A 260,321-nucleotide genomic window follows, 5' to 3' on the forward strand; every position below is an offset into this window, starting at 1 on the left:
AGGGTTCTAGGAGGTGTTCCTGGAAGCACTTTTGAAACTGTAGAAACGCCCCCACACACGTCACATGTCATTCTTGCCGGATGATAATACTACAAAATATTTGCCGAGGCTTGCCGTGTGCGCTGTGCCGTTCTAAGTCCTGGGGCAATGCAGAAACAAGCCACTGTCCCGGGCCTCGAGGAGCTAATAGTCTGCAATGGAGTGGACATTGGCAGTCTGTGTCCCACAGCTGGAAAACCCTCTTTCAAATCCCAGTGTTAGAGCCCCGCTTTTACACCGTAATTGGCTTTGCTTTTAAGCTATCCATAGGAACGGTGGAAAAGTGCTTGGGTCGTGTTCAGCGTGAAACCCGCGGCAGGACAGGACAAAGGGGGAATTATAAATACCAACGCAGCCTGCATCGATCTCAACTGCACCCGAGGAGGAAAGCATTAAAATTGCCCAGGACTGAAATAGGCAGCTGGCTGTGACACAGAAAAGTGCCTGAAAATTGGATTGCAATTGAGCAAGTTTTTCTTCTAGATTTTTCTTCCAAACATCTAAAGATTGAAACTCCCTACTTGCACATAGCAAGCAAAACATGTAAGGCTTTTCGTTTGTAGAGAAGCATAGGCTGAAATTCAAGTTCATTTTGCTTTTTTTATTTTTTATTTTTTGTCCTTCTGATTTTCACCTGGCTCCATCATCTGCAGCATTGGTCCTCCCTCCTCTCCCTATTTGCTCAATGAATAGCCCCCTCCCTCCACGCTTTCTCGAACTGGCACTGACTCGGAGCACTGCTTCTCAAACCTCGTTGCCATTAGAATCACCCAATTCACTTATAATCCTTTTGACCGGCAGCACCCCAGACCTGTTCTCGCACCCCTTCCCGAGTGCCTTGAAGTCCCCAGGTGACTCCGGTGTGCAGGGAGGATTGAGTTTCCCACGGAAATGAGAGAAGGGCTTTCAGGCTCGTGATGTTGGTTTACTGAGCATGGTCCCTACTGGGTGGAGGTGACACAAGGTGTTTAGTATCACGACGTCAGAATACCAAATGCCATGGGCACCTGGGTGGCTCAGTCAGTGAAGCGTCTGCCTTCGGCTCAGGTCATGATCCCGGGGCCCCAGGATCGAGTCCCGCATCGGGCTCCAGCAGGGAGTCTGCTTCTCCTTCTGACCCTCCCCCTCTTGTGCTCGCTCTCTCTCAAATTAATGAATAAAATCTTTAATAAAAAAAGGATTATTAAAAAAATTTTTTTAAAAGAATGGCAAATGCCAGCCTGTCATGTGCAGACAGCCAGTGAAAATGTCACTCCATCTGGAAGCGCAGGCCCTAGGAAAATAAAGAGAAGGGGCGACAGGTATCATTTCTCATGGGGTCAGTGTTTATCTTCATCGGGGCTTTCATTCAGGGGCAAACACTTCCGAGCACTCCCTGTGTGCTAACCACCGTTCTGTGCTCCTGGGACACATCCTCGCACAACAAATCCCAAGAACGGCCTATGTTCTTGAGGGGAGGGATGCGTAACAACAGCATAAGAAAGAGCTCATGTAATGTCAGATGTGGTATTAAATGATAAGCCTTACAGAAAAAGAAAAAGCTGAGCCAGGGGGACTGGGAGTGCCAGCTGGGGGAAGGGGGTGAGTTGCAGCTATTAAAAAGACAGGCAGGTTGGGCCCCATTGAGCAGGTGACATTTGAGCAAAGACCTGGGAGGGGGCGGGTATGAGACAAGCAGATGTGTGGAGATGAGCTTTCCTAGGAGGCAGAGGCCCCAGGGAGTGAGCCCGCTGTGCTAGAGAAACAACAGGGAGCTGAGCCGGAGGGGAGGAGGCAAGGACAGAGGGGACAAGGGCATGGCCATGGGGGGGGGTGTAGGAGAGTCAGCCCCTGTGCGACCTCGTGGATCATTGTCATGATAAGGATTTTGGCTTTTTTCTCAGAGAGGAGTCGCTGGAGGATGGGAGCAGAGGAGGGACATGACCTGGTTTAGGTTTTCAAGGATTTTGCTGGCTGGCGGGCAGACTGGAAGGGCAGGTGTGCAAGCAGAGACAGCGGTGGGAAGGCCGTCGCAAACCCTGGGAGAGGCCGTGGTGCCACAGCAGAGAAGTGAGGCCGGGTCCTTGTCCGCGTAGGTTTTGATGGTAAAGCCAAAAAGATTTGCCGACAGACTGGATGTAAAACGTAACAGCAGGACAGCAGTCCAGGGTGACTCCAGTCCAGGGTGACTCCAAGGTTTTTCAAAGGATGGAGTGGCCACCGTGTGGTTAAAAGTTACCGTGTCATTTGTTCCCTGTGGAATTTTATTTTTTATTTTATTTAAGTATTATTTACTTACGTAATCTCTGCACCGGATGTGGGGCTCGAACTCACAACCCCGAGATCAAGAGTCCTGTGCTCTTCCAAATGAACCAGCCAGGCGCCCCCCCTCCCCCGATGGGATTTTAATTAAAGAGGGGACTGAGTGACGAGAGAAAGGTCACTGCCATTGAAAGGTTTTTATTACTTGTATTTCCCAGAGGAGGGGGCATGCCACGTTACACAGAGCCACATGGGGAGCCCCAGGTTTGGGCTAGGAGGCAGAAGGAGCGAGAGGAAAGCCAAGGCCAGGAGTCTTTGTTGGGGTTTCCGAGGGAATGGATAGTCAGGACCTGGCAAAGCATTTAGGATTGGCTAGTTTAAATAATTCCAGTGGGCTTCGGGGCAGGAGGTCATCCCTAGCTGTCTGGTACGTGGCCCCGGGGTAATCAGGGAGAGGAATACTGGCTTGGTGAGTGAGTGATTGAAAGGAGGGGCTGGAGGCCTAGGCTCTGTATGGGTTGTTTGCATATGAATGGCATACTGGGGAATGGGGAGCTCTTTGCTGTCTTTAAAAATTGGCCAGCCCTGGTGCGCCTGCATGACTCAGTTTTCAGCTCAAGTCCTGATCTCGGGATCCTGCAAACGACCGGGGTTGGACTCAGTGTGGAGTGTGCTTGAGATTCTCTCCCTCCCTCTGCCCCCCCCCCCCAAATAAATAAATCTTCAAAGGAAAAAGGAAAAGAAGTGGCTGGCCCTGGGAGGGGCAGTGTGTCCTCAGTCAGCAAGGCCACAAAAAATGCCAGAGCATCAGGAATAAAGAAAGTAGGTGCGCCTGGGTGGCACAGCGGTTAAGCGTCTGCCTTCGGCTCAGGGCGTGATCTCGGCGTTATGGGATCGAGCCCCACATCAGGCTGGTCCGCTATGAGCCTGCTTCTTCCTCTCCCACTCCCCCTGCTTGTGTTCCCTGTCTCGCTGGCTGTCTCTATCTCTGTCGAATAAATAAATAAAATCTTAAAAAAAAAAAAAAAGGAATAAAGAAAGTAAGAAAATACACAGTTAATATACTTGGCCCTGTGATGAGAGGATGCCAAAGGGATGAGAATCTAAGAAAACAGAACAGTCATGTAGTCCACCTGCTAGAAAGGGACACCCTGAACTCCCAATGGCTTGACCTAATGGACGTTTGTTACTCACATCAAATCCACTTGGAACAAGTTGCGGTGCGGGTTCTGCTCCACCAGTCATCAGGGTCGCACCTGGCATCTTTTATTTTTCTTTGAGAGACAGACAGCAAGTGAGAGGAGGGGCAGAGGGACAGCGAAAGACTCTCAAGCACACTCCCTGCTGAGCGCAGAACCCAACACAGGGCTCGATCCCCGGACCCTGAGATCATTACCTGAGCCGAAATCAAGAGCCAAAGGCTTAACCGACTGAGCCACCCAGGCGCCCTGAGGCTGTCCCATGTTTGGCTTGGTGTCTTCTGCAATTGTCCTGGGCGGGCAGAGATCAAATGACAGGCTTCTGTCTAGAAGAGTCTAGAAGGGTCTTCCATGGCTTCTGCCCATTCAGTGACCACACCCAACTGCAAGTGGGGAAAGGTGGCCTCGCTGGGTACCTGAGGAGACACGGAGATCAATTTGGCGAACAACGGGTCATTCTGGGGTGCAAGAGCTGGAGTTCAGCTTTGGATGCGGTTAGTATAAATAAGCATGCATGAGGCCTCCAACTGGGGATGGGTGTGTGTGGATCGGAAACTCAGGAGAAGGTCTAGACTGGAGTCACTGGGAGAGCCATCAGCATCTGGATGGGGTACTTACAACCACGAGATGCCATGAGTTCCCCCAAAAGGGCAAGGGTAGACAGAGGGGCCCTCCATCACGAAAAGCCCATGCACAAGAGGAAGACTGGAGGCAGCAAGAACAGCCAACCAGGCCAAAGGCGAGCCACCAAACGGGTGTCCTGCAAGCCACGTGACAACAGTGCCTCCTGGAGGAGGGACCAGCTATGACCGTGGCGCTGAGGGCGGACCATGGGGTACAGCTACGTGAAGGTCACTTTTCTGACCTTGGCGAGATCAGCTTTTGGGGAATGGTAGGGGCAAATTGGGATCAGGACAGGTTCAGGAGAGAAGGGAGGAGAAAGCAGACAGCGAGAATAGGTAGCCTGGAGAGTGGTCTGCTGCCCAGAGAAAGCAAATAAATAGGAGTCGTGGTGAGGGAAAGTGGCTGAAAAGTTCGGGTTTGGGGAGGGACAAATGATTTTATTTATTTATTTGAGAGAGAGAGAGAGAGCACGAGCAGGGGGAGTGGTAGAAAGGGAAGCAGACTCCCCACGGAGCAGGGAGCCCAACGCGGGGCTCGATCCCAGGACCCCGGGATCATGACCTGAGCCGAAAGCAGATGCTTAATCGACCGAGCCACCCAGGCGCCCCTAGTTCATTGCATTTTTAATTAAAGCATAATTGACACACAATACTACATTAATTTCAGGTGTACAACATGGTGATTTGACAAGTCTATCCTTTATTCTGTGCTCACCATCTGTCACCATACAACGCTATTATGATACCATGGACTATATTCCCCGTGCTGTACCTTTCATCCCCGTGACTTACAATTATTCCATAAGGGGGCAAATTATTTTATGCTATCAAATGTAACGACTTCTTTTTATGGCGGTAAAATATACAAAATATACAATTTACCACTCTGGCCACTTTTAAGCAAACAGTTCAGTGGCATTAAGTATATTCACAATGTTGCACAACCATCACCACCACCCGTCTCTGGAACTTTCTCGTCATCCCAGCAGAGATTCTGTACTCATGAAACAAAGCTGCTCCCCCTCCCTCCCTCTCAGCCCCTGGTAACCTCTGATCTGCTTTCTGTGGCTATGAATTTGACCACTTAGGAACCTCATACAAGTGGAATCATATAGTATTTGTTTCCGTGACTGGCTTATTTCACTTAGCGAGGCTGAATTTTCTTCTTTTCAAGGCTAAACAATCCTTCAGTGAATGTCTACACCACATTGGGTTTATTCATGCATCCATCAATGGACACTCGGGCTTCTTCTATCTCTTGGCTACTGTGAATTATGCGGCTATGAACATGGGTGTGTAACTATCTCCTTGAGACCCTACTCTCAGTTCTTTTAGTAGGGAGCTAATACCTACCCAGAAGGGGAATCACTGGAGTGCGTGCTAATTCTATTTTTAATTTTTTTGAGGAAACTCCATACTATTTTCTTTTTTATTTATTTTTATTATTTTTTAAAGATTTTATTTATTTATTTGACAGAGAGCGAGAGTGCACAAGTCGGGGGGGAGCAGCAGAGGGAGAGGGAGAAGGAGAGGGAGAAGGAGAAGCAGAGGGAGAGGGAGAAGCAGGCTCTCCGTTGAGCAGGGAGCGCGATGCGGGGCTCGATCCCAGGACCCCGGGATCATGACCTGAGCTGAAGGCAGATGCTTAACCGACTGAGCCACCCAGGCGCCCCTGAAAATGGTTTTGATTTACATTTCCCTAATGACCAGTGAGGTGAAGCATTTTCTCATGTGCTTGTTGGCTGTCTGTGGACGTTCTTTGGAGAAATGTCTGTTCAAGTCCTTTGTACGTTTTAAAAACCGGGTTGTTTTGTTGTTTGCCTTTTAGGGCTTTAGTCTATATTCTAGATATTAACCGCTTATCTGGGTATGTGATTTGCAGATATCTTCTCCCATTTCATGGGTTGTCCCTTTACTCTGTCAACAGTGTCTTTTGATGGGCAAATCAAATATTTCTACAGTTCTAGTAGCAGCCTCTTCAGAAATCTGTGAACTCTATTTCAAAGTTTCCTCAAGTGACATGAAGAAACAAGCTCTGGGTGGCCATGTTCGGGTTTGGAGGACCCATATCTTCCAAGCAGAAAAGGCCTGTTGCCCAGAGGATGCCTGATGTTCGGGTTGTCTCTCTTGACCCCTGAAGTAGGAATGATTCTCATGTAATTTAGGAAGAAACTGAGGCCCATGGGGATTATGACAACCGCAGAGATGCCAAGACTCTTGGGAGGTGAGTCCTAGGTTACAGCACTTGCGTTTCCCCATGGGTAAACTGGAAGTCAATACCCGTCTGTGGGCACAAGCGTGGTGGGAAATGAAGCCCAGTGAGCCACGTTATGTCGAATTTGGAGGCCCACTCCTGGGCCAGGGCTCTACAGGCCTCCACACTGGTGTGGGCCTCCCTAGGTCCCAAAGGGCTTTCACACAATTTTCTTTAAGCCTAATGCACAGATATTCCTATCCACAGTCTAACATGTTGTCACCTTGTGGGCCCTGGACTTGGAATCAAAAGCTTTGCCCTCAAATCTCAGCCCTGCCATTGAATAGCTTCAGCCACTAGGCCAGGCACTTCTCGTGGCTTGTAATCTCGCTTTGTAAAAGGTAGATGAGGATTGCAAGCTCAAAGCTTAGGAAAGCCCCTCTCCAGCTCAGAGCCTGGTACATAATAAACATTCAATAAGTGTGGCTGGGCTGTGAGGAGGATGTGAGGCCCACAGAGGAAAAATCACTTACAGCAGTCCTGGCAGTCAAGAAGAACTCATGGCCAGACAATATGCCTCGCGCACATTTTCTTAGCAACCGTGTTTTCCCATTTTTAAGATAACAGAAACAGATTCAGAGAGGTTAACATATTTAACCAAGCTCACACTTGTTAGCAACCTCAGATCTGAACACAGAGTCATTGCCAAGGACCCATTCTCCACCCCCAACTTTTTACTAAAAACATACAGAAGAGTTGAAAGAATAATTCAATACATACGGACACACTGTTAACATACGGCCACTTTAGCATGCTTTCTTTTTATTTTATTATTTTATTTTATTTTTTTATTTTTTATTTTTTAGCATGCTTTCTCTAAATGTATACACGGTTGGAACCACTTACAGTAAGGAACAAACATCATGTTCTTTAGCCCTGATATGGACTGGATGTTTATGTCCCCCCAAATTCGTATGCTGAAGCCCGAAGCCCCCAATATGATGGTATTTGGAGATTCATCTTTGGAAGGTTATTAAGGTCAGATGAGGTCACAATGGGATCAGTGCCCTTATAAGAACAGTCACCAGAGTGCTCTCTCTCGCTCTTTCCCTGTGTACATGCACTGAGTAAAGGCCATGCAAGGACACAGGGAGAAGGCAACTATCTGCAATCCAGGAATGGGGCTCTTACCAAGAACCCAACCATTCTGGCAGACTGACCCCAGACTTCCAGCCTCCAGAGCTGTGGGAAAACGAAATTCTGTTGTTCAAGCCATCCAGTGTGGGTATTTTGTTACCGCAGCCTAAGCGGACTAAGACAATCCCTAAATGCCACCAGGTACACCCGCGGAGAATAAAAGACATTCTCCTGCATAATCACACCCAAGAAAATTAGCTATAATGCCGTAATATCTAATATCCTATCCAAAGTCAAATTTTCCTCAATTGTCTTAAGAATGTCTTTTCATAGCTGCTTTTAAAATGTTAACCAGAGGCACCTGGGTGGCTTAGTTGTTAAGAGTCTGCCCCCTGCTCATGGGCTCAGGTCATGATCCCAGCATCTTGGTATTGAGCCCTGCATCAGGTGGGGAGCCTGCTTCTCCCCCTATTTGTGCTCGCTCTCTCTGTCGAATAAATAAAATCTTAAAAAAAAAAAAAAGTTAACCAGATTCTAGGCAAAGTCCACACATTATATTTAATACCTTTTTATCTAGAACAGTCCCGCTGTCTCGCCTCCCAACGCACCTTCCCGTCATTGGCAATTGTGAGGAGCCCAGGCAACTTATAAAACGTACCACTTTCTAGATTTGTCTGATGTTTCCTCGTGTCTAAACTCAGATACAGTATTTTTTGGCAGGAATTCCAGTAGGAGATACTGTCTACTTTATAACGCATCATATCGGGAGGCATCTGATGGCAGGTGGTAAGGCTAAGTCGGAACACTTCGTTAATGTGATAATGGGGATCCGCTTTCAGCCTCTACACAAAATAAGAGCCACCAGGCTTTCAACTCAGCGCTTCTTGACATCAGGACAGTCAGCTGCGCTTGGAACCCGAAGTTCAGGGTTCATCACCCAAAATTCCCTCTCGGTCTCCTAAGCTCATCTTCTGCCCAGTTCAGTCCTGGCCGGGTAGAGCATGGCCCCGCCCCCGGCCCCGCCCCGGCCCCGCCCAGCCCTTACCGGGCCCCCAGCCTCGGTGGCCCAGCGGGCGGAACCAATAGTGTCTGGCACTCCGCTCGACGTCGTCCGTCCGGACTCTGAATCCCGGAGCGCCGGGCGCACGAGGACGCTGTTCTCCGTGGGCTTCCGGGCGCACGCACTTCTGCCGCCGCCGAGAGGGCGGAATTCCCGGTGTCGCTGCTGTGTCTGTCGGTGTGCCGGGTTCAGCCGCCACCATGGGGATCCTGGAGAAGATCTCCGAGATCGAGAAGGAGATCGCTCGGACGCAGAAGAACAAGGGTGAGGGCCGGCCTGGCGGGGCCTTCCTTTCTGCCCGCCTCAGTTTTCCTGTCTGTAAAATGGGGGAACAACTCCAGCGATAGAGCCGATGCGGGCTCGAAGGCAGCAGAGAAGTGCCAGAGACTTGACCAGGTCTCCCAGCGCGACCGAGGCAGGCAGGACCAGGAGGGACCGGGTCCCAGCGCGCTGGTCTGATTGCAGACGATCACTGTGAGATCGGCTCCGTGCCAGACCAGGCGACCAAGTAGAGAAATCGCAGCGCGCAGCCCGCGTCTGACCCAGAGAGAGGCATGGTCGGGCTTCAAACCCGGGTCTCCTGGCGGCCGGGCCTGGGGAGTCGGTGCTCTCCCCTTTTGTGCTGGAAAGCCCAGGAGGAGACCTTTCGCGGGTACAGCCTCACCCAGCATCTCGGGGCGGAGGCCATCAAGACTCGAGCCTGGTGGACCTGGGTTTGAACTCCAGCGCCACCTGTACCTGCTGTGAAAGCTTGGAAAGTCACTTCGCCTCTTTGAGCCTCAGTGTCCTCATCTGCAAATGGGGATCTTAATCCCCCTCTCATCTTAGCTCACAGCTAAATTAAACTAGGTAGTGTGTGCAAAGTACTAGGCACATGGTAAGCACTCGGTATTTAAAGTAACCCCCCAACATAGCGCACAATAAAGGATCAAATCTGGACTTCAGATTGTAAGGGCTGGAGGAGCTCACAGGGGAAGAGCAGTGGGGGGAAACAAATGACGCCCAAGAGGGCTTCCAGGAGGAGGTGGGGCTTGAACTGATTACGGGGAAGGTACTCCCGGTGAGGGTCACTGCTGAGGCAAAAGGCTGGCAGTCCAGGTGAGCATGGCGTGTTCATGGGGCAGTTCTAGATCTAGAACAGTCTAGATCAGAAGGACGGTCTGGAGTGATGGGGGATGCAATTGGCCAGGGTGAGTGAGGCCCTGTGTCTAAGCAGTCTTGCCATGGGGTTGCAGAGGCAGGAAGTGGGGAATACGAGGTAGCTAGTCTCTGTCTGTCCTTCCCTGGCTCTGTTTCGTTCTGGAGGCTGAGAAGCCGGGAGACTTCATTCATTCATTCGTTACGTAAATCTTCACGTATGTAGTAGGCATGAGCACGGCAGGCACATCCTTGCCCTCCTGCAGCTGACCTTCTAGTGGGTAGTCTGTAAGCGAATAACCAAATCAGAAGGATTGTTTCAGCCAGCAACAAAGGCTGTGAAGACAAACGAGGCTGATAGAGCAAGAGTGTGGGGGGTGGGGGCTGGGCCTACTAAGGTAAACGATCACCTCCATGAGGTGGGGACGTTTGAGCTGAGACCAGAATGAGAAGGAACCAGCCATGCAGAGATCTGGGGCAAGACTGTTCCTGGCAGAGGAACAAACGTTGCTGAGGCAGGAACAGACTCTTCTTGCTCAGGGATCTGAAGGTCTGGGGCTGGAGTGCAGTGATGGGAAAGGAAAGGGCCAATCCTGTAGGGCCTGGTAGGTCATGGGAAAGTGGCAGTTGTGTTCTCAGGCAGCGGGAGCTACTGGAGGGTGTTAAGCAGGGGAGAGACATAGTCCAATTTCTGTTTTATTTTATTTTATTTATTTATTTGAGAGCAAGAGAACACAAGCAGGGGGAGCAGCAGGCAGAGGGAGAGGGAGAGGTAGACGCAGACTCCCTGCTGAGTACAGAGCCCAGTGCGGGGCTCCATCCCAGACCCTGTGATCATGACCTGAGCCGAAGGCCGACGCTTAACTGACTGAGCCACCCAGGCATCCTCTGGTTTCTGTTTTAAAAGTTCCAATTGGCTGGGGCACCTGGGTGGCTCAGTCGTTGAGCGTCTGCCTTCGGCTCGGGGCATGGTCCCAGTGTTCTGGGATGGAGCCCCACGTCAGGCTCCTCCGCTGGAAGCCTGCTTCTTCCTCTCCCATTCCCCCTGCCTGTGTTCCCTCTCTCGCTGGCTATCTGTCTCTGTCAAATAAATAAATAAAATCTTTAAAAAAAAAAAAAGTTCCAGTTGGCTGCCCTGTGGAGTATCATCTACAAGGATCAAGGAGAGTAGCAGGGAGGCTTTGACAGTGGTGAAGAGGGGGCGTAAAGATGATGTAAGGATTAAGACCCAGTCCTTCCCTTCAGAGGTGCTCAGAATCTTATGAGCTGGGATGACAGGAAGGATCAGATACCTGACGAGTGCTGAACCCATTCTTGACCACCTCTCACTGCCATCAGTTCAATCCTTCACTTGTTAGACGTTTCCTGAGTACCTGCCGCATGCCACCAGAAGCTGGGATCCTGCCCCACTTGAGTGAGGAAGTAAAGGAGCGAGATTCAAATAGTGATCAGAGCCATGAAGACCATGAACAGGATCGTCAAGCTAAGCAGGGCCGCAGGAAGGGTGGGTGTTAGTGTGGGTGGGTGATCATAATAATAATCAGCAGTTATTGGGCGCTTACTGTGTGCTAGTCATTATTCTTAATGCTTTCCGTAAGCTTTCTGAAAATCCAGTGGGGTGGTTTCTCCTCTTAACATCCCTGCTTTGCCAATTAAGAAACTGATACACAAGAAGATTAAGTAACTTTTGCAAAGTTCCACGGCCAGGAATGGCAGGGTGGGATTCCAGCCCAGGTTCTTCACCTCTGCGTGACATTTCCCACTGCCCCCTCCGGCTGGGTAGGGGAGACCTCTTTGAAGAGATGACATTTGAGCTGAGCCTCGAATGTTAAGAAGGAGCCAGCCCTGGGAAGATAACGTTACAATGAAAGGAATAGCAAATGCAAAGGTCCTGGGGCACGAATGATGTCAGCTTGTCCTGAAGAAACAAGAAAGCCGCTGTGGCTGGAATGTAGTACATAAAAGAGAGAGTGAAAGGAGATGTTGGAGAAGTAGTGAGGGACCAGGTTACCTAGCCCCAGCCCGCTTTTGTAGCAAAGATTGTGTAACGCCTTTACTATCATGAAATGCAGCTCCCCTTTAATAGTGTGACTTTTGTGCACACAGAATTTGAGGCAAATGAGTATAACACCCTAATCATAATACAAAGGAGGAGAAAAAGGAAAGTATAATTAAAATAGTGTTTATTTCAATATGTAAATGTTGGGGCATGGCCAGGATGCAGCGGCGTTACAACGAAGCCGTGAGATGTTTGCCGCTCTGGGCGGCATCGCAGGGTAGGAGGCAGGCACGAAGCAGCCCAGTGCCCAGTGTGGTGTGTGGCTGACTCAGGCACCCTACAAGAGCGATCACTGGTGGCAGCCTGGGATCCCACGATGCTGAGCATCTCTAGGTGAGGTTTCAAACAACACGAGCTAGAGTCTTTCCTTCACAGGCGCAGAAGTTGCTCTCCTGGAAATTTCAGTGTTATTGACGCTGTGAAACACGCTGTGACGCTGTGTTGCTGCGTGAAACAGAATGAGGCTCCACTTGATGCTAACCCACGTGTTCCCTCTGCAGATGTCTTAGGGCTGTGAAAGTCATAAGGAACGTGGGACAATTGATAGCTGTGCCGGACTGACTCACACTTTGTAGGGCTGCGGGCTTCCCTGGTCCCTGCCTGATGAATGCCAGTGGGGACTTTGCACCGACAACAGAAAACATCCCCCAGAACCCCCCAGGGAGTCGTGCTGCCCGTTGAGAACCACTGACCTGGGGTCGTGTGGTCTCAATTAGGAGGCTAGCTTCTATCCTAAGTGAAGTGAGAGGCTAAGGGGGCATTTTAAGCAGAGGGGTATTTTCTTTCCCAGTCTGATTCTGATGTTTCCAGCCAACGTTTGGTTGTATGTGGGGGCATACCTGACCCACGGGGCTTGGAGACCCTGGATACTTATCTTCTGTCTTGCTTTTCGTCCTTTAGCCACCGAGTATCATCTGGGCCTGCTGAAGGCAAAACTCGCCAAGTATCGGGCCCAGCTTCTGGAACCGTCCAAATCGGCCTCATCCAAAGGAGAGGGTTTCGATGTCATGAAGTCGGGTGACGCCCGCGTGGCGCTGATTGGATTTCCCTCTGTGGGTAAGGTCAGTGATGGTCAGCGTGGGCCTTGGGGAGGAAGCAGGTTGTCTCCCAAACACGACTGTCCAGCGCCTCCTCTCGCCGCCTTTCTGAATTAGCTCCAGGGACCGAGAAGATTCAGTCTCCCCCAGGACCCGGTCCCATCCCTTTAGCATCCTGCCATGGCGACCCTCGTTGCCTGACTGTGGGAGAAGTATTTCCACTCATTCTCGGACCCGTCCCTCATGTACAAACGTTTACTGAGTGTGCACCGTGTGTCAGGCTCTGCCGGGCGCTGGTGGTACGGTAGGAATAGTGAGGAGGCTGCTCAGATCAGGCTGAGGGAACCATGACCAGGAGGCTTGGACAGGTGCTGCTGGAGAAGCTTTTAAACCAGTTCGGCTACAACCTGTGTTAAGCCCATTACCCTGGGCCACGCGTGGCGGGGGCGTTGCTAACAGCCGTCACCTCTTGAGTGCTTACTGCTGGCCGAGCAGTATAGCTGTGCTTTGTGCGGGGTTGGGTGCCTGGGTAATGGGTGCGTGCATCCCAGGAGGTGGGGATGGGTCTGCCGTCCGTCTACACACACAATGAAGATGGGATGAGAGCTACGTCGGCCACTGGCATGTTTACTGCTCCATGGCTGTTTGTCCCGTTCATACATTAGAGTTCCCTCATCTCGTAATGGCTGCCTAGAAGCCCGCACTGTGGTCATAGCCTCAGCAGCAGTCTGCTCCTTCCCTGCCGGGCCCATTGCGTCCTGGAGTTGGTGTTTCTGGAAGCCGTATTCCTCCAGGTGAGCCCAGTGGCTCGAGGTTGTGCGTTTTAAAGCTGCTCATCAGCACTGCCATTTACCCTCCAAAGAAGCTCTAGCTGACTCCACATGGGGACAGTTGGGAATGTCTCCTAGCATCTGCTCACGGACGCCCACCCGGGATGCTGTGTCAGCACGGGGCTGTGAGCTGTTAGAGGAAGACCAGACTCAGCGTCGAGGTCGGCAGAAGGCTTCCTTCCTGGTGGCTTGTAGGTGTTTCTTACTCTTGGGAAGCAGTCCTACCCCAGTTGGACTTTATGCTCAGTACCCAGCTGGATGCACCGTCCCCATGTCCTCCGTCCGTGTGGGCTCAGGAAACAGTTAGTTTAGTTAGTTAACCATCCAAGCCAGGTAGGATGAGGAGGGGAAAGTTGCTGGAGGCGAAAGTGACACCACGTACTGGAAAGGAGCCACTGCCCTCCTCCTCTGGGCTGCTGGCCATTCATCCAGCCGACGTCTTGGCAACGCTCGTCAAACCTGAGTGCCCATTTCACACGCAGCTTCCTGGCCAGTGCTCAGATCCCTGCAGTGATGGGTGCTTATGACCCCTCAGCTTGACAAAAGCTGGACACGAAGCCACGCAGGGGCCTCCTGCTGCGGCCCCTCAGAAGGAGCTGACGCCCACGCTGCAGAGCCCCTCGGGAGAGGTGGGACTGTCCCCACGTGTGCTCTCTGCCGGCTGAACACCCTCACGGCTTTCAGTCCTGGCAAGGTTTCCAGATCCCTCTCTGTCTTTTTGGCCGTTTCTCATTTTCGCAGTTGTCTACACTGGAAATTTCCAGACACGCAGAAGAGGTAAAGAACAGGCACAGTGTACCCACTCTCGGAATCCATGGACTTTGCCATATTGGTCCACGTCTTCAGATTTGTGTGTGCGCGCGTGTGTTTGGGGTTTTGTTTTTGTTTTGACTGACCCATTTGAGAATAAATGACAGACATCATGCTTCATGACCTTTCACCCCTAAATATCGAAGCTCGTGTCTCTAAAGAGTAAGGATATTTTCCTACTTAGCCACTAACTATCCCACCAAACAAAATGAACGGTAATTTAGGAATGGTCTAACACCTGGACCGCGTTCTGATTTCAACACTCACCCCCAAATGACCTTTGCAGCTGGTCTGTCCCAACTAAGGTCCATTCTGGGACCTCATGTGGTCCCTGTAGGTGTCGTCCCTCTGCCTGCTCTAATCTAGAACGGTCCCTTTCGTCAAGCCCCTAACTCTAAAGAGACCACCACCGGTCCTACAGAAAGCCCGCACCCACTTCCCTGTGGTGTGCGTTAGCTCGTCCGTCTGTTCGTTGTAGTTCCTGTGAACCCAGAGTCAGGTAGAAACCCGGGACTTGTGGCCAGGTTCCACAAAGGACATGGGGTGGACCTCATTTCGTACCATGCCAAAGAAAAACCCCTGACCGCTGGTTGCATTTCCGGAACCCCTGGCTTAGGGCGAGGGACACCCTGTCTCCCTTCTGCGTAGTGTTAGCCTCCTTCCCAACCCCAGGTAACTGGAGAGTCCCCTGCAAGATGCTGCTACAGTGGCGTGTGGAAGTCCAGCCCTGTCAGCATCCCCTTGGTGACCTCGATGCCAGGGAATTGTCCTTGCCTGGGAGTTTTGTTAGCCACGGTAACACGTCAATTTTTGAGTTCTCCTCCTTCCTCACTCGTTAGCTGATGTTCCTCTGGGGAGTAGCGCCTTCTCTCATCGCTGTCGGCTCTTTGGTTAGCTGGAAAAAGTTCCTGGAATGGCAGGACAAATGCGTATGGGTTGCCCTTAAATGGTCAGCAAGTTGTTGGAGTCAGAGCTGTCCCACAGGGTGACCGGTAACTATTTTTAGGCTTTAATTCTTGGGGCATTGTTATGGACTCCATCAGTTTTCACCTTTTCTCGATTTTACTTCCCGCCTGCCAAGGACTTCTTTCCAAGCCCAGGCTGGGAGAAAAGCTTTGTTTACCAAGAACTGTGCCGTTGAGGGTCTTGCCCTGTGGCCAGATCCCACTGCCCTGCTGGGGATCTGGGCTCTCCAACCATGGGAGGGCCCACACCTCCCCCCTGCAGAGGCCAGACAGGGTCAGAGTGTCCTCCTGTTGGCCTCCAGCAATGGTCAGTCAGTGTCTCGGCAGCCTGCCCATAGCTGTCTGCCCAACCTGCCCATACCTGTCTGCCCCACCAGGTTTTCTCTTTCCTCAAGTTTCTAAGAGGCCCCCAGGGTGGAGAGCTTCTGGATTTGAAGCCAATGTTTCCTTCAAGGGGTGAGGATGTATGAGTGAGATGTGCCCCCAGCCTTCCTGGTTGCCAGACATGCAGGCTCGTTGTTCCCGGTGCCCCGCTGACTAGGCGGGGGCAGGAGGCCAGGGCTGGGTTTCTCCCCCTCTCTGGTTCTGTGCACTGCTTTGCTGGCCCTCTGGGCCACTGCATCCATCGCTGTGGTCTTGCCACACTCTGGGCTTGGCACACGTAGTGCTTATCATCTCCTTTCACCCCACGCGGCCCCCCACGGTGGGGACCGAGCAGATGGCCAGCGTGCATGTGAACGGCTCCGAAGCTCGGAGGGGGAAGTTTCTTGCCCGCAGGGGCCAGGTCTCTGACTCCCAGCCAAGCCATGGCTCTGCTCCCACAGTGAACCGTGGCCTGAGCTTTCCCATCCAGATCCTTCCCAGCTCACTCCTTCCTGCCTGGCAGCACCTTCTCCTGCCATCTGGCTCTGTCTCAGACCATGTCTGTCCCCTTGCACATCTCTCCCCTCCCTGGGTGAGCAGCTGCTTTGAGTGCCAGGGGCTGTTGCCTGTTCGAAGTTCTCTGGGGCCCAGGAGGGGCTGGCGGGTCTGGTGGAGCTAGGGAGTGGGCCTAGATTTAGAAACCAGTTCTCTGTGTCCTTGAGACCTCCAAGGAAAGGAGTGGCCCTCTGGTGCCCCACCTGCCCTGGGCGGGGCCAGAGGGGACGTTTCCAGCTGTTTTCTGTCCCCATGCTGAGGCTGAGGAGGGAGTCCCTGCGCCCGGCAGGCTCCCAGCCTGTGGGGATCCTCCCAGGAGGCTGGAACAAGACTCCCTCACTGCAATGCCCTCCTTTTTCTCCTAGTCCACCTTCTTGAGTCTAATGACCTCCACGGCCAGCGAAGCTGCGTCCTATGAGTTCACAACCCTGACGTGTATCCCCGGGGTCATCGAAGTAAGTTGGGGTGTGCTGGACTCCAGAAGGGGAGAGGGCGCGTGCTCGGGTTTGCGGTGGTGTCGATGGATGTCGCGTGTGTGGGTGTCGTGTGGAGGGGGAAGGCTCTGAACTGAGCTGCTTTGCCTTCAAGCACTGGCACCTCTGAGGATTCTGGCTGCCGAGACCCCAGGGATGCCTGACTGGTTCTGGGAGTCGGGCCGGCCCGTGGCAGCTCTCCTGGCGCCCCGTCGTGCTCCACTGTCCCGCACCACCCCAGCTTGGGTCACTTGTTCCTGGCTGGCTGGATCCCTCCGGCTCCCGTGAAGCTTCAGAGCCTGGGGCAGCCGGGGCCCCGGGGCCTGGAGCCTCCACGGTGTGGGGACGTTTTTGTGGCGTTCTTACCATCAGGGGAGAGCGTGGTGGGATCGCAGCGCCTTGAGAGCCCCTCCCCGGTGGCTCCTCAGCTCGCGGGACAGGGTCTGTGCCGGGCTGGAGCGGTCACAAGGCGAAGGCCTGGCCCCAGAGGCTGACCCCGGGGTTTCCCATAGCCCCTGCAGTGCAGGCCGCTGTAGTGTCCTGGGGTCCGGCAGGCCCTTCCTGCGGGGACTCCTCCCCTGACCTTCTTCTCTTCCCCATCCTAGTATAAAGGAGCCAATATCCAGCTCCTGGACCTTCCTGGGATCATCGAGGGCGCAGCCCAAGGTAGGAGGTGGGGACACGTGGGTGGGAGACCGGGTGGATCTCAGCACCCCAGCCCACCCTCTTCCAGAACGTGTTGGGTATACTGGCCTCGCTGTTAAAATCGGACATGGCTGCAGGGCTTGACGGGTAGGGGAAGGCTCGCAGCCTCTCACATTGCTCTGGCCTCATAAGGTCCTGGCTGGCCCCATCTTAAAGCCGAAGAAACTGAGGCCCCACGAGGTGAAGGGACTTGCCCCAGGTCGCATAGCTCACCTGACAGTTTGAATTCATTCTTCTACTCCACGGGCTCCAGTGCGCCTCTGCAGGGAGCCCCACAAGGAGCGGACACGAGTCAGCTGGCTAGCTCAGAGCGTGCTCCTTGTCCTGGAGCCCGTCCTTTGTTGTTTCGGTGTTGTGTTCTGAGATGGGAACATGCCCGTGGCTTCTGGTGGCAGGGGGCGGCCCGCAGCCTCACAGACATGGTAACCAGCTGATGCTTCTCCGACACTGGCCAAGCGCCGGGCTGTGAGCTCGCCGTTGTCTCAGTCCTCAGCTGGTCCTGTGATGACTTAGCGAGTGTCACCATTTCCTTTTCATAGCTGGGAGGAACGTCAGAGATGATAGATAAAGGGCCTGCCCTGATGACTCTTGATCCACTGAGGGGCAGAGCTGGGGTCGGCACCCACCTCTCTGCTCCACGGCCCCGGCGTGGCCGGGCAGCAGGGCCTCTCCCGGCGGGTCCAGTTGCCATCTCTGCCCGGCGCCCTCCCGCGCCCCTCTGTCCTCATCAGGGCAAAGTGCTGCCTGCTTGGATCGGGGCAGGGAGAATGGCGATGGTCCCCCAGGAACCTGCTGTCCCCGCGAGCATCGTGGGGCCTGGGGGTGGTCTGGCCACGGTGGGGGGACGTGCGCGGGCAGTGTCAGGAGGCAGCTGGCCTGTGAAGATCACCGGGCCCAAGGCCCTCATTCTCCGAAGAGGGAGGCCGGTCATGGCTGAAGCCTGTACTACCTGGATCCTAGTGCTGTGACCTCGGCAGGTGCCTGGCTTCTCTGCTGGTCTGATAACCACAGGGTCTGATCTTCACGTGCAGTTCCTAAGGCACCTCTTCCTGCGGCATCTCATGTGACCCTTTCTGCCGCCCTTGCAGTGGGGTGGCTTCTACCGCTCGTGTCCAGAAAGGGCAGCTGTGTTGAAACCCTCATACCACACTAGCTTTGTGATCTTGGGCAAGTGATCGAGTATCTCTAAACCAGGTCTCGGTTTTCTTATCTGTGAAATGGGCATGATACTGCTTCCTGTACGGGATCGTTTTGAGGATTAAGCGAGAAAATATGCCTCTGTCCCTGTGTGATCACATCTCTTCCACGCGTCCAGGGAAAGGCCGGGGCCGGCAGGTGATTGCTGTGGCGCGCACGGCTGACGTCGTCATCATGATGTTGGACGCCACCAAGGGAGAAGTGCAGAGGTCCGCAGGGTGGTGCAGGCGGGCGGACTGATAGGTCTGGGGAGGTCCCTGGGTGGAGTCATGGGATGCTGCGGCTCCAGCTGCTGTGCCCCTGAACGCCTGATGGGTGGCCCAGGGGGTGCTGGGGCCTCTCCCACGCGGGAGCAGCGGCAGGCCTGTCCGCAGGCTAAACCCGTGCGGCCAGCCTGCAGCATCCTCTCGGACAGGCCTGCATCTGGCATGGAGACGTCCGGAGGCTAAGGACTGTGCCGTGCCGGCGGGAGCCTCTGGCACCGGCCCCTGGCCAGCACAGGCCGTCCTGGCTCTGGCTCCTGCCTGCCGAGGCTGAGGTGCCTCAGTTCCTGCCCGGAACCCACCAGGAGCCCAGCCCCAAGCAACAGAAGCCTTATTCATGCCCTGACCTGCTGCCTAAGGGGCACACTGGGCCTCCCTCTGCGTGCCAGTCGCAGACCCAGCCCGTCTCCCGTCCGACTGGGCAGAAGGTCCAGAGGCTCCCCCTCAGCAGCTTTGGGCTGTTGGGGAGGAACGTTCTGGGTTCTTAGTGGTGGGGAGGAGGGCATTGGTCTCCCTCCGGGTGGGCAGGGGCTTCCTGTGTACCATGGAAGCCATCAGCCTGCCTCTGGGCACCTGTGAAGGCTCGTGGGGGCTCTACCCAGGTCTCTGCTGGAGAAGGAACTGGAATCAGTGGGTATCCGCCTCAACAAGCACAAGCCCAACATCTACTTCAAGGTGAGGCCCCTCTCACCGGTGGGCCAGGCCTGGGCAGGTTCGGGATGATTGCGGCTGGCCCTTTGCGAGCAGCTGTCCCTTCCTCTCTTCTCCTCCAGCCCAAGAAAGGGGGTGGCATCTCCTTCAACTCAACAGTCACGCTGACCCAGTGCTCAGAAAAGCTGGTGCAGCTGATCCTGCACGAGTACAGTATCCTTTCCAAAAGCGGCAGGGGAGGGGCAACGTGAGACGGGGGCCTTGTGGCCCAGGATGCTCACAGACCACACCCCAAGCCACCCCAGATCCATCCGAGCAGCCCCCAGGAAGGCTGCAGCCCAGCGACATGGAGTGCTTGCTGTCCCCTTCGGCCCTGTGCTCACCAGGCTGCAGGCTGGCTGGGCCACAGCCGTGTACTCAGCTGTAGCTTCCTGAGTCCCTGCCAGGTTCTAGGCACTGGTGGCCAGTCACATCTGGAAGGAAGATGACATGGTGAGGGACGGCCCCCGAGGACAGGGTTCCTGGCCTGGGGAAGCCTCAGGGAGAACCAAGGGCTTGGCTGTTTACCACTGAAGTAATGTTGGGGGGCTAGGTGAGTCTCTGGAGGACCCTGGAGGACAGGGCAGAGCCCCAGAGGCAGAGGAGCTCAGATGTGAAGAACTCACCACGGTGGACAGGCTGTCTGCAAGGTGGTGAGGTGCCTGTCACTGCAGGTATGCAAGCAGAGGCAGGGTGGCCTCCAGAGGAGAGCTTTGCATGGGGGAGGGTGGGTTAGGCCAGTGCTTGCAGACAGCGCTCTTGGCACTGAAGCCTGGGTGGGGTTCCACTGAGGACTCTCGCAAGTACTTTTTTCTTCTTGCCTAACAGTGAAGATTGAAGCCACTGATTGACTTTGCATATTCTGCTTCCTTTTGAAAAAAAAAAAAAAAATGAGGGCACTGCCCAAACTTTACCGACCAAAGCAGATGACCTCCGAGGTCCCTCTCAGCACTGTGTTTCTTGGCTGGCCTTTCGGGCCCCTCCGCTGCGGGGACACGAGGGCCTGCTGGTGCACAGGTGGCCCTTAATCCGAGCCCCTCAGAGATCTTCAACGCGGAGGTGCTCTTCCGAGAAGACTGCTCCCCGGACGAGTTCATCGATGTGATCGTGGGCAACCGGGTGTACATGCCCTGCTTGTATGTAAGTGGCGCCGGCCCCCGGGGTGCGCGTGCGGGAGCAGAGCTCGCCCAGGACTGACCCGGACGCAAGGCAGGCAGGCTTCCCAGAGGAGCAGAAAGAGCCTGGAGCTGCTCCACCCTCGCCTCCCCTCTCCCCTGGGGGCTGCACGAGGCTTGCAGACCTGTCCAGCTTGACACCGGGGCTCTAGTCCAGCCTTCCTTCCTAGGGGTGCACAGCGGCCCCAGGCCCCTGCAGCCTTTCCCCATCCTTGAGGCAGCAGGGAAGGGAGGATCCTGGCACTGGCCTCCTGCCCTGTTTTGTTGTTTTCCTTCCCCAACACCTACCTCTCCCGTCTCAATCCCAGGTTTATAACAAAATCGACCAGATCTCAATGGAAGAAGTGGATCGCCTGGCCCGGAAGCCCAACAGTGTGGTCATCAGGTGAGGCCCCGGCACCCGGCTGTCCTTGTGAATGTGAGCTCATCAGGCCTCCCAGCCACCTTGGCCAGGCAAGCCCCCCAGGCGCGCCTGGGGCAGAGGAGACCATCTCAGTAAGGGCTTTGACTGTGGCCTGGTCGTACCCAGGATCAGCCTGGACAGAGTGGGTGATGTGGCGTGGGCTCTGGTTAAGAAAACAGAAGGTAAATAGTACCATGAACGGAGATGGTCAAGACTCAGTAGTTAACGGCAGGCCTCAGAAAGGCCAAGAGTGTGAGCCAGCTGTTCCTGATCCTTCCGGAAGATGTGGCTTCTACTGCAGGGGGTGAGGGAAAAGGAAACACGGAAGTCCTCAGGTGGGTGGGGCCATCCTGGCCCCGCCCCCGGCCCCTCCTGGAGGGGTGGGTCCTGGGGGGAGCCGCGTGCCCTCTCCCAGAGGGCTGCGTGTTCGCTCCTCACCGTCGCTGCCCATTCCTCCTTTGGAGCAGCGTGACTGGGGGGCTCCGCTCTGCTGGCTGCCCCGCTCAAGCAAGGCACTCTAGCCTCCCAGTGGGGCGGGGCTTCCAGGCAGTGGGACGCTGAGTGACTGAGTGGGATGACTGGTACAAATGATGGGTAAGGGTCCTGGACCATCTCCCAGGCATCGCCAGCTATCGGCAAGAACAGCAGAGAGCGGGCATCCTTCCCAAAGGACAGCCTCAGTTCCTCTCCTGCTGCTGCGTTCCAGGCTCCCTTCAGGGGCTGCCCGAGGACAGGCCGGGCCTCAGGGCGTACGGTCACCTCCACACCACCCCTTCACCTGCTGTGCTCACAACATGTCAGCGGAGGTCAGGGTACCTGCTCCAGGTCATGCCTCTGAACACGATCAAGCCAGGGGCCGCCCAGTCACTGAAATCCTCACCGGCTGCCCTGTGCCCATCGGTCTCCCAGCAGCCGTCAGGTGGAGAGCCCCCCTCCAAGCACTGTGCGTCCCTTAGCGATGCCATGTGCTCTCCCAGGAGAGACAGCTGAGCTCTACTGGGTGTGACCGTGGCTGTGACCAGAGGCGCTGGCCGCTGAAGTGTCAAGCTGCCACCAGGTCTGTGGGCTTGGTTCCCCACGGGTGCCAGATGGGCCGCAATGGCCTCGGTGCCCAGACCAGCTACATGGAGGTCACCCTCTGGAAGAGTGAGAGAGCGGGAAGCCCTGGCCTCCAAGCCCACGGGGGCCACTCTGACCGGCCGCCTTCCTCCCTGGCAGCTGCGGCATGAAGCTGAACCTGGACTACTTGCTTGAGATGCTTTGGGAGTACCTGGCCCTGACCTGCATCTATACCAAGAAGAGAGGACGTGAGTTCGGCAGCATGTGGCCCAAGAAATGTGCTGAGTCACCCTCCCTATAGGGCTGCCAGGCTCTGCCTGGGGCACCCAGAGGGCACAGTGCCCCTGGCTCAACTTGTCCTGTGCAGATCGTACCTTTTCTCCCATCCCAGAGCTGGCATGCTCTCTGCCCCAGGCTGCTGGAGGCCTCGGCTGAGCCTTTACAGTAAAGAAGGCCACTTTCTGGGGCTGCTGGTCTTGAGGATGCCCGGGGGCAGGGCCGGGGTGGGGGAAGCTATGGAGGGAGGGGCAGTGGGCTAGAGGCCGGCCTGTGGTTCCCAACAGGCTACAGCGATCGCCCCCCTCCCGGCCTCCCCTAGCAGGAGCACGCCCCCTGGGTCAGGACTAGAGGCACAGGAACACAGAGGAGCCTTCACCATGTCCCCCTCCCCCCCATGGCACGCCTCTCACACCCTGTGACCTTGCAGCTGAGTTCTGGCAGTTTGCGTGGCCTTGACCTTGTCAGCAAGGGAGGAGCTGCCGTTGCCCCTGACTGGTCGCCAGCAGCTGTCACGTCTTGCCAGTGCTGTCCAGGTGCTCCCCGTGGCTGGACTTAGGGCTCTCATGGCAGATGGGGTTACAGGCCGCCTGAGTCCCGGACGTGGATTTTTGTTGATTTCCTTTGCTAAAGTCAGGGTTGCAGAACACCGCACAAGGATCCATAGGGAGGGTGTGCCCGATGGCGAGGGGAAGGTTCGGCCAAGGCTGGGGGCTGGGAGGGCCTCTGTCCCCTGATGGAAGGCGACCACAGAGCAGCTTGGGGCCGTAGCTGTAGTTGCCTCCCTGTCGCCCCACCTGCAATCTCTACCTTTGCAGAGAGGCCAGACTTCACAGATGCCATCATCCTCCGGAAAGGGGCCTCCGTGGAGCACGTGGTGAGTTGCCCAGATGTGTCCAGATGGCGGGTCAGGGAGGTCTCCGTGCCAGCTGCGGGGTTTTGCCGAAGGTTCTCCCAGCCCTCGGCTGGCTTGGCTGACAGCAGCTGCGGTAGCAGAGTGGCTGGGGGCAGGCTCCGGAGTTAGACCCGGGGTCACCTCCCTTCCCAGCTGCGTAGCGAGCCTCCAGGCCTCCCCCAGAGGCAGGGATGGTACTGCCCAACCCAGTGGTGACTGGGCCATGCCGTTGCATGAGGTCCCGCACGTGAAGCACTCGGCCTGCTGCCTGGCGCCGGGAAGGTCCTGGAAGCAGTGGTCATCCCCATCCTGTCACACCCCCTGCTGCAGGCTCCTCAGAGCCACAGCTGTTCCTGTCCTCCGCCTGGGAGAGCTACTGCCCTGGGGCATTTCCGTATTGTGAACTCCACGTTGTGTTTCCCCAGTGCCGGCCTAGGGCTCAGAGTTGCCGCCTCCATGCCCTTGGCTCCTCCTGGCTTCCTGTCCCCCCAGTCAGCCCCCCACAGCCCTCCCTGCTCCCACAACCCCCCCTCCAGCCCCGGATGGCTCTGAATGCTCTTTGCACTCGACATTTACTGAGCACCGACAGTAAACAAAGCAGCCCCAGTTCCAGCCCGAACGGGGTCCTTTGGGGGCAAGAGATGCCAAATACCCAATGCCAGAGCTAAGAAGTCACACCTAAGGGGGGGGGGTACAACACAGTAAGGGAATGGGGAGTGACCCTGAGCCTACACAGAGAGGCCAGATGGTCTCTGGGGAGTGAATGTGATTGGGCCTGTAGACCAAGGAGGACCTGACCGTGAAGAGTTAGGGGTGATGGAAGCCCTCCCAGGCAGGGGAGTAAGGTATACAAAGGTCCTGAGGCAGGGGGGCCCTGGGCTGAGCCTGTAGGCTCAGGGAGAGGAGGGTGCGTTCCACGTCTGGGGTTTTGTTGCAGGCCCAAAGGTCATCTGTCCCTGAATGTGACCCTGCACCATCTTTCACGAAGGCATATGGGCCCTGTGGGAGCAGGTGATGGCCCAAGAGCCTGCAACAATGTGCCAGGTCACACAGGCATCTTAAGGTTTTGGTTTTGGGGGGTTTTGTTTTCCATCTAGCTCATTTCTTCTCAGGATCTGTGTGGCGGACAGGCGGTGGGCTGGCCTGCAGGCTGGGCTCCTGCGTGCGTGCGTTCAGCAAGCCCGGCCTGAGGCCCCTGCCAGCTAGGGGCCTGGACACAAATGGGAGGGCTCGGCGTTGAAGGCCAGTGTGCCCGGCAGAAGCCACATCCCTCAGATGACTCATAAGGGGCTCCGTGCGGGAGTCCCCGTCCCTACAAGCCTGTTTCAGAACCGGTGGCTGAGGTGTGGCCTGGGGACCCAGCAGCTGTTGGTACAGCCCTCTGTGGGGCTACCCTGCACCCCCTGTGGGTACTTTGCGCCATCCACTCAGGCCCTGGCACCTTGCCCAAGAGGATATAGGATTTCAGCCACTCCCAGGAAGAAAAGCGGAAGATAGAAGGACAAGGGCTTTCTAGGCAGGCGTTATAGCAGGTACAAAGGCCCAGAGGCAGGAGTGAATGTGGGGAATGCTGGCTGTTGGCCATCAGCTGCACGGGGGGCCAGAGGCAGGAGGTGCTAGACCCAGGGGTGAGAAGCGCCCAGTGGGGTGGGGAGGGGCTTTGAGGGCCTGGTTTCAGAGCCTGGACTCTGTTCCCGAGAAGCTTGCTCTTCCGTGGTCACCTCTGCCCTGCTCGCCCTCCCCACGGGTGCCTCCCTCCTGGGGCACCCAGCTGTCCCAGGTGCCGTAGGGTATACGAGAAGGCCTGCCTAGATGCTGGTGGCAGGGACCCAAAATAGAGGAACCACATAGACCTTGGAACCAGACAGACACAGGGTCATACCTCAGTTCCCCTGTACTGTGTCAGCCTCCCTGTGCCTCAGTTTCCTCTTCTGGGCGTAACTGACCCAGCCCCAGGGCCTCTGTAATGCACCCAGCCTAGGCCCCGGTACGTATTCAGTGAGAGCTGACATAGGCCTTGCCTCCGGAAGGGTCATAGGCCATAAGGCCCCAAGGCAGCGAGGACTTTGCAGGGCTCTCAGCAGGAACAGTGGGCAGGGAGGAGCACGAGTGTCCCCATTGTCAAACAGTATGATCTCTCCCCTGGTAGAAAAGATGGCCTGGGATGACCTTCCATTGTCCCCCATCGCTAGAGACAAGTACAGAGAAAGGCAGAGGGGGGCGGGAGCAGGTGGGCCTGTATTTGCTCAGGAAGTGTTCTTACAGGCTCGGCGTCCGCACGGGAGCGGGGCCAGGGCGTCGGGGCTCCGACCAGGACCTGTAAGGCTTGCGGGCACATGGAGGAGAGGCAATACCACACGACCTTCCCTCCGGCCCCCCATCCCAGGGGAAGAGCTGGCTGCCCCTCCAAGGTCCCCTGCTTCTAGCTCCCTTTAAGAGCGCTGGCATTTCTGAGGTGGGGGTGGGTGAGGTCCCAGCTGTGGCCAGGGGACGGGGACCAGGTGGGGTAACTCCAGGCTGAGGTGGGGTGTCCTGAAAACCACCCCCGCCCATCTGAAGGAGCATCTGTCAGGGTTGTCACTCAGGCAAGGCCGGCGGAAGGCTCCTGGCAGCCAGATCCAGACCTTTAGAAGGGCACCACAACCTTTGGGCCAGCCTGGAAGTGGGAGCATCAGAACAGCCATGAACACAAGACTGCCTGGATCAAGCCGCTGGTGTTCACAAGGCCACTGCTCTCTGACCACCTGCCTGGGGAACTACCACTTCCTGGCCCGTGCCTGGGGCTTGGGTGTGTGGCCACGCTCGGTGGGCACCGTTATAGACTCCTCTCACTGTCTGTCTCTCCCGTCCTCCAGTGCCACCGCATCCATCGGTCACTCGCCAGCCAGTTCAAGTACGCGCTGGTGTGGGTGAGTCTCTGGGCCGGAGACGGGTGGGGGTCATGCCCAGCATCACCCCTGGGTCGGGCAGGAGCACAGCGTTCATGCTGCTCTGTGTGTCCCAGTTTGGGCGTGCGTGCCCACCCATGCTGGCCTCTCCTGTGTTGGGACCTAGGGATGGTCAGACCCCTGGGGACATTGTCCTGTCTGAGGGCGGTTTGGCAGTGCTGGGGCCCCCACATTAGACTCTGGCATTCACATCCCCCGCAGAATATCTACACCCACACGCACCTTCCTCTTGTAATAGCTATACCAGGCTTGGCCCTGCTCAGGACAGAGGCTGACGTGGCCCCATTGTCTGTCCCCCGCCAGGGCACCAGCACCAAGTACAGCCCGCAGCGGGTGGGCCTGACCCACACCATGGAGCACGAGGACGTCATCCAGATTGTCAAGAAGTAGTGCCCCCTCCTGGGCCCCCTGCCTGCCCAGCCTCTCTCCCCGGGGAGTCAGAGCCAGCCGGACGCACCAAAGCCCAAACAGGAAATACATACAAATACATACACCCCAGGAAGGGGTCTCTCAAGTCTCTGCTGTTTCTGGAAGTTTCTTCAGTAGGCAGATGATGAAGAGTGTATTGGGGTAGAGGGACACGGTCGGGGAACTTGGGCTGGTCTGGTGGCATTTCCCATGAGACTGTCCCCTTGGGTGGGGGTTCTGTGTTTGGAACCCTGGGCCTGCGCCCTACCCTTGGCCCTCTCAGGCCCCGAGGGACTAAGTTGCCCACCTCCCCTGCAGCCAGGGCCTCACGCAGACGGCTAGCTCAGTGCTGGGGCTCAGAGCCGAGCCTGCCTGGGCCTCTGGAAGCTGTAGTTTCTGTTGGGGTACCTTGGACCTTCAGCTCCTGCCGGCCTCTCTGGCGCTTGGGGAGGGGTCTCCCAGGACAAACCCTCTGCCCTGCCCCAGGGCTGCTCCATGGTGGCTTTAAGCCCCAGCTTGTGCCCTCGTCAGCCCGAGGAGTCCTGATGTACTGCCCTCCCAGGGCAGCCCCTGCCCAGCACAGATCCCACAACCCAGAGCCTGCACGGATATCTAGAGTGGAGGCTTTGGTGCTGGGTTTCTGTGCTTTTTCTCCAAGCCGCTGGTCTTGGCTCTCCTTTCTGCAATAAAGAGTGGAAACAATCCCTGTTCAGACTGAGGACAGTTCTGTCAGTTTGCCGAACTCTTGCCAGGCGGGGTCAGGACCAGCCATGAGCCTGGTGAGAGGTTGGGTGGAGCCGGGGCTGTGGGAGAGCAGGCCCAGGTCTCGGGTGCAAAGGAGAGTGTGGGGGACCTACAGGGTGGTCTGTGCCCTGGAGGGTTGGCTGGGGGCTGGGGACCCCAGATGTGGCACCTCTTGACGCCAGGCCTGGCTGACAAGGGGGCAGAATTCTCGGTAGGCCCTTGTGGCTTTCAGGGTGGCAGGGAGGCTCCCTTGTGAGAGCAGGGTGGCCGTGTCTCTCCTCTGTGACCTCAGCAGACAGGGGTGGACCGGCCTCGGTGTGTGCCTAGGAGTAGCAGCGGGTGGTCCCTGAGCCCCTACCGCATGCCAGGGTCAGTGTGGCCACCTCAGCAGCCTGTTCTCCAGGGGCAGCAGCTTGCCCGGGGTGTACACAGCTTCTAAGTGCAGAGCCGGGATTTGAACACCGGCTAGGGCTGCTGAGCCACAGGGGAGGCTTCCTGAAAGAGGTTTTGTGGGGCTCCCAGGCACTGGGCTGGCAGGAGATGGCGAGGGCTCCCCCGGAGGTCTTCAGGTCCAGCTGGGGTGTGGAGCGGGCCCACTGCCCCGCTTGCCAGGCTGTTCCTGGTTCCTCTGTCAGCTGCTCGGGCTCCTTTCCTGAGACAAAACAAGAATAATAGACATCATTAAATATACATGGGGCCCCAGGCGGTTGGCGTGGTGGGCCGGGCCTCCTTCCCCGCAACACTGAGCTGCTCTGCTGGGCTGGCCATGCTGCTGGGACCAGCCACAGGACCCCCATTAGGCGGCATGCAGGCAGGGAGCAGGCCACAGGACCCAGGTAAGAAGACCCCAGCCCTGGGCCCTTGGGGTCTGCCACAAGTGCCTCTCCCCAGGTTGCAGGGAGGGGAAGAAAGGAGAGGGCAGTGGCAGCGCTGGGCCTGCCCCTAACTCACGGTGAGGCGCTCCCCTGGGCCTCAGTTTCTTCATCCATAAAATGGGCATGAGGCCCACATGGTTCCCCTCTCAGTGATGGTCAGATGCCAAGACAGGTAAGTGCTCCGTGGCTGACCTCAGTCCTTCTCCCCACGGCCGCAAGGCCTGGCCATGAGGTCCCAAGTAAGGGTTCCTGCCTGGGTGATGGTCACTGCTACTTCTTGGAGGGAGGAAAGGGCTCCATGTTGACAGAGCATCAGATCCGGGCCTATTCTGCCCGCCAAGCCAGCCAGGGAAGGGTGGGAGAGGAGGCCAGAGGTCTTCAGGCAGTGTGGGCTCGGGGCCGGCACTGTCAGAGTCTCCAGCCACTGGGCATGGACGGGCTGCTTCCTCGGCCAGGTCTGTGTGTCCATAGATGAGGGCAACCTGCTCCTCTGTGTTAAATGTTTGGTTTTCTGGGTGGGTGGCTGGCATGGTTATACCGTCTGGGCCAGCGTGAGAGTCGAAGGAACCATATGCTGTGTGCACCCAGGTCGGTGCGAACTGGCAGCTTGCAGGGCCTTGTGCTGGAGGAGGTGTCCTTAGGGCTGGAGAAGGTCCCCCTAAGAGCCCCCCCGAGGTCCCTGCCACCCCACCAGGGTGAGTGCCAAGCGTTGGGCCCCGCTACGATGGCCACCCTGTTCCCACCCCTCACCCTCCCTGGGCTGCCTTCTGTGCCGGGAGGCTCTGGCCAGCCTGATCCGAAGCCCCTTCCTGCTCAGACAGCCTGTTTTCACGAAGGTCAGTGACACTCAGGCCGGTCCACAGACCACAGGGCTGCATTCCCAGAGGGCCCAGCCTGCAGCTTTACAAGGCTCAGCGGCAAAGGAGCCCAGGGCATGAATATTCATCCACATCTGTGTGTCCGTCTCCCTGTCCCTCCTCTTCAGCGTAGATTCCATGCTTCCTCATTTCAGAAACTGCCTTTGGCAAGCTCATCTGTCCTCAAGATCCCCTCTGGCCTGGCCCCTGGCGGGGCTGGGGGTTTGTACCACCCATTGCGGAGGGTCTCCCCACAGCAAGGCCTGCCTCAGGTGCTCCCCTCAGCAGCTCTTCGAACCACCTGTGCTCCCCTTGAGCCCCAGCCAGGAAACTCCTCGTCTTCTCCAAACGCTCCATCCTCATCCACACCCACTTCTCCACGACGGAGGGGCCGAGTCCAGGCCACGTCATCTGGGCCTTCACACTGCGTGGATGACAACCTCCCTCTGTCCCTCCATCTCTCTCTCTCTCTTGGGTCTATGCCATTGATCTGCCAACTAATCTGTATAAGTTTGCTCGTGCCGCCATAACGCAGTACCACAGACTGGAGGTCCTAGACAGTAGACATTGGTTTCCTCACTCTTCTGGAGGCCGGAAGTCTGAGATCAAAATGGCGGCAGGGTTGGTTTCTCCTGAGGCGTCTCTCCTCGGCTCACAGGCCCACCGCACCCTCACACGGCCTTATGTCCTTACGCCTCGTCCACTGAAAAAATTGTGAGCCCCTGGACATGTCATTCCCTGTGGCCACCTGCTTTTTGTGCCTCAGCTCCTCCAAGCACCCGTCCCCCGTGTCAATCTCCTCACCCACCAGCGCTCCCCAGCATGCTGTCCAAACAGCTCCTGCCCCGGCCCGTTGCCACACATTTCTAGACAGCGACCATTTCTAACCACGTTACCGGGCCCAGCAAGCTTGGCACAGTCCGTAAGGGCTGGAGTGGGAGGCCCCCAACTTCTTGTGCTGTCCTCCTCCACAGGCTCACCCCCACCCCTGCCTCTGTTTCATCTGACCCGTGGATCTGCATTTCCCTCACTCTTCATCGGGACACCCACGGTCCCCTCAACGCTCCCTGTTCTACAACAACCCCCCCCCTTTGCCACACGGTGGCCCAAGAGCTTTTCCCACACCACTTTCCAAGAAGCGATGTGAGGCAGTGGCCGAGAGCATGGACACTTGGGAGCCAGACTATCCGAGCTCGAATCCGGTTTCAGGCTGTGTGGCCTTGGGCCACTCGCTAGACCTCTCTGGGCCTGTCTCCCCACCTGTAAAGTGGGAAGAGTAGTACCTACTTCCTGAGGTTGTCGTGAGGGTTGAATGAATGCTGTGTGGCCAGGCAGCTCTCCCTTCCTCGCTGGGGGTTCTCTGCTGAGTGACGGAACCTCTCTAATTCGGGACCTTCAGCTATGGGATGGGAAGAGTAGTTCCCACCTTACACATCATGCGAATCTAGTGAGATATTAGAGCAAAGCACTCAGGACCAAGCCCGGCACACAGTAAGACCTGTCAGTGTTGGTTATTTTTGTTATTTTCAAAATGCCTATGTGGTCTTAGCACTCCTGACAGCCTAAAACCCTTCCAAGGTTCCCCGCTACTTCGGGGGTAGAGACCGATGTCCCAGCCCAGCCTGCAGGTGTCCTGGGGCAGGTCGCTCCTGCCATCCTGGCGGCTTCTCATTCCACATGCTCTGCATCCCTTCACCCTTCGCCCCTCTCACCACTTGGCCTTTGCACATGCTGTTCCACCTGCCGGGAATACTGTCCCCTCTTTTATTTGGTTAGCTCCCTCTTACCCTTCAGATCTTGGCTCAGGGGCACCTTCCCGGTCTTCCAATGCACTGTTCGCCCACCTGGGTTGTGGTGAGTCTGACCTTCAGAGCCCTCCTCATCATGGCTAGCAGTGTCCCCCTTGGGGTGGCTCTTTGCTCCAAGTCTATGTCCCTGTGACCCTGGGAGTTCCACGAACAGACTGTGGTTGGTCCCACTCAACTCTGGGAGCCCCTAGCACCCAAGGCAGTGGCTGGCACAGAGTATTGAGGAATGAGTGGGTGGGTGAGAAACTTGAGCCCTGATAGCCCCTCTGTGCCTACTGCGGAGGCTGGGGACACAGAGGGCGGTGGGACCCACACCCACCCGAGAAAGGGTAGCCCTGGTTGACTGGGGACACTCTCCCCATAGCCTGGGGCAAGCCTGGGCCCCAGAGACCAGAAAGGACCGTGGGAGCAGCCCTGCTGCCCGCAGTCACCCAGACCACCTGTGCAGAGCAGACAGGACACCATAATAATGGCGGTTTGCTCCAGGCTAGGCGCTGGGCCAGGCTCTCACATTCAATGCTTGCTCCAGCCCTGCACGTGGAAGGTGCAATTAGCACCCACACTTACAGATGAGGAGACCTAGGTGCAGAGGCTGCGTGACTTGCTGTGGTCGGATCCAGGACAGGAACGGGACCTGACCCGGGGCTCTGAGCCACCCCACTTCACATCCCCTGGGCTCCTCGGGGCACCTTGGGCCCTCCAGCAGCAGCAGCAGGGTTCACCTCTCTGAACATCAGTCTCTTCATCTGAACCAAGGACCCCCCACATAGGGCAGAGAAAGGATGTGGCTCTGGGACATGTCCCTGAGCCGAAACCTACCCTGCCCGCTCTCCCTGGCCTCCGTTTCCTCAAATGTCACATGGAGCTGGGCAACAGGATTGAATCTTGTGGTCTCAGGCCGACATTCTTCCCAAGAGCTCCTCTAATGGGGTGTCTCCTCGCACGGTTCTCCATCTCTTTTTTCCATTTTCACTTTTTCTCTTTTCAAATATTTTTTTTATTCATTTGAATCAGAAATGCCCTCACATGGTTCAGAAATTGAACTGATACAGAAAGGTTTACAGCCAGATAACCATTTTCATCCATTTCTTGAATAAACTTTCTCAGTATTGCTACATGAAAATAAAAGCAAATAACAATTTATATTCTTTCTCTCCGCCACCCCCCCCGACACACACACTTGCCACAAGAAGGAACGTCTAGGTATGTACTGTACACAGCACTGTTCTGCACTCTGCTCCGATCCTCCCTCTTCTTTTTGGTAACAGCTTTGAGATGTAATTCACACGCCACGTGACTCACCTACTCAAAGCGTGTATGATGCAGTGGGTCTGGCATGTTCACGGGCGTGCACACCCTGTGACCACCGCCCTCCTGGCTTCCTTGAATCTCTCCCGTCAGGCTGGGACCGCCCTCACCCCCACCGCTCCGCTGGGACCGCCCTTATGGTAGCTGCCTCCAGCATGCAGCTCTCGGTCCTCAACCAACCTGCCCCATGTGCCCCTTTGCCACAGCTGCCCTGTCCTCCGCCTCAGCCACTTGCCACCTCCTTGTCCCCAGCAGTGCAGCCCCGGGGGTTCATTCGTTCTCCTCCATCTGCACTCATTCCCTGGTGTCATCCTCTGGAACTGTCCTTCAACACCTCCTAGATGCCACTGACACCCTAACTGATGTCATCAGCCCTGATCTCTGCAGTGCACCCCCCCCAACTCCCTGGTGATGCCCTATGGACATCTGAGACCAACACGTGCAAAGCTGACGTCTGGCCATTCGTCTTCTACCTGCTCTGGCCACAGCCTTCCTCATTCAGCCAATGGCATCTCCATCCTTCCCCTTGTGCGGGAAGGAAACCTTGGAGGTACTCGTGACGTCCCTGTAAATCCTGTTGGCTCTGCCTGCAAAATATGCCAGCATCCCACTATCACCCTCCGGCTCTGCTGCCTCTGGCCCGGGGCCAGGCCCCCGGGGTTGCTCCTCCGGATCACCATGCAGGGCATTCCACACCAGTCTCCTGCATCTGCCCTCCGTCCTCCTGAAGCAGCCAGAGGGGTCCTGGGAAGGTTGAGGTCAAATTCCACCCCTTCTCTGCCACAATGGTCCCACCGCGCCGCCCTCACTTGCGGTTGAGGCCGAGTCCTCACCCTGACCTCTGACCTCACCTCCGACCTTCACCTCTCACTGCACTCTGGTCACCCTGGTCTCGCTGCTTCTCCATCACATCAAGGCCCTCCTGCTTCCTCCACGGGTGCCTCCCTCACCTCCTGCAGCTCTCGGCCCCAGGGTCACTTCCCACCGTCACCTTCCCCAATCCCTACTCAGTGTTGCACACACACCCCTGCCCTGCTTTTTTTTAACCCACAGCGCTCATCACCATCTGATCAATTACAGCTCTTCCTTATTTTCCGTGTTTGTTGACAACCCCCCCACCCCTGTATGTCAACTTCACAAGGACAGGGTTTTTCTGTCTCCTTCTTAGCTGTATCCCCAGTGCCACGACAGTGCCTGGCCCATGCATGAATGAACAAGCAAACGCATGCTGGCTACAGCACCCCGAGGGACAGGGGCCAGGCTGGCCGAGGAATCCAGGTGGGAGCCCCAGACAGGGACACGGCCTGGGGGATCGCTATTGATATGTCAGGGATAAGCACCGTGGAGGCCTCGGTGCCCGATGGATGGAGGCCTGACTGGGGGTTCTCTGGCTTGCCCAGGGGTTGAAGCAGGGCCTTCAGCCCCCGAAACTCCTGGAAGGCCCAGGCTCTGGGGTCAGCTCAGTTAAGCCCCTGCCTTCACCTAACATTAACTGAAGATCTGTCTTCAGCCTTCTGAGCCCTGTATGTCCTGATCCTTGATCTTTGGGCAAAGGAGGGGAAGAGGACCTGAGGTCCCAGAGCTGCTGCCCTTGAGTTCACACCCCCCCCCCCCCCGGCTCCCCACACACACCCCCTCTGTCTAATGAGCAATAGACCCTACCACTTACAGTGCAGATTCTCAAAAGTGGGCTGGTCACTGGCCAGACAGTGGGCGCCTGGCCTCGGGACAAAGGTCCACATTGGAGCAATCAGCTGTACCCAGGGAAGGCGGGGGCCACATGAACACTGCCTTCTCAACAAGGGCAGAAACTGGGAGGAGAGGCCAGGGCTGGGGAGGCCTCCCAGATATGAGCCACGCATGTGGCATCTCCAGCCTCTGATACTAGCCCGTGGCTCCATCAAGTCTTGCTTCCTGATGAAGGAGATAGAGCAGGGCTTATCACTCCCATCCTACAGATGAGGAAACGGAGGCCCAGAGAGGATAAACGGATTTCCCGAAGCCACACAGCCAGTTGCTGGCAGAGCTAGGAGTCAGAGCCAGGATTGACCCACCCTCTGTTTTTGCTACCTCAGCCCCGTGACATTCGGCTTCACAAGGCCCTGCTGGGGAGTTCCACTAAGACACCCCCACTTTGTCCTGCCTTCTGAGCAGGCAGCCCGGTTCTTCCAATGCATTATTCATGCTCCCGAGAGCTGGCCAGCTCTGGTTACACTGACCACAGCCCTGGACACCTGCTCTGCCCGCTCCCCTCCTCCCTTGCCCAGGGCCTGGTGGGTCCAAGGTTCCCCTCCAGGGTAACTCGGTGGGCTTTGAACCTCCCACCCTGGCTCAGGAGAGGTGGCTCCCCTCTGGCCCAGGACGCCTGTGCTAAGTGGATTCCGGCAGGTGGCTTCCCTGTTCTGGGACTCAGAGTCTCCCTCTGTGAAGTAGTCTTGACCCAAGCATTCACTTCGGTGGGCTGAGGCGGCTGAGGCATAGGGAGGGCTTGACCCGCCATCATGACTGTCCTCATGGTGATTCCAAGGCCAAGATGGTCGCCCCCAGCACAGGCCTGAGCCAGGCCTCCCCTGCTCCCCCGTAAACAACACCCACGCACTTTCCACCGCCGCTGGGGTGAAACCCAAGGCGGCCCTGGAGGAGATGAATTATGGATCGGCCCTCCCGGAATCTGGTCGCAGCGGAAGCAGCTTGGCTGTCCCTCCCCAGGCCACCCAGGCCAGTCCCGGCTGCTCCCAGCCCGAGGAGGCCGCGTGTCCTGCGGCGGGCAGGAGACGCAGCGTGTCCCTTTGTCTCCAAGTCCCAGAGCTCGTGACACGAGCCGCCGCCCGGTGGGGAACAGGCATCCACCATGGCGAAGGAGGAAGAGGATGAGAAGAAAGCTAAGAAAGGGAAAAAGGGGAAGAAGGCTCCGGAGCCGGAGAAGCCCAAACGGAGCCTGAAGGGGACGTCGCGGCTGTTCATGGGCTTCCGCGACCGCACGCCCAAGATCTCCAAGAAGGGCCAGTTCCGGAGCGCGTCGGCCTTCTTCTGGGGCCTGCACACCGGCCCGCAGAAGACCAAACGCAAGAAGAAGGCGCGCACCGTGCTCAAGTCGACGTCCAAGCTCATGACGCAAATGCGCATGGGCAAGAAGAAGCGGGCGATGAAGGGCAAGAAGCCGTCGTTCATGGTCATCCGCTTCCCGGGCCGGCGCGGCTACGGCCGCCTGCGGCCGCGCGCCCAGTCGCTCAGCAAGGCGTCCACGGCCATCAACTGGCTCACCAAGAAGTTCCTCCTCAAGAAGGCCGAGGAGTCCGGCAGCGAGCAGGCCACGCTGGACGCCTGGCTCAACCGCTCGGGCTCCCGCGTGGGCTCCCGCAAGCTGCCCTTCCCGTCGGGCGCCGAGATCCTGCGGCACGGAGGCCGCCTGCGGAGGTTCCCCCGCAGCCGCAGCATCTACGCGTCGGGCGAGCCGGTGGGCTTCCTGCCCTTCGAGGACGAGGCCCCGTTCCGGCCCTCGGGCTCCCGCAAGTCGCTGTACGGCCTCGAGGGCTTCCAGGACCTGGGCGAGTATTACGACTACCACCGCGAGGGCGACGACTACTACGACCGGCAGTCGCTCTACCAGTACGATGAGGAGGAGCCCTACCTGGGCTACCGCCCCTACGACCCGGCCAGGCCGCCCTACGGAGACCACCCCTACGGGTACCCGCCCGAGGACCCCTACGACTACTACCACCCGGACTATTACGGCGGCCCCTACTACCCCACGTACCCCTACGGCTACGGCTACGACGATTACGAGCCCCCGTACGCGCCCCCGGCCGGGTACGCGTCCCCCTACAGCTACTATGATGGGTACCAAGGCGAGCCGTACCCGCACGGCTACTACCTGGATCCCTACGCACCTTATGAGGCGCCATACCCGCCCTACAACCTCCCCTACGACCTCCCGTACGATGTACCCTATTTTGATCCCTACGGGGTGCCCTATGGCGCCCCCTACGCCGAAGGCGTCTATGGTGGCGGGGACCAGGCCATCTACCCTCCCGAAGCGTCCTATCTTTACCCAGAGGAGCCGGCCTTCGCGTACCCGTGGGTGCCGCCGCCCATCCTGTCGCCCCACAACCCGTACGCCCACCCCATGGATGACATCGCGGAGCTGGAGGAGCCGGAGGAGGCGGGCGGCGAGCGGCAGGGCACGTCCTTCCGCCTGCCCAGCGCGGCCTTCTTCGAGCAGCAAGGCATGGACAAGCCCGCCAGGTCCAAGCTGTCCCTCATCCGCAGGTTCCGCCTCTTCCCGCGGCCCCAGGTGAAGCTGTTCGGGAAGGAGAAGCTGGACGTGTCCCTGCCCCCGTCCCTGGACATCCCTCTGCCCTTGGGGGACGCGGACGAAGACGAGGAAGAGGAGGAGATGGCCCCGGTGCCCCCGGTGCCCTACGCGCAGCCCTTCTGGGGCTTCCTGACGCCGCGCCAGCGCAACCTCCAGCGCGCCCTGTCCGCCTTCGGCGCGCACCGGGGCCCGGGCTTCGGCGCCGACTTTGGCCGCCCCGCGCCTCGCCCGGCCACCTCGCTGGCGAGGTTCCTCAAAAAGACGCTGTCGGAAAAGAAGCCCATCCCGCGGCTCAGGAGCAGCCAGAAGGCGCGGCTGGGAGGCCCGGCGGTCCGGGAGGCGGCCTACAAGCGCTTCGGCTACAAGCTGGCCGGCATGGACTCCGAGCGGCCCGGCACGCCCATCGTGCTGAGGAGGGCCGAGGCGCGCGCGCGCAACAACAACAACTCCCGCCGGCCGCCCGCGCCCGCGCCCCGGCCGCCCGCCCACTGGAGCGCGCTCCTCGCCCCGCCCGCAGCCCCGCGGCCCCCCAGCCCCGGCCCCGCGACCCCGCCCGCCCCGCCCTTCGCCCCGGGCCTCGCGGGCCTACAGCGGCCCGCGTCGCCCTACGGCTCCCTCCGCCGGCACCCGCCGCCCTGGGCCGCCCCGGCTCACGTGCCGCTCACGCCCCCCGCCCCCTGGTGGGCCTTCGTGGAGCCCCCTGCCGCCAGCCCGGAGGTGCCCCCCGACCTGCTGGCCTTCCCGGGCCCGCGGCCCTCCTTCAGAGGCTCCCGCCGGCGAGCCGCGGCCTTCGGCCTTCCCTGGACCCCACTGCCCTCCCCCCAGCCCTCGCCGAGGAGGCTGCCCGGCCTGGGCTACCGCTCGCCCGTGGGGGCCCCATCCCCTCAGCCATCCCTCCGTGCGCGGCCTTTCCAGCCTCCCTTCTCGCCCCCGCCCCGCCGGCCCCGCTCGCTGCGGGAGCCCCCGTCCCCGCGCCAACTGTCTGCGCGCCTGGGTCCACCCCGCTCGCCTGTGCTGGGCTCCCCGAGGCCGCCCTCGCCGCCCCCGCTGTTGGGCCACGGCGCCCGGTGCCGCTCCCTCAACCTGCCCTCGCGCCTGCCGCACACGTGGCGCCGCCTCAGTGAGCCGCCCACCAGGGCCGTGAAGCCCCGGGTGCGCCAGCCCTATCCCGGGCCTCCCAGTGCTGGGTCCTGGCCAGTGGCTGCGGCTGCCCCCGAGCACCGGGAGAGCCAGCGGGAGGCAGAGGACTCAGAGACACCCTGGACGGTGCCCCCGCTGGCGCCCAGGTGGGACGTGGACATGCCTCCCACCCAGCGCCCACCCTCGCCCTGGCCGGGAGGTGCAGGCAGCCGTCGTGGCTTTTCCAGGCCACCCCCTGTGCCCGAAAACCCCTTCCTCCAGCACGTGGGCCCTGTGTGGTCTCCTGCCTCCCGGCCTGAGGACCCCGCCTCGGACTTGACTAATGTCTTCTTGGTTAGACACCACGACCCAGGGCCTGGACAGTTGGTAAAATCAGCCAGCCCGATCCCAGAGAAGCCAGAAGAAGAGGACGCTCTGGGGGAGCTTCAGCAACCAGCAGAGCCTGAGCCCTCTACCCCGATGCCCCCCATGGATTCCCTGCCAGAGCGGAGGGTGCTAAGGCTCAGCCTCTCCTACCCACTGGCCACACGTGATAAGATGAGAGCCACGTGGCCACCATGGCGCCGCTGGGGGACCCTGCCCAGCTCCCCAGCCCCCTTGGCACCCACTGGGGCGCCAGGGCCCCTGCCCAAGGTGGGTGAGCGGCGCCCGGCAGGCCCTGGGCGTTTTGCAGTGGTCATGCCACAGGTGCAGAAACTCAGTGCTTTCCAGCGAGTTCGTCCTGCCGCCCTGCAGCCCCCTGTCCAGGTGACCCAGGACCCAGAGCCCAGCCCCAAGCCAAGAGCCTGGAGTTTGCTCTGGTCCTGTTTCTGGCTGCCGGTGGAGGCCCATGGACCCTGGCCACCAGTGCTCACCAGCCCCCAGTCCTGCCGCCTGGGCCCTGGAGCTAATTGCCTGCCCCATAGGGGCCCCTGGGAAGAAGTTGGCCCCAAAAGCTGGTGGAACAAGGTATGAGGGCATAGGTCAGAGGGAGGGCGTGGGGGTTCTGTCCTGGGAAACAGAGCAGGAGACTGCCTCACAATCCTGGTGAGCTGCTGCCTGCTTGGGCCTCCGTCTTCCCATCTGTAACCCGAGGAGAACAGCCTTTGGGCTCCCAGAGCCTCTCGAAGATTGAACAAGAGAATGCCCAGCACAAGCAGGCACAGTACAGAGACTCCAGAAACTCCTGCCGGTCACTTTAGGAAAGGGATCTCGTCCCGGGCTGCACTCTGGGCAACCCTGTCCTGGGGCAGTCTGAGTGGCACGTCTGTCCCCAGCAGCCCCTCAGAGATTTCGTCTGAGTACAAAACTTCAGGACATGCCTGTCCACCCTGTCCCAGCCTCACATCCACGTCCGTACTGTCTCATTTGCCACCTGCTGACCCTCCCCCTGGGCTGGAGTCTTCCTCTTTTGACGTCCTGCTTAAGGGCAGTTCCCTGGGCTGCAGGATTCTGAACTGTCCAAAGGTGAGGGGCTCAGGAAACAACTTCCAGCGTTCTCGTTGTATGGGGAGGAAACTGAGGCCCAGAAGGTCACACAGTGGATCAGAGGCCGGCCCAGGAGTCTGGGCCCCCTATGGGGTGCAGGGCAGGTGGCTTGGCTGAAGGGTGCCAAGCTCGTGCCTGGCTACCACGCTCATGGCGGAACGCGAGCCCGATGCTGGGTGGCCCTCAGTGGAGGGGGCTGGTCACCGGAGACTCCCCGGGGACGCCTGGGGTGGGCGGGGCACGCAGGGGCGGCGGGCGTTTCTCAGCCTCTGCAGACGGTGCCCTGGGGAGCGGGCAGCTAGCCGGCCTGGCAATGGCGACCGGGGCGGCCTGGCTGCTGGGGGGGCCCTGGCCCCGGCGCCGGGTGCCCCGTGCCGTGTGGGCCGCAGCATTGTGGGAGCGGGGCGCGGGGCGCCCAGGGGTGAGGGGCAAGGATGCTTGGGCCCTCCTCACCCTGGAATACGTGAGTGGCTGAATTATTCAGGGTTTGTGGCCACTGGCGCACATGGCCAGACGGGTGGGCGGGAGGCCAGGGCCGCCGGGGTGATACTCGCTTTGCCCTACTTAGCAGCCTGGTGACAGGCACGCAGCATGCAGGGCTCCCTCCTGGTGTCCCCTTTCCTTGCCTGCTCAGAGAAGGGTGCGGGTTCGATCTGAGAGGCTGGAAAGGCGGAACGCACCCACGCTCTCGTAGTCATGCGGGTCACAGGCAAGCCTTTGTGCCTGTAGGTCGTGGCTACACAAGGGAAGCGTGGATGTGTACTGTGTGTGCGCCAGGGTCTGAGCAAACGTGGCATCCTTGGTGTCATGAGTATGCACGTAGGTGGGCACGGTAGGGATCCCGCAGCCCACAGGTGGCATCGGGACTTCTGTCTGGAGACCCCTGGCTGTGGTTGAGACAGCCCCAGCCCTCCATGCACTTGAGAATGTGTCAGACGGACATTGAGAGCGTGTGCCCACACATATGTGTGCCCCTAGCCAGGCAGCCCAGGCCTGCCCGCGTGTCCACAGACATTTGGCAAGACCTCGGGTGTATGTAAGTATTGCCTGGGCTGCAAATGGCCTTGCAGACGGGTCCGAGTGTAGGGGTGTACAGGTTAGCCCTGGGCCGGGTGCAGGGCAATGGTGCTGAGTGGGACAGTCTCGGTGTCCGCCCTCCTCGTGGCCCCCTCCACCGGGACATGGATGTTCATGAGTTTGTCACATAAGCCAAGATGTGGGCTCCACCCGGGAAAGGGTGTCACACTGGGAGAGCATGAGGTTGGGAGGACTTCCGGGCAGAGAACAGTGTGCGTGTGAGCGCGCGCACCCTCGCCCCCAGGTCAAGGACACTTGGGAGCACATGGGAGCCACAGGGAACCTGGACAGAGGGCAGCCATGTGTCCCCATGAATAAGGCTTGCTTGCAGCCTCCACGGGCCACAGTATTCCACAGCAAGGAGGCCCCAGGGCCCGGCCTGGCCTCGGCCTTGGGGTTCTCTCCTCCGCAGCAGGAGCGGGTCCCGGGCATGTGCAGGCCAGGCGGCAGGCCTGGGCGCCCTCCAGCCAGGCTGACCACAGACTCTCTCTGACAGATGCACTCCATCCGCAACCTGCCCACCACACGGTTCCGCGAGCAGTCCCGGGAGGATGGTGTGGAGGACATGACGCAGCTGGAGTGAGTAGAGTGGGGTGGGGGGGGGTCTGCAAGGAGTCACCACGGGGTTGCCCACTCCTGGCCGGGGTACCTCTCCCCTCCTGGAATGTTTCCAGAGCCTCCGTGTGTTCATCTGCGAATGGCGGGGGGGGGGGGGGGCATGCAGTGTCACAAAGCCAGTGTGTGTGTGTGTGTGTGTGTGTGTGTGTGTGTCTGAGCTGTGAGTCACACAGGCCTGAGTTCAAATCCCAGCCTTGCCACTTCCTGGCTGGGAGACCTTGGGCAAATCACTTTGTCTCTCTGTGCCTCAGTTTCTCATCTGCAAGGTGGGGGTTGGTGGCAGTTGCTGTGCGGGTGCCGGCTATTTGGAGGTGCCTGACACGTGAGGGCTCTGGTGGTCAGTATCATTATCCAGTCACGGTGACTCAGCCCTCACGTCTGCTTCCTGAGAGCATCCCCCCCCATGCAGGGAGGTAGAGACAGTGATTCGTACAGACGTGGAGAAACCAGGCAAAGAGAAGTTAAGGACCTTGCCCGAGGCCTCACAGTTCGTTGGTGTCAGAGACGGGTCTCGAGCTCAGGCCTTTCTGACCAAGGCCCTGCACTGAGGGGAAAGGTGGGCCCTGATGTCCCCTCTTTGTGCCCTCCCAGAGACCTCCAGGAGACCGCCGTGCTGTCCAACCTCAAAACCAGATTTGAACGGAGCCTCATCTATGTAAGTCCCTGGGCGGGCTCTTCCCTGGGCTCAGGTCAGAAAGGTAGCTGCGTCCTGGGGCCACAGTGGGAAGCACAGATTTCTCCTGCCGAGCCCCCGCTTTGTGGCCTCTGCTTTGAACTCTGGGGTTTCTACCATTTGGCTATAACATGCTAGAATCTGGGGTTCTAAAATCCAGAGTTCTAACACATAGAATCTTCGCATGGTGGATGCCACCCACAAGGGCTCTGGTCACCTCAGAATGCCCTGGGCTCCCGACTCCCTCCCTGCTCCAGACAGTGGAGGTTTGACCTCACTTTGAGGCGGAAGCTTCCGGAGCCTGGCCCTGACTGTGCAAAAACGAAGTACACGACAGTTGACACAGCCATCTTTGCCAATTCGTGGCTGCAGGGTTTTGCTCACTTTAGCCTTCTCCGAGCCTCAGCCTGGTACAGTGCCTGAAATTCCTCAACCAGAGTAGATGACCCATCGAGCTGTGAGAGGGCCCCGGGTGCGAGCATGGAGGCCTGGCCCCATGGACACAGGCTCCCGGAAGCTGGGGAGGAGGGCCGCGAGGAGGCCTAAGCACTGAGGCCGCTGTCTGCCCGGCAGACCTATATCGGAAGCATCCTGGTGTCGGTGAACCCCTACCAGATGTTTGAAATCTACGGGCCTGAGCACGTGCAGCAGTACAGCGGGCGGGCCCTGGGAGAAAATCCCCCGTGAGTGTCTCTGGGGATGGGGAGGGGGCTGTCCCGGGGTCTCCTGGGTCCCTCTGTCTGAGCTCAGCGCTCCCCCCGCCCCCCTGCCCCTGAGCCAAGGGTAGGCCCACCTGGTGGTGAGCGGTGGGTGGACAGAGATGCCCTCCTACCTGACCCTTAAGGGGTTTGGGAGGCAGGGTCCTGTCCCAGTGATACCTGTGGCCTGTCTCTCCAGGCACCTCTTTGCAATTGCAAATCTTGCTTTCGCCAAAATGCTTGATGCCAAACAGAACCAGTGCATAATCATCAGGTGGGTCAGGCTGGGGACTTTAGTGGGGGGGGGGATGTACGGGAGGAATCGCAGAGGACGGGTCTGCATCAGGCCAGACCTGCTGTGGGAGCTGGGAAAAAATCACTTGGCAACTCTGGACTGGCCCGCCCACGTCCTCTTGTATCATAGGAGGTCGAAGAAGGGTAAGGGGAGGGGGAGCCCAGAAGGGGCAGTGACCTGGTTGGTGCTCACTCCGGTTCTTTGCCCGGTCAGCGGAGAGAGTGGCTCTGGAAAAACTGAGTCCACCAAGTTGATCCTGCGCTACCTGGCCGCCATGAACCAGAAACGAGGCATCACGCAGCAGGTGAGTCTGTCTGTTGCGTGGTCTGACTCCCCAGGACTCCCAAGCCTAGTGCTCCCCCAGAGACAGGCTCCTTGACCCCACTTGGAGGATGGGGAGGCTGAAGCCAGCGTTGCGCTGGGAGGGCTCCTAGGACTCTGGCTCCTTCTGCCACCACCCTCCCCACCCAGGGCATGGCTACAGGGGACTTCCGTCCTGCCTATGCTCCAGAGCGGCTCCAGTTCCCGCCCTGCTGGGCCTGGCCAGAGCAGAAGCCCCATTTCTCCTGCCGGGCCTCATCTATCTGATAGTGTAAGAGGAAGGACGGGCCTAGGCTTGGGGATGGGCTGCAGGAGATGCCGGGGCACTGAGGACACGGGACTGGGGGAAGTTCAGGACTGGAGCATTGTGGAGAGTGCTAGGTTCTCCAAACCTGAGAGTGTTAGACCCTCAGTAAAGCTTTCCCGGGGACATACTGTGTGCCAGGCCCGGGCCAGGTGATGGGGAGGCAGGCAGCAGCAACGCAGACAAATGTTTCCACCCTCATGGGAATTTTGTTACAGTGGAGGAAACAGAAGGAAAGAAATACACAAGTGAATTATGTCTATGTGAAAGGGTGGGAAGTTGAGGACCAAAAAAAAAAAAAAAGGCAGGGAGGAGGGTGGATGGGGGTTGTAATTCGAAGCATGGTGGTCAGTGAAGGCTCTACTGAGAGGGTGAGGGAGTGGGCCCTGAAGACATCTGGGGGAAGAGCAAACAGGCAGAAGAAAGAGCAAGTGCAAAGGCCCTGGGGTGCAAGGAGGTCTGGTGTGCCCGGGGGATGGCGAAGTGGCATCGTGGAGTCCAGGTGAGGGAGGACAGTGGCTTCGGCCAGGGAGATAGTGACGGAGATGGTGAGCACAGCTAGACCAGGTGCAGATTAAAGGGCAGCCAATGACTTGCTGAGGGACCAGACTGCGGTGTGAGAGAGGGGGTCGGTCCAAGAGCAACCCCAGGCATTTGGCCTGAGCCATAGGCCGCGGGGAGCTGCCATTGGCTGCGTGGGCAGGGCTGTGGAGAAAAGACCGGTAGGAGTCTTTTTTTCTGGGGAGTCTGCTGGGCATCCCTACAGAGATGGTGGGAAGGTGGTGGCTACACCACGAGCCTGGAGCTCAGGGAAGGTGAGGCTGGAGGCGAAGGCCCAGCAGCTCAGACTCCAGAACCTCCCTTTGCTCCAGGCGGGGCTTTCGAAACCTCTAAGTGTAGACTTCTGGAAGGACTGGCTAGGTGGGCAGGGAACTGGGTGCTGAGTACTTCCTATGTCTGATGCTTTAGATATGGGGTCACACTAGAGCCCTATAGCAGCCCTGGGAGGCGGGTATGTTTGTGTCCATTTATGGACTGGGAAACGGGTCTGGGAAGGGAGAGCACTTACCCAGTGCCCCGAAGTGTGGGGGTGGAGGAGCTGGGATCTGAAGCGTAAGGCAGAGAGCAGTCTTGGCGGGGGTCAGGGAGGATGGTCAGAGTGGTGGGACGTGGCTGGCTGTGGGAGTTTCTGTGCCAGGCCTTCTGTAGATGTGAGGATGGGCCTGCCAGCTGCGATGTGTGGGCTCATTTCCTACCTGCTGCTCTGCTCTGCTCACGTAATCTGACAGTCCTTACCTAGGGTCGGTTTTAGGTATGGCTGGATCCAGGGTCTTAAACAGCGTTCCTTGTTTTGGCTTCATCCTCCCCATCTACGGGGCATCGTTCTCAACCTCTCTCTCATTGATCAGCAAGACAGTGCCACAGTGTACCACCCAAACTTCCCAACATGCCGGGAAAGTCTCAGGGTTCCCTCTTGTTGGGAAGTTGGACTAGTTTGGGCCATGCGTCCTCACTAAGCCCAGCTGTGCCTCGACTGTCTGAGGCCTGGGTCACAGGCTCTGCCTCTGGGCTGGGATGTGACAGGCGTTCCCTGGGAATGGAAGGTGGCCGGATGCCACCCAGCCCAAACCACAGGCTATCACCCCAGCTGTGGGTTGAGCTAGAGGGCCCCACAGGACATGTTTACCCATCCAGCCCTGCAGTCCTCTCCCCAGCCCCTGGCTGGGCACTAGGGACAGAGGAGCGGCTGACTCACACTCAGACACCCTCAAGGGGATTCCAGACTAGGGGATAGCATAGCCCAAAGTCCAGGCAGACCCCAACTCACTGAACACCCCCAGGCCAGCTCCCACTCTCGTCGGGGCCGCAGTCTACTCCTTTGTACAATGGACGTGCTATTTCCTGGACTAAACGGGACCATGAGTGTGAACAGACAGAGGGAACTGGCACCTTCCCCAAAGTAACATTTCTGCAGAGAGCAGGTCTTCCCCGCTTCTTTTCTGAGAATTTATCCCGAGGAAATGACTCAGCCTGAAAATGCTGTGTACACAGATACTTGCATGCCTGGCACGGTGTTGTGATCTCACTCGTAGGACCTGGAGTCTCCGGGGAACACTACCTCGCCTTTCTAAGTCTGTTCGCTGATCTGTGAAATGGGTGCATTGGTACCTACCTGGCAGGATGGCTAACAGCCATATAATTAGGGCAAAGGGTCTGACACGTGCTAGGGGCCTAATACATGGGAGCTGGGACTGGCTCTGCCTTGGGCAGCTCTGCGGTCCTAAAACTCTGCTCCTTGTGTCATCCGTTTAGCAGATATTTTTTTGAGGGCCTCCTGTGCTCCCAGTCCGGTGTAAGTGCTGGGGACCCAGAGATTGCACACAGACAAAGGTTCTGGCCTCTGGGGGCTGACAGTCTGGGGTGGGGGGAGACAGGATACAAGGAAGTGAGGGGATTTGCCAGCGGTGCTGAGGGCTGCAGAGGGAGAGAACTCTGGTCCCGAGGCCGGCATGGGCCGGCAGGTGGGTCAGGAGGGCTGTGCAGGGCAGGAGAGGGAGGAAGGGGAGATGGGGCCAACCAGGAGCTTGGCTGTGCAAGGGCTAAACTTTGAGCCTGAGTGACGTGGAAGCCACGTGAGGGGAAGCATGACCTAACACAGGTTTTCAAAGGACCCCTGGAGGGCGCAAGGCCAGGATCAGGAAGGAAGCTCCTCTGGGAGCCCAGGTGATTGGCAAAAGGTGGCGGCCTTGGGGATGGGGTAAAGAGGACATCCCCAGAGCCTTTTGGCAGGTAGACCCGGCAGACTCCCACACCCTGAGGCCACACTGCAGTCCCCAGGCCAGACAGCTGGGGTCTCGAAGATTCATGGGTTTGCTCTCACCTGGCAACCCCTCTGCCCACGCCAGGGGCCCAAAGGGGTCAGTGGTCCCTCCATGGTCTAAGGCCCCTGGCGTCCTGGAGGGAGAGGGGTTCAGTCCTACAGGTGACCTGCTTCTTTCTGTTCTTGTCCTTCTCTCCTCTTCCTCCGTTCTGGGTGCTCCTGAAGATGAAGGTACTTGGAGTGCGTGTGTGTGTGTGATGGCAGGATGGGCAGGAAGGGGCATCCAGAGGCCTGCCCTGGCTGGGGGCTGCTGTGGGAGGGGCTGGGGGCTGGGAGACGGTAGCTGTGGCTTCAGTGTGGGAGGTTGGCAGCATGAGGGGCATTGGGGGACACTGGGGAGACCCAAGGATTCTACAGGGAGCCCACCTGCAGTTGCCCCTCACACAGGGGTTCCTTGGGGAGGTCCGTGTCTGGGAAGACCTAGGGGTGGCCCTAGCTATGCTCCCTACTCCAGGCCCCGAGAACAATTCCCACATCTTCTGGGGTCCAGATCCTAGAGGCAACACCCCTCTTGGAGTCCTTCGGTAACGCCAAAACCGTCAGGAACGACAACTCCAGCCGCTTCGGGAAGTTCGTGGAGGTCTTTCTGGAAGGGTGAGTGGGACAGTGGCGGGAGGGGTCCCCCAAGGCCTTGCGGCACACCCCATGTCCTGGTGCAGCCCCTCAGAGCCCACACCAGCCACCCCGCCCACCCAGCTATCCCAGACAAGCTGACTGTCTCCCGCCTCTCCAGGGGCGTGATTTCCGGTGCCATAACCTCCCAGTACCTGCTCGAGAAATCCAGGATTGTGTTTCAGGTGGGACAGGGCCTCCTGGGCCCTCGTGTGCTGGGATGCGCTGGGGGTAGATGGATACTCAGAGCCTGGCAGCTGGTGGGGGGCTGGGGCAATGCTGAATTAATGAACAAGGACGTGTGTTTGTGTGAGCATGTGATCTCCTCCCCACTCTCAGCCCTTTCGGCCACAGTGACCCTTTCTTGTCCCTGAAGCATACCAGCCATGATTCTGCCTCAGGACCTTTGTATCCACGATTTCTTCTCTCTGAGCATTCTTCCCCGCAGACATCTGCGCGACCAAACCCCTCATCTCCTCCAAGTCTTCCCTGAAATGGCACCTGCTCAGAGAAGCTACCCCATCTACGACGAAGGCCCTCTCCACCCCACCAGAGCTCCCCACCCCTGTCCCTGCTTTATTTCTCTCCAGAGCACTCTGTTCTGTCTGACACGTCTTATTTTCACCGGCGGCTTGCTGGGTGTCTCTCTCTGCAGCTAGCAAGTGGGCTCCAGGAGGTCGAGGGCTTCTGTGTCCCTTGTTCCTCACCGCCCTGGCTGAGTGAACCTTCAGGAGGCCCTGTGTGGGCACATCTAGGCCGTGGACACAGTGCACATGGCTGGGTGTGCCCAGTGTGCGCAAGAGAAGAAAGGCTACCTTTCTCTTGTTCCTCCAAACAAAAGTAAATCCTGACCAGAGCCCCCCCGCCCCCCCGCCACTGTTCCAGGGTCAGGCTGGGGGCTCGCTCCTCACAGGTGCCTGGTCTCACCTGTATCTGTATGGGCGGGCACACCTGGCCTTGAATGTGTGCCTGGGGGTCACCTAGGTGGGTGGCTCCCTTCTCTGCACACACCCCCTTACCCTACAGGCCAAAAACGAAAGGAACTACCATATCTTCTACGAGCTGCTGGCCGGGCTGCCCGCCCAGCTGCGGCAGGCCTTCAGTCTGCAGGAGGCTGAGACCTACTACTACCTAAACCAGGTGAGTGCTGGCAGGCATCCAGGGCCCCCCGGCCTGGTACCCCTGTCTCATCAGGACAAGGGTGACAGGCTTCTTTAGGGTCCCAAGTGGGGCTAGAAGAGGCCTACCTGACCTCATTTCTCTATAGCACAGAATAGAGCTAAGCAGCCTGGAGTTACGGCCCTTCCCCTTCTGTGCCTCAGTTTCCTCATCTGTGAAATGGGGACAGCATAAGACTGCTTTTTAGGGACATGGCGAGGACTAGAGGGGCAAACGAATATAAAGCGCTTGGTCAGGGCCCGGCGTGCAGGACCTACTTGGGGCCTCAGGCCCCTGGGAGTGGGACAGAGCTGGAGGGCCTGCCCAGGGTCCCTGAGCCCCGGCCCCTGCCCTGGCGCAGGGCGGGAACTGTGAGATCTCAGGGAAGAGCGACTGCGACGACTTCCGCCGGCTCCTGGCTGCCATGGAGGTGGTGGGCTTCAGTGGAGAGGACCAGGACAGCATCTTCCGCATCCTGGCGTCTATCCTGCATCTGGGCAATGTCTACTTCGAGAAGTATGAGGTGAGAGCCCACAGCCTGCCGTGGGGCCCTGGCACCCTCAGGACACGGCTTGTCTCCTCAGAGGCTTGGGGGCCACGGATATTTGCCTTTCGGGGTACGCCGCCATGCGCATTTCCTTTGTTCTCTCCCCCGCCCCCGGCCCCCACCATTGGGGTCGCTCCTCTTTTTTTCTTGTTGATGTATGAGAGCTTTTTACATATGTGAAGGAAACCAACCCTTTGTCCCCTTGTCATTTGTATTTTGATTTGTATCCAGGTTTTTTTTTTTTTCTTGTTTTTTGTTTCTTTCTTTTTCTTTCTTTCTTTCTTTCTTTCTTTTGCTTTTTTTTTTTTTTTTTTTTTTTTTTTTGGTGTTTTGCTTGGTGGTGTGATTGTTCTGTTCTGGTTTGGTTTTTTGCCATGCAGATTTTTAGAATTATTTTCCGGCATTTTATCTGAGAGTCTTTTCTTGTATAAATTTTAGACTTTGTATCATTTTTAGAGAGATTGATCTCTCCAAAATTGTAACAGCTTTCTCCTATCATTTTTTTCAAAAGTTTTTATGATGTATGTGCGTGTGCACGTTTAATCTTTGGTCCATCGGGAGTTTATCGCAGTAAGGTGTGAGGTCAGAATGCAATTCCTTTTCCTCCATAACTAATCCTGTAATTCGAGAAATACAGATTTATCACGTACGGAATTCTCAGGTACATTTAGGCCTAATTCCTGATTTCCTGTCGTGCTTCATTAACCCACGTATTGTGTGTCTATCCCCACGCTGTTTTGGTTTTTAAAGATTCTATTTGTTTCTTTGAGAGAGAGCACAAGCAGGGGGAGGGGTAGAGGCAGAGGGAAAAGCAGACTCCCTGCTGGGCAGGGAGCCCAACCCGGGGCTCCAACCCAGGACTCCAGGATCATGACCCCAGCCAAAGACAGACACTTAATGGCCTGAGCCACCCAGGTGCCCCTAAAATTCCCCACAGTATTTTGATTATTGTAACTGTAACACATTTCAGTATCTCTCTGGGCCTCTTCACTCCCCATCTATCTCAGAATTTTCCTGGTTTTTCTAGCTTGTGTATGTTTTTTGTATGAACTTTAAACCGCGTTATCTAGTTTAAAACACACTGCTGTTGGTACCGGGCACAGACGGGCGCGCAGGAGACCGCCTCGGTGGTGAGCGCCCGGGAGATCCAGGCCGTGGCGGAGCTGCTGCAGATCTCCCCCGAGGGCCTGCAGAAGGCCATCACCTTCAAAGTGACCGTGAGTCCCCAGGCCCCCCCGGGGCTGTCAGAGCCTCCTGCCAGTGCTTGGACGGCATAGGCTCCTCCCTCCGCCTCCAACGCTCTTCCCTTTCCTACACGTTCTCATCCTTTAAGACCTGATTCAGGCAACCCCCCCCCCTTCCAGGGAGCCTCCCCTGAGCCCTGCCTGGGTCATTACCTCCCCCGGGGCTCCCACATCCCCTGGCCCTTTGTCCCTTCCCAAGGCTGATCTCGCTGGGTCTGTCTGCTTATGCCTCTGTCTCCCCCATTAGACCCGCGGCCCTGCCCCCACCAGCAGCACAGGCAGGCAGAAGGGGGATAAGGGTGTTCTGTTCGTGTGCCTGAGACCAGTCCCATGGTCATTCTGGCTCCCTTCTCCATGCCCCCCCAGTCTTCGGGGGCTTCCTGGAGGCGGCAGCCAGCCTGCTGTCGTTCAGGGGCCTCATCCCTCCCCAGGAGACAATGCGAGAGAAGATCTTCACCCCGCTGACCGTGGAGAGTGCCGTGGATGCCAGGTGAGGCCTTGCTCCTCCCCGCCTAACCCCAGATCCCTGCCCCCACCCCCACACCGTGCCCACCTGCCCCAGCACCTTCTCTGCTCCAGAGACGCCATCGCCAAGGTGTTGTACGCGCTGCTCTTCAGCTGGCTCATCGCCCGGGTCAACGCGCTGGTGTCCCCGCAGCAGGACACGCTGTCCATCGCCATCCTGGATATCTATGGCTTTGAGGTAGGGCTGCACGGGTGGGTGAGGGGCAGGGGACACAAAGCCTCATCTCCCTCCCTTCTCTGCTGACAGCCCCCCCCAGCCCCCTCTTGTCTCCCTCACTCTCCCACGAGCACTGCCTGAGGCCACGGAAAGCAGGGAGGGCACAGGGCGGCCAGGGCGGTGAGCGGAGCCCCGGGGGTGGGGGGGGGGACACGTGGGCTACTGGCCATGGAGGGAGCAGGCCCAGCCTCACCACGGCCCCGGCCCCGGCAGGACCTGAGCTTCAACAGCTTCGAGCAGCTGTGCATCAACTATGCAAACGAGAACCTTCAGTACCTTTTCAACAAGATCGTGTTCCAAGACGAGCAGGTGTGCACTCCCGCCCCCTCCCGACGGCCCACGGGCCTCCCCGGAGCCGGACGGCCTCTGGGGCTCTCGAAGGGCAAACCCGAGGTGGCCGGTCCGAGTGGAGGGAAAGGCGTCCTAAGCCGGGACCAGCACATGTGAAGGCCTGTGCTCTGGACGGGGAAGAGGCTGGGTGCTGAGCCGACAGAAGCCCTCTCGGGGGATCCTTCTCTGCCCCGCGACGGGGCTGGCCCAGGCCAAGGGTGGAACGGGGCTCAGAGATGCTTCGTGTTGCCGTCCTGGGGAGCGAGCTTCCTGGCCCGGCCCCTTCAGATGGATCCAGCCTGGGAGGCGGGGTGGATGGGGGGCGGGCAGGGCAGGAGGCTGAGCGCCTGACGCGGGCAGGAGGAGTACATCCGGGAACAGATCGACTGGCGGGAGATCAGCTTTGCCGACAATCAGCCCTGCATCAACCTCATCTCCCTGAAGCCCTACGGCATCCTGCGTATCCTCGATGACCAGTGTTGCTTTCCCCAGGTGAGCCACGGCCGCTGTGTGAGCCCGGTCAGGGGCTCAACGTCTCTGAGCCTTATGTCCTCATCAGGCCTGGGTCCTGCCTCCTTCTCTGCTCTGGCCTGGGGACAGGAGCTCAGGACACCCAACCTAGCAATCACAACCTGGGGTGATAGAGGCTGGTTAGGGGGCTGTGAGTGTCCAGAGGAGGGTACGAGGCTGGGAAGCCAGAGAAGGCTTCCCGGAGGAGGTGACCTTGAGGTTGGGCCTCAAACTCTGATTGGAAGACACAAGTGGGGGGGGTCCTCTTAAGCCTCCCCACCAGGGCACTGGGCAGCCAGAGGCAGCCATGACTTGCTCCTTCCCAGCGCTCTCTGGAAAGCAGTCCAGGCTGGAGGATTTGCCATTCGCCCGGGAACAGGGTGCCCGGGTCCCCTGCCCACCCTCTGACCCCCGCCTGCCCACAGGCCACAGACCACACGTTTCTGCAGAAGTGCCATTACCACCACGGCGCCAACCCGCTCTACTCCAAGCCCAAGATGCCGCTTCCCGAGTTCACCATCAAACACTACGCAGGCAAAGTCACCTATCAGGTGAGACCCAGGACAGCCCGCACGGCCTCCCGTGCCACGGTCCCCGCAGTTGGAGACAGAAGCACAACGGGGGCTGCAGACACTCCCCCCGGTTCTAGTTCTGGCCCTGCTCACCCTCGGCTGTGTGACCTTGGGAAAATTGCTTTACCTCTCTGAGCCTATCTCGACATCGGCAAAACCCGGATGATAGTGCTGGTCTCCTGTGGTGAGTGTGGAGGCCTCCCGGCTGCAGTGGGTGATAAAGAGTAGCTATTATCGGTAATGATGCGGTCACTCTGTTATCTCAGACACATTCCTGCCCCGGAGGTGTCTCAGGCCAGGATTCCAAGCTTCTGTCTCGAGCCTTGTTTTCCTCGCCTGGAGGACAGACACAGGACAGTGTCCTCCACTGAGGATGGGGCCAAGACCCAGACCGGTTATGTGAAGCTATGGATAGTGCCCCCTCTCCAGAGGATGGGAAGGGTAGCGGGGGGCAGAAGGGGAGGGGACCATAGCAGGGGGAAGGGTCCAGTACCTCCTAGGACAGATAGGAGACAGAGGCCCGGAGGGGCAGGGCCAGGGTCCCCCAGGGGCTGGGAGCTCCTGACCCGCTGTAGGGAGGAGGGAAGGAGGAGGGGAGCAGACAGATGGATGCACACTGGGGTAGGTTATCCCCTACCCTCTCCTCAGGCTGCATGGGCTCCAACCCGAGCTGCCCCCCTTGATCTCCCTTTGCAGGTACACAAGTTCCTAGACAAGAACCATGACCAGGTACGCCAGGATGTGCTGGATCTCTTTGTGCGGAGCCGGACACGGGTAAGCAAGCCTGTCCTCCTGCCACTCTGCCCTCCCCCCAGCACCCAGCCCATGATCAGGCCCCCTCTCAGTCCAGGAAATGGGGAGGTCCCACTAGGTACCCAGGTGCTGGTCCTGCCTCTGGGGCACCCTACCTCCAGCCAGGCTCTGACCCAAATCTCAACCCTAACTCAAGAGTCTTGCCTTGCTCTGTACTTTCTCCGATTCCTGGTCCTGTCCCCTGAAGGGCCATGCCCCTGGCCGGCCCCACTGGATCGCCCTGCCTGTCCCCGGGCCCATCCTGGCCCTCCCCACCCATGCTCTGACCTGCCCTATACCCTCACTGAGTGGTTCTCCCAAATGGCCCTGTTGTTCTCAGCCACCCACCCCATTCTCTGGGCCTCCACCTTCTTCTCTGTCTAATGGGCGCCCTCCTGCTGAGGTCCCTGCCAGAGTTCATGACCATGTGTGTAGGAGCCCAGCTCAGGGCCAGGTGCACAGTCATACTGAAGAAAAAAGTCAGCTCGACCACGGGACAGGTCCCTTGGAAGGTGCTGAGCACCCTGACTTGAGAAGTGTGTAATCCAGGAGGACAGCGGCCTTGCAGAGATGGCAGGGGCCCAGTGGGGTAGTTTTCTGATCCCTCTGGTTTGGAGATTTGACTGTTTTTGTTTTTAATTCCTTTCTCCAACCTCCCCACCTCTATTTCTTCCTTTCTGTCTCTCGGCCCCTACCCCTGGTGTCTCCCTGTGTCTCGGTGCCTCGACCACTGCCCCGGCCTGCTGCCCGCCCCGGCTCAGGTGGTGGCACACCTCTTCTCCAGCCACGCCCCACAGGCTGCCCCTCAGCGCCTGGGCAAGAGCGGCTCCGTCACCCGGCTCCACAAGGCACACACAGTGGCTGCTAAGTTCCAACAGTCGCTCCTGGATCTGGTAGAAAAGATGGAGAGGTGAGCATGCAGGTGGGTGGGCACCCAGCCTCACCTCTGACCCACTCCATGACCCTCAGGGGTAAGCACTTCCCTTCTCTGGGGCTTCACACTGCCTTCCTCCCACCCCTGTGCAGGTGTAACCCCTTGTTCGTACGTTGCCTGAAGCCCAACCACAAGAAGGTATGTGATGGCTGAGGTCCCTGAGAGAGCCAAATCCTCTTCCCCATGCTGTGTGACCTGGGGCACGTGGCTGTGCCTCTCTGGACTTCCATTGGCCCAGCGCACTGTGGGGACCGTTTGTCATTGCTAGTGCCCGTGGCACTAGGATGGGCCAGAGTGCAAACTCCCTATCTGGGGCCCTCCTTACAGGAGCCAGGCCTCTTTGAGCCAGATGTGGTAATGGCACAGTTACGCTATTCGGGGGTGCTGGAGACGGTGCGAATCCGCAAGGAGGGCTTTCCAGTGCGCCTGCCTTTCCAGGTGTTCATCGACAGGTACCGCAGTCAGGGTGGTTCTTGAGCTCCACAGATCCTTACCCAACCCCCCCATGGCCCCAGGAAGACGGGACCCGGGCGGGGTGGAGCTTGCCATGCACAGTTGCTCAGGTTGTGTACTATGCAAGATCATTACCTGCTGGCTGTCACAGAGCAGATATATTTATTGTTCCTCATTTTTTCATTGTGTGTGTGTGTGTGTGTGTGTGTGTGTAGATTCCAGGAATACTTTTAAACTATTGTGACAAGTTTCCAGCAGACGGCAGTAAAGTGTCTTATCCAACTGAAACCACAGGTACCGCTGTCTAGTGGCCCTCAAACACAACCTGCCAGCCAGTGGGGACCTGTGCGTGTCGCTGCTGAGCCGCCTGTGCACGGTCATGCCAAATATGTACCGCGTCGGTGTCAGCAAGGTGAGTCCCACCGCACGTGCAGCCCCTGGAAGCCTCAAGTTCAGGGGCTTCAGAGCTGGAGCCGAGAAAGGAGAAACGCCCCCACTAAAGGTGACTGCCCTGAGGCAGTGCCGTGGAGCTTGGTCAGTGGCAGGCTAAGCCTGTCTCTGGACCTTTGCTCGGGCGGTTCACGGGCCTAGATCCCCATCGCTGCTCCCCCCACGTGCCCGCGCTCGGCCCTCCCGCTCGGCGCCTCACCGCTGGCCGGCCCGCCCTCCTCAGCTGTTCCTCAAGGAGCACCTGCACCAGCTGCTGGAGAGCATGAGGGAGCGCGTCGTGCACCTGGCCGCCCTCACGCTGCAACGCTGCCTCCGCGGCTTCCTCATCCGCCGCCGCTTCCGCTCGCTGCGCGGCCAGATCACCCTGCTGCAGAGCCGGGCCCGGGGCTACCTGGCCAGGTACGGCCCACCGGGGGCAGGACGCGCCAGAGCCCTGCGGCTGGGGTCGGGACAGGCCATGCCTGAGTGGTGGTGCTAAGCTCCCTGGCCCGGAGGCGCGCAAGCCGAGAGTCGGGCCTCTGCCGGAAGGATGTTCGCACTCTCCACGTCTCCGCGTTGGGATGTCCTGCCCACCTAGCCCCTGGCCCTTGTGATCTTTGCAGCCACGAGGGGCCCCAGCCTGCATCCTAGCCCTGGGACAACAACCCGATGGGATGCGCGTGTTCCGGGCAGTTTCGTCCAGGCCCTGCCACTTAATTTGCTGTGTGACCTCGGCCAAGTCATTGCCCCTCTCTGAGCTCCACAGGGCTCCCATAGTGAACCCCGGGCACCGATACTCGGGCCAGGCTGGCATGGGCATCTGTGCACCTTGGTCGCCCTGTGATCCCAACCCCTGCCCTTCCCATCCCCCCCAGACACTTCTTTCCTCCCCACCCCCAGGCAGCGGTATCAGCAGATGAGGAGGAATCTGGTGAAGTTCCGGTCCCTGGTGCACACGTACACGAACCACCGGCATTACCTCAAGGTGCACGCCCACCCGTCCCCCTGCTCCTGGGAGCCAGGCGGCAGGGGGAGGGAGGGGGCGCTTAGCACCCAGGAGGGGACTGTTGGCCTCAGACAGTCTTGGGTTCGAATCTCCACTCTGCCACTCGCCAGCTGTGACCTTGGCCTTCCCTAGCCTCACTTTCCCCTGCCTGCCCCCCGGAGCTGTGGAGGGGGTTGCGTGAGATGTTGCACGTGAAGGATCTGGCCTGTGCTCGGTTCACAGGGGGGCCTTCGGTAGTCGGGTGGGATGGAATTTGTCGACCTGAGCAGCACTAGATATGTTGCTTGTTGTCATATAAACCAACCACCAGAAAGACAAATGTAGGTCCCGAAGCCTTGACGAGCCTCCTGGCTTGTAGTGAAGGTTTTCTGGAGGGACAGAGGAAGGGATTCCATCACCCTGCCCAGAAATCCTCCTGTGGGTCTTTCCCTTTCCCCGAAATATTACTTCCTCTGCCTCTTGCCGGTCTCTTTCTCGCTCTTTCTCCCTTCCCTTCCTGTTTCTCTGGCCGTATCTTTGCCTCCTCTCTGCCATCGCGAGGCACCAGCCACCTTATGCAAGGTGGCTCGGGCTGCCCCCGAGCCTGGGGCCTGCCGTCGCCTCTGCCCACCATTCCGCCGCCTTGACCATCTGCTCTCCTGCAGCTGAGGGCAGAGCGGAGGCTCCGGGCGGAGGAGGCGCGGCTCCGGGAGCTGGAGGTGGGTGCAGGTGCTGGGCGGCAGCAGGGACAAGAAGGGAGGCCGGCAGGTGGGATTTGTGGCAGGCCTGCCCCCTCACTCAGGGCTGTCCCTCCAGGAGCTGAGCAAGCGGGAGGTGGTGGCCGTGGGGCACCTGGAGGTACCCGCTGAGCTGGCGGGACTCTTGCAAGCCGTGGCAGGTCCGTGAGTGCTGGCTGCTGTGTGTGTGTGTGGGGGGGTGCGGGCAAGCATGGGAGTCTGGCACCTCACGCCCCCCCCCCCACAGGCCTCAGACCGGCCCGGGTGCCCCAGGTGGCCCCTGTGCGGACTCCCCGGCTCCAGGCCGAGCCCCGTGTCACACTGCCCCTGGACATCAACAACTACCCCATGGCCAAGTTCGTCCGATGCCACTTTAAGGTAAAGGCCGGCGTGGACCCGAGCGGCCCTGGCCAGTGGGCACTGACTGATGAGAACTGACACTGCTGTCAGCCTGGGGCAGCCTCCTGGCCGCGCCCTGTGGCATGAGCCCCTGAGTCGCTGGATCATGAGGAGTCTGGGGGCTCCGAGGGAGGGCTGGACAGAAGTGGGGGGCCCTCGGGGGCTTAGGAAGTGACCGTTTGCCCACCAGTTGGAACTATTTCAGAAATTTAACAACCGGTCGAGCCATAGGACATCATCCCGGCTCTCGTTTTCCGGCTCTCCAGGGGGCTCAGATGGTCTCCACCCCCAGCCTGCTGACGGCCGTGTTTGCCCCCTTTCAGGCCTCAGTATTCCCATCTACACACTGGGGAAAGGAGCCCTTAGCTCCCTGGCTTGTGCCCCTACCTGGCACAGAGCAGTTTATCCGTATTGCCCATGAGCCCCAGCTCTGGCCCCACGCCCCTGCCCTGTGCCCGCAGGAACCTGCCTTTGGGATGTTGACGGTGCCCCTGAAGACACCCCTCCTGCGGCTGCCGGCAGAGTGCCACGCAGAAGCTGTGAGCGTCTTCAAGTTGGTAAGGGTCCGCCCGGGCCACCTTTGTAGGCCGTGAGGCCCCTGGTCTTGTTGTCCTGGGTCCTCCACTAGCCCAGGCTGTTAAGCCCAGCCCTCTTTGGAGGAAAGACTTCTGGGGGGGTCGTGGATGGAATCTGGGCTCCACTCTGGGCTAGGGCTAATCCCACTTTGAGGATCGGGAGGCTTTCTTCTCCCAGCTGTCTTCCTGGCAAAGAAGCTACCCCGAGCCTCTGTGGAGCTTCCCAGGGACACGAAGAATAGATCCAGGTCTTCTCCTCGAGGACTTCCTAGCCCGAGGGGGGAGGCAGAGCACACCTGACCAGTGACAACTAACACGGACAGAGGGTTAGGCACGGAGGCCGGGAAGTCTAGCTGGACCCCTAATCTGGCTTTGGACAGAATCAGAGAGGGCTTGCTGTTGGGCGGGGCAGGGGAGGTATTTGAGCTAGACTAGAAGGAGGCGGAATCTGCCAGCCAAGACAGATGGAGAAGGACCAGAGAGAAGAGAAAGTTGATGGAGTCAGAACATATCAATTGATGGAAGTCAGAAGGGCAGAGGCAAGAGGGGGTCGCAAGGCCTTGTCTGCCAGATCCAGAACTTGGATTTCATCCCATGGGCCCCGGGGAGCCAAGGAAGGTGCTTCTGTGGGAGGGGTGTGGTCAGATATGAATGTTAAAAAAGCACTCTCTGGGGCCTGGAGGGAGCAGGAGGTGAGGGGCTGGCTGGAGGCCGGGGATGCAGGGAGGGGCTGGGGCTGTATGGGGAGCGCTTGTGGAAACTTCATGAGCAGGAGAGAAAAGTCCATATGCCCTTTGGATCTTTTCTCATAGTTGGCATGACCCGCCTGGTCATTTGACACAGGGTATGGCAATTCTATTGTAATGTGGGGGGGGGGGCTGTTATGTGGGCTTTCCTGGGACACGGGGGAAGGACGTGAGAGGGGCGCGTGTTGGGGGTGGTGGGACCCTGGCAGGAATCACCTTCCAAGGGGCCCAGAAGAGTCTGTCTGTGGCGCAGATCCTGCGTTTCATGGGCGACCCCCACCTGTACGGTGCCCAGGAAAACGTCTTCGGGAACTACATTGTGCAGAAGGGGCTGGCGGTGCCCGAACTCCGGGATGAGATCCTGGCGCAGCTGGCCAACCAGGTGTGGCGCAACCCCAGCGCCCACAATGCCGAGCGGGGCTGGCTCCTACTGGCCACCTGCCTTAGCGGCTTTGCACCTTCCTCGCGTCTCACCAACTACCTGCTCAAGTGAGTGGAACCCGCCAGGGCCAAGGCTTGAGGACGGGGACGCTGGCGTGAGGCCCCGGGAGCGGGATGCCCGAGGTCAGGCCGGGAGTGAGGTCTCTGTGCTTGGAAGCTCAGGCACCGGGGCTGGTCAGGGGCTGGTCTCTGTCTCCACCGGGCTCAGAGCAAGAAACAAGGGCAGGTCTTCACTCTGGCGGGTAGGGCTCAGGCAAAACTGGGTAAAGGACTTGCAGAGCTCAGAGGATGGCCAAGACCAGCGTCTGGGGAATTTGGGGAAAAGATGCTGACCTCTCACGTCACGGGAGTAGAGCCAGGGGGTAACGAGCATAGACTCTGGATGCGAGACAGTCTGGGTTCAAATCGCAGCTCAGCCTAGAAAGTGCTAGAAGTGCTCTGTGAGTTTAGTTCTTGTCAGCATCTTGATGATATCCGCGATGATGATGATGCCGGTGCCGCAGGGCTGCGTGAGAAGGGTGATTTGCGAAAGAAAGAGCTCGGGCAGGCTCCGGGTGCAAAGCCCAGCTCGGATACTTGCCTGCTGTGGGACCTGGGGCAAGTCCCTGCCCTTCTCTGGGTCTCTTTCCTCACCTGTGAATTCGGATTGGTAAGAGGACCCAGCTTACAGGGTGGCCGCGAGCCTGAGTGTACAGAGCTTGCCCTGGGCTGGTGGGCCGCTCAGCGGGTCAGTCTTGTGAGTCTGGGGCAGCAGGTTAGGACCACTGCCTTCCTGTGGGCGCAGTTCTGGGTTCCAACCTCTGGTGGCCCTTGTGGGCCTGCTTCACTGCTGCTCCAGCAGCGGGGAGGGAGCCAGAGAGCCACGTGGAGTACGTGCCCCTGGAGGGATCAGTCTTGTTGGGCCTGGGCCAAGTTGAACCCTCCCGGCCATCTCTTGTATAGATGAGAAATTGGAGGCAGGCTCAGAGGGAGTAGAGGACCCCCCAGGAGGCTTGATGAAGGGATGGAAAGCAGAGTCTTCCAGAGGCCAAGTTCTTGCCCACACCCTCCTGCAGCCCCCACCTTGTCAATGACCGTTTGCTCCAACAAGCTTTGGTGGGCCTTCCTGGAACCTCTTTGGCCTATCTTTGGACCTCTGTGCTGGCTTAAGATACTTCTGGCTAGCCTGGGACCCTTTCAGCTCAGTTCTGGGACTCTGGGAAAGCCTGAGATCTTTTTAAGTCTAGCCTCAGAACTCTGGGGCTAACCCGAGTCCCTTTCAGCCTAATCCCGGACCTCCGGGCTCTCCCGGAATCCCTTCGGTATCACTCCAGAGCTCTGGACTATAGCCTGGGACCCTTCCGACCTAGCCTCAGAGATAGGGCCTCCTCAGCTTCACCTTAGAGCTCGGGGCTAGCCTGGGCCTCCCTCAGACTAGACTGAGAATCCCCCTCTGTCGCGGGCTAGCCACAGACCCCTCTTCATCCTGGCTCCAACTCCGACCCATCAGGTTCGTGTCTGACTATGGGCGGAACGGCTTCCAGGCTATGTGTCAGCACCGCCTCATGCAGGCCATGGGCCGGGCCCAACAGCAGGGCTCTGGGGCTGCCCGCACCTTCCCCCCGACCCGGCTCGAGTGGAGAGCAACCCAGGAGAAGGCCAGCATGGCGCTGGATGTGGGCTGCTTCAATGGTGAGCTGTCCTCTCCCCACTGGAGTCAGCAGGCCCCAGTATGCCCCAGGGATCAGGAGAAGCTGGAAGGGGGCGGGGGGGCTCTCTGGGTGTGGCTCAGGGGGAAAAAGGTCAGCACGCAGGCATGGGGGCTGGACCTGGAATGGGGGAAGGCAGCTGGGGCAGGGAGGGTGCAGATCCAGGGTCCAGAGCAAGAGTGGGGAGGCAGGCGGGGAAATGGCCGAACTGGGCCGCTGATGCATCCTGGCTGAGCCCAGCACCTGCCGCTGCCCCAGGCGACCAGTTCTCCTGCCCGGTGCACTCCTGGAGTACAGGGGAAGAGGTGGCTGGAGACATTCTGAAGCACAGGTTGGCTCCTGGAAGGCCCCACCCAGCACACCCTTGTGTACCCGGGAAGGAGGGAGGGGGAGGGGCAGGAGACCAGACACCTCCCCACCACCACCGTGGGGTCCACTCTGGTCATGCCGGGGGTCTGGCTCGTGCTCCACGGTTTCTCCAGGCAGTACCTGTTGGCTCCATCCCTCATCTCTGCCCCTCCGTGTGCTGTCACCAGGGGGCTGGCAGATGGCTGGCGGGGCTGGACAGTGGCCATGAAGAGTGGGGTCCAGTGGGCAGAGCTGGCAGGCCACGACTACGTGCTGGACCTGGTGTCCGACCTCGAGCTGCTCGGGGACTTCCCGAGACAGAAGTCGTACTTCATCGTGGGTGCAGAAGGGCCCGTGGCCGGCAGGGGAGGCCCCAGAGCGTAGGTGGCTACCCGGGCCCTTTACGCAGATGGCCTCTCCTCGCAGACGGCTTTTCTCCTAGCTGCTGGTTCGGAGCTGAGTTCTAAACCTAAACTTTGAGTAACCTGTACACCCGGTGTGGGGCTCGCACTCACAACCCCAAGATCAAGAGTCAGATGCTTGGCTGACCAGCCAGGCTCCCCCTGAGGGCCCACCTTTAAAGGGAGAGAGTCACCCATTTCCTGAGCCCAGAGGAGAATGTGGTGGTGATGGGGGTGATTCTGGGAGGGCCATGATCTCTCGGGAGGTCAGGTGCTCCGTAATCCCCTTCCCTACAGGCTGTTTGGGAACAGCTGGGACTCAGATGAGGACATGCCCACCGGACCCCAGTCCCAGGGACACGCGCCCAAAGTGGCTGGCTCCGATGGGTACTGCAGCCACAACGAGGACGGTACAAATGGGGAGACTGGGGCCCAGAGAGGGACAGCGACCCACCAAGGTCAACCAGCAGCGGCCACGGTCTCTGGTGGGGAGGGATCCTGGGGGCTGTGTGGGGTGATCAGCAGGAGAAAAGAACTTGGCTTTTGTGTCCCCCATCCCCCCAACCAGACTCAGACAGCCTGGGAGAACCCTCTGTGCCCCACAAGGGACTGGACGGCTACCTGGACAGCCTCTTCGACCCCGTGCTGTCCTACGGGGACACGGTAGGGATGGGGGGTGTTTGCAGACAGCTGGGACCACGTGTGCACACCAAGTCACATACCCACAGAGTGACACGGGAGCCACTCACAGCCAGAGCCAGGGGGTGGCATGTCTCGTCTGGGTCTCTGCTGGGGGCCCAGCAAAGGATGAGGGTGTCCTCATGGCTAGGGATGCTCCTGGCTGACCCCAGAAGGACCCGCAGCTAAAGGTCCAGGGCCCTTCCTCCCCCTCCGGTGGGAGCCAGCCCCCTCAGGCACCCTTGCTCATTCTGGGAACTCCCAGGAGCCCCTCCATGGCATGATGTGGGCCCCAAGCAGGGCACAGCACCTTTGGAACCTGTTTCCTCACCGTGGGAGGGGGTAACGGGTTTTGGGAGTTTGTAAGGCTGCAAGGGATTACTGACTGGGCTGCTGCAAGAGCAGAGGCTGGGCATAGAGCAGACATGAGGCTGGCGGGAGGCCCTGGGGACACAGGAGGTGGCCAGTGTCAGGTGCCCGTTACCTTGGAACCTTGGGAGTATGACAGTGACACTTGAGCCACCTGCCGCCCCCAGGACCTGGAGAAGCCAACAGCCATTGCCTACCGCATGAAAGGGGGAGGCCAGCCTGGTGGCAGCGGCAGCAGCAGCACTGAAGATCCCCCCAGGAGACCCCCAGAGCCAAAGCCAAAGCCAAGTCAGTGCCTGTCCCCAGGGTGGTTCCAGGGTTGGGCGAGGTGAGGGGGGCCCCCCTGCTGGTTCTCGGGGCTCCTTCACCTGCTAGGATAGAGGCAGCCACGGGCCGCCTGGTGGGGGCGAGACAGCGGCAGGGTGGGCGTTAGCTAGGGAATTCCCATGTCCCTCCATCTTCCGCCCCTGGGGATCCACGTCCTCTGACTCGGCACCCCCCCAGTCCCAGGCCTGGATGCGTCCACGCTGGCTCTGCAGCAAGCCTTCATCCACAAACAGGCCGTCCTCCTGGTGAGTGCCCGATGGGCTGCGGGAGGTGCCCTGAGGGCGGGCCTGCCCGGTCACCACCACCGCCTCTCCACAGGCCCGGGAGATGACCCTGCAGGCCATGGCACTCCAGCAGCAGCCCCCGAGTCCCACCCCAAGGCCCTTGCCCCTGGAGGTGAGCCTGGCCTGCCCAGGTGAGCGCTGTGCTGCTCCGGGGCATTGTTGTGCCTCTCTGGGGCAGTAGCCCCGCAGCCCGTCCTGGGCAGACACGGGGTCCCTGAGAACAGGCCGGTGTGTCCCAGGAAGCGCCCCCTACCCCCTGTTCTCTGCAGAAACCCCTCGCGCCAGAGGCACGGCCGAAGTTTGTGGGCACTGGACCCCCAGCCAAGCCTGTGCTCCTGCGCTCCACTCCAAAGCCTCTGTCCCCAGCCCCTCTGGCCACGGCCCCCAGACCCTCCACCAAGCCCGTGGCCGCCCCCATTCTAGCTCAGGACCGGGTTTGTCCAGAAACCAGTGAGTGTCCTATCCCAGCGGGGGCAGGGGGCTACCCCGGACAGGACTGGGAGTGTAGCTGTGTCCCCTGTGGCTTCACCCTGTCCCCCACCCCTCGCCCACAGCTTCGCCCTGCCCGGATCTGGTCCGGTATTCAACGCTCAACTCGGAGCACTTCCCGCAGCCCACACAGCAGATCAAGAACATCGTGAGGCAGTACCAGCAGCCGCCCCGGGGAGGCCGGCCCGAGGCCCTCAGGTCAGCTCTGCCCCCATCCCAGCCCTCCAGCCCTCTGGATGCGTGGCCTGCTCACCGTGGGGCCACCAGCCGTGCGGCCATGCAGCTGGGTAGCAGCCCCCAGCCTGGCACCGTTCAGGGAGTGAGTTTGCTCACGCGATGGTCTGGAGGAGCCCTTCGGCCAGAGAAAGGCCTAGACTGCTGCTCTCTAGGTCGTGCTGTGTGACCTCAGGCCAGTCTCTGATCCGCTCTGGGTGCTCACGTGTAACGATGGGGTGGGGGGTGGAGGAACAGGTTCCCTATTATAGGAACTTAGTGCTGGGAAGAAGAAACTCCTGTTCAATCCACCAGGAAGGACGGCGGAAAGGTGTTTGTGAAGCGGCCAGACCCCCACGAGGAGGCGCTGAGGATCCTTCAGGGGCATATGAGCCACGCAGCGGCGGCCTCTGGCAGCCAGGTGAGGGGCACTTTCTGGCTGGGACCCGTCGGGACAGAAGACAAAGCGGGGCCCTGGACTCTCTCAGAAATCAGCTGCCCCTATAAGCTGCTGCCCCTGCCGCTGCCCCCGTCCCAGGGCCCTCCTGAGCACTCTTTTGTGGTGGGGACAGGTGCCCAGAGAGGCCGTGGCCTTGGTAAAGCCGGTGACCAGCACACCAAGGCCATCCATGGGACCCACACCAGGTGAGGGGCCAAGAGGGAGGGAGGGAGGGAGGGGCATGAGGGTCCAAGTGTAGGAGTAAGCCTGTGCGAGCACAGGGGAGTCCTGGTCTGTGTGTCGGTGGCACGTGTGTGTCTGTCCCTGAGCCCACGTGGACCTACTGTGTGCACATTTGTGTAAGTGTATCAGCACTTCAATAACACTGATTTCAGGCTCCACCCACTCTGGCCTCACGAAATCCTCACGAAAACCCTTTAAGGAAGTACCGTTTTTGTCTCTACGTTACAGATGGGAAAACAGACACAGAGAGGTGAAGTGACTTGCCCAAGGTCACACAGTTCAAACGTGTCAGACCAGGGACATAAACTCAGCCCTCCTAGCCTCACAATTGCAACCCTAATCTTTATGTCCTGTGCCTCATGGCAACCACAGTGTATCTTAAAAGATACAAATCAGCTTACGTCATGTCCCTGCCAAAAACCCTCCCATGACTCCCAGGATGAACTCCAGACTTCTCACCATGGCCTCTGAGACCCTGTATGATCTGCCCACCTCCCCAACCTCATCCCTTCCCACTCTCCCTTTGGCATACTCTGTTCCTGGAACACAGTGAGCCCACTCCTACCCCAGGGCCTTTGCACTTGCTGTACCTAGAATGCTCTTTCCCAAAAGATCTTTGCATGCCTGGCCCGTCCCATCATTCGGGTCTTAGCTCAGTGTCATCTCAGAGAGGTATGCCAGATCACGGAGACTGAAGGACCCTTACAGACCAGCCCCTAGACTTTTTCCAAAGTAGCCCAGATTTATTTCCATCCCAGCTCCTAGAACTGAGAGCTTTGTTATTTGTCTGTTCTGTCAACAACTGCCACAAGACTCAACACAAAGGCAGGCACCTTGTCTCTACTGTTCATCCCCAGCCTCTAGCACAGGTAATCTATATATGAAGGATTGAGCCAGGGCTGAGCTGTATGATTGTGCATGTGACCTCGTGATTGGTGTGTCTGCAGCCGGGGATGTGTGGACCGCTTAGCCCCAGCCCCCTCCCCGACAAGAGGTCGCCCCCACTCCCCTTCCTCATCAGCCCTGCCTCTCTCACTCATGCCTCTCCAACTCGCTGTGCTCCCCAGTGCCGCCTTCGCGGTCGCTGGAGCCCCTTGAGGAAGCCCTGCAGACGCAGCTGCACCGCCTAGTGAACCCCAACTTCTATGGCTACCAGGACGCCCCCTGGCGGATCTTCTTGCGCAAAGAGGTGCCTGGCCCGGCGGAAGCCCAGGGAGGGGCTACAGGGGGCAGGGAGGAGGGGCGGGGCACAAGAACGTGGTCTGCGCTAGGGGGCGGAGTCAGAGCCAGGGGCCCTGGTGGTTTCCCGCCGGCTGTATCCAGGGGGTGGCGCCAGGTGTGAGGCAAAGTGAGGGGACTATCCCAAGGGTCTCACTGGAGCCCCCATCCCACAGGTGTTTTACCCCAAGGACAGCTACAGCCACCCTGTGCAGCTAGACCTCTTGTTCCGGCAGGTGAGGTCTTCTCTTCCCTTTCTGCCTCAGTGTACTCATCAGGGTAATGGGTAGGTAGACTAGCTATCTGCAAATTTCACTTCTGTACTCTTGGGTTTGGGGTCCTTGACCACAGTGAGGATGGGAAGCTGTTCTGCTGAATTTCCCACCCTCATGGACAAGGTCAGCAAGCTCACAACTTGATTTAACCAGACACACCATTTGTCTGGGTTCGATGGGACTCAGAAGTCAAATCCCAGCCCGAGCACATAGAGGAGGAAGCTACGGCCCAGGGGGGTGGCATGGGTTGTAGAAGAGAGGAGAAAGGAGAGGGGCGTTTGTAAATGGCATCTGAGTCACACAGATGACCCCACTGGTGCAGAAATAGGACCCTCCGCGTTCCCACTCCCACTAGAACAGTCCAGCCTGGGTTCCCAGCTGGGGGAGTCTCACCAGCCACCCGCACTGAGGCTCATTCCCACAGATCCTCCATGACACGCTCTCTGAGGCCTGCTTGCGCATCTCCGAGGACGAGAGGCTGAAGATGAAGGCCCTGTTTGGTACCGCAGGGGGAGGGAAGGGACACGGATGGGGCAGCCAGCTAGAGTCAGGCCACCCTTTCCCAGAGGGAGACGGGGGCGGACGAACCCAGCCCCGTTTGCCTCCTTGCTCTGCTTCTGGCCTCTTCCCTGGCCAGGTGCCAGGCTGCGTTCACACTGCCTGACACACCGTGTGGCCCTAGCCATCCTGTCTGTCCGTGGATCTTGGTTCCCCCGTGTAGACGCTGAGAACACACTGTTCTAATACCTTCTTGCCGGGTGGCAGCCTCTCTCCCTGCAATGTGGGCTGGCAGGGGAGGTGACGGAGGGTTCTGACCTCACCCGGCATCCTTTAGCCCAGAACCAACTGGACACACAGCGGCCCCTGGCAACGGAGAGCGTGAAGCGGGCCGTGGTCAGCACCGCACGCGACAGCTGGGAGGTCTACTTCTCCCGCCTCTTCCCCGCCACGGTGCGAGCTCCCTGCCGGCTCCCACTCACTCAGGGGCTTCAGGGAGGAGGCTAGAAGACTGTCATGTGTCCCTTATCCCTACCCCAGGGCAGCGTGGGCACCGGCGTGCAGATCCTCGCTGTGTCCCACACAGGCATCAAGCTCCTGCGGATGGGCAAGGGCAGCCGGGAGGCTGGTGGACAGCTGCAGGTTCTGCGCACGTACAGGTGAGCCGCGGGCAGCGGGTGGTGGGCGGGTGAGACCGGGCCTGGCTGGAAATGGGCATGGGCAGCAGAAGCATCTCCTTCCCGACTCTCCCCAGCCCACTGCCAAGCGCCTGTGATATGCCAGGCTCTGTGGCAAGCCCTTTAAGCAAGTCCATTTTACAGACGTGGAAACTGAGGCTCAGGGAGAGAAGTGGCTTGTCTCAGGTCACACAGCCAGGAAGCGGATGAGCTAGAAGCCCGCTACCCTGTCCTGCCTCTTAGACAACACGCCAGCCCCGCCCTCCCCAGAGCTCACTGTGCAGTGGGGGCGTCTCTGTGATGAACAGCCGAGTTTTGTTGCAGCCGGGAAGGGCAAGGGTGCTCTGGCATGAGACCTCACTGAGTCCTTGAACCCCTCCCCTGCCAGCAGCCCCTTTCGTCCTCTGTCCCACAAGGACAGGGATAGAGCCTCGCTCACCGGTTGCGTGAAAGCTCCTTGCTTTGAAAGATGCAGAGAATTTGGTCAGTGGGTGAACGAGATACATTTGTGTGGGCAAGATCTGGGGGGCTGGATTAAGAGACAAAAAAAAAAAAAAAAAAGCAAGGCAAAGGGTAGTGAGGGCCGGAGGGTGAGTTCACAGGGTGCTGGGAAATGGTCCCGAGCCACAGGCAGGATGGGGAGGGGAAGCTGGGCAAGCTCCCTGGCCCTGGTGGCAGGGGGCTCGGGAAGGGCTGGGCTTTGGGAATGGAACGGCAGAGGCAGGAGCAGGGGCAGCGGGAGGGGTAGGGAGGAAGGCGCACTCTGGCCGAGGAGCCCTGCCTGAATGCCGCTTTCCCATTCTCCAGCTTTGCCGATATCCTGTTTGTGACCATCCCCTCCCGGAACATGCTGGAGTTCAACCTGGCCAGCGAGAAGGTCATCCTCTTCTCAGCCCGAGCTCACCAGGTCAAGACCCTGGTGGACGACTTCATCCTGGAGCTGAAGAAGGTCAGGGTCCTCCTACGGATGTCCCCTCCTCGAGGGCCCGGGGCGGAGAACAGGGCTCTCCTGTGCCGTGGACACACCGGCCACGCCTGCCTGGGAAGTATGGCTGCGAGGGGGTGGGGGGGTCCACAGACTGTTGCCATCTTTCAGGCCTTTGCAGAGGCCGTGCCAGCCTTCCACCTGGGACACTGTTGCCACTTTTGCCGGCTCCTTCAAAAGCCTTTCCTAATGTCCTCATCACGGCTGTCACAGCACCTCCCCCAAGCTCCAGGGCGAGTGCCCCTCGGCCTCCCGCAGCCTCCCTGCCTCCTGACTGGGCAGCCTCAGGCCCAGCAGCTGGCCTCAGTGGGGCAACTTGGGTGAGGGATGGGGTGGGCAAGGCCCATGCCTGTGCTCTGACGGCCGCCTGTGTGCATCGGACTCCCGGCTCCCGTCCTTTACAAGGCACCCCTTCGATGGGCAGAGCGTCCTTCCCTCTCTCACCTGTGGGATGTTCCCTTCCCCAGGAGTCAGGGAGGAGGACCTGTGGATGAGAGGAGCTGGGGCGTGGCCCCAGGCTTCTGGGAGGAGGGGGATGGGACCGCAGCCCCTTACCCCGCCCCTGGCTGACCCAGGACTCCGACTACGTGGTCGCGGTGAGGAACTTCCTGCCCAAAGACCCGGCACTGCTGGCCTTCCATAAGGGCGACATCATCCACCTGCAGCCCCTGGAGCCTCCCCGAATGGGTCAGGGCCGTGGGACACAGGGCGGACGGGAGGCGGAGGCTGGGCCAGGGGCCTCCCTGGCAGGTGCTGACATCGGCTTGACCCCCAGGCTACAGTGCCGGCTGCGTGGTCCGCAAGAAGGTCGTGTACCTGGAGGAACTGCGGCGCAGAGGCCCCGACTTCGGTGGATACCCCTGGGTCCCCCCCGTCCAGCCTCCAGGCCTCCCAAATCTGGAAACCCTAAGCAGCTCCGCCTGGCTCCAGGGACTCACACCGCACATGCTCAGCGGGGCTCTCTCGGTGCCCCAGAGGCATCTGGCCTGGCCAGGCCTTCTCGTGCATCTGCTTCGGCCCAGTCAGTGCCTCCTGGCGGCTGCCTAGCCCGGCCCCCTGTCTGCAGACCGCGCTGAGGGCTCTCTGAGCGTTGGTGTTCCCATGTATGCGGGCTGGGTCTCTCTCTACCCCAGAGTTTACAAGCACCGTGTTTTCGGCGCCACCTGCCACTGAGGGAATGCCTTCCCTTTCCCTGTGTCCTCATCTGCAGATGGGCTCCACGGCCTGCATGCCTCCCTCACAGACCGGGGCAGCGTCAGGAAGGTGCTCCTTATCCCTAGAGGGGCTCCTTAGTCCCTTCTGTTTGTCTCAGAGCCCTTACCTGCCCCCTAGGCTGGAGGTTCGGGACCATCCACGGGCGCGTGGGCCGCTTCCCTTCGGAGCTGGTGCAGCCTGCGGCCGCCCCCGATTTCCTACAGTTGCCAGCCGAGCCGGGCCGGGGCAGGGCCGCGGCCGTGGCCGCTGCCGTGGCCTCCACCACTGCTGCATGGGAGGTGGGCCGCAGGAGGGAGGTGAGACTGGCAGGGCCGGCCCTGGGGCTGAGATGGCAAGGGCTGCTCAGCCTGATGTTGGAGGCGGACGGGGAACAAGGTCAGCCAAGGGTGTGGCCAGTCCCAGGACAGAGCGAACCTTGTAGGGCTAGCCAGCTGTGTGACCCAAGGGATGTGACCAGAGATGGTTGGAGGTGTGGCCAAATGGGGTCGGGATGGTGGGGGTCAGCAGAAGGATTGTGATGAGGCCCATGGGGCGGGACCAGACAAATGGGGCGGGGTCAGGCGTGTGGAATGGAGCTAGCGAGGAGTGGGGTGAGGTAAAACTGAGAAGCAAAGGGCAAGGTCACCAGGACCAAGCAGCTGGGGATGCTGAGATAGGGGTGTGGCCAGGTGCAGCAGGGGGCGGGGTCAGCTGGGCCTGTGGGAGGTATGACCAGGTGGAAGGTGCCAGGACTATCGAATCGAATGGGGGTGGGTCTAGGTGGGTGAAGGTTAGGGGCAGCATGAGAGGGTCTGGACAGAGTCAGCCTGGGGTCAGTTATGGCAGTTTTGAGCATGACCAGGTGTGGCAAGACAGGACCTCTTAGCTCTGGCCGTCCTGCAGGGCCCCCCGGTCAGGGCTGGCTCCCCTGACCGTGCAGAGGACGGCCTGACTCTCCCCCCATACTCGATGCTTGAGTTTGCCCAGAAGTATTTCCGAGACCCTCAGAGGAGACCCCAGTGAGTGGTGGCCCCACCCCTTATCCCCACTCTTCCGAAGGTCCTTCTGGGGCTCCTTGCAGCCATCCAGGTGGGGACACCCCACTTCTGATGGGGGGATGAGAAACCACCCTGATGCGAGGTCTACCTGCAGCCTCCGCGTCCGGGAGCCTTCCTGCCTGGTTGACTGACACTGGGTCAAGAACCTTCTGGGTGGAAAGGGGATGTAGCCAGAGGCTCAGAGGCAAGACAAGTCAGTAGCATCTATCTCCTGTTGCAGGGATGGCCTTCGGCTAAAATCCAAGGACGGCCGGGAGTCCAGAACCTTGGAAGACATCCTTTGCTTCACCAAGGTGTCCAGCGCCAGGCCTGTTTCCCCATCTGGAAAATGGTGATGCAGGAGCCCCCTCCCAGGCCCCTCGAGCAAACAGCCTTGTCCTCAGTGGGACCCCTCCCAGCTCTCAGACCCCAAGGCCCTGATTCCTCCCAGGGGCAGCTTCTGTCCCCATTGCCAAGCAGGCCTGGCGCCTTTTTTGCGATGTGGACTCTCCCGTCGTAAGACGGGAGACACCACCCAGCCCTCCTCTTTCCGACTTGTCCTTCTACTGTCATGACACGACTCCCCTTCCTCCCCTCACAGACCCCGCTCCAGGACTCTCTCATCGAGCTCAGCGACAGCAGCCTCAACAAGATGGCCACCGACATGTTCCTAGGTGTGCGGGTGGGATGGGACCGCGGCCAGGGCTGTGGGAGCCAGGTGGGATCCAGCACCACGTGACCCTTGCTCATCCCCCCCGCCGGTCCTAAGAGGCTTCCCCCCCGCCTCAGCTCAGACCTGGGGCCCCATTAAAGGAAGAGGAACCCCCAGCTGCCTTGGGCCATACCCTCCCAGGGTTGGACCCAACCTTGGGGTGCCCTGGGGTGAGTGGGCAGCTGGGTGTCTGGTGGCCTGAGTGGGACAAGTCTTTCCTGTAGCTGTGATGAGGTTCATGGGCGATGCCCCGCTGAAGGGCCAGAGCGAACTAGACGTGCTTTACACCCTCCTGAAGGTCAGTTCTGCAGACTTTGCCGGATGCTCCCTTTCCTGCTCGTGTGGCTCAGTTTCCCCATCTGTCAGCCAAAGTTGCAGGACATTGGGGTGGGAAGCCCCAAACGGGGTGCATCCTGCAGGTGGGGAGGGGGCTGGGGAAGGGACTCCAGGCCTTTCTCCAAGGGCACACCCTGTTCTTCCGTGGCTGGCGTGTGGCATGGGCCCTGGCACGCGACCTGGCCTGCCCTCCTCTAGCTGTGTGGGGACCATGAAGTCATGCGGGATGAGTGTTACTGCCAAGTTGTGAAGCAGATCACGGACAACACCAGCACCAAGCCGTGAGTGAGCTGGGCCTTCCTCTGCGCCCTAGTCGCCACGCTGTGCCCTCCCTCCAGGACGGGCCGGTTTAGCCTCTCACCCCCCACCCAGGTCTTCCCTCCTGATTCTCTCCCTCTCATCCTCTTCCTCACCCGGTAGCTAGAGTACATGGGTTTGGAATTGCTTGGTCCGGGACAAGCCGCTGCTGCTCTCTGAGACTCACTTTCCTCACCTGTAAAATGGCAGTGATAATGGGTTAAGTCCCAGATCTTGGTTGCAACTGACAGAAACCCAGTTCAAGCTGGTTTAAGCAAAAGAGGGTTCAGGTGACCGGAAAGCCCAAGTATGGCTTCAGGTATGGCTGGATCCAGGTGTCATTGGGAAGCCGGCTTTCTCTATAGTCTAGCTCTCTTTTTCTCTGTGTTGACAGTGTTCTTAAGTAATATCTCCCACCCACTGACAAGATACCAGCTCTGGGGGGACATTTTCCAGTTCAGTAACCTTAGGGAAAGCAAGATTGATCCGATACTATAGCAAAAATTCCCAAATCCAGTCTTTTTGGCTTGAGTTGGTCCCATGCCCATCCCTGAGCCAACCACAATGGCTGGAGGATACAGAGCTTTGACTGGCTAGGACTGGATCAAATTTTTGTCTCCCAGCCAATCACCATATCCAAAGGACAGCTGACCTCTAATTGGCCAGAATTGGATCAGCACGGCTTTGGGCCCCCCGCCCCCGCCCTCCTCTCCTGGGCCGGGGAGCACCCTCCGCAAACAGGAGCGGCCTGAGAGCCAGAGCCGTCCAGCCCCATCCCAGGAGACTCCTGGTGTGGCACTCCAGGGCTGCCCGGTGAGGTGGCCCGGTGTGCGTGTCCCCACAGGGACAGCTGCCAGCGAGGCTGGAGGTTGCTGTATATCGTGGCTGCCTACCACAGCTGCTCCGAGGTCCTCCAGCCACACCTCGTTCGCTTCCTCCAGGATGTGAGCCGGACTCCAGGCCTGCCCTTCCAAGGTGAGGGGCCAGTGAGTGGTGGCTCTGGGTAGTGAGCACGTGGAAGCGATTTCTAGGTGGGCCGAGTGGCAGGAGCAAAGGCCTGGAGGTGGGACTGTGCGGGATGTGGGAGAAGGAAGGAGGTAGCAGGGGCCTGGAGTGCTGGGTGAGGCCCTGTTTCTCTGGCCATTGCCAATCAACAAGGGTCTTGAGTGGGTCTGGGGAGGGGTGAGACCCAGCTGGTGGCAGGGTCTCGGGCTTTCCCTCCTTGGAATCTGGAGGAAAGGGGCCAGTCCTCAGCCCCACCCCCACCCTTGTTTCCAGAGCAACCCCTGGGTTCCCCCTAAGAAAAAGGTTAGGGCGGTGTGGTCATCATGGCAGTCATGAAGGAGATAGGGCACCTCACTTAGTCTGCCCCCGAGTACTCCTCTTTGATTTAGTTAACATTCCCAGACTCCAAGATGAATAGATCTAGCTACGCCCCCCTGCCCCTGAAGAAGGGCTCCCAGATCCACGGAGGCAGCAGAATGTGCCCAGAAGTCTGGCCTTCACTTCCTCCCCAGGGCAGAGTGAGGTCACTCTTTCACCCAGAGAAACGGACGGTGGAGTCTTGTGCACAGGACTCTGGGTGAGGGAGGGTGGTTGGCAAGGGGGTCCCAGCTCCCAGGGTCACAGACGCATCACCAGGGGACATACCCCCCCCCCCAGTCAACAGCTGGAGGTGACAGCTATTTCCAACGCTCATAGGTAGCCGAGGGGACTGTGGGCTAGACAAAAGGCTTTAACCACATGGGATATGGGTTCGAATTCAGCTCTTCTACTGCAGCTCTCGAGCTTGGGCAAATCCCTGCCCCTCTCGGGGACTGTTTCCTCAGCTACCACGTGGGAGAGTAAACGTCCCATAGGTTGTGGAGAGAAACCAGCGGGCTCGTGGCTGGTGGCCGGAGGAGCCTCTTTCTCTCACTGCCTACCCAGGGCAAGGCCTTGCCTCCCTGTCTCTGCAGGGATTGCCAAGGCGTGTGAGCAGAATCTTCAGAAAACCTTGCGCTTCGGTGGCCGCGTGGAGCTTCCCAGCAGCATGGAGCTTCGGGCCATGCTGGTGAGTGTGGGGTGGGGTCTGGAGGAGCGTGAAATAGGAGCCCCGCTCAGAGACCCTGTGGGCACTCAGCGTTCATGAGCGTTCCCGCCCACACCTGTCCAGAGCCCCTTGGCTTGGGGACTTCCGTGGCCAGGGACAATCGCTGGCCCAGATCCCAGGACCTGGCCTCTCTCATCACCTCCCCTCTCTCTATCCCAGGCGGGCCGCAGTTCTAAGAGGCAGCTCTTTCTTCTCCCTGGAGGCCTTGAACGCCATCTCAAAATCAAAACATGCACCGTACGTGAGGGAATGTTTCTGGCAGGCAGGTGCTGGAGGGGTGGGGACACCCCGGCCTCTGGGGTGGGCTCCCAAGGGTGCTGAGTCCCTGTCAGGGCAGGACTTATATCTCAGGGAAGCAGACCGAGTCTCAGAGAGGTGAAGAGTCATACTGCTGAGAAAAAATTTGAACCTTGAGTCTCTCAGACTCCAAAAGCAGTGCTCCTTCCCCGCATGAAGCCGATTCTCAGTCCTCAGAGGACCCTCTGGATCCCTGCAGAGGCCCTAGGAACTCTGTGCTTGGCCTCCCAGAGCCTGGGCCAACTGGGAGGACGGAGATCGGCTCAGCTGGCCCAGTCTCACCCTTCCCTCCCTCCAGGTGGCCCTGGACGTGGTGGAAGAGATCTGTGCCGAGATGGCTCTGAAACGCCCCGAGGCCCTCAGCGAGTATGTCATCTTCGTTGTCACCAACCGAGGTGAGTGGCCAGGAGGACTGGGACTCTGGGCCCAGCCTGTAAGGCCCAGGTCCGATGCCGCTTCCTCCAGGAAGCCCCGGGCTGCCATGAGTAAGAACTTCTCTGTGCCACCGAGCACCCCCAGCTCCGGATGTTGGTCTTGCCTACCAGACCGGAAGTTCGTGGAGGACAGCGGCCTGCTCAGCGGGAGCACGTGGGCCCTGCCCTCAAGGAGCTCACATCCTGGGAAAGTTTCCTTGGGTAGACCCTGGGTTCCGGAACCCACCACGCACGTGTTGCTTCCTGTCTCTCAGGCTGTAACAGTGGTCTCGCCTGGCCCTTCTCACGCGGCCAAACCCCTTCCATCTGCTGCCCACGCTAGACCGTGGTGTCGCCTCCTGCCACCTGCACCCAGCTCTTGTCAGTGCTGCCTGGGTTCTGAACTGTGTGTCCTTGGCCCTGCCTGCCCTGAGTTTGGCTAAGACGAGGGGCAGTGGTAACTAAACGGTCCTCGTTACTGACATTTATGGACCAGATACGGTGTCCTAGGCATGGTTCAAAGCATTGTAATTGTAAAAACTCCTGGAGGGGGTCCATGTTTCAGTGGAGGTTAAGGTCACAGAGTGGGTATTTGAACCCGGGCAGTCTGGCCTCAAGAGTCTGGATTTTATCATCACGCCACACCCCGTCTTCGGTAAGATGTTACTGAAGAGGTGGGACGGGGAGCAGAAAGGTCAATGCAAGAAGGAAAAACTTACACCTTCCTCACAGACTCGGATGCCCTCATTGCCGGGCCCCAGTCCTCCCCACCCCACAACCCTTCCAGGAGCCTGGCAAGGGGTCTCTCCTGAAGGAGTTCTGTAGAAAGGCACCCGTGGGTCTCATGATCGGCGGCCGGTGGTGCTTCTCCGTGTCCCCAGCCTCCTCTGGAAAGGGGCTGGGCTTCCTCGGAGCATAACCCAGGGTACTTCCCGAGACCGAGGTGGGCTGTAGCTTGGATTGGAATTATTGCCACCTCTGGTCATCAGCATTCCCCAAACACAGGGCACCCTGTTCCAGACATGTGCTCCTCTTTGGGGAGGACGCCACGTCCTGGAGCGGGGAGGGGCCTTGGCCGGGCTCTGCACACACGCTCTGCGGCCGCCCCCCCGCTCTCCACAGGCCAGCACGTCTGCCCGCTCAGCCGCTGCGCCTACATCCTGGATGTGGCCTCGGAGATGGAGCAGGTGGGCGGTGGCTACACGCTCTGGTTCCGGCGTGTGCTCTGGGATCAGCCACTCAAGTTCGAGAATGAGCTCTACGTGACCATGCACTACAACCAGGTCAGCACATGTGGGCTGCTCTGCTGCTCTGGAACCTTCCACGCTCCCCTGGGTGAAGTCAGACGCCACCACCTTGGCATCTGAGACCTTCCCAGCTCCAGCAATTCGGGTGCACGCTCAGTTTTCAGAAACCCGGGCCCACTGGCCGTTCATGAACGCTGAGATGTGGATGTCCACGACACTCGTCCCCGGCCACTGTGGGGACTCCCACGTGGGCTTCAGGGCCACAGCCCTCACTGCTCACCCTCACATGCCTCTCATCCTTCCCCAAAGCCCAGGAAGGTGGCCAGCCACCCCAGCCCAGAAACAAGCAGGACCGGAACTATGAAAAGGGCACCTGCTGATAGCTTCTTCTGAGGCATGCATGAATGCAGGCCTGCCTGCAACCCCTCACCGGACTTCTCCCCCGCAGGTCCTGCCCGACTACCTGAAGGGCCTCTTCAGCAGCGTGCCAGCCGGCCGGCCCAGCGAGCAGCAGCTGCAGCAAGTGTCCAAGCTGGCCTCGCTGCAGCACCGGGCCAAGGACCACTCCTACCTGCCCAGTGTGTGAGCACCTGCCCCGTCGGCCCCCTTCCTGCCCCCCCTCCCCGACCCAGAGCTGGCCCTCCCAGGGCTCAGCTCCTGCACCAGTGTCTGCTAAGCTGGCTGGGAAGGAGGGAGCGCTCCTGGTCCTGGGGCCGAAATCTTCCACCGCCCAGTGTGAGCTGGGACTCAGCCTCCGTCCACAACAGCTTGCTTCTGGCGGGTCTTCACAACTCAGAGAAAATGGAACGATAAAGCTTTGGGGATGCATGAAAGTACACGTTTCCGTGGCCACGCAGAAAGATTCGGCCGCAGAAATGCTCTCAGCGGTACCACAATGCCAATCCCCGACAATAGGGGATTCCTTAAATAAATCCCGGGTGTCAGGCAGCCTTTAAACGGATGTCCCCAAAGAGGTGATCCATCAGCCATCCTGAGATGTTTGGTCTCAGAACATTTTTACTCTCTTAAAAACAGGATCCCCAAGAGCTTTCGTTTATGTGGGCCGTACTTACCATATTGAAACTTGAAATGGAGAAACAGCTTAAAATATTCCTTGTTTGAAAAATGAGGAGACTGTATTACACGTTAATATAAATAACTATATAATAATTGTAGTTCTAAAAATAGGTGAGAAGCAATTTTAAGTCAAGCAATATAAATTAACATTACTCACTAGTATAAACAACTTCTAAAAAACAACCGTATTTTCCCAAAAAATCGAGTGTGGAGAGTGGCACTGGTTTACATTTTGCCCATCTCTTTACCAACCGGCCTAAGAGAAGACAGGCGGATTCTCAGATGCGCTTCTGCGGTCAGTGAGCTGGGGTCACACAGGTCATGTGGCCTCCGGCAAATTCCACTTGCGCGAGAGCAGGAGGGGAAAGGGCCAAGTAACGTCGGAGCTCTTAACGTTATCAGGGAAATGGCTTTGTCCTGCCAGGCCCTCAGCCACACCCTCAGAAGGCCTGGTATGAATAACAGTAAGATAACGTAGGTCCCTGTGTGTGCGTCCAGGAGCTCGGAGTGCGGTACGAACTCTGTACTAAAGCTCTTTTGATGTTCTCATCTGAAGCAAAAGGCCAAGGAAGCACGTACGGCTATGATCCCAATCCTGGAAGGAAAAAAAATCACCGAGTTTTACTTTTTGGAAGGCACTTTACATGCATCATCTCAGCTCATCTTTATTTTCCCCTTTACAGATAGGGAAACTGAGGCCCACAGAGGTTACAGGGCTTACTGAAGCTTACCCCACTACTAGGTGGGGGAACCGGGTTCCAAACAGAAGGGACTGGAGTAGGGGGTCTGTTGGCCCGGCGGGTCCAGCCTGGAGCCCTGTGCTTCTCTTCTCCATGCTCTGACCAATGCTGGTGGTCGCTTTGCTCCCTTCACCCCTGTATTTCCCCCACCCGAGTGCGTCTCACCCCTACGGCCTGGGCTTCCCCTTGGAGATCAGGGCTACAAAGGACTAACCCACCTTGGGTTCAAGCCTCAGCCCCCCAGTTTGTTCCGTCACCGTCGTGTGACCCAGGGCCAGTGGGGGAACTTCTCAGAGCCTCAGTCCCCTCATCCTCACCCAGGGAGCCTGGGGGTAGCAGCCGTGTGCTAAGGCCCCGAGTGAGCGCGCTTGACAGGCGGCATCTAGCTGTCCAGGGAGGTGCAAAGATCACGCCCGTTTGGCCTAACACCTGCCCTGCAGTGAGGATGACTGAGCCCGCGTGCAGAACGAGGTGGACACTCAGGACCGCTGTTCCCTCCGCACACAGGCGAGAGGTGCAGGACTACATCCCGGCCCAGCTCTACCGCACCATGGCCGGCTCGGCCTGGCTCAGCCTGCTTGGCCAGCACCGGCAGCAGACGCAGGCGCTCAGCCCCCACCAGGCCCGTGCCCAGTTTCTGGGTAAGTCTGCGGCTGGGGGAGGTAAGCCAGGGGCGCTCTGCTGAGGAGGGGGTCCTGGAGGGTGGGGATGGAGGCACTGTTTTCTTTGCACAAAGGCATTTTCGGTGCTAGCTGAGCCGAGCACCTGCCTGGAGAGAACACCTTTCTAAAACGTTCACCAAGGCACGCCCGAGGCTCCGGGCGGCCCAGGGTCGTCGGGAGGGCTGGCGAGGCAGAAGGAGCCCTGGGGTGACGACCCACATGCTGGACCAGCCGAGGGAAGACGCAGCCTGACCGACCGCCTCCCTCTCCCCACCCCAGGCCTCATCAGCGCCCTGCCCATGTTCGGCTCCTCCTTCTTCTTCGTCCAGAGCTGCAGCAAGGCCACGGTGCCAGCCCCCTGCATCCTTGCCGTCAACCAGAATGGCCTCAACTTCCTCAGCACCGAGACCCACGTGAGTGGCCTGAGCCGGGCCCCCGCCCCTGGCCCCCTGTCCTCTGAGCGCCCTCCCTCGGGGGCTGAGCTGTGCAGCGGGGGAAGCCAGCCCCAACACACCTCGCACCTGCGTGACCGCAGGCAGGAGCTTTGCCCTGCTCTGAGCCTCCCGTGCCCCATCTGGAACATGGGTAACCCCAGCAGAACCCACCCCACGGGGCTGTCGTGAAGGTCAAATGCAGCCGGTGAGCAAAAAATAGCGCCCGAGTCTGGTCCGGCTCGCCGGAGCAGCGGCAAGAAACTGGTTTCTCGCGGGTCTGGAGGCCCAAAGCCAGAGAGCAAGATGCTGGTAGGGCTGGTTTCCCCCCGAGGCCTCTTTCCTTGGCCTGTAGGTAGCCACCTTCTCCCTGTGTCCTCACATGGCCTTTTCTCTGTACACACGTCCTCGGTGTCTTCGTGGTGTCCAAGGTTCCTCTTCTAAGGACACGGGTCGGATTTGAATTGAGCCCATCCCGACGGTCTCATTTCAACTTCGTTTCCTCTTTCGAGGCCTTCCCTGCAAATACAGTCACACCCTAAGGGATGGGGTATTAGGACTTTAGCGGAGGTGATTCTAGGAGACGCTGGAATGAGGAAGTGAGACCAGGAAGAGACATCTCACACACCTTGGGAACACACCTTCTGGAAGGGTGTGAGAGCAGCAAGTTCCCGCCGTGGGAACTGGCGCTCAGTCCAGGGTGGGAGGGCCCTGGAGACAGCCTGGAACACGACCCTCGGAGGATGCTGTCTGTTCTGGGGGCGAGGGAGCTGGGGTATCTACCCACCATGTCGCCCTCTGTCACTAATCGTGGCATTAAGTCCCATTGCTCTGGCTTTCCGGGCACGGGCTTGGGGTTTGCTCCTGGGGATGGAAAGAAAGCTCCAGACAGAGGGGCAGATGTTAAGAAGCAGCTTTGACGGGAAAGTCAGGGCACCACTGGCATCCACTGCACCCCAGATCCCAAGCCTTCAGAACGGTGCCCGGCACAGTGTAGACGGGTGCATCAATATTTGTGGGATTAGTTTCACAGGGGGGAGGAAACGGAAGTCCAGAGACGTAAAGCAACTTGCCCTAGGTCACACAGCAAGTCTCTGGGGAACTGGTACTGTAGCCTGGGTGTCCTGCCTCCTACTGATGTGCTCTGCAGGGGAGAGGTAAGGGTGGGTGAGACTGTCCCACCCACAAGCCTGGCTACTCCTGTCTCGCTCCAGGAACTGATGGTGAAGTTCCCCCTGAAGGAGATCCAGTCGACTCGAACCCAGAGACCCACGGCCAGCTCCAGCTACCCGTACGTGGAGATTGCACTGGGGGATGTGGCGGCCCAGCGCACCATGCAGCTGCAGCTGGAGCAGGTGGGTCCAGCCCCGGCACCCAGAGCTGTCACCCAGCCCCTCCCTCGTTCATTCCACCCACCAGGCTCTCTGCTGGGCCTGCCTCCAAGGTAGGTCGGGTCCTGGCTGTGCCCCGGGGAGCATACCGCCCAGTGCTGGGGACAGAGCTAATGCAACTAGCCCCACTGAGCATGGAACTGTAGGTCATGAGGGGGTCTCTCAATGAAGCATCTTAGTAGTGGGCTCATGGGAAAGGGCCCAGGTTATTTGCAGAATACTGAGGCGTTTGATGGGGGAACTGGGGAGACACAGGGGAGCGGAGGTCTTCAAAGTCTTTAAATGTTAAGCTAGGAATCTGGGGGCATTCTCCTGAGGGCACTAGGGAGCCTGAGAAGGTTGGTGAGAGGGCAGGGACACAGGAAGTGTGAGGAAGCTCACCTGGACTGAGGCTTGGAAGATGGATGGCGAGGCCTGGGATTGAGGGTAGAGAGGGTGGGGTCCCCATGTGACAGGGAAACTGAGGTCCTCCTGTCCTATATAGTCCCATATTTGCAGCAACTGTGGCTGCTTCTTAAATGGCATGGCTGACCCCTAGACTCCTGTCCAAATCTCACACCCCTGGGGTGAGAGTTCTCACCCCACTGTAGAGAGAAGATTGAGGCCCAGGGAGGGGGTGGGACCAGGGCTAGGGGCTGTAAGTGTCTGCCCTTGCCAGCCTTCCACACCCCCTCAAGATCTGGGCCTAGGACCAGCCCCCACACCAGGGCCTGCCTTGGAGGGGCTGACCTCCCAAGGCAAGAGGGAGGGACTCTCACCACCCTAGCCCTGCCTCTGAGGGACACAACAGAGTGCTTTTGGCTCCGTGTACCCCTTGGAGAGCCTGCAACACAGGACTAAGTCCCCGGTCTGCTTCCCACCATGCCCCAGTCCTGCTCCCACCAAGCTTACCCCAAGCCCTGGCCTTACTTTCTGGCCTGCTTCCCAGAACCTTCCTCTCTGAGCTCACACCACAGTGAACCTACCTTCTGCTCCTTCTTGGGCTCCTTTTCCACTGCCCCCGCCCCTGGATGATGCCTAAATGTTGCCAAGTCTGAGCCCCTTGCCTGGCACCCTTTCTGGCCCTGAGGCAACCATCTCTGCTGTGACAGCCCCCATATTTCTGTCTCCTGCCCTGACCCCTCATCTTCCCTGGAGACCAACAGGTCTTACCTGAGAACCCTCCCAGGCACTCGGGCCCTAACCCAGGCGCCCTTTCCATCCCTGTCGCCTCCTCTCTCTGGCTTCTGCTCTCACCCCTCTCCCCTCTTCTCACAGCCCTGGCCTCTTCCAGCTCCCTGATGCCAAACTTGCCCTAGCCTCTCTGCCCCAGACCCCTTGCACTCACTGTCCCCTCTATCAGGAGTGCTCTTCCCTGGTTCATTCCAGGGCTCTCTCCCTCCTTCCCCTTGGGCCTCCTACCACCTGGGTTCAAGTCCCCACCACCTACCTACCATCTGCGAGGTCTGGGGCAAGTGGCTTCATAGCTCTGGCCTCAGTTTCCTCGCCGGTGAAATGGGGTGTAAAAGTGTCTGCCTCAATAGGGACACCGTGGGGACCAGAAGGGCTAAGATGCAGGAAGCTTTCAGGACCGTGGCCGGCACATAGTCACGGCTCGGTCAGTGTCCTTTCTCTACCTCTGTCAGAGCAGCTGCCGTGGCCCCTCGGAGATCCCTGCAGGGATGCCACTGCCACCCTGGTCTGAGAGCCACACCCAGGTGCATTTTCCACAGTTCTCTGCCGCCTCTTCCTCCCCACCCCATCTGGGAGCCCTGAGGCTGCCCCATGGCTTATTCTTGGCCCTGGGTGCCAGGTGGTAACCATGGGAACACATCACTGGACACTTACCACTTATCGACGAGACTCCTATTTTTTCCATTAAAAGGTTTACACATAATAAAAGCTCACGGAACCCTCCCCGCAGCCCTGTGAGGCAGGCCCCGGGAAACTGAGACCCTACTGATGAGGCCGCTGAGGCTCAGAGCGGTGAAGTCACAGGCCCTAGGTCCCACTGGTCACACGCGGCAGAGCTGGCAGATGTGCTCGGTCTCCTGCTTACTGACCCCTTCCAGCCGGGAGGTGGGGACAAGGGCGGCACCCACCAGTCCTCTCCCAACCTCGTCTCACCCCGAGGTGAGAGCCGGGGAAGCGTCGTTGGGCGTGTGGCCTCTCACTGTCTCTCCTGCAGGGCCTGGAGCTGTGTCGGGTGGTGGCTGTGCACGTGGAGAATCTGCTCAGCGCCCGCGAGAAGCGGCTCACGCTGCCCCCCAGTGAGATTACGCTGCTGTGACCCAGCCCCCGGCCCTCCAGCTGCTCTCTGCCAGAAGGCTTGCTGTGCGGCACCAGGGGAGTTACGGGGCCTCTCTGGGCCAGTGACCCCTGGAAGGAGCCAGACCCTTGGTGGGGAGACCAAGGTATGGCAGAACGAATGACCTCAGTTCCCCGGGAACCCAAGAAGACAGCTCCCGATTTGGGATGGAATTGCAGTGTGCAAACTTGGGTCAGATAACAGGAGGAACTTCCGGAGGCTGGCCCATGGAGCCTGGGGTCAAATACCCAGTATGGGTCCGGCCCCGACTCGCCCCTGTGGCAGAGAAGCCCCACACGGATGGTCTGGTCAAATGGGACTTTGCATTTGGTTTACCAAGGGTCTGATGTTCAAATCTGCCTCCAGTTCTACATCTCAGCCCCTCACATGTCCTCCTCAAGTGCTCCCCGCACTGCTACTCAGCTTGGATTTGTGACCCTTGGTCATGTCTGTGCACATAAAAGGTGTGCCTGGCCGCCATTCCTCCCTCCACACAGTTGCTGAGTAGCTGGAAAAGCAGCCTAAGGGAGGAGGCAGGAATTGGAGGCCTAGCTGTGCCCCTGACTCACTGCCCATGAACAGACTTCCAGCAGAGACCTCTGTCCTTACCTCTCCCTGCAGACCCCATCCCCCAACTCCACGACTCCTTAGGCAGCCCCAACCCCAGGCCCCCATCACTGGATGGCTCACACAAGATTTGAGGGGGGGGGGGGAAGTAGAGGGAGAGAGAAATTTCACATCAGAATCTGGGGAGGAAGAAGTCTGGGAAAGGCTTCCCAGAGAATGGGATACTGGGGTTGGGTTTTGAAGGATGGGTAGGAGTTTGCTAGGAATAGATAAGAGGAGAGGGGAATGAACATTCCAAACAGAGAACACAGTGTTCATTCCCTACTGTATCCCCCAGAGCCTAGGACAGTGCCTATCACAGAGTAGGCACTTAAACAATGCTTGTTACATGGATGAAAGGATAAATAAATGTTGATGGAAAGTGCTGGTGCTTTCGGGAACTTAGGGAGGAGGGAAGCACTAGGCTTGGGAAAAGAAGGCTGGATAGGTATGTAAGGGCGTGGTGACGTGGTGGTGATGGGCGGGGAGAAGTTGGTAGTTCTAGGGGGTGAATCAGGCTGTCCTGAGATAGGGAAGGTCAAGGAAGAACCCTTCATGCGTATGCCATGGGACTGTCCCACTTGCAGCACCGTCGGGTTGGCTTCCCCCAAAGCTGCCCCACTGAGAGGAGTCCAGTGCCCTTAGGTGATTTGGGAAGCGAGGGAAGTGGAGGGAGCCAGAGAGAGTGCATTGTCCATCAGGCTACCCCTGCTGCGGTCAGTCTGCCCAGGAGAGAGGTGAGAGGCCTTTTGGGTTTCAGATTCCAGGAGTGCGGCCCCTCAGAAGTGGCTCCTCCAGGCTGAGACGCCCTGCTGATGCGCGTGGCTCCTCCAGGCTGAGACGCCCTGCTGATGCGCGTGGAACTGAGAGGAGCCTTCCAGCCCACCCTGGCGAGGCTCCAGATCTATGAGCTGGAAAGGTGGCTGAAATCTAAGTTTTGGGGGTGGTTTGCTACATAGTATTGGACAACTGAAACACCAGAGCTTTGGGATTTGGGGACCTAGCAATTCAAGCCCTTGTAAAAGGAGGTCATATACCCCCAAGGCCGAGTGGAAAGTCAGGGGTGACAGGAGAGTCAGACCCTGCTGTGTCCCTCGGACACCGTAGGGGTACCACACTAGGCCCCTCTACCTGGGCCAGGACCTAGAAAGACAGGAACTCCACTAAGTGTGGGAAGGTCCAGAGCAGAAGGGACCAAGCCTCAGGATTCTCAGCCGAGCGTGTGGGAAGAGCAATACGAGAGAAAGGTCTAGGTGGCCTGGGAGCCCGAGACAAGTCAACTGGTAAAGGCTTAAGGTCCCAGATGGGTGTGGCAGGATGCACCATATTTGGGCACCAAAAAGTAACCAGAAGGACTTCATGGCTATCCACTATGTGGGACAAGTGGCTAGACTTGGTCAGGGTCTGGTGTCCACATACTCCCCTTGCTGGTTCCCCCTGCCTAGGGGTGCCTCCTGCTGCCCAGAACCCACAAGCCTATTAAGAGAATCTTCGCTTGGTAGTTGAAGGCCCAGGCTGTGGATCCAGAAAGGCCTGTGTTCAAATTCCACGTTTGCTGTTTAGCTGTGTGGCCTTTTGCAAGCCTCTTGCCCTCTCTGAGCCTTCTTTGTAAACGGGAAGCACTGACAGAGGTCTTAGAGCAAATACTTCCTAAGTGGTCATCATTATGTCCAGCACAGGATACAAATGGATGTCCAAGGTAGGGGAAGACGTTTTTTCCTTTAAAAAGCTAATTCTTATCAAGTTTTTTACTCGGCACCAGGCACTGTACATACACCGACCCATTTAACCCTCAAAATACTTCTCCAATGAGGTGGGTACTATTATCACCATTTTATATATGGGAAAACAGGCCCACAGAGATGAAGCAGGTAACCACTAAATGGCCTAGCCAAGATTCGAACACAGGCAGGCTGGCTCCAGAGTTGGTGCTCTCACTGAGGCTCAAAGGGAGAGCTCTGGCTCCGAAAGAGTCAGGAAGGAGCACACGGAAACTTTGGATGAGGGGTCTGGGAGGGGAGGGGTTGTTGAGACGTAGAGAAGAGGTGATCCTCACTTTTGCCTGGGTGAGGGGAGCTGGGCTCTGCAGAGGAGTCTCCGGACAGTTTCTTACGACTGTGAGATGGTGACCTCCCTATCAAGCAGGTGAGCAGAATCCAGTGCCCCCCATGTTAGGGGGCAGTTTAGAGGTAGGTGGGTGCTGGGCTTCTGAAGGGCCTGAGCTCTCACAGGCCAACTGCTCATTATGCAGGCAAGGGGTCCCTGCCAGGCATTAACACAGCACGGCGGAGGCACGACTGCAGCAGGAGCCCAGGCTGTCTGACCACAGCCTTGCCCACTGCTCACCTTCTCACCACCTGCAGCTGCCCAGTGCCCCACTAGGCTGCATCAGAAAAGGGCTGGAGCCAAACTTACTATAGGATTTGTGCCTGCCCCATTTTCCCCTGCACCTGCTGCTTCTTGGAAAGGAAGGTGGCCCAGCAGGGAGCTTGGGGACAGCACTAGAGTCCCGGGTGTCCAGGATTTCCCCATCCCACAGGCCCTGCTGGCCTAGCCTTGCCCAGCAACGACACAACCCACACCCCCCAACAAAGACTGGTAGGCCCTTCAGTTTGGAAACTGAGACCCTGAGTACAGGTGTGGAATCCCCTCTGCTTAACATACATGACTTCGTTTCCTTCTCACAACTACCAAATGAGGGGGGTTACTAAGGTTATTCCATTTTACAGAAGACTGAGGTTTAGAGAGGGGAAGTCACTGCCCAGGGTCATACAGCCCGTCGGGAGGTCCAAGAGTCAAACCTGTGTCTGTCAGTCTGGTGGTTTGGCAAGTGGCAGGGGGCGGGGGAGGCGAAGCTGAAGGCCGATGCCGAGGCCAAATCACGAAACCAAAGATGCATTTCATTTCAGCGATTATCTGGGAAGGCTGCTAGGGAGGTGAGCTGAGCCTCAAACTATCAAAATGAAGGAGATGGGTGGAAAGGAACTGGCATTTCAGGAGGAAGAAACAAACAGCTTTGGGCGAAGGCCAGGAGGCGTGACAAAGTATGCCTGAGTGAGGCTGGCGCTCGGAGTTCGCGGAGAGGGGAGAGGAGGCGAGGCCGGAAAGGTCTCAAACAAAGGCTCTGAACGCCAAGCAAAACAGATGAACTCGATCCTGGGAGCCACGGGAGGTTTTCGAGAAGGAACCCCTAGCTGGAGACCCGCCCCTGCGCGGAACCGCCACACCTTTACCCACGCCACGCACCCTGTCCAACCGCACTGCTGCAAAACTTTGGAACTGTCCCTAGTCATTAGCTATGGCTTCGCCTTCACCGCGAGCCCACTTGTCCCCTCCAGTTTCCTTCTGTCGTTCCCAAAAGAAGCCCCTATACCCATCTCTAACCCGAAAGAAAACCGACGCCAAATCCCCGCGCGTCTCGCGGCTGCGCACGCGCCCGCCGCCACCGGGACGTGACTCGTGGAACGTCCACTCCGGGCGGCGGGGGTGGGGGGCAGGGAGGTGCCCCCTCAGTCAGTCCAGCCTCTGCGGCCGTCGCGGTCTGGACTTAGAGGTGGGACCCGGTGCTCTCGGCCCCACAGTTTAAGAAGTTTCTGCTGGTTTCAGAAGTTTCCTGAAGAGTCTGAGGGCTTTTCTCCGTTGGCGTCTACATTCGGGCACTTACATAGCCACCCATTCACCCTTCAGGGGTCCTCGACGCCCTCCACGCAGCTAATTAAGTGACGGACGCAGTAGCCAAGGCGACCGCTTGATTGACAGGCATGAATGCGAACCAACTTCCGGAAGCTCCCGTCTGGGCCCGCCCGGCGCGCGCCCGGTGACCCAATGAAAAAACTGGAAACGCCAAAGGGGGCGGTGACGGGGCAGCCTAGGTTGTGGCGGTTCCTCGGTGGTTGCGCGTTGAGGGCTGAGGCGTTTTCGAGCATTTGGACGATGCCGTGACGCAGCATAGCGACAGCGTTGACAGCGTGAGCGCACCCCTGTGGAGGGAGCCCTTCGGTCGCGGAGGTGACGCGTCAAGGAGGCAGGTTGCTATTTGAGGGTGCTCCCTCGGAGCCCTTCAGTGAGTGGGGGAGGGGCGGCGGACGCCGAGCGGTCCCCGTCTGCGCTTGCGCCAGCGCCTCTGGTGACCCGGCCTACACGCACGCGCATGCGCGTTGCGCGCGGAGCCGCGGTGGCCGGCGGCGTTGCGCGTGCGCGCTGAGGAGCCCGCTGAGGAGCGGCGCTGGCGGACGTCGGGCGGACGGCCCGTGACGTCGTGAGGAGCGCTTTAAAGTGCGGGCTGGGCCGGGCGTCTGAGGGTCTGGCTGGGAGTCGGGTCGGTCTTCCGCAGCGGCCCTCCGCGGCATGAGGCGCTGCCGGCGCCCTTGCTCCCTGGGACGTGGAGAAGGTGGTGGAGGAGGAAGCCCCGTTGCCGCCACCGCTGCATGACCCGCCGCCCCTGAGTCCCGACACCGCGCCCTGCCCCTCGACGCCCCCCGCCGGGTCCCCCGGTCTCGCATGGGGGTCTGGCGCTGAGGAACCCCTTTACTCCCGGGGCGCCGGGGCGCGTCCTCCGAGAGCCATGCCCGGCCGCCCCTCCCGCCCCGGAGGACCCTAGAGCAGCGTCGCGGGGGCCATGGCGGCCGCCAGCGGTTACACGGACCTGCGTGAGAAGCTCAAGTCCATGACGTCCCGGGACAACTATAAGGCGGGCAGCCGGGAGGCAGCGGCCGCCGCCGCCGCCGCCGTAGCCGCCGCTGCCGCCGCCGCCGCCGCAGCCGAGCCTTACCCGGTGTCCGGGGCTAAGCGCAAGTACCAGGAGGACTCGGACCCCGAGCGCAGCGACTACGAGGAGCAGCAGCTGCAGAAGGAGGAGGAGGCGCGCAAGGTGAAGAGCGGCATTCGCCAGATGCGCCTCTTCAGCCAGGACGAGTGCGCCAAGATCGAGGCCCGCATCGACGAGGTAGTGTCCCGCGCCGAGAAGGGCCTGTACAACGAGCACACGGTGGACCGGGCCCCGCTGCGCAACAAGTACTTCTTCGGCGAGGGCTACACGTACGGCGCCCAGCTGCAGAAGCGCGGGCCTGGCCAGGAGCGCCTTTACCCCCCGGGCGATGTGGACGAGATCCCCGAGTGGGTGCACCAGCTGGTGATCCAGAAGCTGGTGGAGCACCGCGTCATCCCGGAGGGCTTCGTCAACAGCGCCGTCATCAACGACTATCAGCCCGGCGGCTGCATCGTTTCTCACGTGGACCCCATCCACATCTTCGAGCGCCCCATCGTGTCCGTGTCCTTCTTTAGCGACTCCGCGCTCTGCTTCGGCTGCAAGTTCCAGTTCAAGCCTATCCGGGTGTCGGAACCTGTGCTTTCTCTGCCCGTGCGCAGGGGAAGCGTGACTGTGCTCAGGTAACCCACCTGGGAGGAGGGGGCGGCCCTGCCTCCTGCTGTCTTAGCTGCCCACCCTCACCCAGGAGGCAGCAGCAAATAGGAGCCCACGCATTACAGTTCTGACCCATTTTCCTGGTTTTGGGGGGAGGAGAGTGGGGAGGGAAAAGGGGTCTGTGTTTAAAACGTGTAGTAAGAAAGTAGAGAGCAGCCTCGAACCAATCTAGAATTTTGTATCCCGAGGGCAGGTTTGGCGTGATTACACACACTTGACCAAGAATTGATACAAAGGCATCTTTCTAGAAGGCTGAGATTTTAGGAGTCTGTTTCTGTGTGTGATTTTAGCAAGTCACTTTTCCTTTCTGGGCCTCTGTTTTCAAATCTGCATTTAAAAAAAAAAAGTTGAATTCTTATTTGAGAGTTTTTCCAACTCTGCCGTTTTTGTGTGGTGTTTTTTTTAAACAGGACGTGTAAGGATTTCTTAATAGAGAAAATACAGAGGAAGGTCCCTGAGAGTATTTGAGAGATACATGTTCTCTCTTCCAAACATGGGGAATGACTTCTGGAGTTGAACAGATGAGTGGTTGGGGCAGAAATAGAGTGCAGCGGACTCTGAAAATTCAGCCCCTATTGGCTGCAGAAGAGCCTGTTGGTCCTTCGTAAGAATGTGTTACCTGTTACTGGGGCCGTATGAAACCAAATAAAGCGGATCTCTTTACCTGGTATTTGGCTTTGTAGTTGCGTCAGCCACAGAGCTTAGGTTCTTGGCCTCTTTTGGGTCCCAGATCCTGCTGAGAATTCACTCGGTACCCTGGCCCCCAAGAAGATGGCCTGCTGGAGCACCTTTGTCGTTTATATGAAGTAGAAAATTATTTGGAAGCTGCCTACTTCCAGCCCTAAAATCAGTAACTTAGAACTGTACTTCAGTAATCCCCAAAACCTCTTAGGAGCTCTAGACTGCAGCTGCTCAGAGCGACTTGCTTGACCACCAAGTTCTAGTATAGGATCAGGACATGCTGAGTTTTTGTGAGCAGCTTAACCTCTGAAGTCTGTGCGATGGGCCCTAGTCCTGGGGAGAAGTAGGTTCCCTGGAGCCCTCTTAATATGAGGCAGGTCATCAATCTCGTTTGAGTTTAATAGCTGAGGCTGCTTCTGTATCTGGGGGTGGCAGCAGAGCCTTGTGATATCCCAGGGTCTCCTGATGGGGAAGTTTGGGAAGTCAGTGGTAGCAGAAACAGTACTTGGGCTTCCTTATGCATCTGAAACTTAGCCGGGCACTTATCTGTCAGGTGCCCCTTTGTCATTTGGGCTTCCAAGCTTGTCCTCCTATCTAAGTGGTGCTCCCAAATTGATATCTTAGTAGAGCCCTTTAAGATGGGATTTCCAGGGCAGACCCTTACAAGTGGCTTGCTGTGCAAGGCAGTTTGGTGTCTGACTTTGTTGAAGGGCTCTTGATGCTAAAAGGACCTCACACAAAGGCCGTTGAGTCTCCTAAGGGGATGTTAATTTTCCACAGAGTCACAGATCTTTAAGGTTGTCAGGAGGAGGTCTAGCAGTTGGGTGTGTAATGGGTGATCATAAGAGACAGTTTGTGACTTTGAGGCTTTCCCTCCCCCAGCACCCCCCCCCCTCTTTAAGGTTGTCATGAGGTCTAGCAGTTGGGTGTGTAATGGGTGGTCATAAGAGACAGTTTGTGACTTTGAGGCTTTCTCTCCCCTAGCAACCCCACCCCCACCCCGCCGCCCCATATTGAAGAGCAGAAGTTTCAAGTTCTTAAAGTGCAGGTCTGTTAGTGATCAGCAACAGGATTGCATCATCAGGAAAATTCTCTTCATCTTTTCCTTGGAATAGTAAAGTCCTAAAGCTTTTCCAGTCCCTTCCAACTCCTGGATTCTGACTTGGCTGTGGAGTTCATGTGGGAGGCTCACTCATGTCCTGAAAAGTGCTGCCCCAGGCTTTGAATCCAGCTTGGCTGTCATTTGCTTTGGGACCTTGTGGGTGTTCTCTGAGCTGAAAAGTGTAAAGTGGGGGTAAAGTGGGGGTAATGCCAACTCACAAAACCTATGAGAACTAAACGTGGTGATTTGGTGATTTATACAGAGCCTGGCAAGGGGTAGGCACTTAAATGGGTATTTGCTTTCATACACAACCATTTAATGATCCCTTGCTCTCTTGTTGGGGAAGGGGCTAGGGAAGTGGCTCTTCCCTTCATGAGGTTCACAGCCTAGTGGAAGCCACAGACAGGTACAGCCCAGGAAAGTAACTGCAGGAGTACTTTAAGGGGGGGAGCATTTTGAAGTGTTAGAAGTTTTTAGAAGGAAATAAGGTAGAACTTGAAAGGTGACTAGAAGTTAGTCAAGTAAAGAAGTTAGCAGGGAGGGCACGGAAGCTTTGGTGGGAGTAGGGAGAGTAGCCATAGGTAAGGTGGGGGCAGGTAGGCGCTTACTTGAGGCTGATGGAATTTGCTTTAGTTCTCAGGTTCAGCCTGGACCTGAAGTGGAGATTCTGGCGAGGCATGCCTTGGAAAGCTCTAGATCAGACCTTCTCTGTAGTAGTACTATTGACATTTTGGGCTGGTCTGTGCATTGTAGAATGTTTAGCAGCGTCTCTGGTCTTTGTCCATTAAATAGCAGTTTCACCTTCATGGTGACCAAAAATGTCTCCAGATTTTACCAGATGTCCCAGGGCGGGGCTGCAGAACTCATTCCAGTTGAGAGCCACTGCTCTAGGGTTCTGGATGCCCCCACTAACTTTAATCTTCTAGCACCTGCTCCCTTAGTACTCTCAGTTTACTTAGCATGCAGGTGGGTGAACACCTGCCTGTTAGTAGTGCCTCTTTTTAACTGCTGCTTGGGCTCTTCCCCAAGCTGGTAAGAGGGGATGCTTTCTTTCACTTCCTGGTATGTATCCCAGTCCGGAAGTGATGAGGTGCAGATTGGAAGACAGGGGCTGATGAAAATAGTTGTTCTCTGCAGGTAGGGAGGGTTTTTAGTAATTCTCATCTGATCAGACATCAGTTGTTGGTGGCAGTGGAGTCTGTACCCGTTCCAAGGCTGCATGGCAGGAATAGTGTTTTATATTTAATAGTTGTCAGTGTAGACATTAGCATGTGGCAAACATTGACTCAGCAGTGTCCAAATGTGGGCATTTAGAGCAGTGCCTCACAGACCCTTCTGGAAGTGTTTTAAATGTCTTTCCAAAACCAGTTTTTTTTGTTGTTGTTGTTTTTGTAACCTTCCCATGTTGGGCCTAGTTGGGTCCCCTCTTTATGCTGTTCTTCAGGGAAATAAGTATCTTTTTACCTTCTTTTCATATCACTTCTTTCCACATTCCTTTCCTGTTCTCTGTAGGGTGAATGGGCAGATTAAAACACATTTTAGTTGGATTAATTAGAATAATTACCTTAAGACTAATTGCTTACTTGCTGCTACTTTCAATCACTGCTACATGTCTGTGGTTGTGGTGGCCACATGCCCAGAGACCCAGGCCTTAACCACCCGTCTGGAAATGACTGTTAAACCCAGCCATGGGACACGCAGAGTTGAGCGTAGCCTGTGACTTCTAGGTAATAACTGATATTGGGTGGAGTGGGCACTCTGGTCCGTTCTGGGCTAAGGGCTGATCTTGTTCAGCTGTTTGAAAGCAAAATTTAGCTTTCTGGCTTAAAATAGTTGGGAAAGTAGGGCAGATAGGTCCTGGGCCACATCTCTTGTGTGCAGTCTTCTGATTCCACGGGAGGGGGAGGAACCTCAGGATGAAGTCAGGGCTGTGCATTCTCAGGCGGAGCTCTGGGCCAAGGGGATTGACTGGCCTTGGTTCTGCCAGGCCTAACAAGAAGGCAGAAGCAGCAAGGGGAAGGAAGCTAGCAGGTGAACCATGGTCTTAATCATGAAGCTCAGAGCAAGCAGAAAGTAAATAGGTTGTAAAAATTTTAGGGCTGGCTGGACATTTCGCTTGGGCAGTTGGTGTGCAGCCATTGCTGAGATAGGATGCTAGCTCTCTGGGGACATGGGCTCATCTTTGTAGACTTCTTTCTTGGGGGTGGTAGGTATTGAATGTCCTTTCCTGAGGCCAGCGAGGTCTTCAGGATAGATTGGACCTTGTCACCAGAAAACACAGATAGGCTTTTTTCTCTGTTCCTTATTACCTACCCCCTCCCCCAACCAAAAAACCAAAAACCAGCATAGCGTAGATACTGAAATCAAGAGTTTGATTAGAGTTCCACTGTCATCACTTTAGCTGTTTGACTTTGGGTGAGTAACTTAAGTTCTCTGGGCCTTAGTTTTCCTCTGCAGAATGGGCTATATTGATGACATAGAGTTGTTACAGAAGATTGAATTTCTTTCACACTGTTGAATGCTTGAAGTTTAGGTAAAATGTCTCTGGAGATGAGCTGCTTTCTGTCCTTAGCTACTCTCTATACCTTGATGTGTAGAGAATTGGGACCTGGAACAGGTTGACCTTCCTTCTGTATTTATAAAGTCCCAGGACTTCTCATAAAGTTAGGCCATGTGTCGTCTTAGAAGGCTGGGTCTGGTTGTAATGAGTGTGAGCTCCCAATCCCACCCTTGTGCCCGGGTGGCTGGCCTGCTGTTCCCCAAAGCCTAAGTTTCTTAGTCCTGTGGGCCCATTAGAGGCGTGAGGCAGGCTTTTAGGGGCTGCCCAGAGCAGGAGCTGTAGCTGAAGGGAAGCTGTCAGGCAGTCCTGGTGATCTTGGCAGTCCTTCCACCTCTGGGTCTGTTTTGTCCTGGGCAAGGCACAGAGTAGATGGGGAAGATAGCTGTCTTGGAAATTTGCCTTAATACTGTCTCCAAAACTATTCCCTAGAGGAGAGATGTACAGTCCTGCACAGTCCCCTGGAGTTTTTCAGACTCCTCGTTTAACCTGCATCTAATCCTCTGAAGAAGGATTTGCTGTGAGATCTGCTTTGTAGATGGAGAAACAGAACAGTTGAGCTCAACATTTCATTTTAGCGTCCACAGAGTGCAGAGATGAATAAGACCTTTGCAGCACTTTGTCTTACAGGGAAAACACAATTTCCGCAAGGCCAAACGTAGTAGTAGAGAGGGGTGGGTGGGTGGGTGGGTGGTTGGTGTGGGGGAAACCCATCCTGGGGGATTTGAGGAAAGCTTCCCTGGGGAGAAGAAAGACTCTTTAAGAATCACTGTAAGGCATAGGGCTTGTGGGTGACAGAGCCAGGTCTGTCACTCTTGATGCTTCTGCGTGCTGGTCACTGCTATGTGGGATGGGGGGAGCTTGAGAGGGCTCAGCCCGGGCAGGGAGCAGGAGGCTGACCAGAATGAAGTATTTCCTCCTTTCCCTTCCCTGGGAAAACAAAGAGCAGGAGGCACTGGGACTTTTCTTCATGCCGAGGGCAGGGCTGGACCCAGGGCATATTAAGTTTCAGGCTGGCAGACTGGTACTTTCAGACAGTTTCTCTTGTAGTAAGTAGGTACCTTAGCAGTAAATAATTCTCTGTGGTCTCTGCTGGACATTTTCTGTTGAAGTTTAGCCAGAAGAGCTTCCCTTGGCTAGGGCTTAGAGGCTGCTGCTCCCAGAGGAGCCTGGGGTACTGAGGAGGGGTCAGTGGGCTGTGTCACAGCTGCCAGGAAGTTCTAGAAGGCCAGTGCTAATGAGCTGTTCAGATGCATTCAGGACCACAGTCATTTCTGAGGGTCCATGTGGTCTTACCTCTGCACTAGTTCTTTTTTTTTTTTAAGATTTTATTTATTTGACAGAGACAGCCAGAGAGAGAGGGAACACAACCAGAGGGAGTGGGAGAGGAAGAAGCAGCCTTCCAACAGAGGAGCCCAATGCGGGGCTGGATCCCATAACGCCGGGATCACGCCCTGAGCCAAAGGCAGACGACTGAGCCACCCAGGCGCCCCTGCACTAGTTCTTCTGAGGCCTGGGCTCAGTGGGAAAATTCTGGAGCCCTTTGGGAGGTAGGGGCAGTTAAGGTTTGACAGACATCTGGGTTTACTCCTTCTGCATTAAGGGGAGTGGTTCCTTGTTGAAGATGGGAGGTAAGGGCCCCAGGTGCCTGTAGCCATGTCAAACAGATTGATTCTTATTAACAGTAGGAGAGGTTGCCTGTGGCTAGTACTGCAGGTTCAGGCCTTACAAATGTGCCTTGGATTACCTTTGGAGAATTAGACCTAGCTCTTTGGGGGGAAGTCCTGTGTTTATACAGGACTTTCTTGCACCCCACACCTGCATTCTCCCAGTGTGGAGTGACAGGAGCCTAGAACGAGCTCTGGAACTAGCTCTGGGATTAGGGCCATGAAGCCTTTTCTGTTGGTGGATCCCTGCAAGAGGAACCCAGATCACATTTCCTTGGCGGGTACTGAACCCAAGTCTCTAGCTTGCCCCGGGGTGGTCCAGGGCCCTCTGGGTTGTATCCTGTGCTTAGTAAACAGGAATGCTGTGCCAGGCACACTGCGTTATCTCACTTAATTCCCACAACAGCCCTATAGGTTCCAGGGGTGCCAACCACGTAGTCGTAGAACTCTTTAATTCTGCCTGCAAGGGAAGAGGCAGTGTCCCCCTTTTTAAAATCTTATCGTTGGGGCACCTGGGTGGCTCAGGAGGTTAAGCATCTGACTCTTGATTTCAGCTCAGGTCTCGATCTCAGGGACGTGAGATCAAGCTCCGTGTTGGGCTTTGTGCTCAGTGCAGAGTCCGCTTGGGATTCTCTCCATCTACTGCCCCCCACCTTGTGCATCTGTGTGTGTGTTGTGTGTATGTGTGTGTCTGTCTCTCAAATAAGATATAAAGTTTCGTTGTCATTAGTGGTCATAAAAGAATACCTAAATTGTAAAGCATAACAAAGTGAACACCCATAACCTACTGTCCTTACTAGAGGTGAAGAAATAGGGTTAGGCCCCCAGCAAGTGACTTCCGTAAGGTCACAACGCTAGTAGGCAACAAAACTCAGGTTCTCACTGATGTCTCTTCAACTCCTCTCTCTCTGTGTGGCATTTCTCACTGTAGGCCTACAGATATTAATAGGTGTTATTTGAGAGAAGGTTCTTTGGTCTGTGCTCAGACAGTCAGCAGATTCTTTTGCTGTAGAAATTCTCAGATCCCTTAACATAGTCACACTTTTTTAAACTCTTCAATATTTTCCACATTGATTTGATTGTGGGCATTTGTCCATAGTCTCTTCTTGGACCGATGTTCACAGAAAACTGAAAACCATGGTCTAGGAGCAGCTCAGAGAGGAAATCTTTAAAATAAAGGTTCTGGGGATGCCTGGGTGGCTCAGTCTGTTAAGGGTCTGCCTTCTGCTTAGGTCATGATCCCAAAGTCCTGGGATTGAGTGCTGCATCAAGCTCCATGCTTGGCAGGGAGCCTACTTCTCCCTCTGCCTGCTGCTCCCTCTGTCTGCCACTCCCCGTTTGTGTGTGCGCGCACGCGTGCGTAGTGTTTGTGTGTGTGTGTGCGTCTCTCTCTCTGACAAATAAATAAAACCTTTAAAAAAGTAATAATAAAGGTTTTGTCTCTCCCAGCATGGCCTCAAATCAGAGGAGTTTTCCCTCTTGGACTTCTTATTTTTTGTCTTGCTTCTAGTTCTTGCCCCATGGGGCAACCTGGCCATTTTGAGGAGTTCCTCCCAGGCTTGCAATGTTTCTAACAGTTATATGGGTGTCTTTATAGCTGCGCTTGAGAAGGGAGCTGATGAGCACCTGTGGAGAGGAAGATTTGCGGTCGTGGGGTGGCCAGGGAAAAGCTGAGCAAGACAAGGCTGAGGTGTTCACCTCCCACTACTGCCTGTGGCTGAGCATGTGTCTGGCTGTGTACTCAGCTCAGTGGAGGAACCTGGGGTGGGAGTGCCTCTTGGGTGCCATGCTCCCGGTGAGGGCATGTGAGGAGGCTCAGGATGCTGAGTTTGCTTCCAGAGTTTCAGATCGTAAAGACGTTAGCTGTGAAGAGGACAGTCATCTACCCACATTCATTGGTCTAAGCAGTTTTTTAAATCGTGTAACTTGATGAAAATAAATAGATATTTGAGTGTGATGGGAATTCTTAAAATATCCCAAACACAGCTGTCTTCAAGATTTTTGGATCTCCCCAAATGGAGGTTTTTGAAAGCTTGTTTTCAAGTAGACAAATTCTCTTTTTGATCATTGCAGCCTTAGTTCTCTCTGGTGACTCAGGGCTGTCAGTGTCTGCCTTGGCTTCCTCTTCGTGCTGAAGGGGCAGGGAGGGAGGAAGAGGAGGATATGCAGTTCTTGTCTTCTCACCAAGGTCTGGCCTGAGTCACTGTAGCTGCCTCCGGAGTGACTAAAGGTTACCTTCTTGGGGGCCCTGTAAAAAAAGGGCTCTTGGCTCGTGTGGGGAGATGGCTGCTGTCGTTTCTGCCTTCCATCCGGCCTTTGCCTCATCCCAGGTTTTGTTCTTGAGTGGGGCATCTTAGAGCTTAACAGGTGATTTCCCTTTCCATGTAGATCCTCGAATCTCTCAAAATAGCAGGGCGGAGGTGGCCATAAGACCTGGACCATATTTCTCTCTCTTTACCCTGTAGGAACCTTGATTGTCTGTTCACTTTCCAAGCTCATATGCTCTGTGTTTATTTTCAGTGGATATGCTGCTGATGAAATCACTCACTGCATACGGCCTCAGGACATCAAGGAGCGCAGAGCGGTCATCATCCTCAGGAAGTAAGTGCCCCGGTGTCTGGCACCTGCAGGCCTGTCTGGAGATGTAGGTCTGGATTCCCTTAGAGCTTGGCTCCTCTGTATCAGTAGCATAGCAGCATGAAGCCTGGGAGAGGAAAAAGCTATCAGGTCTCATACTTTTTGATTTTAACTCTTTGAGGAAAAAGCTGTTTTCTCTTTTCTTCATTGGAAAATTAAGTTCTGTGGCTGCTTAACTAGGGAGTTGGGGGCTGAGCAAAAGCACATGCTCCCAGTGTTTATGGACACAGTCTTGAGGCAATATTTGGGGACCCCTCTTCCAGACTTCCCCTCCCCCTCTCTCTTTCCCCATCTCTTTGGTTCTGATTTGTCGCATGTGATCTTGCTGACTATTTTTAGACTGCGCCTTAGCAGCCTGCTTTAAAAATGCCTGGGTTTTCACTTCTGGGAGGGGCAGGGAGTGAGAAGAGGAAACGAAGGTGGGAGGTTAGGCTGCAGTGTTTAGCAGTCGCATAGCTTGTGGCTGTCCCTCCTCTCTGGCCAGGGCGTCAGGGATGTACTGACCAACATCATCAGACCTGGCCTCTTCAGCACTTCTGGTTTTCTGCTCATGGGGTGAATGGACTGGGCCAAACATGCTAGGTCAAGACAAGCTTGTCTTTGGAGGCTAGATGATTGTCCAGTGTTGTATAGACGTCAGGAGAGCAGAACCAGTGCTTCCCCTCCACCACCCCCGCCCCGCCCAAGCTAGAACACAATGTCCTATAGCTTGCCATCTTTTTTCTTTTTTAATTAAAACAAACATCATTTTTTAGAATAGCTTTAGATTTTACAGAAAATTGTAAAGATAGCACGGAGTGCACAGCACTTCCTGGATCTTGTGTCTTATATTAGCAAGATACGTTTCAGTCAGGAAAGCAATATCGATACATTGTTATTAACTGAAGTTCCTGTTTATTTGGATTTCCTTCCTCTCTTCTAAACATACCTTTTCTGTTCCAAGACCCTACCTTACATTTAGTTGTCATGTTACCTTTGGCTCCTCTTGGCTGCGATGGTTTTTCAGACTTGTCTTACTCGTGATGACACTGACTGGTCAGATATTTTGTAGAATATCTCTTCTTGGAATTTGGCATTTTTCTCATGGTTTAACTAGGGTTTGGGGCTTGGGGGAAGAAGACCACAGAGTTAAAAAAAAACCCTTCTCTTCAGTCATATCCAGGGCACAGGACTTCTCACTGTTGATATTGACCGTGAACACCTGGCTGAGGGTGTGTTCACTCTAAAGTTACAATTTCCCCTCTTTTAGGACAGAAGTTGCTACGTGCAGCCCACACATAAGGAGTGGGGAGTTCGCTCCACGTCCCTGAGTGGGGAGTTGCCTCCCAAGTTATTTGGAATTCTTCAGCAAAGACATTTTGTTTCTTCTTGTCCTTCATTGTTTATTTCTTTATTCAGGTGTTTACTTACATCAGTGTGAATTTATGGGTATTTGTTTTATGCTCCAGTTACTCCAGCTTTGGCCATTAGGAGTTCTCTCTCTTTTTTTTATGTACGTCCTTACTTTCTGGCTTGCCATCTTTTTAACTTCAGTCTATAACTTGAGCATCTTGGTCTTTTGGGTCTAGAACTCCAAAATGTGGTGGATGAAGTCTCTTTGGCATGGCTCTGCCACTTTGTCAAGTCAAAACTTTGAGTGCTGTACCTGTGTAGAATGGAAATGATAGAGCCCTGAAGGACAATGCTGGGGTGCAGGCAGAGCACCACGCACATGTGGGAGCTGCAGATGGGTCCATTCAGGAGCTGGCAGCGTCTCGCCTCGAGCCTAAGGATATTCCCAGAATCCATCAGAAGAAGGGTTTTTATCTGCATTTCTACTTCCTTTTCCTGTGGTTCCCAGCACAGGCCAAAACCCAGAACACGGAAGTGATGCAGCCCAGAGTGTAGCTCCCTTCTGGCCTCTTCTCCCCAGTCATTTCTTCCTAGGCTGTCCTGGCACTTCCAACTACAGCCAGGGACAAGTGGCCCACCTAGGCCGGAAGCTTGGAGAGGAACCCCCAGAGTGGTATAAAACCAGAGCAGCAACTTCCCAGGTGTTCCCTCAAGCCTCTCAAAGTAGCTTATCCCAGGGAAATTTTCACTGGAGGTGCAAATGAAGTGGCCATAGCTGGAGTGTCATGTCGTTCTTCCAGCTGTTTGTTTCTTTTGCAGTGGTGGCTCTTTTATTCGACTTCCCAGGCTGGTTGGGTTGGATGCTTCTCAGTGGAACTAGGAGCCTACACTGTTAACCAGGTCCCCCAGAATCTCTTTGGCCAGCCGGACCCCTGGCAGTGGTCTGACCTTAGAGAATGACTGTTGGTGGGTGACCGATGCTCTTTGACCTTTTGACTTGAACGGGCCCAGGAGCTAACCACAGACTGGGTTAGAGAATAGAAACACAAGCTTTGGTGTGAGGGGGCTGGAGTGGAGTGGAAGGAGGGCCCTCAGCTTCCCCAGCTCAACTGAGCTAGACTACTGCCCAGCTGTAGGGAGACAACTCAGGGGACTAGATAAGAGGCCCAAGATAAAAGCCAGGCTCCTGCTGGGCTTTGGCTGTCCATCCCGCCTAACCTCTTGAGAGTTTTCCTTGTTGACTTGTTCTCCACACTTAGATGAAAGTACTTGCAGCTCCTAGTATGGTCCATGGACTTGCATCCTGGGCTCTTGCAGCAGTGTGTGGCCTCTGTTGGGAATGTTTTCCCATCTAACATGTTCATCTTACCCTCCACATCCTACCCTGCAGATGACCCACATATGCACAGTGAAAGTTGGTTGACCTAGCCATCCTTCGAGGCTCAGGTGTTGACCATTTTTACTTGCAGGAAGCATCACACACATAGCTGTGGCCCTCTCAGTGTACCCCTTTCCCCTTTAGACTGTTATAGCCCACATACTTCCATTGTCAGTCTCCACATCTGCATTCTGTGGGGGCGGGGGCTCTGTTCATCCAGGGCCGGCACTGAGACCCGGTCCAGAGGACTTACCAGACGACAACACAGGTGAATGAGGAGCTGCTCCACAGTAACTGTACGGGCTTGTCTTGGAAAAGGACAAGCTGGCGACAGGATGGAAAAGGGAGCAGCCCAGCCCAGGCACTGCCTAGATATCAAGGGTGTGGCCTTGACGGGTACCTGGGTGACTTGCTTGCTGGTGAGGCCGTGTATAGGTGGGCGGAATCTCCTGGCCCTGCTCCTCATAGGCAGAGGAGATGGAGCCAGTCCTGCCTTCTCTTAAGTTTGGATAAAAATTACACAGGCTGTTGTGGGAGGGCCTGAGGGGCTCTGTCACCAGCTCAGGTCAGTCAGAGCTGGGACAGTCCTTGTAAGCGCCTCATGGGGGGACATGGGTGGGTGGCCACCAAGTGCTTTTTGCTTCAACAGAACATGGCACCTTTGAATGTGGTTGTCGCTGAGTCTTCATGTGTGTGACACCGTTGTTTCTCACAGGGTGGCCTGGGAGGCTGGGAGTGACCACCTGAGAGTTTCCCCATGAGTGGAATCCTTGCGCTGCAGCTTAGTGTTATAATCTGTTCAGGGGCACAACCAGTAAAGGGCTGAGTAAGATCTTGAACCCGGGTCTGCTGGTACATAGCAGATTGGCATTTTGCATGCCAGTACAACGCAAGCAGAGTATAAACGGTCTTAAAAGCATGAAGTATATTTGCTGGAACCCAGGAAGCTACAACAGCAACAACAAACAAAAATTTAAAAATTACATCCAGCTTGGGGTTGGGGGTGGTTGGGACAGAATTGGTAGATCTGGCTGCTGAGCTTAGAAATTGCTGGCCAGGCAGAAACAGTAAGCTCTGGGCGCCGGGGTGGCTCAGTCAGTCAAGCGTCTGCCTTTGGGTCAGGTCATGATCCCAGGCTCCTGGGATCGAGCCCCACGTCGGGCTCCCTGCTAAGTGAGAGTCTGCTTCTCTCTCTGCCCCTCCCCGTGCTCATTTTCTCTTGCATGTGTGTTCTCTCTCTCTCTCTCAATTAAATAAAAATTCTTCTAAAAAAACCGGTAAGCTCAAAGGTTAGAAGGCGTGTAGTATAGATGATCTCTGTAGTTGAGGGGAGGTGTGGGAAGGAGGTCTTAGCTCAACACCTGATCATCAGGAGATGGCTTGTGGGCCTTCAGGACCTTCAGTTGGTGGCCAGGGCACCCGGTCCCTTGGTCTTCAGGAGGCACCAGGGCTGCCCTAGGTCTGCCTACAAGACCTTGTATTCCTGCATGGCTCACCTCTCCAGTTAGTCAGATAAAGTGGCTCGAGGTAGTGTTAATAGCCCATTTCTTTGCTTTTGGTTAAGTGAGCTCAGCTCAGTGGGTTGAAGCTGAGAAGAGCAGCTACAGGTTCGTTTGCCAAACGTTAACCAAGGCAGGTGGGGTGTGTGCCAGGAAGCGGGGTGAGGGATTTGTATGAGAGAGACTGTTTGTAGGAGGCTGAGCTAAATGGCTTATTTGGTCCTTCAGACCAAGGGATTCCAGGGGGTCAGGAGGAGACTTTTCCTGAAAGCAGAGTAGTCCAAGTATGAGGCTCTGTGTGTATGAGCGGAGGGTGAGAATGGAGGGTGCATTCTGGGCTTCATCCCTCAGGGGAGTAGGAGTGGCCAGCTCTTGGTTTTCCTGACTCAGCCTGAGACATTGCCCCCACCGAGACCCGTGCCATTGCTTCTGTCTCCATGATTCTCGTCCCCTGGGCCAAGGATTCGCCCACCTTTGTTTCCTGGTCCAGTGAGTGAGTGTGTCCATGTGTATTTACCCTGCAGAAAGAATGGGGGAGCAGTAAGATGGGATGAAGCTGGCTTAGGCTGCCGACCTGCCTCTGCCCCATCTTCACTGAAGACAGGTTTTTTTACCTGAGTCCTGTGTTCTCACCTATAAATTGGGGCAGTGGTGGTGGGGCAGTGGTGGTGCTAGGGGTGGTTAAATTCAGAAATGCTGTGCCTGCTTCTCCTAGCTCCTTCCTCACCATATTTTCCCTCTGATTTTGAAGAGTCAGGGGTAGGGGATGAGGAAGGTTGTGTCCAGTCGAGGTAAGGTGTGAGTCCAGGCACAGTGAGTGAGAGGAAAGGGAAACCTGGAGATAGGTTGTTCACTGGCCAAGGCTGGGGAAAACAAGCTTGTTGTCTGGGCGTCTGGTGTTGTGGAGGATATCAGTACCTTACCAGACCTGAACTGGGGATTCCTGGGCACCCGTGATGCTGGCCTTGTTGTCTAGCTGTCATCTGTGGAGCACGGGCTCACAAGTATGTGGTATGACATGTTGGTAATCCAGCTGAACGATTTGGAGAGGCTCTTGGGGCCTGGTTATCTTGCAGGCCTGGGTATGGAGGTCTTCTGGAGGCCCTGCTAGGATCATGGGCTTGGGGTGCCCTCTCTTTGGGTTATAGCCCTCATGTGCCTTTTAGGTTCTCCTGAGACTGGTGTAGAAGCCTGCTATGGTCAGAACTGTCTTGCAGGGGGTGCCTGGGTGGCTCAGCCGTTAAGCGTCTGCCTTCGGCTCAGGTCATGGTCCCAGGGTCCTGGGATCGAGCCCCGCATCGGGCTCCCTGCGCGGCGGGAATCCTGCTTCTCCCTCTCCTACTGCCCTTGCTTGTGTTCCCTCTCTCGCTGTCTCTCTCTGTCAAATAAATAAAATCTTTTACCAAAAAACTGTCTTGCAGGCAGCGAGGTGTGATGTTGGAGGGAGTTTGGTGGAAGATGGGGAGTGATGTCAGGAGAGGGTGGGTACTGTTGCGGGAGAGACAACGGTACAGGTCTGCGATCTGTGGGAGTCTGACACTCAGGTGCTGGAGCTTAGACCTAGAGGCCCGGCTCACTCAGTAGACAAGGGGTGCTCAGACAGGCCTGCCGCACTGCCTCTCTGCTCCATCAGGAAAGTCAGGCTTTGTAAGCACAGGGTGCTTGGTGTGAGGATGGAGCCACGACTTGTGGGATGGTTGGCCTGAGGTGCAGACTGGTTCCTGATCTCCCAGAAATGGTGGTCTGCCGGACAGCACTCTGCTCTGTTGCAGTACAGAGAGCCCACCTGGGCTTCAGAGGCTATCATGGGACGGTAGCTGTGTGACTTAGGCCAGTGACTTTGTCTCCAGTTTAGCATTACTTCCTTACAGTGGGAATAATCCTCCTCACAGCTTCTCCGGAGGATTAGAGGGTTCAGTAAATGATAAAGGAAGGACGGCTCCTTGGATGGTCAGCTCCCTCCCTTCGCCCTCAGGTCACATGGTGTGTTAATATTAATGCTCAGTCATCCTCCCTTTGTTCTGGCTTCCCCAGTACCTGTGCTCGATCCCTGCTTTGTCCTGGGGGCTGTCCTGACACCGTGGGTGACCTCACATACCTGGGGTACCTTGCTGTAACCCCTGGGATGTTGACTCAGATCTATAAGGCAGGTCTCTGTTTTTCTTGCCACCTGAGGAGGCCCAGGCCCAGCCCTTACTGCTAGAACTTCCTGACTTCCAAGTTTGTGGAACTGTTTGCTGAACCCTGAGGGGCCTACCCTGCTCCTTGGAAGCTAGCTGCCTTTTAAGAGGGTCGTTCTCAGAAATTAAGCTGCCAGTGGGCACTGGGTTTGGGATCTTGCTTTAACCTGGCTTCCTGCAGCAATGGTAGCTTTTTGGAAGTGGAGGGAGGGCAGGAACTTCTCCAGCTATTCTGAGATGTACTTGTGATAGCCCCAGGGAGTGTGTCAGGAGCACTTTGGGGCCCCAGAGCTTATAGTGTTCCCAAAGTGAGTACAGGAGGCAGGGTTTTTAGTAGGGCCACCTCTGATCATCCCTTCTCTTGGGGGCTGCCTCCTGATGGCAGTCGTACTGTCATGTGCAGAACGACACCCTTCCCCTCCTTCAGGCAGTTAGAAGCAGAGCCAGTCTGTGTCCTTGGCCTATCTAGTCTCAGCTGGTCCCACCTGTCTCCCTAGCCTCTCCAGCAGCCCTACACCCATGATGGGGGGCCACTACCACTGCCCCTGGCTGCCCAGGCTGGCCGCCCAAGAAGGCAGCTCAAGAAGGGTGGGGGCCCCTCCAGGGATCGGTGTGTGCCGGCTCTGCCTGCGAGGCAGGATGTGCTCAGTGTTTTCCAGCCCCAGAGGTGCGTGGGCCAGGCTCTTCCCTTGGTGGCTCGGCTCTTGGCTCTCTTGCCATCCATTAGTCGTCTGAGGAAACAGCTGCTGGCTGCTGGGCCTTGCCCACCAGGGCTTCACTGGGGCTTTTTCATCCTGCAGCGGTTTTCCTGCCCTGAGCGTGTGCTTCTGGTACCTGTGGGGTCTTAGCATTGGAGTTAGCTCCACTGTGCCAGCGGGGGACTTTTCTCCATAAGTCTTCACACCCTTGAAGGCCTCTAAGCCAAGCTGAATGGCTCATGTCTTACTTAGTCTGCTCTCTGCCACCTGGACCTCTCAACCAGGAAGGGTTGGGGGCGGGGGGGTGGGGTGGGGGATGAAGCCTGGCCTGGTAAAGAAGAGATCCTTGGGCTTCGGTGATTTCTAATTCCCACCCTCGTGTCTGGGTGTTGCCTAGCACCACCTCTTCTTGTTAGCCCTCTCAAGAATCCTAGCCTTGAGGGGGCGCCTGGGTGGCTCAGTCGGTTAAGTATCTGCCTTCAGCTCAAGTCATGATCTCTGGGTCCTGGAATCGAGTGTGACTTCCTGGTGAGCAGGGAGTCTGCTTTTCTCCCTTCCTCCCTCCCTTTCTCTCTCTCTCCCTCCCCTTCTCAAGTAAATAAATAAAATCTTTAAAAAAAAAAAAAAAAACTCCTAGCCTTGAAGGAGGCCACTTGATTTCTAGACCCTTCGAACTGGAAGAGGCCCTAGGGCCAGCCACATTTCTCCCTACTTTGCTTTGATGGAGAAATAGGCCCAGAAAAGGACAGCAACCATTAGGGCTGGATCATCTTCCTTTTGTTGCTAGGTGGGTCCTGGTTCCCTGAGCCTAGAGGGCTCAGAGTGGAGGCCGAGACTGGTGGGCCAGTCAGTACAGCTGACCATTCCTGGCTTCCCTCTCCATAAGGCCAAAGCAAACGGGCAGGGAAACTTGCCCTGCTGGTCTGCCCACCACTTTGGGCTTGGGCGTGTTGGAATGTTGGTTCCCAGCTAGAAGGCACCACTTGCTGGCTTCGGAGAAAGACCCCTGCCCAGGGTCAGAGCCCTGTGGTTCCTGCTTGTCAGGCTTGGTTGGAGTCTCAGCTGGGCTTAAACCTTTCTCCCACAACTTCCAGGACCTGTGACTTACCGTAACCTTTGGGACCTAGTTTTCCCTATCTATTTAAGCAGGTCAGCTAGTCGGGTAGGAAGAGGGACCTTGTGAGGTTTGCATGCAGTTGTTACCAAGAACACCATGCGGCCTAGGCCAGGGCAGCTCTCAGAGTGCCCTTCTGCTATCTTCCCTGCAGTGTTCTTGTGAGGATGCTCTGCTCTGACCACAGCACCTTCCTCACAACCAAGTGACTATTTTGTGCACAGCTGCCTCTGGGAAGGGTGCCTTCAGGGCCTTCTGCCAGATGTGTCCCCATCCCTCCCCACCCCAGGCTTCTCTCCTGCTCCTTGCTGCCACCAGCCTGACTTGCCAGCCTTCTCTGTATCACGCAGAAAGCCTCGGGGTTTCTTTGAGGTTTCCCAGGCTGGCTTCCTTCTGGCCTGGCTTCAATAAAGGACTCTGGTCACTGCCCTGGACTACCTCCCTGCTTGCCTTCTCCCTCTCCCCTGTCCATACTTGCAGTTTCCCTTTACTGGGCAGTGTGTTCCTTAAAACTCATGCCTGATGCTCAGTGGGGATTTTGCCTTCAAAAGCCCTTTGGCCTTGACTTGGTTAGCATCCTGTAACCAGCAGAAGCTGCCAGGTGGCTGTGGTGGGATCAGAGCCAGGTATGTGAATGTTGAGTTGGGCCTGGGCTTTCTTGGCTCTGCCACAACCTTAGTGTTCCTGTGTGAGAGAGTAGGAGAGCCTCTTTTCCCTTTCGTAGGCCTGGACCAGGGGGACCTTCCTTCCTGTCTTGCTATTTCAGGAAGGATGAAGGCATCTGCTGGAGTATTTGGGGGCCCTCAGTACTCTGGCAGGTGGAGTAGAATCCCCAGGAGAGCCTCTGGGCTGGAGTCGGGTGATGGGGCTGCTTGTCCAGCTGAAAGAGAGCCCTGGGTCAGCAGATCCCTGTCACTAGGGGTCTCCAAACAGAAATGTACCTGTTCCTACTCCTAAGCTTGAACTTAAAAAGGCGGGTCTTTGCAAGTCAGCCAGACTTAGTTGAACCCTGAGGAAGCTGAGGCACAGAGCAGAGACTGTTGGCTCCCCTCTGCCTGGCCAGAGAATTGGTCTGATGGGGCCCACACCCTCCCCAGAGGCCCACTGGTGACCCCTTGCATATTTCCTTTGCAGGACAAGATTAGACGCACCCCGGTTGGAAACAAAGTCCCTGAGCAGTTCTGTGTTACCACCCAGCTATGCTTCAGATCGTCTTTCGGGAAACATCAGGGACCCTGCTCTGAAACCCAAGCGGTCCCATCGCAAGGCAGACCCTGATGCTGCCCACAGGTACTCGGCTCAGGACCTTCAACAAAGGCTGGCAAAGCAGCCCCATGGCCTGGCTGGAGGGTGACATGGGTGGGGGAAGCCTGCAGTGGTGATTCGGAGCCCGGCACTGACCACCTTTCCAAGCCCTGTGTCTGCTTCTAGGTCAGTGGCATTGGTGGCATTCCCACCTAACCCATGACCAGCTGTCTGTAGCCCCAGAGAGCAGGGGTTGGGCCGAGATTCTGACAAGCGGGAAGGCTGTGTGGGCTTCCCGTGACTTCCCTCGTTCAGTCCACCCAGGCAAATGCTCTTATGGGTTATACTTAAATGTTAGGAGGGAAGCTGAGGACGTGGAAGATAGCAGAGCAGGAAGCCATTTCAGAGGGGTTGGGGAAGTGTTTAAGCTGGAAAGAGAAGGATGAGGAAGCCGTACGTGAAGGCCCATCTAGGCAAAAGATACTGGGCTGAAACCCTGAGGCAGGAAGAGCTTGCTGGTCAGGGGCTAGTGGAGTTGGTGAGCAGAGCAGGTGGGCAGAGCGCGGGGACAGAAAGGAGGGCTGAGAAGTGGAGGTGACAGCAGGAGCGTGCAGGGCCTTGAGGCTGTGCTGGGGAAGGCTGCCTCCAGTCCGGCAGCCTTGGTGGTGTCCTGGGGTACTGGACTCAGCTAGGCAGAGGTGTTTCAAAGACTAGGTGTGTGGCCACTGCACTTCATGGGCAAAGAGACGATGCCGGTGTTTCCACCATTACCGCCCCTCCTGGAGAACCGCTGAGCTGCAGTGCGCTGTCGCACGGGTGGTGAGGGCTCGACCCAGACGCAGAGAGAGATGTGAGGGAACGCTTCCACCCACCCCTTCCCTTGCAGGCCTCGGATCCTGGAAATGGACAAGGAAGAGAACCGGCGCTCCGTGCTGCTGCCCACGCACCGTCGGAGGAGTAGCTTCAGCTCTGAGAACTACTGGCGCAAGTCCTACGAGTCTGGGGAGGACTGCTCGGAGGCGGCAGGCAGCCCCGCCCGAAAGGTGAAGATGCGGAGGCACTGAGGCTTGCCGTGCCCTCCTGGGAACTCTGGTTAATCTTCACGTAGCTGCCCCCTCCTCTTGTTCATTTCGGTTTTTTGGTTTTTGTTTTCATTTTTTGTTTTTTGTTTTTTTGATCCTTACATTTTTTCCTCGGGTTTGTTGCCTGTTAAGGCTGAAGAACAGAATTGGCTGGGACCTGATTCTCATGTTCTTGGTTTTCCTACAAAATGGAAAGGCTGTAGGCATCTATAGGGGACAGAAGCTCACGCTGGAGTGGCCAGTAGGGGTGTGGGGAGCAGCTGTCCTCAAGTGGGGCTGTGTCAGGCTGGGTTTATTTAAAAGCAACAAAATGTTTTGGTTAAGAAAATTCTTGTTTTGCTTTAAATGTAAATCTTCTCAGTGTTGTAAATGAAGTTCAGTCTTCTGCCCCCACCCCCAATGTTTGTTTGCTGGGTTGAGGTCTCATGCACCTTGTTGGTTCTGCAGGAGGCCTGCTGTCCTCCCACCTCTCACCCATTCTCCAGGCCCTGGAAGCTCACGCAAATACGCTCTTCTTCCTGCAGCAGAGTTGTTCAGGATGACTGGGTGGAGGTTTAAACAGTTCTCTGCCACCCCAAAGCTATTGGCTGACCCCCTCCCCCAGGCTTCGTCCACACCCATTGGCCTGCTCTGCCCACAGGTCCCTGAACTGCTGAGGGGCTGGCTACAGTGGTCCTGACCTTTCTTCCCAAGAGCACGCCTCTTTGCTGGGTTGCTGCTTTCAGGCATACGCGTGCGATTGTACGGAACAGTTAGACTTACCATGTTGGGGCAGTTTTAGGAATTGTTTCTAGCTAGAGGGACTGGTGTTCTTCCAAGTCTAGCATTTGGGGTATGGAAAATTGTTGTGGTGTGTGGTAGGGTTTTTGTTTTGTTTTTGAGTTTTATTTTTTCCTTTGGTCTCCTGACTTTTTCCTAACCCTTTCCTTTCTCCTACTTTGGCCAGCTTTGGCCTTCTCTCCATGTCATCCCCATAGGAAGGTGCCTGCCCACCCGCTCTGTCTGCCTGTAGCATGCATCCAAGGCCAGAGCTCAGGTCTGCAGACTGGGTTGGTGCCTCCTCTGCCTCAGGGGCGTGGGAGCTGGGGAAGGGGCTTTTCAGAAGTAATAAAAAGAAAAAGATAATAAAGTTTTTGGCAGTTCCCACCTACTCAGATCCTTGAAGGTTGCAAGGTTTTGATGATCTAGATTCATTAGGAATGTCTTTGCCAGCCATGGCTGAGACCCAGGCCTGCTGAGAGCAGAGGCCTTCCCAGTCCCCAGGCTGCCACCACCCCAGGGGGCCTTGTCTTATAGAGGCCCAGGTCTGAGGCAGCAGAAATCTGGGGCAGCCACCATCAAGAAGCCCCTCTCGGGGGCCAGAGCTCCTTTGACAGTATGGATTCAAGTTGGGACTGCATACCTAAAGCATTTGCAGTTTTATTTTTTTTACAGCTTTTTTCCCAAAAATGATTTGTAGTTGTGTGTGCAGCACTTTGCCCTGATATGTGTGCTCGACAATAAAAACCAAATCTAATATATTTTGAAACAGCTGTCTGATACTGTTACAAGAGAGGACTTGCCTTTGGTGCTTCCTTAATCCCCTTATTTTCTTAACTCTCAACCCAGGCTGGGGAGGGCACACAGAGTTCATTGCCCACCAGGGAGGTCCTCACGGGAGATAATAGGGCTGAGGGCTGAAGGTGAACTTGCCCTCTGCCTATTGTGCTCTCTCCCACCCCAAGGAGGATGGACCAGGTGCCCCCGTTGCCATGGAGCCAGGATCACACCCTGCTGAGTTTGAAGCCTTTCCCCCTGGGTGTGATCAGATAGGCTGTGTGCCAGTGATGGAGGGACAGGGTGAGCAAAGGCAGGGAGAGCCTGGCCTTTGTAAAAGATAGGCAAGTGGTTTTGCTCATTAAACAGATTCTTGAGTTCCTACTATATTCTGGCTGAGCCCTCACTGTGGCCTCATCAGTGAGCAAAGAGCAGAGGTCTTCTGGTCCCTGCTTTCAAGATGTGTACTACAGAGTTGTGGGATACAGTTACAGGCATCAAGCAGACGTGTTTTGTGTGGACTGGGGTTGGGGCCCAGAGGGTTTTCGTCTGTCCGGGTCCCGGACCTGGCTGCCAGATTCTGGTCAGGTTGAGTCTGGAATCTCCCTCATTGACTTCCAGGGCCCAAACCAATCTGGCCAATTCTTGCTGTGGAAACCCGGCAAGTCACTTAATTGCCTATTTCAGAGAGGAGAAGGGAGAATCTAGAGGGAGCAAGTGACAGGCTAGGGCTCAGTCCTGCAAATCGGTGACAGGATATGAAGGGCAGTGGGGGAGAGCCTCCATATGGTCTGTGGCTAGTTGGGCTACGGGGTAGGTTGGGCCACGGTTGCCCCAGAGAGGAGACATTGGAGCTGAAGGGGAAGGTAACTTGCTCAGAGTCATCCAGACTTGGGGCAGAGGGGGGCACCTCCCACTCTACGCCCAGGCCCCTGACCCAGACATAGAATGGGGGGCTCATGTGGAGGGATGGAGGGCTGAAACTCTACAGTAGCTGTGACGGAGTCACACCTGGGCTCTCCTAGTCCCAGAGAGGCCCTTTGCTCTGCAGGAATGAGGGACGGGAGAGGCTAGGGGAAGGGCTCCAGCCCTAATAGGCCTTGCTGTGTCATTGGCTTCAGTCTCTGCAGCGGTTCCACAGCACCCCATCTCTGGACTAATTTTCTGAGTAGCCTCGAAGCCTGGGGGGGTCCCATACCTGACTCCCTGAATCTGACTCTGCCCCCACCCTGGTCTTGCACACAGTAGGTGCTCTAACAGCATCTGGCACCAGCCCTGCCTTTCTAGGGAGCCCATCCCATTCCTCCAACCCTATTGTGCTGGGGGAAGTTGAGGCCCAAAGTCCCCTTCATTCAAAATGAGTGTCCTGTGTGCCAGGCTCTGTGCTGGGTGCTAAAGATACAAGACAGACCAGGACTGGGTCTCTCACCCACACACTTACTCGAGACTGTGCGGACATAAAAGGTGTGTGGCACAGAAATGACGAGTCGTAAGATACACAGTACGCTCCTTATTGTTCAAGTTCTGTACAGCCCAGTGTTCCTCAAAAAATGCGCTTGTTGACCTTTTGATAGATTGCTTTATTTGTAGCCTACCTGTGGTTGTAATTCAACCGTGATATGGCAAATGGAGATGCAGCCCGTTGCTGATAATAGTTTTCCAGGGCTCTTGTAACAAATCACCACAAACTTGGTGGTTAAAACATTAGAAATTTATTTTCTCACAGTTTGGAGGTCTGAAATCCAAAAGTAGGATGATTGGGCTGAAATCAGGTATCTGAACCATGCTCCTTCTGGAAGCTCTAGTTGTTGCCTCTAAAAGCTTCTGGTGGCTCTCGACGTTCCTTGATTGTGGCCCCACAACTCCTGTCTCTGCCTCCGTGGCCACGTGGCTGCCTCTCCTGTATGTACCAAGTCCCCTTCTGCCTGTCCCTCATTAGGACACTAGCGATTGGATTTAGGGTCCACCTGGATGGTCAAAAATAATCTGCCCATGTAACGATCTTTAGTCACATCCGCAAAGTGAAAAAATGTACAAATTCCAAGGATGAGGACCTGAAATCTTTGGGGGTCACTGTTCAGCCTGCTACACTACTCTTTTCCCCCGTAAGTCTGCCATTAAATCTGGTACATGGCCTACTGATTTCTCATCGCTGGAACAAACTATGTTAATTGGATTGAAATTTCTCAGCCTCAGCACTACTATTAAATTTAATCTGCATTATTTTCTCTACTGATTTCTTAAATCTAGACCTGTGCTGTCCAATATGGCAGCCGCTGGACAGTTTGGCTGTTGAACACTTGAAATGTGGCTGGTTTGAATTGAGATGTGCTTTAAGTGTCAAATACACACTAGAATTTGAAGTTAGTATAAAAAAAAAGAATGTAAAATATATCATTAGTTACTTTATATTGATTACGTGTTGAAATGACAATATTTTGGACATACTGGGTTAAATAAAATACACTTTAATTTCACTGGTTTCCTGTTACTGTTTTAAATCTGGCTAGTTGGCAAATTGGAAATCACATATCTGGTTTGCATTCTGTTTCTATTGGATGGCACTGGTCTAGAAAATCAACAAAAAATCCAGCCTGATCCGTGGCGTCTGCCGATTTCTGTGGTGTAAACACTCCCTTGGTGGCTGATTGAAAGCTGTCAGCACAAGGTCACCGAACAGGGAGTTGTGAAGAGAGGGGGACAGAAGCACACGATTGTACAGGGTCTCCGCCCCACAGATACCACAGATGTAAGGAGTGAAAGTGTACAGATGACAGCGAAATGTCACATAGGAAGTGCTTAGTTTTGAACACTACCTTTGGTTTTAACATTTTAATTTTATAGAATTTTCAAGAATGTTTAACAAATGAATGGCAAAATTACGATTTGACAGTTGGCTCTTGAGAGTAGCTTCCCATGGGAGGGTTTTGAGCAGAGGACGTGATCAGACTTGGGATCCCTCTGGCTGCTGTGTCGAGGACAAGTCAAAATCATTAAGAGATCGGCATTGGCAAGAGATGAAGGGGCTCCAAAGTGAAGAGTTGCTGGCGACGGCGGGGCTGGAGTGGTCCAGCTTGGTGTCCGCGTGCTCACTGGTGCAGTGCCCCCCGTGCCCACAAGGCGGCAGCAGAGTCCAAGCGACTGTGCTTCAGAGCGCGGCAGGGGACTGCCGTCCCTCGTCCCTCGGTTTGGATGGGGAGCTAAGGCCTCATCGGCAAGAACTTAGGTTCCCCACTGCTTCTGCCCTGCTCAGCCTGGCAGGGCACCCAGGCTGGGGTGTGGAGGGGACCCGACTCACCAGGGCATGATCCGGTGAACCTCTGCAAGCGCCTCTGCCCGCTGCCTTGGGCACTCCTGCTGGAGGCTGCCTTCTCTGGCCCCCACCCAGTCTCCTCAGGGTTGCCCCTGGGCTCCCGAGACCCCTGGCTTGCTTCAGCACAGTCCCAAGTGTGCTGTGGTCCCATTGTGTCCACTCCAAGCTGGGAGACTAGGACCCAACTCCCCACCCTCTCCTGGACTCTGTGAGTGCGGCCCTTTACAAGGTGTCCCAGTTTATTCTCACCACAACCTCCAGTACCTTCCTCGGGGCCTAACTGCTACATACTAGCTGTGTGACTTTGGGCAAATTACTTAACCTCTCTGACCTTGGTTTCTTCTTTTGTAAAATGGGTTTAGGATTAAACGAATGACGGTGCCTGGCACAGATGAAATGCTCAGTGTTAATAAATAGTAGCAATTACTGTTTGCCCCCATTCTGCAGATGAGTAAACTGAGGCCTAGAAAGGTGACATGGCAGAGGCAGGATTAGAACTTGGGGCCACAGGAATGAAGCACAGAGAAGCCTACCACAGGGTCAAGCTGAAGCCTCAAACGTGACACTCCTGCAGGGGTCAGGCGCACGTGACTGCCCAGGTCCTGTGGCCCAGTGCGAGCTGAAGAAACGCCCAGCTGAGGATCCAGACTCTGGGGGAGTGTCAGGCGTGTGAGCGCTGAGTCCTGCCTGCACCCGGAGGAGGAGCACTGGGCCAGAGGTCCAGAGACCAGGCACCTCTCTCTCAGCCTGTTGCCTCCCCTGTAAAATGAGGGCGGGCTGGGTCTGCTCCAGTACTCCCCCTACTTGTCTGGCCTTTCTTTCACTGAGGCCCAGCGCGCTGTTTGTGGACGGAGGTCCCCAGGTCCCCTGGCCCCTTGCCTGTCTGGACCCTAAAGGATGCCTTCAGAGCCAGCTTCATACTGTGCGGGATGAGGTGCTCCCTCCTCCCCCACCCCTAGGCCCAGGCTCCCCAGTGGCCTCTCCGTCAACCCCCCACCCACCTTTCTCCCATCCCAGGCCCTGCCCACTCCCCCACCCGCAGCCCACACCGCTGCAGGAATTCTTGGGCCTGCCAGGCCCTTGGAGGAACCGCCAGGAGGAAGCTGCGTGTGTGGTTTGGGCAGCAGAGGAGGGTCGTGGCCTCAGCCGGGATCTGGGCCAGCTCCTGGAAGGCAGGGCCTGCCTCCCTCGGCCAGGTTTTCCTCCCCCTCCCTCGCTGCTCTTACTCTGCCTCCCTTTGGGGCTTTCCCGTGTCACCCCTCCTTCCCTCTTCCCCCCTCAGGTGGCCTCGGGCAAGTCACTTCTCTATCCTTAGCTTCCATTTACTGTCTGTAAAGTGGGATCATCCTTGTACCCCCCTCCAGCGTTGTTGCAAGGGTTCCAGCAGATAAAGCACAGATGTAACATTTACTGGGGCGCCTGCCTCTGAAGACGCCCTTGATGCATGCCAGCCTGGCTTAGGGACATCCCTGTCACCCACCTGCCTCTCCACATGCCATCCACCGTCCTTTTCTGTGGATGTGACTCCTAAACAGTGTGGATTATTTTTTATTTTATTAAACAGAGTGTGGGAACAGGGGAGGGCAGAGGGAGGAGAGAGAGAATCCCAAGCAGGTTCCATGCTCAGCCAGGAGCCCGTCACAGGGCTTGATCTCACAACCCTGAGATCATGACCTGAGCCGAAATCAAGACCCGGATGTTTAACCGACTGAGTCACCCAGGTGCCCCCAAATCAGGGCTCCCGTGTTTTATATATTTTTAAAGAGATTTATTAATTAACTTATTTAAAGCACGCATGCACAAGTGGGAGGGGTAGGGGGTGAAGGAGAGAATCCAAACCTGACTCTGGCCTGAGCATGGAGCCTGACGCAGGGCTCCATCCCCAACCCTGAGATCACAACCTGAGCTGAAACCAAGAGTGGGGTGCTTCACAGACGGCGCCACCCAGGCGCCCCTGTGTTTTATATTTTTAATGAAACACTTCAAACACATTGAAAAATACTTTTTTTTAAGTTTTTTTTTTTTAAGATTCTATTTATTTATTTGACAGAGAGAGAGAGACAGCCAGCGAGAGAGGGAACACAAGCAGGGGGAGTGGGAGAGGAAGAAGCAGGCTCCCAGCAAAGGAGCCTGATGTGGGGCTTGATCCCAGGACTCTGGGATCACGCCCTGAGCGGAAGGCAGATGCTTAACGACTGAGCCACCCAGGCGCCCCCATTGAAAAATACTTTTTTTTTTTTTTTAAAGATTTTATTTATTTATGTGACAGAGAGACAGCCAGAGAGAGAGGGAACACAGCAGGGGGAGTGGGAGAGGAAGAAGCAGGCTCACAGCAGAGGAGCCTGATGTGGGACTCGATCCCGGTACGCCAGGATCACGCCCTGAGCCGAAGGCAGACGCTTTAACGACTGCGCTACCCAGGCGCCCCGAAAAATACTTTTAACAGAGAAGCCACAGGAGCACCCAATACCCACACATGTTAATATTTTGTTGTATTGGCTTCAGATGTTTTTCAAATATTTATTTACTTACTTATGTGTTAAGTACCTACTGTCAGGCACTGTTCTGGGCACGGTGGACACAGCAATGAGCAATAGCATTAAAAACCAGCAAGACCTTAGGGAGCTCACTCTCAAGCTGGGGAGACAATATACACAGAAAGAAATCAAGGGGCACCTGGGTGGCTCGGTTGGTTGCGCGTCCAACTCGTGATTTCGGTGGCTCAGGTCATGATCTCAGGGTCCTGAGATCCAGCCCTGCTCCTGGCTCTGCACTCAGTGGGAGCCTGCTTGAGATTCTCTATCTCCCTCTTCCTCTACCCCTGCCCCCACTCACTCACTCTCTCTCTAAAATAAATCTTTTTTTAAAAATTAAAAAGTTCAATAGATGGTGGGTGCGAAGAGGTCATCAGAAGAATCAGGCAGGGAAGGGCATCAGGAGTGAGGGAAAGAGGCTTTTTTGAGCAAGTATCATTTAAGTTAAAACCACAGGGATGTGAAGGATTTGGCTTAACTGAAAACCTGGGGGCAAAGTGTTCCTGGCAAGGAATCAGTGAGTGCAAAGGTCCTGAGGCAGCAGCATGTCTAGCACATCTGAAGAACGGTGAGGCAGCCAGCAGGTCTGGAGAGAGTCCTCAAACCAGCTGGGCCACTGGGTACAGAACCAGCCCCACACTCAACTCCTGTTTGGAATCATCTCATTTAGTTCTTGCTGCATGTTACAGGTGAGAATGACGGAACTGAGGCCCGAGCTGGACAGTAGCTTACCTGAGGTCATCCAGCTAGCAAGCAGGTGTCTTGGGATTTGAAGCCAGACCGGAGTCTCAGGTCAGAGCTGGGCTAGGGCCCTGGAGTGCCTGAAGAGGAGGAAGAAGGAGGGAGAGGCCACCCCACCCAGGAAATGCCGAGAAGGGAGCAGTCCTTCCCTGGCCTGAGGTTGACCCGCGGCTGAGAGATCTGAAGAAGGGACCTGCTTTCCCTTCCTGTGCTCCCAGGATAGGTACAGAGGCGCCTGAGATCGCTGAAGGTCCTGTGTTCATGCCCTTGCCTGGGCTCCCCTGAGCCTGGGTTTCCTGGGCGGCCGGCCCTACAGCCTTGGGCTACTGTAGTAATCACAGGCCTGTTCCCAAGGAGGCTCTGGGGGAGGGGAGAGACAAAGCGTCATTAGTGCCCCAGACCCTCCCAGCCTGGGTACCCTCCCCTCCCCGGCGCCATTCCTAAACCCTGCTCCATGTGTGGCTGGGCTGGACCAGTCTGCCCAGTCTCAGTTTACCCATTTGTACCCCAGTGGACCCACTGAGCCCCCTTCAAACTGATCGGATGAGGCCAAGCTGGGCCTCAGAGTCACCTAGAATCTGCATTGTTCACAAGTGCGGGGGTGAATTCTGACACTTTATGAACCCCTCCTTTCCGCGGGACCCTTCTCTGTCCACCCCCAGGCCTCCAGGACACTACCTCGGGACAGATGCCCCTTCTGGGCTCCCACAGCCCCCACGAGTCTCCCATCACAGTAAACCCTGGGTGATCATGGTCTCCACCCTGCTCTGCCCCCCACCCCCCTGCAATTGTGAGCTGGGGGTGTGGTGGGGAGGCACAGCTGCTCACTGCCTGATGACTAAGTCCCCTTTCAAAGACAGAGTACTAGAGACTGAGGAAGGGCAGGGACTGGCCCAGGGTGATAGAGGGGAAGAGCTCACGTGGCAATTAGCAAGAGCTCTGCGAAATGCTAACACTCACACAGCCCTTCCTGTCTGCCTGGAACTTCCTAAGGCCTTTACAAGTCCTAATTCATTTCATCTCCATAGCAACCCTTTGAGGTAGGTACTCCTAGTCTCCACATATTCTCAGGTGAGGGCTCTGAGGCACAGAGAGCTTAAGTAACTTGCCCCAGGCCACACAGCTTCTAAGCAATGATGTGGGAATGTAAATTAACAACTTCACACTTCCCATTGTGAGGCTCTCCATTTGCGGGGGAGGCAATTGGGGCTCAGGTCTTGTCACTCAGTCAGTGGGTGGCACGGCAGGGACCAGAACCTAGGCCTCTGAGTTGCCTGAGCTGCCTGTGTTGGGCGTGGGCTGGGCAGTGGCCGGAGGGCTCTGACCCCTCTGTCCAGCCAGCTCTGCCCACAGCTCAGGTCAAAGCCCCCCACTTGCCTTTGCTCCCCTGTCTTAGCTCCCTCAACTGTAAAGCAGGGAATACTGTTTCCTCCCTCACAGATAAGTTGAGAGCATTGTCCGTTGAAACAAGAAAGGCTTTGGAATAGTGCCTGCCACACGGGACGTACCCTTGAACTGTGCTGTTCTCATCTTCTTCCCTGCACTCACCTCCCTGCTCCCCGACCCGCTTCTCTTCCAGATGCAGCCCCCAGCCCAGGGAAGGGCTGAGCTGGGCTGCTGTAGGCGTGGGCGGCCGGGGGCGGGGACAGCCAGGCCCCTGCTGCTTGGCAGCTATCTCGGGGTCAGAAGTCAGGCCAGCCTCCCTGGACACAGCTGGTGGGGTTGGGGCCTGGTTCACCTGCCCCACCTATGCTTCTGGGAGCTCCCTCCTGCCCCAGCCCTGAGCCCAGGCAGCCTATCCTCAGCCTTGGAAGGAAAGGTTCAGCCTCGAGGCCATCGTCCAGATGAGAAAAAGCGGCCTAGGAGGTGGGAGGGGACAGGCCTGATTGTCCCTCGGAGACTGGAGGCGGGGTGCAGCTTTGTTTATACGCTGTTCCCTGTGCAGGGGTGGCCCTTCCCCCATCTTGGATCAGCCCAAATCCAATCTCAGGATCGTCCCAAATGCCACTTCCTGAGAAAGGGCTTCTTACCTGTCCCTCTCTTTAGCTGATGGCCCTCCTAAGAATCCCGTGCGGACCCTGAAGGATGTGTAGGAGCTGCCCAGGGGTTCGGGGACTGAGGGGGGCATTCCTGACTGACCACCCAGCCAGAGCAAAAGCAGGGCGATGGGAGGTGTTCTGGCACACTGGGGAACAAAGCGGTGTCCCGTGAAACTGTAAATATAACTTGGCAATGACCGGACTGTAACGTAGGTGGGGAAACTGAGGCTGAAGTGTCAGGGAGTTGCACCAGTCAGAACTCTCCTGGCTTTCGGGACAGGTCGGCCTCAATACCTGAATAAGCACGCCGCTCCTCGTTGGAGGAAGGAAAAGGCCTCCTCCAAGTTCGGGAACACCCGCAGGCCCCCTCCAAAGCTCGTCCCCAGCCGCCCACGCAGGAGGCCTGGCTCATGGACTACAAGTCCCGGCAGGCCTCGCGCCGCGGCGCATGCTCGGCGGGAGTACTTTCGCGAGCCCGGCCGAGCCCGGGGGCCCACTCTTCCCCCATTGTCTGGCCGGCAGGGGCGGGGCAGGCGGCTCACGGGCAAACCTATTGGTCGGCCTGCACGTCAGTCGCGCTCTGCGCCCGCCCCCATGCATGCTCCGCCCCGCGCGCCCGCGCCCGGGCCGCCTGGCGCCCCGCCCGCGCTTCAGGACCGGCGGGGCCGCGCGGCGCATCCTGCGGGCGGCGGCGGCGGCGGGCGCGGCGCCGGCAGCCGGACGCAAGATGATGAAGTTTCGGTTCCGGCGGCAGGGCGCTGACCCGCAGCGCGAGAAGCTCAAGCAGGAGCTCTTCGCCTTCAACAAGGTGCGGCGGGAGCGGCGGCGGCTCGGGCAGAGGGCGGGAGGGGGCGGGCCGGGGGCCCGAGCGGGGGCCCGGGGGCCGGAGCCACGTCGGGCCCGGGGGGAGGGGGCGCCCAGCTGGGGCGCGGCGCGGGGGCCGGGCCGCGCGCCCCTCGGCGGGCCCCACTTCTTGCCTTCTCCCCTGCTCCACTCTCGGACTCTGGGTGGGTCTAGGTCCCTCGCTGACTTTCCGAGTCAGCTCCGGGTCCCTGTGGGCCTCACTGGCTCAGGTCTGCGGGTCTCTGTGTACCTGGGTCTGTGTGTCTCTCTGTCTCTGTGCGACTCTGTGCATGTCTCTGGGTCACTGCCCCTGTCTCTGCCTGTGATCACCTCCCTATCCTCAGCCTGTGCCTGTGTGTCTGGGGAGAGGGGGGTGTCCGCCTCTGTCCCTGTGTGTCTCTGCGTGTCCCTTCTCTGTCTTCCTTCATCTGTTTCTTCATCTCTGAGCCTTTGCCTGTCTCTCCCTGCGTGTCTCTCCACCTATATGTGTCTCTCTGCAGTCTTTGGAACTCTTACTCTGGCTCTCTCTCTCTGTCTCTTTATCTCTCTTCTTTTGGGGGCCCTCGGAGCCCCTGCTCAGCCCTTGGGGCAGCCCAGGGCCTCAGTTTGTTTTGCTTTCGCACCCAGGCCAGTGGGGAGGGATGAGGAATGGAGGCAGATGTTGGGGGGTGGGGCTGGGAAATCCCTTCCCTGTTCCTTTCCTCCCCTCCCCCAAGGCCCTAGGCTCTGCCTTGCGGGGCTCTGACCTGCTCTGCTCTGCTGGGGGCTCCAGGGAAGATGCCTGACTGTGTAGGCAACTACACTTCAACTCCTGGGGCATCAGTTTCCCTTGCTGTGAAATGGGGCCACCTTTCTCCCTGTGCGTCCTGGCTCCCTGTATCACATGGGCCAACTGACGGAGCCTTTGGGCCAAGGTGGAGATGGTTGCTCCTTCCTTTCTTTTCCTGGGTAGGGCAAGAGGGGCCATGGGAAAGGTGCTGCCTTCAGCTCCCTCGTCCCCCCAGCCTTTGCGCTGATGTGTGGTAGATCCAGGCCCCAGCCTTTCCCTTGCTGACTTCTGGGGTGTTCCTTCTGGCCTCAGTTTTACTCCGCACCTCTGATTGCACAGCCTCTCACTGCTCTTGGGGATTACAGTTATTATTCCCGTCATAGAGGTGAGAAAATTGAGGTTCAAAGAGGGATGACGACTTGCCGAAAGTTGCAGAGCATGCCGGGCACTCTGTCCTTGTGGCCCCTTGTCGATGAGATTTGACTTGAGCCTTGAGGGGCAGGGATTTTCAGAAGGGCTGCTGTGGTCCTGAGCCAGACATGAGGAGAGTCTTGTTCAGGAGAAAACTCTGGGATGGTTGGAGCTGAAGTGGCCGAGGTGGGAATGTCTTTCAGGGCAGACAGGGTTTCCTGGTGATGGGGCTGCCAGGGCCTTCAGATGTGGTGGCTGAGAACTCACCAGGGGCCTGGGGGGCCCTGAGGGGTGGCTGGTGCCCAGGGTCTCCCAGCTGGTCCCCTTCGTGCACTGGGTGGCTGTGAGCGTGAGACCCTGTGAGGTGAGAGGAGGAGGATGGTGGGGGCAGGTGAATCAGCCAGTGAGTCGGGGTGTGAAGTGGAGACCAGAGACAGATGGTGGGGCGGCTTGGCTCCTCCTGGCTGGCCCTGGGTCAGCAGAAGCCAAGGGCTCCCTGCTCAGGAGAGTGAGGCCCCATTCTGAGTGGGCAGCATTGGTGGGACAGGTGTGGTTTGGGGCAAGGGGCTTGGTCACAAGAGATAGGTGTGAACAGATCGGTCCCAGAATCCCCAGCAGTGGGGAGGGTCAGAAGCAAGCATGGACTTTGGACTATCTTGCATCCAGACCCCTGTCCTGCCCACAGCTTGCCCGTGGGATGTCCACTATATGTCAGTTTAACAATCCTGAGCTCCTGCTGTGTGAGGGGCCCCTTCTAGGTATTGGGGACACCACAGTGACCAAGAGGGACAAATGCCTCTTCACTTGGGGTGCTGATGTACTCTTAGGGGGGACAGTGAAAAGCCTAAGCAAAAGAGTGAAATGTGCAGCAGTTTGGATGACGGCCAGTGCCGGGGATACAATAAAGTAGGGTGAGGGTAGGGAGTGTGGGGACAGGGAGGCTGCTAGAGCAGGGTGGTTTAGGGAGGGCTTTGAGGAGTTGACTCCTGAGCAGAGACCTGAGTGATGGGGAGGAGCCCTCCTTGGGCAATGCTGGGTGAAGCAGGTTCCAGGTAGACGTACAGTAGATGCAAAGGTCCTGAGGCAGGAGCTTGCCTAGTAAATTAGAGAATAGCAGAAGGCTATTGGCCTGGATCAAGTAAGCTGGGGGAGAGAGGGAAGAGGAGGACAGAGAGGGATCAGGTGGTAAGGCGGGAGCTCCGAGAGGGTCCTGACAAGAGGATGGGACTGGCTAGGCCTGGTCAGCTCTACTAGGGGCATGACAAGGCTGGTGGGAAAGGGAAGCTCTCCCCGCCACCCCCCCCCCAACCAAATGGGCGATACTGTCCTCAGGTGGGCTCAATGCCCCTAGTGCCCACATGGGAAACTGAGGCTTGGAGAATGTTGTGGTCAGCCTGAGTCCAAGCAGGCTGCATAGAGGGCTCAGTTCCTGCCTGCATTGGTTGAGGCAAGAGGGAGGCTGGGGCAGCAGGCCTGGGAGCAGGGTTTCTTTGGAAATGTGTGTCTTGGCTGAGGCACCGGTCAGGAGATGCCTGGGCCAACTTGTGGTGTCCCACACCGGTGTTGAGGACGGGGCGGGAGCCCCTCCAGGCAGGCCTCTGGGGATGAGTAGGAGCTTGTTGGTGGATGTGGGAAAACTGGTGGATGTGGGAAAACGGACAAAAGCATGAGCCGGTGGAAGGAAGGAGAGAGAACCTGGCGGGCAGGGCCTGCCCTGGGACTGGGTCTGCCAGGAGGAGACGCCCTGGGAGAGGGGTCAAGAGCCTCCACTGAGCTGATCCTGGGTGTTGCCCTCCGATCTCCGTGTGGGGCCCGTGGGGAGTGCCATGGACTTCATATTCAACCTCAGACAGCATGGCACCTCACCTCCACGAGTGGGGTGCAGAGCCCCACTCTGGGACAGGAAGGGTCGACTTCTGTGCCTACACCTCTTGGGTCCTGCTTCTCTGTTGCCAGAGCCCCGCGCACAGCGGGCCGGACGTGGGTGTGGAGGAAGAAGACTAGGCCTTGGCCGGGGGAGGGCCTCTGCGGTGTGGAGAGCAGGTGTGGTCATCTCCTTTAGAGTGGGAGCAGTGAGGCGCCGGGCTCAGCTGGACCAGCTCCGGTCCTGCTGGGCAGCTGCCTTAGTCTGGAGGCTGCCTTGGGGTAGGCCTCGGGGGGGGGCCGCTGCCAATGCCCTCCCCTCCCCTGCAGACTGTGGAGCATGGCTTCCCCAACCAGCCCAGCGCCCTGGCCTTCGACCCGGAGCTTCGCATCATGGCCATCGGCACGAGGTCTGGGGCCGTCAAGATGTATCCTTTGCGAACCGAGGCCTTTAGGGCCCGTTGGGACCTCCTGCTTGCAGCCCCACGTGCGGGCTCCTTGGGCCCGGCCTGGCCCCGGAGGCCGCAGTCGGGGCCCGGGTCCTGGTGGAGGTTGGTGTGGCCTCTGCCCCTGAGACTCTTCCTTACCCAAGTGGTTGTGGGGGAGGGGTCAGCTTGCAGTGGTCACAGCTGTCCCTAGCTGCATTTCAGCCAGCCAGTTACCTAGGCGACCCTGCTCCCGTTCCAGCAACTGACCGGGGACACTGGGCCGGGAGGCTGGCTGGCGCGGTACCCAGCAAGGGTGGCGAGTGTGCTGGGGTCGCCCAGCGGGCCTTGCCCTGGTGACCAGGCACACACGCGTGTGCGAATGTGAGGACACACGTGTTTAGCTGAGGGGCTGGGGGCCGTGCCAGGCTCAGCATGGTGAGTGCGGCGCGGCCCCCACCTGGATGCTGGCGGCTGCACAATGGGCCGTGTGAGCCGCACAAAGCGGGCATTTTCCTACAAGCGCAGGGTGGGGGTGGGGTGGGGGCAAGCCGGCAGCTGAAGGCCTCCCTGCCTGCCACGGAGAACCCCACCCCTACTGCTCTCGTTGAAGCCCCTTGCGTGGGGAAACCGAGGTGGAGGGCCCGGTGGAGGCTGTCTACCCTCACCCCTCCTCCCGTGATCCTCTGGCTCTCAGTACCCTCGTTGGGGACATTGGTTGGCAGAAAAAATGAGTCCATGCCTGGAAAGGGGCGGGGTGGGCATGGGGGTCTTCCCACCCCAGGGCTGGGTGGCCAGGCCGGGGTGGGCATCTGGGCCTGTGGTTTCTGAGTCCACTTTCTCGAGGGAGTGTGGCTGGACCGGGGTGCCTCTTTCCCATGGGCTCCTGAGGCACCTGTGGGGCAGCGAATGGCGTGGGGAGGGGACAGTGCCCGGACCCCCTGCCCTGAATCCCCCTACCGGTCCCGGGAGGTGTGCACTTCCGGTCCTGCTCCCGGCCCTTGGGGTGCTGTCCTGTCCCACCTGCGCACTGTGCTCCTGCAGCCCCTTGCTCGGCACCCTGCGCCACTGTTAGCCGCTCGAGCCATCCCTCCATGGTCTTTCTTGTGCCCGGGCTCCACATGCTTACAAAGAGCCCGATGTACTGGCGAGGAGACAGCCCCAGAGGAGGAGGCTGGGGCCCTCCTCTTTCCCCTTGTTCCTTCCCCCAAACTACCCTAGCCTGGAGCCCTGGGTTGGGAAACTGAGGCTGGCCACAGAAGCCACCCCTCCCCCTCAAGGGCGGCCCATCTCCTTGGCAACCCTGGTTCCCGCCCAGCAGCTCCTGCCCTCTCTTTTGTCCCCTCTTCTGTGTTCTCCTGGTTCCTGCAGGGAATCCCAACGCTGGCTCCAAAGCAACGGCTCCTGTGTTGTTGCTGGGCAACGCTGACCCCTCCTTAGCCCTCCCTCCCGGCCCCCCCCACCCTTGTCGAACCTGGAGCTGCCGTGACTCTGGCTCAGACCCCAGACACTTGAGGCAGCTCACCCAACCTTCCCAAGCCTCTGTGCATTGTCTGTGAAATGGGCAGGCCGAGGCCTCTCCCCGATCACAGTGGGGGCTGCTGGCTGCTGGCCCCAGAGGGAGGTTGGTTTCCTTGCCCGCAGCTGGAGGTTGGCCTGGAGCTGTGGGAAGAGGCAGCCTGGACTGTCCTCTGCCCCAGGCTTCCGTGCCCAGGCCTGGCCTGGCCTCTCTGCCTGTGTGATCCCAGCCTGCGGGGCCCAGTGCTCATGTACACAGACACACGCTAGGCTGACACAGAGCGGGACCGTGGCCACGTGCCAGGCCTGGGCCAAGTGCGCTGGGTGTGCTTGCGTTCTCACTTACCCTGCATCAGCCCTACAAGGTGGGAGTGGGACTCACTCGCCCATTTTACAGATGAGGAAGTAAAGGTCGGACAGCAGCACCAACCTGCAGGAGCAGAGCGAAGCCTGCACTCTGAGCCTGGGGGTATTTTGGGGGTACAGGACAGTGCTGCTTCAAGGAGGGGTCCCCTCTGGACGTTGGAGGGCAGGCCTGGCTGGGGCCTGTTGGAAGGGTTCTCGGAAAGGAGGATCTCCTGTGCCTGCTTCTGCCCTTGACCCTGTGCACTTAGCTACGGCGCACCTGGTGTGGAGTTCACTGGCCTGCACCGAGACACAGCCACTGTCACCCAGATGCACTTCCTGCCCGGCCAGGTGAGCCTCTCCCCTCCCCGGCTCCCACGGCCGCCGTGCCCGGCCCAGACCAGCCCAGTCTCCTTCTCTGCTCATCCACCAGGGCCGCCTCCTGAGCCTGCTGGACGACAGCAGCCTGCACCTCTGGGAGATCGTCCATCACAACGGCTGTGCCCACCTGGAGGAGGCGCTCAGCTTCCAGCCACCGAGTCGGCCGGGCTTCGACGGGGCCAGGTACTAGAGGACTTGGCTGGGGACGGGCTGCCGGGCCCGCGGGGAGCCTGGTGGAGGTGGTGGGCGCCGGCCTTGCAAAGGCGCCGTGGGCATGGGACCCCTGCCCTAGGGTTCAGGGCGGCAGAGTCCATCGAGCTGTGCCCGGGTCCTGGAGAGATGTGCCATGTGGGTTTTGCGGGTGTTAAATAGGGGGTTCTGGCCGAGTCCAAGGTGAACAGGTGGTGTCCATGCTCCGGGGAAGACTAGGGCCTTTCACAGTTGGGGGTGGGGCAGCGGGCCATAATGTGCATGGATGAAAGGGCAGGTTTGGGGGCGAGGAAGGTCCTACCAGGCTGTGTGAGGTGCCAGCAGCAGGGGGTGCCTAGAGGATGCTCTAGGGGACAGTGGAGTGGGCCTGGACCGCCGGCCCTGCTGGCCCTTCCCAAAACAGCCAGAGTGGCCAAGTCCTTCACCCTTCCAAATTCCCGTACTGCCTCAGTGGGAGGCTTGTCCTGCTCCTGCTGGCGGCCGGTTGGTACCCCCACACACCCAGCCCTCGCCCAGGGGTGGACTCTGCAGGCAGGGTCATTCTGGGTCACCTCCTGCAAAGTCGGAGCCATCCGTGGGCTGGTGACGGTGGTTCCTGGGTGGGGCTCAGGAGGGTCGTGTGTGTTCTGGAGCCCTTGGTCCTGGCCCAGGCGCTGGCCTGGTTCCTGCCTTCCCCTCCTAGTGAGTGGGAGGGGCTCGGGAGCCTGTCTCCAAGACCTGGGGAACCTATTTTTATCCCTCTCCTTCCCAACATCCTGATGAATAATTGAGTGAGCTAATTACGATGCCCACAGCCGCCACCATCGCCTTCCCAGTGCGCCAGCCCACTCAATAACCGGGCCTCTGGGAGTGCAGAGGGGCCATAATGAGCTCCCAGTAGCACCCCTCCCCCCTCCCCCCCCCCTCCTCAGCCTGTGGATGGGCCCGTGCCCTCACCTGCCTCCCCTCATCCCGCGCAGTGGCCTGCTCAGCCTCGCCCGTGTCACGGTGGTCCTGCTGGTGGCGGCGGGTGACATGGCAGCCCTGGGCACCGAGGGAGGCAGCGTCTTCTTCCTGGATGTTCCCACCTTGACGCTGCTCGAGGGGCAGACTCTTGCCCCGGACGAGGTTCTTCGAAGGTGAGGGGCAGGCGGACCGCCCAGCAGCCAGTTCGTGCCTGGGCGGTGCTCCTGCCAGCTCACGTGAGCCCCTCCGCAGCGTGCCAGACGACTACCGGTGTGGGAAGGCGCTGGGCCCGGTGGAGTCACTCCAGGGACACTTGCGGGACCCCACCAAGATCCTCATCGGCTACAGCCGGGGCCTTCTGGTCATCTGGAACCGGGTGGCGCAGTGTGCAGACCGCGTCTTCCTGGGCAACCAGGTATGTGGGGGAGGCCAGCACCAGCCGCCCAGGTCGTCCGCTCCCGCCCCTGCTCATGCTCACCACCTGTGCCCGGCAGCAGCTGGAGAGCCTGTGCTGGGAGCGCAGCGGCAGCACGCTGGTCAGCTCCCATAGTGACGGCAGCTACGCCGTCTGGTCGGCGGACGCTGGCGACTCCCCGATGACCCAGCCCACAGTAGCCACCACGCCCTACGGTGAGTGCCAGGGAGGCCGAGGGCGGCCTCTTACACCTGAGTACGGGGTTGACCGGTGACCCCAAACTCAGGCACTCGGGGCTGCCTGGCCTTGGTGGGGGTGTCCAGGAGGACTTGTGGAAGGGGGCGGTGCCAAGCGTGGTCTTCATGGGTGAGACTGCTGCGGGGGCGCGGTGGGGCAGTGGGCCTTCCCCTCCGGGAGTCAGGAAGCAGCTGTGAGGTGGGGAGCAATGGAGGCAGAATAGGAACGGGAGAAGCTTGGAGAAATGTGACCTGGGGCCCTTCTGGTCCTGGCGAGCAAGTGAGCCTGACATTGTCCCACCCCTCCAGGCCCCTTCCCCTGCAAAGCCATTAACAAGATTCTGTGGCGAAACTGTGAATCTGGGTAGGTGGGGAGCCGGCTCTCAGATGGGGGTTGGGGGCGGTGTCTGCAGCGGGGAGGACGGTGGGCTCTGGGGCGCGGGGATGTCCTGCATCGCTCTCCCTGGGTTGGGCCGTTCACACCTGGAGCCCAGGTGGCTCACGGGGCTCCCTCGCCGGCTCTGTAGGGACCACTTCATCATCTTCAGCGGTGGTATGCCGCGTGCCAGCTACGGTGACCGCCACTGTGTGAGTGTGCTCCGGGCTGAGACCCTGGTGACGTTGGACTTCACCTCCCGCATCATCGACTTCTTCACAGTGCACAGCACACGGCCTGAGGACGGTGTGTGCCCCGCCCTCCCTGCCCCAGGCCCCGTACCCCGTGCCCCCTGCCGCTGGGCTCACCTAGCCCTCGTCCGCAGAGTTCGATGAGCCCCAGGCCCTGGCCGTGCTGCTCGAGGAGGAGCTGGTGGTGCTCGACCTGCAGACGCCCGGCTGGCCTGCCGTGCCCGCTCCGTACCTGGCCCCGCTGCACTCGTCTGCTATCACCTGCTCGGCACACGTCGCCAACGTCCCCACCAAGCTGTGGGCCCGCATCGTGAGCGCTGGCGAGCAGCAGAGCCCGCAGCCTGCCTCCAGCGCCTCGGTTTGTGCCCAGGGCCCCCTGCAGGGCAGGGGTCTGGGGAGGAAGGGTGTTCCAGGCACTGCCCAGGCACACGCCCGGAGGGGGGAATGTGGCAGGCACACAAAGGGAACTCAGAGGCAGTTTGGGCCCTGGGGGCCAAGCTCAGGGTGAGGAGAAGGCGTTTGCCCTGACCTTCCGTTACATCCCCGGTTTTCGACGTAAGGCTCGATGATCCATTAGTTGCGTACAACACCCTGACCTTCCGTTTCCTCCTCTCTGCCTGTCTCCCAGAGCTGGCCCATCACCGGGGGCCGGAACCTGGCCCAGGAGCCATCCCAGCAAGGGCTGCTGCTGACCGGGTAGGCAGACGCGTGTGTTCGTGGCCGAGCACAGGTGTGACGTGTGTGTGTGTGTGTGTGCAGATGGGGCCTGGTGGAGCCCCCTCAGGTGCGGGAGAGCCTGTCCAGGGCCTGGTGCGTACTGGCCTGCCCGGCGACTCGGGCCCCGCCCCTGGTGGGACCAGGCCATCCCCTGTCCCTCGGGGTGGATGGAGCCTCTCTAGGCCCTGGTTTCACGCCCCGCCCTGCCTTTCGGTCTGGAACTGAGCTCCACCCACCCAGCCTGCCCTGGGACCGGAAAATCTGGGCTGGCCCATGCCGATCCGCCCAGGGCAGGTGCTGGAGAGCCCAGCCTGGGCCTGGCGGGCGCTGACGTGCCCAGTGACTCAGGCCCCAACTTCCTGCCCTGCCCCTGCTGCCTGCCTGCGCCGGGACCCTCAGGCCTCTGGCTCCAGGGTCCCCTCCCCTGCTGGAGAATTCCTGCTCGCGGCTTTGGAGGTGTCCCAACCAGCCCCAGAGACGCAGGCACCTTTTCACACCCTGGCTCTGGGCTCCGACCGCTGCCCAAAGGCCCTGACGTGAGCTCTGCAGCTGTGTCCTGAGGCTGCACCCCAGATTTGTCTGCTCCTGCCCCCCACTTCCCCTCCCTGCTTCCTCCCAGCCTCCCCAGGCTTCCTGCTGCTCTGCCTACATGGCTGCCTCATGGCCCAGAGGGTCCTTCTGCTCTGGGGCTAGCTCCCGACCACCTTTACTGGACGCGCCTGTAGTTCTCTCTTCCCTGCGTTCTCTCCTCTTCCATCTCCTGCTCGGCGCACTGGTGATTATTTCCACACCTTTCCACCCTGTCTGAGAGGCCCAGGTGCATGGGGTTCTGGCATACAGTAGGCGCTCAGTATGTGTTTGCTCTACGTAGATGCCTCCTGTTTGTTGTGTGCAGTGGGAGTCTGGTCGGTGCTTGGCATCTGCAGTAGGTGGTCAGTGAGTGGTCACTGGAGGAGTGGCCGGGGAGGTGCAGGGGGGCCCGGGGTGGGCCTGACGTCGCCTTCCCCGCAGCCACGAGGACGGCACCGTGCGGTTCTGGGATGCCTCCGGCGTGGCGCTGCGGCCACTCTACAAGCTCAGCACGGCTGGCCTCTTCCAGACGGACTGCGAGCATGCCGACAGCCTGGGCCAGGCCGCCGAGGATGACTGGCCGCCCTTTCGCAAGGTGGGCCCCTCCCCCGGCCCTGGGAGCCTCGCCCCAGCCCTGCCCCGAGTCCTCACTCCATCCCGCCCCCCCCCAGGTGGGCTGCTTTGACCCCTACAGTGACGACCCTCGGCTCGGTGTGCAGAAGGTGGCACTGTGCAAGTACACGGCCCAGATGGTGGTGGCTGGCACAGCGGGCCAGGTGAGGCGGACGTGTCCGAGGGCTCGGGGTCTCCGAGGGCTTTGTGGAGGAAGTGGGCCTGACCTGGAGTGGGGCTCCAGGTAGCGATGGCTGGGGGGAGGCCAGCCAGGGAGGTGAACCCCCTGGGGGCCTTGAGTCCAGACGCTGGCTCTTGGGGAACCTCGAGGGTTGGGGCCGGGTTGGGTGCACAGGTGTTAGGTGAGCCCTGGGAGGGTAGGGACCGGCAGGGCTCGGTCGCTGCTGTGTCACTGGCACTCATGCAGCATACAGAAGGTGCTCAGTGTGTGCTTATGACTAAACGGAGACGGGCTTGGGGGGTGGTGGGATATTTGGCTCCCAGAAGGCAAGGCAGTGGGTCTTGGTCACCGCTGTGTTCCTCGGGGCTCAGTGAAGGCCCTGGTACACAGTAGGCATTCAGTAAGTGCTCGTTAAGTAGATGAACTAGAGACAGTATACCAGGAGCACCCTGGCAGGGACTTGGCAGGCTCAGGTGGGGCCTGGGCAGCCCACCCCCCTCCGTGCTGCCGCCCCGGCTGCGGGCTCAGGTGCTGGTGCTGGAGCTAAGCGACGAGCCCTCGGAGCAGGCGGTCAGCGTGGCCAGCGTGGACCTCCTCCAGGACCGAGAGGGCTTCACGTGGAAGGGCCACGAGCGGCTGAGTCCGCGCACGGGGCCGCTGCCGTGGCCTGCGGGCTTCCAGCCCCGAGTGCTGGTTCAGTGCCTGCCACCAGCTGCTGTCACCGCTGTCACGCTCCACGCGGAATGGAGCCTCGTGGCCTTTGGCACCAGTCACGGCTTTGGCCTCTTCGACTATCAGCGCAGGAGCCCGGTGCTGGCCAGGTGTGTGGGGGGTGGGCCCGGAGCCTGGGGAGGCAGGCGGGGTCTGGGCCTCGGGTCTCCCCTTCTGAGACCTGACACGGCGAAGCTAGGGTGACCTGGGATCCCCCTCCCCTTCTGGCAGCTCTGTCCTCACGGGGAGTGCCGCTGGCGAGCTTTAAGCCCCCAGCTGCTGGGCGGCGGGGCAGCGTTGCTGGGCCGCTGGTTCCTGGCCCATGGGGCCAGCGGGGGCACGGTGGCCGCTCCGGGACTGTGCCATGCGGCCCAGCTGACGTCTGCCTGCCCGCAGGTGCACGCTTCACCCCAACGACTCTCTGGCCATGGAGGGGCCGCTGTCCCGGGTGAAGTCCCTCAAGAAGTCTCTGCGCCAGTCCTTCCGGCGCATCCGCAAGAGCCGAGTGTCTGGCAAGAAGCGGGCTGCTAATGCCACCAGCAAGGTGAGCTGGGGCCGGGCTGCCTCTCCGGGCCGCGCCCTGGCCTCGGTCCCCAGCCTGGTGTGTGCGCACCGCGGTCGCCCCGGCCGGGATGATCTGGACGGGAGGGGAGGGTGCGGGCTGTGGGGCGCCAGGCAGTGGGGACGCCGGCGGGGTGTGGGGAAGGTGGCGTCCTGGAGGCCGCTGCCCATCTAGTTGCAGGAGGCCAACGCGCAGCTGGCTGAGCAGGCCTGTCCCCATGACGTGGAGATGACCCCAGTGCAGCGCCGCATCGAGCCCCGCTCCGCCGACGACTCCCTCTCCGGCGTCGTCCGCTGCCTCTACTTCGCCGACACGTTCCTTCGAGATGGTGAGATCAGGGGGACGGGTTGGGGCCTCGGTTGGCCATCTAGGCCATGGGGGGGTCCGGGAGGTAGGGAAGCCAGCTGCCTGCCGGCCCGAGCTGGCCCCGCAAAGGTCCCGCTTAGAACGTCCACCTGTGAGGTTGGTGAGGGAGCCAGGTGGGCCTCGGAGACCCGACCGCGGAGAAGGGCGCCCACGATCCGGGGAGGAGAGAGCGGGAGGCTCTGCCAGCGCCCGCGACTGTGGTGGGCACGAGTCCGGGAGGCCGCCCGGGCTCTGTAATCTGCGATGGAGAATTTCAACCACACACGGAACTAGAGAGGGGTCCCGTCACCCCGACATCCAGCCTGGTGCTACCGGCCGTCTGCGGCTGCTGCACCTGTCCCTGCCCCACACCCCGTCGTTTAAACGATAACCTGTGAGTGAGGACTTGAGTGTGTGTCCGATGGGCGTAACCCACAGCCAGGGTCCCCGAATCGCACCCGCGAACCGCTGCTGGTCCCGGCCACACGTGGTCTACGGTGCCTTTCTCCATCCGTCTCGAAAACGCCTTCTTACAGTCTGTGTTGGGTGGGCATCTCGTCAGGCCGCGCTTGGCTTGTCACCGAGGCGACTTCGGTCCCCGAGTCTGAGAGGGGAGCACCCCCCCCCGTGTCATTTATGTTGGGGATCCTCTGTGTAGCGGATCTTCTCACCACCTGGACACGGTAGCCCTGGGGCCTTGACGGGGTTCCGCTGTCCCTGTGAGAAGGCCAATGGGGCGCGGCCTCCCAGCTGCTGGGGTCCCGGGTCGGGGCGGTGCGCCGTTGTGACTTTTCCCTGGGGTTTGGCTCCCCCTGCCGCTTGCTGCGGAGGCCGTCAGCTCTTCAAGGGCCCACAGCGGAGACCGTGGGGCTCCGCCTCCACCCTGAAGGCCCTTCATTCCCCAGCGCTGCTGCCCGCCCACACGGGAAAGCGGGCTAGACAGCGTCCCGCCGGTCCGGTTCCTTTTGGCCCAGGTCCGGGGGCTTCGCGTCTGGCTGGGGAGGCGGGTAGTGCCCAGAAGGGAGTGGGCTAAGGCCTGCTGGAGCAGTCTGCGGGGTGAGGGTGCTTCGAGTGTGTCGGCAGGACCAGTGATGGCGTTTGGTGGCTGTGGGGGGGTCCGGGGGTCAGGGCTGTATGCTGGGCCCGTTACTGCGCTGGGGGCTGAGGGTGCCGCGGGATGGGCTTGGCGAGGTCAGGGTGTAGTTTGGGTGCCTGTTGACGTCTTCGAGATGTCCTGGAGGCCGTTCCCATTTGTGCGGGGGGCCGTATCCAAGGCCCGGCATTTTGTCAGCAGTACAGAGCAGGTGCGGCGGCCCCGAGGCTGGCGGAGGCGCCCTGGGGAGGCGTGGGATGGGAGAGGAGGGGGGGCGGGGGCCTCGGGAGGGGAGGAGGACCCCGCCTCACAGGCCTGTCGCTCCGCAGCGGCCCACCATGGACCCACCATGTGGGCGGGCACCAACTCGGGCTCTGTGTTCGCCTACGCGCTGGAAGTGCCGACAGCTGTGGCGGGCGGCGAGAAGCGACCGGAGCGGGCGGTGGAGGCCGTGCTGGGCAAGGAGGTGCAGCTGATGCACCGCGCCCCCGTGGTGGCCATCGCCGTGCTGGATGGGCGCGGCCGCCCGCTGCCCCGAGCCCTACGAGGCCTCCCGGGATCTGGCGCAGGCCCCCGACATGCAGGGCGGCCACGCCGTGCTCATCGCGTCCGAGGAGCAGTTCAAGGTAAAGCCCGGTGGAGACCCTCCAGGCTCCTGCCCCGATGCCATTGGACCCTCTAGAAAGTGCCCTGCCTATGCGCCATATCTGCTGAGACCCGCCCCCCCCCCCAGAGCCCCTAGCTAGCACAGATGCCCCCTGCAGAACGCAGAGGCTCTCGGGACCCTCCTGCCTGAGTCCCCGCCAGGACCCTGCGAGCACTCCTCGGGGCTCTGCCTGGCAGGAGATCGTGATCTGAGTGCATAGCAGCCACCTGACCCTTACAACCCAGCGTGGCTGGTTTGGCCACAGATGGCGGGGCCCCGGGAGGTTTCTGGGAGCAGCGTGAAGCCAGGGTGGAGTGCGAGGAGAGGGTAGCTTGGGGCGGGAGGGTGCCCGGGCAGAGGCAGCCCTGTGGCTGGGGGTGCAGGCCGACTGGAGGGCTGGGTGCGGAGTGGGGGCTGCTGCCTGCATCTGGGAGCACAGGCCCCGCTCACCGGCGCCTGCCCACTGCCAGGTGTTCACAGCTACCCAAGGTGAGCGCCAAGACCAAGTTCAAGCTAACGGCCCACGAGGGCTGTCGCGTGCGCAAGGTGGCACTTGCCACGTTTGCCAGCGTGGCCTGTGAGGACTATGCGGAGACCTGCCTGGCCTGCCTCACCAACTTGGGCGACGTGCACGTGTTCTCGGTGCCTGGCTTGCGGCCCCAGGTACACTACTCCTGTATCCGGAAGGAGGACATCAGCGGCATCGCGTCCTGTGTCTTCACGCGCCATGGCCAGGGTGAGGGGAAGGCTTCCTGGCGCGGACAGCCTGAGCGGGCCCGGGAGGGGTTCCCAGGGCGGGCACGGGACCGGCCAGCAGAGGCTGGGGAGGAGGCTGCTGGGGGGGCTGTGGTTGGAGTCCCACCCCTAACTGTGCCCCACTCCTTGCCTGCCCATCCAGGTTTTTATCTGATTTCTCCGTCGGAGTTTGAACGCTTCTCTCTGAGTGCCCGGAACATCACAGAGCCGCTCTGCTCTCTGGACATCAGCTGGCCCCGAGACAGCACCCGTGCCAGGTGTGTGGAGGGCCCAACCCAGGAGGCCTGTCCCCGAGGCCAGTCTCATCCCTGTGCCGAACTTTGCACAGAACGAGGGTGGCCCTCCGTGGTGGCACCCCTGTCTGATCCCGGGGCCTAGGAGAGGGAGGGTAGGGTCTGACACTCCTGGGGCCCCCCCTCACGGCCCCATCTCTGTAGCTATAGGCTCCAGGAGTCACCCAAGCTGAGCCAGGCTAACGGGACCCCCGGGCATCGTCCTGGCCTCACGGAGCCGCGATGGAAGCCCGGATCCTGGCCGCAGCAAGGGAGCTGGTACAGGGGACTGGGTGGGAAGTGAAGGTGGCAGGACTCCCCCCCCCCCCCCCCCCCACAGCTCAGAGGTGGGGGCAAGCCTCTGTGGGAGGCAGCAGCCTGGCTGCAGCAGGGAGCCCAGGGTCGGGCAGGCCAGGCAGGGGAGGGCTACAGGTCGGCCTGCGGTCCCCAGCCTCACCGCGGGCTGGGGCTGGGTTTGGGTCTGGGTCCTTGGGTTCCCAGGGGTGGAAGGTGGAGGGCCGAGGGTGCCCAGGGCTCCAGGCAGGGCCCTGACCACTTCTTCCCTGCAGACACCCCAGAGCCGCCTGAGGCCATGCTCTCGCCCATGTCCATTGACTCGGCTACCAGTGCGGACACCACCCTAGACACGACAGGGGACGTCACGGTGGAGGACGTGAAGGATTTCCTGGGGTGAGGCACGTGGGTGGGTGGGCGGGTCCACGGGAGGGGCTCCCCTGGCTCCCCGGCCTCTCTTCTGTCAGAACTGGGCACGGAGCCCCGAGGCAGGGCCTGGTCCCGGGACCTTCTGATCTCCACCCCCCCCCCCCCCCCCAGCTCTTCCGAGGAGTCTGAGAGGAACCTGAGGAACCTGGCGGAAGATGAGGCTCGAGCCTGCGCCATCCTGATCAAATGAGGTGCTGCAGGTTTAGGGCCCTGGGGCTACCTGCTCCTTACTGTTGGACAGCCCCGATTTGCATACCTGAGTCTTAGAAAAACAGGGTCGGCCTGGCAGCCCCTGGACGTCATGAGTGGTGGTCGGCACCGGTCCGGAGCAAACCACTTGGGAGTGGTGGCAGCTAGGGGCTCAGGGGCTGGTTGGCCAGCCCGTTTGCAGAGGAGGTCCCCAGGCTCACGTGGTTGGGTCCGGCTGGGCGAGCCTGGGAAGCGGGGCCCGATCTGGGGCCCATGGGTCTCTCCACCCATTGGCTGCCTGGTGCCCCCTGCACGGGGCACGGGGTACCCCAGCTCCCTCTTCCTGTTGTTGGGGTTACTGCTGCCACACCCTAACCTGAGCGGGCCGAACGTGGGCAGTGCTCAGGTTCAGCAAGCCGCCTCTGGCCCTCACCGCAGGACCCTGGCCCCTAAATGGGCCGAGGCAGCGTGGTGGCCCCCTGCAGCCGGGCCATCTGCCCCTCCAGACCTCCCTGGCTTTCTCTGATCCCTCTTCTCTTCCTTTACCAGGAAGGCCAAAACTATTTGGCTACCGACTGCCCTGCTCGGAACTGGGGTCCAGGACCCTGGGCCCCTTCGCATAGACCCACACCTGCTAACCTGTGGCCTCCAGCGGGACCTGCCCACCCCGGCCCCGGGGTGGTACGGCGCTGTGGGCCTGGGACTCAGCCCCGGCCTCTGGGGCAGATCCGCATTGGCCCCTCCTGTAGGCAGCTGGCAACCTGGAGGCCAGGTGCCAAGGGCAGAAGACAGCTGGGGCTGGCAAGCCCATGCCACCCCCCCACTCGACACACCGTCCTTCCCCACTCCCTTTGCAAAGAATATTTTTCTAAGGCCTGTGCCGGGATGGACAGGCATTTCTAAAACTATTTTGGTACTTGCTCCTGGGCCAGCACCCACCCCACCCCCCGGTCTGCACGAGTGCACGTGTGCGCGCAGGACTGGGAGCTCTGCTGGGCACCCACGACTGATGAGTGTGTGTGTGTGAGTGTGTGTGTGTACGTGTGTGTGTGTTGGGAGGGGGGTCGGTCAGGGTGGGTTTCCCTGTAGATTGTACCTTGGGGTTTTTTTCCTGTCATTTTGTTAAGATTAGCTCTGTTTTAATATTAAAAATACTGATTTTTAATACTGAAAATAAAAGCATTTAATATCTCTTAAAAGGCAACCACGCTGCTCTCTCTCTGGTGGGGGGGCGTCACGCAGGAGCTCCCATGCAGGGACTCCAGCCGCTCAGAGCCCTGAGGGCCTGGCTCGAGGGCTCCCCTGGGTGCTGCTTGGGCTGTGCTGCTGGGGACTGTGGCACTGGGGGGGTAGCCGGAGCAGGGGCTGCCACCTGAGCACAGCCTCTGCTGGCGGCAGTGGATGGACAAGGACCCTCTCGCCCCGAGCTCGGGGCTGCGACGGGGGCGCGGTGGGTAGGACGGCCGCCCTAGGCCAGAGCCTTGCGGAAGGCGCTCAGGCATGGAAGCAGCGGGTGAAGGCGTGCTGCTCGTTGCCCTTGCGGACCAGGCGCAGGCGGCGCGGCCTCTCGTGCTCTTTGGATCGCATGTGCTGGATATACACCTGGCCGACGGGATGGGGCGTGAGCTGCGGGCCGTCCTCGCGGACCCCGGGCCCGGCCTCGGCCCTCCCCCCACGCGGCTCACCTGGCAGGCCTTCAGACTCAGTTTGATCTCCACCTGGCTTGTCTGGGTCCCCACCCACATGTAGACCTGTGGGGACAGCAGGGCAGGGGGTCTCAGGGGCCTCGGGGGCCTCAGCTTCCCAGTTAGTGGTGCGCGGGCTCCCTGGGCGGCCGGGTCAGCGGGTGGGGGAGGGGCCGTACCTCCTGGCCATTGTCCAGCAGCATGATGTCGTCGTCTGCCAGGTCATCCTGGCAGAAGTCCGAACACTTTCTCCGTCACTGCGAAGTAGCCCTTCTCATTGGAGCACCTGGAGGCCGAGGGGTGGGAAGAGGCTGTGAGGGTGGCGAGCCCAGGCCAGGCCCCGGGGGGAAGCCGGGGAGGGGTCTGGGCCCCCGGGCTCACCGGAAAAGCCTGGTGTGTTTCATGTACTCGGCGTCATCATCGTAAGGCTTCTGGGCCCCGATCCCCACCCAAAAGAAGTTCTCGGGCTCCTCGCCTTCGTTGATGACCTGTGGGAAAGCGTCTGTCTGGGCCAGGGCCCCGGGCTGCTCCCGCACGCCTGGCCGCCGGCCCGCCACCTGCCCTCGTCACCTGCTTGCTGTAGGAGGCGTCAAACATGGTGTTGAGGATATCTTCCGCGAGCTTGGCCTCGTCTGGGTCCGACGCCCGGCCCACCCACGCGTACACGATGCCCCTGGTTGTCCTCGCTCTCAAAGGGAACCTGAGGAGTGTGCAGGGGGTTCCCGTCTGGGCCAGCCCACAGCCCATCACCCTGCACCACAGTCCCGCCACCCCCCCCCCCACCTTGAGGATGAAGCAGAACTCGGAGTTGAGGAGGCTGGAGTCAGTGTTGATCTGGATGCACCTGGGGGGTGGGAGGTGTCAGCAAGGGGTCCCTGCTGGCCACTGCCCCCGCCTGCCCACCGCACGCTCCCTCCCCCAGCCAGGCACCGGGTGCAGAGGGCGCTGCCATTGGTGCGAATCTGGTAGAGGCTGGGTTGCTGGGCACCCTGAGCCGCCTTCCTCTTGCCCCGATGGATGATAAACTTTCTCTTGAAATGGGACAGGAACTTGGGGTTCTCCTGCTGCTGTGTCATGCGCACCACCTGGGGGTACGGAAGCGTTAGGGGCAGCTCCCTGGACAACCCCCCCCCCCCGGCCACGCCCCCCGTCGTCTGTCCCTCTCGAGGCGACAGGGGAGTGGCCTGGCGCAGGGGGCGTGGCCTGGAGAGGGGGTGGGGGTGGGGGCGGGGGGCACGGCAGGCACACCTCCAGCTTGCCAGGGAAGAGGCTTTCGAACTTCTTCTGCAGGCTGAAGGTGAAGGTGAGCCAGCCCATGTTGGAGGCTTCCCGGCCCTGCCAGAAGTACACGATGCACTGGAAGTCCTCCTCGGGCTGCTTCTCCTCTGCCTCAGCCGCGGCCTCCTCGCCTTCCTTGCCCTCCGCTCCCGCTTTCTCCTCTTCCTTCTCTTCCTTCTTCTCCTCCTCCTCCTCGTACTCCACGGGCACCCAGTACCTGTGGGGGGGGGTTCAGAGGGCGGTGAGCGGGGGCTCGAGCCCCCCAGCCTCAGGGGAGGGGCCGGGCGACCGAGGCGCGCCGCGGCGGCACCTGCAGAGGAAGACGTAGCAGTCCTGCGTGTAGAAGTGGCCGAACTCCTCCTCCGGCAGCCTCGCGAACTTCTTGCCCTCCAGCACAAAGCCCTCCATGCCGTCCAGGTCCTCGTTCCACTCCTCCATCAGCTGCTCGGCCTGCAGGCGACGGCCGCTAGTCACAGGGCAGGGACCCGCACGGAGGCCCCTCCCACTTCGGCAGGGTCCCGGCCGAGTCCGCCCCGCCCCGCCCCGGGCCCGGCCCCCACCTCCGCCAGAGCCATGGGCGGCTGCCGCGGCAGGAACAGCGCGGTGAGGTCAGCCTTCATCTGATCTTTCTTCTCCGCGTCGCGTTTCACCTTCCCGGCGAGCCCCGGGCCCTGCAGCACAGCCTCCGCGTTGCGGGTGTAGTCCACTGTCAACACGTCGTCCCAGTTCTTGAACTTGGCCTTGAACACCTGCCGAGAGGGAGAAAACACGAGCTGGAGTGACGGTCTGGTCGGCCGAGGCTTGGGGGCGGGGCCTAAAACGAGGGAGGGGCCTCGACGCGGGGGCGGGGCCTGACAGGGTGGAGGGGAGGGGCCGGGGCGGGGCCTGTGCCCGCACTCCGCACCTGCGCCTCGGTGCCCTCCAGGCTGCGGCTGACCGCGGCGTGGCGCGGCCTGTGCAACATCCCGCACAGCTCCTGGCCCAGCTTGAGGGCGGCGGCGCGCACCAGGCGCGGGGACTTGCGGCCCAGCCAGATGAACACGTCTGACCAACAGTCCAGGATGTATACGCAGCGCGTGTCCAGGAGGCTCTGCAGCTGCAGGGCAAAGGCCGGAGGTCAACACCGATGCCAATGCCGGGCCGCCAGCGAGGGCTCCCAGCCCCCGCGCCCTCCTCCCTCCGTGGGCCTCACCAGCCGCATCCTGGGCAGCAGCTCCACCTTGGGACGGGTCTTATGTTCCACGGAGAGCTTGTAGTTGATCTGCGGCAGCTCCAGATAGCCCAGGCCCAGGCCCACCTGGCGGCAGGAAGGGTGGGCGTGGCACGGGCGGGGTCTGGGGCACTGGAGCCCCCCTCCCAGCAGCCCCCTGCTTTGCTGCGGGCGCTCAGGACCACTGCCTGCTCCTCTTTGGACCTCCCTCTGCCGATGTTTGCCTGCCCTCTCCAAGTCCTTACTGTCATTCCTAATTCTTTAACTGCCCTCTTCTTTAACTGTCCACCCCTAGGGGCTTCCCGTCACCTACAGAATTAAGGCCAGGGTCTCAGGCCTGGCACCCAGGCACGTTGCAGCCTCCCTCTCCAGCCCCACCTTCCTGGAAATACACACTCTGACACCCCTTCTCACGCCTCACTCAGAGCCAGCCTCTGGACCTCTGCGCTGGCTATTTCCTGTCCAGAAGGTGGCACCGTCTCCCCACCAAAGTCCACATGAAGACCACGGGCACCACAGTGGTGCCCTGCTGACCAAGTCAGGGCAGCGCTGCCCCGCACACCACAGCTCACCTTATACAGCTTGGGCTGAGGTGGCCAGAAGTCATCGGGCACGTGCTTCTTGATCTCAGAGGGCTCCCCGCCTAGCGCCTCCCAGAACTCTGGGGGCTCCTGACCTTGCATCAGCAGTGTGATCTCTGCCTTCCCTTTCCGCTCATTCTTGTTAATTTTCTCCGCAAAGAGCCTTGGGGGGGGGGTGTATGCAAAGCCCTTCGTGAGTCCCATGCCCCTTAGATGACAATCTGTCTTTGCAGAAAATACCCCACCACGTCCTCATACCTGGCCTTGGTAGTGCTACTCAGTGTGGCCTGGGTCCCTCGCCACACATAAATGTCCAGCCCTTGATCCAGCAGGAAAACAAACCTGAATAGGAGGGGCCGGAAGGGCAGTGATGGACACGGGTAGCGATTGCCCTCATGCCCTTGACCCTGCCCCAAACCCCGTGATAGGGTTTAGCCCCCTTGCTGGTCCTGCTGAGTTCAATGAGACAGGGGTTAAAAGGGTTGCTGGGAGGCGTTTTTTTTCTAGAACCCAAAACTGCTCCCAACTCGTGGGGAGGAGATGTGAGTTCAAGCACTCCCCTCCTGGAGGCAGGGGGGCCTACCTTGGGTCCAGAGAGGCCCCCTTGAGAGGCACAGGCTCCAGCTTGATGTTCTTTTTCCCATACACGCGGTACATCCTGGGGGCCAGAGCAAGACTGACTGGGGGGGGGGCGCAAAGGGGCCCATTCGGCCCTAACACCCTGTCCCCCAATCCTTCCCAGCTGAGCTCAGGTCAGCGCCAGCCACCCCCACACACCCTCACCTGGTCACATAGTGCGTGTCCTCCACAGTGTAGAAGCCACTGGCTGTTCCACCCTCGATGTACGAGATGTCATTGTCAAACACCTGTGTGGGTGAGGGCGTGGGCCTTCATCCCTGAGCCATCCCCGTCCCCACCAGACCCCACCTGCCAGGACAGGGCCGTGTACAGTCGCATCAGGTGCCACCCACCCGTGATGAAGGTACGAAAAAAGGAAAGAATAAGACCTGTGTCTAAACAGACACGTATTAGAGCGTTAGGACAGAAGAGTGTATGCGTTTGCTCCTGTTCAGGCTCAGGTATACACAGCATGCTGAGAACGCGGTATCCGGGCACGGGGCCAAGCAGCTTTATGTAAGAGGGCAAGGGGTGAATCAGGGGAAAATCTTGTGGGGATGGGTGTCTACACATAACCAGCTGGCCGAGAGGACAGCACAGCTTGCTCCCAGCGCGCTGTCGGGCTCAGGGTCCGGCCCTAGGCCCCGCCTCCTTGGTCCCTGCCGGCAGCACCACCCCCTAGGTGCTATTGGTCCCAGCTCCCCAGCTGTCTCTTCGCTCCCCTGGCCCAGGCTCCCCACCTTTGGCCTTATGTAGCTCTCCTGACCCTACTGTCTATCTGAGGTCTCAACCCCCCCACCTTTGGTCTCAGCAATGCGAGCCAGAGGCTTTCGCCCCGCCCGCCAACCACGCCCAGTCCCTGATCACGCCCACCAGGTCCCACCCAGCCCCACCCACCGCCCCGCCCCGCCCCAGGCCCTCCCCTCCAGCGGGCTGGCACCTGCAGGAACTCCTCGCTCTCGTCGCCCATCTCCTCCCGCACGGTGCGGCACTCGGCACCCAGGTAGTTACGCAGGTTCACGGCGTGGATGGCAGAGCAAGCCTTCTTGTCCAGCGTGGCCTCCCCGCCGATCCAGTAGTAGATCTCCCAGTTCAGAGAGCCACTGTCATCCAGAAAGGTCTGGGGGCGGGGGACAGGTCGTGTCAGGCCTTGCCGGGGCATTCCGGCTTCCCAGCTCACTCTGCAGAGGCCAGTCGAGCCGCCCCAGGGTGGGACGCCCTGATGCACTTCAGCCTGGACCACCGCCATCTGGCCCCCTTTGCGAAGTCCTCCCCCTCTCACCTTCCCTCAACAAACAAAACTGCGGGGTGGGGATTCTGAGCCACCTAAGGTTCCTGGGGGTCCCGTGGCCCCCAGCAACATGCCCGACCCTCACCTTGAGCACGATGTAGCAGTCAGCCTCGTAGAACTTGCCATGGAAGGCTTCCTCCACCAGCACGGGCACGAAGTTCTCGATCTGCCAGATGGTCAGACCAGGTAGCTGGCCCACGTCCTCCGTGAAGAACTCAGAGTAGTCAAGGCGTGGCTTCTCCAGGCCCTGGTCCCAGCGCCGTGCCTTGCCCCCAGGGGCTCGGGTGTCAGTACTCTCCTGGGGTCACAGTCAAAGGCGTGGCTTGCCTCTACGCAGCCACTCAGTCTGACCTCTTTATTTGCTACCCACCTCAGGGCCTTTGCACGGGCTGTTCTCGCTACCCAGCACCCACTCTCCCTCTTGGCCTGGGTCACACAGTCTGTCTTAAGCAGAGCCCAGGGACACTCGCTCCTGCCCCAGCCCCTGGCCTGGCTTACCTCCTGCTTTTTGTTCTTCTCCTGGGCCACATCCGACATGCCCTTCAGCACCTGCTTAGCCTGGTCATCCTGGGCCGAGTCCTTGCGCCTCCGGAGCCGCATCTTGCGAGCCAGGGGGTCCTTGGGCCCGCTTCCTGCTTGGGGGGGGGGAGGAGTACACAGCTGGACCCTGGCTGGGCTTGCCCCCTCAGGCATCCAGTCAACCAGGGGCCAACCTAATGCACCAGGATCCAGAAGCCGTGTGTGCCCCCCCAATGTATAGATGGGTAAGTTGAGGCCCAGAGAAGCACCCCCTCAGCGTCCCGGCCAGACTTGCTCTGCTTACCAGCTGCTGCCGCAGCCACTGTGGCGGGCGAGGCACCTGCCAGCCGCAGCTGGTTCTGCAGCGAGAAGTCGATGTTGTACCACTCGGCCGCGCGGTCCGCGGGCTTGGGAGGCATGACCAGGCTGGGGTTCTCCCGCACGTCCAGGACCTGCCTCGGGGGAGGAGCAGAGGTGGCGCTGAGCCTGAATCTACCTCCCAGTCACACTGTCCCGGCTTTCTTGCTCCTGGCCACCAGGGGCCTGGGCTCGCACCCCAGCTCTGCAGCTGCCCCTCGGGGCTCCGCTCTTCCCATCTGTGAAATGGGACCCTGCGGGCTGGTCGTGGGGCTTAGAGGATGCTGTCAAGCATGGTATGGACACAGGGGTATGGTTCGCCCTCTGCCTTCCGTGGCACTGGCACCCCTCCAGGGCCCTCTGCCGGGTCCCCCCGACTCCAGTGACCCTGCCTCGTCCGGTCTTTCCTGAGGGGCTGTCGTCACCTCCGGCCTCCCCACCGGGCCCCTCCTCCCCCTCCGCGCCGGCCCTGGCCTGCCCGGACCTCGATCTCCGTCAGGAAGTGGATGGCCTCCGGGAGGGTCACCAGGCGGTTCTTGTTCAGGACGAGTTTCCTCAGCTTCGTGCACCTGTGAGGACAGAGCCGCGGCCTCAGGGACGTGACAGACGAGTGTGGGGGAGGCAGGGAAGCCTCGGGTCTTGGAGACGGGCAGCCGGGTAGCCCAGCTAGTTAAGACAGCAGCGGGTTTAAAGAGGCCAGGAACGGCAGGAGAGGCAGAAGCAGCTGGAACACGAGTCTCCTCACAGCTAAGTGACTGGGAGGGACGTACAGTGACCTCTACGGAACAGCATTTCTCAGAGAGGCCTTCTGCAGAAATAAAGGCCCCTGGATATGAACCCCAGGACACTAAAACACGTATTCTGTCCTCACACTGGCTTGGAAGCCACCGAGGGGCCCTCTCTTCTCTCCAAGTCCTGAGAAGGCCACGCAGGTAGACACTGTGGCCTCCAGAGGGATGCAGATGGTGCCGTGTCCCAAACCCACATGGCAGGGGAACCCCTCCGGCCTCATCCCTGTGCGTGTCCTCCGTCACTGTGCCGAGGGGCACCCATACTGGGAAGCGCTGGCACAGGACTGTGTGGGCTTTCTCCGCAAAGCCGAATCAACCCGTCCATCCTGCACGCTGTGCAGAGGGCACAGGGTGGGCTCTGGCTACGATGTGGGGGTCTTCTGTGCCATAAGGCCTCCCGCCCCCACGCGCCCCAGCACCTGCACAGGCTCTCAGGGATCAGCTCCAGGTTGTTGCTGGCGGCCATGAACTCCTCCAGGCTGGTCAGCTTGCCGATGCCCGAGGGCAGCCCGTCGAAATCCAGCTTGTTGGAGTTCACGTACAACTTCTTCAGCTTGGCGAGCTTGCAAATGGCGGACTGGAGGGGAGACACGGGCATGGCGGGCGGGGGCGGGAGTCAGGGGCAGGAGCCAGGGCAGCTCAGCAGCCTTCCCTCTCCCAGCCCGGGCCTGCACGTACGGGCAGCGAGGTGAGCTGGTTGCGGGACAGGTTCAAGGTCTCCACGTGCACCCACTGGTCGATGCACAGGGACAGCTCCGTGATCTGGTTGCTGCTGAGGTTGAGGCGGCGCAGGCTGGGGAGGGTGTACAGGCACTCAGGCACCCGCGTCAGGTCGTTGCAGGACAGGTCCACATCTGGGGTGCAGGGGGTGGTGCATCAGTGGGGGCCCCCACAGCCAGCTCCAGGGGCAGGAGCCCTCATGAGAGCCCCAGCTCCACCGCCTCCAGGCTTTGTGGTCTTAAGCAAGTGACTTAATCTCTCTGAACCTCGGTTTCTCCATTTGGAAATCCCTCCTCACACCAGTGGGTCTAGGCATCAAGCCAGTGCTCATACCTTGGAGTTACCACTAGTCATCACAGTAATGAAAGAAAGAAAGAACTGTGATGTAACTAGATCCTTTTCCCTCTAGGAGGTGGCCAGGAGAGCAGAGTCAGTCCCGTCCTCCATAAGGAAGCCAGGAACCCGAAGGGGCCAGAGCCCATGGAGAGCACCCAGGGGCTGCCCACCTGCGAGGTTGCTCAGGCCCTCCAGGCTGGTGGGGAGGTTGCTCTGCGTGCGCTGCGTGTTCCTCAGGTGCAGGGTCTGCAGGGCCGTCAGAGCAGGGAGCTGCCTGCAGGGACAGCCGAGAGCATGGGGCTGAGAGGGGCTGAGAAGCCCAGGTCAGGGGCGGCTGGGGTGTGGGGGACACAGAACACCGGACTGAGGAAGGGCCCGATGCTTTGGAAGGGTGGGGCCTGAGGGGCCCAGCCCTCTCGGGAGGGGTGGGGGTGTGGTGGGCCCGGGGCCAGGTGGCCCGGGTGGGCTCTGGAGGGGTGTGGTGTACGGAGGCACCCACCGGAGCTGTGCGTGCAGCAGCGGGTTCCCATTGAGCACGAGTGTCTGCAGGTGTACCAGGCGGCGCATCTGTGGGGGCAAGCTCTCCAGACGGTTCTCACTGAGGTCCAGGTACAGGAGGTCGGTGAGGTTGATGAATAGCTGGTTGGGGATGGTGTCGATGCTGCGGGAGGGTGGGGTGAGGCGGGCAGGGGGCCGTCAGCGCCAGGCGCACAGCTCCCGGGCCCAGCGCACCCACCGTGCTGCAATCCCACCCCCTGCCCCGCCCGACAGGAACCTGTTGTGGCTGAGGTTCAGCACCAGCATGTTCTTGGCGTTCTCCAGCTCCCGTGGACATTCCGTCAGCTGGTTGTAGCTCAAGTCCTGGGCAGAAGCGGGGCGGTCAGGGCAGGGGTCTCAGGGGCAGTACCACCCTGCTGGGCCTCTGCCGGCCTTGGGGATGGGGGTAGCACTGAGGAAGGAGTGCATGAGGGGGTTTCAGAACCAAAGGGAGATAGCTGGGACCCTAACAGAAAGGGTGCCTAGGTTAGGGCTCTGACGCCGTGAGTGAGCTCAGGCAAGGCACTCTGTGCCTCAGTTTCTCCATCTGTAAAAGGGTTTACCAGTGGCTGCAGGGACCACTCTAACAGATGAGGACTGACTGGGGGGTCAGCACAGAGACCAGGTAGGTAGGGAATCACTGACCAGAACTGAGAGGTCGTCCAGCTTGAAGATGTCATCAGGGACTCCGGAATTCTTCAGTTTGTTGGCTCGAGCCACGATGGCCTGGAGAGAAACCACGAGAGTCCATGATTTCCAGCTTACACCCCCAGGACGCAGCAGAGAGATCAGGGAAGGACAGAGCCTCGGGAAGCCCACCAGAGGCCCAAGTGCTGTCCCAGCCTGGCCTTTGCCCACAGTCCCTCCACCTGGCGAGCTCTTCCTGGCCTCCTGATGAGCTCCTATTCACACCTCAAAGCCCAGCTCACATGTGCCCCAGAGCCCAGCACGGGGTCCTCAGGGTACCTGAGGAAGAGCTTCCCAATTCCAAGATAAGGGGGTAGTTCTGAGACAGAGTTTCTAGGACAGAGGGAGAGGGCTGGACCAGAGCAAACTCAGAGTGCAGACTGGACAGCAAGTCTGTTTTCTATCCTCCCAGGGCTGAAACTGCAGAAGGTCTGAGCGGGAGAGAGGACAGGCCACAGGATGGCGCCACGACTGCAAGCAGCAATGGGGCTGCTGCCACCTTTCCTTCAGCCCTGGCATCTGTGCAGGGCCACACCGTGGCTTCGTAGCTGTCACCTGGTGAACCCTCCTGGGAACGTGGAAGTAACTTGTCCAGGGTCATGCAGCCAGAGAGCGGCAGGGCCCAGATCTGAACTCAGGTCGTCCAGGTCCAGAGGCTCTGCTCTTAACGTCTGGCCTGAGGGAACAACCCTCCCTGAGGCCCGAAGGGTCTAGATGGGGGCCTGAAGTTCTGGGATGTCAGAGGTTCCGTGGAGAGCACAGGGGCGACAGGACCACCCTGATCACCCTTCTTCTGGGCCAAACCCCACTCTACCCCAGTTCTTCTACTGCCTGGCCATGTGACCTCAGCCTTGGGCAAGTGACCTTGGGCAAGCGACCTGGCTCTCTGGCCAAGTGTCTTCATCCGTGAACTTGGTGAGGGTCAGGATTATATGGAAAAACCCAAGAGGAAGAGTTGGAACAGTGCTTGGCTTGTACCAACCGTTCTTGATGGTACTTGTTGTCTAAAAATGAGTGGGAGTTTGGGTTTTTACCTTTCTCCCTCATCCATTACTGACCGCAGGGCATTATCGTATCTCTTCATCTTTAGGAACAGGCCTCTGAGTCTGACCTGGGATGGGCAATGGTGCTGGTCCAGCCTGGGGTCTGGCCCTACCCTCAGGCCGCTGGCTGGTCTCCAGCCCCCACCCCTGAGCTTGATGGCCTGTGGCAGCACTCACCCTCAGTGACGGCAGGCTGGACAGCTCCCCGTGAAGCGTGGTCAGATTGTTGTGGCTCACGGACAAGTGCTCCTGGGCCAGGACAGGGGGGCAGAGGCTCAGCAGTGTGGGTAGGGCGCCTACAGAGTCCCCATCCGCCACCAAAACCCTGCACCATCCAGGGGACCCTCAGACACACAGGCCCAGGCCACCTCTTGCAGCCTCTTTCCCTCACCCAGCCCAGTCTTATCTTGCACACCTCCTGGGACAGGGTGCTCACTCCCTCCCTGCCGGCTCTGGTCATGGCTGTCAGCGTCTTCCTCTAGGTCATCTCCCTTCTGGCCGGCTCTGCCCACCTGGCCCAGCCCCATCCACAGGGACCCTCCCTGACTGCCCAAAGCCCCTTACCAGCTTCTGCAGGGCACCCAACTCCTCTGGCAGGTAGCAGAGGCCAGTGCGGTTCAGCTTCAGCCACCGCAGACTGGTCATGGCCTTGACATTCTCAGGGAAGTAGCCGCCCTGTGGTGAGGGGGTCATGGTGAGACTGGTCTGGGCGAGGGGCGCCCCCGCTATACCACCCTCGGTGGCCCCCATGCCCATGGGAGCCTTTGGAAAGCAACAGAGTCACCTCTCAGCAGCTGTGCAACCCGGGACAGGTCACCTCGCCACTCTGTGCCTCAACTTCATCAACGGAACGGGGTGAATAAAAGCCCCCCATGACAAAAGCGTGAGGACAGACGAATCATCAGGATGGCTGTTGGCCTAAAATCTCTTGTTGGATTCTGAGCCCTGAGCAGGCCAGGACGGAACTGGCTTGTCCCCAGTGCCCCGCTGTGTGGTTAGCTCGGCTCAAATGCCTTTGCCCGCCATTCCAGGCCCTCGTTAGGCCACCAGAGATGGGGGTACCCCTGAGCCTCCACCAAGGCCCCGCCTATGCCCCCACCTGGCCATCAGCATACAAGCCGTTCTCCTCTGCAAGGTCCAACCCCCTGTGGAGGCCCGAGGTTCCCGGCACAGCCTCGGTCATGCCTCCGTGAATACCTCCGAAAGCCCATGCAGTACCCCTAGCCCTTACAACAAGCAGTCTGAGGCAGCACGGGCCTTCAGGGCCCTTGGCTGGTGTCCCTGGCCCCTGACAGCCACATTCCTGGCTGGTGACTGAGCCTCCTCCCGTCTGGAGAGGTCAATGAGACCCCTGGTGAGGATGGCAGGGATGCGGGCAGAGGAAAGTGGTGTGTGCACACGTGGGTAAGTCCAAGAAGGCCCTGCTTGCCTCCTCAGCAGTGGCCCGACCCAACCCCAGGGAAAGCCTGGGCCCCCCACCCGCGCAGACCCAGGCTGACACTACACTCACCCCGGCCTGAGTCGCTCACTTACCCACCCTGCCGCCCAGGCTGACCCTCCCTGAGCTGGGCCAGCTCTCACTTCCGCTCCTGCCCAGCCTCCTCTGGTCACCAGCACTGCCGACCTCATCCCTGATCCTCTAGAACCGTCTCACTCACCCACGGGCTGGAAGTCCGGACCGCACTTCCCTGTGGCCCCAGGCTATCAGTCCCTCAGTCTACCAGTCCCCGCCATCCCCTCCCCAGGCCTCACACCTGCTGAGAGTCTCCACACCAACTAATCCACGCCCCCAAGAGGGCTACTTAATTGCCCTTCACCGGATGAGAAAACCCAGGCTCCGAGAGGGGAAGTGACTTGCCCAAGACCACACAGGATGGGGTGGTGGTGGCAGGGACAGGGCAGTGATGAGTGTGCTCCAGACCCGCCCCCGGCAGCCCGGTAGCAAAGCCGGCCATGAGTCAGGGCCTGGCTTGGGCGTGTGACCTCAGAGGGGCGGGGACGGAGGGCCGGGGAGGCGGGAGCAGAAGCCCGCAGACCCCCAGGCCACTCTCCGGCCCGGGCGGGGCCCAGACCCCCGGGCTGGGACACGGGGTGGGGGCCCCCAGCTCAACCCACTCCCTGGCGTGACTCCGCGCCCCAGCGTCCGCCCGGCCCTGGCCGGCCCGGGTCTTCCCGTGCGGGTCCTGAGCGGGGGCACCCGGGGTCCGTTCCGGGCGGGGTCGCGAGCGCCGGGGAGAGCCCCACCCCGCGCCGTCTCCCGGGCGGCGCAGGGCCGCGAGGCGGGCGGGACAGGAAGCGGAGACCGGCGCGGGCCCGAGCGGAAGAGACGGCCTGGAGGGAGGTCGGCCCCACGCCCGGCCGGCTCACCTTGAAGTCGTTGCCGCTGAGGTCCACGCCGCGCACGAACGGCAGCACCCCGGTGGCCTCCATGGCGCCGCTCTCGCTGCCGGGCCGGGCCGGGCGCGGGGGGCGGCGGGGCGAGCCGCGGGCTGGGCCAACGCCGGCCCCGCCCCTTTAACCCGCCCCCGCCCGGGCCGGCGGGCAGGCGGAGCCCCGGCCGCGCCCCTAGCCAGCCCGCGCACCGGCGCGCCGCGGGGAAGCGCCGGGCCCGCTGGGCGCTTTGGGCCTCCCTGGGCCTCAGTTTCCCCGTCTGTTCCCTGACCGGAGGGGCCTCGAAAAGTCCGGGTTCCCCCTGTGCTCCCGAAGCCTTCGTAAGCTCCAGGCTAAGTTCCAGCGGCCTATGGCAGGGCTGTATCACAGACCCTCCAGGTCCAGGCGCTGTCCCCTGGGCTGCTGCAGCAGCTGAAATTGGCCATGACCTCTGCAGAGATTATGGACCCAGGCCGGGGGCGCACGGACCCGGGAGTCTCTATCCCCTCACTGGGCCCTGCATGGCGACCGACGGTAGCAGGATGCCTGGGTCCTTGGGTCCTAGGGCTCTGGGCAAACCCTAGGTCTGCTCCTGGCCTCAGTTTCCAAATTTGTGAAATGCTTCCTAAGGTCATCGCCAGAAACGAACAAATGCAGGTGTAGATCGCAACATACAGCAGGGGCTCAATAAGTGGCATGTTATTATTATTCCCCGAGTAAAACCAACACCCACCCTTGTCTCTGTTTATTTCCTTGCTCCCCCACCAGCCGGCACATATTAGGTCCCCCAATAAATAAATGCCGAGTAAACCACAGGTTACATGCACAACCATCCTTCGCAGGAGAGGAGGGAGCCTTGTAATACCCATTTCACAGGAGAGAAAACTGAGGCCAGAATGGAGAAGTGGCCCGCACACGGTCACACGGAGCAGATGGCAGGGGTAGCCTCCTGAGTCACGCTGTGTGCCCGGCGAGCCAACAAATAAAATAACGAAGCCACCACGCCACACTGAGAGGTGACCTAAAGGGTCAGGCAAGCAGGCCTTCGTGCCAGGTACCACCTGTTTGCCGGGCCCCGGAAACAGCATAAGCCCTGACAGCTTTCTCTACACCGCTGCCTCACACGCAAGCACACACGCCTTCACAACGGGCCCTAGGGACCCGCTCATTCTGAACCCGGGTCACCGCCCCCACACCGCCCTGTATCTAGTCCGGAACACAGCCCTGCGCCTTTAAATCTGGAGTGCGTCCGAGAGTCCCGCCCCCGAGGGACCGTGTTTGTCTGCGAGAGAGCGTGGCCCGCTCGTCATTGGCTGAGCCGCTCAGTATTTTGGAACGTGGGCGGGGCCTCGGGCGCTCCGATTGGAGCTTGTCTGAGAGTGTCGGAGGTCAGCGGCCACCCCCGGGGCTTTGGTGTTCGGTTCCCGGGTCCTCCGAGTTCCATTCCCAGGCGGGTCTGGGCTCGGGCGCCCAAGCACACCCGCTGTGTCCTCCGGTCGCTGTGCTGAAGCCGCGACGCACGTACAGCCGGAGTGTGGCTGGGCGGCCCTGGTCACCCAGGCCCGGGCGCGGAGCGTGCGTCGGACGCAGGTCGGGGGCGTGGTCTCCGCCGGGACCCGCGGTCAAGGCCCGGGAAGGAGGGAAGGGCTTTGGGCCCCAGGCTGGAGTTCGAGTGTCTAGCCTGCCCCTTCACGTCTTGGGCACATCACTGCATTGCTCGGGGCCTGGGTGCCCTCCCCGTGAACCGGGCCCACAGGCCCACCAGGGGTTGCCGCGCGGCCCGCTCAGCCCCGGCGCCGGGCAGCAGGTGTGGCGGAGGAGGGGAAGGACGGGAGGCATTTCAGGGCGCCGAGTCGGGTTATTTTTAACCACCCGCGCCCTCCAGCTCTTCCCGGAGTTGGAAGGCGGTTTGGGGCCTGCGCGACCCCGCCAGGGGTTGGGCGGAGTCCAGTTTAGGCAGGAGGTATTGAAAAAGTTTTACAGTTTTCAAGTGGATTCTTGGTCCCGCTGGAGATAGCTGGCAGTATTGATCAGCGATGAGGAAACTTGAAGTGGCTGCAGGGCCTTAATGGGTCCCCCCCGCCCCAGCCTTTGACCAGCTCAGGCCCCAGAGCCCTCTTGTCCTATTTTTAGTCTGGGCAAATTGGGGGCGGGGGTTGGGGCTGACTCCCGCAGTGATTCAGGGTTCAACTGCTCTAGGCATCTCTTCACCAGGCTACCGAGCCCTGGGCACCCACGGCCGAGCTGAGAGGGCACAAGTCCTTGGTGCCCAAGCTAGTCTGAGCCCACGGTCATCTGCTCAAGCAACCGCAGACAGTTCTGCCTGGTGTCTGACTCGTCCCCTGAGTTCTCACCTGGGTCACACACCCCCCTCAGCTCTCAGGGCCTGAGTGCAGAACCTGAGGCTGGAGCCTGGTGGCCTGGGCCTGGGAAAGATCTCTGCCTCCACTTCCCAAGTCATACCCAACCTTACAGTTCTGGACTCCCCACTTGTAAACCCTTCTTCACCACGCCTCTGCCATTTTACAGGTGAACAAACAGCTTTGGGCCCTCATCTTCCCTTCTCTGCGGCTTGGGCTTCCAGCCTCTGAGGACAGCTGCTCCCCTACTCCCACGGCCCCTGCCATTGTCCCCAACCTGAGGGGCCAAGAGAGGCCCCTGTCCAGAGGCACTGGGCCAGTTCTCTGTTTTGGGGGGGGGTGTTCTTATTTATTTGTTTGTTTTTAAATAATCTCTACACTGAACGTGGGGCTGGAACTCAACTCCGAGATCAAGAGTCAGATGCTCCACTGACCGAGCCAGCCAGGCGCCCCGTTTGGGGTCTTTAGAGTTACTCTGCTTGCTGCCCCCACAGCCAGGCCTTCAGCCTTGACTGGCATGCGCCTCCCTGGGCGGCCTGGGCCACCTCACTCATCCTGTCCTTTGACTCAATTGCTCTCCCTCTGGGGGATACCCTGTTGAGATCGGGGGGGATGGAACTGTGGCCCCCTGAGCTTCACTGAAGTTCCCTCAAAGGCCTGAGGGGCCCTCCAGTGCAGGCTGTCTGGGACCCCAGGTTGTATGTTCTCTAGACCTTGGTTTCCTCCTGCTTGTGGTTAGGAGGCAGGATAAAGCAGCCTCGAGACGCTGGCTGCAGGCCCCAGGAGACTGGACTGTGGGAGTGGGCAGAGTCTGGACGCTTTGCAGTCATGGGTCCAGATCTTGAAAATGGCAGTACCGATGATAAGACTCACCTCACGGTCTTGGGTGATATCAGGGGTCCTTGAGGGTGGGATGGAGAAGATGGGCCTCACTTTCTGACTTGACACAAGTCTCGGGGCCTTTGTACAGGAGGTCCCCTCTCTAGGGCGTGGGTCAGCTGTTTGCAGGTTGGGGAGAGGGAGCTTGGGCAGCTCCCCATCTCCTCCCAAGAAACCCCTTCTGAGAAATTCCCAGGAATGCCCCTCACGGGCTGTACTCATGGCAGTCCCAGCACGATGGGGTCTGTCCCACTGCCAGCCTGGCCACCCCCCCACCCAGAGCTGTCTCTACACCCCGGCTCTCTTACAGGCAGACAGACCATGGCAGAGTTCTCCCAGAAACGGGGGAAGCAGCGCGATGAGGTCCTGGGCGGCACTGTGGACTTCCTCCTGGCCAATGCCCGCCTGGTGCTGGGCGTGGGCGGGGCCGCCGTGCTGGGCATTGCTACCCTGGCTGTGAAGCGGGTAAGGCCAGGCTGAGCCGCTTACACCTGCGGCTCCCAGAGGAGGACAGCAGGGCTGGGCCTGTAGCAGGGGGGCACCTGGGGGTGGGGGGAACTGCCCAAGGTGGGCACCTGCTTCTCTACCCCAGCAATCTGCTTGGCGTTGCCCCCGGCTTTGGCATGGCCCCCAGGCCTCAGATGCTCTGATCCGTGTCATTCTGCCTGCAGCTCATCGACAGGGCCACCAGCCCTCGAGATGAGGATGACGCCAAGGGGGACAACACATGCCTGGAGGAGAGCTGGAAGGAACTGAGCCTCCTCAAGGCCACGCCACGTCAACAGCCCCGGACCCCACCTGCTGCCCTCAGCCAGCCTGTGTCACTCGCGGCCCCCTCGCCAGCTGCTCCAGGTGAGTGGCGCCCCCCCCGCCAACCCGGGTGGGTCCCCCTCTGCTGGTCCCATTTGGGTGATGGAACCCGGGCTCTGCTATTGACTGGCCGTGTGACCTAGGCAAGTCCCTGCTCGTCTGAGACCGCGGCCTCCAGGTATGTTTAACGGTGGCCCGTTTCTCTGCCCTCCTAACCTCCTGGCTCGTGCCAAGGCTCCTGCCACCGAGACATGGACTTGGAGGGTGGTACTAGAGCGCAGCAGCAGCGTTAGGGCAGTGAGGGGCCCAGGATGGGAAACTGAGGCCCGGCACCTATCTTCCCACTCTACACTGTTTTAGGGCGTTGGGGATCTGGGCCAATGAGACTTTGTCATCTCGTGCTCACTCTATGTGAGACCTTGAGCTAAGCGCTCTCTTAGGTGGTCATTTTACAGCTGGGGAAAGACGAGGCCCAGGATGTCACGCAGCTAGTAATTGGGTGGAGTTCTCTTGGCTCCGGACGGGGTCGGTCTTCTCACATGCTCTCTGACCCCTTCGTTCTGCAGCGGGGCCCGCAGACGCCGGGCCTCAGATGTCGCCTCCACTCAGCTCCCCCGCACCGCTGTGCCTGACGTTCCAGGAGAAGCTGCTGGCGTTCGAGCGGGACCACGTGACCATCCCAGCGGCGCACGTGGCTCTGGCCAAGCAGCTGGCCGGTGACATCGCCCTCGAGCTGCAGGCCTACTTGCGGAACAAGTTCCCAGAACTGCCCTTCGGGGCGCTGGTGCCCAGCGGGCCGCTCTACGACGGGCTGCAGGCAGGGGCGGCCGACCGCGTGCGTCTGCTGGTTCCCCTGGCGCTCGAGGGGGGCCTGTGGAGCCTGGTGCCCGGGCTGGACACGGTGGCCAGGGACCCTCGCTGCTGGGCCGTGCGCCGGACTCAGCTGGAGTTCTGGCCCCGCGGGAGCAGCCCCTGGGACCGCTTCCTGGTGGGCGGCTACCTGTCTGCGCGCTTGCTGCTGGAGCTGCTTCGCAAGGCCCTGGCCTCCTCCATCAACTGGCCGGCCATCGGCGGCCTTCTCGGGTGCCTGATCCGGCCCAGCGTGGCCTCGGAGGAGCTGCTGCTCGAGGTGCAGCACGAGCGCCTGGAGCTCACCGTCGCCGTGCTCCTGGCTGTCCCCAGCGCTGCCGTCGAAGAGCCCCTCCTCCTGGCCTGGCCCCTGGAGGGGCTGGCGGGGAACCTCTGGCTGCAGGACTGGTACCCGGCAGAGGCCGCCCGGCTGCGGGCCCTGGACGAACGCGACACCGGGAGCCGCCGGCGGCTGCTGCGGCTGCTGTGCGGCGTGTGCCGCGGCCACCCGGCCCTGGGGCGGCTGGACCGGAGCCACCTGAGCCAGGTGGTGCTGCACCTGGGGGAGGCCGAGGCGGACTGGGCCGAGGCGGCCCTGGGGGAGCGCTTCCTGCAGGCCCTGGAGGCGCTTATCGACAGCCTGGAGCGGGCCAGCCTGCCCTGCCACTTCAACCCCGACGTGAACCTCTTCGGTGGCCTGCGTGCGGAGGAGATTGACGACCTTGGCTTCGCACTGTACAGCGGCCTGCAGGCCCCTGAGTGGCTGCTCTAGCTGGGTGGGGACGGGGCGGCCGGCACTCGTTCTGATGCGGGTGAGCGGGGGTTGGGGGGGCGGGCGCTTCCCCTCCAGGCCTTTGGAGAGCACTTTTTCTCTTGCTTTAGCCAGAATAAAAGAGGGTGCGTTCTGTAAGCCCACGGGGTTAGCATGTACGTGGGCAGCAGTCATGGGAGCCCCCCCCAAGCCCGGAGAGCTCGGCTGGGGGGCACCTGAGCGCGGCTGGGCTGCCTCTGGGGACAGCCCTGAGCGCCGGCCATGCACACATGCCCCGTCAGCCCTTGGGCCGCCCCTAGGACCCTGGGCTCGGTCCATCGTCACCAGCAGTGAACGCACTGACAGAACCCGGCTTCTGCTGTCCTAGGCAGGGGATACAGGCAGCTCCGTTTTTCTGTCGAGAGGGTGAGTTAGCGCTTTCCTCGGGTGCCAGCTGCAGGCATCTCGAGGCTTCCAGGGCTGGGTGGTAAACACCGTGTGTCTGTTTCGTCCCCCAGGGGCCAGAGTCACCTGCTGCCCACCCCGGATTGCAGCTCTGGGGCGGATTTGAAGGCTGCGTCGTCTCCCGACGTCACATGCGTGTCTAGCTGGCTTGTGGAGCTCTCCCCTCTAGCCTGGGGCAGGAGCTGTCGGACGTGCTGCCCATCTCATACCTCAGGGGAAGGCCCCTTTCTCTCCACCTGGGCTGTTTGCTCTTCAGGAAGCCAAGGTTCCCTGTGCTGCCCGCCTTGCCTGGAGCGGAGGACGCCCCATTAGCTGCTGCTGGGCCCCGTTCCCCCGCCCCAGAGAAGCCTGCGGGGCAGGTCTGGCCTCCACAGTGCCACCAGGAACTGTGCCCCGCCGCCACCTGAGTTCTCCCTGAAGCCTGGCTCGGGTGGGGAGGGGGTTCCGCCTCACCTCCCAGGCATCCCTCCTGCCTGGCTTTGGTATCCTTCTTGCCAAAGCAAAGCTATGCCTCAAAGAATGTGACTAGGAATAAAAGGAAACATTCAGATGTCTGTGTGATTTGTGCTGGGCTCTTACACGCAGCTCTCTGGAGTTCTGGAAGCTGGGCCACAGGTCTTGGGATCTGCCTGGAGGAGTCAGGGTGTCATTGGAAAAGTAGGTTGTGTGGAGAGAGTATTACCGGATTCTTGGTGTGATGTTTCACTTTAGTGACGGGACCCAACAAGTGAGGGGTTTCTTCCCCCCGAAGTCCAAACTCTCAAGCCCCCACTGTGCTTTTTGTGGTGGGTAGGGCTGCCCCCAAGCCCCTCGGCCAGCATGTCAGTGTTCAGAGAACTGTGATGTCTCTTACCTCCCTTGCCTCTCCTTATGGCCCAACAAATGGGGGACACACCCCCCATAGGGAAGCGAGAACATCTCAGGGTCCCCACAGGAGCCATGGCTGGGGCTTACTTCCTTTGTCACCACAGATGACAAGTGGGGCCTCAGGGGGGCTCTGGGCCGTGAGTGTCACCACAGCCGCTGTTCCCATTCCCATGCGGTCGTATTTCCTGAGGCAGCCCCCACCCCTTTGAGCGGTGAGTTGGTGACAGGGAGCAGGATCAACGTCCCTCTCATCTGAGGGCCAGCACATGGGACCCATGAGCTGCATCTGTGCACCTCGAGAGGTCATGAGGGCGCTCCTCAGGGGCACTCAGGTGGCTGGGTGGTGCCACAGAGAGGCTGTGGTGAGGGTCAAAGGGCAGGGGACTGGCTTAGCCCAGGTGCATGCAGATCACCTGGCTTGGGGACTCGTGCAGATGGAGCTTTGAGCAGCTGTCATGGCGGCAGACGGTGGGCAAGGGAATGGCCTGGAGGCAGACAGAGGCGGGGGGCCTTGGTATTCTTGTCAGGAAAATGGGGGATTACGTCATACCGACTTCTCAGGCGGCTGTATGGAAAGTGTTGGTGTGTAGTGTTAGCCCAGGGCCAGGCACAAAGGAAACCGCCCCCGAACCCGGCTGTGGGCCCCTGCTGCCTCCCCCACTGACTAGTGTCACAAACCCCAAGCACGGCAAGAGGCACCCGGTGCCAGGCCCGTGTCTGACCGAGGCCGTGCTCCTCGGGACCCCTGGTGAAGGGCTGGCTGGGCACGGGCAGGGGGAGCAGTCTGGAAGCCAGCTGGGTCCAGAGCCCCTCTTCTTCGATGACCAAACCCCGACACGTGGTCCCCTCCGCAGAGGCTGCGGGCTTCAGGTGGCTCTGAAGTCCTCACACCACCATTTCAGTAAGACAAAGTCAGGATGAACTGAAAGGGAGAGAAAGGAGGCGCTCGTGCTCACATCATCCACCCCAGGTTAATGGCTAGGACTTCAGTTTCCAGCCAGAGAACTGGAAGCGAATCACTATTTTGCTGGGACGCTTTTCAGGGCCGTGTGCTGGGCTGGCCCACTCAGCACCCAGCGTAGGGGCTTAGCAGTTTCATTCACCCCTTTAATGCGAGGACAATTCCAAGTCACTTGTGGTCTCAGCCCAGGGTCTAAATGTCTCCATACTAAGACTCTGGCTGAGGTGGCGGAGGCAGGCCATCCATGTCCTTGGCTTAGCTTTACCAGGTGACCCAAAGTTCAGATGACTGTGGTATGGCAGACAGGCCCCCTGCTCAGAACACAGGGATTGCCAGTGCGGATAAAAGACAACCCCCCTGTGGCAAACAGAAACTTACTAATATAAAATACGTCACTGCTCTCTCGTCTACCGTAACCTAACTCTAGAATAAATCTTACCACATATAAAACGTTTCCTTTCCGTAAACCCACTTGTAGACCCTTCTCTTCAGGAGCACTTAGCTGTAGGATAATCTCTCAAGTGGGGGTACCGTTCATTCCCTAGAGCTGGCCTGCCTGGTTGTTCCAACCTTTGCTACGACGGCCGTCCCCGTTATCCGCGGTGTCCCTTATCCGCGGGTTCAGTTCCGCGTGGCCAACTGTGGACCAGAAGCAGATGATCCTCCCCGTGTTTCGTGTCCGTAGCAGCCTCACGCTGGGTCACAACGCCCACGTCATTCTCCTGACGTCATCCCGCAGGCATTGTACCGCCTCACGTCCCCACAAGAAGAGGGTGGGTACGGTACAATATGGTAGTTTGACAGGGAGAGACCACGTTCACGTACGTTTTATTACACCATACTGTTGCGGTTCTATTATTAGTTATTGTGAATTTCTTACTGCGCCTAATTTAGAAATCAAACTTTCTCATTCATATGTAGGTATAGGAAAAGACACAGTAAAACAGAGCGTGTATAGGATTTGGTACCATCTGCGGTTTTGGCATCCACTGGGGGTCTTGGGACGTATCCCCCAAGGATAAGCGGGGGAAACTGTACTTGAACCAACACACCCTGAAGAAAGTCTCTGTGCACACAAACTATGGCAAAGGACATTCTTGGGAGTGGAAAGTATTCAGTGTTCAGGCCCTGAAGGAGCCTGCCAAACTGCATTCTGGAGGGACTCTGGTCAGCAGGGCAGAAAACCAGCCCAGAGCCCCCGGGCGGGAAGAAAGGGGCGAGCAGGTGCGTCTGGGAGGCGGGAGCTCCAGAGGGCACCTGTCTACCCCCAGCCCAGCCCCACTGCCCCAGCTGCGGGCTCCTAACCCCCTTCCCGCAGACTTTACGACTTGGAGCGGACAATGGAAATCGAGGCACTCTCCCACCCAGCTGTGCGGCTCGCCACACCTCCCTGGAGCGCAAGGGGGAGGAATTGTCACTTCGGTGTCAGCTGAGGAGCCACTTGGTTGTCTCAGGGGCCAGAACCTACCAAGAGAGAGCAATGCCTCTGAGCTGGCATCCGAGGTGGACAAGGAGAGCACTTCCTGAGTTTCGGTGGGGAACGGCCCTTCCCCTTCAGACGGTGCTTTGGGTAGCTACCCATTTATGCGGCTGTTGGGGCCCAGGAGGGCGCTGGGCCCAGGGGCCGGGGTGGGGGCTGGAGCGGCTCACCCAGCAGCCCGAGGTCCAAGGCCACCGCTCCATCTCTGTCCTGTTCTCCCTAAAACGAGGGCCTTCGATCTGGTACATCACCTATGGCTCACACATTGGAATTGTTCAGAAGTACACTTTTGTAATCAGAAAAATATATTCAAACACAACCCAGCACCATTACAATTCGGTGGCACTCACTTCACGAAGGAAATAAGGCTGTAGTGGACGAAGCCCAGAGTGTATTCCAGAGACCAACGGGAATGGCTGCGGGGATGCCATTTTGGGCTCTTTCTGCATGGCTGCCAATTTCCTGAGAACTCAGTTCATGTGGCTGGGCCTCAGGCTGGTGGGAAGGCCTGACTCTCGAGCGCATTCGATTGTGCTCTCACCTCAGCCTGGAGAAAGGTATGGATTCTCCCAGAGCTTCAAGGTGTTAGCATGGCGACGGACCCCAATTCCAGCTTGGCCGCTTACAGGGGAAAGCACGTCCCCGTCTGAGCCTCGGTCTCTGCCAGCAGACGGGCAACAGGCACTGCCTTGTGGGGAGGCTGGATGAGAAATGTGGTGTGTGACCCACCTGGCCTAGTGTCAGTCAGTTGGGGTCGTTTTCACCTCAGTCCTGCACTGCACGAGCTGCAGATGGAGGTCAGTACAGGGGTTCAAACCCTTCCAGTCACCGTTAGGTGGGAAAGTTCAATTTCTCATTGCCCCGAACGCTGCTAGCCTGAGCCGGCCATCAAGAGACCTGGAAAATTCCCTCACCGGTTCTGCTTGGAAGTTCTCACCACCATCAGGCCTGGCCGTAACTTTCCACCGAAGGGCCTCCAGGCGAGTAAGACCAGCCTGTTACAAACAGGGCGGCTCAGGCTCAGCGTTTAAGGCGAAAGCCCAGGGAGGGGCAGGACCCAAGCCAGGTCTGACCTTGGTACAATCCACCCCGGTAGTTTTTGGTCTTGGCACACACGGAGTCACCTGTGGAAAGATTAAAATCCACAAATCCGTCTAAAATCTGGAATCTATGAGGAACTCCTAGAGCTCAACAACAAAACAATCCAACTGAAAAATGGGCGAAAGACATGAACAGACGTTTCTCTGAAGATACACAAGTGGCCCATAAGCACGCGCGAAGACGCTCGGCTTCCCTGGTCATTAGGAAAATGAGTCAAAACCACAATGAGAGGACACCTGACACCCATCAGGATGGCCAAAACAAAGATAAATAAAGGAAACTGCGCACTGGCGAGGACGCAGAGAAGCCTTGCGCGTTGTTGGTGGGAACGTGAAACGGGGCAGCTGCTGGGGAAAACCGTTCACACAGGATGACCGTAAGAGCCAGACCTAGTCCCAGGTATGTACCCCCAAAGAATCGAAGACAGGTGTTCAAATCTTATGCATGAGTTTATATTAGCACCATTCCCAAGAGCCAAGATGTGGGAACAACCCAAATGCCCATCAACTGACCGGACGGACGTCATATGGCTCAACCATGAGATGGAGTGTCGCGCAGTCACACGGAGGAATCACGTGCCGACACACGCTCGTGGATGAATCTTGAAGACAATATGCGAAGGCAGAGAAGCCGGACAGAAGGCCACAGGCTCTGTGATTCCATTTCTACGGACTGTTCCGAAGAGGTAAAGCCACCAAGACAGAAAGCGGACTGGTGGTTGCCAAGGGCTGGGGGGAGGGGACTAAAACACAAACGCAGGGCCGTGACCCCGGCCACTGTTCAGATGCTCCGAGAACTGCTGTCACTGGAGGGCTCGGGGCCAGGAGTCCAAGACTGAGCACAGTTCATTTCTTCGCCCACCAGCAATGCGACTCTAGGCAACTCACACCCAGTCCTGCTTATCTCCTAACCAGCAAGATAAAGGCACGTGGTTACGTATCATTCACAGGTTTTTGTAAAGACACACTAGGAACGGGGCCACCTCTGCACAGTGTGGAAGCATTCTGAGTCTTGTGTGGTCTTCCCGCACTGCTCTGCGCGGTGAGCTGTTCGTGGGGCTGGGAGCAGCTCAGCTCACCGCCCACCGTGTGGACAGGGAGGAAGGGCTGGGGCTGGGAGGAGAGGCCAAGAGGGCCAGAGGCTGGTGAGAGGCCCCTCGAGCCCTGGCTGGGGTCCGTGGCCACCGCTTCTGCCACCGGTCACCAGACACTGAGCAGCACTGCGGCGATTCGGAGAAGGACGAGGCACAGATAGGTTAGCTGCGAAAGAAACGAGGGCGCAGGCGACGACTGCAAAGAGCGCGACCTCCCCGAACAGCCATGACCTCATATATTCACTGACGCTCAACGATCAAAGACAATCAGGGGGAGTCTCCTGGTCTGCAGCACGTCCCAGTGAACGGCAGTACATCGTGGGGAAGGTCACGGGAGTGGATGATGTAACGGTAAGCAAATGTAGCCTGTACTTAAACATGTTTCCGCGGTCCGGCGGGCTACTGTCAGGAGCAATCAGGTTTCGGTTGGGGCGGCTTTCTGCCCGGAGCAGACCAGGCATTCCTGGCTGCTCGTTACGTGAGGGGGTTTCGGGGAGGGCAGCATTCCACCCTGAGCAAGCCGGGCGTTCCCAACTGCTCGTGCTCTGATGTCCACACTAAAGCCCGCGGGGTCACAACCATGTTCTCCTATTATATCCTTAGCATAAGCTCAGGGCCGGGCCGCAGCATCGCACCACACCCACCAGAGCAGAGGGGCAGGACTCTTTATTAAGACACACGAGCTGTGCGGTGTCCTGGCCGCAGAAATGTCTGGGTAAAGAAAACAAAGCTTCTTCGAGAGACGTGATTTTAGAACAAGGGCCACGTTCTTGCCCTGCACCCTCCTTTCTCAGAATGCCTGCCAGCAGAACCCTGTCCAGGCTGCCCGGAGCCTGTACCAGGAGTGCTGGTCCCTCAAGGGGACTTTCCAGAAGGGAAGAAAGTCTGGGAGGCCACAGAGCGGGATGCGCCCACCCTGGCGTTAAATGCTCTGTAGCGCCACCAGCGAGAAGCCCCGGCTCAGGTCACTGCCCAGCCGAGGCAGACTTCTCCAAAGAACGGTCTGGATCCTGACTCCCGAGCACAGGTAAGCCAGGCCCCAAAAGCCACCGCTTTCCACAAGGCCTCCAGGGCAGGGAAGGTCCTAGTGACAATAGCTTTTTCCCAAGAGGAAAGGGGCAGGTCTGAGGAAGCAGCCCTCTCTCCCTTCCCCTGCCTCATCTGTTCTGGGGACAGAAGGGACGGGTGTGTCCAGGCTGGTGGCAAAGGCTGCATTTCCGGGGTTTCTTGGCCGTGGACTCTGGGTTTGTGGAACTGGCCCGCGGTCTTTTGCTTCTGGCCTCTGGCCCCTGGGTTCTTCCTCTGTCTCCTGGCCAGGTCAGGGCTCTGAAAGTCCCTATGGGAAGAATGAGGGGAAGGCTGAGTTTAGGACAGACACACCGAAGAGGCAGGAAGTCCAAGTCCGAGTGTTTGGCGGAGGGCGGCCCCACAGCCTTTGTGTGGCTGAGTCCACTCACCGGCCAGGTTCCCTTCCCTCCTGTCAACACACAGAGTGTCCCCACCTTCCGTGGCCCCAAGGCCACTCCCTAAAGAACCCGGAGCCCTTGAAGGCCTTGGCCCACAATCACTATCCTGATAAAAAGGGCACTGTTGTCACTTCACACATGCCCTCTTTCCAGAAGTAGAGACCCAGCCAACTGGCCTGAGGCCATACGGAGAAGCAGCAAAACCCAACAGGCCCGTAACCAACCGCCTGCTCCCCACCTTCCATGCAAGTTAACTGAGTTCTGGATCCTTCCCAGGCCTCAAACAGGCCTCTTAGTTCTGACTGCCCTGTCGCCCAGGATAACTTATCAGTTGGCCTGGTGGTCGAACACTGCTTCCTTCCTATGGGGGGACAAAGGACCCTTGCACGCCTGAAGCAGGTTCAGGGCTGGACCACCTCTCACACACTTCAAACTGTCGCAGCAGTAGCTGTCTCCGGCCCCCCTCCGGCACCGGTAGCCAGCCCTGTGCCTTACCGAGCCTTCTGGGTTCTTCCTGGACGTGCAGAGCTGGCAACACATGTGTCAGCATCACAGTCTGAGACTACCTAACTCTTTTACGAGACAGGAACCCTAAGAAAGGCGGGCAAGTGCCCATCTTACTGAGAAAACGGTGAGGCTGTGAGGCTGAGTCCTCCGTTTCACAGGCAGGCTTTGGGCCCGGCTCTGCCCAACAACAGAGCTCCCACCGTTCCTTTCGGCCATTCTCACACAGATCTAAGCTCCTGCTGTGCCCTGGAGTGGGAGGGGACTGTTTCCAACTGCCTCCGGGGGCATTATCCCCCTTGCTCCAATGTTCGGGGGACAATTCTCACCACACCCGGTTTCGGGGCACCGGGCTCAAGCCGTGTCACCCCGAGCTGGTTCCTAGACATCCCCAGGGCCAGGTTCGGCACCTGAAGGCATGCGGCCGATGATGAGGACCTTGCGAGCCCACAGAGGCTAGAGGAGCCCAGGGCTGTGGGGTCAGGCAGACCTCGGGCCGCGTGACCCTGAGGAGAGGCGGCTCGTTTACCTGGGCCTCCGCGGCCTCACAGTGCTCAGCTGACGGAGGTGAAGACACACGGACGGTGAACTTGGCACAGCACCGGGCACACAGCGGGCTGCTCCGTGAACTGCGCTAGCCTTTCCTTTGGAACCTCCAGCCCCACCGCTGCCCTCCTCCGTCGCCTCGGGTCTCCGAGGTAGAGAACACCACGCACCCGAGCCGGGGCTGCACCTGCCCCCCCCGCACCTCTCCCGGCCCAGGACTGGCCCCCCGCCGCGCGCCCCGCCTCACCTGGGGCCACGTTCTCGTCCACCCACTGAAAGAAGCCGCACTGCTGCTCTCGGGGCTTGGCACATGTGTGGAACTGGCGGCCCTTGTTGGGCCCATCCTTCTGCACAGTCCGGGTGACGGCGGGCTGGCTGCACAGGCAGGACATGCCCCCGCCCCCGCCGCCGCCGCCGCCGCCGTCCTCTCCCGGTCGGCTGGACCCACCCCAGCGGTCCCCCATGGCAGGCGGGCGGCCCAGCGAGCTGCCGGTGGGTCTCGAGGCAGAGCAGGGCGGCCCTGCCGCTTCTGGGAGGCTGCTGTCGGCCCAGAGGAAGAAGCTGCAGCCGCCGCCGCCGCACTTGTAGAACTGGCGGCCCTGGTTGGGGCCCTCCTTCCGCACGGTGAGCAGCAGGGCCTCCTGGCCGCAGTTGCAGGTCACCGAGTTGCTGCCCCCCATGACGGCGGGCGGGGGCAGCATCCGGGGGGCGCTGTCCATTCTGTTCAGGGACTGGCTAGCCTGCAGGTAGTTGGAGGGCTGGCTGGCTGGCTGGGAAGCTCTGGGGGGGCCCCGAGAGAACCTCAGGTCCAAGATCTCCCGCAGCGTCTCGTCACATCCGCCGACGCAGCCGACAAACTCCAGGGGCATGGTCGGGGGAAGGCTGCCGCGTTTAAACTTGAACTTCAACCTAGCGAGGCCACGAGATGACAGAAAGCCTTACTACCAGCTGCAAGCGTCTTCTCCTTATCCGCAGAGGGCCGCGCCCACCCGGGCCTCCCCTCGGCACCCCCGCGCCCCAGGAGCCCACGCCAGGTGCCTGCCAGCCATGAGCCCCTCCGGGTGTCATGAGAGCGCAGAGTAGGAGACAGAGGAAACCTGAGACCCCGATTAATCTCCCAAACACAGAAGCCTCGGGGCGCCTGGGTGGCTCCATTGGTGAAGCATCTGCCTTCGGCTCAGGTCATGATCCCAGGGTCCTGGGATGGAGCCCTGCATCTGGCTCCCTGCTCAGCGGGGAGCCTGATTCTCCCTCACCCTCTGCCCCTCCCCCGGCTTGTTCTCTCTCTCTCAAATAAATAAATAAAATCTTAAAAAACAAAACAAAACACAGAAGCCTCGGAAAGTTTCACCTCCTATAACCAGTGGTTCTTGGACCCCTGGACCCTGCTGGTGAGGTCAGAACTACTTTGTAACAAGGCTAAGAAGTCACAACCGTTGTGCTCTCGTCCCATGTTGTATGCATGAGCTTGCTAGACGCTACGGCCCACGCGACCGGCCCAGCAGACTCATTGAGAGCAGACCCGAGAGTCCAGCGGTCTCTATGGAGCCAGACGTTAGACTCACAAAAATGGAAAACATGCATTTCCTTTCTCTGTTTTCTGCTTTGCAAATAGACATTTTCTTATCTTTTTGCTTTGGAAATAGGTAAAAATATGCTATTTATGTCAGCATGCAATGTATCTGCTGTAAAAATAACACATATTAAAAAATGTCTCCACTTTAATTCAGAATATGTTAAGTATTGATAAACTTAACCCACAACGAAGCTCTCTGGGTGCCTTCCTTGAGGATTTTTAAGAGCATAAGGGGTCCTAGGACCAAAACGTTTGAGGACCAGTCCTACCCACAGCCTCTGGACTTTTGCGAGGAGCCTGGGAACGCTATCCGACACCGGAATATTCACTTCCCCACACTCTACTGGGCAGCAATCTAGCTGGAAAGGGCAGGGAAAGGTGCCTTCGTGGTTCTTCTGAAGCACGCAGGGCTCCGCCCCAGCTGCCCAGGAACGTGCCCCCAGGCCCGGCTTCCGCACCAGAGGCACGGATGGGACTCGGAGCATTTCAGGACCAGCAACCCGGCTGCTGCTGAGCGTGGCGAGCGCACCCCAGCCGCGCAGAGGCCCAGCTCACCTGTAGACTGGGTGCGGCTGACACACCGGACACACGCTCCCGTCCCTGCTGGCCTCCAGCACAGAGTCGGGGAACCACATGGCCGATCGGCATTCTGGGAAGCCCGTGCAGCTGAGGTAGAACCTGGGGAGGGAGCATAGGGAGCAGGGTCGTGCAGGAGCCGGCAGACTGCGGGAAATACACATTCCTGGGCTGTGGCCTGGCTGGCAAGGAAGCTGCTCTCCGGCTGATTAGAGACGTTCCCTTTACTGGAGGACACGTCCGTGGACACGCAGTCGCTGGTACCGAATGACTGAGAAACACAGGCCCGCATTTATTTCTCATCTCCCTAAGAAGCACAAACTGCTATGGCTGACTCTGCTTTCTCCTCAGAAACAACCAACCCACCGCCCACTCCTGGGCCATGGTAAGGCCCCGGCCCGAGGGCGCGGCTTGGGCTCGGCTCGGGCTCCGGGCCATGCGCTCTCAGACGCTCCCTGACTGCTCCACACGACAATCCTGATGGGGACCAGCAGCACCCTCAGTTCACAGTGGGGCAAACAGGCGGGGGGGCAGTCTGGAAACCTGCCCACGGATGCACGTGCAGTGAGCGGGGGCGCTGGGAACAGAACCCTAGCTGTCCAGGGGCGCCTGGGTGGCTCAGTCGGTGAACTGTCTGCCTTTGGCTCCAGTCATGATCCCAGGGTCTTGGGATCGAGCCCCACGTCGGGCTCCCTGCTCAGCGGGGAGTCTGCTTCTCCCTCTGACACTCCCTCTCTCTCGCTTTCTCTCAAATAAATAAAATCTTTAAAAAAAAAACAAAACCCTAGCTGTCTGAGGAGTCTTTACTCCTGACACCTGCACTGTGCTCCTGACACCTGCACTGTGTTGTTCTCGGCCAACAGTTCTTCCTTCCTTCCTTCCTTCCTTCTTTTTCCCTCCCTCCCTTTCCCTCTCTCTCTTTCTTTCTTTTTCTTTTTATTTGACAGAGAGAGAGAGAGACAGCCAGTGAGAGGGAACACAAGCAGGGGGGGTGGGAGAGGAAGAAGCAGGCTCTCAGTGGAGCAGGGAGCCCAATGTGGGGCTCAATCCCAGGACCCCGGGATCATGCCCTGAGCCGAAGGCAGACGCTCAACGGCTGAGCCACCCAGACGGCCCTTGGCCAACAGTTCTTTACGGCTTCAGTCACGTAGAGCTGGAGGAGCTGATGGGAACACAATTTACAACGTCCTCTGGGCACGCCTGGGTAGGACCGGACCAGGGGAAAACCAACCAACCAAGCCTTAAACCCCAATTATTCACATAGCAAATCTAGAAACTCAGAAATGGAAACTGTCGGATAGCCTCTGGAGTGGTCAATTCCACAGGACGATCTCCTGACCCCCCCGGGTGACCCGGGAGCACTTGGAGTGCTTGAGTCACCGCAGCTCTCGCTAAGTACTCACAGGGGCGTCCCGCACTGGGCTAAGCCCATCCTGGCACTGGCTCCTGTGTTTGTGGGCAACCCAAGCCCCAGGTCAGGCCCATTAACTCCTGGTTTCTGAGAGCCAGAATGGCCTTCTCTGCGCCCGGGCCAGTGACGGGTCAGTAGTTGGGGAACCCACAGGGGTCAGAAGAATGAAGGGCCGGGAGGACCTGGGATCAAATTCTGTTTTCCTGACCCCCCGGACTGCACTTTGGAGACATTTCACCAAATCCTCACCCTTCCCACGGTAGATACCACTGCCGTAGGCTTATGGAAAAGAAAATTGGGGCGCAGGAGCTAAGTAACCTGCTTTGGGGCACAAAATGTGTGTGGCAGAAGTGGGATTTGAACTCAGACCCAGCCTGGTCCTCAGCTCCTGCTTCCCCATCATCCTCCACAGTGGGTGGGTGATGTCCTATCCACCGGGGACACAGCGGCGCCATCACCCCCCACCTCCTCTGAATCCCAGAGCGCTTCACGTGTCCAAGGCCAGGTCCCCGTCAGCTACCCTTCTATCTCCGATATCCTAGTCCAAGGGCCGGCAACGGCAGGCCCACCTTTAAATAATGACACAGAAACGAAACGACAGGGCCTTGCAGAGAGTGTCCGGCCAACCCATCAAGTGCCGGGTAAGCAGAAGTACGCTGCAAGTTGGGCACTGACCCGCCATTCTTCTTGGTCTTGAGGACCATGTCCTTGTTGCACTGTGGACACTTCCTGATGGGCTCTGGCATGCTTGGGTAAATGGCTTCTTGCTGGGCCACCTCTGTCCCTTCCCCAAAGTACTGGGCTAACGCCTCGTCCAATCTGGAGAAAGAGCAAAACATTCACAATTTTTTTTTTTTTAAAGATTTTATTTGTTGGGATGCCTCGGTGGCTCAGTCAGTTAAGCGTCTGCCTTCGGCTCTGGTCATGATCCCAGGGTCCTGGGATCGAGCCCCACGTCGGGCTCCCTACTCAGTGGGGAGTCTGCTTCTCCCTCTCCCTCTGCCGCTCCCCCTGCCTGTGCACGCACGCTCTTTCTCTCATATAAATAAATAAAATCTTTATTTTTAAAAAATATTTTATTTGTCAGGGAGAGAGCACATGCATGCTTAAGCAGGGGGTGCGGCAAGCAGAGGGAGAAGCAGACTCCCCGCTGCGCAAGGAGCCTGACACGGGCTTGATCCCGGGACCCTGAGATCATGACCGGAGCTGAAGGCAGACGCTTAACCGTCTGAGCCGCCCAGGTGCCCCTACAATATTCTAATGTGCCCATAAGGTGAGTGTGACCGGGGACACCTGCTGGCTGCTCACCACGGGCCTGATGCAGAGAACAGAGGCTGACAGGGCTGTGTTGGCCAAGCAGCCTGGCTCCTCCCTGGCTCCCGGCAGCTCCCAGCAGGGATCCAGCTACAAGCAGGTACTTCCGCCTTGTCAACAGCCCCACATCAAACAAAACTGCACACGGTCCCTGCACGCACTCCAGAAGTGTTTGTCTGTCTGGGCTGACATTTAAACTAGCTCATCCGTTTCCCTTTTTATTTTTTTTTAAGATTTTATTTTTGGGGACACCTGGGTGGCTCAGTGGGTTGAGTGTCCGACTCTTGATTTCGGCTCAGGTCATGATCTCAGGGTTGTGGGATCGAGCCCCACATTGGGCTCCGCCCTCAGTGTGGCATCTGCTCGAGACTCTCCCTCTCCCTCTGTCCCTCCTCCAGCTTGCATGCGTGCTCGTGCATTCTCTCTCTCAAAATAAATAAATAAAATCTTAAAAGATTTTATTTTTAAGTAATCTCTGCACCCAACATGGGGCTTGAACTCAATCCCAAGATCCAGAGTCACCTGCTCTACTGACTAAGCCAGCCAGGTGCCCCGTTCATCCCATTTCTTTCCCAAGTTGGCAGGGGGCAGAAAACGTGTATTTCCCTAACAATATGCACACGTACTGCTTGCTACACAGCCACCTCCAAATACTCCATAGAACAAGAGTGTCACACGGCAGCACCGAATTCACTGATGCAGGATTATGTGCCTATTAACTCGGGACAGGATTAAAATCCAGAAATGGCCTCTCTAAAGCCAACAGCCTGGAATAACCAGCCCAGGTTTTTCTGCTAATGGTTTCTAGGCTGACAAAGCTCTAGAGAAAGGAACAGAACTCAGGAGGGAACCCTGAAGGGGGAGGAGCTGCATGTGGGCAGTCCTCCCAGGCACGACCCCCCTGCAGAAGGCGAACTGGCCTCGGGGACACTTCAGCACCCGCAGGCACACGTTACGAGGTGCAAGCAGGGACACCACCGGCTTTCTACCGAATCGCCCCCACCCGCTCCCACTGCTCAGGGGAAGGTCACGGCCCAGGAGGCAGAGCTCAATGAGCTCACGCGCAGGCAAGGAGGGTCTGGACTCACTTCTTAGCTTTGGCCACCGCTTCAATGAAAACCTGCTTGTATTTCTGGACTTGCTGCCTTAGAACCACCCACTTGTCCTTCTTGCCTTCACAGATCAGCTTCAGGTCAGCTTCCAGCTCGGCCCGGAGGTCAGGCTTGGACATCTCATAGCCCATGGAGTCATACCCTGCAGGGAGAAGAGCAGCGTTCCGCGCGGCCCCGTGCGACGTCCCCGGGGGCTCCCGCCGCACGGCTCTGCCACCACCCACCTCGAGCTCCTCCTGCTTACCTTCCACGAGCCCCATGCCCAGATGCCCGGGGAGAAACCGCTTGTCTGCCGTGAGCCCGACGTACATCCGGGCTTTGATGGTCTCAATGTGCTCCGCGTGAGTGGCGTCGGTCCCTGAAAGCCACTTCTGGTTACTCGGGGTGATGCAGACAATCCCCCCGCTGTCCCACGGGCACCTTCCTCTGCCTGGACTCATTCTCGGTCGGACACCGCCATTTGCATGGGGCCCACGCGGCAACCACAGCTCGCCCTCGCATCCACGTACTCACTACAGCTGTCGACGCCGCTTGGCGACGCCTGCACGTCTTTCTCCCCTGCTCTATGTGGCAGAGCCACGGCTGGAGCCCACATCACGTCCTCTGCATCAGGACAACGTGCTCGGGCTCCACCTTTCTGGTCGCTTCCTCCACCCGACCCATTTCTCACGCTTGTGGCCAAAGGGACCTTTGCAAATGGAGCTCCGTCATCAAGGAGATGCAACTCAAAACCACAAAAAAATACCACTTCACACGCACTCGGTGTGAAGCATCACAAAAGCACAGAGAACAAATGTCGGTGAGAATGTGGAGAAACCTCAACCCTCACACGGGGCTGGAGCAGCGTAAAACGGGGCGGCCACCGTGGCAGTTGGTCCAGAGGCTCCTCAAAAGATCAACACAGAGCGACCACTGGACCCAGCAATTCTTCTCCTACGTATCTATGCGAGAGAACCGCAAACCCGTCCACGCACAAACCTGTACGCTAATGTGCGCTACACCGTTATCCACGATCGCCCCAAAACGGAAATGACCCGACTGTCCGTCAACTGATGAACCGATAAACTGTGGTCTCTGCACACAACGGGAACAGCACAGGGAACGGAAAGGACGCGAGTGCTGATTTGCGCTACAGTGTGGATGAGCCTTGAGAACATGCGAAGTGAAAGAGACCAGGTACAAAAGGCCACAGGGTTTATCGTTCCACTGTACGAACTGGGTAAAGCAGGCACAATCTACTGAGTCAGAAAGATCAGTGGTTGCCCAGGGCTGGAGGGATGGGAGGGAAGGGGGAATGGGGTGTGACTACTAAGGGGTATGGCGTTTCTTTCTGAGGCGATGAAAACGTTCCAAAATTGATTAAGGTGATAGTTCTACAATCACTGTACTGAGCAACGAACTGTACATATCACGTCAGTGAATTGTACAGGATGTAAATTATGTCTCAATAATGCCGCTAACATTTTTAAGAAATGTAGCTCTCGAAGGGAAGAATGAAAGGGGGGGTGAACGGAAGGGGGAATGAACCATGAGAGACTGTGGACTCTGGGAAACAAACTGAGGGCTTCGGAGGGGAGGGGGGTGGGGGACTGGGAAAGGCCGGTGATGGGTATTAAGGAAGGCATGTATATGGTGTTATATGCAAATAATGAATCATGGAACTTTACATCAAAAACTAAGGATATACTGTATGGTGACTAACATAACATAATAAAAAATTATTAAAAAAAAAGAAATGTAGCTCTCTTCGTTCCTTTCGTCAGAAATCTTAAATGGCTCTCTGCAAGCCACAGGCCAATATCCAAGCCCCTCAGGCCAGCGTGCCAGGCCCTGCCGCAGTTGGGCTCCACTCATCTTTCCAGCCTCACCTTCCGTGACCACCCCATCTGCCCCCGGCCACAGGGCCACGTGCTCTCCTGTCCCTTCGTGCTCCCTCAGACTCTGCCTGTGCCAGACCTGCTTCATTCTCCAGGAATTCCCACTGCAAGGCTTTAAGGCCCCTGTCCGACCCTGCAGAACCCAGCAGGCTGTGTTTATGCGTTGCTTCGATTTGTTTCTCCTGCCAGATGGCCCCTGACGGGAATGGGATGCCTAGGCATTATTCCTCGCTGCGTCCCCAGGCCTAGACCGAGGTCTAGCTCTTGTGAGGCTCACATTTTTAATGAGTACATCCTGATGGATACACGAACTCTAATTTGACTTAAACCGACAGGGTTTCTGGAGAGCACGACAACGGCCAGTGGACTCCAGGAGGGGCCCTTCTTTCGAAGTCACAGAACTACAAAAGCCACTGGGTAGTAAGGCAGCCGTGCCCCAAGGGGGAACAGCTTGCTTCCGCGACACACCCAGGGAGCTCCACTTCCCCTTCCCTCCACTTCCCTCTCCATCACGCCGCTGCCCTTTTGAACTACGTTTGCCGGAGACGATCCTCAGAGTCGTTATGAAAACGGACAAGGGGGCAGATCAGTCATGAGGGACCCGCCTGTAAACCTGGGGCCATGGGACCTGCTGGGAAAAACGATTCTGGCCCAATTTCTTTTTCAATCTGATTTCAGTTCCTAAACAATTATGGAAAAACACTTTAACAAAAACTCAGAGCACAGCCACCTGTGGCTAGCCGCAGGGTGGCCAACCCGGACTCCACAGGGGCCTGGCATGGAACGAGCGGTGAGCGAAGCCAAGTACACGCAATGGAGAAGAGACAGCTGTCACCCCAACTCAACCGACTGCTTCCACCTGGGAGGGAAGGCTTGGGCTGCCAGACCTCCCGATGCTTCGCAAGAAGAAGACACAACACTTATGTGGAATCTCTCAAGTTTGAAATGTTGGTACCTTATTCAAAATAAAAACAAACCCCTGTGTGGGCCAAAAAAACTGAGTCCACAGACAGGACCTGGCCAGGCTGCTCCCAGTCCAGACCCCCGAGTCGTGGGACACACTGATGTCCTAATCCGGCTGGTGTGGGGCAGAGGTTAAGAGTGTAAGAGTGGACTTACGCAGATCCAGGTTTTAATAACTCGCACGACAGGGCACCTGGGTGGCTCAGTCGGTTGAGCATCCGACTCTTGATTTTGGCTCAGGTCATGATCTCAGGGTCATGGGATAGAGCCCTGCGTCGGGCTCCACATTGAGTGGAGTCTGCTTGGGATTCTCTCCCTCTGTCCCCCGCCCCACCCCCCACTCTCTCTAAAATAAATAAATCTTAAAAAAAAAACCCACCAAAAAACCCACAAAAAACCTTGCACACCTCGTGGCCTTAGGCAAGTTCTGAACTTTTCTAAGCCTCCCTTCAGCTATAAAGGGGGTCAAGAAGAGGACACCCACGGCAGAGCTGTCCTGAAGACCAGAAGAGGTAGAGAGCTGCTGGTTACCATGACGACCGGCTACTGACCAATGCCGTGCTTCTCCATGAGGGCGATGAGGTCGGCTTCGGTGAGCAGCTGGGGTGGGCTGGTCTCCCCGTCCAACATCTCCACAGTGCTGGGCTGGAAGCAGGCGCCTTGCTCGTACACAGGGAGGGTCTACAGGGAGCAGCAGAAGCGTCAGTCTGAGCACTCCGCGCGGCACTGAGGCAAAAGACAACTGCCATTTCAAAGAGCGTGGCCCTGTTCCAACGGACCGCATGAGGGTTGGGAACCCGACCGTCTTCCCCTCTCCCCGAGGCCCACGGGGGACGTGAACTCTGACCTCTGACTGGGCCTGTGCTTTATTACCTTGTCACTCCAGTGGTCATACGGGTACACGTCCAGATAGTTCCGGGCCAAAATCATGAGGCCGTGGGCCACGAAGCGTTCCTGAGCGATGTCGATCTCCACGGTGGTCTCCTGCCCCTGAGCATCCTGGGAGCAGCAAGCCAGGAAATGCCGCACGATGAACTCATACAGCCGCTGCTCATCTCCCTGGGAAGACAAGGGAAGAGTCTGCAACTCCCTCAGAATATTACCGTCCGGGGACCGCAGCCTCACCAATAGTCTGACCTGGTGTAGACCACCTTCCAGCCTCGAGTTCTGCACAGAACAGGGCACGCAGCTCCTGTAGCTTCCACACCTGCATGCAACACCGGGCCAACCTGCCCGATGTTTCCTTTTTTTTTTTTTTAAGATTTAATTTATTTATGTGACAGAGAGACAGCCAGTGAGAGAGGGAACACAGCAAGGTAGTGAGAGAGGAAGAAGCAGACTCCCAGCGGAGGAGCCCGATGTGGGACTCGATCCCGGAACACCGGGATCACACCCTGAGCCGAAGGCAGACGCTTTAACGACTGCGCTACCCAGGCGCCCCTCCTTTCTTTTTTTTTTTTTTTAAAGATTTTATTTATTTATGTGACAGAGAGACAGCCAGCGAGAGAGGGAACACAGCAGGGGAGTGGGAGAGGAAGAAGCAGGCTCCCAGCGGAGGAGCCCGATGTGGGGCTCGATCCCAGAACGCCGGGATCACGCCCTGAGCCAAAGGCAGACGCTTAACGACTGCGCTACCCAGGCGCCCCTGCCCAATGTTTTCTGACGTAAACCCAACCGAAGGAGAAAACGAGGTAAAAGCGTAATAGCTAACACGAGACCCCTTGTATATAAGACACAGGAAAGTGGTAGCCGGCAGCCCAGCCTCCCAGGGTTTGTGGTGATTTTCTACCAAGTAAGTAATCAAGGACCTAGTGAGGCTCCATCTGTTAGAAGCCCCCAAGACACTCAAACTCACAGCCAGTAATTCTCCTTCTAGAAGGGATCCCAAGGAAACCGTGGGAGGCCCACAGAAACACTGACACAAACATTCGCTGTCATCACGTCTCAAAAAGTTGGATGCAATTTATTCTCAAAAAACAGATTTGGCAAAATAAATTATGGTACGTCTATGCCATCATTAAGTGTCGTACTTAAAAATATTTCAGCGTATGGGGAAATGGCGAATGTCTGTTCCTTATAATCTTTAGAATTTCCTAAATTGTCTAAAATGAACCCATTATCACATTTAAAGCCGGAGAAGAACAGTATGTATTAATAAAAGAAGGAAACAAAGACCAGATGGGACGCAGCTTTGCAATAAGCCTGCATCTGTCAAACAAGCCCAACCAGCTCGGCCTCACGGAGCACATCCCCGCGCCGAGGAAGGGTGACAGCAGGTGAGACGCCTGAGCTTTCAGGGCTGCCTCAAAGCCCTGCCGCCACTGGACCGCGACAGGACTCCAGCGTCACAGTCACCACATCAGGACGGCAATGGAACCCAGTCCAGTCTGGGGAGGCCAGGGGCAGATGCCTCGAGTTAACGAGGGGCCAAGAAGACCAAGTGGTTCTGTGGGGGCCCCATGGGGGGCTGTGCCCAGCCGAGTGTGGAGGGTCTGACAGAGTGGGAAGTGGGCTGAACAGAGTAGAGCCCCCCTGGGCAGGGGTGGGGGCTCATGGAAGCCACGCGAGACGGTGAAGCATCTCTTTGCTACAATGGAAGAGCTATTTCAAAATCACTTAGTTCCTAAAGTAAGAGCCTGCAGAGTATATTCAAGTGCTACTGACCCCTCGCTTCCCCCGGGTTCCAGGAGGCAGGAGGCAGGGAAACCGACCTGCAAGCTGCCGGTGTATTTGGTGGGGTGGATGGGAGGGTGGGCTTGGTCAGACTTGTTCCCATTGCGTGGAGTGGGGCCACCCCGCTCTAGAATACTCTGGGCGAAGGCCCCCCAGCGCGGATCCTGGGTCTGCTGCTCCACCAGCATGGTCAGGTTCAAGTCTTTGGGGAAAATGTTTGTTTCAGTGCGAGGATAGCTGATGTACCTAGAACAAAGGCAAGCAAATAGAAAAAGAAATTGCTATAATTGCTCTAGAAACAACTGGATCCGATTGGAAACACCTGGAGACACCTGCCACACCCCACCTGCCCTAGCCAGCTCAACTGAGGGCAACTGAAGGAAGGTTCTCACACGGGACCCACAGCGGGGTGAGCAACAGCAGGTTCGCTTGCTGAGACACTCCGAGAAGCCAGAGAGTATGTGCGACAGGCAGCGCGGGGCAGGACACACTCCTGCTCGGCCTGCCAGCAGCTATGTGGCCGGGGACACAGGCTGGCCCGATCCATCGTCACTCTGCCAGTGACCCCCATGGCCTTGACAGAGGCAACAGAGCATGCTTCTATGACTTTGCTTCTAGCACAGAAAGAATAATGCCGGTGCGCCTGGGTGGCTCGGTTGGTTAAGCATCTGCCTTTGGCTCAGGTCGTGATCTCAGGGTCTGAAGTCGGGCTCCCTGCTCAGCAGGGAGTCTGCTTCTCCCTCTGTCCCTCCGCTTGTGTGCACTCACTCTCTCTCTCAAATAAATAAATAAAATCTTAAAAAAAAAAAATCAAAAAAAAAAAAAAAAAAGAAAAGAATGCTGCCTGATAAACCATAATGTAGACCCTCCATGTAACATTTTTTATTGGCCACTTAAACGGAATTAATGAGATCATTTACATGTCATACAAGTCTTCAAAATAGTTTACACTTAGAGCATGTCCCAATCAGCGCGACTCAAATTTCAAGCGCTCAATAGTCCCCTGTGGCGAGTGGCCGTCACACTGGTTAACGTGGACTACGCGGTCCCTGGATGGCACGAGGGCGCTCACAACCCGAGATGGGATGGTTTACGATGGCAAATGACTCCCAAAGGTGCTGTGTGCCACCTGCCAAGGCCCTGGGGACAGCTGCTGAGAGCTCAACAGTGGGATGTGAGTTCACTCTATGGGCTCTTACTTTAGGAAGGGATTTTGAAATGCCTTTTCCATGTCAAAAAAGTCAGTGTCAAATTCTTCTACTTCAGAGGTCAGGTGATAACTAGACAGTCTGCATTTTCCCATAAGCTCTAAAATGTTTACCCTGGGGCCCCTGGCTGGCTCACTGGATGGAGTGTGTGATTCCTGATTTCGGGGTTGTGAGTTCGAGTCCCATGTTGAGTGTAGAGATTCCTTAAAAATAAAATCCTTTTTGAAAAATAAAATAAAATGGGATGCCTGTTGGCTCAGTCGGTCAAGCATCTGACTTTTGATTTCGGCTCAGATCATCGTCTCAGGGGTGTGAGATCGAGTCCCATGTTGGGCTCCATGCCGGGTGTGGAGCCTGCTTAAGATTCTCTCTCTCCCTCTGCCCCCACTTTCTAAAACTAAATAAAATAAAATAAATAAATAAAAAATAAAATAAAAATAAAATAAAATAAAATAATTTCACCCTGATAAAGACACACTGAATTCTACTCCCAAATGTGGAATATTTACCCTTGGGTGTAGAGCTTTTCGGCAATCCTCATGGTTTCTTTCGCATTTATTCTCAACTTTCGAGAAGCCAGCTTCTCAAGCTCCTGTAAATGTGTCATAGGCAAGTTAGGGTGTAGTGCGGGAGTCACAGGGCACAACACGGCCGCACAACTCATCTTCACAAATGTCTGGCCCCTGGCACTCCAGCTGCTGTCACACAGAAGGGGAAAGACTGTGCTGAGGGAAGCTTTCTCAGCCTGCCGGGCAGCGATGGGGCCGATCCGACGGGCAGAAGCAAGAATCACCCGAGGAGCCAACAGATTCCCGGGCCCTGAGCACTGGGGATTCTGACAGAAGAGGGCTGGGAGAGAGGCCAGGAATCTGCATTTTTCAACAAGCCAGCTAATACACAGAATCCAATACAGGCAGTCTGGGAACCACGCTTTGGGAATACCACCCGGGCCCTAGCAACTTCTCTAGGACGATGAATACCAGTCTTCAAGAGCTCCTGGGAGATAATCGGTTGTCCTTCCCCTTGGTGACATTCCACCAATGCTGCTGGCTGTGTGTCAAAGCGTATTTAACCGGGGAGGAATAACACACTTACATCTGTTACAGGAAATCAATCCATAACTCTTCCCTTGTCAGTCGGAGCACACACACACCATGCCACACCGCAGATAAAGAACACACTGCCCACCGGTCCCTGCATGCTTCTCTCAGCCTGCTTGCTCTGTACGTTCAGTCTCCAGAGGGAATCCCCACAGAAGCTGTACCCTGCATTTTCCTGCAAAGTGGCCACTAGGAAGGGGCACCCCCCCCCAAGATAGTTAACTCCAAGTTATGTCCAACGGGGCTGGCTCTTCCTGGGTCTAAAAATCTGAAAAACTCTGTTCCCTTTAAGGTAGGCTCTTAATGCAGATCTTTAAAAATGACGTTTACATAGACTATACGGAAACATTAAAAACAATGCTTGGGTGGGAAAAACCAAGGTACCTGCTGTAACAACGTAAAATACACACATGTGAAAAAAAGAGGCAGACACTCAGATTATATCCGAGACTGCGAGAGGCTGGCAAGGTGAGGCGGGCCGTGTCTTCCTCTTTTTGTTCCCCAAACCCCACACAAAGCAGCTATACTGCCTTTATTAACTTAAAAAACCACCCAGCATTAGAAGACTAAGCAGGCCCTGTTTTGGGGTTTCTGTTCTTCCCACCACTTTCCTGCGTGGCCCCGTGAAGGGTGATGCTTCCTGCCACTGGGCCACTGCCTGCTGCAGAAGCCGGGTCCCAACCACGGGAGGTCAGAGCTCTGAGCACCTGGCGCACTCTTCTAGAACATACCACAGTGTCCAATGCTTGAGGCCTCCACTTGCTCTTTGCCTTAGACCTGACCTCCACCACGGTTGCCCTGGGATCCTAGAAAGCCAGAAAAAGCAGAGGCCGTATTAACCTGTTGGTGTACCTTGTCCAGCTTTCCCGCGGCAGCCTCAGCTCACCGTTCTGGATGACACCACCAGCAGAGGTCCCTGCCCTGGCCGTGAGAGGACCTCAGGGAACGTCGGCTTGTAGCCCATGGTGTGGTGGAGACATCACCACCTTCCCGCTCAAACCAAGGCTTTGAGGGGCAACTTCACGAGCTCTCCTAAGCATCTCCTAAGAACTGTTTCCTATCTATACACACAGTGTGGATTTTTTTAAAAATTCAGGATAATACTAAATTAGAAATAGGAGAAATCACACACTACAAACCGGAAAACTCAATCTTAAGACTGACTTCACACTTTTTTTTTGGGGGGGGGAGAAAGAGCAGAGGGGGACAGGGAGAATCTTAAGCAGGCTCCATGCCCAGCATGGATCCTGACATGGGACTTGATCTCACAACCTCAAGATCATGACCTGAACTGAAATGAAGAGTCAGACCCTTAACTGACTGAGACACTCAGGCACGCCCCCTCCCCCAACTTCACACTTGTTTTAAGATTTTATTTACCTACTTATTTATTTGAGGAGGAGCACTGGGGGAGGGAGAGGGACAAGCAGACTCCACGCTTAGTGTGGAGCCCGACACGGGGCTCGATCTCACAACCTTGAGATTATGACCTGAGCCGAAATCAAGAGTCAGTCTCCCAACCAACTGAGCCACCCAGGCACCCTGCCCAACTTCATGCTTTTCAGAGACTACAAATGAACAAAGAACTCAGCCTAACTGAATTGATGATGAGGACATTTGTATTTCAAAATCCACATTTCTCTCTGCAAACGGCATGGGCTCCAGGGGCTCTTTACAAGGAGCTCAAAGTATAAAACCTGCTAGATTTTCCTGCACCACATCCCAGTAAAGTAGAAATAGGACAGCTCTCTTTTACTGAACAGATAAACATGCAGTGTCACAGACACGCTGGGTGGCCGCCAGACCGCTAGGGTCAAAGGGTGGAGAGAGGGACTCCTGGGAGGCAGTGTGGTCTGCAGAGGGGGCTGGAGAGTCAGATACACTGGGGTCCAGTCGTGCTCTGCTCCTTATTAGCCTACAGCGTCTGTGCACAAGTTACTTACCCCCCTCCCGCCTCACCTGTGAGGTGGGGACAGTGTCACCAGCCTCAAAGGCACCATGAGGACTGAACAGTATTACGTAACATACGGCGTGTCTGGCACTGTAACAGGTGCTCACAAGTTACCATCCCCCTTACCAAATCGATAATAAGCCTGCCGGGGGGCTATGGCCAGGGGCACACGTGACTCATCGAAGGAGAGATCTCTGAGCTTTCCTGAGGCACCACTGAGCGCAGCCGCCACGTTAACGCTGGCAACTATGCGCTGGTTGAAAAGCAGCAGCACCACAATGCAGACGGTCGGTCCGAGGGTCGGAGGTCGGTCCGAGGGTCGGAACTTGGCCGCTGGCTGGCCTGTGGCCCTCTGACGTGCTGTATGCTCTCCTGACCCACGCTGCTGCCTCCTGCTAATCACCCTGGCTTCACTCAGAGGTCACCGTGAGAGGCCTTCCACGACCACCACACCTAGAACAGTCCCGTCCCTGCTTCCGGTCTCTATTCCTTTATCCTCTTACTTCCTGGCATCAGTCCCCGTATGAAATTCACTTGGTCATTTGTGACTTTCTTCTCTCTAGAGCTCCTCATGTGACCAGTGGAAGAGGGAGCTGGACCAGATGCTGTGCAAAATCCTTCCAGCTTTAGGACTCTACTGTTCTAGAATGGTCTAAAGGATCCCGAGTTATCTCTGGTGACAGCATTCTGCTGCAGGGAGAGATTGCAGCTATCCAGTTCTTACAATTTCTGACTTTATCTAAAAGGTCTACAGATCCTTTACTTTCACATTATTTACCGTTGTTTTCATGGAGTTCCGGTCTTACTGGTTCCCCAAAAATGATATCCTGAGATGCAAGCTGAAAGCTACATTTCAACAGGAAAATGAAGCAGGACCACCTCCGCTAACAGAGAAGGACTGGCCTGGGAACTTGCAGAATGGTCTTCCCAGATCATTAAAATTCTAAATAATTTCTTACCTCCATGCACAGCTGGTAGAGGACAAGACAAGCCGTGTGGTTAAAGAGACGATGCCTTTTCCAGTTGAATTCTACGACTCCATCTTTGTGGTCATGAGTTACTGTATTGGGGACAAACGGGAAGGCCATGACTCATAGAGGCCATTGGACAGGACGGAGAGGAGAAAGTACATTGCAGTGAAAATCCAAAGGAATACGAAACATTGCTTGGGGAATATTTTGGGTGCCTAAGGAAACTGAGTGGATTCTGAACCTCGTAACGGGGTGGGAGGAAGGACAGCAAGGCTGAAAAACTCACACACTTAAATTCTGCCATTTATGCTCCCGGTTCTTCCCGGGCCCTTGGGCCCCACACCATATACAACTCCCCCAGCCTTACCTTTAATTTTGTGGAAGATTTCTGGCACAAAAGCCTGAATGGCTTTGAACCTCTCCACCACGAACCCCAGGGTCGGGAACTGGCAGCTGCCGTAACTGATGAGCTGCTCTGCCAGGACCTCGGGAAAAATCCTCTGAAGCCTCAGGGTTTGGAACCTAGTGAAGGCAGCTCCTAGAAAGTGAGGAAGGAAGGAGAAAATGGAGGGCCGTAAGATCAAAGCTAGCTGCATGTACTTACACGCAAACCCCATTCTCCCCAACACCCAGTGTGCCACGTGGACACCCGAAGGAGTTGGCTGGCGGCTCACCGATCCTCAGGTCCAGCTCCTGCCTCACGTCCACGGCGTCGCTCACTCTCTGATCAGGCTCGGTCAGGTTTTCACAGGCCGCCCGGACGGCTCGGGGCGTGATCTCAGAGAAACGGGCTCTCAGCACCGGCAGACTGGGCTTCACTGGGGAAGAGGCACCAAGGGCAAAGTCAAATCACTTTGCCGTCCCAGCATAAAGGGCTCGTTTTTCTTAAACCACCTTGAATGGAACGTAAACCATCCCGAGACGCTGGGAGGCACCCAATTTTCTGATGAGGTTAAATTAACAGCACGCTAGCCACCTAGGAAGAAACCTTCACTATAGCTGCTAAACTTAGTGTTGTCAGAAATAACAGTGGTGTGAATTTGAGTGATTCAAGAGAATTTCGGCTATTCTCTTGGTGAGCCTCCCAAGATCCTAACCTCACTTGCTTTCTTAGACTTTACGGAAAATGAAAACATTGTCAATTAAAAGGTCCTACGGGGATATTTCATGTCCTGGCACGGAAATAACACAGGACACCTATGCTGTCCTTGGAAGTTAATGTACTTAAATTCCCAGGAGTCATTACAGCTTTCCACACAAACACAGTTCGGGAAAACAGACACCGTCTTCTCTGAAGCCTGAGAATGGGCTTTGTGTCACTTCCTCTATGTTACCTGAAATCATCAGCTCCGTTCGAGCCATTTGAAGTCATTCCACAAGTATGTATTAACATCCAGGCATTGTACAAAGAATACAGCAGACAAACACAACATTCCAGAATTATTGTTCGTACTGTACATATGGTATACATGTTCCCTTACAAATATTCGATATATAACTTAAAGAAATAGGATGTATAAAGTCCCTGCTCTAACATGTGACAAGCCCTAGGACACATGGTCTGTGCTACTGGTTAACTCATTTAGTCCTTACGCAGCCCTGGCAACTGTGTCAGACTGGCTTGACTTTCCAGAAAGCTCAGGCTCCTGAGGGTTTAGTAACTTGCTCCAGGACACACAGCTGGGGAGAACTGATGGATCCAGGGGAGAGACTCTCTGGGGAGGAACTCAGCCATAGCCCATTGGCACAGGGGAACCATCTACTTCTGTGGTCCCAAACTACAGAAACTCAGAAGCCACAGCACTTACCAGCCCTGCATACGTGGATAATTTCAAACCCGATATTTTCACCTTCTCGATCACAGTCGGTCCAGATCACCAGGGCCTGGCACTGCCGAGTCTCTCGTTCCAGAGTTTTCTGAAATTCCCAACGAGGAAGGACCAGTGAGAGCACAATTTCAATCACTTGACACCTCTAGCTAAAGAGATTTGACTGAAGATTAGTGATGTTCTTGGAATAGGGCAACTTGGTGAGAAGGAGAGATCTGGGAAACTGCTCTTAACCATCTCTAAGGATGCCAAGGCCACTAGTACAATTCTCCAGCTTAGAATCACAAACCTGTAAGTGAGCTTCTAGAAGCCTGAGGGTTTAATACAACTATCCTAGTCTGATGAAACCTAAAACTCAGTTCTTTTTTTTTTTTTTTAAAGATTTTATTTATTTATTCAACAGAGATAGAGACAGCCAGCGAGAGAGGGAACACAAGCAGGGAGAGTGGGAGAGGAAGAAGCAGGCTCATAGCGGAGGAGCCCGTTGCGGGGCTTGATCCCATAACGCCGGGATCACGCCCTGAGCCGAAGGCAGACGCCCAACCGCTGTGCCACCCAGGAGCCCCTAAAACTCAGTTCTAACACATACTTGTAACTCTCATGGCTCTAACAATGTCCTGGTAAAAAAAAAAAAAAAAAAAAAAAAATCCCTAAATTGAGTTTTACCCCAAGAAGGCTTCCCAGTTAGGAGTGAACTAATTATAGGTGCCCTGACTGCTTGAGAATTCATAACTTGCTGTCTAATGACCCTTTACACTTTGTTGTCGCTCCATGCTAATTAGGGCTGGAGTCTAGGATTAATAATTTAACAATATTATTCCTAAGATTTAAACAACCACTACTTACAAAAACGCTTACTTTAGTTCCTTGGCTACTTAGTTTAAATGGCCTCATTTATATGATGAGTGGGAGTAATTTTTAAAATCATGGTACTGGGATGCCTGGGTGGCTCAGTCGGTTGAGCGTCCGACTGACTCTTGGTTTCAGCTCAGGTCATGATCTCAGGGTTATGGGATCGAGCCCCAAGCTGGGCTCCATACTCAGCGTGGAGTCTGCTTGGGATTCTCTCTCTTCCTCTACCTCTGCCCCTCCCTGCACTCACATTCTCTCTCATTTTAAAATAAATAAAACCTTTAAAAAGTATGTTAAAAAATAAAATCATGGTACTAAGTGTGGTGGGAAACTTGATCTCTAAATTCTAATGCATTCAGAATGCAGGAATCACAGTTCGATTATTTTGTACTTGGGAGTTGTTCAACTCCGGTGCCACACGTCTTCCAAAACATCCTACCTTGATGTCTACAAAATTCTCCGGGCAGTACTTTTCAATTTCTGCTTCAAAGAGAACAAGGGGATTGCAGCTGTGCCTAGAAAAAAAATGAAAACACAACACACCCAACCTCAGCCACAGGACGAAAAGTCCCCCATTTTAATGAGAAAAAAATTGTTCCAGTGTGCTCACGGATGGATCCCCAACAGAAAAAGTTCCACGTGAAAACACCAGAGGGTTCAAAGCAAGGCTACGACCCTCCGCACAAACAGGAGTGGCTAAGAAGAAATTCTGGAACTCTTTCACACATGTCTGCAACAGGATAGATGTAATCCAATGACCACGTGAAACAGGTCTGGCTATTTTAAGGGAAACATGCTTCAAAGTGGTGGTTTACTCTAAACGTAAGGCAAAAATTCACAAGGGTTCAGTTGATCTTTGGTTATCGCTGTGGTCTCCATGGTTTTTGTCTCCTCAAAATTCACCTGTTGGAATCCTCACACCAGTGTGATGGTGTTAGAAGGTGGGGACTCTCACAGGTGATTATGTCACAAGGGTGGTAGCATCTCATGAATGGGATTAGGGGTCTTATAAAAGAGGCCTCACAGAGCTCCCTAGGTCCTGCCACCAGGAGAGGACACAGGGAGAGGTGGGCACAGTGCAATGGGGAAGAGGGCCCTTCACCTGACCGTGCTGGTACCCTGATCTCCTCCTTCCAGCAGCCAGAACTGGGAGAAATAAATTCTGGTCGACTACGAGCCCCTCGAGTTGATGACATTTTGTTACCGCAGTCCAAACGGACTAAGACAGTCACCTGAGTGTTGTAAGCTCCAGGGTAAGATCGACATGCCTCGAAATGCCTGCAGTATTTCACAACTTACTGTAACACTCAGAACGTTCTTCTCCCCAGGAAGTGTACTGACCATTTGCGAAACTGCATCTGGAAATCATGAGCCAGCAAATGTCCAGAGACTGAAGTCATTATCATGGTAACATTCTGAAGGATAACAAAATTGGAGTTAGTCTTTTAGCAATTACCTTTTGCCAGATAATCCAAATAAAAGGGAGAAACTTCTATTAAAGGAAAAAAAGGGGTTGCCAGGGGCTTGGGGGGAGGTGGGGAGGATTGAATAGATGGAACACGGAGGACTTTAAGGCAGTGGGACTACTCTGCATGGAATTACAATGACGGATACATGTTACACTTTTGCCCAAACCTACAGAACGTACAACACCAAGAGGTAACCCTGATGTAAACTACGGACTTGGTTGCCTGTGATGTGTCAGTGTAGGTTCGAACGTACAAATATACCACCCCGGTGAGTGATGCTGACCTTGGGGGGGCAGTGGTACATCTGGGGGGGGCAGGGGTGCTATAGGAAATCTATTGCCCTCTCAGTGTTGCTCTAAAAACCTAAAATGGTTCTTAAAAAAACAAAGTCTATAAAAAACCAAACCCGAACCTAGTTAGATGAGGAAGAAATGAACATAAATATGTCTCTTTGACGCCAAATGCCATAGTAAGACAATCACCATTCTGATTCTAGCAGCGCAATGACTTTGATAGGATCTAAAGTTTCCTGAAACTCTTGCGTATGAGCTTCTTTCTTATTATAAAGAGATGGGCCTGCATTTAATTAAAAAGTGATTTCCTTATAAATTATAAAAGGTCGCCTGTCATCAGGGATCTTTAGGTCTTAACAATCGGTATTCTGAAAAGATTGTGATTTATTCTACAGTGGCCAGGCTCATTCTTCTTGATCGAATAACTCAAGATACGAGCAATTTGGGGACGACCTGTAGTAAACAGCTGCTCCTTCTATAGCCATATCGAAAAACTCCAGGAATGTACCCCAAAATGGCACACGGATCTAAAAGCCACCTACCTGGCCGTAGAGATGATAGTCAAACTCATAGATCTTGTTGAATTTGGAAAATCCTTCCCTCTAGAAGAAAACAAAAATATAACAGATCGATTATTTGGACAACAAATGATTCCTCAGCCTAAGGATGAAGCAGAATGCTGGTAAGTGCTAATATGGAAAAGTATTTCCTAAAGACAAAGAATTGGCTACGTTACTAAGACCATTTATCACGTCGATCCTCGAAACAGTTACAAGCACACGATTGGTAGAGTCCGTGGAGTTTTTACGCTGGAAGGTAACCTTGAGGCCAGCTAATATAATATCTTCTCATAAATGAGAATGGATGCGTCCAAGGTCATATCACAAATTAAAGGCAGAAGAAGGATCAGGACATAATTCTCTTGACAATTTTCTCCCTCTTCCCCATATACTTCTACTACTTTCTGGCTGTCCAATTGCACCTGTCAACTGTGAGCACAGGCAAGTCGTTCACTTTTCCGAACATCAATTTATTTTTGAGTATGGTTACCTCTAAGTTCTCCTCTGGCTCTAAAGTCCAGTAACGCTATGAGCCCCAGTCAGAACTGGAATCCAGTCTATAAAGCAATTCTTCAGTTTGCAATCATGGATGGACAAGACCCTCTCTGAGCAGATACCACCTTCCTCCACAGGGACATTAAAAGTAGTCACACATGTGAGTTTTGCACCAACACTACACAGAAGACAAAAAAATGGCCAACGGGGAAGTGGAGAAATGTTCGAGGGCCAAGAAGGGTCAGTGTCGAGAAGATTCTTCCTCTTTCTTACAAAGACAATTTTTTTTTTAAGATTTTATTTATTTATTTGACAGACAGACAGCCAGCGAAAGAGGGAACACAAGCAGGGGGAGTGGGAGAGGAAGAAGCAGGCTCCCAGTGAGGAGCCTGATGTGGGGCTCGATCCCACAATGCCAGGATCACACCCTGAGCCGAAGGCAGACGCTTAACGACTGAGCCACCCAGGCGCCCCACAAAGACAATTTTTCTGAGCGGAATAATAAATGAGGTTCTCTTTGAGGCATAATGACAATTTTTTTTCAAAAGATTTTATTTATTTATTTGAGAGAGAGAGAACACATGAGCAGGGGAAGGGGCACAGGGAGAGAGAGAGAGAGAATCCTCAAGCAGACTCCCTGCTGAGTGCAGAGCCAGACACGGAGCTCGATCCCAGGACCCCGAGATCACCACCCGAGCAGAAGGCAGACGCCCAACCAACTAAGCCACCCAGGAGCCCCCATGATGACAAATTTTAAGAGGGAATTTATTTTAGTATCTGATACTTAAGAGTTCACTGGTTGCCAATGTTGCCAAGAAAAGAAATTCCCCTTTACAAACTCCAATCGCTAGTTAAGCCCTTTTAGTAATAGGGAATAGAAACTGTCTAATAGGGGCGCCTGAGTGGCTCAGTCGTTAAGTGTCTGCCTTCGGCTCAGGGCGTGATCCCGGCGTTATGGGATCGAGCCCCACATCAGGCTCCTCCGCTATGAGCCTGCTTCTTCCTCTCCCACTCCCCCTGCTTGTGTTCCCTCTCTCGCTGGCTGTCTCTATCTCTGTCAAATAAATAAATAAAATCTTTAAAAAAAAAAAAAAGAAACTGTCTAATAAGTAATTTTGGACTTTTTTAAGAGAAGCAGTGCCAGCAACTTTTTCCCCCCCCCAAGAAAATGGTTTCTGACTTTTTAAGAAAGCTCTGAAGCCTTCCCAAACACACACTAGTATGATATATAACAAGGCTGAAGTCAGCTGACTCAGCCTCTCCCCAGCCCAGCCCCAAGTGACTCCTGAGGTGCATATCCACTGTCCCTTGGGTCTCTTGGGAACACAGTCTGAAAACCTCTGTTCTAAATATACCTTTCAAGGTAAGTAACTGGTCTGATAACATGCGTGTGACCCCAAAACAGGGCTCTTCCAGGCGGTCTCCTCTCCCAGTGGTAGACTCAAGGAAGTGAAATGTTTTTCCTTACATTTCAAACTTGTCCCCTGTAATTCCCATCTGAGGGTGGCACACAATTATGTGTGGTTCCCCATTTGGGGGAGGTGCTCAGGGAAAGTGGATGTTCCCAAATTACAGTAGTTCTGGAGTCCGGAGAAAGAAAGAAAAAAACCCAACCACCTGGTAGACCAAGAACGTTGCTTTTGTGATCTCTTTTGCAGTGTTGTCCACTCTATTAAAAAAAAAAAAACACAAATTCCTTCTCTAAGCACTCTGTAGGAACTGTCACATCACTGTCACTGAATGTACAGCAGGATTCATTAAGATTTATCTTTCTGAATATAAAAAATAAAATCATGAAAAAATTGCACACACATAGAAGATTGTAGTTTTCAGTGTGCTTTTGAATGCTATTGTAAATGGAACTGTTTCTTTAATTTTCTTTCTGGATTCTTCCTTAATTTTCTTTCTGGATTCTTCCTTAATTTTCTTTCTGGATTCTTCCTTAATTTTCTTTCTGGATTTTTCCTTAATTTTCTTTCTGGATTTTTCATTGCTACTAATTTGTGTGCACTGATCTTGTATCCTGCAACCTTGCCCAATTTATCAGCACTAATGGTCTTTTGTGGATTATTTGGGATTTCTATTCTATAAGATCATGTTGTTTGCAAATAGACATATTTTTAATTCTTCTTTCCAATTTAGATTTCTTTTTCTTGCCTAATTGCTTTAGCTAGAACTTCTAGTAATTTTGGATAGTGATGGTGAAAACAGGCAATCTTGGTTCGTTCCTGAGCTCAGAGGAAAAGCTTTCAGTCTTTCACCCTCCAGTTAAAGTTAGTAATGGCCTTTTCAAAATGCCTTTTATCATGAAGGGGATTAAATTTTTATCAAATGTGTTTTCTGCACCAGCTGAGATAAACAATGTAGGTTTTAAGTGGGGGATTACTGGGTCATATCTGTGTTCTATAAAGTCACTTTGGCAAAGGAGAATTTCAAGAGTGAAAGGCTAGGGAGAAAGCTACCGGAGTTTTCCACGTGAGGGGTCAGAGGCCTGAACTCTACAGCACATCATCAGCTCTTGCTCCCACTATCCACGAGCTAGAAATGGAGGTCTAAGGACCTTGGGATCTTTCAAGAAAAAAGGGCAGGGAACTTCTGCCCCATACTCTTAGAAATGGCCTCCAGAAAACCATTTCATGATCCACTTTAATTTGACAGATTTTCCTGAACAGTCCTTGCTGCCTCTATGCCCACTTTTATACAAAATCTTTTACCTTACCCTTCCTTTGCACCTCCAGTGTGTCTAAGACCCATTCTCATCCATTACTTGCCTGTTTCTTGGAATTTGTACTAGTAGGAATAGGGCTGATGTTCGCTCTAGTCCCAAACCCTAGGCAGTACTGCCCCATCAATATGCGTTTACAGACTGCAAAGTCAGTGGGGCTGCAGAACACAGGGGATGCAAGAGAGCTGGGGAGAGCTAGTTAGCTGGCAATGCTCAGACAGGGCTTGACTGCCAAGTTAAAGGGCTTTGGTCTGTGGTTCCCAAAAACTGAGCTTTCGAATCACAGGGACTAATGTTAAAATTCAGACTTCTCTGATCTCACGCCAGACCTAGAGAATAGCCGGTGCCCCAGCTGGTTCCGATTATCAGACAAGTTTGGGAACCGCTGTAGTGGACGAGGAGAAACCAAGGTTTTCAAGAAGTACACGGGTGGAGCGTCTTAACTATACTTTTGCATGCCTGTCATTCGGAAAAGACAGGAAGCCAATGCAATGACCCAGAAGCGAGGGACGTGGCCTCCGTGTCTATTCCCGGAGCCCGCCTCGCCTTCCCGCTGGGTGATCGGGACCGCTCCCTCACCCACACAGCTGATCGGAAAGACGCCTCCTTACCCGCCTCATGCGACCGTTGGACAGCAGGTCGGCGATCCCCTTGGCCGCGTCATTCTTCTCGGCCACACAGAGAATTTTCCGCACGCTTCGGAAGGCCACCTCCATGGCAGCGCGGGACAAGGCCCGGGCTCCCGGCCGTTGCAGCCTGCGGAGCGCGCAGCGGGCGACCGGCAAGATCATCCCTAGGCCCCGCGCCCGCAGCCGCCCCCCGGGTACCCACGCATGCTGGACGAGCCAGAGGTGAGGTCCACCCGGCGCCCGCCCTAAGGGAACTGGGGCCTCCGGGAGCCGCCAGCGCCACCTCCCGCCGCCCGTCAACTCCCCTCAGCCCGCCGGGCTTCAGACTCTGCAGCCTCTGCCGGGAATCCCGCACCGAAGGCTTCCCGTTTCCGCCCGCCTTCTCCGGCTACATCCGCCTGGCACGAGCGCCACAGGACCGCGAACTACAACTCCCAGACGGCCCCGCGCTCCCGGACCCCTAGCACGTTTCCGCTCCTCCGCCCCACTTCCTTCGCTTCCTGACAGTGGTTGGTAAGTTGATTCGTCCTTGGGAGAGGCCGCCGGACAGTTCTGTCCAAACCTGTCACTAGCTCACAATCTTTTTCTGTCCCGTTCGGAAATCTACGAGGGCGCTTCCGGGTCACGCGGCGCAGACACCGCGAGTCATGTGACACCAAGATGGCGGCGCCGCGGTAGCTGGCTCCGGGTTGTGGCGTCCGAGGAGCCGCGACGGTTTCTGCCCTCGGGCCGTGGGGGCGGCAACGCTCGACTGGCCCCTGCGAGGCCCGTAGCCCCGCGTTAGGCACCGGTTCAGGGCTGGGCTGTTGCTGTCGCGGTGGGTTCGGGGGAGTGCCGGTGACCTCGCTGCAGGTGTTCTGCGCCGGACGCTGTCGCCCGAGGAGAAGGAGGAGGAAGAGGAGGACACCCGGCCTATCGGGTCTTCTGGACCTTCGGAGTCCATGGGCCTGTGAAGGCTTTGGAGGAGCTATACCTCTGAGGGGACTGTGGGAGTTTGAGTCTTCGGGTGTGTGAGGGGCAGCCTAGTACCCCTGAGGGCGCAAAGAAGACCGCAGGGACTTTACTTCCTCTTCCAGAGGCCGGGCTAACCTGCGTTGGTTACCCCCTCATTCTTTCTCACTTCCTCTCAATGTTCTCTCCATATATCTGGAAATATGATCAGCGCCCCTGACGTGGTCGCCTTCACCAAAGAGGAGGAGTACGAGGAGGAACCTTACAATGAGCCCGCCTTGCCCGAGGAGTACTCGGTGCCACTCTTCCCCTTCTCCAGCCAGGGAGCCAACCCGTGGTCCAAACTGTCCGGGGCCAAGTTCTCTCGGGACTTCATCCTTATCTCCGAGTTCTCCGAGCAGGTGGGACCCCAACCCTTGCTGACCATCCCCAATGACACCAAAGTTTTTGGTACTTTCGATCTCAATTACTTCTCCTTGCGGATCATGTCTGTGGATTACCAGGCGTCCTTTGTGGGCCATCCCCCTGGTTCTGCCTACCCCAAGCTGAACTTTGTGGAGGACTCCAAGGTGGTGCTGGGAGACTCCAAGGAGGGAGCCTTTGCATATGTGCACCACCTTACCCTGTACGACCTGGAGGCCCGGGGCTTTGTAAGACCTTTCTGCATGGCTTATATCTCAGCAGACCAGCACAAAATCATGCAGCAGTTTCAGGAGCTCTCAGCTGAATTTTCCAAAGCTTCTGAGTGCTTGAAGACAGGCAACAGGAAGGCATTTGCAGGAGAACTTGAAAAAAAACTGAAAGACTTGGATTACACCAGGACAGTGCTGCACACGGAAACGGAGATCCAGAAGAAGGCCAATGACAAAGGCTTTTACTCATCTCAGGCAATTGAGAAAGCCAATGAACTGGCTAGTGTAGAGAAGTCCATCATTGAACATCAAGACCTGCTGAAGCAGATCCGCTCGTACCCTCATCGGAAGTTGAAGGGGTCTGCTTTGTGTTGTGGGGAGACGGAGCACACCCAGGATCAGACCAGCCAGGCGGCCACTACCTCTAACCCTGATGAGTCTGCTGACACAGACCTTTATACCTGCAGACCTGCTTATACCCCGAAGCTCATCAAAGCAAAGTCCACCAAGTGTTTTGACAAGAAGTTGAAGACCTTGGAAGAGCTCTGTGACACTGAGTATTTCACCCAGACCCTGGCTCAGCTCAGCCACATAGAGCACATGTTCAGAGGAGACCTGTGCTACCTCCTGACCAGCCAGATTGACAGAGCACTTCTAAAACAACAGCATATAACAAACTTCCTCTTCGAAGATTTTGTGGAGGTGGCAGAGAAACAAGAGAGCGCACCCCCGAAGCCCGGTCCAGGCAGACCGCCTTCCAGGTCTCTGGAAGAATGTCCGATTCCTCAAGTGTTAATTAGCGTTGGTTCTTACAAGTCCAGTGTGGAGTCTGTGCCGATCAAGATGGAGCAGGAACTTGGAGATGAGGAGTACAAGGAAGCCGACGTGGCAGAAATGAGCAGTTTTGACCCCCAGGAGAACTTGGACTACCTGGATATGGATATGAAAGGGAGCATCAGCAGTGGTGAAAGCATCGAGGTTCTGGGCACGGAGAAGTCCACCGCTGTGCTGCCTAAGTCTGACAGCCAGGCCAGCCTCACGGTGCCACTGAGCCCCCAGGTGGTCCGGAGCAAAGCAGTCAGCCACAGGACCATCAGCGAGGACAGTATCGAAGTCCTCAGCACCTGCCCCTCGGAGGCCCTCATCCCTGAGGATTTCAAGGCCAGCTACCCAAGTGCCATTAACGAAGAAGAATCCTACGCAGATGATAGTGAGGGAGCCATCCACTTCCAGGCAAGCGTCAGCGCGCCAGAGCTGGGTGAGGCAGAGGAGGGTGGCTTAGAAACCCCCCCGTCACAGATAGACTCCTCCTGCTGCATTGGGAAGGAGAGCGACAGTCTGCGGGTGCCCCTCTCCACTCCAGCCCACACCCCCTCGGACCAGGACGGAGTAGTGAGCATCCCTCCGCAGCGCTACAGGCAGAAGGACCAGGGGTTCCATGTGGACTTTGCGGTGGAAAATGCCGGCCCTTTGCGAGACAGCAGTTCCGAAGGCTTCCCTGCTGATGAGCTGGACCCAAGCCGCCTGCTGGCGAGCCGGGATGTCAGTAAGACCAGCCTGGACAACTACTCGGACAGTGCCAGCAACATGAGCAGTCTAGCCTCCACCAGCTCAGACAGGACTCCCCCCTCGGCTCATCCCACCGGCCCCTCTTCCGAGAGGCATAAAAAGAGGGCTGGCCAGAACGCCTTAAAATTCATCCGTCAGTACCCCTTTGCCCACCCGGCCATCTACTCCCTGCTCAGCGGGAGGACACTTGTGGTCCTGGGGGAGGACGAGGCCATAGTGAGGAAGCTGGTGACGGCGCTGTCCATCTTTGTCCCCAACCACAGCCGTTACGCCAAACCGGTGAAGCACTGGGTCTCCTCTCCTTTGCATATCACGGATTTTCAGAGGTGGAAGCTTATCGGCCTGCAGAGGTAACTGGTTATCCGTGGTGGGGAAGGGCCCCGTCCCGTTAGAGATGAGGCTTCAGACGTACATCCCTCTGGGGGAGATGCACAGGTCCGTGTGGTGGGCCCAGCATTGGGCGACCTGGCTTCCAGACTGGGCCCCCAGCACCCCTCACTCTGTAACTTTTGGCATATCATTCCCTTTCTTTGGCCTTCTGTTTCCTTGTCCCTCTCATGAGGGTTTGCCATTCCGAAGTGGTCGCCGACCCCGGTCTGTGACCTGCCGTGTCAGAATTATTTAGGAGAGTTTTTTAGATCAGGGAGTTCTGGGTCCCACCCCGCAGAGATTCTGGTTCAGTTGGTCTGGGCTAAGACTTGGAGTTTATCTGGCGTACAGGAAGGTTTGGGGAACAACTGAGCTTCTAGATCTCAGGTTCTCGCTTATTCTCAAATTCACGCTATGGTGTAAATGACTGAGGAGAGATCGGCTTCTGAGAAAGGGCTGTGGCGGTCCTAGAAGGTGGCAGCCATCACTGGTGACAGGGACATCAGGGGGCTCCAGTGGCTTTTACTCCACTGTCCTATTTGCCCAAGAAGGCTGTCTTCATAAGGAAACACAAGAGCCAATTCCTCCTTTCCCTGTTTGAATGCTTTCTATTTCATTTTTCCACAATACTACCGCGTTGTCGTAGACTCATTTTCTTTTTCCCAGATACTGCGTGGCAAGTTGTCCGGCCCAAGGGTCTCTTTCCTTCGGGGTATGCACGGTGTTTGGTTTCCTCATTGCCTTCTCTGCACCCCACTTGACACATCTGTAAAACAGAGGTGCTGACACAGCCAGTCTGTGCTTCCCGGGCCACATGGGAAGAGAAGGAATTTCTGCGTGCTGCAATCAGCAGCTGTTTGTTCCAGTTTTCCAACTGTCCTTTTGCATCGGCCCCCAGTATCAGTGAGGTCCCTGTCCCCCGAATCGCCTTCTGTTTGCCCCTCTTGCAGAAGTCTCCCGACCCTCGCTCTAACCCTTGCTGCGTTACGCTTTCCCCGGGGTCGTGGTGGTGGCATTTAAGCAAGTGGCGCCTCCACGTCCTGCCTTGGCTCACTGGCCATGCTGGCGGGTGCTGGGGTACCATCTGGAGGTACCTGGGCAAGTTCACTGCCCTGGAAGAATTCATAGTTGAGGAGAGGAGACGGGTGGCAGGGAGGAGAGTTCCAGCAGCGGGTGCGTCGTGTGTTCTAAGAAAACATGTTAAGTGGGCAGCTGAGCGATGTGTGGGAAGTGAGGGAGAGGGGCGCCTGGGGGAGGCTTGGGGTCTTTGGCTTGAGGCACCAGGAGGGCGAGCTTGCCAGTGTGGGGGAAGAGTGATGACACGGGGACTTGGTGTGACCTGGCCCAGCCCCTTCCTCGGGCCGCACAGGAGACCACCGAGCGGGGTCCTTGCTTATGGATGCAGAGTCAGGCTCGGGAGTGAGAGGCTGCACCAGGCGCCCTTGCAGACTTTGTCCTTCCTCCCAGGATCCGGTCCCTCTGCGGATGCCAGCTCTGTGCTCGGGTGTAATCCGGCTGCCCCAGCAAGGCAAGGGCCTTTCAGGGATTGCTTTTGCCCCTGATCTTGGTGGAAGAACGGGTCCATGTCCCTTGCAGACACATGTCTCTTCTCCGAGTCACTCCCTTAGCCCCAACTCTTGACCTTTTCCCCTTTTTCTCCCCCAAAGATGGAGAATCTAAAAGACTACATCAGTCTGTTGTCAGCTGCCTTATCCAAGACCAGGCACAGGACAGTCTTGCCCTTCCTGGAGGCTTTCCCTGAAGTTCCCTCCTTAGAATGTGCCAGGATGGCAAAAGAAGTTCATCTCTTACACCAGCTCTGTTCCGTTGGGTATCTGGCTAGAGTGTGGCATGAAGGATTCTGAGGCCTAGGCAGGGCTGCCCTGGGAAGCCTGCTGTGATCAGTTCATGAAGTCTGGGGGTGCAAGAGAGGGTAGGGCCTCCCTGAGGTGGAAGAGAAGGTGGGAGGTGGTCTGAGTCCCGGGCCGGCCCTACCAGTAGTCACCCACTGAGGCCACCTGAACAAGTCACTCCTCCACTCGAGGCTTTGTTTCCTCCTGACAAAATGAGAGGGTTGGATCCCTGAAAGATCATTTGCCAAGTATTTATAGAGGACTGTGACATGCTAGCCACCCGGGCCACTGCCAGACTCAAGGTGAGTCAGCCGTGGTCATCCCCGTGACAGGACAGGCACGGTCTTCAAGGGGGTCCCTCCCGCCGGTCCCAGCTCTGCCACCACACTGTCAGCTTGACCTCTGAAGCCGTTTCCATCTGCAGACGGCGCTGCCAAGACCTGTCTCGTGAGAGCGGGTGTGGAGAGGCCCACCACGTCTGGTCTGTGTCTGATGAGTGTGAGTGTGTCTCTAATAACCTGGCAGGGACGCATACAGACTCCAGGGAGGCAGGCCGAGGCAGCAGACGCTGAGTGTGGCCCTCTGCAGCCTGGCTTTAGATCCGTTAAGCATCCCTCTGTGAAGGCGGGACGCCCATCGGAAGTGACAGACGAGAGCAGAATTGCAAATAGCCCCGAGTGGGGAAGTGTCTCCCATTGCTCACCTTCTCCAGCCTTCTGGGCGTGCACAGATGTTGGGGATTGGCAAGATCTGCCTCCAGAGGGTCTTGCTCTGGTGTGAGATACAGTGGGCGGGGGGTTGGAGGCCTTGCACCCTAGGGGGCGTGTCACTGGAGTGGGGACCGGATTTGCCACAGCTCTCCCAAAGAAATCCTGGGAGGTGAGCAGCAGACACGATCTGAACGCATCCTGAGATGAAAAGCCATGGAGTCGTGGCCCGGGGCGGGTAGGGAGGGGCGCAGTGGGTGCTATGACTTCGGGTACTGACGCTTCCACTATCGGCCATGTGGATCTGGACCAGTCCTGTCCTCTGTCTCTCATTCATTCGACAAAGCTTGTCCAACACGCGTGTGAGCGGGGCTTCCGGGGCTCAGTGTGTGGAACTGCAGGAAAGGGTCACCTCCAGAAAGAACGTACCGCCCGGTGCTGTGCTTGCCCTTTGAAGTGCTCAGAGCTGTGGGTATCGGCGGTGAGTCACCCCAGCAGGCAGAACCCGTGCTGAAGCTGGGAGGCAGGAGGAGGCCCATCTGACGATCGGCTTTAAAGAGTAGTAGTAGAAGACGGGCCTTTGTATGGCCGTGAGCTTCCTGCTGGGGGGTGGGGGCAGCTCCGCTCTAGAGGGGGTTGATTCCTTGTGCTGGGTTAACCTGGAATCTGTGAGCTGTGACCCAGGAGAGCCTCTCCCCACGCAGGTGCTTTGACTCCAGCTAAAACCAGCCTGATGATGAACTGTTTTTAAACTCTCTCACCCCCACAGCTGCCAGTTTCGGTGGCCCTTGGTTTTCCCCCTCAAGTAGGCCTTCTGCCTGGAGATGCTCGTGAGTCGGATCCATTGCTTGTGGGTACGAGATGGGCAGATAATCGTGTTGGTTTCCCATTATTTCAAATCAAAATGAAGGATAATTGTATGGCTTGCCGAGTCGCAGGAACAAGCCCCAGACAGAGCTCGGTACTGATGGGAGGAAGTGCCAGTTGGGGCGTCGGAGGCTCTGGTCGAGTCCCGGCTCAGCCAGTTTGTAGCCAGGGGACCTTGTGTGAGCCACGGCCCCTCGCTGGGCCTCGGTGGTTGTGTCTGCCCGGAGCCTCCCCCCGGCATTGGCACGGACTGTAAGGAGTCTAAGACAGGTGTGCGAGGTGAAGCACGGGGCCCAGAGGTGTGGGCTCGCCTCTTTCCGTGCTGCCTCGCCCCCTGGTGAGGAGCTTTGTGGGGAAACACGTGGAGGAGGCGTTAGAGCAGTATCTTCTAACGATGTGTGGGGCGCCAGCGCTCCCTGGGAACGGCCGGGCCTGAGGCAGGCTGTTCAGCAGGACGGGTGACTGGAATGGAGGGGCAGGACGACGGGGTGAGGCCTGGCTTTGCTGCCGCGGCAGGACCTCGGGCGGCTGGATGTGCCCAGCTCGAGGAGGCATTTGGCTTATGGACTGGGCCCCTCCCGGGGTGGGGCTGGGGGGCAGGGGTGCCTTGGGAGCTGCCTGAGCACATTGGTACTGTGACTGAGGAGACCCATGTCCCCGAGAAGCCAGTCAGCCACCTGCAGGCCCTGCTTCCTCATTGCCCATGTGATGGGGGCCACAGCCCATTCTTCTCATGGTTTCCAGGACCCACGGCACGTGTGGCTCTGTTTTCTCGTCTCTGTGACCCTGCTCTTGTGTGGTCCGGATGCTGTCCCAGGTTCTCGGAGCCCACCTTTGTTGTAAGGCCCAGCTCTGAGGCTGTTCCTCCAGAACCTTCCTGGCCCCAGGCCCCCCTCCCTCACTTGGGGTGCTGTGTGCGTGTCTTCTTCCCAGCCCGACCAGGCTCGCTCCTCACTGCCTCTTCCGCCCCCAGGTCACCGCCTGGGCATATAGTAGGTGCTGTTAACTGTACAAGGACATGACGACACCCAGGAAGGAGAAAACATCATGAGATTGCCTTGGTCCCCCAAGTGCCCGTCAGTCCTCTTACACAACAGCTGAGGCCCAACACACGCTCTAAATTCCAGACGTGTGTCGGTCTGTGAAATCTCTGGTCAGCCTGACGTTTGCCAGGCTGCAAGGCCGGCAGATGCCGGCTGCTCTGGGAAGACCGATCTGGAGGGTTTCAAAGAGCTGCTTACTAGGGCGGGTCACCCTGACCCCTTCCCTCGTTGAGCAAGGCCCGCCTGCCTCTGCTGTGCGGGCACGGTAGTGGGCAGTGGGCCAGGAGGCCAAATCCGCTCGTCCCGGTCCGCAGCAGCTCCGTGCGGCAGGAGAGCTCGGTGCCAGGCTGACAAGACTGAGGGCCAGGCGCTATCGTAGACACGACCACTTTTGTCTCTGCAGTGACTGCGTGAGGCAGGACCGGTTATCTCTGTCTTACAGATGGGGATCAGAAGGGTTAAGGAGCTTGGCCGAGGTCGCACAGCAGAACAGCAGAGAAGCAGAGGAGGGGGTCAGGGGCGGCCGGATCGGGTTTGAGCTGGCAGAGGGGCAAGTGCACACGGGAGGGAAGGGTGTTCCGGGCAGGGCATGCAGGCCCGTGATTTTGAGCACTGGCCTGGCTGCGAGAAAGTCATTGTGGAGGTAACAGGTGGGGCCTCCGATGCCAGCGGGAAGGGGGTCACGCGGGGCCCTCGGGCCGCGCCCAGGCACTTGACCTTGCTCCCGAGGGTGGTGAGGAGCCCTTTGAAGCGATCACGATCAGAGCGGCCTCCCAGAAAGAGCGGGGGAGCCGCCCCGGGACAGGAGGCCCCACCCCAAGCCTCCGTCCTCACGCAGGCCCATGTGTTTCAGAGTGGCAGCCCCAGCCGGCGCCGGCTCCCTGCACGCCCTGAGCCGCTACAGCCGCTACACCAGCGTCCTGGACCTGGACAACAAAGCCCTCCGCTGCCCGCTCTACAGAGGCGCCCTGGTGCCCCGGCTGGCCGACCACCGCACCCAGATCAAGCGGGGCAGCACGTACTACCTGCATGTCCAGAGCACGCTCGCCCAGCTCTGCTCCAAGGCCTTCCTCTACACCTTCTGCCACCACCTGCACCTGCCCGCCCACGACAAGGAGACCGAGGAGGTGGTTGCCGGCCGCCAGGCCAGCTTCCTGAAGCTGACGCTGGGCCTGGTGAACGAAGACGTTAAAGTGGTCCAGTACCTGGCCGAGCTGCTGAAGCTGCGTTACGTGCAGGACACGCCCGGGACCGGCCACCCCATGCTCAGGTTCGACTATGTGCCCAGCTTCTTGTACAAGATCTGAGGTCCGCCCAGCCGCTGTGACCGAGACCTGTGACTCCGGGTACGGGGAGGGGAGGGGTTGGCGTGAGCGAGCGGTCCTCTGAGCTGTTGAGACTAATGGTGTCATCAGGGGAGGGAACCCGAGGGGACAGCCCTGGCTCCCGGGTGGTGTCGGGCGGTCTGGGAGGTGGACTTGGGTGGAGGCGGGCGCCTGGCTCTCCACCGGCATCAGTAAGGATGGTGACAGGCCGCGCTCCCAGGTGAGGAGTGGCCCCTGGGGTCGGGAGGGGGCCTCTTGGCTTCGTGAGGACTGGCAGGCGGGCCAGGAGAGAGCCAGCACTCTCTCGATGGGGTGGGATGCGGGGCAGAAAGGCGAAGTGCAGACGGGAGGGGCACTCTGGCACGGTCGGCTCCCAGACACTCGGGCGGCAGGATCAAGGGAAGCACCCCCTTCATTGGAGCGCTTTAGTGGGAAACAGGACGATAGAACATCCGTTGCCTCATTCAGGTCCCGGCTGGGGTCCTTCACTCGGGTCCCCTAGAGCCCGTCATCCCGGGGGAGGCCCCTGAATGAGTGAGGTGGAGGGAGGCAGCTCTGTCTCAGCTGGGTGGTGGCAGACGCAGAAGCTTCTGGGCCCCGAGGCTGCAGGGAGAGCGAGCAGCACCCTGTCTGGTCCTGGCTTCCTCCCTAGGCACGGAAATGCCTGTGCGTGGGCTTTGCAGCTGCTTCCCCTGGGGCAGCGGCAGTGGCTAGAGTTAGTCGCTTGTCCCTGCTTGGGAGTGAGAACCACTGTGGCAGCTGGAGAGCCCGGGAGATGGGCGGGGCCACGAGGCCATCAGCACTGTGCGAGGGGTGAGGAGCCAGCAGGCCTCTGGGGCCCGGCCCGCCAGCCTTTCTGGCTTAGTGAGTCCACGCCGTCCCCTTGGGGAAGGTCTGCAGGCATGATGGGACTCGGCCAAGGTCACCCCCCCCCTCCGTCCTCCACCTGCAGCAAACCTTTGCAACCACTTCACTACCTCTTGCAGGGTCTCGTGGGCACGGTGCCAGCGGGGTTCTGCTCAGCTGGCTGGTCTGGGGAGGCAGCCGAGCTGGTGAGAACCCTGGAGGACCAGGAAGGAGGAAAGCCTCCTTGTGTGGCTGTCTTTGTGGATCTGGCCCATGTGGGCCTCACCCCTGCTCACTCCTGCCCTCACGCCGTCCCCTCAAATACATGCACCTCACTGCTGCTCACTTCCACCCCACGCAGGCCCCCCGAATATGGTTACCTCACCGTTGCTCGCTCCTGCCCCGCGCAGGTTCTCCAGGTCCACTCACCTCCCAGCAGCTCCCTCCCGGCCCCGTGAGCCTCCCGTCAGGGAAGGAGACAATCCCTGCTTCACCCACCGTGACCTCCCCGATGCTCCGTACATAGTTGCCGTTGGTTTGTCGACGGACGGTTTCTTGCAACCTTGACATTTTTATACTTTTTTTTTTATGGCTGCTTTTTTTCCTCCAAGTAGGGAGAACTCTTAGTATGACTGCTTTTTAACGCGTTCCAAGACAGTTGTGACACGACAGACCCTGACAGCCACAGCGCGGCCGCTCCTGAGCACGCTCCGGGGCGCACCGCAGAGGTCACGTAGGGGGGCAGTAGCGGCACCTCACTCCCGCGGCCCTTTCCTTGCCTGGCTCGTCTGCGCGCACGAGGGTACGGCCCGCTGGCTCCTGGCCGTCGGCTCCTGGTCGGGGCCCGCAGTCCTGGCATAGGGCGTGTGATTTTGCTTCTGAGGCTGTGACTGAGAAGGAACCTTCTGTGGCAGATGGTCCGTCTACGTCTCATGGGTTTTCTTTGTACCTGTGCCCGTTGCATATGTTCACACACACGAGTCGCCGGGAACGTCTTGGCAGCTTCGAAATGCAAAGCGTGTGTTTGCACGTGGGGAAGGCTGCGTAGGAAGCCCGTTTCTCTCCGTGGGCTCCCCCTGCGTTGCTGCGTCCAGTGTCCCTCGTGTTCAAGATGCTGCTTTGTTTGCTAACTGGGTGGCTTGCCGCTGTCTACTTACGCCTCTGGGGACATGACCTTACAACATTTTATCTCCACGGCGCGGGAAGGTCTCTGGGGTCCGTATGACAAGATTGAAAGTGATCACCGGCACCGCCATTGCTTTTCATTCCCGTTTCACACCATCGTGGACTCTACAGTTTAACCGTGCTGTCACCTGGGAAACTGATCAAGGCAGAAGGTCAGCCATACGTGGCCTTCCAGAAGCTAAAGCCATCGCTACCATGGTCTGAAGTCGATGTCACTTTGGAGGGGGTTTGCATGGAAGCTCTGTCTCAGGGATGGTTCTGAGGGCCCCGGGATTCTAAGGCCAGGGACCAGGCGGGTGTGAACAGAACAGGTGTGTCTCATCCTGGGGCCGGCCTCAGAAAGAGTGAATGAGGAAGGAGTGTCTCCCTTGAGTCGTTCTTTCATGGCTTCACGGACCAGTAGGTAGACTCCAGGTTTTAAAGTTTGGTTAAAGTCTAACTTTTCATTGTGGCAGTTTCAGAGGATTGCCGGATGCCAAGTGTGTTTCTTTCCAGAGGGACTGCAGAGTGGTCCTGGGACAAAGCCAGTTCGGGCAGGCACTTGAGGCCGTGGAGCTGCCCTTCCCAGACCCCGTCCACTTTGGAGAACTGGAACCCACTAGAAGTCCCCCACCTGTAAACCTTAAGGTGTGGGGAGCCCTATGTAGTGGGACTGATCTCTTTAAGAGTTTTCGTTTGAGGTTTGTTTCAAATAAAACATTTTAAAAACACTTTGCAAAAAATAGAGGACATTTGTGCCTCTTATTACTTTGTCAGTCCTGACTCACTTTGAAGGTCCAGGCACCAAAAGTGTATCGGGTTTATATCAACTTCTGATCCACTTCCACTCCCCCTGCCCCCAACCACCCCTTGTTCAGTAGGTCCAGGTTGAGAGCAGGTTGAGCAGGCTAGCGGTCCGGCAGTAGTGATTTCCAGAAGCTCCGTGTGAGGGAGGGGCCAAAGCCTTTGTAGCACCGTGGGCCTCGGGACGCTCCGACCTGAGCTGCTGCCTCACACCTCACCACTTCCCTAGAGATCTTGCTCCTTTAGTGGACTCTCCGTTGGGATTTTAAAAATCAGTGACTTGTCTGTGATTTCCTGCAGTGCTGAAGTTACATGAATTGCACCAGAATTGGGAAATGGACCGTGATCGCCCCCCTGTCATTTCCCATCTAGCTTTTAACTTCTTTGTTGCTATATTCAAGGTATCGTAGGTTTCCATCTCAAACAACAACACAGCCCAGTTCAAATTCTCGGAAGGCCAACAGACTGCACCCCAAGTGCCACAGTTGGTAACACTCAGCTGGTGGGGAGCCCGTCGGCAAGTGTGGACCGCCTTCAGAGGAACTGATCTCCCGCGCCGGCAGTCCGGTGTTACTTCCCATCTCCCTAGAAAGCGCAGAAGAAAGTGCCTTGGTTTGTACTCTGAAGCCAACCAGCCAACCCTCTGGCTTTTCCCCGATACTGGGATAGAAAGTCACAAAACTGGAATCAGAATGCCAAGAAATAGGTATTAACAGACTGCAAAAAGGAGAAAAAGCATCAAATTTCTACTTCTGGCTGGAAAGACAACCAGTGTCAGCTGAAGAGGTCTGAGCACACCAAGCGTTCCTGAGCCTTCAAAGGAGAAAGCTGTGAGCGGTGACCTAATCCGGTCTTATCTTTTAAGGTTTGGTTATGGCCACGGGGAGGAGGAAGGGGGGGCGGAGCGGGCCCTTGGCAGTGAATCAAGCTGCTGTTAGGGAGCCCCAGCTTCCAGGGAGTAATTCTTCAGCTCCAACATGGAGGCCACACAGGGGGTCGGTCTTGGAGATGGCCTTTTGTCTTCAGTTCAGGGAGAAGCCAGGCCCCTGAACCTAAGACTGGCTTCGCAGCCTCACGCTCCCAAAGTGAAGGTGGAGATGTGAGTCCCCACCCGAGCTGGAGTGAATGCCAAGAACGTGCTGGACCTCCGGCCCCAGGGGTGCCCTCCAGGCAGGACCACGGGGCGCCTCGCCCACCGACTGCCCAACGCTGGCTGGCTATACAGGTTGGGTTGAAAAATGCCACCTTTTAAGGCTGCCGTGAAAAGCATAGTCTGTGATGAATTCGTATCTGTTATTTTTGGAAAGCTATTTTATTAACTGCATGTTCCTCCGTCCACACGGGCGAACGCTGAGCCCGCCCGCCACGCGCGCTGCGGCCGTCAAGGCGCGCGCACCCCGGACGCGCGCGTGACCGCGGCTCTTGCGTGTGGCCGCACTGGAGTCTGACCAGAGTAAATGCCAAACATATCGTCTGAGAAGTGTACTTTTTAAGAAATTAATTTATTTGAGTTCAGATATTTTTGAAATATAAAAATTGGTTGTATTTTTTAAAGCTATAATTCTTGTAGACATTCTGTGGTTAAAAAATTGATTGTGCTTATTATTAAAAATGGTCATCTATGTTTTGCACTTCAGCTTTGTGAAAAATAAAGTTTCTCTGGGAAGGTGCCATTTGGTTTCCTGATTACAGGAGGGGGTGGTTATCTGGCACAGGGCAGGAAACACCCCCCCCCCCCAGCTGGTTCTCACACCTGATGGGCCCTGGCACCCCCCAGGGGTGTGGGGTGAAGGAGACCATTTCCATGACGTTCTGAGCTGCCGTGGAGAAACTCCGCCCATACCAGGTGGCACCTTGTATAGAACTCACCGGAAGCTTCAGAATTTCCCTCCTCAGTTGTGACAGCCCTAAGTCAGTCTTCCTTTGCGGCCCTCCGCGTGACAGGATATTAAGGGGTGGCTGGCGGCAGCTCCGAACTTGGGTGGTTGTCATCGCAGAGTGTGGGGGAGGCCCAGTAACTCAGAGAAGGGCGAGTACACCTCCTGGGGTCTTTCCAGTCTGCCCTGGACTCAGTCTAAGTATTTCATTTGTCCAGAAAAACCGTTTATACAGCTAAGAGAAGGGATCAAATTTAAACGTCCTGATAACCTGTCCCAGAATTACTCACAATGGATCTTAAAAACACATTTTGATTCATGAAGGAGGTAATTTGAGGAGAGTCCAAAAAGGAACCCCCTCAGAGAGCATGAAGAAGTTGACGCAGCCGGGTCCTGCGTGGGGCCGCCCTTCCATCTCTGCTCAGAAGGGCACCGCGTCTTCAAGCAAGTGCTTCCCGGGCAGGTGCGTGCGTGCGGGCGGCTCCCCTAGAAGTCAGGCAGTCCAGGCAGAGGGAAGAGAGACGCGAAGCTCTCCACTTCCTCCCTGAGAGCCCTGACGGCCCTTTGGTGCTTCTCGTCCCCTGCCAGTTTCTCTTTGAACTCCTTCAGGGTGGCCTTGGCCCCAACATCGTTCTGAATCTGCAGAGTGAGTTCTATCCCTGTGCCAGCAAGAGACAAAATGAGCCCTCTGTGGGCTGGGGGAGAGCCACAGTTTTGCCCCCATGTACGTACCCCTCCAGAATCCCTTCGTGGCTGTCCCCAGAGCCCAACTACCATCAGCTAGAACTTCGGCCAAAAAAATTGTAACATGGGAGAGGTGTGGAAGGAAAGAGCAGCGAGGATTCTTACCTGGACAGGTGTTCTTCTCACGGGCAATAGAACAGGCTTCTAGAACTGTGCCGTGCTGCGGCTCAGTGGGCCCAAGAGACACCCCTGAGGCTCGGCTGTCAGTGTGCGCCCAGCGGCGGGGGTCTGACAGCCATAGGTGTTCAGGTGGACCTCAGAAATGATACTTGTGTGCCCCCTTCCTTGGGCAGGACGAGTTTACCGACCTCTCACACTACATGGTTTGCTAAGGTGATTTTTGCTATCTCTTGTCCCCCGCACTCCACCTGGACATGCAATGTCCATCAGCGGCTGGGTCTCAACTGCTCGGTCCCAGTCAGAAACTCCATACACGGATCGGAGTGGCCGACCTCCAAACATTTATCCTTACCTCTGTGAATAAAGTGGGCTACTTTCTGGAACTCTTTTTCCAAAAGTCCTCGGGATGTCAGTGCTGGCGTCCCCAGACGCAGTCCGCTGGGCCGCAATGCGCTTTTGTCACCTTCAAGATAAACAGGCTCTGTCCCTGGGCCGTACCCAACAACTCACCACTAACTGCTGTGCATTTAAGACACTTGGTCAAAAAAAGCGGCCTGTGGATGCCGGCTGTTTCTAGGAAGCAGAACACTGCTGATTGAAATGCCAGAGGTAGGAACGAAGGCATAGGGAGACAGCAGCGCCTCTTGGCCACTGTACTGAAACAGTAAGGAGGTTGCTCTCCGTGGCATGGCCCTTGCTCTCCAAAGCGAAGCTAGCATCTCTCTGTGTCAGATGTATCACCCACATTCTTCTTACAACTCCCTGAGACATCCAGCCTGTTCCAGAGGCCCCCACTTCCTTATCCAAATGCCCGTGGCACCTGCGAGCAGCCCACCTCAGTCCCTCCCTCTCTGTCCCTGGCAGGGTTAGAGCTGTGTCAGAAGGAGCAGGCTAGGAGAGAGCCATGATTTTGCCCCCACTTACGCACCCCTCCAGAATCCCTTCATGTCTCTCCCCAGAGCCAAATTAACCTCAGCTGTAACTTTGGCCAAAAGAAATGTATTTGGCCAAGAGGATCCTTACCTGGACAGGTGTTCTTATTACAGGCAATAGAACAGGCTTCTAGAACCTTCTCAGCCCTTCCACCATCTGTGCCTTTGGAACGGAGATCCACAAGGATCAAATGGTTGTCAGAACCACCTGGAAAACCAAGTTGGACATGTAGGAATAGAGAAAGCCGATTCCATGCCAAGTAAAGGAATCTCTCGCTTCCTAAGGAACAAGGGTAAGACTGAAGGAGGCTCAAGCAGACGAGGTCAGGGAGGTGAGCACTCCCCCCATGTGTCCCGGAAGGCTTTAATCCCCTGCTAAACAAAAGATGCCCCAGAGCCGAAGGGCTGAAAGAAAGGACAGTAGCTTACAAAGGGCACAGGCCAGGGGAACCACCAGTGGCTTTCCCAGTCCACGCTGCCCACTGCTGTGACCCAGCACCTGGTGTCGGCCAACGGCCTGGCAACTTGTCTGGGGAGCGACCGCTTGTTCAGTGCCACTGGGAGCTCCCGCTGGCTCTGACAAATCACTCGGGAGTCCCCCGTGTGTCTCTGAAATCCATCTGCAGGGCCCCCTCAAAGATAGCATCAGAGGAGCAGAGAGGGGTCGAATCCACTGAGCGCACGGGTGAGGCCAGGCTCTGCTAGCCTGCCCTGTGTCGGATCCCTAGTCCGGCCAGGTTGACAGTGTTTACACGGTTATCGAAGTGAGGGGCGCCCGGTGGCTCAGTCGTGAAGCGTCTGCCTTTGGCTCAGGTCATGATCCCAGGGTCCTGGGATCGAGCCCCAGGTCTGGCTCCCTGCTCAGTGGGGAGCCTGCTTCTCCCTCTGCCTCTGCCCCTCCCCCCTCCCTTGTGTGTGCTCTCTTCCTCTCTTGCAAAATGAATAAATCTTTAAAAAAGTAATAAAAATAAAGGAAGAGCAATAATCACAAGCCTGTCGTGAAGCTCCAGGAGCGTGCCATCCGTAGCACTGTGCCCGCACCAGGCCCAAAGCAGGTTATCACAAACACCGGCTTACAGTCACCAGTATCTGCTTCCGCCATATGCGCTGTGTCCTCAGAGCAGAGTGAACTAGGGGTGCAGGCAGGCCTGGGAGCTCAGGGAGGTGGAGACTCCTCTCCTGGGACTCCCGTGAGGCCTCGGGCAGTGCCGGGCTGCCGGGACTGCCATGTCCTATCTGTAGCCAGGGAGTCTGGTCCGACTCCTCCCAATGCCAAGTGTGGTTCCCACGCCCGCATCACCTGGGGGCCGGGTGGAAGCCGGACCCCAACCCAGACCTGCCGAGTCAGACCTGCATTGTAACAGGGTGCCTGCGGGACGGGTGTGCACATCCGATGGGTGGCCCCCGGGGGTGAGGCTTAAATGCCACCCCAAGGAGCAGGGGCGCCTCCCCGGGGATCCTCTTGGTACCTGTCACCACTTTGTAGCCCAGCTCCATCAGGGTCTCAGCCAGAACCTGGCAGTTGGCCACCACCTGGCGTTGGTAGAGTCGGAATTCCGGAGTCATAGCTTGCTTCAGGGCCACAGCGACCCCTGGCAGGAGGAGAGATCGGGGTCAGGAAGGTAGGACGGGCCCAGCCAGCAGAGCGGGAGTCAAAGAACACCCCTGTTGCCACTCAGGTCTCCTTGCTCTCCGGTGCCACCCGGGAGGGTAGATTATATTCCTCCCCCCAGATGATATCTATGTTTAACCCTCCAATTGTCTGGCTAACCCTGCAGACCTCTCCTTTTTGAGGAGCACGGGAGTTTCGTGCTAATACGATTACCACAGGGACGCTGTTCTCCCGCGAGGCGGACTTTACAGTCCTTTTGAAGCTCAGTGTGTGGACACAAGAACTCAGCTGGTGCCGAGTTGTGCAAATCTCTCTGACCAGAGGCCAGGAGAGGCGCAGGCCCGTTCTACCTGCGTGGCCAGACTCCTCCGGTCCCTTGTTCAATCGCAAGGGCCGCTAATGGGGGCCCCAAAAGGGAAGGAGAAGGCACGCCCTGCGTGCAGGCACCGAAGCCTCTCGTCGGTGTTGGTGGAAATGACTGGAAAAGGCCCAGAGCGGCTGGAGAGCGGGTGATCTCCTCACGCAAGGGTTGAAGGAACCGCAGACCCGGAGTCTGGAGGCGTAAAAGGGGGACTGGGAAAACACCCCATGGAAATCCGCCCCGTCCTTACGTCTCCCCTCCCCTCCTTGGAAACACCCGTGTTTCTCTGGACAGAGGTCGTACACCTTCTTCCTGGGCTCCTCTACCAAACCGCTTTGTTCCACAGAAGATGCTGGAACGACGGAGATCATCAGCCTGCTGGGTGAGCTCAGTCAGCGGCGCGAGGGGCAGGATGTGGGGACGAGGCAACCTGTCCTCTCAGGGTTTGGACGCTAACCGCTCACCCCCTCTGCTGTCCCGCCTTCTAATTGTTCAATTCCTTCCCTGTTGTTTCTTCCCTGAGCTGGCCTGAGGCAGTTTTGCCCCCGGGCGGCCCTACGCGCCGGGTGGTCATCACTCTGCCCTGTCCCTGCCTGACACCAGTTACCAGTGTCCCTCTTCTTCCTTGTTAGCTCCTGGCGGACAGAGATCTCGCTCTAGTTTCTCCCCAGCCTGCAGGTCCTGGCACGCATTTGGTGGACAGGTGACATGGGCATTAGGCACCACAGAGGAGCGAAGGCAGGAGCAGCACGAGCTCACAGGGCCGCCATCGGTGAGGGTATCCCCCCCAAGTGCCGCCCGAGGGCTCAGGGTTGGCTCTGGTGACATTTTACCAGCAATGGCATGGTTGTGGGGACCGCCCTGCAGGCCCGGGAACACGGCCGAGTTGATAAGCGACTCCAGGTTGTAGAGAGTCTCTTTGCCGGTCTTGGGATCCACGCTGCGCACTCCTGGATGAAGGAAAACAGCAGAATGGAAACATCAGATCAGCCGGGCTGTCCCCTCTGTTTTCTCTGCACCTGGACTCCAACCCAGACTGGCTGCGGGGCGCTAAGCACAAGACTGGCCTTATCCTGGGGGTGAGACCGGGCCCATCGCGGTGCAGAGCCCAGGGGCCCCTTGCTTGCATAGCGGGAGCAGACTACCCTTTGGGAGATGAAATCAAAGCATAGAAATTTCCCTCCACTGAGACTGTAACAAAGACTATGCCTTGGGTGTATTTCCTCAAAGACCTGTGCAAGAGAGCAGTCTTCCAAGATGATTACTTTGAAGGGGAGAAGACTCATTTGTATAATGATATATATTAATTATATAATAATGGCTCTAATGGGGACTAGGATTCCTTTCTGGAAAGAAAGCTAATAATCCGTTGTAGTAACTAATGTTTCTACAGAGCTTCCTGTGAGCCAGGAACCGCTTGAGGCACTTTACGTTAATTAATGAATGCTCCCAACCCTGGTCTGCAGGGACCGGTGCCATTATTCCGAGGCGGCACAGAGAGGCTGGACAGCTGGCCCAGGATCACACAGCGTGGGGGTGGCACACACCAGCACTCCGTGGCAAGAAACAAACATTTCCCAGGCAGGTGGGAACGGCTACCGGCCTCAGGACTGTGGATACAACGGAGAAAACTCCTCGGAGACAACAAGGCACTGAGAAGGCTTGTGGGCACGTGGCTGTGTCCAGCCCTGGCCAGGGGGCCAGGCAAGGAGACTGCAGCAGAGAGAGAGCCAGTCACCAGAGGGCCGGTGTCTCTGCAGGTGCACAGGCATCTATCTGGTCTCACCGTGGGCCAAAGGATCTGATCACTAATCTGGCTTTCCCACGTGTGGGGATCCCAACATAAAGGGAATGCTTAGACGTGTGGGTTGCAGGCATTCAACAGAGGCTTCTCGCTGGAAGGACTACAGTGGTAACTATGGTTTATAGATCAGCGTCTTATGGTTTGATTACCGTGAGTCATCCTCTGCGAGAGGCATGCTGGACCACAGTAAGTTCACCAAAGTAAGGCTGCACCGTGAGGCCTCTGCTAGCCCCTGGCCGGCCACACACATCTTCCATTCTCCTCTTGTGGGGAGGACTAGCTGACCCCCAGCACGATACCCTTCCTTCTTTCCCAGGACCCGGACACCCAAGGAATGAGGCAAGACCTGAGCTTCCTTCCAGGATCTGTTCCGCAGCTCTGCCATTGCCCCCTCCTACGGGACACTTCAAGGGATCCCGGGTTTCCCCAATGGCACATGAGCCCCAGAGGAGAAAGGCCAGCGCCAGCACCCCACCGGTATCCGCCCCCCCCTCCGGAGCGCACCTTTCCTGTAGAAGATCATGCCGGCCCGGCAGCCTCTCAGAGTTTTGTGGGTGGTGGTGGACACCACGTGGCAGTGCTCAAAGGGGGAGGGCACCACACCAGCCGCCACCAGCCCGCTGATGTGCGCCATGTCGGCCAGGAGATACGCCCCGTTGTCGTCCGCGATCTTCCTCAGGCGAGCGTAGTCCAGGTTTCGGGAGTAGCAGCTGGTTCCTGAGACGACAGAGGGGACGCAGTGGAGTCAGAGATTCCCACGGCCAGCTGAGAGTCGCCGGAAGTGCAGACCTGCAAAGCGGCCTCTGGGCAGGCGTATTTGACAGCTTGGAAATTTCTCCCTCCGACATCCCTGAGAACGGAAATGAAAAATAGCCTCCTTTCCCCCCCAAAAAACATCTTGGTGCCAAAAGCAACCACTCTGACCTGTCTCTTCAGGTCAGGTGCCTCTTCACGGTGGCTGGGGCAGTCCCTAACTGTTATTACCTCCGCCAGCTAGTCAGGGGTTAAAGTTTCTAGATGCTTCTCTGAGCACAGCCTCAGCTCTTACTCCACCTAGTATTAACGGTGGCAAACAGATATTTGTCCTGCAAGAAAAGAATATACTTGGACCCCAGGAGGCCAACCGTTCGAGGCCGACACTAGCAGTGAACTAGGGGACAGCTCCACGGCTTCATTTTATGGCCCGGGAGCTGCTGACAAAGACGGTTCCTTTCCCCCCGGCTCATCACCTGCGATAATCAGCTTCGGGTGGAAGAGGCGGGCGTTTTCCTCCAGTTGGCCATAGTTGATGTAGCCGGTGTCTGGGTTTACCTGTGGAATGTCACGGAGGCAGCAGGCTCGGGGCGGGGTTCTCCGCCACACCGGGCCTGCCCTCCCCGCCAAACTTGCGCCAGCTCTCAAGGCAAGATGACCTTCTGCTCCTGCCCAAAGCCTGTTCGCTCCCCTCCACCATGCGCACGGGAAAGCCGTCCCGGGGTGCGACTTGACGGTGACATGGGGTACCAGTGTACCTGGCCTACACAAGCATCGCTCACGGAGGCAGCATGCCCTGAGGGGGCCCCAGAGGACGAGTGAGCCCCTGCCCAAGGGACAAGGAACCAAAAAGCCACCGTGGACTGAAACAGGAGCGACAAACATGTACCACGTAAGGTGGGTGCTGAGACGCTGTTACCTTCGGGAAAGAGACAAGCTGCTGCTAACAGCTCTTCTAGTCCAAGTACAGAGAGGCAAGAAAAAGAAATAAAGACACAAAGATCAGAAGACGTAAAAACCTGACATTGCTCACAGACACCATGACAGCGGACCCGAAAAATCCAAGCCTCCAGTGGCAAGCTATTGGGATTAGTGACTAATTTAGCAAGGTCAGTGGATGCAGGGTCAAAACCCAAAAATCAGTTATATTCATGCAGCAAAAAATAGGAAATGAAATGTTAATAATATATTAGTTTCAAAAGCCATTAAATAGCTAACAAAAGGTATACAAGACCTCCACGCAACATATTTTTAAAAAGATTTATTTATTTTAGAGAGAGAGAGAGAGTGCGTGAATAGGGGAGGGACAGGGGGGGCGGGAGAGAAAGAGAGAGAGAAGCAGACTCCCTGCTGAGCGTGCAGCCCCACGCGGGGCCTGATCTCACGACCCTGAGATCATGACCTGAGCTGAAATCAAGAGTCAGACACTTAACCGACTGAGCCACCGAGGTGCCCCCACACAAAACATTATTGAGAGAAATTTAAAAACACAAAAAGCTACAGTGATTACGGCAGCACGTCTGTGGAAAGACAACAGAAGAGAGCCCAGAAACGGGACCCCTAGTGACAGAGGGTCATCTGATCGATGCTGCAGGGGAAGGTGGTCTTGCTGTATGTGGTACTAGGTCCACTGCAGGGCCACGTGGAAAAATGTCATCTGGACACCCACCTCACCGCCCCCCACAGAAATCAATTCCAGATACACTGTGGGTCCATCTACATGTGAAACTTAAAACAATTTTTTTTCCCCTTTTTGACAACACGTGTCTTAGTAAATTCAGTGTATTAAAGTTACATTGAAGCATTTGTGCCAAGGGGAAGTAAAAATCAAAGGGAAAGATTTGAGGGGTCTGGGGCATGGGAGCTCTCCGGGGAGGGGGTGGTGGGAGGCGCCCCTGCCCCTGGGGAGGCAAGGCTCGGGTCCTGGCCACCCTTTCCAATTCAACATGATTATAGAAGCTTGTGCGCAGCCCAGACGTCATCTGGAAAGGCAGGCGGAAGGACCAGCTTTGGTTCTGTTTCAAAGGGAACGAACTGGCTCTTCCTAGTCCCCTGAACTTGGCAGACAAACCGTTACCTTGAAGAAAATCAACAGCTGACTCGCAGCAAAAAAACAGACATAATTCCAAAAAAATTTTAAAAGACGTAATTACCACCCAAATGTGTTGCTACTCTCCGTTCCACATTCTGCTTTTTAAACTTACAGGATTTTTTAAGTTTTTTTTTCTTTTTTAAAAAAATGCTAAACATTGGACCAAAAAAACCCTGCTCCACGGAGAATTCATGGGCATTTGTCAGAAATTGCAGAGGCGCCAGAGTGGTGTAGAGGGATAGGAAGGGGGCCTCCCCTCTGTCACTTAGGACCTTCGGGGAGGGGACTCCTTGGACGCAGAGGAGAGAGGAGGGGACAGAAGGTTCGAGTTGGTGTTTCCCCATGGAGATGAAATGCCTGGCCCTGTGTGGGGAGATTGCGTGGAGGGTGAGAGAGAGGCCCATGGACATGGCAGGGGCCGGGAGAGGCTGAGCAGGGAGAGGCTGGGCAGGGAGGCAGGCTCCAAGGCAGAGGAGGGGCGTGGCAGCCAGAGGCCAGGCAGGTCTGAGTCTCCTCCCTGCACAGGGCCGGTGCCCACAGGAGCCCCTCTGGTGGGTGAGCTGTGTCTCCTGCTGCCCAAGCTGGCCAAGCTCCCAGGCCCTGCCACTCCACACCCCTGCAGGCCCACCACTGCTGAGCCTCCAGCCTGCACCCAAGACACTCTTGGGGGGAGGGGAGCTGGATGGCTCAGTCGGTTAAGCGTCTGACTCTTGATGTCAGCTCAGGTCTTGATCTGAGGGTCATGAGTTCAAGTCGCACGCTGGGCTCCATGCTGGGTGTGGAGCCTACTTCAATTCATTAATTAGAAAGAAGAGACTCTTGGGTAATGGAGGACATTGGGCTAAAGAGTAAGGCTGCCCGGGGCCTCATCTAAGATCAGATGTGATTCCTCTTTGCCACTGTTCTTTCCATAGTGAAAGAAACTGTAGAAACCAGCTTTTGTGGGATGCTGGGGTGGCTCAGTTGGTTAAGCTTCTGCCTTAGGCTCAGGTCACGATCCCAGGTTCTGGGATTGAGTCTCCCATTAGGCTCCCTGCTCAGTGGGGAGCCTGCTTCTCCCTCTCTCCTTCCCCCTTGGTCGTGATCTCTCTCACTCTCTCAAATAAATAAAATCTGACAGAAAGAAAAAGAAAGAAAGAGAAAGAAAGGAAGGAAGGAAGGAAGGAAGGAAGGAAGGAAGGAAGGAAGAAAGAAAGAAGGAAAGCCAGCTTTTGTGGTCTACATGCAAAGACTGAGCCTTGTCTCATTACTGTCATGTTTCAAAATCCATCGTCAAGGTCAGTGTTGGCCGACGAGGATACTTGTGGCCAGAAATGCCTGGGCTTGCCATGAAAAGAGGTGAATTGTCACTTGTACACAAAAAGCACATGCAGTTACTAGGACCGAGCCACAGGCTGACAAATGGCGAATGGCCAAAGGCACGCGGCAAAGACCATGGAATGCCAAGACGGCACGAACACTGGCTTGACTTTCCTAAAAGAATAAAATCCCGTGTCTGACACTCAGCCAAGCGCAAGGGTGCACTGGGACCTTTGCTCATGGTGGGATCTGTGAACTAACGTGGAACAGCCCACGGGACAATAAACAGCGGGAGGAAGTGGTTTCTGGACGTGAGGGAGAGTCACCGCGTACCCGGGCTGCCCCATAAGCGAGTGTGCGGGTTACTGCCTTTGTCCCCATTCCCGGCAACAAGTTTACGCATCAGCCACCACGGCCCCTGTGAGCCCACGTGCCTTCCGTGCCTCGTCCCGACCCAACTGTTTATAATGACAAGGGCCCCGTGTGACTACGTGCCAGGCCCATGCTCCTACAGGCTGTGGCCGGCTGACAGGTCTGCAAAGGGCAGCAGGGTGCAGAGGCCGGTTCTTCCAGAACAGCCACTGTCGTGGGCTGGGGCGCAGGTGTGCGGCGCTGGGCCCCAGCCTCCCACCTGCAGGGGCTGCCCCCAAATGGCGAGGGTGGGGGGTACCGAGCAGGGCTGTCCCTAGTCCCCAGGGGTCTGGCTGCAGCTAAAACCTCCTCTTCTGTCACCTCCCCAACCGGTCTCCCTGTGCTTCTGCGGCCCCTGGCATGCCCCGCATGCCCGAGGAGTCCCCAGGGCAGGGAGGTGACCGATAGCGAAAGGTAGGGACTTCCTGGAGTGCCTCAAGAATAGGACCACCTGTCCCTACAGGTGCAGCCAAGCCCTGGAGGACCTCTGAGGAAGAGGACTGCAGAGCCCTGGAGAGAGACCCACTCCTACCTTATAGGGCATAGATTCAAAAAAGATGGACGTGGCAGAGATTTTCTTCTTGTCCGTCATGAAGCCGTGGGTCAGGTGGCCGCCGTCGGGCAGGTCGAGGCCCATGATGCGCCCGTGGGGCTCCACCAGGGCGGTATAGACTGCGAAGTTGGCAGGGGAGCCTGGAAGGCAAGGCCGGAGGGGTACGATGACTTCCGCCCAGCAGGCCCCAAGCAGGACCCCAGAGCTTGGCCACGAGGCCATCAGCCAGGCGTGCACAGAGCAGGCCTGGCCACCACGGCGCAGCCCCCCCCCCCAGCTCCCTGGAGGTTCCCCCGAAGCAAACCCCGAGAATAAGGGACAGGTGTGTTCAGGAGGGGTGAGTCGGGGGCAGCCAAAGTCGATGGAGAGAGAGACGCACAGACCCAGGGGGGCTTAGCCTATCTTTCACTCTCATTTACGGGCAGTCCTTCCTGGGACTGCCCTCAGTGAACGGCAGCTGGCAGGGGGAGCCCGGGCCCGTCTGGAGGTGGCAGTTACCTGAGTAGGGCTGGACATTGACCCCCCAGCACTCGGGGTCCAGACCATAGACCTGCAGCGCTCGCTTCTGACACAGGAGCTCCAGCTCGTCGATGAACTCGGTCCCGCCATAGTACCTGCGGGAGAAAGCCCACTAAGGCCCCCTCTGGCCCCGATCCTCTGTGCTTCGAACAGAAGCCAAGAAGCTTCGGGCTGGGACCGAAGAATTAAAGAAAAAAAAAAAAAGTGGAGGAGCAGTGAGAACGAGTCCCCCGAGCCCCACACCACTCATCTTCCATCCGTGCCAAGTGACTGAGTACCTTCACATCGAGGAAATTCTGACCGAGGCTGTGCAGATGACCCTTGAGGACCTCGTCGTTATGCTGAGTGACCTAAGCCACTTAAAACTGTGTGACTGCCCGCCCATGAGGTTCCAAGAGCAGAGTCCTAGAGCCAGAATGTGCAATGGGGGTTCCTCAGGGTGGGGGTGGGGGGGCAGAGGCAGAGCTGGAAAGTTTTTTGTTTTTCGTTTTTACAGTTCTAATAAAATTTTACTTGTTGTTTAATAATTACATGTGAAAATTTGTTTTTTATCTGTATATTAGTAATGGTAACAACTCAGACATTTTTAACAACTATGCCTTGTGGTCAGAGAAAACTTAAAAATTTTAAATTAAATATATATATATACCCTCTTTCTGGGGCAGCTGGGGGGCTCAGTCGGTTGAGTATCTGACTCTTGATTGCAGCTCAGGTCATGATCCCGGGGTCCTAGGATCAAGCCCCATGATGCGCTCCCTGCTCAGTGGGGAATCTGTGGGATTCCGTCGGGGGAAGTCTGTTTTTCCCTCTCCCTCTGCGCCCCCCCCCCAACCTCATGCTTGCTCACACTTGCTCTCTCTCTCAAAATAAATTTTATATATATATATATTCTTTATATATATATATTCTTTTTATCCCAGTAAAGAACACATAACACAGAACTGACATCTTAACCCTTTTTAAGCATACAGTCTAGTGGTGTTAAGTACTTCACGCTGCTAAGTATATTCCCATTGTTGTGCAACAGACCTCTAGAACTTTCTCATCCTGCAAGACTGAAACTCTACACCCACGGAGCAGCAGCTCCCCACTCCCTCCCCACAGCTGCTAGCAACCGTCACTCTCCTTTTCGCTCTGATCCTGACAATTCTAGAAGCTCACAGTGGCATTACGCACTATCCGTATTTTTGGGACTGGGTTATTGCAGTCTCAAAAAAAGTGGGCGCTCACTCCTCGTGGTTCCTCTTCGATGTAGCATGTGATGGGAATTCTTTCTTTTTTAACGGTGAAGGACGTTCGATTATATGGATAGACCACATTTTGCTTTTCCATTCATCCCATCCACCGACACCTGGGTTGCTCCCAGCTCTTGGCTATTGTGAATAATGCTGCTGGGAACAAGTCTGGAAACCGAAAGGGGCTTCGCGGAGTGATCTAGAAGGTCCCTCCTAGCATCGGATTCTCTGCTTTTTCAGCGAAGAAGGGTGTGGTCTCCCCCAAGCTTGGAGGAGAGCAGCCGATGACTGGGTAAGAATGACGGACCTTCCGGAAGGTCAGGGCTGCAAGGGGCTTAGCAATTAGCCATTTTCCAGAGGCGCAAACACAGGATGGTGATTCATGGTCACGGTGAGGCCCCAGTGCCCCTGCCCGCCTTGCCTCAGATGGAGGAGCCAGGCCACCTGCAGAGGCAGGGAGCTGTGGAAAGATCGCGTGGCGCACAGACCCGGACCTGGTTCTGCTCTGTACCAGGGACTTGGAGCAGCCTCCTTCACCCGCCCAAGTCCGACTCCTTATCTGGAAAGGGGGTGAGAGTGCTGACTTTGCAGTCAGGCTGCGCGATACATGAACGTGACCGTGGTCACGCTCGGCCCGATGCCTAGAACACAGCACTGCGTTTCGCCCTCAATTACGCGGCCACCGTCATCTCACAGATCGCCAAGAAAGACAAAAGTGTTTTCAATGAAATGATGGCTTCGGGTCAGTTAGGTCCATCCCAGTTTCGGAGATGTTAAAATGCAAAGAAGTGGGCGCTCAGGGCTGATGAAAGTCAGGAAGGACTCAGTAAACGTCAGCGCGGTTCCCCGCTGCTGTCCCCAGGCTTCCATGGAAATTCAGCTCGGGGCAAGGGGTTCGGAAGCCCGATTCGGGCCTGGGATCTAAGCCGTGTTCTTCAACTAAACTTCACGTATAAGAATGTGGGAGCTCTTCCTTCATATCCATTTTCACTTGGGACGAGACTCACAGAGGAAGAGAAATGCCCACCAGGGATGAACGGGTGCCCTCAAACCACAGCAGTAAATACCACCTCAGGGGGCCAGGTGTCACCTGCTTCACCTCTCTACAGAGACAGGTGTCCCTGTGTCCACTGGGTGGGGACGAAAACCCTGGGATCCATCAAAGTCTCTTCTACAAGGTCAACTCAGAAACATTGGAACCCCTGAGACAGCTTGGGATTTGGAGTATGTGTGTGGCTTTTTCCAACACCGACAACCAATTCTTGGACGCCAGCTGGGAGGCCCAACAATTCCACCCAATTCTGACACGACCTGGCCCGAGTTAGCGGCCACGCCACAGGTTAAGGACTGACTCAGTTTCAAGAGTCTGCCCTCAGCCACAGTCCTGCGCCCCCAGGCTACCCACACCACTGTCCCGCTTGGCCACACATTTGGGAGTCTCCACAACCTCCTCTCAGGCCTATTCATTTCACCAGAACAACGCAAAGAACTCAGGAAAGCGCTCTATGTATGATTACTGGTCTATTACGAAAGATTCAACTCAAGAATAGTCCAAGGGAAGAGGCGCATAGGGCAACGTGGTGGTGGGGGGGGGCGTCACCCTCCCAGCACCTCGGCTGGTACAAGCCCCACCGCGCTCGGCCCCCTGGTGCCTCGGGGGCTGGGGGAGAGGGCCGAAAGCTCTGCCCTTCTCACCTCCTGTCTGGGCTTTCTGCGTCTAGGCACCCCACCCTCAGTCACCTGCCTTAAACTCAGGCGTGGTCAACAAAGGGTCATCGAGAATAACAGAACACACCTACCACCAGGGAATTCCAAGGGCTTTAGGAGCTCAGTGCCATGGCAAGAAAGACCTGACGTTAATTTTTTACGAGACCACAGCATGAAAACATCTACCTGTGTGCGACCCCGAGAAGTCACTGAGTCTCAGTGAGTCTTGGCTTCCTCATCTGTAACTTGTGGAAACCAGCGCTCCTTGCCCTGCAGGGCGGCCCCGAGGATCAAATGAGCTGCGGGTTGTGAAAACACCAGGTGAACCCTCGAAGGCGCAGAGAAGGTAGTTACACAGGGCAGGAGAAAGACTATGCCTTCAACTTGGTTCTCGGCCCTTCTCCAGAGACCTCCAAGGGCATCTCGGTGTGGAGCGGCCGGCAGTGGGTTGAGGGTGAGCCTTCTTTTTCCCTGTCCTCTGGGACACAAATGTACAAATCTGCAAAAACCGTATGTCAAATTCTGTCATCGTCATCTTTGCTGATGACCGTAAAAAACCAGAAATGAATAGAACTTCTTGTGGTTCTCAGGGTGAAGGAGTTGACCACATGCAACGTTTCTAACGTAGCCACGAACGAGTCAGTTGTCGCTTCCAGGGCACCCCTGATACAGACTCAATTACTCACAGAGCAACAAGCACCTTCCACGGCACCACTCAGAGTGCTGACCTTTTTCTAGAAGCTTGACAACAGTCCAGCAGCTCCAGACGCCTTAGGCATTGGCCTGTTATTCCAGAAAGCCCCAAAGGGACTGCTAAAGACTGTGAGGACAGCTGCTCCAAGAACATCAGCGCTGTCACATGCTGGGAATTGCAAACGAGTTATGACTGCATGGGAGCGGAATAGAAATCCCCACGCCGTGTAGACCCTAGACTGACTCAGTAGCTCCCATCGCTACGTCAGAAGCAGGCCTCTGACGGCGTTCACATACCTCTGGCCTGGGTACCCCTCGGAGTACTTGTTATTTAAGCAAGAGCCTAGGGCCTCCAAAACTGCTCGGCTGGCGAAATTCTCGGAGGCGATCAGCTCCAGCCCGACCCTCTGGCGGTGACTCTCCTTCTTGATGATGTTGTAAACCTGATGAGAAGGAAAGGGGTAGTGAACGGCTGGCCGGTTCAGGTTAGCGTTTTGCTCTGATCAAAGCCATAGCCTCTTACAGAGATGAGACACTGGGACAGATTCATACTCTGCCCGCAGAAGCCGACCATAACCCCGACAACCCAACTGAGAAGACCCCCATTGCACAAACAGGAAATCGCCCCCCGAGTTGAGCCTTTAGGGAGGAATTCATACAAGACAATAAATTAAGGGACTCAAAAGGACCGAAGAGAAAATGGTCTTTCAAATAAGCACCCCACCTAATGTTTAATTTTCCATCATCTTGTTATTTTCACCCCTATGTTTCACCAAGTTTCTCCCTCCCTGAACTTTATTGCTGGCTCTTCGTCCTTAACACAAGAGTTGCTTTGGTAAACCCACAGAGGCTTAGTAGACCAGTAGTGGCCGCGGGTTGGGGAGTTTGGGGGGGGTGGGAGGGGGACTGCTCATGGGTCTGAGGTTTCTCTTTGAGGGGGATCAAAATGTTCTAAAATTGATTATGGGGGTGCCTGGGTGGCTCAGTTGGTTAAGCGTAAGACTTCGGCTCAGGTCGTGATTTTGAGGTCCTGGGTTCGAGCCCCGCATTGGGCTCCCTGCTCAGCAGGGATTCTGCTGCTCCCTCTCCCCACTACGCATGCTCTCCCTCAAATAAATAAATAAAGTCTTTTAAAAAATAAAATAAAATTGACCGTGAACATACCAAAACCACGGACGTGTGCACTTGAAGTGGGTGACTTACGTGGCAAGTGAATGATCTCTCACGTATAAAGCTGCTATAAAAACACATCAAGAAAGGATGCTTCTCGGTGTCCAGCTATCTGAACTGGAAGGAAAGGGTCAGATCTCAGTGCCCCTTGCCTCCGGAGCAGCCAGAACAGTGCTCTGCACTGTGGAAACCCAGAAATATCCATATTTGCCCACAGAGGGCTTTTAAAGGTTTTTTAAATGTTTATTTATTTTAGAGAGAGTGTGAATGAGCAGAGGGAGGAGCAGAAGGAGAGGGAGAGAGAATCTGAAGCAGACTCCATGCTTAGTGTGGAGCCCGACACGGGGCTTGATCTCGCGACCCCGAGATCATGACCTGAGCCGAAACCAAGAGTTGGACGCTTGACCAACCGAGCCACGCAGACGCCTCCCATAGAGGACTTTTAGCCACTTTGTCAGCCACCGCCTCTAAATCCAGCATTCTTACACTACCTGCAAGGTTGTCCCGAGTAAGGGTTACTTAGGAGTGGACCTGGCGACTGAAACAAGACTCCCCGCGCCTCACCTCGGTGTCACTGTCTTTCAGGGGCTGCGCCAGCATTTTTTCATGCGAGGACCACAGGTCGGCATCCTTGGGAGCTCCGTTGACTTGAGTCATCATCGCACGGGTTCAAAGTTGCCTAAAATTGGAAACACTCCCCGCATTAAATTCAGTTAAAGCTCATGGCGACCTGTGGGTTCTCCCGAGCTGCTGAAGGACTGACGTGTTTTACGGCCTTTCCCTCACAACTGCTGGATCAACACGACGGCCTTCTATTGCAAAACCACTGTGTAGCTTCTGGTTCCTTCTGGAACTGTGGAGGTCAGCTCGTGATCCCGTTCGTAGAGAGAACTCCCCGCCCTCCCTCTGAGGCCTGCCCCAGCCTAGAGAGAGCCCGGTACCCCTCTTCCCAACTATACCTTTCCTGGTTACGGGGTCGCTCCCCTCCTAAACCAGGTGCCTTGAAGGCAAAAACTGAGTGTTACTTTTTAAATTTTTTTGAATCCCACACAGAACCCCAGCATGGCCGTATTTGTCAAATGCGCGAACAAACCAATTGCCGACGTCAGTGTTATTCTTCCCATTTTTTCAAGTAATGAAAATGAGGCTCGGAAAAGAAAAAAAGTTATTTCAGCCCCAGGGCTGCACAGCAGGTTGGCCAGGAAGGAAGGGCTCAAAACCCCCAAACACACATTCTGAGTGCCCCCCACTCTCCCTCCTGTAGGAACTACGAGTCAAGGCACGCCCTTTGTGCTGAAATAGAAACCCTCGGGTAAAAGCCGCAGGTCAGATTTGCACGTCTGTCTTTTTCATCAGAAAACGGCATCCCGTTAAAGCAGGGCTGAGCGGAAAACGCAAGCTTCTTAACCTAGGTTTCTGCAGAGTGCGACAGGCATTTAGTGGGCAGTGGCTGGCCACCAGCGTGAAAGTTTAAATATTAATAGGAACCAACCTCCTCTAATCAGCAGTTGGCAGGTTTTCAGGACTTGTCCATCAATTTGCTATGTTTTCATTTCGGGGCACTCACTCGCCAGTTATTTACCGAGGACCTGCCCCATGGCAGCCACGGGATTGGTACTGGGCACACAGTGGTGACCAAAACAGACGGGAGCCCTGCCCAGCAGCAATGAAAAAGGGTGGCTTCATGCAGCTAGATAAAACGAGGAAAGTGGCACGGGGGACAAGAACGGGGTCGTGGCATGAGCAGGGATCACTGTGGACAGCTGGGTCCGGGGCCTATTGGAGATGGGATCCAGAGGACATCCAGACTGGGAAAGAGCCGATCAGGAGGAGAAAGCCCATCTCCCAAGAGTACTGTGGGTTAATAAGAAATATATATTGGTCTCTGCTCTTAAAAGTCTTGTGATTTCCTGGGAGGGATAAGGGTGACTTTTGTTCTCCTTAGGTGACTCCGGGTGGACTCCTGGCTGGTCACCACAAAGACCAAGCCATGATCAGAAGCTTGGAATTTTCCATCCGGACTCCCCATTCTCCAGGGAGGAGAGAGGTGTTAGAAATAGAGTTAATAATTGATCAAGTGTAGGTGAGGAAGGTTCCATAAAAATCCCCAAAGTATGGGGTCTGGGGAGCTCCCATGTTGGTGAATACCCACGTACCCGGAGGGTAGCGCACCCCAACTCTGGGGGGACCCTCCCACACCTCACTCTAAGTATCTCTTTATCCGGCTGTTTGTCGGTATCCTTCCTTTATGGTATCTTCTACTATATAATAAACTGGTAAAGGTAAGCAAATGTTTCCCTGAGTTCTACGGGCTGTCTTAGCAAATGACTGAATCCAAGGAAAGGCGGGTCAGGTCACGGGGACCTCCAATTTGTAGCAAGTCATACAGAAGTTGTGGGTAACGTGGAGACCTCCTAGTTGCGGTTGGCATCTGAAATGGGGGGCAGTCTCGTGGGACTGAGCCCTTAACCTGTGGGGTCCATGCTAACTCCAACCAGTAGCAGAACTGAATTGAACTGCGGGATCCCCCCCAGCCGGTGTCACAGAATTGCTGATGTGTGGAAAACCCACGCATCTGGTGGTCAGAAGTGTCATGAGTGTGGCAGCAGTGTGAGGAAAGGGGGCACACAGCCCCAAGAGCAATTGTTCCTGGGCCAGCTCACCCACTCATTTGCTAGACAAACATACCCGCTAAATACAACAGCCCAATAGTCCCAAATCACACTGATGCGTTCTCCGTAGCCTCCGGTGGAGCCAGCAAGAAGCAACTATCAGAAATCGGTCACTGGGAAATTCCTCACTGGGGCTTTCAAAGCAGCCAGGATTTTCACTCAAGCACCGGAGGATTAGGACTTCAAAGTAATGCGTGCTCCTGCAGTGACAGCAGGCCTGCCTTGCCAAGGGTGGCGGGCAGCCTTGGAGGTGGCTGGCCGTGTCCAGGTTGCCGTCACAGGGGGAGAGAGAGATGGGGAAAATGGTTTGGCCACTATGCCCACGGCTTTTCTCCGTCCTGATTCCCGCATTCAAGAATGGCCGGTACAACCCAAGGCTCTCTGCATCGGCCCACACACGTGCCCTCGACAGGTGCTAAACCCACCAAAAAAAACCAAAACCAAAACCAAAAAAACGTGAGAGCCAAAACAGGTGCTCTGGTCCTAGAATCTGGAAGACCAAGCTTCTTTGAAATACTGATTACTCAAAAAGGATTCCAACGTGGCAAGCAACAGAGAAGATATTGCTCAAAGGCCAAATAACTAAGTCCATTTGGAGGCCTCCTCCTCCAAGGTACGTCAGATCTACAATCATTCTGGCAAAGGTGCTCCGTTGCACCACGCTCAGGACAAGACACAAAGTCCCCACCGGCACCTCTGCACCCCCTGGCTTCCCTTTGGCAGAACACCTGCTGCCTTGTGCCCTCCCTGCAAATCTTTTCCTTGCTGGAGATGCTAATTCTGAGTCAGTTACCGCTGAAGGGGGGGGGGGCTGCACGTGGGCACGTGGGGCCTCCACGTCCCCCTGCTCTCACTGCCCACCCACCAGGAGGAGTTTTCTACCCTGTATCCTATAACTACTCAGGATCAAGCCTCCTTCCCCAACATGGGGTACTTAATCCATACCCTTATTAAGCCCATACCCTTCCTTTTTTTTTTTTTTTTTGAGATTGTATTTATTTATTTCAGGCAGGGCAGAGGCAGAAGCAGGCTCCCTGCAGAGTAGGGAGCCCAATGCAGGGCTAAGTCACCCAGGTGCCCTAAACCCATACCCTTCTTGAGTCCAGATGAAGCTTTTTTAACCGTGAAGAAGTTTCGATTCTTTATTCAAACAGAGAGTTCAGGGGCGCCTGGGTGGCTCAGGCGGTTAAGAGTCTGCCTTCAGGGGCGCCTGGGTGGCACAGCGGTTAAGCGCCTGCCTTCGGCTCAGGGTGTGATCCCGGCGTTATGGGATCGAGCCCCACATCAGGCTCTTCAGCTATGAGCCTGCTTCTTCCTCTCCTGCTCCCCCTGCTTGTGTTCCCTCTCTCGCTGGCTGTCTCTATCTCTGTCAAATAAATAAATAAAATCTTTAAAAAAAAAAAAAAAGAGTCTGCCTTCAGCTCAGGGCATGATGTCCTGGGATCGAGTCCTGCATCGGGCTCCTTGCTCAGCGGGGAGCCTGCTTCTCCTTCTCCCTCCGCCTCTTCCCTCTGCTTGTTCTGTCTCAAATAAATAAATAAAATCTTAAAAAAAAAAAAAAAAGCAGAGTTCAAGATTCTTTTGTTTCAATGTAGTCAATTACACCTACTGTAGATATAATCTATTGTCTACTAAGTCAATTAGATTATATTCTGGGGCAATTTGAATTACAGTAAGAAAGACAAAGACCTGGAATGTAAATAGCTGCTTTATGTGTCAACTTGACCAGAGTTATGGATGACCAGGTAGCTGATGAAACAAGAAAGAAATCCTGACACTGTGTACCTTTTAAGATGCAGAGGGAAGATCATCATTTTTAGCTAATATTATATTTAGGGAAGACAAACTTCGCATCCTTTCTTGAAGTTTGGAGTTTGGCTGAAACAGAACATACCTTGAACTTTGTCCTTGTTTTTTTTTTTTTTAACTGTGATAAAATATATGTAAGATTTACGATTTTAACCATTTTTTTAAAGATTTTATTTATTTATTTGACAGAGAGAGAGACAGCCAGCGAGAGAGGGAACACAAGCAGGGGGAGTGGGAGAGGAAGAAGCAGGCTCATAGCGGAGGAGCCTGATGTGGGGCTCGATCCTGGAACGCCGGGATCACGCCCTGAGCCGAAGGCAGACGCTTAACGACTGCGCTACCCAGGCGCCCCTTAACCATTTTTTAATTAAAAAATGATCTTTATTAAAACATTTTTTTTTCTACTTCACCCATCCACCTCCCCTTGGTAACCATCAGTTTGTTCTGTAGTTAAGTCTGGCTTTTTCTCTTTTTTCTTTGCTTGCTCGTTTGTTTTGCTCCTTAAATGCCACATAGAAATGAACCCCCTAGGGTCTTTGTCATTCTCTGCCATTTTGACCATTTTTAGGTGCAATTCAGTGGCATTAAATACACGCACGTCGTTGTGCAACCATCACGACCATCTGTCTCCAGAACTTTCTCATCACCCCAAACAGCAATTCTGGGCACCCATGAAACATCTCTCCATTCCACTCTCTCCAAGCTGGTGGGAGCAACTATTCTACTTTCTACGAATTTGACTGTTTCAGGTGCCTCAGTAAATGAAATCACACTACAGTCGCCCTTTTGTGTCTGGCTTATTTCACGTCGCGGGAGGCCTTCCAAGTTCATCCATGTTGTAGCTCGTGTCAGAATTTCCCTCCCTGTCAAGTCTGGGTAATACTCCACTGCATGCAGACACCACACAGTACTTTGTTCGTCCATTCTTCCATCACCGACATTGGTTGCTTCCACCTTTTGGCCACTGTCAATAATGCAGCCATGAATGTAACAAATACCAAGCGCCTGCTTTCAGCCCTTCTGGGTACAGACCCCAAGAGGAATTGCTGGATCATACAGTAATGCTATATTTCGTTCAAGACAAGCTTTTGATGTTTCAGAAATCTATACTCTATTATTAGCCTACAGTGAATTCATTCATTCCTGCAACAAATATTTATTGAGCAATTCCCATGTCCCAGGCACTGAGCTAGGAACTAGGAACACATGGGTCCAAAAGACAGAGGCCCTGCTTTTGTGAGGAGCAGACTAATACACAAGTAAACCAGAAATATACAAGATAATTTCAGGTGGTGGTGATGGCCATGAGGACAATAAATGGGTGGAGGGCTCCTTTAGGAGAGGCCTTGGAAAGTGCCTGGGCTGAGATCTGAAGTGGGAAGGAGCCAGGCTTCTGCGATCTGGGGCAAGCGCTCCTCACCTTATCACCGTTAGTGCAAAGGCCCTCAAATGGGAAGAAGTTTGACTTGTTAAGGGCCAGAAATCAGGCCCCTGTGGCTGAAGCTTGGGGAACAGAGGCCCAAGAGATGACACTGGAAGGACCAAGGGTGAGAGCAGGGATGGGAGAACAGATTCTTCACCCTGACCGTGCATGCTTGACAAGTTTCAAACTGTGTTCTAGAAACCTCGGTCTTCAGCCATGTCTCAATCCATCTGTGAAATCGGAAACTAACAACTAGAGAAACCCAGCTGAGGGAGATCAAGGTTCCCCACGTCAAAAAGCAGGTGGGGGACACCTCCCAAGCTGGACCCCTCCAACCCTCCCACGTCCCGACAGTGAAGACCAGAGCCGAGGAAACTGTGCTAAAACCAGCCTGCTGGGTTCAGATCCTGCTCTCCACTTCCTAAGGTGCAACCCCAGTTGCTGACACCTCTGTTTCTCAGCCCCCTCATTAAACCCAGGAGTGAAGACAGTTCTGAGCTGGCAGGGAGAGTTAAACGAGCCACCGGACATACACAGGGCACTCAGAACAGTGCCAGGCACAAAGTACTCAAAAATGATCAGCTACTACTCTTACAAAGAATGGAGGGACCTTAGGGCCGTCTTTGTTACCACTCAGTAATCTGGGCGGAGCACCCCGGCAGGAAACAGCCCACTGCTGCCGTTACTATCATTATAGTGCCGGATATTTCTGTTGGGGAAATGTCACTCATGTGTGGCACCGTCCTCACCTCAACCCCAGGAAAACAGACCCGCTAAGTGAATTTACTTGCCAAGGTCATCAGCCTCCCCATGGCCCCAAATCTTCCCTGGGCCTTTTGCCACAGAAGTGGAACCAGCCAGAAGTCTCCGGAGGGAACGGCCCTGTTGAATGGCATCTGTGTGTCCCACACACAGATTCTGTGCTGCCTAGTTTACAGAGGAGGAAACAGGCTCGGAGAGCTCAGGGGTCGAAGGTGCTACAACAGAGTCAAAATTCGACCTCCGGTTTACCTTTAGCTCCAAAGCACGTTCCCATGAATAAAAGCACAGGCTGCCCGCGTCCAACGCGTGCTCCCTCAAGTGAGAAATTTAAAATATGATTTCATAAGAACCTGAACTGGTGTTTCCAGTCCGGCAACTGCCTGGCTAAAGACACGTTTTGTGCTGGCCTCAGCGATCAAGGGTCACTTAAATTCCAGGACCTCGAAGCACAGGGCACGGGGCCAAGAACCCCACAGGGCAACGTTTGTCTCCTAGCACAGGGGGTGACAGATTGCAGACAACAGGCGCCGCTCCTCCCCCGCAGGGATCTGTTCGCACTCCAGAGCGCGACCATACATGCAATGCTTGAGAGCGCAGGCTTTGAGAGCTTCCGTTTAATTCCGGGCTCTGCCATTTTGCTATCTGCAGGGTCGCGCCTAAAGCGGCTCTTCTCCTCGAGCCTCACCTTCCTCATCTGTAAAATGGGCTCTGTGATAGCACTCCGCCTGCAGCTTTGTTGAGGGGCTTCTGTAGCCAGGCGAAGGGGTGTACTTAAATTGAAAAAGCTCTGCGAGAAAAGTGCTCAGTGGGGAGCGGCTACTTCATCAGCTCTAAGCCTTCGCATCTGCGTCAAAGGCCGAGCCCGCCACCCCCACTGCACCGACCGGTGACCAGGGACCGGGCATTGGGGCTCGCCCTCCCGCCCCTCACCCCGGCCACTAACAAAGCGCCCCGTACCTTTTCCGGCTTCTCAGAGCTGCGGGGGAAGCGCGGCGGCGAGGCGCACACCACAAAGGGAGCGCACACCCCGAGAGCGCCGGCGACACCAAGGTCCTGGCACCCGCAGCTGCCCACCTACCGGAACAGGCTCTCGCACACCAGCCCAGCGACCCCGAGGCCCCACGCTGCAGCCGCCGCTGCCAGAGTCCGAGACCCGCCGACGCGCGCCCGACTGTGTGCCCGCCACGTGACACCTGCCGCGCGAGTCCGGAACGCAGAACTTGGCGCGCGGCGGTTCGCGCTCCACTCGGTGCCCGGTGCTCGGCGCCCGGCCCCGCCCCCGGAGGTGACCAATCAGAGGGGCAGCCCCGCCCCCAAGGCGCAGGCGCTATTGGCTGCGGCGGAGCGGTGGGCGGGGCTGCCCCGCCCCTCCCGGCCCGGGAGCTTACCTAGTCCTTGGAGGCGGGCTAGGGGCGGGGTTTTCCGGGGTGTGGGCGGACGGCCTGTCCCAGTGAATTTGAGTAGGCCGCGGAATTAGGGGTGAATTGTGTTGCTTATATTTAACATCTGCATTGTCCTATTTACAGTGTAGCACAGTGATCATTTAAATAGGACAAACGTGGGTTCGAACTCTGACACTGTTGCTCTCCGCGTATGGAGTCCTAGACCGGTCAGTTTATGTGAATTTCGTATTTCTCAACTTTGAATTGGAGATCATTTCATCTGCCTGACAGGACTCCCGGGAGGATTAATAGACATATTTGAAACATTTAACATCGTACCTGACACATTATAAGGGCTCAACAAATAATTAGCCATCGTTAAGAATAGTAAAAACCACGGGGCTGCACAGTATAGGAAAAGGAGCTGACAAAGATTCTCTTGTTGGCCGAGCTCTAGTCACGCTCCCCTGAACTCTTTTTCAACTAAGCCTTAGCTGAATTCTTCCTAAAATGGGAGAAACACGGAAGTCCAAAAGGCTTAGCAAATCAGATATGGAGGGACGTGGGTTCTGGCTCCCCCATATCTGATTGGATTCCTTGTTCACCACCATCCTTGGTGATGTTGAATCACCCTGGCTTGGTCAATTTATCCAGAATCCCCCTTACTCCTGGTGTTTGCTCTTAGTAATTTTCCACCCACGGACACCCCCTTCTCCTTGGGTGTAGATTCCCAATCGCCCATGCTCTATTCAGAGTTCAGCTCCATTTCTCTCCCCCACTGCAATCCCATCCAGCAAATTTGGTTTCTGGTAAGGGCTCTCTTCTCGACTTGTATATGGCTGCCTTCTCACTATGTCCTCACATGGCCTTTCCTTGGTGTGTGTGTGTGCACAAGGAGAGAGAGAGAGCAAGATCTCAGGTGTCTCTTCTTATAGGGACACTAATCCTATCAGATCAAGGCCCCATCCTTGTGCCTTCGCTTACCCTTAATCACCTCCTAAAGACCCAGATGTCCAAATACAGTCTAATAGAGGGTTGGGCCTCCAACATAAGAATGGGGGGGGGCAAGGATGACACAATTCATTCCATAGCCATCAGAATGGCTAAAATGAAAAGATCATGTTAATGCCAAATGGGGGAGAAGCAGCTAAGAAACTAGATCTCTCATCCATTCCCGGTAGAGATGTAAAATGTTATAGCCACTCTGAAAAAGTTTGTCAGTGTCTTTTTTTTTTTTTTTAAGATTGTTCATTTATATGAGAGAGTGAAAGCGAGAGCGATCACAGAGGGGGAGAGAGAAGCAGACTCGCTGCTGAGCAGAGAGCCCAATGCAGGGCTCGACCCCAGGACCCTGGGATCAGGGACCAAGCTGAAGGCAGCCACTTAACCGACTGAGCCACCAAGGTGCCACAGTCTGTGAGTGTCTTAAACTAAACCTACGCTTTCCATATTAGCTAGCAATCATACTCCTGGGCATTTACCCAGGGAAATGAAAACTTTAGTCCACATGACCTATACATAAGCATTCAAAGCAGCTGTATTACCCCCAAACTGGAAACAAGTCAAACGTCCTTCATTAGGTGAATGGTTAAACCAACTCTTACGGGAGCTTTTCATTCTTCCATTCCCTATATACGAAGTCAAGATTCTAAAATCAAAAGGCAGATCCATTTTGGATCTCTCTGTCGAATAAAAAAAAAAATCAACAAAATTGATAACACTCTACCAAGAATAATCAAGAAAATAAGAGAGAAGACACAAATTACTAATATCAGGATGGAAAAAGTAGACATGACTACATGCCATAAAAGCATTGAAATAATAATAAGAGAATTAAACAAAACAGATAAACTCCCTCAAAGTCACATATTACCAACACTCACTTAAGAGGAAATAGAAATTATGAATAACCTGACATCAAGTAAATAACTTGAATTCATATCTTCAAAAAGTTCCCAGAAATAAAACTCCAGGCCCATATAGTTTTCCTAACTATCAAACATTTAAGAACTAATGCCAATTCTTTTTTTTTTTTTAAGATTTTATTTATTTATTCGAGAGAGATAGAGACAGCCAGCGGGAGAGGGAACACAAGCAGGGGGAGTGGGAGTACTGACCAGTAACTTATTACAGTGTGAGCTCAACCATGTAACCACCACCCATGTAAAGACCTAGAGTGGTACAGCACCCCAGAAGCTCTTCCTGTGCCCCCACTGAACAACAAATGCTTCCCAAAGGAACCACCACCCTGACATCTAACACCATACATTAATTTTGCCTGTTTTTTGGTATACTTTATCTGATCGGAATTATATGGTATATATTGTTTTATACCTGGTTTCTTTTTTTTTTTAAGATTTTATTTATTTATTTGACAGAGATAGAAACAGCCAACGAGAGACGGAACACAAGCAGGGGGAGTGGGAGAGGAAGAAGCAGGCTCATAGCGGAGGAGCCTGATGTGGGGCTCGATCCCATAACGCCGGGATCACGCCCTGAGCCGAAGGCAGACGCTTAACCGCTGTGCCACCCAGGCGCCCCAAGAAGTAGTAAACACCTTCCAACACATTTCATGAGCCCAGCATTACTTATTACAAAAACTAGACAAAACTGCAGACCAATATCCCTCGTGAGCAGAGATATAAAAGTCCTTAACAAAATAATAACAAACCAAATTCAGCAAAATAGAAGTACGATCATATATTTGATCAGCTGGCGTTTATCCCAGAAATGCAAAGTTTATTTCAACATCTGAATATCAATCAATGCAATTCACATATTAATAGAATAAAGGGAAAAAACACAATCATACAATAAATGCAGCAAAAGCACTGGTCAGATTTAGCACCAGGTTGGGTTTTTGGTTTTTTTTTAGTATTATCAATAAAGCTGCTATAAACATCCATGTGTAGGTTTTTGTGTGAACATAAACTTTCATTTCACTTATACTAAATACCTAGGAAAGATGGCTGGCTGTTACGGTAAGTATAACTTTGTAGTAAACCGCCCGTGTGGCTTCCAGAGTGGCTGTATAAATTTGCACTCCCATAAATAAGAATGAGAATTATAGTTTTTCACATTCTCATCTCTACAGTAGTTTCCCCCTTATCCCCAGCGACTATGATCCAAGACCCAGTGGATGCCCGAACCAAACCCTATATATACTATGTTCTTTCGTAAATGTATATATCTATGATAAAGTTTAAGTTATAAATTAGGCACAGGAAGGGATTAACAACAATAACTAATAATAAAGTAGAACAATTACAATAATGGATTGTAATAAAAGTTATGTGAATGTGGGCTCTCTCTGAAAATATCTCGTTGTATCTCAAAGTATCTCATTCACTCTTCTCATGACTATGTGAGATGATAACATGCCTGTGTGATGAGATGAGGTGAGGTGGGTGACATGGCCATTGGGAAGCAGTGTTAGACTACTATATATCAGAAGGAGGATAGGATGCATAGAAAGGAGTATCATCTGCTTCTGGACTGTAGTTGAACCTGGGTAACTGAAGCTATGGAAAGCGAAATGGTGGATTAAGGGGGGCTTCTATTGGATTTGGTTTTGTCAGTGTTTCAGATTTTTTTTTTAAGAAGGAGAGCATGCACCAGCAAGCTGGGGTGGGGAGTGGGCAGGGAGAGGGAGAGAGATCATCTTAAGCAGGCTCCATGTCCAGTGCAGAGCCCAACATGGGGCTCAATCTCAGAACCTTGAAATCATAACCTGAGCCAAAATCAAGAGTTGGACATCTAACTGACTGAGCCATCCAAGTGCCTTTATTTCCTTTTCTTGTCTAATTGCACTGGCTAGAACCACTAGTCCAATGCTGAATAGTAGTAGGGAGAGCAGATATCCTTTTCTTGCTCCTGATCTTAGGAGGAAAGCATCTAGTCTTTAATCATTAAGTATGATGTTAGCTGTGAGTTTTCCTCAGATGCTCACACTCGGGTTGAGTAAGCGCCCTTTTCTTCCTAGTCTGTTGAGGGTTTTTTGTTTTGTTTTTTGTTTTTAAATCATTAAAGAGTTTTGGAATTTGTCAAATGATTTTCCTGCATCTATTGGGGATCATTATGTAGCATTTAAAAAATTATATGGTCTATATACTACATTAATGTTTTTGAATGTTCAACCAACTTTGGATTCTGGGTATAAATCCTACTTGGTCACAGTACATAATTCTTTTATATGTTGGTGGGTTCAGTTTGCTAATAATTTGTTAAGGATTTTTGTTTCTATATTTGTAAGAGATATTTATAATTTTCTTTCTGATGACTTTGTCTGACTTTAGTATCAGAGTAATACTAGCTTCATAGGAAGGGCTGGAAAGTGTTCCTCCCTCATCCATTTTTGGGAAGAGTTTGTGAGGAATTATTAATTCTTCTTTAAATATTTGGTCAAATTCACCAGTGACGCCTCTGGGCCTATGTTTTTCTTTGTGGGTAGAATTTTGAGGACTAATTCAATTGCTTACTTACTATTGGTTTATTTGGAGCCTCTATTTTTTCTTCCATCAGTGTCAGTAGTTTGTGTTTCTAAGTATTTGTCCATTTTATCTAGTTATCCGATTTACTGGCATACATTTCTTTCAGCCATTAGCTCTTTAATTTTTAATTGTTTTCTTCTCTCTCTCTCTCTTTCTTGTACTTCAGTTATATATATGTTGGTGCATTTAATGTATTTCAAATTTCTCTGAGGCTGTATTCATTTTTTTTCTTCTTGCCATTCTTTGGATTGCGTAATCTCTATCAATCTATCTTCGAGTTCACTAATTTTTTCTTCTGCCATTTCTATCTACTGTTGGGAATCAAGAGAGAATTTTTCATCTCAGTTCTTGTACTTTTCAACTCCAGGATCTCCATTTGGTTCTTTTTAAAAAATAATTTCCATTTTTGGGGCGCCTGGGTGGCACAGTGGTTAAGCATCTGCCTTCAGCTCAGGGCGAATATAAATAAATTTTTATATATTTTATAAATTTATATATCTATATATTTATAAATTTATATAAATTTATATATATAATATATAGTATATATAATATATAATAAAATATAATATATAACATATAAATTTAATATATAAATTTATAAATTTATATAATTTTATAAATTTATATATTTATAAAATTATATATTTTATAAATTTATATAATTTTTTAAACTTTATTTATTTTTTTTTTTTTTTTAAATTTTATTTATTTATGTGACAGAGAGACAGCCAGCGAGAGAGGGAACACAGCAGGGGAGTGAGAGAGGAAGAAGCAGGCTCCCAGCGGAGGAGCCTGACGTGGGACTCGATCCCGGAACACCGGGATCACGCCCTGAGCCGAAGGCAGACGCTTTAACGACTGCGCTACCCAGGCGCCCCTATAAATTTATATAATTTATAAATAAATTTAAAAAAATAATTTCCATTTTTTAATTGGTAATCTTTGTTCGATGTGACATTGCCATCACACATTCATTTGATTCTTTAATTACGATTTTCTTTAGTTCTTTGAACATATTTATAATGCCTACTTCGAAATCTTTGTTAAATTTAACATCTAGTCCCTCTGAGTCAGTTCCTTTTCTTTTTTTTTTTTTTGACATTTTAAAAATTTAAATTCGGTTAGCCAAGGTATATGACATCATTGGTTTTTGATATAATGTTCAATAATTCATTAGTTGAGCATATCACCTAGTGCTCACCATACCATGTGCCCTTTTTAATGCCCATCACCCAGTTACCCCATCCCCCACCCACCTCCCTTTCCAAAACCCTCAGTTTGTTTCCCAAAGTCGAGAGTCTCATATGACCTTCAGAGTCCATTTCTTTTTCTTTTTTTTTTTTAAAGATTTTATTTATTTATTCGACAGAGATAGAGACAGCCAGCGAGAGAGGGAACACAAGCAGGGGGAGTGGGAGAGGAAGAAGCAGTCTCATAGCGGAAGAGCCTGATGTGGGGCTCGATGCCAGAACGCCGGGATCACGCCCTGAGCCGAAGGCAGACGCTCAACCGCTGTGCCACCCAGGCGCCCCTCAGAGTCCATTTCTATTGCCTGATTTTTTTTTCCTGGTGTTCAGGGAATTCTTTCCTGTTTTTTTTTTGCATGTCTTGTCATTTTTTGTTGAAAACTGGAAATTTTACAAAATATACTGTAACAACCCTGAGTTCTGGTCCTATCACCCTCTCTTTCTGGACTTGTCATTGTTTGCTTGTTTAATTATTTGGTGACTTGCAGGATTAATGAAGTCGATCTCCCCTCCCAGAGAGTGTGAAGACCATGATGTTGCTCCTAGGGGAGGGAGGCACCTTGGGAGGACGTCGATTTGGGCCGGGCTCTCTTTGTCTCTTTCCCTGACCACTCCAGAGGTTTAGGGGCACTAAATGCCAGCCAACTGGGGACTGTGACATACAAATGTGGCTGTATCACAAACGAATTTTATGCCCATACCTGAGGGAATGGGCGAGAAGGGAGCTGACCTCAGTAAATTTGGAAACAATATTTTTTTTTAAAGATTTTATTTATTTATTTGACAGAGATAGAGACAGCCAGCAAGAGAGGGAACACAAGCAGGGGGAGTGGGAGAGGAAGAAGCAGGCTCATAGCAGAGGAGCCTGATGTGGGGCTCGAACCCAGAACGCTGGGATCACGCCCTGAGCCAAAGGCAGACGCTTAACCGCTGTGCCACCCAGGCGCCCCGGAAACAATATTTTGATACCGTAAAAAGCTAAAGGCAAAAAGAACTACAGACATACGTAGTACTCTAAGGGTAAATTTGTTTCTCATGGGGTTATGGGTCAGCACTTCTGAAACTACTTTATGTTTACATAAGGGTAACAAACTTATTGTAGGTAATGAGTGCCAGATTTCTCACTGTTGGAGAGGGAGGGGAATTACAGCAAAGCAAAGAGGAGAAAGCTAGAATGAACCCTATGGTGCTTAAAAAATAAATACAGAGATACAGAAATAAATATGTATGTATGATGTATGTATACAGAGACAATAGTATACCTAGATATATTTCTTAGCTATGTCTACAAAGAAGAATGACACCCCAGGGGCGCTTGGGTGGTGCAGTTGTTAAGTGTCTGCCTTCGGCTCAGGGCGCGATCCCGGCGTTATGGGATCGAGCCCCACATCAGGCTCCTCTGCTATGAGCCTGCTTCTTCCTCTCCCACTCCCCCTGCTTGTGTTCCCTCTCTCGCTGGCTGTCTCTATCTCTGTCAACTAAATAAATAAAACCTAAAAAAAAAAAAGAGAGAGAGAAGAATGACACCCCAGTAGCAATAAGCACATATAGTGCTCCGATCTTAAGATTCCCGGATTTTGGAGAAGTGGTTGGTTCCAGAGCTGAGACAAGCAAAATACAAAAGGGTCTTGGAGTATCTTGCGGTGCCGAAAGGTTCCAATTACCAAAATTGGAACAATTTGAGCAACCAAACAAATAAGGATAGTATTGGATTATAACCTAAAGAATAAATAAATATGAGTGTGAGTCTATACTGATTAATTAAATAATTTAATAGATAAAGAAATGGAGAAGAGGCAACATCTCCTTTCAGAAGAATTCCAGTGAATAAATTTAGAAGGAATAAAGGAAATAGAAAATCATCACTAGAAAATCTTGCTGCAGGCAATATCCACCAATGAATGTTAACATAAAAGGTTCAAAGTTTAAAGAGAAACGGGATATTTGCAGAGTCTCAAACTATGTAATTTATTAATAACAAAGGGAAAAATAGTAACTTTCCGGTGGAGACACCTGGCAGACATTACCTTAACCATGTGATCAAGATTAATATCACCGGGGCGCCTGGGTGGCACAGCGGTTAAGCGTCTGCCTTCGGCTCAGGGCGTGATCCCGGCATTAGGGATCGAGCCCCACATCAGGCTCCTCCACTATGAGCCTGCTTCTTCCTCTCCCACTCCCCCTGCTTGTGTTCCCTCTCTCGCTGGCTGTCTCTATCTCTGTCGAATAAATAAATAAAATCTTTAAAAAAAAAAGATTAATATCACCGATAATAAGATATGTTGACTTCATATCAGACACAGAGAAAAGCACTTTACCTCTCAGCTTTTCTTCCTTGGAATGCATAGCCTTGATGGAATGTGGAGAAAACACCAGATAAACCCAAATTAAGGGGCATTCTACAAAAGAGAATTTAGAACTCCACTAAATTGTCAAGGTTGTGCAAGAGAAGGAAAGCAGTGAGGAACTGCCACAGACTGGAGAAGACTAAGGAGGTATGACATCAAAACGGAATACAGGATCCTGGATTGGAAACAGGAACAGAGGAAAATAAATCTTAGGGGAAACACTGGTGAAATCCAAATAAAGCATGCAGTTTAATTAATAGTGAGGTACCAAGGTAATTTTCCAGTTTTAACCATTGCACTGCGGATATGTAAGTTGTTATCATTAGACGAAGCTGGGAGAATGGTATATGGAAACACTGTTAGTTTTTTTATTGTAGTGAAATATACAGAACATAAACACATTGGCTATTTTAACCATTTTTAAACATATAATTCAATGGCCTTTAGTGCATTTACTATGTTATGCAATCATCACCAACTAGAGTTCCAGAACATATTTATCAACCTGAAAGAACTCTGTAATATTTTTTTAAAGATTCATTTATTTATTGGGGGGGCAGAGGGAGAGGGAGAGACAGTCTTGAGCAGACTCCACACTGAGCACGGAGCCTGAATCAGGGCTCGGTCTCATGACCCTGAGATCATGACCCTGAGATCACGACCTGAGTCAAAACCAAGAGCCAGCCTCACAACTGATTGAGCCACCCAGGTGCCCCAGAACTCTGTAATATTTTTACAACTGTTCATAGCACTAAGATTATTTCAAAATAAAAAGTTAAAAAAAATTCACCCATTTGTGAAAAAAAAAAAAAACACTTTCAGCAAACTAGAAATAAGGAAACTTTCTCAGCCTGATAAAGGGCATCTATGAAAAACCTATAGGTAACATAACACTTAATGGTAAAAGACTGAATGCTTTCCCCCAAGATAAGGAGAAAGGCAGGGGTCATACTCTCACTACTTTTATAAAATGAATACCATTTAAAACAGTGTCCGAAACCATGAAATACTTAGGAGTAAATTTAACCAAATATGTTTATTAAATGTACAATGAAAACTCTAAGACAATGTTGGAAAAGTAAAAAAAAGACTTAAATAAATGGAGAGATATACCAGCATACCATGTTCATGGACTGGAAGCTTCAATATTTTATGACAGCAGTTCTCCTTAAATTGATGTGTGTATTTGATGCAATCAAATAAAAATCCCAGTGGGCTTTTCTTATTTTTGTAGAAATTACAAGTTGATTTTTAAAATTTATACAGAAATGCAAAAGCCAAATCAACTTTGAAAAATAACAAAGTTACATTACCTGATTTCAAGACTTGGAATGGAGGTACAGAAATCAAGTCAGTGTGGTATTGGGATAAGGATAGATGTGTAAGTGGGAAGCAAATCCAGAAATAGAACCATACAGATATGGTCAATTGATTTTCAACACAGGGGTCAAGGTAATCCAATGAGGAAAGGATATTCTTTTCAAGAAATGGTGCTGAACAACTGAATATACACATGGGCAAAAATAAACTTTGATCCTCACCTCACACCATATAAAAACATTTACTTTAAATAGATTAGAGACCTACTCATAAAGGATAAAACTGTTAACAGTATCTAGGAAAAATGCATAGAAGAAAACTTTCACAGTCTGGAATGGCAAAGATTTCTTAGTACACAAGCAATGTGAACTACAAAAGAAAAAAGTGTAACTTAGACTTTATCAAAATGTAAAATCTGCTTTTTGAAAGATCCCTTTAAGAAAATGAAATGATAAACCGGGAATGGGAGAAAATATTTACAATACCTACATTTGCCAAAGACTTATATCTAGAAGATATAAAGGTCTTTCATAAATCAACAACAATAAAAAACCACCCAGTTAGAAAATGCACAAAAGATTTGGATAGACGTTTCTCCAAAGAAGATGTACCAATGGCCAATAAGCACATGAGAAGATGCTCAACATCATTAGTCATTTGAGAGAGGCAAATTCAAACAACACTGGGATAAGAAACTCACAAACTGGTTTCCAGTGTTTTGTACCATTTCAAACTCCCCTACATAACTTATGAGAGTTCTAGTTGCTCCATATCCTCACCAACACTTGCTATGGTCACAGGGAACATGAAAAAACTGGGATTTTTATAATGTAGGAGTGCTGTCCATACTGAGTCCATTTTTGACCCGCCATCTTGTTGTTGGTTGCTTAATGACCTCTCCAAGCCTCCTAATGATTGATGTATAAACTCCATGCTCACATTCCAAGACCAGAATGTTTAGGGAGCCTGTTCTGGATTTCAGTGGGCTCATAACCTAGTTTTCTCCTCCAGAGGCAAAGATGGCACCAGGTCTGTTAAACATCAGTTGTCAATCATGTGTATGCGAACACTCACCTACACATCCCCCCTCCTGTAAGACCAGGAGCTTAAAAACCAGACTTTTGCTGAGACTGGCTGCACAGCGGTCTGGATAACTGTCCCCCAGATCCTCCCTGTCGGAAAGTTACCCAAAATAAAACTCTGTGTATTCTTTATATGGAGTTGGGTGCTTTGTTTTTTCAGTCTCAACGTGCCTTCTCAATTTGGACACTTTACATTCTTCCTGCTCTTGAACATATAATCAGTGTGGGGGGGGGAAGGGCAGGATGAGAACACTCTGTTCAGTAAAAAATCGGTTAATGTTTTACCCAGCAAAAAACAAAAATAAAACCAAAACCAACCCTATAACCCTTGGGGCCATCTTCTACACTGGACAGAAAATAAAAGCACCTCATCTTAGTTTCACAGAATTGTAAAATCCATTGGCTCCAATCCTTTCGCAAGTGAAGTTTCCTTTCCCCCAGAAAGTCGTTTGTCCTCCGTCAGGCTGGTTAGACAAACCTCTGCAAGACACTGAAAGTTCACAGAGTCATTCTCCAAGTTTTGGATAATTTCTCTTAGTAATAACAATCTCCTGATTGCCCTTCCTTGTCACTCTGGCGCTTGTCCCATCTCCGTGGCAGAGCGTTTGTTTTCAAAATGCCAGGCAGCAGAGTTCCACCTTTGCTCTGACATGGAAGTCCAACATTCATTACTTCCGGCCACACTGTGTAGCAGGAAATTGTTTGGAGACTGACCCTGCGCCCCTCCCACCTCGTGGGACGAGTGCCAAACGGTCCACGTATTGACAGCACGTGAGATGAGCTGATTCAATCAGAATGAACCCAAGAGTTTTGAGAGATTGTTGAGGGACCAGAAGTTCTCTCTCTCCTTTTTCATTATGTGGTACGTGGACACGAGTTCTGGAACTTCTTATCGGTAAAGAACCCAGCCTGGGGATGAAGCCAACCATGGAGGGGTATAGAGTTGAAAGAATGGTATCAAAACAGAGTGAAGGCCCGACCAAGCCATTCTTGATCACTGGAATTGTCCAGTTATAGGAGCCAATAAATTCTCTTTATTACTATTTTTTTTAAAGATTTATTTATTTGAGAGAGAGAAGAGGGGCAGAGGGAGAGGAAGAGACAGAACCTCAAGCAGACTCCACGCTGATCATGGACTCCCACTCGGGGCTCGATCTCACAACGCTGAGATCAAAACCTGAGCCGAAACCAAGAGTCTGACGCTTAACCGACTGAGCCACCCAGGCTCCCCTCTCTTATTTAAAAGTTTTTCCTGGGGCATCTGGGTGGCACAGTCATTAAGTGTCTGCCTTCAGCTCAGGGTGTGATCCTGGCGTTATGGGATCGAGCCCCACATCAGGCTCCTCTGCTATGAGCCTGCTTCTTCCTCTCCCACTCCCCCTGCTTGTGTTCCCTCTCTCACTGGCTGTCTCTGTCAAATAAATAAATAAAATCTTTAAAAAAAAATAAAAGTTTTTCCTGTTTTTTGAAGAACACATTTATATTGCTGATTATGTTTCTGAAACTGTTGTAAATACTATACATATGTTAACTCATTTAAACTTAGAACAACTTTAGGAGGTAGGTTTATTTTTTATTTACTATTTGCAGATGAGGAAACTAAATAGAAAGATCGTAAGTAAGTTAGCCATGCTCAATGACTAGTAAATATTATAGACGCGTCCTGAACCTAGTCAGTTTGGCCATGGCATTCTTGCTCTTAACCATTACAATGACGTGAGTGTAATTCACTGCTCTCCAGAGGCAGACCCCGAATTAGGGATTTGATACAATAGTTTATTTGGGAGATGATGTTAAGAAACACCAGTAAGGGGACGCCTGGGTGGCGCACTCAGTTAAACGTCCAACTCTTGATTTCCGCTCAGGTTGTGATCTCCGGGTTGAGAGATCCAGCCCTGTGTCAGGCTCCACGCTCAGCGTGCAGTCTGCTTGAAGTTCTCTTTCCCTCTCCCTCTGCCCCTCCCACTCACTCGTGCTCTCTCTCAAATAAATAGATCTTAAGAAAAAATAAAGAACGTCAGCAAGCAGTACAGAAGAGAAAGTAGCCAACGAAGCCCATGCATCGGGGGACTTACTGCTGTGGGTGATTGGGTCTTAATCCTTTCGAAGAACTCTAGCATGGAACACGAATGTTCAGGTCACCTGTCGTTGCGGGGCAAACCACCCCAAACTTAACGCCATGAGGCAACAACTACAATTGGTCATGTATTGTATCTCGTGGTTCTGGTGGCTTCCTGGGCTCAGCTAGCAGGTTCTTGCTTGAGGTCTTTGGTGTGGTTATAGTCAGCGGAGGCTGGGGCTGCAGGCTTCTTCCCTCACCGGTCTGATGGTCCATGCTGGCTGAGCCGACAGCTCGGTGGGGGCATTCAGGCAGAGCATGGACACGTGACCTCTGCACGTGCCTGGCCTTGCTCACAGCGTGGTGGCAGGCTTCTAAGGGGGAGCTTCCCACCGACAGGGCTAGGCGCCTTGTACAAGTTAGCCTCGAGATTCACACAGCATCACTTCCGTTGCATTCTGTGCATTATGAGTGTGTCACCAAGGTCAACCCAGACTCACGGGTTGTGGAATCAGGTTGTACCCCTTGACAGGAGGAGGGTCAAAAGCCAGAACCTGTCCTGGAGTGCCTACCCCTACGTGAGAGGACATCAGCCCTTCTATGGTATGTTATTCTCATGTGGGTGGTGGATTCCGCCTGTCCGGGGCAGGCTTTGGCCTCTCCTCCTTCCTCACCTTGTCGCCGTCCTCGCTGCCTAATGTGGCTTACGTTAGAATTTGTAGAGATGCTGGAAGCTTCTCTTTTCAAGTGCTTTCAGCCCAGCAGCCCCAAACCATGAGCAGCAGAAGATAAAAGACTAGCTTCTTGCTTTGAGAGGCTGGGGCGGGAGAAATGAAGCAAGAAGAAAATCCAGCTAAGGGCCACACGTGCACCGTAATTCCACCGAGACACTTAGGTACGCATGTGGTGTGACATCCGTGGAGGCATGACACTCCTCGGAGGCAGGAACTGGGGCTGTCCAGTGGGACCCTTAGCATCTGACGCAGGGCCTGGCCCACGCGGGACATAGTGCAGGAGCGAAGGAATGGACATATGACAGAAAGGACGTCAGCGTACACGGAGAATTTGAAAATATTTTATTTGTAGGGGGCGCCTGGCTGGCTCAGTGGGTAGAGCATGCGACTCTTGATCTCAGGATGGTGAGTTCAAGCCCTACGTTGGGGGTAGAGTGTACTTAAAAATAAGCAAATAAAAAATAAAAATAAAAATATTTTATTCGTAAATAATTACAAATTGACAGAAGATTTCTGAGAATCAGTATAATAGAACGTTTATGTACCTTTCCTTTAACCATAGGTCTCATATTGCTAACGTTCTGCCCCATTAGCTTTAATATATAATAATACATCTACAATAAATAATATTATATATGCTAGCATAATGACATATGATAACATGTAATAACCATTATAAATATTAGATATAATTATATATTATAGCTTTAACATATAGTAATATAGCTACTATATATAATTATATATTAAAGCTATAATATACAATGCATTTACTAATATAATAATATATGCTAATATATAATCATGATTATATAATGTATTATAGTTATATATAGTTTTATAATATAAGCATATACAATTATATATAATATATATTACTTAGGATAGTATAATATGTAGCTATAATGTATGATAATTTTATATATATATATATATATAGTTGGCCCCTGACAATATGGGTTTGAACAGGATGGGTCCACTTACATAATTTAAAAAATTTTTTAAAATAAATACAGTACAGTACTATAAATGTATTTTCTCTTCCTTACGATTTTCTTTTTTTTTTAAGATTTTATTTATTTATTTCAGAGAGAGAGCATGAGACAGAGATCATGAGCAGAAGGGAGGGGTAGAGGGAGAAGCAGCCTCCCCGCTGAGCAGGGAGCCCCACACTGAGCTCTGTCTCAGGACCCTGGGATCATGACTTGAGCTGAAGGCAGGTGCTTAAACAACAGCCACTCAGGTGCCCTCTTCCTTATGATTTTCTTAATTACATTTCTTTCTCTGTAGCCTGCTTTAAGAATACAATACATATGACATATAAAATATGTGTTAACTGACTGTTTATGTTATCAGTAAGGCTTCCTGTCAATGGTAGTCTATTAGTGGTTAAATCTGGGGGAGTCAAAAGTTATACATCGATTTTCAACTGCACAGAAAGTTGGTGCCCTTAACCCCTGCATTGTGAAAGGGGTTACATTTTTATCGAATCATTGGAGTGTAAGGTCACCATGTATGAAGCCCTTTATCCCTAAATATTCAGTGTATTTCCTTAAGAAATTCCCCTAAAAACTATAGTACATATCAACTTCAGTAAATTTTATATTGACAAAACATTTTAAAAATTAAATCTATCATTCATATTTCAATGATGCGAAATGACACCAAAAAGTTCCTCTCTGCATTTTCCCCCTTTCCCCACCCCCAGCCCAGAATCCAGGGCAGGTCAGGAATTGCGTTTTGTTGTGGGGGGGCGTCTTTAACCTCCCTCACCTTGACCATTTCCAAAGCCTTTTTGTATGTGCAACATTGACATTTTTATGACATTGACATTTTGAAGAATATGGCCCTTTAAAAAAAACACTATATTTGAGAATAGTTTAGATTTTTAAAAAAGGTGCAAAGATAACATAGAGAACTCCTGTACCCCATCAGGTGCCCCCACTGGTAACATCTTACATTATGGTCGTGTATTTGTGGCATCAAAGAAACGGACCTTGAGATGCTGTTCTTTTTTTTAAGATTTTGTTTATTTATGTATGTATGTATCTTTTAAAGATTTTATTTATTTATTTGACAGAGAGAGACAGCGAGAGAGGGAACACAAGCAGGGGGAGTGTGAGAGGGAGAAGCAGGTTTCCCACCAAGCAGGGAGCCCAATGCGGGGCTCAACCCCAGGACTCTGGGATCACGACCTGAGCCAAAGGCAGACGCTTAGCAGCTGAGCCACCCAGGCGCCCTGAGATGCTGTTTTTAAAGAAACTCTGCACTTGATTTGGACTTTATGTGTTTCCTATAATGTCCTTTTGCTATTCCAGGACCCTTTGAGGATACCATATTATGTTTAGTTGTCACATCTCCTAGGCTGCTCTGATCTGTGACAATTTCTCAGATTTCCCTTGTTGTTGACTTGACTTAAAAAAAAAAAGATTTATTTATTTGAGAGAGAGAGAGAATGTGCGAGTGGGGGGAGGGGCAAAGGGAGAGGGGAGACAGACTCCGAGATGAGCACAGAGCCCTACACAAGGCTCGATCTCATGACCCTGAGATCATGACCCGAGCTGAAACCAAGAGTCAGATGCTTAACCGACTGAGCCACCCAGGTGCTCCATCGATGACTTGAGTTTTGAGTAGTACTGGTCGGGTATGTGGTAGAAACCCTCAACTCGGGTTTGTCTGATGATTGTCTCATGGCGAGACCAGGTGAGACCATTCTCGTCATATCGTACAAGGGGTCCGTGACCTCAGGATGACTTATCGCAGTTGATGTTGACCTTGACTGCCTGGCTGAGGGAGGTTTCTACACTGTGAAGTCACTCCCTCCTTCCTCTGACTCCCTAACTTGTCTGTCCTCCCTTCTTTCTCTTTCTAAATAGGAGGTTCCTTGTCTTGTGTTTGTCTGTTCCTTCCTCATTAGATCTTCTGCCAGAGTGCCCGTGTAGGTGACACTGAGTCCTTCCTGGGGTATCACATCAGGAGATGCATGATGCCCGTCTCTCTCTCCTCAGCGACATTGACGTTGATGTCCCAGGATGGACGCTGTCTGACTGCCCCACTGAACAGCCACTCTTTTCTTCCTTTTTATTCGTAAGCCAATCATACTCAGATTTTCTAAACACTTTTTTTTCTTGTGGTAAAACACACAGAACACAAAATTTCCCCATTTTAACCATTCATAAGTGTATATACAGTGGCATCGAATACATTCACGGTGTCGTGCAACCATCCCCATTGCTTCCACTCTGACGCTATCTAGGGGCCCGCCAAGTGTGGCCTCGTCAGGACAAAAGATGCTCCTATCACCTGGAAATTCCAAGGGATTTAGGAACTCTGTGTTGGAAACTGGAGACAAAGACCAAATATTTATTTTTTTTATTATAAAATACACTCTACATTCTGCCCTCTGCCCACACTCTGGTAACCACCATTCTGCTTTCTACCTCTATGAATTTGACAATTCCAGATTCTTTGTATATGTAGATTCAAGGAATATTTGTTCTATTGTGTCTGGCTTATTTCACTTACCGTAATGTTTTCAAGGTTCATCCATGTTGTAGGCTCCAGTAGGCTCCACCCCCAAAATGGGGCTTAAACTCACCACCCCGAGATCAGGAGTCACATGCTCCACTGACTGAGCCAGTCAGGTGCCCCTCAGTGCTTTTTAAGGCTGAATAATATTCCATTATTTGTATATACTGTAAATCTTTATCTATTCATTGATGAACATTGTTGGTGTATCTACCTTTTGGCTGTTGTGCATAATGCTGCTAAGAATATTGATGTACAAATACCCGTTCAAGTCCTTGCTTTAAATTATTTTGGATATATACCTGGAAACGAAATTAATTCTTTTGGATACATGCCTAAAAGTGAAATTGCCTTATCATCATGTGTCCAAAAATAGAAACGAATAATTTTGAAATGCATTTGTCTCTTAAATCATGTAGAAAATAAAACGTGACATTGCAAACCAAAGTTATAACAATACTAGCTTCTAGACTAATAAAGAGTTTTTTAAAAAAATGTATTAGTCTCCTAAATCATGTAGAAAATAAAAATGGACTTACACATCATTGCTACAATAATACTTGCTTTTACAATTGCCTACATATTTACCCTTACTGAGATCTCTATTTCTTCATACAGTTTTGAGTTGTCTAGTGTCCTTTCATTTTAACCTGAAGGATATCCTTTAGCATTTCTTTTTTTTTTTTTTAAGATTTATTTATTTATTTATTTGACAGAGAGAGAGACAGCCAGCGAGAGAGGGAACACAAGCAGGGGGAGGGGGAGAGGAAGAAGCAGGCTCATAACGGAGGAGCCTGATGTGGGGCTCGATCCCAGAACGCCGGGATCACTCCCTGAGCCGAAGGCAGACGCTTAACCGCTGTGCCACCCAGGTGCCCCTCCTTTAGCATTTCTTGCATGGCAGGTCTAGTGGTAACTAACTTCCTGAATATTGTATATATCCAAGAATGTCTTAATTTCTCCCTCACTACCGAACGACATTTTTTGCTGGATATTAAATTCTTGCCTGACAGTTTTTCTTTTAGCACTTTGGTGTTTTTTTTTTTTTTTTTAAGATTTTATTTATTTATTTGACAGAGAGAGAGACAGCCAGCAAGGGAGGGAACACAAGCAGGGGGAGTGGGAGAGGAAGAAGCAGGCTCCCAGCAGAGGAGCCCGATGCAGGGCTCGATCCCAGGACCCCGGGATCATGCCCTGAGCCGAAGGCAGAGGCTTAACGACTGTGCCACCCAGGCGCCCCTCTTTTAGCACTTTGAGTACCTCATCCTTCAGGCCTGCAAAACTTCTGATTGAATACAATATTACATTATAATGTAATTATATATATAAATATATATTCTAATATATAATAATCTTATTGAATATCTCTTGTGGATAATGATATGCCTTTCTCTTGCTTTTTTCAAAATTCTCTGTGTCTTTGTCTTTCGACAGCTTGACTTTAATGTGTCTCAGTAATAGGTCTCTTTGAGTTTATCCTAGTTGGAGTTCTTCGAGATCCTTGGATGTTTGTATTGATGTTTTTCATCAAATTTGGGGATTTTTCTACCATTATTTATTCAAGTATTCTCTCTGCCCCTTTATCTCCCTCTTTTCCTTCTTGGACTCCCACAATATGCACGATGGTCCATTTAATGATCTCCCACTGGTCTCTCAGGCTGTATTCACTTTTCTTCAATCTTTTATCCTTCTGTTCCTCAAACATGATAATTTTTATTTTCCCATCTTCAAATTTGCCGATTCTTTCTTCTGTTTGCTTAAATCCACTTTTGAATCTCTCTAGTGAGTTTTTCATTTTAATTATTATACTTTTCAAGATCAAAATATTTTTTCCTTTCTTTTTAGATTTTCTGCATCTTTATTGATATTTCCATTTTATTCATACATTGTTTTCTTGGCTTTCTCCACATCTTTCTTTAGTTCTTTGAGCATTGTTAAGACAGTTGTTTTAAAGTCATTGTCTGATTAATATGCCATCAAATCTTTTTCAGAAACTGTTTACCATGGGTATGGTCTTTCTCTGAATTGGCCATAGTCTCCTCTTTTATGCCTTGTGGGTTGTTTTTTTTTTTTCTGAACACTGGACATTTGAATCTAATATTGTAATAATTCCGGAAATCTGGTTCTCTCCCTTTCCCAGAGCTTACTGTTTTTGTTTTTGATTTTTTTCTTTTTTTTAAAAAGATTTTATTTTATTTATTTGACAGAGAGAGAGACAGCCAGCGAGAGAGGGAACACAAGCAGGGGGAGTGCGAGAGGAAGAAGCAGGCTCATAGCAGAGGAGCCTGACGTGGGGCTCGATCCCATAATGCCGGGATCACACCCTGAGCCGAAGGCAGACGCTTAACCACTGTGCCACCCAGGCGCCCTTGTTTTTGATTTTTTTTTAAGATTTTATTTATTTATTTGACAGAGATAGAGTCAGCCAGCGAGAGAGGGAACACAAGCAGGGGGAGTGGGAGAGGAAGAAGCAGGCTCATAGCGGAAGAGCCTGATGTGGGGCTCGATCCCATAACACTGGGATCACTCCCTGAGCCGAAGGCAGACGCCTAACTGCTGTGCCACCCAGGCACCCCTGTTTTTGATTTTTTAATTGTTGTAGCTCTCTCTTTGCTTAGGCTCTACGTAAGGTGTATACTTACAGCCTTTTCTGGTGTTTTTTGAGTCTGCATCTATCCTTCCCATTCACAATGACTTTCTAATTTCCTCTGCATAGCAGTTGCTTTTGAATGTCTTATTCTTCAAGGTCTGGCTCTTAAAATGGGAAAAGAGAAAAATAAAGGATGGGGGAAAAAGGTCCTGATCCTTTAAATCTCCTGGAAGCCACTTCGGCCAGAGGGAGATGTGCTTGCAACATTAGATGGAGGAGCGGCAAAGAACAGCACCTGTCTCTTTGTCGGAACCTTTGTGATCAGGAGTAGCAGTCACTGATTAGAGCGCAGATCTCCAATATTGGAAGGACGTGGTCCTTTTTGCTCACCCTGGCCCCTGCCAGCTGGGTAAAAGCTGTTTCTGGAACATGTGCACAGCTGCCTGCCATGGTGCTCAGGGGAAGGGGTTGGGTACTACTACTCTGCTAAGACCTCAAATTGACTGAGATTAATCACTCTTTTCCATCCAGGCCTTTCTTTGAAGTTACAAGTGTTCAGTAGACTCCAGAGTACAAAATAGTTACACAAAACAGGTTCTTTTTCTTTTTTAAGATTTTATTTATTTATTTGAGAGAGAAAGAGAAAGAGAGAGGGTGTGTGCACACAAGTAGGGGGTATGGGCAGAGGGAGAGGGAGAAGCAGATTCTCCAATGAGCAGGGAGCCCGATGTGGACTGAATCCCAGGACCCTGAGATTATGATCTGAGCTGAAGGCAGGCACTTAAGTGACTGAGCCACCCGGGCGCCCCCACAAAACAGATTCTACTGGTGCAAATCTTATCTAGGTGGGAAGACAGTTTTGATGCTTGCTACTCCACTCTCTTTCCCAAATCCTCTCCTTTGTATTTGACTTTTGAAATTTTGATTGTAATGTCTTTTTGTGGATCTCTTTGGATTTTTCATACTTATAGTTCTTTGAGTTTCTGAATATGTAGATTCATGATTTCCCAAAATTTTGGAAGTGTTTGGCCTTAATTTTTTCAAATAATTCTTTTGCCTCTTGCTTTCTTTCTTCTGGGGTTCTCATAATGCATATATTGGTACATTTGATGATGTCCCACACACCCCTTAAGTTCTATATTTCATCATTTTTTCCTCTGGGCAGCTCAGACTGGATAATTTCGATTGTTCTATCTTTAAGTTTCTTTCTTTTGCCTGATCAGATCTCCTTCTAAACCCACCCCAGTGAATATTTTCTTTCAATTATTGTACTCTTTAGCTCCAATATTTGATATGGTTCCTTGTTATAGTTTCTATCTAAATTAGAATATTATTAATATTCTTTGTTTTTTCAAATGTTCTCTTCAATTTCTTTAGCTTTCTGAGCATATTTAAGACAATTGGTTTAAAGTATTTGTCTAATAAGTTCAATATCCAGGTTCTGTCAAGGACTGTTTCTCTTAATTTTTTCCCCTGTGAATGGGACACACATTTTTGTTTCTTTGCATTCCTCGTCATTTTTTGTTGAAAACTGGATATTTTGAATATTATAATACAGTAACTCTGAAAATCAGATTTTCCCCTTTCTCCAGAGTTTCTTGTTCTTGATTGTTGAGGGCTGATATTCTCTCTCTCTCTCTCTCTCTCTCTGTGTGTGTGTGTGTGTGTGTGTGTGAGGGAGAGAGAGATAGAGAGATTTTTCCAAAATATTTTGCCAAAACTGTATTCCTTGTCGTGTATCATCACCGAACATGTTCCGTTATCTCGGTAGACAAGGATTTCCATAACTGCCTGGAGCCAAAAAGAAGAAGAAAAAACCCCTTCTCCTGATCTTCTCAGATTGGATCTGACCTGAGGTGCTCCTATGATGAGTAGCCAGGCACCTAAAACTCTGCTTTAGCCTTCGTCTCCTGCTTGTGCAGAGCCCAAGAATCAGCTAAACATGCAAGCCTAGAATCCTCTGAGCTCTTTTCTATGTATGTATCTGGCCCTGGGTATTCCCCTTGTAGTCCAAGTAGCTTAGTAGATGCTAAGTCCCTCAAAGCCCTCATTCCTCCCAGGAGCTTTCTTCCTTCCCAGGCCTTTGAGTTCACCTGCTCCTGTCCTTGTCCACTGTCCCTTGCCCAGATGGCTAAGGGTATACAACGTCTTTAAGTGCTTTTGAAAATCACAACCTGGGGAGCTGACTCAGCCTGAGGGGACAAGACGAAGGAAAATCCTTGCACCAGTACATTATGTGACTGCCAAATTGGTCAAAACATACAAGTACAGTATTTAGAACAAAGCCCCTGGTCTAGCAAGTGACACCAGGAACATGGGCTGCCATTCCCACAGCCAGAGAAATATGTATATAATATAATATAATATAATATAATATAATATAATATAATATAATATAATATAATATAATATAATATAATATATATATCTCACATCTTCATTATCCATTCATCTATTGATGGACACAATCTTTTCTTACTAAAACTTAATAATTTTTTTCCCTTCACTAAGCACTTTCTGGTTGCTGTAAGCTCTTCATTGGATTCCAGGGCTCCAGAAAAAGTTGATTCTGTTAGTTTTTGCTTAATAGTTGCTTTAGTGGAGGGACTGACCGTTTGACTTCCTACACGTCCATTTTGTTTGGTATTTTGTTCTCTTCCTCTGGTTTTTCAAGATTTTCTTTTTTCTTTTCTTTTTTAGAGAGAGAGAAAGAGTGTGTGGGGGGGACAAGGGGCAAAGGGAGAGGAAGAGAGAGAACCTTCAGCAGTCTCCATGCTCAGCATAGAGCCTGACAAGGGGCTCAATCTCATGACCCTGAGATCACGATCTGAGCCAAAATCAAGAGTGGGCGCTTAACTGACTGAGCCACCCAGGCGCCCCCTCAAGATTTTCTTTCTTATTAGTCAGTTGTTTTGTTTCCAGTTACTTCTTACCATGGATAGTGCTACTAAAACATCTGCAGAGAAATTACGTATTTTCCCTCTGTGAATGGATTTCTTTGGAATTTATTCCCAGATGAGGAAATTCGGGCCAAAGAAAATAACATTTGTGCAGCTCTGGTGTAAATATTACCAATTGCTCTAGAAAGATTGGCTTGACTTAGCCATCCCATACACGCACACACACAGACACACTCCTCCAATCTTTGTGTTTCTCTTCAGTCTGTCAGCAACTGTGTTATTCTTATTTTTTAAATACCTTTCTTTACTGAGTATCTAATATATACCAAATGTATATTTGTCTGGCATTTCTTAATGCATCTTCTTTTTTTTTAGATATGAGGATTTTTATTTTTTTTTATTTTTATTTTTTTTTATTTTAAAGATTTTATTTATTTACTCGACAGAGATAGAGCCAGCCAGCGAGAGAGGGAACACAAGCAGGGGGAGTGGGAGAGGAAGAAGCAGGCTCACAGCGGAGGAGCCTGACGTGCGGCTCGATCCCATAACGCCGGGATCACGCCCTGAGCCGAAGGCAGATGCTTAACCGCTGTGCCACCCAGGCGCCCCTAGATATGAGGATTTAAAAAAAAAAGATTTTATTTGTTGAGAGAGAGAAAGAGAGTGCGAGTGGAGGGAGGAGCAGAGGGAGAGGGAGAGGGAATCTCAAGTAGACTCCAAGCTGAGTGCAGCCCAATGCGGGCCTCGATCCCACGACCCTGAGATCATGACCTGAGCTGAAACCAGGAGTTGGACACTTAACCGACTGGGCCACCCAGACACCCCACTTAATGCACCTTCTCAAAGTGAGTGTTTGCACTGCCTAATGAAGAACCTTGGCAAGTTCAAGTCACTCGAGGTTACACAGATGACGGCTGGCTGGCCAGAACATTCCTACAGTTTCTGTGAGCCCCCAGGGTCCCACATTGGGTCATGGCCTGTGTCACCTCAGGAATGAAGAAAGTCTACAGATCCAAATAAAAACCCAGAGGGAAGAGTCTTGGATGATGGTGGTGGTGATGGTGATACAGTATTTCGAAATCCCCAAATTCCTACATAAAAACAGTCCAGCCAGGAGAGCACAGCAAAACCAGCTGACTGGGACTCCATCACAAAGGTGCGAACACTCAGGGCGCAGTGTGCCTATAAGCCCTTCCTGGGAGTCTGTCAGAACCTTTTTGGAAGATTAGAAAAGGCCCAAATCTTTATTTTTTTATTTTTTTGAAGATTTTATTTATTTATTTGACAGAGAGAGAGACAGCCACCGAGAGAGGGAACACAAGCAGGGGGAGTGGGAGAGGAAGAAGCAGGCTCCCAGCGGAGCAGAGGAGCCCGATGCGGGGCCCAATCCCAGGCCCTGGGATCACGCCCTGAGCTGAAGGCAGACACTGAACAACTGAGCCGCCCAGGCATCCTGCCCAAATCTTTTAAAAGTCCCTCTCATTGAGGGTCATGTTATCTTCCCTTGAATTAGAGTGGGCTCTGTGGCTGCTCTGATTACTAAAATATCAAGAAATGATAATGTGTCCATTTCTGGGCTCAGGCCTTACGAACTTCGAGGCTTCCACTTCCTGTCCCACCCATCCCGGGGAGAGCTAGCTGCCAATGTCAGAAGTCAGACTACTCTAAGGAAGCCTGAGCTGGCTACGCAGAAAAGCTGCATGGAGAGCTGTCAAGGCCCAACAAGCCCCTGGCAGTTTTAGCCATCCTGGTCCAGGTACCACCCAGGTGAGCCAAGGCCAGCAGCCTTTGGAAAATTCCAGCCCCAGCCACAAACACCTGTGTGAAGCCACTCTGGATGTTTGTTGTTTTTTTCTGTCACTTGCCCTGGGTACGTTCCTACTGCTACACACAGGAAGGTGGTTTTTTTTTTTTAATTGAAATATAACCCACATACCGTGAAACTCACTATTTCAATGTGTACAGTTCAGCATTTTTAGTATACGCGCAAGTTTATGCCACGCTCACCGCCATCCAATTTCAGAATGTTTTCTTCACTCCCAAAAGGAGTTAGTAGTCACACCCTATCCCTCTCTCCCCCATTCTCCACACCCCTGCCCTTGGCAACCACCGAGCTACTTGCTACCCCTAGGCATTACCCTATTCTGGATATCTCACTAAATAATCCTAGAGGATGTTGCCTTTTTCATCTGCTTACTTTCACTTAAAGTAATGCTTTTGAGACTAATGTTCATTTCTTCTTTTTTAAAGATTTAATTTATTAGAGAGAGAGAGAGAGCATGAGTGGGGGAAGGGGCAGAGGGAGAAGGAGAGGGAGAAGCAGACTGCCTGTTGAGCAGGGAGCCCGATGCGGGGCTCGATCCCAGGACCCCGAGATCATGACCTGAGCTGAAGGCAGACGCTTAACCGACTGAGCCACACAGCCGCCCCTCAAGGATAATGTTCATTTCAATACACAGTTTACCAAACCTTTGCTGCTGTGTCATAGCACCGTTCTTCCCCTTCGTTATGCTGTGATGGTCCCCAAGTCAATAAACATCGTGTGCCCATCCGCATAGAAGTATAAGTACTGCTTTATGTAGTTGTCTTTTTAAATGTGTATTTATTTATTTATTTTTAATGAATCTCTACACCCAACATGGGGGTCGAACTCACGACCCTGAGATCAAGAGTCCCTCACTCTTCTAACTGAGCCAGCCAGGGGCCCCAGTGTAGTTGTCTTTTAAATCAGATATGAAAAGAAGAGGAGTTACAAAACCGAAAGCGTGATCTCACTGGCTTCTGTATTTATCTGTGTTGTTGCCAGGATTCAGAGCAACACAGAGAGAAAGGTGGAGAACGACGGGGGCGGGGGCGGGAAGGGCAGGGCAAACAGAGTAGCTGCTCACAGCCATGATTTGGAGGTAGCCCACTTGATAGTAAGCTCAGAGTGGTTGCCCATGGTTGCAGAAACCCCTTTCCACCCTGGATCGAGTAAGGAAGGTTGTTGCCCTGGTGACCGCTTGCAGGCAGGGAGGAAGTCGTTCCAAGGAAGAAGCGGACACACGAGGAAGGGCAGAGCAGATAGAGGAGCGGAGCCTGATCAAACCACTCCTGAAACTCATTTCACTGGAGCCCGTAAGTCCCCTCTCTTGTTGGGATTTCTCTTGCCTGAACCTGACCGTACCCTGATTGCACCTTCCTCTTTCCCCTTCCTCTTCTCTCCCTTTCCTCTTCTCATACTTCCAAGCCTTTGCATTTGGCCTCTCTGCACTTTGAATGCCCTTCCCTTATGCACACCTGGTGCAAACCTAATTATCCTTCAATATCCTTCTCCATGAAGCTTTCCCTGAGTTCCCGGGGGCGGGGGTTGGCTCATTCTCAGCACAATCAGAGGTCCCAGGGCACGCTGCTGATGTGCACACACTGGACTGTCACGATTAGTTCTTGGTCTGGGTCCATCACTGGACTGAGGGTCCTAGGGCAAATGCCTGGGTCCAATTTTTCTCTTGACCCTCAACCTCCAGCACAGAGCTCAGTATATACTCCAGCAATTGATTTATCCATGTTGATAAATGTAGCAGGTGCTCATTCATCTTCATTACTACGTAAGAGCCCATGATCCCATGCCGTAGTTCATTTGTCCATTCTCCTATGTCAACGGATCGTTGCGGTCGTTTCCGTCTTTTTCTGCTTTAACAAATAATGGTGCCCAGAACACTCCTTTACGTGCCTCCTTATCTTTCTACCAGGGCTTTGTTTCAGCGCTGAGCGACAGGGATGTGAATAACAGCGGCGTAGTAGGCTGGACAATGGCCCCGGAAGATACCAAGTCTTAATCCCTGGAACCTGTAAATATTACCTTATTTGGAAAAGGGTCTTCAGAGATGTGATGACACCAAGGATCTTCTTTTTTTTCAGATGTTATTTATCTATTTGAGAGAGAGAGAGCATGAGCAGGGGTGGGGGGAGGAGAAGAGACACGGAGACACAAACACGAATGTGCCCTGTGAGGACGAGGCAGAGACTGGAGAGACGTAGTGCAAGCCGGGGTCAGGATGGATTGCCAGCAATCCCCAGAAGCCAGAAGAGGCAAAGGAAGCATCCTTACTTGGAGGCTTCATAGGGAGAGGGACTCAGCCCACACCTTGACTTCCGACATTGAGCTTCCAGAACTGTGCAAGAATAAATTTCTGCTGTTGTAGGCCCTCCAGTTTGTAGTATTTCGTCAGGGCAGCCCATGGAGCGAAGACAAGCACCTACTATGTGCTAGACACTGTGTCAAGCCCTGGAGACACAGTGAAAGAGTGGGCCAAGACCCTTGTCCTTAAGAGCTCTCAGTCCAGTAGGGGAGGCGGACGTGTGCCGGAGTCCGGAAAGTTCTGTGTGTAAGGGGCAGAGACCCCTAATCAAGCCCCTGGTCAGAAAGTTCTCCAAGCAAGGCCCGGAAAGCTGAGCTCTTCTCGGGAGGGACGTTTTCCCCCAGGCGGTGGCCAAGCTGATTCTCCTTCCCTTCATTCCCCACAAGTGCAATTAAAGGTTCCCAAACGCTCAAGGCTTTCTGAGTCACCACATGTGCCCTGCTGCTCTGTGGCTCCCAAGAATCACAGCAACTGGATTACCTGTCTCTCTGTAGTCCACAAGGGCCAGGTCTTGCTGACTTTTTATTTTATTTTATTTTATTTTATTTTATTTTATTTTATTTTATTTTATTTATTTATCTGAGAGAGAGAGTAAGCGGGAGGGAGAGGGAGAGAATCTGAAGCAGAGTCCACACTGAGTGCAGAGCCCAACTCCGGGGCTCGATGTCCCCACCCCGAGATCGTGACCTGAGCCGAAACCAAGAGTCAGATGCCCAAACCAACTGAGCCACCCAGCGGCCCCTTACTGATTTTTTAAAATCACTGATATTGCTTAGCAAAGTGCCTGGCACCAAGGAAGTCCCTGAAGGCTGTGGAAAACGATGAGGTTAAAACCCAAGCGAAAATGGGCATAGGAGAAATCTTTCTGGAGCGATGGACATTTTCTATAATTCGTTCATGGTGGTGGTTGCAAAACTCCATAAATTTACCAAAAATCCTTACACTGGACACATAAAACCAGGTGACTTTTACAGTACGTAAACTATACCTAATAAAGCTGTTAAAAAAAAAAAAAAAGCCTAGGGTGCCTGGCGGGCTCAGTCAGTGGCGCATGCGTCTCTTGATCTCTGGGTTGTGACTGGAAGCCTCACCTTGGGGCGGGGGGTGGGGGGAGCGTTTACTTAATTAAAAAAAAAACAACAAAAAAAACCCAAAATAACTACCCGCCGCAGCATGTACAAAGCTCACAAACGAATGTTGAGTGAAAAGGCCAGATCCAAAGGAGAACATACTGTATGATTCCGCGAGTATAAATGACAAAACAAGAAAGATGAATCTAGGGCTCTGTGAGTCAGGATGGTGGTGGTCTTCGCAGGGGGAGGGGAGGGTGGGTGGAACGGGGCATCAGGGGGACTCCTGAGCTGTTGACCATGTTGTCTCTTGAGGTGAATGAATGCTGGCCACACGGGTTTGTTCAGTTTGTAAGAATTCATTGAACGGAACCCTTACGATGCAAACCTCTGTATATATTTTATATTTCACTAAAAGGTAAACAAAAACCGAAGACTGGAGACTGGTTTCTCGCCTCTCCATCTCCCTCTCGTGGTCACCTTGTGAACTACCACACCCAGCCAGTGCCGGTTTCTGACAGGCGCTGGGCTGCGCGTGAGGAAAGCAGGTTAATTGCTACTTCCGGGAGGGGAAAAAAAATCCAGCTAACCCGCCAAGCCCTTACGGTGTCCAAAAAAATCACTGGGGGGACCCACAGGTTGAAAAAGCACTCCGAACCAACTAAGATCCAAATGTCCTCTAAAGTGGGTTGGGACCAGGTCACCAACCAAGTCACCTCCCTTTCTGCTCTCATCCGCGACAGCGACAGCGGCTGCTATCCTTCCAGAGTCCAGCCACTCCCAGCTCCCGCCCCTTTCCCAGGGCTCTCCGCCCACGGAGACTCCACCGCTTATCCAGGTGTGGAGCGTGTGACGCAGGGTTGGCCAATCAGGGCTAACAGTCCCTGGCTTACGTGATTGGTTCGGGGGTGGGATTGTGACTCAGCCTGTCCAATCAGAGCGAGCCTGGGACTTCTGCTGAGAACGCTGGGGCCAAGGCTGCTGAGCGCTCTCCTAGGAGACAGCTCCGGAAGCTGTAACCACAGTCTAATGACCGACCTGTCTACAAGTGGAAGCGACACCGACGAGGAAAAGGCAGTGATGGGGAGAGAGAGATGGGGGCCTGGCCTCATCCTCTGGTCTCTGGCACAAAACTTGGCTAAAGTGGAATCTAGGACTATTTGGTTATGTGGGAAAGTTGCCTTTTTTGTTTGGTTTTGTTTAAGGCAATGTGTGTGTGTGTGTGTGTGTGTGTGTGTGTGTGTGTGTTGTTTTGTGTGCCCTGCAACCGAAGGAAGCCAACAGAGTCTGAAGGCATATGCTTCCAGAAGAATTAGCATTTGCTTTGGAGGGAGGGAGGGAGGGATCCTAGGCTCCAATCAGCAGTCAGGAGCTCGAGGGGGACTGCGTGAAACAGGAGAGATCTGTCCTGTGACGTGAGAGCAGGAAGGTTTAAACAGACAGAGTTGACTAGTAAACCACACAGGAAATAAAAGCAAGGGGTGAATTCCTCCGTTTTAGGTTTTATTTTTTCGATTTCCTGTACAGAAAATTTTCAACCACAGTAGCGTTGGCAGAATAGTTTGGTAAACACTTTCTCATTTCCTAGATTGAACAGCTGTTCACATTTAGTCCTATTTACTTAAACTTTTTTAAAATAATTTTTTATTATGTTAGTCACCATACAGTACATCCCTGGTTTCTGATGTAAAGTTCCATGATTCATTACTTGCGTGTAACACCCAGTGCTCCATGCAATACGTGCCCTCCTTAGTACCCATCACCGGCCAATCCCATTCCCCCACCCCCCTCCCCTCTGAAGCCTTCAAAAGAAGTTGCAGAGATCACGGGGACAGCGAAAGCCTTCAGGGCTAAACTTGGACTCCCTCCTCCAGCCTCGAGGATGGATTTTCTAGCTGCGTTTAGATGGGGTTCCTGCAGGACCTGTCCTGTGCTGTTAAGCTGACCCAAGAATGCCCCTCGATTGTTGTGCTTGGCTTGTAAAGTTTTTCCTGGTATAACTTACAGTTTATGGACTGTAGCTTTACTGAAGAATGGGAAGTAGTGCAACTCGCTTAGCAGGGAACCCCAGAACCAGTGACTTCCCTTTGTTGAAGTTGCCTGCATTTAGAACATGCCCCAATATGCAGAATTTAAAGAGAAGAAACCCCGCATGGAAGTTCTCTATGAAGCTGCTGCTGTCTTTCTCGCTCTGTATCCTTTCTAAGAAAATGAGGTGCTGGGTGAGCCATTATATGTCGTGAGTTCGATTGTCAGTCCTAACCCGAGACCCACTCCTGTGGTCACATACCTCTTAAAACCAAGTATATTCTACATAACCCAAGGATATTACCATGTACTAGAAACTTTCCTGTTGGTATGTGTGCTGCGAAAGCAAGCACAGGAACATTTAAAGTTCTAGAATACCGTTTCTCATCCAGTCCCTTTTCAAGTGTCCTCAACTGTCCCCCGAATATTCTTCAGCTGGTGTTTAAACATAAGGATCTAACAGAAGATTGTTGGCAAAGGTTCTCTCCTTGACCAAACTTGACCAAACTCCTCTGAGCCTAACTTGGCCCTGTCCTTGGGCATGTCCTCTAAGAGTTTTAGCAAGAGTCCTGCTAAATCATTTTAGCCAGAATCTCCCCCCCTGGATATCTGAGGAAACTCCTCACCCCCCATCATCCCTCAAGTGATGTCTGATCACCCTGGCCTGCCTTTAGCAAACATCTTATTTAGAATTCTCCCCTTAGCCCTGATATTCCCTCTTAATAATTTTCCATCCATTGACCTGCCCACTCTGCTCTTTGAATGTGAATTCTGATTTTTTCCTTGTTGTGTTCAGAGTTGAGGCCAGTCCTGTACTGAGGTCTCTTTTCCTTTCCTTAAAAAGAAAACCACAGGCCCCAAATGGCGTCACTTGGACTGGGCCAACTCACCTAACTGGGGTTTACTACCTAACCTAATTGCAGTTTCAACCTTCCCCACAAATGTAAGGATGTGTCTTAACCTGTCAATCAGGAATTTTCTGATAAGCACCAGTGAGGTCAGCTGTCACATGGGCTCTCTCCATCCCCCAAAGGAGGGGGGGGTTGTAATCCACCTAATAAGACCCCCTGTCCCCCCACCCCATCTTGCCTGGAACAGTCCTTTCTTTTGCTAATAACTTTCTTGCCCCACCCTCCTTCCTACAAAAACCTTTCGTTCTGTGGAACTCCTCCTTCGAGTTCCCTTGTATTTTATAGATGGGATGCTACCTGGTTTATGAATCCTTTAACAAACCCAATTAGATCTTCAAATGCACTCCGCCGGATTTTATTTCTAACGCCCTATTGCAATAGTTCCCGAGTAAAACCTGTTTTTATACTTTAACTGCTGGCAGGCTCTGGTTTTGTCTGGCATTTTGAGATTGGGAGATATTTATGGGCTAAGCCTCAAAGCAGTGGAAGTCATGTCTGCTCACATTTCGTGTCCAGACCATAGTTACACGGCCCCACTGCAAGGAAACTGGGAAATGTAATTTACCTGTGTGCCCACGAGGAAGGGGTGAGGGAGAAGGGCCTTCCGAGGCGCTGCCTCTTCCCGGCTCTGTGACCTGGGGCGAGCGACGTTCCCTCCCTCTCTCCAGTATGGGGTTGCTTGAGACCTGATGGACAAGACCACTGTCTGGGTGGCGTCTGCTTTACAGATGGTTGCCCCAGGGTTCCCTCTCAAAGAAAGTGGTGGAGGATGGAGTTCTCCTTCACAAGCACTACGAAGTGCCACTTGCTGGAGAACACTCTTCCCCTGCTCCGCGCACCAGGTTTGGCCCCATGACTTCCTCTGGCCACTGGGTGTGTTGAAGACAGAATGACTCATTCTGACACCTGTTAAAGAATGGTAAGGTAGGCTTTATTCACACGGGTCAGTCGAGGTAAGGGCTGGGACCACCGTGGTGGGGGTGAGACACTGGGCTCAACTCGGAACAGAACACAGAAAAGGGGGAATTTATAACCAAGTTGCAGGGTATGGGCCAGGGGATGAAAAATTACTGGAAGGAAATGTCAGTGGGGATTCTGGCCAAGTGAGATTTTGGCAGAAGGCAGGCGGGGGTGATGAGACACCGCCAGAGGGATGGGGGAGGGTGATCACATACGGAGGACGGGGGGATTCTGGCTAAACGGACTTAGCAACTTTCTTGCTTCCATTGGACAATGCAAAGATGAGTACAGAAGGCCAAAAGTCGAGGCCTAGTCGAAAAAGAACTCAGAAGAGCCTGAGTAGAGTTTGGCCGAGGAGAGACTCATTGTCTGACATGAGCAAAAGTGACACATGTCATTTCCCAGCAGAAGCTGTTCCGGTCGATGCATAATTAGCAACGTGTCTTTTTCCTTTCTGCTGGGAGATGGACAGTGGCCCACAAAGGGGTGATTTCTTCTGGCTGGGACATTGAGTGTGGATGAAGTGGGTTAGAGCTACCAGGTGTCCCACAGTGGACACACAGTGTTAGAAAGAATATTCTTTGGGGGCGCCCGGGTGGCTCAGTCAGTTAAGTGTCTGCCTTCGGCTCAGGTCATGATCTCAGGGTCCTGGGATCGAGTCCCACGTCGGGCTCCCTGCTCAGTGGGGAGTCTGCTTCTCTCTCTCCCTCTGTTCCTCCCCCACCCTGGCTCATGTGCTCTCTCTCTCAAATAAATAAAATATTAAAAAAAAAAAAAAAAGAACGAATTCTTTGCTGGTATAACCAACAGTGATCTGGGGCCCATTTGTTACCGCCGCAGAACCCAGCCCATCCTGATCCACAGAGACGTCCTTATTGCCATTCTCTGCGGAGCATCCCCGGACAGGGCAGGCCATCTGCTGGCAGCTCTGACCAGCTTCCTGAGGCTGAGATGAAAGCTGTTTCCTGGTGACCCCCACCCTGGCCCCAGTTCGGCCTCGGTGAGGAGCAGGTCCCAGCCCCTCCCTCTCAACAGCCCAGCCCTACAGTGATTTATCAGCAGAGAAGCCGCTCCAGGGTCCATGCCCAGACGTTTCCGGAAGAGCTTCCACTTTATTTTGCAAGCTTTTTTGGCACCAAGCCCAGGACTTAGGACTATTTCAAGGGCCTTCATTTATATTTGAGACCTACGTTCTTTTTTTTTTTTTAAGATTTTATTTATTTATTTATTTGACAGAGATAGAAACAGCCAGCGAGAGAGGGAACACAAGCAGGGGGAGCGGGAGAGGAAGAAGCAGGTTCATAGCGGAGGAGCCTGACGTGGGGCTCGATCCCATAACACCGGGATCACGCCCTGAGCTGAAGGCAGATGCTTAACCGCTGTGCCACTCAGGCGCCCCTGAGACCTACATTCTTTTTTATTACATCCCAAAATGTTTCAAAACCCTGCAAAGCCAATATTAATAAGTGTTTAATTAAAGGTCTGCACAATGTAACATTAGATTCGATTTCTTCATCACTGAATGTAATGTTCATACATTTTTCAGGACAGCGGAAAACCTGTGGCTTAGATTTTCTCACTTTGTAAGAAATTCCCGTAAAGTAAGATGAACGCTAATTGCTTAGAAATCACAGACAGTCAGAAGCTGAGCGAATCCCTTGCAGCCAAACGATTTCAGAGACAAAATCATAAAAATCCTTCCAAGTTTTATTTAAAACGGCAAAGAGTTTCATATTTTCTGTGATATGTGGGTGCATTTTTGTGTATTTGATAGAGGTTGCGGAGTGAGCATAAAAAGACAAAGCCTTGGAAGAAGGTCTTAATGCCATTCGTGGTCCTTTGCGGGACATGATTTGGGGTCCCTCCCCATCTGTGATGGAGATGGCTAGTAGCTCGCCAACATCCACTCTTCTCCTTCATCCTCAGAACTCTCAGACAATGGCTCTCAAATATGGCCACTGGACGGCAGCATCGGCACCCTGAGGGAACTTGCTAGAAATCCAGATTCTCAAATTCCACCAGGTCTCATGGAATCAGCAGCTCTGGGGTTGGGCCCGGCGTTCCATGCTTTAACAATCCCTCCGTTTGATGAAGATGGGCTCTCAAGTTTAAGAACCACAGCTATTCCCATGTGTGTACAAGTATTTGCTGGAAAGGCTGTTTTCAGTTCTCTCAGGCAGACACCTACGGAAAAACCTGATGAGTCATGGGAAGTCTGTGTCTAACTTTTTGAGGAACCGCCAAGCTGTTTCTCAGAGTGGCTGCACCATTTCTCGTTCCCAAGAGCCATGGGTGAGGGGAACAGCTGCAGAAAGTGAAATGTAAGCAAAGGCTCGGAGTCCCGCATCTCCAATCCGGGCTGTCAGCAGAAGGAGGCTGTGCGGGGACTGTGTCAACCTCATTGCGGCTTCTGTGACTGCCGGGCACAGTAAATAACAGAGTTCCCCTCCATCCTCAGACTGTCCTCTGCGGTAGGTGGCATTAGCCCATTTACAGACGAGTAAACTGAGGGATGGAGAGAAGTGACTTTTAAGGTCCTATGGCTCAAAAGGATCATGATAATATTTGATATTATCATTTTATGTATAATGATAATGAATGTCATATGTGGTAACATAGTATCATTAATATATTTACAAAATGTATATTCTGTATTTATTTACGAAGGTCTTGCTTACATAGTATCGTTTCCTGGGTACTGAAGCAGGTGCTTGCCAACTGCCTAGCAGGCAGTGGCTCACCTACCCTTTGGTCATCTCATGAGACAGGGGCTTTGTCATTCTCACTGTGGCCCAGCTCTCTAACTGGGCCTGGCACGTGGTAGGTACTCAATCAATATTTGTTGAGTGAATGAATGGAGCTGAAGTTCAGCTAGCAAGGTGGCCAGGGAGCTACAAGCACCTTGATGTGGACAAGTAATTTTAAAAGCCCAGGAAACATTGACCATCCACTGGGCCAATTAAAAAAAAAAAAAAAAAGGATCATGCTTGGTGTGGATGGGGATGAAGAGAAAAAATGGACACTCTTCATGTTTTTGGCGAGGATGTCAATTAGTACAAAATTTCTTGGGGACAAGATTTGAAAAGTACATATCCTTTGACGCACAAGCTTACCTGCAGAAATTTAACATGAAAAAATACTTGGGCAAAGTTGCAAAGACAGTTTGTATAGATGAGTAAAAAGTGCTCAGAATTAGAGATGGATTAAAAACATCACTGCCCATCCATATTACCGTAGTTCGTAGCAAGTGTGGCAAATAAAAATTGGTAGGCAGCTGGGGGCCAGGTAATAAGTCACTTTGTCATCACGACAACCCTCCGAGGTAAACGCTGAGATCATTCCCGTCCTGAGGAAGCAGGTGCAGAAATGTAAAGGTCGGGGCGCCTGGGTGGCAGAGCGGTTAAGCGTCTGCCTTCGGCTCAGGGCGTGATCCCGGAGTTATGGGATCGAGCCCCACATCAGGCTCCTCCGCTATGAGCCTGCTTCTTCCTCTCCCACTCCCCCTGCTTGTGTTCCCTCTCTAGCTGGCTGTCTCTATCTCTGTCGAATAAATAAATAAAATCTTAAAAAAAAAAAAAAAGAAAGGTAAAGGTCACACAGCCAGTGAGTAGGGGAGAAGGAATCTGGACAAAGGCCATCAACATTTATTTGAAGGAGAAGTCTGTGTTTTCTGCTCTACCACCCTCCTGACAAACTTCCGTGAAACTATAGCAAAGATTTTCTTCCTTAA

The 260,321-nt window shown here is 55.3% G+C and overlaps 9 protein-coding genes and 1 long non-coding RNA gene across 16 annotated transcripts; 7 read left to right on the forward strand and 3 right to left on the reverse strand.

Annotated features, from left to right (window-relative positions):
• Positions 1-8,551: 8,551 nt before the first annotated feature.
• DRG2 (developmentally regulated GTP binding protein 2) lies at positions 8,552-27,443 on the forward strand. 2 transcript variants are annotated; one of them, XM_026521150.4, is made up of 13 exons: positions 8,552-8,757; positions 12,590-12,750; positions 16,615-16,704; positions 17,328-17,388; positions 18,743-18,833; positions 19,490-19,562; positions 19,661-19,751; positions 20,620-20,717; positions 21,061-21,137; positions 22,374-22,462; positions 23,309-23,367; positions 26,241-26,294; positions 26,637-27,443. In XM_026521150.4, exons 1-13 carry the CDS (start codon positions 8,694-8,696, stop codon positions 26,721-26,723), a joined length of 1,095 nt encoding a protein of 364 aa, XP_026376935.1. In that variant the 5' UTR covers positions 8,552-8,693; the 3' UTR covers positions 26,724-27,443. The 2 variants fall into 2 exon arrangements, 1 of the variants encoding a protein (XP_026376935.1); XR_003322110.4 differs by lacking the exons at positions 26,241-26,294; positions 26,637-27,443 and adding an exon at positions 22,921-23,026 and having other exon boundaries at positions 8,555-8,757.
• Positions 27,444-35,184: 7,741 nt separating this feature from the next.
• Positions 35,185-81,900, forward strand: MYO15A (myosin XVA). The gene is made up of 64 exons (XM_026521149.4): positions 35,185-38,736; positions 40,829-40,911; positions 41,542-41,605; positions 42,197-42,306; positions 42,521-42,595; positions 42,830-42,932; positions 46,613-46,716; positions 46,856-46,919; positions 47,761-47,874; positions 48,254-48,415; positions 49,543-49,656; positions 50,115-50,173; positions 50,263-50,386; positions 50,639-50,734; positions 51,116-51,247; positions 51,691-51,816; positions 52,534-52,611; positions 53,391-53,539; positions 53,656-53,701; positions 53,891-54,015; positions 54,311-54,428; positions 54,690-54,865; positions 55,346-55,430; positions 56,096-56,149; positions 56,247-56,328; positions 56,415-56,545; positions 57,028-57,123; positions 58,141-58,376; positions 59,818-59,999; positions 60,275-60,347; positions 60,553-60,744; positions 61,063-61,223; positions 61,334-61,428; positions 61,980-62,100; positions 62,317-62,384; positions 62,458-62,535; positions 62,693-62,873; positions 62,978-63,110; positions 63,441-63,546; positions 63,698-63,770; positions 64,875-64,996; positions 65,202-65,261; positions 65,725-65,800; positions 66,136-66,251; positions 66,339-66,457; positions 67,283-67,424; positions 68,036-68,147; positions 68,236-68,310; positions 68,793-68,971; positions 69,558-69,673; positions 69,933-70,005; positions 70,293-70,365; positions 70,628-70,701; positions 70,938-71,020; positions 71,881-72,011; positions 72,995-73,089; positions 73,288-73,365; positions 73,724-73,820; positions 74,961-75,121; positions 75,534-75,667; positions 77,410-77,543; positions 77,844-77,977; positions 79,210-79,350; positions 81,554-81,900. Exons 1-64 carry the CDS (start codon positions 35,185-35,187, stop codon positions 81,653-81,655), a joined length of 10,548 nt encoding a protein of 3,515 aa, XP_026376934.3. The 3' UTR covers positions 81,656-81,900.
• A 2,029-nt stretch (positions 81,901-83,929) lies between these two features.
• On the forward strand, positions 83,930-110,886 carry ALKBH5 (alkB homolog 5, RNA demethylase). The gene is made up of 4 exons (XM_026521148.4): positions 83,930-87,667; positions 96,229-96,309; positions 105,681-105,836; positions 106,678-110,886. Exons 1-4 carry the CDS (start codon positions 86,898-86,900, stop codon positions 106,853-106,855), a joined length of 1,185 nt encoding a protein of 394 aa, XP_026376933.1. The 5' UTR covers positions 83,930-86,897; the 3' UTR covers positions 106,856-110,886.
• Positions 110,887-117,690: 6,804 nt separating this feature from the next.
• Positions 117,691-134,597, forward strand: LLGL1 (LLGL scribble cell polarity complex component 1). The gene is given in 25 exon segments (XM_057311268.1): positions 117,691-117,844; positions 121,253-121,350; positions 123,480-123,561; positions 123,644-123,774; positions 124,761-124,919; positions 124,999-125,161; positions 125,241-125,376; positions 125,707-125,761; positions 125,925-126,079; positions 126,159-126,382; positions 126,653-126,720; positions 127,753-127,906; positions 127,983-128,087; positions 128,633-128,925; positions 129,212-129,359; positions 129,552-129,705; positions 131,145-131,347; positions 131,349-131,441; positions 131,942-132,197; positions 132,360-132,474; positions 132,655-132,700; positions 132,702-132,768; positions 133,059-133,179; positions 133,324-133,403; positions 133,951-134,597. Coding segments are annotated over 24 exon segments (3,186 nt in total). The 5' UTR covers positions 117,691-117,763; the 3' UTR covers position 133,403; positions 133,951-134,597.
• Positions 134,560-147,541, reverse strand: FLII (FLII actin remodeling protein). Its single transcript, XM_026521143.4, is given in 33 exon segments — positions 134,560-134,898; positions 134,901-135,003; positions 135,087-135,152; positions 135,266-135,334; positions 135,336-135,372; positions 135,468-135,574; positions 135,657-135,758; positions 135,760-135,786; positions 135,870-135,930; positions 136,017-136,171; positions 136,335-136,581; positions 136,675-136,814; positions 136,925-137,113; positions 137,269-137,460; positions 137,557-137,661; positions 138,147-138,318; positions 138,414-138,497; positions 138,739-138,813; positions 138,939-139,021; positions 139,714-139,893; positions 140,150-140,362; positions 140,563-140,696; positions 140,888-141,035; positions 141,425-141,509; positions 142,151-142,308; positions 142,410-142,585; positions 142,958-143,061; positions 143,287-143,448; positions 143,563-143,648; positions 143,970-144,050; positions 145,232-145,303; positions 145,619-145,729; positions 147,422-147,541. Coding segments are annotated over 33 exon segments (3,816 nt in total). The 5' UTR covers positions 147,485-147,541; the 3' UTR covers positions 134,560-134,869.
• Positions 147,542-148,781: 1,240 nt separating this feature from the next.
• Positions 148,782-154,106, forward strand: MIEF2 (mitochondrial elongation factor 2). Of its 4 annotated transcripts, none has more exons than XM_044391780.3 (5): positions 148,782-149,014; positions 150,978-151,128; positions 151,335-151,515; positions 152,040-153,134; positions 153,592-154,106. In XM_044391780.3, exons 2-4 carry the CDS (start codon positions 150,985-150,987, stop codon positions 153,092-153,094), a joined length of 1,380 nt encoding a protein of 459 aa, XP_044247715.2. In that variant the 5' UTR covers positions 148,782-149,014; positions 150,978-150,984; the 3' UTR covers positions 153,095-153,134; positions 153,592-154,106. The 4 variants fall into 4 exon arrangements, with proteins under 4 accessions (XP_044247715.2, XP_026376925.2, XP_026376926.2 ...); XM_026521140.4 differs by having other exon boundaries at positions 148,906-149,014; positions 150,974-151,128; XM_026521141.4 differs by lacking the exon at positions 148,782-149,014 and adding an exon at positions 149,021-149,231 and having other exon boundaries at positions 150,974-151,128.
• Positions 154,107-158,377: 4,271 nt separating this feature from the next.
• Positions 158,378-187,374, reverse strand: TOP3A (DNA topoisomerase III alpha). The gene is made up of 19 exons (XM_026521131.4): positions 187,123-187,374; positions 183,274-183,333; positions 182,311-182,384; positions 181,409-181,484; positions 180,097-180,205; positions 178,963-179,106; positions 178,656-178,826; positions 178,277-178,377; positions 176,098-176,172; positions 174,776-174,858; positions 173,097-173,304; positions 171,259-171,444; positions 170,937-171,066; positions 167,790-167,903; positions 167,522-167,687; positions 165,795-165,938; positions 163,688-163,810; positions 161,804-162,465; positions 158,378-160,376 (listed from the first exon to the last, which is right to left on the reverse strand). Exons 1-19 carry the CDS (start codon positions 187,300-187,302, stop codon positions 160,198-160,200), a joined length of 2,985 nt encoding a protein of 994 aa, XP_026376916.1. The 5' UTR covers positions 187,303-187,374; the 3' UTR covers positions 158,378-160,197.
• A 257-nt stretch (positions 187,375-187,631) lies between these two features.
• SMCR8 (SMCR8-C9orf72 complex subunit) lies at positions 187,632-200,941 on the forward strand. Its single transcript, XM_026521132.4, has 2 exons — positions 187,632-190,642; positions 195,985-200,941. Exons 1-2 carry the CDS (start codon positions 188,295-188,297, stop codon positions 196,436-196,438), a joined length of 2,802 nt encoding a protein of 933 aa, XP_026376917.2. The 5' UTR covers positions 187,632-188,294; the 3' UTR covers positions 196,439-200,941.
• Positions 200,757-225,105, reverse strand: SHMT1 (serine hydroxymethyltransferase 1). 3 transcript variants are annotated; one of them, XM_026521134.4, is made up of 12 exons: positions 224,897-225,105; positions 217,717-217,831; positions 216,280-216,425; positions 212,327-212,442; positions 211,808-211,968; positions 207,950-208,031; positions 207,225-207,437; positions 205,750-205,866; positions 204,413-204,535; positions 203,035-203,151; positions 202,364-202,474; positions 200,757-201,806 (listed from the first exon to the last, which is right to left on the reverse strand). In XM_026521134.4, the coding sequence occupies exons 2-12, from the start codon at positions 217,810-217,812 to the stop codon at positions 201,634-201,636; spliced, it is 1,455 nt and encodes a 484-aa protein (XP_026376919.2). In that variant the 5' UTR covers positions 217,813-217,831; positions 224,897-225,105; the 3' UTR covers positions 200,757-201,633. The 3 variants fall into 3 exon arrangements, with proteins under 3 accessions (XP_026376919.2, XP_026376918.2, XP_026376921.2); XM_026521133.4 differs by having other exon boundaries at positions 224,776-225,105; XM_026521136.4 differs by lacking the exon at positions 224,897-225,105 and adding an exon at positions 224,068-224,706.
• Positions 225,106-250,378: 25,273 nt separating this feature from the next.
• On the forward strand, positions 250,379-252,035 carry LOC130543662 (uncharacterized). The gene is made up of 2 exons (XR_008959162.1): positions 250,379-250,618; positions 251,233-252,035. It is a non-coding gene; the product is annotated as an uncharacterized LOC130543662 (long non-coding RNA).
• Positions 252,036-260,321: the final 8,286 nt, after the last annotated feature.

Source organism: Ursus arctos, unplaced genomic scaffold, assembly GCF_023065955.2.
Source record: "Ursus arctos isolate Adak ecotype North America unplaced genomic scaffold, UrsArc2.0 scaffold_14, whole genome shotgun sequence".
In the NCBI taxonomy this organism is placed as follows: Eukaryota; Metazoa; Chordata; class Mammalia; order Carnivora; family Ursidae; genus Ursus; species Ursus arctos.

Coding starts and splice junctions, on each gene's coding strand:
- DRG2 (XM_026521150.4), top strand. CDS start 8,694: ATGGGGATCCTGGAGAAGATCTCCGAGATCGAGAAGGAGATCGCTCGG. Junction 18,834..19,489: donor ACCAAGGGAGAAGTGCAGAG/GTCCGCAGGGTG, acceptor GGCTCTACCCAG/GTCTCTGCTGGAGAAGGAAC. Junction 23,368..26,240: donor GGGCCTCCGTGGAGCACGTG/GTGAGTTGCCCA, acceptor CCCGTCCTCCAG/TGCCACCGCATCCATCGGTC.
- MYO15A (XM_026521149.4), top strand. CDS start 35,185: ATGGCGAAGGAGGAAGAGGATGAGAAGAAAGCTAAGAAAGGGAAAAAG. Junction 40,912..41,541: donor GAGGACATGACGCAGCTGGA/GTGAGTAGAGTG, acceptor GTGCCCTCCCAG/AGACCTCCAGGAGACCGCCG. Junction 70,366..70,627: donor GGCCACCGACATGTTCCTAG/GTGTGCGGGTGG, acceptor TCTTTCCTGTAG/CTGTGATGAGGTTCATGGGC.
- ALKBH5 (XM_026521148.4), top strand. CDS start 86,898: ATGGCGGCCGCCAGCGGTTACACGGACCTGCGTGAGAAGCTCAAGTCC. Junction 87,668..96,228: donor GGAAGCGTGACTGTGCTCAG/GTAACCCACCTG, acceptor GTTTATTTTCAG/TGGATATGCTGCTGATGAAA. Junction 96,310..105,680: donor GCGGTCATCATCCTCAGGAA/GTAAGTGCCCCG, acceptor TTTCCTTTGCAG/GACAAGATTAGACGCACCCC.
- MIEF2 (XM_044391780.3), top strand. CDS start 150,985: ATGGCAGAGTTCTCCCAGAAACGGGGGAAGCAGCGCGATGAGGTCCTG. Junction 151,129..151,334: donor CTACCCTGGCTGTGAAGCGG/GTAAGGCCAGGC, acceptor TTCTGCCTGCAG/CTCATCGACAGGGCCACCAG. Junction 151,516..152,039: donor CCCCTCGCCAGCTGCTCCAG/GTGAGTGGCGCC, acceptor TTCGTTCTGCAG/CGGGGCCCGCAGACGCCGGG.
- TOP3A (XM_026521131.4), bottom strand. CDS start 187,302: ATGATCTTGCCGGTCGCCCGCTGCGCGCTCCGCAGGCTGCAACGGCCG. Junction 178,827..178,962: donor GGAGCTGGACCTGAGGATCG/GTGAGCCGCCAG, acceptor CTCACTTTCTAG/GAGCTGCCTTCACTAGGTTC. Junction 167,904..170,936: donor CATGGAGAAGCACGGCATTG/GTCAGTAGCCGG, acceptor AGTGGCTTTCAG/GGACCGACGCCACTCACGCG.
- SMCR8 (XM_026521132.4), top strand. CDS start 188,295: ATGATCAGCGCCCCTGACGTGGTCGCCTTCACCAAAGAGGAGGAGTAC. Junction 190,643..195,984: donor AAGCTTATCGGCCTGCAGAG/GTAACTGGTTAT, acceptor CATGTGTTTCAG/AGTGGCAGCCCCAGCCGGCG.
- SHMT1 (XM_026521134.4), bottom strand. CDS start 217,812: ATGATGACTCAAGTCAACGGAGCTCCCAAGGATGCCGACCTGTGGTCC. Junction 203,152..204,412: donor GGGCTACAAAGTGGTGACAG/GTACCAAGAGGA, acceptor TTGGTTTTCCAG/GTGGTTCTGACAACCATTTG. Junction 202,475..203,034: donor TAATAAGAACACCTGTCCAG/GTAAGGATCCTC, acceptor TTTATCTTGAAG/GTGACAAAAGCGCATTGCGG.